Source organism: Rhinopithecus roxellana, chromosome 19 (genome assembly GCF_007565055.1).
Source record: "Rhinopithecus roxellana isolate Shanxi Qingling chromosome 19, ASM756505v1, whole genome shotgun sequence".
In the NCBI taxonomy this organism is placed as follows: domain Eukaryota; kingdom Metazoa; phylum Chordata; class Mammalia; order Primates; family Cercopithecidae; genus Rhinopithecus; species Rhinopithecus roxellana.
Genome location: NC_044567.1, coordinates 20,403,959 through 20,667,001, shown reverse-complemented (window position 1 = coordinate 20,667,001; position 263,043 = coordinate 20,403,959). Strand labels below are relative to the sequence as shown.

At 41.7% G+C, this 263,043-nt stretch overlaps 4 protein-coding genes and 1 non-coding gene across 7 annotated transcripts in view; 1 reads left to right on the top strand and 4 right to left on the bottom strand.

Moving 5' to 3' along the window:
- Window positions 1-21,104: 21,104 nt before the first annotated feature.
- On the bottom strand, window positions 21,105-48,658 carry LOC104665998 (arachidonate 15-lipoxygenase-like). Its single transcript, XM_030924223.1, has 2 exons — window positions 47,894-48,658; window positions 21,105-23,647 (listed from the first exon to the last, which is right to left on the bottom strand). Exons 1-2 carry the CDS (start codon window positions 48,056-48,058, stop codon window positions 23,477-23,479), a joined length of 336 nt encoding a protein of 111 aa, XP_030780083.1. The 5' UTR covers window positions 48,059-48,658; the 3' UTR covers window positions 21,105-23,476.
- A 2,858-nt stretch (window positions 48,659-51,516) lies between these two features.
- GOSR1 (golgi SNAP receptor complex member 1) lies at window positions 51,517-103,820 on the bottom strand. Of its 3 annotated transcripts, none has more exons than XM_010367945.2 (9): window positions 103,709-103,820; window positions 99,551-99,671; window positions 96,509-96,596; window positions 96,057-96,164; window positions 91,843-91,934; window positions 88,988-89,062; window positions 67,383-67,412; window positions 58,040-58,122; window positions 51,517-55,804 (listed from the first exon to the last, which is right to left on the bottom strand). In XM_010367945.2, exons 1-9 carry the CDS (start codon window positions 103,737-103,739, stop codon window positions 55,680-55,682), a joined length of 753 nt encoding a protein of 250 aa, XP_010366247.1. In that variant the 5' UTR covers window positions 103,740-103,820; the 3' UTR covers window positions 51,517-55,679. The 3 variants fall into 3 exon arrangements, with proteins under 3 accessions (XP_010366247.1, XP_010366248.1, XP_010366249.1); XM_010367946.2 differs by having other exon boundaries at window positions 99,557-99,671; XM_010367947.2 differs by having other exon boundaries at window positions 103,687-103,755.
- A 9,822-nt stretch (window positions 103,821-113,642) lies between these two features.
- CPD (carboxypeptidase D) lies at window positions 113,643-213,277 on the bottom strand. The gene is made up of 21 exons (XM_010367948.2): window positions 212,450-213,277; window positions 207,033-207,280; window positions 167,396-167,538; window positions 166,545-166,714; window positions 165,357-165,706; window positions 164,687-164,878; window positions 160,808-160,975; window positions 156,474-156,583; window positions 149,356-149,458; window positions 148,725-148,867; window positions 147,209-147,378; window positions 145,150-145,473; window positions 142,627-142,822; window positions 140,536-140,671; window positions 130,862-130,993; window positions 129,963-130,058; window positions 129,791-129,855; window positions 125,330-125,461; window positions 124,584-124,769; window positions 124,178-124,277; window positions 113,643-117,734 (listed from the first exon to the last, which is right to left on the bottom strand). The coding sequence occupies exons 1-21, from the start codon at window positions 213,193-213,195 to the stop codon at window positions 117,508-117,510; spliced, it is 4,137 nt and encodes a 1,378-aa protein (XP_010366250.2). The 5' UTR covers window positions 213,196-213,277; the 3' UTR covers window positions 113,643-117,507.
- Window positions 213,278-232,403: 19,126 nt separating this feature from the next.
- LOC115894998 lies at window positions 232,404-232,507 on the bottom strand. The gene has a single exon (XR_004055212.1). It is a non-coding gene; the product is annotated as a U6 spliceosomal RNA (small nuclear RNA).
- A 28,055-nt stretch (window positions 232,508-260,562) lies between these two features.
- Window positions 260,563-263,043, top strand: part of TMIGD1 (transmembrane and immunoglobulin domain containing 1) — a 16,525-nt gene continuing 14,044 nt past the window's right edge. The window contains exon 1 of the mRNA XM_010367950.2: window positions 260,563-260,663. Within this exon, the coding sequence (XP_010366252.1) occupies window positions 260,582-260,663 (82 nt within the window). The 5' untranslated portion in view covers window positions 260,563-260,581. The remainder of the gene's footprint in view (window positions 260,664-263,043) is intronic.

The following is a 263,043-nucleotide window of genomic DNA, read 5'->3' as shown; positions in this document are numbered from 1 at the left end:
CAAAGCACTGTCTGGCTGTGTGTTCCACTGTGGGTCTCCCCGGCATTAGGGGTTCAGGCTTGCGTGGGAAAAGTGGTTCTTTGTCCATGTGTGGGGTTCTGTCAGCCACTGGGCCACTGCCAGGCAGCCCAGCTCTGCGTCCATGTGATGCCAACACATCCTGCTCAGCCCAGCAAGAATCCAGTTCCTCAGGCCCCAGCGTAGTCCTCAGAGCAGTGGCACCAGCAGCACCCAGGAGCTTGTTGGAAACGCAGCATCCTGCACCCCGCCCAACCTGCGAGATCAGAGTCTCCATTTCCACAGGACTCCAGACAAGGCACGCACATTAAAGCTGGGAAGCCCTGGTCCGGAGTGGACTCCTGGCCGTGTTGCTGAGATGCACAGCTGTCACCCAGGGCATGTCTGGAGCCTGAAGTTGGCACTGCACCTTCTCCTGCCACCTGAGACGCTGCTGCTAGAAGGAGGAGGGGAGAGGGAGGGTCCCCGGCCAGGGAGCCCCGGAGGCACAGGCCAAACCCCAGCTGGGAGCCACATGTTGCCAGGACCCCAGCAGCCACCGCTGAGTTCCTTCCTTGGTTCTCACCAGGAGAGGGAAACGGGCCCAGTCTCTTGAGAAGCCTTCCCTGGCCGTCTCCAAACCCAGGAGGGTCCCTAGTCCCTCGGGCGAGGATGCTGTGACCCACACTTGCCTCGATACCCTGCCTTCCCAGGGGCCACATCCGTACTGGCCAAAGTCGCATGAGACAGGTGGCCCTAGAGCAAAACGCTTTCTAAGACAGTGTCCAAGAAGAACCTCAAGACCTTCCCTGCAGCTCTGGCCTCATACGAGATTCCCACTCTCGCCAGACCCCATGTCAGATTCTTTGTGTGGGAGGCAGGCCTGCGCCCTCCGCCCTACCACAGGTCTTTGGACCAGCACGAAGCTCCATCTGCTGCTGTCACAGCTGGCAGCCATTTCACAGGAGCCATGGCCTGCCTGGGGTGTCCTTCTGTGGGGGATCTGTCCAGGCTGTGACACCCACCAGCTCCCCACTCTATATAACTCAGGGCTGCATTCCCTACAAAACATCCCACCCCACACACACACATACAGTGTGATTAAAGTAAAATTCCATCATATAAATATCTCCATCAAGGAATCATACAGGGAAGGCCCAAGTGGCCGTTGGGAACAGACTAGGGTGTTAGTTTTTTAAACAGAGGCCTAAACAATTGTACCCAAGGCAGTGAAATACACAGCGGCGCAACAGCACCTCCTGGTGGTCACTTGAAGTGGTGCACTCAACAGCAGATGCCATCTTTCACCCACTTGCCAGGCCTGGCATTGAAGATTTCGTCTCCAAGGGACCAGGGAGGCCCCAGCTTGAGAGAGAAGGCTCTGATCAATCCAGGGTGCTACTTGGTAGGAGGTCAAGTAAAGGTCTTGATGGGGAACGAAGTGAAAAAATAAGATGTGAGGCTGGGGGATATCACTTTCCTCCATCTCCTCAGGCCCTGTGACCTCAGATAATGCAGAGCTGGCTCCATGGTTAAGTTCTGTGCTGGCAGCTTTAACCCCTCCTGTGGGCCGTCAGAGGGCTGACATCTCCAGGCTCCTGGGTTGCACTGCCGCCCCGTCCTTCGCCTCGTAGGGAAATACAGCACCAAAGATATCTTCATGATAGCGCTTCTGGCTCCTTTACGTAAAAACAGAGACCAACGTGTGAAGTCCAGGCTGGGATGAGCCCCTGGGGCTGCCCAGCTTCCCTGTCACATGGACCTTCATGAGCCATCTGTCTTCCCAACTGTCAGACTAAGATTGTGCTGGAATCTGGTTTAGAGCCTAACCCCGCTCAGCACCTGCTCTGGAGCGGGCCCTCTAACCATCTCCAAAGCTTTACTTGGCATTCCCATGTCCTGCCCAGCGCTCATCCCCTTCCCAAGATGCTCCAGGAAGTGTGAGCTCCGAGATAAATACGTTTGGGAAACGCTACGTCCTTGCTTTGCTCCCAGCCTTGAAGGGTCCCGACGCACAGCAGCAGGTTGAAGCCTCCCAGAAGCCTTGTAGTAAAGCAACGTGCTTGCCTTGGCTTAACTAAGCATGTCCCAGGCTATTCGACCTTGGAACCTTTTTGATGCCAAATATCTACCGACCCATTCAACCCATTTGGGGAAATGCCTGTTATCTCCTCACTGTTCTTCCAGCACACCAGCTTAACTCCCACCCCCGGGCCTTTGTCCCTGCTGCCCCCTCCAGAACAGCCCCGAGTGTTTCCTTCAGTATCCACGGGGCTCCTCCTCGCTCTCTCAGGTTTATTCTCAGACGCCGCCTTCCAGCTCTGCCTTCCCTGGCCACCCTATTTACAATTACACTCCCCAGCGTTTCCTGGGCTGTCTCCTGCTGTTTTTCTCCGAAGCACTACACCTCTTTCTTTTGGGTTTGTCAGCCCCAGAAGAATGTAAAAAATTTTTGCCTGTTTCATTTACTGCTCTATCCCTGACACATAGTAGGTGAACGTATGAATGTGTCTGAGGGAGAGTATGGAAGTGACAGTCACAGGCTTTGGAACCAGAGAAAGGCAGACTGAACTCTAGGCTCTCACTGCTGTGGACCCCGTAGGCCCCCTTCCCTCTGTAAAACAGGGTGCTTCCCTCATAAAGTCCTCGGCAGGACTGAATGAAATGCCACATGAAAATCCCTGGCAAGCACTTGGCCCAGTGTAAACCCTTGATAAATATCACTATTATCTTCATCAGTGAAATGCAAGCCCTTCCTGCTGCGGGGATGAGGGTGAGCAGACGCCAGCCTGGGTGTAAATAAGAAGTGTGAGGTTCACACGAGGCTGACGGGGGCAGCCTTGCTCTCCCCTGTGTTCACAGCCTTGCTTTGGCCACACAGATACTTTCTGAAAGGGGGTTTGGGGAGAGGCCAAGGAGACCCTCCTGCCCCCATTCCACAGACGGCAAAATGGAACCCATTCACCCGACTTCCCAAAGCTGCGACCAGTCCGGGATGTGCAGCGGGGCCTTCTGACAGCCCACCCAGCTCAGATCTCAGCCACTGCTAAGATTCTCTTGGGGTCCAGAACTTTTCTGGGCCTGACTCCCCTGGGTCTACCGGCCACCCCTGGTCCTGGCTCCAGTGGCCTGTGCCCTTGGCCAGGACCCTCAGCCCACACACCCCCTATTATTAAACCTTGAGCTGAAAGAAATAGTCCTCGACCTGCTCCTCATTCAAGTTCAGCTTGGCAGCCACCAGCTGCTTCAGGGTGTGGGCCACATCCCAGGCCATGCGCACATCCCCCCAAACATAGAGGTCTCCTGGCTCCTTGTGGAGCACACAGCACCTCGCTGGCCAGCTGCTGCTGCAGGATGTCCCGAACATAGACCTGAAACCAGAGGAAACGGTGGGTCCAGTTCCTGGGCACTGGCGACTAGGATTGCAGGCAGGCCTGCTGGCCTCAGGGAGGTGGGGAGAGGGCACTAAGGGCTGTGGAGTGAGTCCCCTCCCAGCCAGGACTTTGCACAGGGCCAGGCTCAGGATGAGGAGGAGCATAGATGCCCCAGGGGCTGGGCTGGGAGTAGAGAGATAAATGCTGGACACAGTCCTGCCCTCGAGGGGCTGACCGTCCAGTGGGGCTCCCAGACTGTCTCTGAATTTGCCATGCTTCAAAGAGGCATTAATAAAGGCAGTCCCTCCACACAGGGCTCTGCCTACACCCCAGAAAAGTGAGCCTCTCAATGCAGACTGTCCATCAGGTCCATGCAGGGTACAGATCCCGGGCTCCCCAGTGAGAAGATCCAGGAGTCAGTGAGGGACTCTCTGCTCCAGCTCCACACAGGATGCCCACTGGCCCCAGCATTGGGCACAAAGCACTGGGCCCTGGAGGTGCCCTGATGGGACAAATGTGTGAGGGCTGAGAGTCTACTCTGACCACCCCAGGCTCAGGGGGCAACGCGGCCTGGGGGCAGCAGAGCCCGTCTGAGGGCCATGGTGGAAGCATCGGCCGCCCTCTAGCCTTGCTGGGTTTGAGCGTAGCCAGCCTGGACCACCTCTCCCCAGGCAGTCACGTGTCCCAGCGGGCCTGCTGACGACCTTCAGCAGGCTGGGCTTTGGGATTAACCCACGTGTGACCTAGGGTAGTCCTGAACCTCTCCGGGCCTATCGCTTCTGCTGGAAGAGAGAGCATAATGCTCTTTACAGCATCACTCTGATGGTTGTGAACTATCCGCACTTCAGAGCTCAGGAGCTGAAGGCTCAGGGAGGCGAGGGGCCTGTGGGGACCCAGGGCTCACCCTGGAGCCTGTGTGTGTAATGCTTTACCTGTTTTGAGGCTGCATTTATCTTGGGCTTGCCAGGCAGGCGGGAGTAGGCTGTGTTCACGGCATGCAGCACCCCTTCTGGGCAATCTCCAGCATCTCCTCCCGGTAGAGTGGTCCTCACCTGGGCAGTGGCACCGGAACACCAGGGTCACGCGGCCTCCCCCGCACTCCTGTAGGAGTCCCGGGCTGTTGTTATCACGTTGGCCACCAGAGGGTGAAAAGGAAGACTAAGAACCACTGGATTCTCACCAAGGGTTGGGTGCTCTCCACGTCTGATCTCATTAAATTGTCCCAAGAGTAGTGGGACAGTGGAGTGGTGGAGGACTTGGACTCAGCAGTTGGACTACCCAGGTCCAAATCTCAGCTCTCCACTTACTAACAGTGTGACTTTCTGTGCCACCTGTAAAATGCACACAGTGCCTACCCCACATGGTAACTCATCATATACACACAAAAGGCTTGGTTTAGTGCCTGGTTCCTAGAGATCTCTCCCACACACCTCCTATTACCATTAACAACTCTGGGCTGTGGGTGTTCCCTCCCTCCTTGAACTGATGAGGGAGCTGAAGCTGAGTGGCTGCTCCAGAGCCTCTGCCCTGGGCTCTCCTTGGGTGTGGGACATGAGCACGGCCACAGTCAGGTGGATCTCCATGGGTGTGTGATCCCGGGAGGAGATGATGGAATAGAACCTGGGCTTCAGAATGGGGAGCTGGGAGACCAGGAAGCCAGCAGACACCTGCAAGGACGGGAACTCCTCCAGCACCTCGAGGAATGTGGGGCTGTTGGTGAACTCCCACTAGCTGTACTCTGAGGGCTGAAAGCCAAGGGTGATGTGAGTGATTCAGGGCACCTGCCCCACTTTGGGGGGAAAGGCTGTCACAACCCAGTATTCATTCACTCATTCACTCACTCAACAACCAAGTCCATGTGCCAGGCACTGTCCGGGGTGCTGAGACTACCAAGCTTGCAAAGAAATAGTTCCTGTCCTGGTGAAACTCAGTCCAGTACATTTATCTAACTTGTGTTACCTCCACTCTCAGCAACTCATGGGGAGGGGTCAAATCTGTAATGTAATTTATTTGGGGCAAGGCTTTGGAACCAATCAGACCTGGGTTCAATCTTTGCTGGATGCTCTCACTAGCTATGGAATGTCATCCCAATTACTTACCTTTTGTGAAACGAGGATAGTATTGCCTACCTTGTGGGGATGTTATGGGAATTAAATGAGAAAACATGTATCAAGTTAGTACATTGCAGCCACAAAATAATAGTGGTGGAGGTAGTTGGAATCAAGATAATTAGCTATCATCATGATGATAATAATGACAAGCAGTGCCTTTTGCAAAGACCTGAAACCAGATAGTTACAGGTGAGTTAATACATTCTCTCATTAACTTATTAATTCAGCTGTCCATCTGTCACTCTGTCCATAATGCCCATGTATCCATTAATCCACACCATCCATCCCCCAATATATCTTAAGTGACAAGTTTATTCCAGTTTGGGGGAAAGCAAAGACAGATAAGGACGGCTCCCCTTTCTAGCCAATGTCCAAGGCAGTGCACTCTGGTTGCATCCTGCAGACACTTGGAAAAACTCAGTTCACTCAACACAACTGTGTCCTAGACATGGGCCAGCAGATGATGCCTGGCTTCCCACCAGCCTTTGACAGGTCTCACTTTGGGAACCTGGGTGGATCCCTCTTGGAAGTTAAAGACCAGCTCTGAGCTCCAGCTCCCCACATGCTGGGACCCCCCACATACCCGCACTGCCCACCAGCCCTGATCTTCACCTGGCACAGGGCCTCCAGCCTCTGTCTCTCAGTCGCTTCTGTGGCCACCTGGGCCAGCTTTTGGAGCAGCAGCTGGGTTGGGGGGGTGGTGATGTCCAGGAAGTAGGTGAGGGCCTGGCTGAGTGAGCAGGGGGGCAGCCTCTTGTCACTGACCCAGTAGCTGCCTGGATGGGGAAGGAAGGTGTCAGGATGGAAAAGCAGCCCCATTCGGGATTCTCAGAAGGTAGCGAGGCCCCCAGGCAGACACCCCCTATTCTCCAGCTGCAGGGAAAGGAGGCTCTAAAGTCCTGGCTCTATGAGCAAAAGGCAGGAAGGAGGTGGCGCTTGGAGAAAGGACTGCCAGGAAGGGCTGATCACCAGCCCCCCAAGGGGCACTAAGTTGGCGTGGTCCTGATGAACTAACCATGTCCTTCTCTGGCCCAGACCCGAACTTTAGCAAGATACCCATTGGCGATCTACAGACTCACAATGACTAAATCCACCAAAGACTAATGGATACCTCACAGGCCAGTTGTTCACTCAGAGAAAAGCCCGTGACTGCAGTCCCCTGGGTGCTGTACCAAGAGGTGCTGGGTGAACAGAAGATGAGCCCAAAGGGAAGTCCCAGGGGGCAGCACACAGGGCAGTCATAGCACAGACCCTGGGGCCAGCAGACACGGGTTCAAACCCTGGCTCCCCACTTCCTAGGTGACCGAAGCCTCTGGGCCTTGGGTTCCCTCCGTGTGAAACAGATCTGATACCAAAACCTATCTTGCTGGGTTGGCATGAGCGCTGAATCAAACTGCGCACATGGTAGCTGGTGCTGTGCCTGGTACACAGATGCTTTCTAAATATTAGGTTAAAATATGAGCATGACATTATCTCCTCTGGAACAGAGTCCGGATGAACCACATCCATCACCCTGCAGTCACAAGGACGTCTGTCTCGTCCCCATGTCTCAGGTTCTCTCACTTTCTCCTGGACAGTGGGGAGCACTGCCAGGCTCTGCCTCTCTGATCCCACTTTCTTTTTTATTTTTTTGAGACAGAGTCTCTGTTGCCCAGGCTGGAGTGCAGTGCTGCAATCTCAGCTCAGTGTAACCTCCACCCCCTGGCTTCAAGCAATTCTCCTGCCTCAGTCTCCCTGAGGGTCAGGGATTACAGGTGTGCACCACCATGCCTGACTAATTTATTTTGTATTTTTAGTAGAGATGGGGTTTTGCCCTGTTGGCTAGGCTTGTCTCGAACTCCTAACCTCAAGTGATCCACCCGTCTCGGCCTCCCAAAGTGCTGGGATTACAAGTGTGAGCCACCATGCCTGGCTTATCCCACTTTCTGACTTTGGCCACTGTATTTAAGGGGATACACTGGCGGTGTCATCATCACTGGGGAAACTAAGGCCAGGGAGTCATGTCTTATGGGCTGGGACTGTTTCCACAGCTGCTTTCTCATAAGCTTTCACGGCCCACCCTCTCAGCAGGAAGGACAGGGATGGCTGTCGCTGGCAGGCCCAGACCTGGGCCCAGCCCCTCAGCCAGGTGGGGTGGCTGGAGGATGCCAGGCAGCACTGGCTACCTGGCCCAGGGCTCACTGCTTTCGTCCTCAGACTCCAGGCACACTGTCTGGTGGGGTGCAGGGCCTTCCACCACATGCTCCAGGATGCCTTGGACCAGGGCCGGCTGGTTGCCTGGGCAAACCCCAAGGTGCTCACCCAGCTGTAGTTCAGGCCTTGGCCATCCCCACAAGAAAGTTCCACCAGGGGAAGGAAAAAGAAGCCTCAGGTGGACTGGGCGCCATGGCTCACACCTATAATCCCAGCACTTTGGGAGGCCGAGGCGGACAGATTGCCTGAGGTCAGCAGTTCAAGACCAGCCTGGTCAACATAGTGAAACCCCTTCTGTAATAAAAATACAAAAATTAGCTGGGCGTGGAGGTGGGCGCCTGTAATCACAGCTATTCGGGAAGCTGAGGCAGGAGAATGGCTTGAGCCCAGGAGGTGGATGTTTCAGTGAGCCGAGATCATACCACTGCACTCCAGCCTGGGCAACTGAGTGAGACTCTGTGTCCAAAAAAAAAGAAAAAGAGGAAGAAGAAGCCGCCTCAGGTGACTGCAGAATTTCCTCCAGGGCTCCCTGATGGGCAGGCGAGATTCCCCAGGAAATGTGCCCTCCTTTCATTTTCCTGGCTGGTTCCACAAGCCTGGGCCGCCACCCTGAGCATGGGATGAGGGATCCCCACAGGCAGGGGTGCTCGAGAGGGCCCCGGGAGCTTCCCTCTGGGGAGGAGGGGACCCACCCCTTCCCAGCAGCCCTCTGAGCCCCCGAGCGCTTGGCCACAGCCTCTGCCTAAAGAAAGTATCCCCCTTGGAGACACATGGACATCAGAAGAAACCTTTCCTTGTTGCCAGGACAAACCATGTTCTTATTAGAACCAAGGCCAGTTTTCCTAATGCACGTGGGGAGGACAGCACGGATTAATGAAACCTGCAGATAATCCACAAGGCTCATTTCCCAGAGCTGGGAAATCTCCTTCTCTGCCAACACTTTTCCTGAAAGTTCTTCAGAATGAATCAAACAGTTTAAGTCTGTCTTGCACTCTCCTTTTACTGAAAGAGTTCAATGAGGAAGGAGAGGAAGTGGAGCAGGTGCTTAGTGTCCAAGCTGGAAAAGTGGCCGTGGTTAACCAAGACTAGATGTAGAAGCACAGGCAGCCACAGGTCCAGGTGAGCCCGTTCTACGATGGTGTGGCTGCTGATGCCAGCAGAGGCTCCTCTCCTCTCCCTTCAAAGACTGACTTCTTCTGGTCTTTCATTCATTAGAATAAAATCGACAGAGCATCATCCGTGAAGCCCTGCACTTTCCCTTACCTAGATGGCGGACTCTGTAGGTTCTGCCGAGATTTGAGCCTCATGGTGAACACGTTCTTGGCGTGCATGCTGCTGAGGGCTGCGAAGAACACAGAGACGGTGAACTGGCAAAGTGGCTCTGGAGCGTGGGTGGGAGAAGCCCCCACATGTCTGAGTCAGTGACACCTGGACACTACCCTTGCGGCATCCTGCTGAGGTGGCTGTTGGGGTTTTCTTTCCTTTCCTTTTATTCCAGTGTTTCTAAATCACAAATAAAGATCCTTGATCTGATACAGGGCAGCCGTGTTGCTTCTAGGTGTTGGGAAATTCAATTTAGGAACCTAAAAATGGAAAGTCCCAGGACATCTCCATGGCTCGGGATGCACAGGAGAGCATCGTTGACATTGGGGAGATCTTAAACATGTAGAAACCTTCAGGACTATCTTAGTCAGGGCACAGGGCACAGCACCCCGGGGTGCAGAGTGGAGAGTTCACCACTACAGCCTGGAATCACCTCTGCGATGCCCTCTTCACGACCCTTGGCTGCCTTCCCAGCTGGAAGACTGGGGCTCAGACCCCAACATGGCCATAGCCTAGCAACAACTTCACCTCCCTGAACTGCAATTTCTCCATCTGTGCCTTTCTCCCAGGAGTGTCCAGGCTCTTGAACACTCCTCTCCTTGACGTAGGTCTCCTTGACCATGGGCTCAGGGCTCAAACCACAACACAAACAAGCCCTGTGTCCTGAAATAAGCAGGTCCCTTTGCTGAGGTCCAAAGGCTGTGAGTCCTGCACGAGCCTGAAGTGGTGCAGGTCCCTGGTCACACTGGAGATGTAGAGCTTGGGGATCTGAATGTGCTGTTTGCCTTGGACATCAAACGTCTCACAGGCTGCCTGGAAGAAGCTGGAGCAGATGGGTGTTAATGGTTCCCTAAATGATGGGGCCAACCAAGTCACTAAAGAGCTAAGGAGATACTGAGTGGATCCAAAGTGGACCCGCCACTGTGTGGTGCCTATCCCCAGGCTCTCTATGGCTGAAACATACACAGTAGTTAAGAGGTGTCCTAGGTAGTCAGTGGGGGATAGACTTTAACCAGAAGCTCCCTAAGGGCACGGGGGTACCTGTGCCACCTTCTCCCCCAGAGTTGTGTGCACAGGGTGGAGCCCTTCTGGGGGACTGAGGGAGAGCAGCAGTGACCTAAGCCCTCAGGCCCGTGGCCCTGGCCCATGTCTGGGACCACATCTACAGGACCAGGGGCAAAGGTCATGGTACCCAGGATGCCCAGCACAGATGTCCTAGGCATGAATGCACCCTGTCATGTCCCTGCTGTGGGGCAGCTCTGGCTGGGAACTGACCTTGAAGGTTTGCACGGCCCAGCTGCAGAAGGCGTCCTCCTGCCCACTGAGCTCATCCTCTTCCCCTGTCGGGGTGAGCTGAGAGGCCCCCAGGTGGGAGCTTCTGGTTGAGGTCAGGAGTAAAGGCTCAGAACTGAGGGCACTTGCTAGAGCTGAAGTCAAACACAGCATACCTGCCCGAGGACACACAGAGACTCGTGTCCCATGTAAGCAGCACCTGGCACCCAGCACCCAGCACCAACAGCCTGGAGGGCCAGCCCTAGACTCTTCCTCTCCAGCTGGAGCATGGAGCTAGACCTCCTTCTGGTCCTCTTGATCCCCCAGCCTTGTCACCAACTCCTATGACCAGCTCATGCTTGGCCTGCAGACCTGTAAGAGGGACTGGGTTTCCGTGGCTTGACCTGTGACTCACTCCGAGGGCAAACCTCTGAGCCAGGGTCCCTCTGTGCCTGGTCAGCTCTGAGAAGACCCCGTATGCACACCCAGTTCCATCCCCTGAACCCAGACTTTGGGTACACAGGGCAGGGCTAGGACGTGTAGGAGGAGGGAAGAAGCTTTACCTGAATTTGTTGGTGAGCAGTTTTAACATGAAGAGGGATTTCTTCAGTTTCTAGATAGAGAGGGAACGACAGTGTTCTCAGACCAGGATGAAAAAACAAAACCACCACCAAAAAAACACTGTTTTCCCTTCTTCTGGAAACCCGGCCACAGCAGGCAGGAGATGGCTCCCAGCCCACAGTGAAAGTTGGTTTACATATGGGGCCACCTGGCCAAGGACCTGGTTGTCAGCTGACAAGTTTAGCTTCTCTCACCCCAGCTAAACTATAGCAACTCGTGTGGGCCCTGCCCTTAATGGGGGATCTGGAACAGCCTGGCCTCCTCCCATCCAGCCCTGGCAGAGGGGGCCTGCCTTATAGCAGGGCATCTCCAGAGGGCCTCCTAATGGGCCGTGATTCTCTTCTGGTTTGGAACCTGGTAGAAGCAACAGCAATTGGTCCTATGGTCTCTGAAATGAGGCTGGCTCTCCAGGAACCCAAGACGATCCCAGGAGGTGTGTGACCCAGCAGAACTAGCGTCAAATCCCAGGGTGAGTATTTACTCCCTTTTCATAATTTATTTTTTAGTTCTTCCCCTTCAATTACATTTTCATTCTTCTGAGCACTGGAGAGACAGTCTCGAATTGGTGCTAATAGACCTTTAATATCTCTCTCATTGCCTATTACTCTTTTTAAAAAACAAAGAAAGAGCAGGCCTTGGTTAGGGAATAGCATCTAACTACAATTCATTAATTTCATGTTGTTTTCATTGAATTTATGTTTTGCTGGCTTTCCATTTGTGAGACTGATACAAGTTTCCTTTAAACATGAATTCATAAATACAAACAGGTAGGCCATTCAGAGAAATATATAAAATATATCATAGGAAAGATGATACTCCCATATGGCAATAATTACGACAAATGACCTGAGTGACCCAGAGTGACCTGAGCACAGACTCCCAAACGCCCTCCGTAGGACGTCCTGCATCCCCCAGACCCTTTCCTAGATCCTCCCGTGCCTGACCACCCCCTAGACCATCCAGACCTCAGGCCACCCACCTCTCTGTTGCCAGAGCAGTTTCCGTTCCTGAACGTGCTGGTCACCACCAACAGCAGCTGCTCCTCCTCCAGGCAGATCAGCCCGTACTCATCCCTGCAGAGAATCTGGACCGTACCCAGGTGGACATAAGCCCTCAGCTCCCAGTAGACACTCTGGGCTTCCTACCCTCCCCAGACACTCTGGGCTTCCTCCCACACCTCCCCCAGCCCAGGGCTCCTGTGCTCATCTGTCTCTCCCAGTGCCCAACACAGGCGTGGCACGGAGGAGGTGAATGAACCGATTTGAACACATCATCCTCGATTCTCCTTCCCCGCTCAAGCCCTGCAGCTAACCCTTCGGCGAGTCCTGGAGGCTCTGCCTCCAAAATACTGCCTATCCCATGTCCAAACGCCTCTCGCCATGTCCACTGCTACTTGCAATTCTGTGTGTGTGGAAATATTTCCACAAAATTGGAATGAGCAGGTCACAGTTGTGCCTGGAGGGAGTGGCCGGGGAAATGTGCCCTTGCCTTGCTGTTCTATCCGGGCCCACCCAGCTGAGGATGGGGGACCTGCCACCACTCTCCTGGCAGTTCCGGACTCCTGGGAGCCAGCAGGTAAGGACCCAAGAGTGTTTTCAGCGACCTGGCTGACCTGGTCATCAGTCACTCCCACCTTGGCCTAGGCCTCTACATGGCACAGATCACAGCTCATTCCAACCTGGCATTACACTGGCCTGTCCCCTGTCCTCAGGGTCACATCCGTCTCCCAGAAGCCGTGCGACCCTGGAAAACCCATCAACCTGTCTAACAGTCAGGTTCCTCCTCTGTGCATTAACAATGACATTGACACCTGCTTTGCAGGGCGCTGGGAGGGTAGAGGGAGGTGTACGCTGGAGAGTTCCCCGAGGGCAAGGCCTGGCTCTGCGTCACTCACTGTCAGGTCCTCAGAGCCCGGCACTGGCCCAGAATGTGGCCACCATTCAGTAAGAGTTGGATTCGATCCATCAGTGCTGAAGGCAGGGGATAGAGCTTAGACAGGCCCCCTGTGTCCTGTCTTCTTTATCTGCAGCTTACTCATTATCCTTGTCCCGTTCACATGCACCCTGTAGAGCAGGTGTTCACTGAGCTTCCACAAAATGCAGCAAGAGCAGCTGATGGATATTGAGGCCTGGATTCACTGTCAAAGTGTTTCTCAAACTGTGCTCTGTGGAACACCATGGAAAACATTTACTGTATAAGTTTGAAAATCCCAAGAGCTGGGCATGGTGGCTCACGCCTGTAATCCCAGCACTTTGGGAGGCTGAGGTGGGCAGATCATAAGGTCAGGAGATGGAGACCATCCTGGCCAAACTGATGAAACCCCATCTCTACTAAAACACAAAAATTCAAAAATTAGCCAGGCGTGGTGGCAAGCGCCTATAGTCCCAGCTACTCCGGAGGCTGAGGCAGGAGAATTGCTTGAACCCGGGAGGCAGAAGTTGCAGTGAGCCGAGATCCTGCCACTGTACTCTAGCCTGGGCTAGAGCAAAACTTCCATCTAAAAAATAAATAAAGGAAGGAAAGAAAATCCATGCCCACAGGTCTATCCTTGTGTATGAACAATCAGTTCTACCATTGAGCCCAGGTGTGTGTTTGCTGGACAATCTGGAGGAAGCTGAGGAGACATGAGCTGAAGGCAGAGGGTGAGTCCGAGGTGGGATCTTGGGACAGACACGAGAAGTTAGTCAAAAATGGGTGAAATCAAATATATTTCACCATATTAATATAATTACAGCCTTAATAACCTTAGATAACAGTTCACATTATTATTTAGTTAATAGGATTCTACCCACGTTAAATTTCTTAATTTTTTTTTTTTTTTTTTTTTTTGAGACGGAGTCTCGCTCTGTCACCCAGGCTGGAGTGCTGTGGCCGGCTCTCAGCTCACTGCAAGCTCCGCCTCCCGGGTTCACGCCATTCTCCTGTCTCAGCCTCCCGGGTAGCTGGGACTACAGGCGCCGCCACGTCGCCCGGCTAGTTTTTTGTAGTTTTTAGTAGAGACGGGGTTTCACCGTGTTAGCCAGGATGGTCTCGATCTCCTGACCTCGTGATCCGCCCGTCTCGGCCTCCCAAAGTGCTGGGATTACAGGCTTGAGCCACCGCGCCCGGCCTAAATTTCTTAATTTTTTTAAGAGATAAAGTCTCACTCTGTCACCCAGGCTGGAGTGCAGTGGTGCAATCATGGCTCACTTCTTCCTGGAACTCAGGGGCTCCAGCAGTCCTGCCTCAGCCTCCTGATTAGGTGGGACTACAGGCACACATCACCATGCCTGGCGAATTTCTTTGACTTTTCTCTAGAGCCAGAGTCCACCTATGTTTCCCAGGCTGGTTCCAGACTTCTAGGCTCAAGTGAAACTGAACCTCCTGCCTCGACCTCTCAGATTGCTGGGATTACAGGTGTGAGCCACCACACCTGGCCTACATTTCTTATGTGCCGTGGTACTACAAAATGTCGTTATTAGGGGCAGCTGGATGGAAGGTGTAGGAGGTCACTATAGTGCCTTTTCAATTTTTCTGTATATCTAAAACCATTTCCACAGTAAACATTGATTTTAAAACGTGAAGGTGGCTATCCTTCCATGCACGCGAAGCATAAAGGCAGGCTCACGGTGTCTGGAATTCAGAACGCTGGTTGCAGGGCTGAGGGTGCTGGGAGGGCTGGGCATGGTTGGCTTTGTGATCTGGGGGCTGGTGTGTTCCATTTGTGAATGTCTTTTGAGCTGCACACATTCAGAAGAGACAGGGACCCAGCAGCTCTGTTTGAAATAGTGGGGGAACCAAGGGCCTCCCACATCCAGGTCCGTTGGGAGCCGGGGCATCAAGTTCCACTGCAGGAATCTCCAGGAACCCTGAGGTCCTCCCTGAGCCAGGGCTGGGCTGGGCACACCCTGAGTGCCCACATGGTAGGCGTCTTCCCGGACAGCCCCACCGGGACAGGGTGTGGAAGGACCAGGTGCCCATGGCGGGGAAGCTGACCAAATATGCCGCTGGAACAAGGCTGGTGGGCTGGGAGGGGCCTGCCTGTTCCCCTCGCAGAGGCTCTTCCTGCCATGTGAAGCCAGCACAGGCCTGGGCGCCCAGGACCCTTGGTCGGGTTTGGCTGAAAGGAAAACAGACGTGGTCAGGGTGAGCCTGACCCCCGGGCTGGGGAAGCAGGGCACTGCAGGGCAAGGGGGGTTCCTGAGCCGGGGTCTCCCTATGCCCCCTTACCTGGTCATTCAACATCTGGAGAAGCCAGCCGAATGAGGAACCCTGTACGCATAGACCTTCCTTGTTGTGATGGGAGGAACAGAGGTGCTCAGGGAACCCTGGGCTGCCCTAAAAACCTCCCTCCCTCTTCCACAGTCAGCCCTTCTGGAAGGAAGGAAAGAAGGACGGTTTCCTTGTGCAGAAAGCTGCTTTTTCACTTGTTTCTGAAGCTGGGGAGGGTCACCAGAGCCGAGCTCGCCTGTGGTGCCTATGTCACCGTCCATGCTCAGGATGTGCCTCTGTCCACCTCACCCACCCCCCAACGTGGGGCTTGACGTTCCCTCCAGCTGGAGACCTGGGCCACTGACATGGCCTGGCCTGTTTGTTGTACTCTGGCTGAGTGTACCTGGAATTTTCTGGGGTTTTTCGCCTTGATTTCCTGAATGTTCAGGAGGACTGAGCACACCTGCATCCGGACGTTCATGGGAATGCCCTTACATACTCACTTCATCAGCTGTGGGCAGAAAACGATCTGGTGTCACAGGCCCTGCGACAACCCCAGTGAGAACCAGAGCCTGAGGATTCTGGAAATCTTTGGTTTTGGCCCCATCATTCCTCAGTAGAGGTGACGTCAAGCTGGGACAGGGTCTCCCTTCCCAGGATTGAAAGAGTGGATGGACACTCAGAGTCGGGACTCACCAGGAGGCTTTCCTAACCCTGAGCTCCGGGTGGCCCCAGCCCTAGATACAGATTCCCTCCCAGCAAGGTGATGCTTGCATGAACAGGCAGCAAAGCTGGTGACCAGGCCTGCAGTCCTCTGGGTGAGGACAGTGTGCCACCTGCCCTCTGACAGGTTTACAGTGCCGGGTCACAGCCATGGGTGCCTGTCCCCTGTCTGTAGAGAGTGATTCTGGGGGCCTCTCCCTCCACACATGACCTTTTTACTGTTCTTATATGTCTCCCATTGTCCCAGCATTTTCATCCACTTGCTCTTGCGTCTCATCTCCCGCCTCATTTGCTGTCAAATGAGGAATGTTGGAGTTAGCGGAGCTGTCAGGCTTCCTGGAGTCGCCCGTGGATGCTGGGTCTTGGGCTCTGAAGCCCCGGTGGGACCCAGCTGGAGGGAGCCGGGGAAGGGCAGACCCTAAGGGCTGAGAGCCTTTGAGCAAATGAGCGCCACTGGGCTGGCTTTAGGTCCCCGGGACATGCCATCCTGGGGCCACAGACACACCAGTCGTAAGTCAGACCCCATCCTCTAGGTGGCAACCTGACACAAGTGGGCAGCCACCCCCAAGCCACAAATGTGATTCTCACTTTGGAATTTCATCAAACTGCAAGAGATACAGCAACCTGGGGTCAGGTCCAGCAGGGACTGCTGCACCTCCCAGTGACAGCGTGTTGCCCTCACCCGCCACTGCCCAGGCCCACTGCCTCCTCCGCCTCATCAATGACCCGTTGGGGTGGGCTCTAGGCTGGGCTCCTCTTTGTTTTTTATTTTTTATTTTATTTTATTTATTTTTATTTTTTTGAAATGGAGTCTCCCTCTGTCACCCAGGCTGGAGTGCAGTAGCGTGATCTCGGTTCACTGCAAGTTCCGCCTCTAGGGTTCATGCCATTCCCCTGCCTCAGCCTCCCGAGTAGCTGGGACTACAGGTGCCCGCCACCACAGCCAGCTAATTTTTTGTATTTTTAGTAGAGACAGAGTTTCACCATGTTAGCCAGGATGGTCTCGATCTCCTGACCTTGTGATCTGCCTGCCTCAGCCTCCCAAAGTGCTAGGATTACAGGCATAAGTGACCACAGCCGGCCCTAGGCTCTTCTTACCTGGCCCCAGATCCCTTCCTAGCACCAGACCCTGGGTCATTAGCCTCAAGATCTGCTGCCTCCCTGGCCTCTCCGTGAGATGCCCAGAACGAGGCCCTGCCCATCTTCTCCCCCATTCCCCTAAGGCCACAGCCCCCACTGTCCCCATGCCTTTCCCCCTTCCCCATGGGGACAGTGAGGGCTGTAGCTGTAGGGAAATGGGGAAGAACAGGGGCAGGTGGGCCCTCAGAGACCAGAGACCTGCTGGACAATAGCCCCGAGCCTGGGCCAGGCGTCCCCTCACCCTGTGGCCACAACCCTTGGATCTCACTGGGGTTGTCTCCAAGTGGACAGGGCCAGACCCTCAGGCTGCCCCGCTCCTCTTGTGCTAACTTGGAGACAGAACTGCTGAGAGCCCAGGGGCCTGACCTAGCCCAGTCTCCAGTCCCACCAGGCTCCTTAGATGGGCCCCGCAACGCTGGCCTAACAGCAACCTCGGGCTGGACCTGCAGGGGAGCCAGGGAGGAGTTCTGACCCTGGAAAGGAGGTTGGCCCGACCTGGGGAGACATGTCCTGCATCAGAATGACCTTCCTAAAAGAAAACCCATCCCTGAGCTGAGACAGGTGATTTAGGGGCTGAGAGGGGAGCACAGAGGACTCACTGCAGAATCCCAAAGTAATCAATGCTGCTGTAGATTCCAACAGGCTCAGGCCCCATGTCCTCTGGCAGCCCAGCTCGGTGTCCCTGTAACCCAGAGGGAGCCTTGGTGAGGGGTCCAAGGTAAAGGGTGCAAGGGCCTGTGTGTAGTGGCCACCCGTGCCCACCCTGTGCTCCTAGGGAGCCCAGGACCCTTTGACCAGGGTGCACCAGAAGAGGCCTCCCTCCAAGGAGCAGACCGACCTGTACCTTCTCATACTTCATAATGATGTCCTCTCGCTCCTGTGCCCGCAAAGTATCTGCGTCCTCTACCATGTCCATCCTGTGAGACAAAAAAGGCCAAAGGTTACACCGTACCTGAGAACTTTGGCAAACACCTGAACTGCTCCTGCCCGGCTCCCAGATGCTGCCTGGCTGTGTAACAGCCATTCCACCACTGCCCTCAGGTGAAAAGGGGCCAGACCCAGTGGCCCACACCTGCCCAGGTCTCTGGAGTCTCAAGCCAGCAGGGGTGGGAATCTTCCCAAGGAGTTGAGGACAGTGGGACCTGGACAGAGAGTCCTGTTGTCCCCAAATGCCATGAAATGGGCACACACCTGCCCTGGCAGTTTCAATGGTGTCCACCTGCCAAAGGTGAAGGGTCTATGATGGGCTATTCCAGGGATGTGGAGGCAGACTGGGGAGAGGGACCAGAGGTCTCTGTACAATCTGCCTCCTGGGATTCTCAGGGACCACAGAGATGCTCAGTTTCCTATGGGGAACAAGGTCCCTCCTGAGTGCTCGGTTCTGCTCCGCTCATCACTTGGGCTATCGTGGCCCTTCAGTCTAACCAGTGAGGCCACTTTAGGAACAACAGGTTTAGGGGATGAAAATAAGCTTCTGTGTCCAAAGCAGTCTCTGTGCTCATGGAAACCACGTCTCTTGGGGAGGGTCTGTGGACTCCACCATTGTGAGGTGTCCATACAGGAGGGGGCCTCATTGTCCTGGGTCACTGAGGAAGAACAGTGGGTCCTTGGTCCTGGGGAACACCTAGATGCATCATCCCTCCTGGGAACACTTGGGGCAAAAGGAGGGCAAGGCCTGGATAGGACCAGACAGAGAAAGAAATACTTGGGGACAACCCCAGTTCCTGGACCCCTTTGAACAGGATGGAAGATAGTCTCCCTCCAGCCAGCTCTCCAGGGCTCCTTCATTTTCCACAGCTGCTCAAAGGCAGAAGGCTCCCCATGCCACTCCCGGACAAGGGACCATGTGTTTCTAATGGGTCTCACAGGGACCATCAGGACCCAGCTTAGGCCCCAGACGTGTTCTGAGGACCCTCCCCTCCTTCCCACCCACAGTGGATCCATCCCAGTGGCTCTGCCAGGGCCAGGCTCTGCCCCCTCAGGATCAGAAACCCTGGACAGATTTGGGATCTAGGGCAGGGAGACCACAGGGTTCAGGCCTTAAGTCCAGCCCTGCACATGGCAGGGCTGAGAGCAAACCCAGGGTCATGTCAGGATTCCTGGGTCGATTACCGCCTCTGACACCAGACGTCTCAGTTGCCAAATGGGTACATTTGGGAACAGCACCTACCCTATGGAGGCACCATGAGGACGAAAAAGACAATCGTCTACACAGGCAGTGTAGAATGGGTGCCCGGTGAGTGCTCGGGATGACCCTCCTCAGCAGGTGCCCAGAAGCCAACACAGCCCACCCTGTAGCCATTGTCCCCAAGTCAGCCTGGAGGGAAGAGAGCAGGTCACACTCACCTGATTCTGATGAATCAGCTGGCCTGTGTTACGCCTCTCAGGGAGAAAACCTTTGAGTTCACAGAGCTGCTCCAGATACTACTGTGTGTGTGCAGCTGCTGTAGAACAGAGGCAGGCTGGAGAGCAGATGGGTGCTAAGCACCAGTGACATTCTGAAGTCATGGCACGCATCACAGTGGAGCCTTGCCTGGGTCAGCAGGGCCCAGAGTCAGCATCCTCCACTGCCTGAGGCATCAACATGCCTGCCTACAGTGTGTATGTGCACACATGTATGTGGGTAAACACATCTGTGCATGCGTGTATTGCTTCTCTTGCCATGCTTGGCTGCCCCACTCATGTGCACCCAGTTCCTCATCACTGTTGCCCCCAGGGCCCAGGGCTAGAATCAGATCATCCATGGGTGCTCCCTGACCTCAGCCCTCCCCGCCCAGGGTGGTCCTGAGACACACGCAGGAGTGGAAGGAAGTGACTGCTGCTGTTGAATCTCAGAATAAAAGTGCTAATACTATTACCTAATGCTCTTTTTAGTATCTCTATTGGTCTTTTCAAAATACTATCTCTAGTGGTATCTCTTTTTTTATTTCTGATATTTTAACTGGGTACTTCTCTCCATTACCCTTGGTTATTCCAGCTAGAGGAGCCTGTGGGGAAAGTGCCCTGCACACAGTAGGGCCTCACTCTTCTAGACATGTTTTCTAAAGTCTGGCTCATCTGTCCTTCCACCCAGGGCCTAGGGGCTGCCAAATTCCAGGGAACAGAAAGAGCTTGGGATAAAAAGAACATTTAAGGGGAGGGCTTTGACCTGGCTGAGTCTGCCTGTGCCATCCAATCATGGAGCCTCAAGTCCTGAGACAGAGCGTCCAGATGCCCCAGTGCAGAGCCCTCCTGATCAACACCTGTTTCCCTGTACTCATTAGCAACCTCACCTACCGTACTCTCAAAGCACACTTGCCCCTCATATCCGGAAGCTCTGCATCTGTGGATTTAGCCAACAGCAGATGGAAAATATTCAGAAACAAAATTGGATGCTTATGATTCCACTGAACATGTGCAGACTTCGTTCTTGTCATCATTCCCTAAACAATACAGTATCACAACCATTTGTATGGCATCTGCATTGTATTACATATCATCAATAATCTAGAAATAGTCCAATGTATACGGGAGGATGTGCATAGCTTATATGTAATTACTCAGTCATGTCATATCAGAGACTTGAGCATCCATGGATTTTGGCATCCCCGGGACCCTAGAACTAATCATCCAAGGATACCAAGGGATGGCTGTATAAACTCACTCAGGAAGGCTTCTCATTGGAGGAAGGGCCCCGTTCAGGACAGACAGGGGCATCCTCCCTGGACTACCGTCCATTCATCCATCCATTCGCCCATTGGCCCCCCACTCTAGGACTATCCCAATGACAGCCCTAGCAAGTGGAGACAACAAAAAATACTGGCTCACGTTGTCCAGCTTTGAGGTCTTGCAAGAAGTTGCACCAGTGTGAGAATAGGGGGTCAGTTTCCTACAGGATCCAGAGAGCATATCAGGCAGCCTCCGGGTGAGAAAAGGAGACCGGTCTCTCCAGCAGCCACACAGGCCTGCAGTAGGATGGGGCTGGGGCTGGCCATGTGGATCACCTGGGCCTCATGAGGGTAAAAGAAAGACCAGGGGCAGAGGAGGAGCATGGGGGCAGCTGGTGGCCTAAGGAGAAGGTGCTTCAGGGAAGCGGTCTGTATTAGTTTGTTTTCACACTGCGATAGAGAAATCCTTGAGACTGGGTTATTTATAGAGGAAAGAGGTTTAATTGACTCGCAGTTCAGGGAACTTACAATCGTGGCAGAAGGCAAAGGGGAAGCGGCACCTTCTTCACAAGGCGGCAGGAGGGAGTGAATGGAGAACCCCTTCTCTAAGAGAATAAAACCTTTGACCACTGCTCTTCCTTAGTGGATTTTGTTTGTCTTCTGATGAACTGTAAGGTCTCGTCTATCATTTTCCTAGGCTCAAGGATCCATCAAAAGCTGACGCTTCTTTTGGGGAGGCTCTGCAGTGCCTTCTTCTCACCAGGCTCCCCGGGAAGCTTGTAAACTTGGTTTGCACCTTAAGCAGCCAGGTACACGCTGGGGCTCTGCTTCTCTCTTTCACTAAGAGGGAGAGCCAAGAAAGAGACTGAAGCATGCTCTGTAGAGAAGACACTGGTGCAAATGCCAGGAGAATGAGGGGCCTGAGTTGTCTTCATTCCCCTTAAAAACACGCATTCCCTCCCATGCCACCTTAGTGAGGACATGAAGCACAGTGTGTGTGTGTGTCTGTGAGTGTATGTGTGCAGGTATATAGACGTGTATATATTTATGTGCATGTGTGCATGTGTGTGCGTGCATGTGCATGTGTGTATGCATGTGTACACGTCTGTATGCATATGTGCATGTGTGTGTGGTGCAGGGATATGAGGTGGACCAGATGTGGGAGCGCAGCTCCAGCTCCAAGCTGCACGTCTCTCTGTTAGAATGGTTTAGAGTCCCTGGACCACAGCAAGATAGTGTTTTCATGTGCATCCATTTATCTTAGAATTGAAACCCATATTTTTAGCAGCATGTAAACCTTAAGTTGCTTAACTATTCTTAGAAGCATTTACACCAGTCGTCCCCAACCTTTCTGGTCCCAGAGACCAGTTTCATGGAAGACAACTTTTCCACAGACCCGGGAGAAGGGGAAGGGATGATGTGGAGATGATTCAAGCCCATTACTTTTATTGTGTGCTTTATTTCTATTATTATTTCACTGTAACATATAATGAAACAATTACACAACTCACCATAATATAGAATCAGTGGAAGCCCTGAGCTTGTTTTCCTGTAACTACATGGTCCCATCTAGGGGTGATGGGAGGCAGTCATAGATCATCAGGCATTAGGTTCTCATAAGGAGCACGCAGTCTAGATCCCTGGCATGTGCAGTTCACAGTAGGGTTCACGCTCCTATGAGAATCTAACAGCACCGCTCATCTCACACGAGGCAGAGCTCATGCCGTAATGGAGCTCAATGTGAGGGATGGGGAGCAGCTGTTTCTACAGATGAAGCTTTGCTCACTGGCTGGCTGCTCACGTCCTGCTGTGCAGCCTGGTTCCAAACAGGAGGGAACCCCTGATTCATCCAGTAAGATAAATCCATTATGTAAGTTGACATTATTCGCCCTGCACCACCCAAATTATCCTGCATACCTACACCCCATACCTACACCCACCCAAGGGTCCTGTAGTGCACTTTGGGAGCTGGAGACAGTAAGCCTCGAGCTCCATTGCACACTCCATCTCTCCACCATCTGTGGGCTAACAGGCTGCGTTAGTTTCCCAGGGCTGTTTTACAGGACCACAGACTGGGCATCCTCAACAACAGAATCTTACTGTCTCACAGTCCTGGAGGCCATGAGTCCAAGGTCAAGGTGTCAGCAGGGTGGGCTTCTTCTGAGGCTGTGCAGGAAAACTCTGTTCCAGCCCATCTCCTAGCATGTTGGTGGCCATCTTCTCCTTATGACTCTTCATTAAGGGTGATTACGTTGAGGGCTCAGAAGAGAAGGGCTGGACAGAATGTTGGAGCATATGGAGGGGGTCGGGCATGGTGACTCACACCTGAAATCTTAGCACTTTGGGAGGCCGAGGCGGGAGGACTGCTTGAGGCCAAGAGTTCAAGACCAACCTGGCCAAGATAGCAAGACCAAGTCTCAAAAAAAAAAGGATTATGGAAAGGAAAGGTCATTCTGATGAAGTCTCAGATGGAAATAAAGAAGAGGTAAATGGAAACTGGAGGAAAGGTGAGTGACGCTTGCATTAAAGTGGCAAAGCACTAGTGTTTGGTGGAAGGCAGAACTTGTGAGTGATGAAACTGAAATTTGGCAGAAGAAATATCTAAGCAAATAAAGTATTGAAGGAGCGGCTTGATTCTTTTGAAGGTTTATAGGAAAATGAAAGAAAAGAGGAATGATTTAGAGACAGAACTTATAATCAAAAGGGAAGCAGAACTTAAAGATTTGGGAAATTTTTAGCCTTCTCAGTCTGTCCATATTGAACAGATAAGAAAGTGTGTTTGGGAGAGAACACACGGACGTGGGTCAGGAGGCCTGTGTGGATCAGGGCTGGGCTCCTCACAAGGACAATGGAAGAGCGACCCTGAAGGTATTTTGTAGGTCACTCAGGCTGCACTCTCATCACAGGTCCATGGTGCCAGGGCACTGACGGCAGTACGGTTTCCAAGGTGGGCCCTGGGGACCTTGGGGCTTGCTGCCCAGCACTCCCTGAAGCCACTGGTTCCCACACTGTGCTGTGGTGCTCCTTGGCTGCTCCAACTGTTGCTCAATGGGCCCTGGTGGAGTAGGGAACATGATGTCACCCCTCCAGAGGGTACAGACAGAAAACTCTTCAGCAGCATCCACATGGTGCTCATTCTGCAGGTGCGCAGAGTGCAATAGCTGTGGGACATGGCTGCCTCCACCTACATTTCAAAGTATGTCCCAGAAAGCCCTGGGTCAGGCAGAGAACTGCCACAGGGGAGGGACACCACAGAATGTCCCCACTAGGGCAATGCCCAGCAGAGCCGTGGGGAGGAGGCTAGCCCCAAGATTCCAGGATGGTAGAGCCAGCAGTGTGCAAGGCCACCCTGGGAGAGCCTCAGGCATCAAACTCTAACATGTAAGAGCTGCTGCCTGGGCTGCACCCAGCAAAGCCATGGGGGAAGGGCCACCTGAAGCCCTGGGCCGCCCAACCACATCCTAGTATATCTGGAACATGGGCCATGGAGTCAAGGAAGGTTCTCAAGTTTTAAGATTAAATTTTCTTTTCCCTGTTGGGTTTTGGACTCACTTGGGACAACAACCACCAAAACCACCAAAAGCTGAAAGCAAAAAACACAAAATAAACACCTTAACCCTATCCCTCCATTTAATGCAATTCAGGACTCCCACCAAGAAGAATTTCTCCATTTCTCAGCAAAGCTATAGGGCTGGTATTCAAGCCCGCCTATAAGCGATGCTATTTCTTTTCCTTAGGTAATTATTTTCCCAGAACTCTTTGAAAAACAATTAAAATATTTTTGACCAAAAAATTAAACACATAAAGAAGACCATCTAGGCCTTTGCAGCATGTACCTCCAAACTCTTCCAGCCTCTACTCATTATCCACTTCCACATTTTTGCGTATTTTTTAGAGCAGCATTCCACTTCCTGGTATCAAAAATCTATACAAGTTTGCTAGGGCTACCGTAACAATATACCACAGATGGAGGTCTCAAATAACAGAAATATTTTTTCTCACAGTTCCCGATCCCAGAAGTCCAAGACGAAGGTATCAGCAGAATTGGTTTCTTCTAAGTCCTGGCTCCTTGGCTTGTAAGTGGCCACCCTCTTGTCTGTGCCTCCATGTGGTCTTCGGTCTGCGTCTGGGTCCTCATCTCCTCTCTTTACAAGGACACCAGACAGATTGGATGAGGGCCCACCCATATGACCTCATTTGCCCTTAATTACACGTTTAAAGGCCCCATCTCCAAACACAATCCCATTCTGAGGCACTTGGGGTTAGGACTTCAACACATCAGTTTGGGGGTGGGGGACACAATTCAGCCTGTAACACCCAACTTCTGTGCCTCCAAAACTGCTGAGACAGAAGAAATGATTTGCCATGGTCCCTTCAAAGCTTCTGCCCAGAAATGGCACCTGTGACTTCTGCTCCACTTCACTGCTAACAGCAGGTAACATGGTTCACCTCAAAGGGACAGGGAGGTGCTCTCCTACCATGGATTTAAATATAAGACCTCAAACTATAAAAATCCTAGAAGAAAACCTAGGAAATATCCTCCTCTACATCAGCCTTGCCAAAGAATTTTTGGCTAAGTCTCCAAAAGCAACTGCAACAAAAATAAAAAGTGACAAGTGGGACCTAAGTAAATTATGTTGTAAATCAATAAATGTGATTGACTTATTGAATCAGTAAATGTATATTTATTGATTATAAATTTTATACACTTTATATCTATAAAAAAGAGTTTCTGCATAGCAAAAGAAACCATCAACAGAGTAAACAGACAGCCTACACGACAGGAGAAAATATTCACAAGCTAGGCACCCAACAAAGGTCTAATATCCAAATCTATAAAAAAACTTAAACAAATCCGCAAGCAAAAAAAACCCCAAATAACCCCACTACAAAATGGGCAAAAGACATGAAAAGACACTTCTCTAAAGAAGATATACAAGTGGACAACAAGCATATGAAAAAATGTTCATCATCACTAATCATTAGACAAATGCAAATCAAAACCACATGAGATACCATCTCACACTAGACAGAATGGCTGCTATTAAAAAGCCAAAAAACAACAGGCACTGGTGAAACCATGGAGCAAAGGCAATGCTTACACACTGCTGGTGGGAATGTAAATTAGTTCAGCCACTGTGGAAAGCAGTTTGGAGCTTTCTCAAAGAACAGAGCTAACATTTCACCCAGAAGTACTATTACTGGATATATAACCAAAGGAATATAGATCATTATACCAAAAAGATGCATGCACTCATACATTCATCACCACACTATTCTCTATAGGGAAGACATGGAACCAACCTAGGTGTCCATCAATGATTGAGTAGATGAGAAAAATGTGGTGCATATACACTATGGAATACTACATCACTACAGAAAAGAATGAAGTCATGTCCTTCTCAGCAACATGGATGCAGCTGGAGGCCATAATCCTACATGAATTAAGACAAGAATGAAATACTAAATACCACATGTTCTCAAGTAGGAGAGTGGGAGCTAAACACTGAGCCCATGTGGTCAAAAACATGGGAAAATTGGACACCGCAGACTACTGGAAGGGGGAGGCTACGGGATGAAAAACTATCTACTGGGTACTAGGCTCACTACCTAGATCCAATGTACCCATGTAACAATCTTACACCTGTACCACCCTGTATCTAAAATAAAAGCCGAAATTTAAAACAATATTGCTAAAAACGCTAAAAAATTTTTCAGCGAGTTGTAATCTTTTTGTTGGTAGAGGGTCTTGCCTCAATGTTTATGGCTGTTGACAGATCAGAATGATGACTGCTGAAGGTGGGTGTGTGCTGTGGCAATTTCTTAAAATAAAACAACAATGAAGTCTGCAGCATCCACTGACTCTTCCTTTGATGAAAGATTTCCCTGTAGCATGTGACACTATTTGATAGCATTTTTCCTACAGTAGAACACCTTTCAAAACTGGAGTCAATCCTCCCAAACTCTGCCACTGCTTTATCAACTAAGTTCACATAATATTCTAAGTCTATGGTTATCATTTGGACAGTGTTCACAGCATCTTCACCACAACTAGTTTCTATCTCAAGAAACCACTTTCTTTGCTCATCTGTAAGAGGCAACTCCTTATCAGTTCCAGTTTTCTCATGAGATTGCAGCAATACAGTCACATCTTCAGGCACCACATCTAATTCTAGTTCTCTTGCTATTTCCATCACATTTGCAGTTACTTCTTCCACTGATGTCTTGAATCCCTCGTCATCCATGAGAATTGGAATCAACTTCTTCCAAACTACTGTTAATGTTGACATTTTGACCTCTTCCTATGAATCCTGAACATCATGAATGCCATCTAGAATATTGCTTCTTTCCAGATTTCAATTTACTTTGCTCAGATCCATCAGAGAAACCACTATCTATGGCAATATCAGCCTCCTTGTGTACCTTTATCAGAGCTCTTCAGTAACCAGGTGGATTATCAATGAGCAGGAATATTTTGAAAGGTATAACTACATCTCCCAAGCAGTGGGTCCCAACAGTGAGCTTAAACTATTCTGCAAACCATGCTGTTAACAGAAATGCTGTCATCTAGGCTTTGTCGTTGCAAACAGCACAGACAGAGTAGATTCAGCTTCATTCCTAAGGGCCCTGGTAGTTTTGGAATGGTAAGTGAACACTGGATTCCAATTCTAGTTATCAGCTGCGTGCACTCCTGAAACGAGGGTCAGCTTGTCCTTTGAAATTCTGAAGCCAGGCCTTGACTTCTCCTATCCAGCTGTGGGAATCCTAGACGGCAGCTTCTTCCAGTAGAAGGCTGTTTGGTTTACATAAAAATCTCTTGCTTAGTGTAGTGCCACCTTCATCAGTGATCCTAGCTAGATCTTCTGGATAAGTTGCTGCAGCTTCTGCATCAGCACTTGCTGCTTCTCCTTGCATTTTTACGTTATGGAGACAGCTTCTTTCCTTAAACCCCATGAACCAAAATCTGCTAGCTTTAGACTTTTCTTTTGAAGCTTCCTCACCTCTCTCCGCCTTCATAGAATTGAATAGAGGTAGGGTCTTTCTCTGAATTAGGCTTTGGCTTAAGGAAATGTTGTGGATTGGTTAATCTTCTATCTAGACCACTCAAACGTCCTCCAATATTAGCAATAAGGTGGTTTCACTTTCTTGTCATTTATGGGTTCACTAGGGTGGCATCTGTAATTTCCTTCAAGAACTTTTCCTTTACATTCACAACTTAGTGACCTGGTACAAGGGGCCCAACTTTTGGCCTATCTCGGCTATAGACATGCCTTCCTCACTATCCTTAGTCATTTCTAGTTTTTGATTTAAAGTGAGGTATATGCAGCTCTTCCTTTCATTTGAACACTGAGTGGCCATTGCAGGGTTGTTAAGTGACCAGATTTCAATATTGTTGTGTCTCAGGGAAGAGCGAGGGCCAAGGAAAAATGGGAGAGATGGGGGAATGGGTGGTTGCAGGGGCAATCAGACACACAACATTTATCAGTGAAGTTTGCTATCTTAGATGGGCACAGTTCATGGAGCTCCAAAGCAGAGACAACTGTAACATCAAAGGTCAGAATCAATCACAGATCACCATAACAGATAGAACAACAATGAAAATGCCTGAAATATTGTGAGAAGACCCAAAATGTGACTCAGAGGCACGCAGCACATGCTGTTGGAAAAATGGCATTGATGAACTTGCTCGAGGCAGGGTTGCTACACTATCAATTTGCAAATTGTGTTTTTAGTATTTGGAAAGCACAAGAGATCACAGCACAATATAACAAGGCATTCCAGGAATTGTTAAACTGCATTGTTAGGGACCAATGACAAGAAAAAATGGTCTTATATGTTCAGTACAGATGCAACCATTATTTTAAAAAATATTCACCATCCATGATAGGTTGAATCCAGGGATGTGGACCTCCAACTATACATGATTTCAGCAAATACATTTGAGTCTCTAGTGACGGAATTCTGTATTTTGTTCTTTCCTATTATTTTAATGACTCATTTTAGCAGAGTTCCTAATATTGCCTCTCTGCAAGTCTATAACCCTTCATAGGCCAATCTTACCCAGGAACCCAGATGCAATACAGGCAAACAAATAAACAAACAAACAAAAAACAAATGGAATCACAATGCAGAAAAGGACCCACCTGGATATATCTCAAAAATGCAAACTTGGCTGAAGTAGACATTTTTGTAATGCAAAATTGTTGTATTAAAATGTCTATACATACAATGTGATTCCAATCAAAATCGTGTTATTTCAGAAACTTAACACAATAACTGTAATATTGATATGTTGAAGAAAAGTCAAAGCACCTGAAAAGAACAAATTGGATGAGTACGTCTTATCAAATAGTAGGCTGTGTTAGGTATAAAGCCATAGTACTTACGTCATTATGATGCAGGGAAGGAAAAATTAATGAATGGAGTAGAATGGGCAGTTCCAGTAGTAACATTTGTATACAGGAATCTGATTAACATCAACATTGTAGATTAGTGGGAAAGAATGAGTTTTTCCATAAACTGTGCTGGCATAACTGATTATCCAGATGGAAAGAAATGAAATTGCACCTCTACAACATGCTACATAATGACGCCTAAACATTCTATGATGAATGGAGAAGGTAAATTTCCAGGGCCAAGGGAAAGCTACAGGAGTACATGGGTGATTTCTCTAAGGAATGTGACTGCAATGTACAGATCATTCTCATAGGGTCCCTGAAGGTAAGGACAGTGCCTCAGGCTAATGAGATACTCAGGTAGAAAACTCAGAGGTGAACAGAAAAACACAGTAACTGAGATCCAAAAAAAGACAAGACTCAGGAGGAAAATGTTCATCGTAATGATGGCCTAAGGTCTTTGAGGACCAGCATAATTGAGCTCAGAGAGTGATACTGTTCTCTATGCAGCCCGGCTTCAGATAGTCATAGGGAAGGTCTAGCTTCTCATTTCGGGCCACAGTTTCCCTTTCCAGGTTGTCCAGATCTGTTTGAAATTGTCTCAGCACAGCTTTGGGCTCAGGGCCCAAGACATATTCTTCTTTCTGATGCTCAAGGGGGTACCTGGGGCAGAAAGAGGATGAATGAGCTCCTAGTTCCAAGACACAGGGACCCAGAATCCAGCCCTGCACCCTGACATCTCCTCTATAGTCTCAGAGGTCCCCTTTCACCACGTCCACCTGCCGCCAGCTCAGAAGCCACGATGCCCAATTGAACACAGGACTGCCAGACATCAGGGAGTGACCTAATCACTGTGGGCCTTGTCACACCTTCCTTGGTGGTGGGTGAGGGCATACTCACTGAGCACGGGCCATTAGGGATCAAGGCATACCAGTCAAGCTAGAAGAGGAACCTGAATTCACCCTGAATCTTGATGTGTGGACACTAGCCTCCAGCTATCTCTTCCAGAACCCCCAGTCCAGACACCTGCCCTGACGGATGCAGGCTTTTGTTTATCCACACCTGGCCCTCGTTGATGGCTGCATGCTGGGCAGTGCACATGAAGATGCACACGGCGAGGAAATGGCAGAGCTGAGCCCGAGACTGGAAGGAGGCAGGGAAACCTAGGAGAAGAATGAGCCAACTTTACAGTCCACAGCCCCAGAAGGGATATGAAAATAAATCCTCATGTCCTGGGACATCCAAGCCTTAGAATTAATGAGTGTTTAGGCCGGGTGCAGTGGCTCACGCCTGTAATCCCAGCACTTTGGGAGGCTGGGGCAGGCGGATCACGAGGTCAGGAGATAGAGACCATCCTGGTCAACATGGTGAAACCCCGTCTCTACTAAAAAAAACATACAAAAAATTAGTTGGGCATAGTGGTGGGCACCTGCAGTCCCAGCTACTCGGGAGGCTGAGGCAGGAGAATGGTGTGAACCTGGGAGGTGGAGCTTGCAGTGAGCCGAGATCACGCCACTGCACTCAGCCTGGGCGACAGAGCAAGGAGAAAAAAAAAAGAATTAATGTCTGTTTATTCATGTATTCAAAAAGTATACAACTGCTATGTACCAGGCACTCTCCAGGCATTGGGAATATGTTGGTATATAAAAGTAACAAAACTTCCTGCCTTCTCAGAATTTAGATTCTAATAGAGAAGAAAGAGCATACATAGAATCATTAAAAATTAAAATTACACATAGTATGTTAGGGATAAGAATAGAAATAAAGCAGCAAAAGGAGGTATGAATAGTCAGAGAGGATCGCTGGTAATTTCATTAAGGGAGCAAGCCTCAATGACAATCATCTGCAAAGCAGGGAGTGCTGTGGTTGGAGCACAGGCTGTGGCATCAGCTCTGGGTATAGTCCTGGCCCTGCTGCTGCCCAGCTGCATCCTCTTGGACCTGTTGCTCCCTCTCTCTGAGCCTCAACATTTGCCTCTGAAAGTGGGGATAATATTAATTACCTTATACATCAGATGATGATATAAAGCCCCTTAGTATATTATAGCTATGATTATTATGGTAGATTTTGAAGGATGAGGAAATCTGAGAGGCTGTGTGGTAGTCAAATGTTCCCTGTTAAAAAATAGTTTAAAATGAGGGAATAATAGGAGACAAAAGGAAAATGGGCAAAATGATTTTAAAAGGGTCCGCACAAAAGAAAACGTCCATGTGGCTACTCAGCCTAGGAAAAGGTGCTCAGATCCACTGGTCATAGAGAGAATGCGAGTTCAACTCACAACATGATAATGCAGCATATTCACAACAGCTAAAATGAAAAAGACAGAAAATGCCAAGTATGGCCGGGCGTGGTGGCTCACGCCTTTAATCCCAGCACTGTGGGAGGCTGAGATGGGTGGATCACTTGAGGTCAGGAGTTCAAAACCAGCCTGGCCAACATGGTGAAACCCCATCTCTACTAAAAATACAAAACAATTAGCCAGGCATGGTGGTGGGCACCTGTAATCCCAGCTACTCAGGAGGCTGAGGCAGGAGAATTGGTTGAACCTGGAAGGTGGAGGTTGCAGTGAGCTGAGTTCATGCCACCGCACTCTAGCCTGGGTGACAGGGTGAGTCTCCGTCTCAAAAACAAAACAAAACAAAAGCAAGAACAGAAAAGAAAATGCCAAGTATTTGAGAGGATGTGAAGCAACTGTAACTCATACTCTTCTGGAAAAAGTGGAAATTGCTGGAACTACTTAAGGAAACTTATCAGTAACTACTAACAGTGTATATGCACATAATCTATGATCTACCAATTCCACTTCTAAGTATATACCCAACAGAAATGCACATACAACAATGTTCATAGCTGCACTGACATTGTTAACCTCCAACTGGAAACAACCTAAATGTCCATCAATAGCAGAAAAAAAAAAATAAATTGTGCCATATTTACATAATGGGATACTTTACAAAATGAAAATGAAGAACTATCTGCAACAATGTAGGTAAATCTTAAACATATTGCTTAGAAAATGAAATCAGGCACAGGTGAGTAAGTGCTTTTATTTGCATTTATGTGAAATTAAAAAGTAACCTACACTGTTAGAAATCAGGACAGTGGTTACCGTTGGATCCAAAAGACTAGGAGAAAATACAAGGAGCTTTCTGGAAAGCTGGTAATACTGTGTTGCTCGATATGAGTGCTAATCACATAGGTTTGTAACCTTAGGAAAAACATACCAAGTTGTACATTTAGATTTATACAAGTTTTCTGTAAGTTTGTTTTATTTCAGTGAAATCCGTCTCTGACACCCAAAGTAATTAAGAACACATAAGCAAGGGCGGTTCCAAGATGGCCGAATAGGAACAGCTCCAGCCTCCAGCTACCAGCGTGAGTGACACAGAAGGCGGGTGATTTCTGCCTTTCCAACTGAGGTACCGGGTTCATCTCACTGGCGCGTGTCAGACAGTGGGTGCACGACAGTGGGTGCAGCCCACTGAGCGAGAGCCAAAGCAGGGTGAGGCATTGCCTCACTTGGGAAGCACAAGGGGGAAGGGAATTCCCTTTCCTAGACAAGGGAAACCATGACACACAACACCTGGAAAATCGGGTCACTCCCACCCTAATACTGTGCTTTACCAAGGGTCTTAGGAAATGGCACACCAAGAGATTATATCCCGTGCCTGGCTTAGAAGGTCCCACACCCACGGAGCCTCCCTCATTGCTAGCACAGCAGTGTGAAATCGAACTGCAAGGTGGTAGCGAGGTTGGGGGAGGGGCGCCTGCCATTGCTGAGGCTTGAGTAGGTAAACAAAACGGCTGCAAAGCTAGAACTGGGTGGAGCCCACCACAGCTCAAGGAGGCCTGCCTGCCTCTGTAGACTCCACCTCTGGGGACAGGGCATAGCCAAACAAAAAGCAGCAGAAACCTCTGCATATTTAAATGTCCCTGTCTGACAGCTTTGAAGAGAGGAGTCGTTCTCCCAGCACAGAGTTTGAGATCTGAGAACGGACAGACTGTCTGCTCAAGTGGGTCCCTGACCCCAGAGTAGCCTAACTGGGAGACACCCTCACTAGGGGCAGACTGACACCTCACACCTCACACGGCCGGGTATCCCTCTAAGACGAAGCTTCCAGAGGACCCATCAGGCAGCAACATTTGCTGCTCAGCAATATTCACTCTTCTGCAGCCTCTACTGCTGATACCCAGGCAAACAGGGTCTGGAGTGGACCTCCAGCAAACTCCAACAGACCTGCAGCTGAGGGTCCTGACTGTTAGAAGGAAAACTAACAAACAGAAAGAACATCCACACCAAAAACCCATCTGTAGGTCACCATCATCAAAGACCAAAGATAGATAAAACCACAAAGATGGGGAAAAAACAGAGCAGAAAAGCTGAAAATTCTAAAAATCAGAGCACCTCTACCCCTCCAAAGGAACGCAGCTTTTCACCAGCAAAGGAACAAAGCTGGATGGAGAATGACTTTGACAAGTTGAGAGAAGAAGTCTTCAGATGATCAAACTGCTCCGAGCTAAAGCAGGAAGTTCGAACCCATTGTAAAGAAGCTAAAAACTTTGAAAAAAGATTAGACGAATGGCTAACTAGAAAAACCAATGTAGAGAAGTCCTTAAATGACCTGATAGAGCTGAAAACCATGGCATGAGAACTACGTGACAAATGCACAAGCTTCAGTAACCAATTCGATCAACTGGAAGAAAGGGTTATCAGTGACTGAAGATCAAATGAATGAAATGAAGCAAGAAGAGAAGTTTAGAGAAAAAAGAGTAAAAAGAAATGAACAAAGCCTCCAAGAAATATGGGATTATGTGAAAACACCAAATCTGCATCTGATTGGTGTACCTGAAAGTGACAGGGAGAATGGAACCAAGTTGGAAAACACTCTTCAGGATATTATCTAGGAGAACTTCCCCAACCTTGCAAGGCAGGCCAACATTCAAATTCAGGAAATACAGAGAACACCACAAAGATACTCCTTGAGAAGAGAAACTCCAAGACACATAATTGTCAGATTCACCAAAGTTGAAATGAAGGAAAAAAATGTTAAGGGCAGCCAGACAGAAAGGTCGGATTATCCACAAAGAGAAGCCCATCAGACCTACAGCAGATCTCTCAGCAGAAACTCTATAAGCCAGAAGACAGTGGGGGCCAATATTCAACATTCTTAAAAAAAAGAATTTTCAACCCAGAATTTCATATCCAGCCAAACTAAGTTTCATAAGTGAAGGACAAATAAAATCCTTTACAGACAAGTAAATGCTGAGAGATTTTGTCACCACCAGGCCGGCCCTGAAAGAGCTCTTGAAGGAAGCACTAAACATGGAAAGGAACAACTGGTACCAGCCACTGCAAACCATGCCAAAATGTAAAGACCACTGATGTTAGGAAGAAACTGCATCCACTAACGAGCAAAATAATCAGCTAACATCATAATGACAGGATCAAGTTCACACATAACAATATTAACCTTAAATGTAAATGGGCTAAATGCTCCAATTAAAAGACACAGACTGGCCGGGCGCGGTGGCTCAAGCCTGTAATCCCAGCACTTTGGGAGGCTGAGATGGGCGGATCATGAGGTCAGGAGATCGACACTATCCTGGCTAAAACAGTGAAACTCCGTCTCTACTAAAAAAATACAAAAAATTAGCCGGGTGTGGTGGCAGGCGCCTGTAGTCCCAGCTACTCCAGAGGCTGAGCCAGGAGAATGGCGTGAACCTGGGAGGCAGAGCTTGCAGTGAGCCGAGATCGCGCCACTGCACTCCAGCCTGGGCGACAGAGCAAGACTCCTTCTCAAAAAAAAAAAAAAAAAAAGACAGAGACTGGCAAATTGGATAAAGAGTCAAGACCCATCAGTGTGCTGTATTCAGGAGACCCATCTCATGTGCAGAGACACACATAAGCTCAAAATAAAGAGAATGAGGAAGATCTACCAAGCAAATGGAAAACAAAAAAAAGCAGGGGTTGCAATCCTAGTCTCTGATAAAACAGACTTTAAACCAACAAAGATCAAAAGAGACAAAGAAGGCCATGACATAATGGTAAAGGGATCAATTCAACAAGAAGAGTTAACTATCCTAAATATATATCCACCCAATACAGGAGCACTCAGATTCATAAAGCAAGTCCTTAGAGACCTAAAAAGAGACTTAGACTCCCATACAATAATAATGGGTGACTTTAACATCCCAATATCAACATTAGACAGATCAACGAGACAGAAAGTTAACAAGGATATCCAGGAATTGAACTCAGCTCTGCACCAACCAGACCTAACAGATATCTACAGAGCTCTCCACTCCAAAACAACAGAATATACATTCTTCTCAGCACCACATCTCACTTATTCCAAAATTGACCACATAGTTGGAAGTAAAGCACTCCTCAGCAAATGTAAAAGAACAGAAATTATAACAAACTGTCTCTCAGGCCACAGTGCAATCAAACTAGAACTCAGGATTAAGAAACTGAATCAAAACTGCACAAATACATGGAAACTGAAGAACTTGCTCCTGACTGACTACTGGGCACATAACAAAATGAAGGCAGAAATAAAGATAGTCTTTGAAACCAATGAGAACAAAGACACAACATACCAGAATCTCTGGGACACATTTAAAGCAGTGTGTAAAGGGAAGTTTATAGCACTAAATGCCCACAAGAGAAAGTAGGAAAGATCTAAATGTGACACACTAACGTCACAATTAAAAGAACAAGAGAAACAAGAGCAAACACATTCAAAAGCTAGCAGAAGGCAAGAAATAACTAAGATCAGAGCAGAACTGAAGGAGATAGAGACACAAAAAACCCTTCAAAAAATCAATGAATCCAGGAGTTGGTTTTTTGAAAAGATCAACAAAATTGATAGACTGCTAGCAAGACTAATAAAGAAGAAAAGAGAGAAGAATCAAATAGATGCAATAAAAAATGATAAAGGGGATATCACTACCAACCCCACAGAAATACAAACTACCATGAGAGAATACTATAAACACCTCTACACAAATAAACCAGAAAACCTAGAAGAATTGGATAAATTCCTGGACACATACACTCTCCCAAGACTAAACTATGAAGAAGTTGAATACCTGAATAGACCAATAACAGGCTCTGAAATTGAGGCAATAATTAATAGCCTACCAACCAAAAAAAGTCCAGGACTAGATGGATCCACAGTCGAATTCTACCAAAGGTACAAGGAGGAGCTGGTACCATTCCTCCTGAAACTACTACAATCAATAGAAAAAGAAGGAATCCTCCCTACCTCATTTTGAGGGCAACATCATCCTGATACCAAAGCCTGGCAGAGACACAACAAAAAAAAGAGAATTTTAGACCAATATCCCTGATGAACATCGATGCAAAAATCCTCAATAAAATACCGGCAAACAATTCAGCAGCACATCAAAAAGCTTATCCACCATGATCAAGTAGGCTTCATCCCTGGGATGCAAGGCTGGTTCAATATACACAAATCAGTAAATGTAATCCAGCATATAAATAGAACCAAAGACAAAAACCACATGATTATCTCAACAGATGCAGAAAAGGCCTTTGACAAAATTCAACAGCCCTTCATGCTAAAAACTCTCAATAAATTCGGTATTGATGGAACATATCTGAAAATAATAAGAGCTATTTATGACAAACCCACAGCCAATATCATACTGAATGGACAAAAACTGGAAGCATTCCCTTTGAAAACTGGCACAAGACAAGGTATTCAATTAGGAAAAGAGGAAGTCAAATTGTCCCTATTTGCAGATGACATGATTGTACATTTAGAAAACCCCATCGTCTCAGCCCCAAATCTCCTTAAGCTGATAAGCAACTTCAGCAAAGTCTCCGGATACAAAATCAATGTGCAAAAATCACAAGCATTCTTATACACCAATAACAGACAAACAGAGAGCCAAATCATGAGTGAACTCCCATTCACAATTGCTTCAAAGAGAATAAAATACCTAGGAATCCAACTTACAAGGGATGTGAAGGACCTCTTCAAGGAGAACTACAAACCACTGCTCAAGGAAATAAAAGAGGACACAAACAAATGGAGGAACATTCCATGCTCATGGACAGGAAGAATCAATATTGTGAAAATGGCCATACTGCCCAAGGTCATTTATAGATTCAATGCCATCTCCGTTAAGCTACCAATGACTTTCTTCACAGAATTGGAGAAAACTAAAGTTCATATGGAATCAAAAAAGAGCCTGCATTTCCAAGTCAATCCTAAGCCAAAAGAACAAAGCTGGAGGCATCACGCTGCCTGACTTCAAACTATACTACAAGGCTACGGTAACCAAAACAGCATGGTACTGGTACCAAAACAGAGATATAGACCAATGGAACAGAACAGAGCCCTCAGAAATAATACCACACATCTACAACCATATGATCTTTGACAAACCTGACAAAATCAAGAAATGGGGAAAGGATTCCTTATTTAATAAGTAGTGTTGGGAAAACTGGCTAGCCATAAGTAGAAAGCTGAAACTGGAACCCTTCCTTACACCTTATACAAAAATTAATTCAAGATGGATTAGAGACTAATGTTAGACCTAAAACCATAAAAACCCTAGAAGAAAACCTAGGCAATACCATTCAGGCCATAGGCATGGGCCAGGACTTCATGTCTAAAACACCAAAAGCAATGGCAACAAAAGCCAAAATGGATAAATGGGATCTAATTAAACTAAAGAGCTTCTGCACAGCAAAAGAAACTACCATCAGAGTGAACAGGCAACCTACAGAATGGGAGAAAATTTTTGCAATCTATGCATCTGACAAAGGGCTAATATCCAGAACCTACAAAGAACTCAAACAAATTTACAAGAAAAAAATAACCCCATCAAAAAGTGGGCAAAGGATATGAACAGACACTTCTCAAAAGAAGACATTTATGCAGCCAACAGACACATGAAAAAATGCTCATCATCACTGACCATCAGAGAAATGCAAACCAAAACCACAATGAGATACCATCTCACACCAGTTAGAATGGCAATCATTAAAAAGTGAGTAAACAACAGGTGCTGGAGAGGATGTGGAGAAATAGAACACTTTTACACTGTTGGTGTGACTGTGAACTAGTTCAACTATTGTGGAAGACAGTGTGGCAATTCCTCAAGGATTTAGAACTAGAAATACCATTTGTCCCAGCCATCCCATTACTGGGTATATACCCAAAGGATTATAAATCATGCTGCTGTAAAGACACATGCACACGTATGTTTATTGAAGCACTATTCACAATAGCAAAGACATGGAACCAACCCAAATGTCCATCAATGACAGACTGGATTAAGAAAATGTGGCACATATACACCATGGAATACTATGCAGCCATAAAAAAGGATGAGCTCCTGTCCTTTGTAGGGACACAGATGCAGCTGGAAACCATCACTCTCAGCAAACTATCGCAAGAACAGAAATCCAAACACCGCATGTTCTCACTCATAGATGGGAATTGAACAATGAGAACATTTGGACACAGGAAGTGGAACATCACACACTGGGGCCTGTTGTGGGTGCAGGGAGGGGGAGGGATAGCATTAGGAGATATACCTCATGTAAATGATGAGTTAATGGGTGCAGCACACCAACATGGCACATGTATACCTATGTAACAAACCTGCACGTTGTGCACATGTACCCTAGAACATAACATAAAGTATAATAAATTTTCAAAAAAAAGAATATAGAAGCATGCCTCCTATTCCCAGGAGGTTTTAGGCAGTGGTTTTAGGTATCTGGATTATAATGTAGAGAAATAGAGAGGTTCTAGACTCATGTCAAAGACAGTAAGGAAATTGGAAATCAGCTATTCCATTCCACTCAATTTACGTGTGAGATTTGCCTCAGAGAATTTAATGACTTCCATCACGTGGCAGGGCCTGGGCTCTGCTATTCCACATGTGTACTGGGGAGGTAGTTTTTGTAGAGTGGGGCATATGATGGCAATCATCTTACACCGACTGTACTACCCACACTTCCACAATGTCATGTTCATTATTTGTTTGGTCTCAAAAATCTGAATGTGTGTGTGTGGTGGGGGCATGTATTACATCTATTTTAGAGATAAGGAAACCAGAACTCAGAGATTAAATAGCTTGCTCAAGGTCACTTAGTCAAAAAGAGGACCATCCTAGTCCTTAAAAGAAAAATTTTAAATCTCAATAAACGACACTCATTCCTAGTTGAAAATGAACAATGTAGAGAAAGATAAGTCCTGTAGAACCCGCATGAACCAAGACCCCTCAAGTGATAAGTGAGAAATATTAGCCACTTTGCTCTTTACTATTCAAAACACTGATCCTTGCCGTTATAGACTGGAAGGTCTACCTTATTAATCATATGTATATTGCAGTGGCTTATATTGGTTTGTATTTTAGATGATAGACACAAAGGAAAGAAATCTGAGTAAAATATAGTAAAATTGGGTAGCAATTTTTCATTTAAAGGATCATCACCTAAGTGCTACCATTTGAAATCCCACGCAATTTTGTAATTCATGTGTCAGGACTGTGCCATTACTGTTACCTAGATTTCATTGGAATTGCTGGTTTCACAGATACTTTCTAAGTGTCTTTGATATCGTTTACTTCCTTCTTCTATCCCCATCAATGGAAGCTGAGAGACGTATATACGTATTTGCTTTCAAATTTCCTCAAATAAGTCTGACATGCACGCTCTGTTAAATGCTCCTTTTAAATGACAGTATTTGTTTGGTAAAATATTACAATAAAATAAAAACAATTGTTCCATGGTTAAATAAATCTGGACTGAATATAGCAGGGATGAAAAAACCACTTGGCTGATGCTGGGATAACTTGTCAGCCATAGGAGAAGATTGAAACTGATCTCTTCCTTACACCATATACAAAAATTTACTCAAGACGAATTAAAGACTTAAATGTAAAATCCCAAACTATAACAACCCTGGAAGAACCAAGGCAATACCATTCTGGACATAGGAATGGGCAAAGATTTCATGATGAAGACACCAAAGCAACTGCAACAAAAGCAAAAATTGACAAACAGGATCTAATTAAACTAAAGAGCCTCTGCACAGCAAAAGAAACTATTAATAGAGTGAACAGACAACCTACAGAATGGGAGAAAATTTTTGCAAACTACGTATCTGACAAAGATCTAATGCCTAGCATCTACAAGGAACTTAAATTTATAAGCAAAAAGCAACCCCATTAAAAAGTGGGCAAAGGACATGAATAGACACTTTTCAAAATAAGACAAAACATGCAGCCAACAATCATATGAAAAAAAGCTCAACATCAATGATCATTAGAGTAATGCAAATCGAAACTACAATGAGATACCATCTCACACCAGTCAGAATGACTATTATTAAAATGTCAAAAAATAACAGATGGTGGCAAGGTTGTGGAGAAAAAAAGAAAGCTTATACACTGTTGGTGGGAGTGTAAATCAGTTCAACCACTGTGGAAGACAGTGCAGCAATTCCTCAAAGACCTAACAAAAGAAATACCATTTGACCCAGCAACCCCATTGCTGGGTATATACCCAAAGGAATATAAATCTTTCCATCACAAAGACACATGCATGCCTATGTTCACTGCAGCTCTATTCACAATAGCAAAGACATGGAATCATCCTAAATGCCTATCAATGGTAGACTGAATAAAGAAAATGTGGTACAGAGACACCATGGACTACTATGCAGCCATAAAAAAGAACAAGATCATGTCCTTTGCAGGAACATGAATGGAGATGGAGGCCACAATCCTTAGCAAACTAATGCAGAAACAAAAGAAACAAATACTTAAAAGTGAGAGCTAAATGACAAGAACACATGGACACACAGAGGGGAACAACAGACACTGGGGCCTACAGGAAGGCGGAGGGTGGGAGGAGGGAGAGGATCAGGAAAAATAACTAATGGGCGCTAGGCTTAATACCTGGGTGACAAAATCATCTGTACAACAAACCCCTGTGACAAAAGTTTACCTATATAACAAACCTGCACATATACCCCTGAACTTAAAATGAAAGTTAAATTTCAAGAAAATTAGCACATTGCTTTTTCTTCAGGTGATGAGAGAATGGTGAGGTAAAAGGAGTATTAAATATGGCACAAGAGAAATGAGGAATGAGAGATTAAAGCTTATATGTAAATATGTATTATACATTCTCTAATGTGGCTATTTCATGGGGAGACGAGAGCCAAGGAGAGAAATAATGTTCTTTTGGGGCATGGGTTGCCTAAAAGAAAGAACCTAGAAAACTTGAGAAAGTGGCTGGGCGCAGTGGCACATGCCTGTAACTTCCAGCACTTGGGAGGCCAAGGCAGGTGGATCACGAGGTCAGGAGTTCCAGACCAGCCTGGCCAAGATGGTGAAACCCCATCTCTACTAAAAATATAAAAATTACAGGCGGATGCCTGTAATCCCAGCTACTCGGAAGGCTGAGGCAGAAGAATCGCTTGAACCCGGGTGGTGGAGGTTGCAGTGAACCAAGATCACGCCATGGCATCCTAGCCTGGGCAACAGAGCAAGACTCCATCTCAAAAACAAATAAAAATAATAAAATAAAATCTGGGGAAAGTTTGGTTCTTGAAGGACCCAAAGGGTGGGGTGGGATAGGTAGGGTGGTGTAGCCCCAGGTCCTCCAGGGCAAGACTCCCCTTTAAGGCAGGAGGTTCGTTTATTGATGGGTATCCCCAGGGCCTGGCCAGTGGGTGTTTGCATTTTTCCACAGAGGCAAAGGGTGGGACTCAAGGTGTTGCTCTGAAGGATGGAGAGGAGCTGAAGGATGACTTGAAACAATCCTGGCTGGCCCATGTGTGCAAGAGAGAGGAAAACGAACCTGGGAAGGGCCCAAGAAAGACTGGTTCTTCTGCATCAATAAAAATGCAGTGGGCAGGGACAAAAGGTAGCAACTAGATCCTAGGGAAGGGGCTGACCCAAAGGAACTGACCCAAGCGTCAGGGCATTGAGTTCAGGTTGAAGCCAAAGCATATACAGCTGGCCCTGCACTGCCGTGGGGGTGCAGCAGGCCTGGGCCCTTCGTGTGTGCTGGACAGTAGCAGGCAGGAGGCGAAGGGAGGGAAAGTCAAAGTGGGTCACTCTGGGCTTTGGAAGGGAAAATCTCCCTGTTTTGCATCCTTAGGTAAAAAGCAAACGTGAAGTGAGAACATGAGCCCCAGCAGGGACTGGCAGAACCTCTCATGGCTGTGGCTCCAGCCTTGTTGGGTCCAAGGATATGGCAGCTCAGGGGCATCTGTGACTGGGGTGGGGTGGGGGTAGGGGTTGATGGCCAGGGTCTCCAAGGAGGACAGTCCTCAGGTCTCTAGAACTGTCCTGAGTCTGGGGAGGTGGGAATGGGATGCAGATGCTTTCCTGGGTGGAGGGAGGGGGGTGTGATGAGAGGCTGGGGTCCTGTCCCCAGAAGGGCAGCACTGGGAAGGGTCCCTGGCAGAGTCTCCTAGGAGCTCCAGTCTCTGAGACAGATGTTACCTCAGTCCTGGGCCTGGCACAGCCCCACCTCCATGATCTCCTGATACCAGGTCTGCAGCTCAGGGTCCACCCTCACCATATCATCCCTTTGGTAGAAGAGGTGGATGATCTCCACACACCTGCCCAGGGGAGAAGGCGCCTGAGCCTCAGAGAGCAGGAGGCCTGGCTTCTGACCTGTCCTCCTCTTTCTGTGACATCTGCCCAATGCTTTCAGTGTATCTGGAAAGACCTCACAAGACGTGCCTTCAGGACATCCCCAACCCTCTAAACACATTAGTGTCTCACGGAAGGAGATGTAGGTCCTTAGTTCCAGGAATTCCCACAGTTGCTGCCATGCTTCCTCACAAAATCCTGTTTTGTCCCAGACCTCTGTCTCCCCCGACAGCTCCCCTCACCTCCTCTCTCTGCCCCATCCCAGTCTCCTCATTTTCAGAACCACCGTGTCCTCACTCTTCCTCGTCTCTCCCCGTGATTGAGTTCTCTGCTCCTCCTGTCTGGACCTTCTCATTTTCACTTTGCTTTTTGCCCCATGCTGGCCTCAGGCCAGAGCTCCCCTCCTCCCCACCATGCCCCACTTCTCAGCTCCCCCTCACCCACCGGGCAATAATCTCCCAGGGCCTAAAGCATCATGGTCATGGAGAGCACATGGGAGTCCCAGCAGGCCATGGGCAGCCAGGTCATCAGGACGACAGAGGGAGCAGCAGGTCAGCTGAGCCACTGCCCGATGGAACAACTGCACGTGGCCCCCTCCACCTGTGCTCACTGCCTGGGACAAGAGAGATGACAGGTCTTGAGGGATGGAAGCACAGCTGGAGAATGAGGACATACTATAAAGGGGGTTCACAGATGGGGTTTTCATATTTAAAGTCGTGGCTATAAAAGGGATAGGGCTCAGGGGCTTAAGGTTCAGGACGTTCACACAGGTTGGTCTGGGAGATCTTGAAGCTGGCAGGACAGAGATTGTTGGATGATTAGGTGGCCTCGTGCCCCATTCCCTTCTTATCTTAGCAAATATTCCACCTTCTGAGATATGTTGGGGTCAGTCCAGGTGTTGATTTCCATGATGTAGTAGATATGGGGGATCAGGAGCTGGCAAGGAGGAGATTGGAGGGGTGGTTGGTGGAGACCATGCTTGGCTCTTTCCTGGTAGGGCCTGCCACATAGCATGGAGTCTTCTCCTCTCGATGCTTTCCTCACTGCTGCTGCCTTGACAGGCTGGTCTCCAGATGCCCTGACACTCACGCTCCCGCTCGCTCGCGCTCTCCAACTTCCCTATGCGTTGTGCTCTGGAGTCAGACTGACCTGGATTTGAGTCCATGCTCACCTCTAGCTTTGATATTGGCAATGTAATAAAGTCTCTGAATGTTGATCTCCTTATCTGTCAGTGGGAGGTGATAACCAGGTCTCTTATTTCAGGCACTGTGGTGATGTTTATGTCCGTGATGTACAGAGAGCATTTTTAGCACAGTGCTTCAGGTACACAAGTCCTCAAATAGCAGCTGTCATCATTACCTCTATTATTTCCACCTTGAGTACAGGTGCCCTTTAAGAATCAGCCCCTTAACTTTTGATTTTTTTTTATACCTCCTCTGTCATTCACACCCTTATAGCTTAAACTAGCCTCTGCTTATTTTCAAAGCTGTTCCTCCAATCTCTGATCATCCCACTCTTATTGTTTATATTGAAGTGGTGTAGAGTATGGTGCCTTCAGTCAGAATTCGTGGAGCAAAGCCAAGCTATTCTCACCAAATCTTCCCTGGCCCCAGTTAGATACTATTAAGTTTCCTCTTTCCTGCTTTTCTTTGACCCTTAAAAAAGGGGTCACTAATTCTCACATTCATTTCTTTTATTCCTAACCTATTTGGGGCCAAACATGGTGGCTCACACCTATAATCCCAGTACTTTGGGAGGCCGAGGTGGAGGATCACTTGAGGCCAGAAGTTCGAGACCAGCCTAGGCAACACAGCAAACCTCTGTCCCTAATTAAAGTTAAAAATTAGCCAGGTACACAGGTGTAGTGGTGTATGCCTATAGACTAAGCTACTCAGGAGACTGAGGCAGGAGGATCCCTTGAGCCCAGGAAATTGAAGCTGCAGTGAGCTGTGATTGTGCCACTGCACTCCAGCCTAGGTGACAGAGCAATACCCTGTCTCTAAAAATACAAAAAAAAAGAACTATTTTATCTTCATTTTCAACTGGTTCATATGCAGGGTTTATGCTGTTGGCATCTATCTAAGGTCTTTAATGCCAGACACACAGGACTGGCCCAAAGAATACTCTTGAGGCAAAGATATCAAAGCAGCTCACATTGGCTTAAACCTGGAAAACTCCATGGAAAGATGGTGAATGTCACAGAAAACTCAAAGTCCAGATGAGGTGGGTAGATACCCAAGGATAAGCAACTAATAATAACAACATGGAGTGAGCTGGCTGAAGGTAAAAATAAATAAATAAATAAAAAATAATAACAACATACACAAGGATAAACAATAACAACAAATTGCTACATAGTAATAGGAAGAATTCACACATCTCTCCAATTGATCCTGAGTCACGCTGTCTGTCCTGTCGTTTAATCCCTTAACAACCTCACAATGTAAATTCTGTTATCTCCATTCAGAGATGAGGACCCTGAAACACACACCTGTTAAGGACTGAGGACTGAGACTCCAACAGTCTGAGTCCACAGCCTGCACAGGTAACTTTTATATTTGCAGGCTTAGCCCTCCTCTGTGTCTTGACAACAACTCAGCTGTCTGCCATGGGAGGAAATTGTTATGTGAGGGAGATGGGTGTACAGGGGGCTGAACTAGTGAAGGGGGATTCTGAGGTGTGAGGTTGGCCTTAACCTATTCAACCCGGGCATCGGATGGTGAGGCAAAGACAGCATGAAGGCAATCAAATCTAAGATTCCATATTACTGCCTGTCTTATCTATGTTCTCTCAGACCCAGAGGGACCACAACTAGTAATAGCCAGATTTGGGGGTGGAGGTGGTGACCAGCAGCAGAAACACAATCCAGCTGTCCTGTCTGCCAGGTGCTCACTTGCATCTCTTGCCAACTCTTCGAACTCCATTCATCTAAAACAGAACACCTCATCTTTGTCTCCCAAACTGCCTCCCTCTCCTGACTTTACTGTTTCTGACAATTGCTCTGGTTCATAAGCTTATATCATTTTGCTCCCTTTTTCTATATATAAAATGTCATAAAGATTTTGAAAACATGTTTAAGCAAGCCCAAGTTTTATTATGCTGCTTTCTGCCTAGCAATAGATACTAGACTCACTGTTTTGTAAAATGTCAGTATTTCTAGGGAAGTACAACATGCCCCCTGTAGGCTCCTAGGTGATAAGGAGCTTACATCTCCAACAGAAGTTCTCCATTCCATTTGGACACAGGCATGCTGCAGCTACTCTTCCCCCATCACCACGTATTTGATTTTTCTCTTCCATCCACCTGTCACTGCCATGCTAATGTCTTTATCTACCTCTCTCCTTGGTCAGGTATGAGAAACCCGCTGGGCTGCTTGCCTTGCCCTTTAGTCTTCTACCTAAAGACTCCCCACTAGTGGTGGAACATTCTCCATAGATACTATAGTGATTACAGCTATTTCTCTTCATCTCAAACTGTTTCCAGATTGTGTTAGTCTGTTCTGCATCACTACGAGGGATTATCTGAGACTGGATAATTTACTAAGAAAAGAGGTTTAAGTGGCTCACGGTTCTGCAGGCTGTATAGGAAGCATGTTGGCATCTGCTTAGCTTCTAGTGAGGCTTCAGGAAACTTTCAATCATGGTGGAGGGTGAAGGGGGAGCAGAGCAGGCATGTCACATGGAGAGAGGGAGCAGGAGAGCAGGAGCAAGAGAGAGGGGGAGGCGCCATACTCTTTTAAAAAACAGCCAGATCTTGTGTGAACTCAGAGTGAGAACTCACTCATTATTGGGAGGACAGCATGAAGCCATGATCCAAACACCTTCCACCAGGCCCCACATCCAACATTAGGGATTACACTTCAACAAGAGAATTGGAGGGACAAACATCCAAACCATATCACAGATATCGTTTTCTGTTTTTTTCTCATACGTATTGCCTGTCTTTCATGATAAATGATAAATCTCCCAGTGCAGATGCAACACTTTTGCTTATTATTTTTGTTTTCCTACTCTACTCGAGACCCATTGTTAGAGAATTTCAGAGAACCACCCTACAACATGTACTGGATAAATGCTAAGTGACTTGACTTAATGGGATACATGGGATCTCTTTAGTATTTCTAACAACTGCCTGTGAGTCTATAATTAGTTTACATTAAATTAATTAAGACATTAAAAGTACAATCATAAGGCTGAAGGCCCTGGCTCAATTATCTGTCTCCTCCTCTTGCCTCCATTTACAAATTGCCCTGAAGATTCTTTGCTGCAATATCATATGGATGTTTGTGAAATTTCAAGCAGCTCTGTTTACATGCTGTCCCAGGTGCCTTAGATTTCTTAAAAACTAGGCAGCTGTTGGGTTGTTGCTTTGGGACATGGAGAGTGGTGGAGCTTGTACCTTGAAGACAGGGCGCAAACGTGGGAGGCACATTATGGTGACGACAGCAATGACTTCAGCTACTAGATGAGTGTTCAGCAAATAGTATGGGAGCTTGTGCAGTTGGAATCTGAGTTTCAGATCCAGGATTTGGCCAGGAGCCAGGCAAGCAGAGGATCTGCGGGCAGGAACAGTATTGGGGTGAGAGAGCTGAAGCTGGGAGGCTGCAGCCAGAAGGAGGAAGAATTAAGCATTTATTCACCTCTCCCCCATATGGATGACGCTATGCTGGTGTTCTGGGGGAAACATATGGCTAATGTAAGATTATTGCCTTCCAAGTAGTAGGAAGAATGAAGACCCCTCCAACCTGCCTCTCACTATCTGTGGTGCCCTGTGAATGCAATGATAGGTTAAGTGCAGGAGAGAATGGTAGAAGGAAGCCAAGTAAGGTTAACAGTGCTTTGGGAGAAATGTCATGAGGGTCTGAGTCAGGAGAGTAGAATGAGAAGGAGAAGCTGGATGTATGAGAACTGACAATTCCTGTCCACTCACTGTGTGAACAATAGGAGTGAAAAAAAATCATAAAAACCAAAAGGAGAAAACATGTTTAAGAGAGAATATTCAGTAGATTCAAAGGTCACAAAGAGGTTGAGTAGCCTCAGGATGAGAACCAAGAGATGCCGTTATTACTCTCAGAAGGTAGTTCCAGGTGAGGAAGGTCAGGAAAAGATAGCAATCAATCACTGGGTGACTGAACACGAGGTAGACCCGAGTGGGGGTAGCTTTGGGAGCCAAAAGCCAGGAGGCTGGGTCTCTGGGAGCAGAGGTTAAAATGAACAGAGCAAAGAGTTGGCAGGGAGGTCCAGCCTCACCTGGATGACCATGGGTAGCAGCTTCCCAGAAGGCTCCATCTTCACCATGACGAGGGCTGCAGCCTGGTACTGCTTCCCTCTTTGGATCACATTGGCTGGAATTCCATCCAGCAGGATGAAGTCAGCCTGAAACTGGGACCTGTTCTGTGGAAAGGAAGAGTGCATGGATGGTTAGAGTTCAAAGACTACACCTGGAGGGACAGGGCAAAGGGCAAGACACTTACACTCAATCTAGCTTCTTGCCATCATCCTCCATCAGTACCAGTGTTCTAGTGGCAGAGCTGAAGGAAGCATCCAGAGCATCAGGTCCAAGTCCTCTCATTTCACGGTGAGGAAAGAGGCCCAATGAGGGGAATCTTCTCCAGGGGCATGCGGCTTTTTTGTGATGGAGTTTTAGGACCAGTCCTGTCCAATCCATGCATACTAAGCTCTCCTCTTGCCAAAGTGTCCAAGCTTCTTTCTCCTTTACATCCCATTGTCTGCTACCCAGTATGACTGTAACCAGCCTTGTGGTTTTTTTCCTTACATACTTAATCATCTCCAGCACAGGACCCTGTACCAAGGTGCAGTGGGTTACTGCAGCCTCCCTTCCTCTGACTCCTATTTGGTCTCTTCCCTTCACCACCTCTCCTTGCCACAGTCAAGGAGAGAACCATGGAGGGTAGGAGGTGACATCTGGAGTTCTTTCTCCAAGTGTACCCAAAGCTCGTCCATCCCAGAGGCCAGCACCAGCCTGGAGGGCAGACAGGTGGAGCAGTACTGAAATATTAACAGGACTTAAATAAGTGGAGGGAAATATCATGACATGAACCGAAAGAGTCAATATTGTAATGATGTTCATTCTCCTCCAATTGATCTACATATTTAGTATAATACCAATCAAAATCTGGCAAGTTTTTCTTGGAAGCTGACAAAGTGATTCTGTAATTTATATAAAAATGCAAAAGACCAAGAATAGCCAAGACAACCTTGAGGAAACAGAACAAACCCGCAGGACCTGTACTACCTGGTATCAGGACTTATTGTAAAATAACAGTAATTAAGATAGAGTGGTATTTTCTCAAGGGTAGAGAAACAGACCAATGGAAAAGAATGAAACATCCAGAAAAAGACTCCCACCTAGACAACTGCTTCACTCATGACAAAGCTGGTGCTCCAGTGCAGTGAAGCAAGGATGACCTTGTCAAATGGTGCTGGATCAACTCCATATCCATATAGAAAAATGAATCTTGACCCCTGCCTCAAATCATACATAGTAATCAGTTGCAGAATATTTATAGTTCTAAATTGAAAAGCAAAATAATACAGCTTCTAGGAAAAAAAAAACAACTTGGGAGAATATCTTCATGGCATTGGAGGCAGGCAGATTCCTTAACAAGATATAAAAACACTAGCCACGAAGGAAAAAAATGGATAAATTGAGTTATATTAAAATTAAGAACTTCATCAAAACCACCATTAAGAAAGTAGAACAAGGCCGGGCATGGTGGCTCATGCCTGTAATCCCAGCACTTTGGAAAGCCGAGGTGGGCGGGACCAGCCTGACCAACATGGTGAAATCCCATCTCTACCAAAAATACAAAAATCAGCCGGGTGTGGTGGCCCGCACCTGTAATTCCAGCTACTTGGGAGGCTGAGGCATCAGAATCGCTTGAACCCAGGAGATGGAGGTTGCAGTGAGCTGAGATCATGCCACTGCACTCCAGCCTGGGTGACAGAGCAAGACTCCATCTCAAAAAGAAAAAAGAAAAAAGAAAGTATGGCTGGGTGCAGTGGCTCACGCTTGTAATCCCAACACTTTGGGAAGCTGAGGCAGGAGGATCATTTGAGGTCAGGAGTTCAAGACCAGCCTGACCAACGTGGTGAAAACCAATCTCTGCTGAAAATACAAAAAAAAATTAGCTGGGCGAGGTGGCACACGCCTGTAATCCCAGCTACCGGGGAGGCTGAAGCAGGAAAAATTGCTTGAATTCGGGAGGCGGAGGTTGCAGTGAGCCGAGATCACACCACTGTACTCCAGCCTGGGCGACAGAGTGAGACTCTGTCTCAAAAAAAAAAAAAAGAGGAAAGAAAGTAAATGACAAGTCACAGAATGGGATGGTATATTTGCAACATATTTATCCAACAAAGGAAAAATTAACTGGAAAAAGACAGTCCAATTAATCAATATGCAAACATCTGAAGGGATATTACATAAAGAAAGATGTCCTAATAGCTAGTGAGTATGTAAAAATGCCCAACCTCATTAGCCATCAGCGAAATGCAAATTTCGACTGGCATCATTAAGTGTTGCTGAGGATGTGAAGGAAATGGAATATTCACACATCACTGGTAGGCATAGGCATTGGCACAATTGCTTTGGAAAACTGTCTTGACAACGTATCTTAAAACTGAGTATGTGCATCACCTACAATCCAATAATCTTATTCCTAGGTATAATCAACAGAAAAGTGTACATGTGTGTCCCAAACCCATGTTTGAGAATGTCCAGAGCAGCACAATTTGTAACAGTTCCCAACTAAAAATAAAAGCAATCAGTCTAGAATGGAATGACTAAATAGAATGTGTGTACCTGTAGAGCATGACACTCATGAGTAGTGGTTCTCCACCTTTGCTGTGCATCAGAGCCGCTTGGAGGCTGGTTAAACTGATTGCTGGGTTCCACCTGTCTATCTACAGAGAACCTAACTTACATTTCCCCTCTTAGTTGCCTTTATCAAAGTTAAGGATGTCTGCTGTTCACCTCTTGAATGTTCTCTCCTCTCCCACATCAGCAACAGGGAACGAAAGAGGCCAAAGAGGCCCGGTTTCTCACTATTAGGACAAACCCAAGGATATCTCTTATGTCAGGTCAGTCCTGCACCCCTGGCCTTGCTGAGATGCTTATGAGCATTTCCTCACATAACCCTGACAATATAATCAGGGTACAATTATGGTAGCCATCCTTATCACCATTTTATAGAGGAGGAATTGACACACTGGCTGGATTAATTGCAAAGTTCTAAAATTAGACAGTGGTGCTGGTTGCACAACTAATGTACTAAAGCCCAGCAGTATACTATTTTTAAAAAATTAATTTATTTTTGAGACAGGGTCTCTGTCACCCAGGCTGGAGTACAGTGGCACAATCATTGCTTACTGCAGCCTTCACCTCCTGGGCTCATGATCCTCCCACCTCAGCCTCCCGAGTAGCTGGGACTATAGGTGCACACCATCATGAATGGCTAATTTTAGTTTTTGTAGAGACAAGGTCTTTGCTATGTTGCCCAGGCTGGTCTTGAACTCCTGGTCTCAAGCAATCCTCCTGCCTCAGCCTCTCAAACTGCTGGGATTACAGGTGTGAGCCACTGCACCCAGCCAATTCTACAATTTTAGATTCCCGTCATGCCTCCTGAAGTTTCATGTTGATAAGAGATTCCCCTTCACTTCTAGGGCTAAAACACTAGTGGACTGTTCATATGATGGTTTCTGAATGACACGTGACAGCTTTTCAGCACCTGTATTATTTCATCCTGGGTTTCAGGACATCATGAGAAACACTTACCAACACCAAAGATACCATAATCTCTATCCCCAAACTACCTTGATGGTTACTATTTCAATATAAACAACCACAAACGCAATCATTTAGATTTCTAATTTATTATTAAATTACATACCAAGGCTTCTTCTATACAGTCAGAAAATGCACATTTAGATGAGAACAAAAATTAAGTACAAATACAATAAAATTGGTTCCAAGAAGCTATTTTAAAAGCAAAAACTTACAAAGTGCATTTGGAAAATAATAGGTTTTAAAAATCTGTATTGGCATTTTTTCAAGAGGAAACATCTTCCATCACAGGAAAGTCTGGTTGGAATTGATTTTCCTCCTCCTTAAGAGCTAACAGGGTGGGAATGGATGCAAACACTTTGATATTAAAGTGAGCTCTCAGGTACACAGAAAATGAGAAAGATCCCTCAAGACCATGCATGGTTCAGCTTTGGGCTTCTTATCCACTAAACTCCTCAAAATATACTTGCTCCTCCCTCAGTTTCTTTTTGCCTACAAAACTTAAGAGTATGCAGGTTTATAAAGGAAGAAACAAGATTAGTTTATTAAGACTGTGATGAAAAGTTCTGCATCTTTTTGGAGACCAGGGTAAACAACCCTTAACCTAACAGGAGAGTGGAACACAGTGATTCTAACTTTCTGAGCAGAATCCATTTGTTCTTCAGTTACATTTGCCATAAAATTCACTGTAACACTAGACATGGCCAGTTATCCCCAAGAACTTTAATCTTCCAAGTTAGAAAACTCAATCCATTTCCAAAAATCGTACCTGACAAAAGATCAAATGAGGTATCAGAAACCAAAAGGCTAGTCCAGTTCTTTAAAGTCATTTTCATCAGGTTGAGATCACTAACACTGAAACAGAAAATTAATAGTGGGAATGCAAACCCAAGGTGCCTGAATTCCATAGAGGCCAAGAGCCACTGCATCAAAAGGCTCAGTATCTTTTACTATTCAGATGTATTCACACTCAGTATGAAAGAGCTGAAGTATTATTTGGTTCCGGGTATAAGGATTTTGCCCTCATGGTATCTCCTCTCATCACCTGTCTCCATTTTCTTTCATGCCTGATCTGAGTACCAGGCAGTACAGAAAAAGACAGGAGAATCATAGAGAAGGAAAGCCCCTTTCTAAAATGAGAGAAAGAAAAGGTGAGCAATGCAGATTACAGGGAGTCCTCCAGCATCATTAATAAGAATTGACAAGAATGTAGAGATTGCCAGGATAGATGAGCTAAAGCACTTGGATCTGAGTTTGAACTTGAGTGGTGAATTCATTAAACATTTTTACTAGAGTCACCAGTACACATTAAAACAAAATGTCAGAAATATGTCTTTTGGAATTTCCTGCCTTTTCGTTGCCATGTCTTTTTTCTTTTCTTTTCTTTTCTTTTTTTTTTTTTTTGAAACAGGGTCTCACTCTGTCATCCAGGCTGGAGTGAAGTGGTGCAATCATGGCTCACTGAAGGCTTGAACTCCTGGGCTCAAGTGATCCTCTGGCCTCAGCCTCAGTAGCTGTGAGCTAGGACACAGGCACTCCCCATCATGCCAGGCTAATCTTTTAATTTTTTTTGTAGAGACAGAGTCTTGCTGCGTTGACCAGGCTGGTCTTAAACTCCTGGCCTCAAACGATCCGCCTGTCTTGGCCTCCCAAAGTGCTAAGATTACATGCGTGAGTCACTGCACCCAGCCCTATTGTCATGGTTTTTCATATTTTTTCAGTGAAATGAAGTTTTGAGTGGTTACTTAAAAGGATCAAAAAGGAAAGATTCATTATAATAAGACAATAGTTGAGGGGGCGTAACTTCCCCTAAGAGGCAACATTTGGATCCAGAAGTAAAAAATTCCTTCTGACCTCCTGGCTGAGACTAGCATTAACAAGTAACTAACTGTTAGCCTCTGAATCTGGCAACTGGTCGATCAGGACAGCAAAAAAGGAGAGAAAGCCAAGGTGGTTAAACAAAAAAGTTAAATGACATGGAGCTAAAAGAGCTCAAATCCCTTCATGGGATCCACACAGAGCCCCTTCCTGTGGACACACACCTCTCTTGCCTTGCTGGAGGTTTCTTTCTGCAAAGAAACCCTAAGAGGAAAAAGCACTGGCCTAGCTGTCTACATGTGGCCCTTGGTCATCTCACTATGGGCTGCTGCATGGGGAGGTTAGTCAGACCTATCTGACACCAACATCTACACCAAGCCTTTAACTTCCTTGGAAGAACCGGTTTATTTTTAAAAAGAAAACAACCAACTTAATTCCATTACTTCACATAAGCAAAACCCTAATGGAAAGGCCCATCAGCCATCAACCTGGTTTGTTTGCTTGGCTGCAGTGAGTTAGACTAGCTTGTGTCCCAGTTCACTCTCACACAATCAGCTTTAATGAATGCAACAAAGAATCAGACCAGTAAAAAAGACTGGTAGTATAATTAAATAAATAACTTTATTTATGATACTTCAGCTTTTATAAATGCCAACTACATAGCAAAGTCCCATAAATTCTAACCGAGACACAACCACCAATCAAGGCCCTTTGAAAAAATCAAAGATAATAAAGTGTCAGGGGAGAAAAGTTTTGTTCTCCCAACAGAGAATTTAATCAATGAACTTACTTCCCTGATCCTTTAAGGTTCACAATGGGAAAACTTTTCTTTTAAGGGTACCCTGAATCGATGAACAATCAACCCATATTTAGAAAAATAAACCCCATAGTTAAGAAAAATATATCAAATGCCCTTCACACCCATAATGTAACAAAACTTTGACACCAGAATGAAAAACTTCTCAGTCTCTGTACCAAACCAGGTGTTAGTCCACCCATGAGCAAGTTCACCTGAATAACAGCATCTATATACCATGATGTAGCTGAGAGCTACATGCTGATATCCTTTTATTCCCTGTGGCTCGGACTGAAGCCAATACTATAAATACCACAGTGAATTCCAATGGTGAAGAGCAGCAGTGTAGATGCTGGAAGTCTACAAACCAGGTTGTAGTTCAGTAAGACAAGTCATGAATTTACAGAAACTAAGAAATGGTCAACTCAAAAATAATTCTGGTGGCTGGTTTAAAATCTGTCGCTGTCCAGGGATGATAACAGAAGACAGGTGCAGAGACAGACAGATTCTGCCACATGCACCCTCAACAGTGAAACCATTCTCTAGATGTTTGGAAATGCTTACCAGATTTGGAATGAACAGATTTTCACAGAACACGGGACTCCTGGTACATCAGGCAGTAGTCCTTAAACTTTTGCCCATACATTGTGGAGCATTTACAAATGGAATTCTCTGGACAGTGAGCCCTCAATGCCTTTTTATATGTGCCTTTTTGAATAGATCACATTAGAAACTGAGCAGTCCCCTTCCTCAGTTACCAGTGTCAATGCTGGTATGATGAGGAGCAGTGGGGGCACTGACAGACACTGGTGATTCGTTTCTTTTATCCTAGTGGAACTGAGATTTCACTTCTTTTCAGCAGAAAATATTAATCCAAGGGAAGAATTTTTTAAAAATGGAAACAATGACTGGTGCCTTAAATACGAGACTGTCATTCTTGATGTTTTTCCAGCAATACAATTAACCCCAGTGTACTTGTAATTTAAAAGAAAAAAAAAAGACAGTTTTACAGTGATCTCCATTTCAGACAACCTCAAACGTGCTGAAGTTGGTCCAACAGCATCTCAAAGAATCTATGAGAAACAGAATTTTCCTTAAATATCAACAGAGTTGAGGAGACAGAGTAGAAATCTATAGCACAGATTATCAAGAAAGAACTTGCGATTTCTCATTATGAGTGTAAAATAACAGGACAAGAATTACTTTTATTCACAATCCAATCTGGTGGCTAAAAGAAAAGCAGTCTTTGGATGTAGAAACCTGGTTTTCTAAAGAGCCCAGCTGTAAGACCTGGCTTGTCATCAGGCTTCAACACTATCACGGAAACACAGAAAACTCTGTTTTTGATTGGTTTACTTGCCTTCTAGGAGACAAAAGCAACTGAAAACCTTTTTGGTGTTTTCTAATTAAAAACAGAAAAATGTGTTAGAAAAGACAGCACAGAAAAACTGTGGCTTCAGCTCAACCTGACCATGTCACAGAGTCCATCACTGTCAGCCTTGCATTCATCCTGCTGGTCAGGCTAATTATCAAGACAGTCAATTTCTCCCTCAGACGTTTCCTTATTCCAGACCAGGGCGTGAAAGTGGCGGTTGTCAAGAGTCCCTGCAGATGTCCCATCAATGGAACGCATAGAGCAGCAACAGGATGGTACAGATCCCAATAACACCCCCTAGGATGAGCGAGTCCCGCCGCTTCCTCAGGTTGATCCTCTGGATCAGGCTGTTTACAGCAGGAAAACGATCTTTGGGAAATCTTTATTAAGGTCATATTTTGAAGAAGCCTCTCCGGCGAAAAGTCGCAGGAATCACAAAAATAGAGATCAGCGGTGTCTAGAAACAGTGATGAAAGGCATAGGGGAAGAAACTCATACCAAGGGAATCTTTAGCAGATGCACTTGCCCAAACTGGGAATGTGCTGCGGCTCAAGGCCCCTAATCAATACATATCTCCCAGTCTTGTGTGTAACATAAATAAGAATAATAATAGAGAGGGACGGAGAAGAAAAGGATGATAACAGTTCCCAAGCACTGAGGGCTTACTGCCAGGCTGCAGGACAGGGTGGAAAGCCAGCGTGGCCAGGAATGGAGGAACTCTGGCAGGGAGGCACAGGCAGAGCCAGCTCCCATTGCCACCACCGTCCATTTCCCTCCCTTTCCTCATTTTCATTCTCTATCTCTTTTTTCTTCTTCTCTTAGGAGACTGGGGAGTTCTGCCTGAGAGTTTGAAGATACCTGATCCTTTCCCGCCTTGGATTCAGGGAATTCGTGGGAACTAACCCTAGGGTCTATATAATCAGACACTGGTGAATTATTAACATTTTCAAAGTTACTTCGCAGCAAAAGGCAGATACAGGAGGAAAGTGAACTAAACTTTAGCCCTGACTAACCCACACCCATTTTGTTTGATTTTTTTTTTTGAACACACATTATTTTGGAATAACTGTGAAATTCCTGTGTGACTAATTTGTATGAGGTGCTATGCTAGGTTCCGGTATAGTACTTTGTCTTAAGAGAACTTAGTGTTGGGCTGGGCAAGGTGGCTCACACCTATAATCCCAGCACTTTGAGAGGCCGAGGCTGAACGATTGCTTGAGCCTAGGAGTTTGAGACTCGCCTGGGCAACATGGTGAAACCCCGTCTCTACAAAATATACAAAAATTAGCCAGGCGTGGTGGCACACGTCTGTAGTCCCAGCTACTCGGAAGGCTGAGGCAGGAGGACTGCATGAACCTGGGAGGTTGGAGGTTGCAGTGAGCTGAGATCGTGCCACTGTACTCAGCCTGGATGGGTAACAGGGTGAGACTCCGTCTCCAAAAAAAAAAAAAAGAGAGAGAGAGAGAGAGAAAGAACTTATGGGAGAGATGAGTACAGAGTAGCAGAGGTCACAAAGAAGAGTGGTGGTAAATTCTAATGAACAATTTAGAAAGGCTTTAGTGTTTTAAATCACCAGCTATCTGACTCACACTTCTATTCCAAAGTTTCAAAAGTTTCACTAAATACAAACTCTTATATTCACTAATTAGCTTTTGCTCTGGCTGGCAATCGAGTTCATAGTTTAGTAGAATGAGATAATGTCTATAACAGCACTCTGTAAATTTTATAGCCCTATCTAAAATGTGATTTGGGGCATGTGGTTTTATACTTAGGGTGACAAAGGAAGAACAAAATTCACAGCAGACTGGAGAATAATGGCACACATCAGGATAGTCTTTTCCTTAGGCAAAGGCATATCAAACCAAAAGTGACCTTAAATTATCTAGGACTACAAGATACTCAGCTTTTGAAAACTCTAGGTACCTTCCCCTCTGGCAGTTGGGAAGGAAAGGTTTTTTGCCTAGAAGGCTTGTCTTTTCAGAGGTTCGCTGACTCAAATGACTCAGAGTGCCAGGCTTTTCTGGTTCCCTAGTGGGTTTCTGGGAAGTAGTAATAATCCTAATTTAAAATGGAAAACTGAAACATTTTAAAGTAGAAGTTACAACAAACAAGTGGAGAATGGATCCCAGAACTTAGCCTGTACAAACTCTATCAATAGCTACAGCTCCCTCTGCAAGGGTGGCTGTCTCCTTCCTTTCCCGTTCCAAGCATCTGCCACTGACTTATCTCTAAATGGGAAAAATAACAAAGAAAAGGCATATAATTTATCATATTTAGGTAAGAATAATGTATAGTGTGGAGTTCTAACATGAATTTAAAAGATTTCTAAAATGTGAAAGAATTCGGTGAATAATTTTTAAATTCACATTTATTTTTTTCTTCTACATCTAAGTAGTAAGAAACTTCTGAGGTGCAGTCTTTTAGGAACAGTACTAAAGAGCATAAACTTTCACAAAGTAGGAATGCACAGTATATTCATATCATGCCATTACTGATGGGCTCTACTGCTACTGAGTGATGGCGACCTGCCCCCATAAAAAGCACACACAGACACTTGTCCCCTCTACCCTCAAAACAGAAACTGCGAACATTCAAAAAGGATACTGGCCAAAGTGTTCATTTTGCTGTGAATTGACTTCAACATTCCTCTCTGTGAAGTCATATTTTCTTTTGTTGCCATAGCAATGCTGCAAGGGGAAAAAGAGATGACAAATGACCATTTAAGATTATCCTGCCTGGAACCATCATGCCCTTAAAAGTGAAAGAAAACTACAGTGAACAACATCATCTTAGAAAGCACTGTGCCAGAAAATAAGGGAAAAAAAATCACTTCCCAAGCCACTTTCCCACTGTGCTTTTTCCAAATGACTCCACTCTTCTGATATCTTTTTATACAAGGCAGTAAGCCACTTCCTATGTTTGCTTCGAAATAACAAACAAAATAAGACATAAACAGACAAATCACATATTACAAACGCTTCTTGAAATTTAAAGTTTAAAAACTTTAAACTTTAAAAAGTTTAAAAAGAGTTTAAAAAGAGACCAGCTACTAAAATATCTTTCATCAGGAAAAACTGTTGAAAGGGAATTATAATTATAAAAATAGAAAAGAAATATAAAATATAATAAAATATGCATATACAACCAGCCCTTAATTTATGAAGAGATTATGTTCCAAAATTCTACTTGAGAACCAACTAGGCATGCAAGTAACACTATGCTGAGTTTCCAAGATGGCTGACAAAGGTCACAGATTCATTAAACGTGGCTAAAACAGCTGGGTGTGGTGGCTCATGTCTGTAATCCTAGCACTTTGGGAGACCGAGGTGGGAGGATCACTTGAGCCCAAAAGTTCGAGACCTTCCTGGGCAATGTGGTGAAATCCCATCTCTACCAAAATACAAAAATTAGCTAGACATGGTGGTGTGTGCCTGTAGTCCTAGCTACTCGGGAGGCTGACGTGAGAGGATCAATTGAGCCCACGAGGGGGAAGCTAGAGCAAGCTGTGATGGAGCCACTGCACTCTAGCCTGAATAACAGGGCAAGACCCTGTCTCAAAAAAAAGAAAAGATTAAGAGAAAAGAAAAAGTCACTTTTTGTAGAACACAATCTCTTCCATGTGACTACCTTGATGTCCTGTTTAAAAGATACTTGAGTTAATATCCTTTTTGGGGGTGGCAGGGGGGAGACAGGGTCCCGCTCTGTCACCTAGACTGGAGCCCAGTGGTGTGATTGTGGCTACTGCAGCCTTGACTTTCTGGGCTCAAGCAATCCTCCCACCTCAGCCTCCTGAGTAGCTGGGACTACAGGCATGTGCCATCATGGCTGGCTAATTTTTTTTTTTTTTAATTTTTAAATTATCTGTAGAGATGGGGTCTCCCTATGTTGCCCACACTGGCCTCAAACTCCTGGGCTCAAGCTATCCTCCTACCTCCGCCTACCAAAGTGCTGGAGTTATAGGTGTAAGCCACCAAGCCTGGCCCTAAGTTAGTATCATTTTGCTATCACTTCCAGGATTATTCATTAGAGTCATAGAGGTCAGGGTCAGTATCCACTTTGATATGTAACACACAGAGAGTGCTTTGCATGTTGACATTATAAATAGCAACAGAAAATGAAATGCTATTGAGCAATTTTGAAAATATCTATTTTTTTAAAAAAAATCAAGAGATTGAGATTTGGGGAAGATGATGGTGAGAGTATAAATTCCTGACTTGACCTTTGGCCCATTTCCTCCATGGAGTAGCACAAGAACAAAAGCAGACACACTGGGGAGGGTCCATCTGAGGCCCCAAGTTCCCTTGAGATCTCCAGGGAAGAAAGCCAGGTGGAAGGCTATACTCTCTCAAGTGAAGAGAGAACCAGGGAACTGACAGCAGGGAAGCTTAGATTTTTCTTCAAGCTTGAGGCAAAGACCTAGGGCTTCATTACTTCCTCAGGAACCCAGACAGTGGAAAACAATGGATCTGCATATACAGGGGTTGCAATGAAACTGCTCCCAGGCACTGCAGCTGGGAAAGGACTGCTACATGCAGCCACAAAGATGACAAGCAGAGAGCTGATAGTCTTGTAGCTGGTGTGATGCCCAGCCCCTAAGGGGAAGAGCTGCTGGGCTTTGCCCAGTGATGGATGCATCACTACCTGGTATGCCACTGCTTAAGAGGCTCTCATAGCTGGACCTATCTGGGAGCTGAATGAACACATTTTTGGCCAGGTGAGGTCCCACAGAGTAAACCACCATGCATCTTATTGAAGGGAAATCCTAGAGGGAGTATTCTAAACAAATGACACATGAATCAAAACTTGAATTGCAAGATTTGAGATGGCAAAAGAGAAACAAAATTGGGTAAGGAGATATATACAGGTTGAGCATCCCTAATCTGAAAATCAGAAATCCCCAAGACTTCTGATCCCAAGTATTTTGGATAAGCGACATTCAATCTGTAAAAGAATATTTATTGAAGCACTTTTGGAAGTAAAAAACGAACAACAGCAGCAAAAAGACCCCCCCCAAAAAATCCCCCAAAATTGGAAGGAACATTCAAATGGTATGTTGTGTAAGATACATAACTGTCACTTAACACAAGTTACTTCAGAGGTTAAGAATGGAGGGGTACTATCAGGAGACTGACTTTTCCTTTATCCATTTTAGTATTATTTAAGTTGTTACAATAAGAATATTTTGAGGCCAGGCGCAGTGGCTCAAGCCTGTAATCCCAGCACTTTGGGACGCCGAGACGGGCGGATCACGAGGTCAGGAGATCGAGACCATCCTGGCTAACACGGTGAAACCTCGTCTCTACTAAAAAATACAAAAAACTAGCCGGGCGAGGTGGTGGGCGCCTGTAGTCCCAGCTACTCGGGAGGCTGAGGCAGGAGAATGGCTTAAACCCGGGAGGCGGAGCTTGCAGTGAGCTGAGATCCGGCCACCGCACTCCAGCCTGGGCGACAGAGCGAGACTCTGTCTCAAAAAAAAAAAAAAAAAAGAATATTTTGATAATATACAAATGTACTTTGATAATGTATAAATGTCTAATAAAAATGAAAAGAACATTAGAAAAATCCTACCTGAGAGATTAAGAAATGTTAATAACATGTGAAGCTACACACACACACACACACACAAAATTAACATGGACATGCTAGGATTTAGATCACTTTCAACTGAAATCACAGGCAGTGATTATACAGTATTTGGTTATTTAAAAAAATGAGTTAGGGCCAGGCGCGGTGGCTCATGCCTGTAATCCCAGCACTTTGGGAAGCTGAGGCAGGTGGATCACTTGAGGCCAAGGAGTCCAAGACCAGCCTGGCCAACATGGTGAAACCTTGTCTCTACTAAAAATACAAAAATTAGTCAGGCATGGTGGTGAGTGCCTGTAATCCCAGCTACTGGAAGGTTGAGGGCGGAGAATCACTTGAAGCCCAGGAGACAGAGGTTGTAGTGAGCCGAGATAGTGACACTGCACTCCAGCTTGGGTGACAGCGCAGACTCGGTCTCAAACAAAACAAAACAAACTGTAGTATTTCTATTAACTTGAAGGGATGTTTATAACATATTGAGTGATTAAAGCAAGCCACAGAATGTATAGAATATGAATCCTCTAATATTTTCAGAAACAAACATCTTTGGAGATGTTTGTACGACAGTGAAAAAGGTATCAGAAAGATACACAACTGTCAGTTAATGCAAGTTGCTTCAGGGGTTAAGAATGAAGGGGTACTACCAGGAGATTGACTTTTTCTTTATCCATTTTAGTATTATTTAAGTTGTTACAATAAGAACACTATACTTTTATAATATACAATATACAAGTGTCTAATAGGCACTCCAGCCTGGGCCACAGAGCGAGACTCCGTCTCAAAAAAAAAAAAAAAAAAAAGGAAAAGAACATTAGAAAAATTCCACTTAAGAAATGTTAAATAACATTTGAAGCTACACACACACACACACACACACACACACAATTAATATGGACATACTAGGATTTGGATCACTTTCAACTGAAATCACAGGCAGTATCTCTGCAAATTTAGAAAATGAAAAGTCCTAGAGAATATTACAGTTCTTCCAGGGTCCTGATTTCCCATGTGTTCTAATCCCATCTTCCCAATACTTTTAGGCCTATTCTAGAAAAATATCTGTTCATGTGGAAATATTATGGTATGGTCTTTTTAAATGACATTTCAGAATAAAGAAATGTAATTGGGTAAAACCAAAACAAACAAACAAACAAACACATTAGCAGCTCCAAATCCACCACTGTGATTCACCTCAATAAAATTACGAGTCAAGCAATGATTTTAAAAAGTTTTCCATAGATCTTGGAAAAGCTCAAGAATTGAAGGGATCAGTCTCTCTGAGGGAAGAACTGTGGAGTAGGGTTAAAAATGGAGACTTGGACCGGGCACAGTGGCTCACGCCTGTAATCCCAGCACTTTGGGAGGCCGAGACGGGCAGATCACAAGGTCAGCAGATTGAGACCATCCTGGCTAACACAGTGAAACCCCGTCTCTACTGAAAAATACAAAAAATTAGCCAGGTGTGCTGGCGGGCGCCTGTAGTCCCAGCTACTTGGGAGGCTGAAGCAGGAGAATGGCGTGAACCCGGGAGGTGGAGCTTGCAGTGAGCTGAGATCGCGCCACTACACTCCAGCCTGGTCCACAGAGCAAGCCACCATCTCATGAAAAAAAAAAGGAGATTTGTAGAAATTTGCACAAGGAGCTGCCATACCCCACAACTGCCTTCCCTAGCCCATGCAGCTAGGTGGCTGTCCCCAGTCCAGTAGAAAACCTAGCCCAGGAGAAGAGACATAGAGGTCGAGCAATTTGAGGTCCCCAGTGAAACAGCCAGGTCCACCTACTCATGCACAGTGAGGCCTAACACTCAACAAGTGTCACCATCCTACGCTCACAGGATGAGCTTCCCAACACACATTCTTTTCACAACATGGAGAAACACCATATCTACAGAAAAATACCAAAAAAAAAAAAAAAAAAAAAAAAATTAGCTGGGCATGGTGGTGTGTGCCAGTAGTCCTGGCTATTCAGAATGCTAAGGTGGGAGGATTGCTTGAGCCCAGGAGGTCAAGGCTGCAGTGAGCCATGATCATGCCACTGCACTCCAGTCTGGGTAATAGCAATGAGTGATTGGAAGCTCATCCTCTTTTGGAGTCACACCCTTAAATATGAAGGAACAGCCAATACTCACCAGATGTGTGAGAAGATAACATAAAAGACAGAGTTCAAATAAACCACCCAGCAAACAGAAAAGTGAGGCTAAGCAAACAGGGGCAATAAAGGAAGCTCAAGAAACTCTAAAATAAAATTACATTTAATATAGTTTTCAGAGAGATAAAAGATTATTACATCCACAAAGCATACACATAAATGTGTGTATCTGTCTCTCAGGAAAGAGCTCATGTAAATTAAATGAAGAGCTGATATAAAAATGTAATAGAAGACTTGGAAGGAGAAATTCAGTAAATCTCCCAGAATGTTAAGCAAAAAGATCAATAGAAAACAGAGAAAAGGTAAGAAAGGATCAATTGAGAAGGCTCAACACTTAACCTTTTTAATATTTTTTTTAATGAAACAACAGAGAAAGAAGAGTGAAGAAAATGATAAAGAACGTAAGACAATTTCCAAGAACTGAAGATGAGTTTCCAGATTGTAAGAGTTCACTCAATGCCCAGAGCATTGGACTGGAAAAGATGCATGCCACTGTGTCCAGCCTGGACTTTAGAAGCAATTCTGGAAACAATGCCTTTAAAAATTTCAAAATTATTTCCAACTCAGAATTCTATCTTGGTTAAGTTAAATAATGAATCAAGAATATGAGCAGAATAAAGACATTTTGGATGTGGGCAGTCCAAAACAATTTACCTCCTGTTCTTTCTCAGGAAGTTACTAAGGACATGGTTCAGCATAATAAGGGAATAAAGTAAGAAAGTGGAGGCACTAATCCCAAAAAGTAGGTAATCCAATAGAGGAGATTATTTTAGGATAATGGAGGAAGGACATCTAGGACCATAACAATGTTGGAGGTGTAGAGAATCACCAGTCAAGATTAGAGCAGAAGGAGGGCGCAATGTCAGCCGCACAATACACTGAATTTTTGATCCCCCAATGAAAGGAACACAAAAGAGCTTAACAAACAACTTCCTTTGTATCATTTAGTTCTTATTCATAATTTTTCAGTTTGGGAGATTATGACAAAATATGATACACTGAAAATGTGGCTGTTTTGTAAAAAAATTTATAAGGTATTACAAGTAGATACTATAGTCTTGTATAAAGTAACAGCTTTCAAACCTACGCTGGCCCATATATCAATCTTTGAATGATATATGCCTCTGTTTGTTATTATATATTATTATTTTTTTGAGACAGGGTCTCACTGTGCCATGCAGGCGGGGCTGCAGTAGCACCATCACGGCAGCCTTGACCTCATGCATGCAAGTGCTCCTCCTGCCTCAGCCTCCCAAGTGGCTGGCTTACAGATGTGCACCACCATGCCTGGCTTTTTAAAAACAACTTTGTACAGATGGGGTCTCACTATGTTGCTCCAGCTGATCTCGAGTTTCTGGCCTCAAGCAGTCCTCCCACCTCAGCCTCCCAAAGTGTTAGGATTATAGGCGTGGGCCACCATGCTGGGCCTGCTTCTGTTTTTTAAACTGGAACTATCACCATTTCCTGTATACTTTGACTCACAAGTGGACAGAGGTTAAAAAATAATTTCTGCAAAGGACTTTGTATTCCTTTGGGAATAGATATCATCACCATACATTATGTTAACTTGTTGAAGAAACATGATTTCCAGTACCACAAAGTATATCTAGACATACTTTCCCATCTCATTTCATGACTTACAGTCAAGCAGAACGAAATCTAGGCTGTTATTTCAAGGGTCAAATACTTAGAAGCAAAATATAAGCTCTAAATAATATATAATGCTTTTAAAATGATAAATCATTGATATGCTTATGGGAACTTCAACTTTCTTACCTCTTACCTGTTCTGTGAACTGAAAACTCAGTCATGTTTTTTTCAACAACAGATAATACAAGTCATACATTTAAAGGTTAGAAATAAATGTATACATATTAAAAATGCTAGCTCTTTTCAATAAGTTGATGTCAAAGTCTATATTCAGTTGCTCACATAGTTTTAAAATGTATCTCTAAAAAGAAAAGGTAAATTTTTCCATATAGAATATGCAAAAATATTACTTGACACAAATTTTACATTCTTCGTAAGAAATCGTAACTAGCTTAATATTCAGTGAAACTTTTCTTGTAATGCCTATCACATTTTGAAGCAAGGGAAAATACTGAAATAAAAGACCTTCTAATAACATGTTTTTTAACTAGCAAAATAATGGTAACAATTCAATGGTTCTCAATTGTTCCTTTTCTTTTTTGTCCTATGAGGTACCCCAAGTTTTTATACTCATATTATCAGCCCTTAATTAGGCCAGTGCTGAAGTGGAAGCTTAATTAAGGCAGCCTGGCCCTAGGCAGGAAGGCAGAAAGGGAAATAAAGAAAAAAAGAACAAGGATTATTGGGAAACTTTAAGTAAATAATTCCTGGCAAAATGTGATCAGATCTCATGTGCCGATGAAAAGGAAAAAGTTACAAGGAAGATACTTCAGTCAACATTAGGCAATTCTGTGAAAACTTTCTTCAGGTGGAAGGCTCAGCACATACAATTTAAACAAAAATTCAAGACACAATAATGGCTTATTGTTATAAAAGATTATAATGTATTAAGATTATTAATGATGGAAAATATTCTAATCCACTGAATAAAGAATCCATGAAGCCATACAAAAGAAACAGATATTTAGGAAATGAACACTGAAATACTGAGGAGTAAAGAGGATCAATGCATGTTAAACTTTGTAGAAGTTGGGTAAAGGGTATATAGGACTTCTTTTCACTACTGAAATTTTTCTGAAATCTGAAATGATATCAAAATAAAAAGCTAAAAAAGAAGGGAGTGGTATTAATAATATAGTTACCATTTACAAATTACCTAGTATTAGATCAGGCATTTTCTTCACATTATCCTCAACGGTCTTACAGGTAAGTATTATCATCAATACTGTATTTTTAAACAGATAAGAAAATGAAAGTTCCAAGAAGTTAAAGTAAATTATCTAAAGAACAGAGATCTAAGATCTAATAAACAGCACAGGCAGGTTCTAAGCCAAATCAGACCTGAAACCTTGTATTCTTTCTACAATGTGGTAAATATAGCAGTGGTTTAGATAGAGCTCTGTTTCTAGAGTTAGACTAAGACTGAAGGATCTGAATCCTTAATACTATTTACTAGTCATGTGACCAAAGGCTAATTACTTCATTTCTTTTTTGTTTTGGAAATAGTTCCTAATGATTCGTGTCTATCTAACGGGTTATTGAGAAAGCACAGGCCCAATATCCGTGGTAAGAATACAATTGTGGCTGGGTGCGGTGGCTCACACCTGTAATCCCTGCACTTTAGGAGGCCAAAGCGGGCAGATCACCTGAGGTCACGAGTTCGAGACCAGACTGGCCAACATGATGAAACCCTGTCACTACTAAAACTACAAAAAATTAGCCGGGCGTGGTGGCACACACCTGAAATCCCAGCTACTCAGGAGTCTGAGGCAGGAGAATCACTTGAACCTGGGAGGTGAAGGATGCAATGAGCTGAGATGGCACCACTGCATTCCAGCCTGGGCAACAAGAGTGAAACTCTATCTTAAAAAAAAATATATATATATATATATACACACACACACATATATATGTATACACACACACATACATACATACACACACACACACACATTTGTTATTGTCATGTACTTTGATTTACCTTTTCTGAAAACCAATGCTTTACACATTGGTGAATTCTAGAGCACAGAGACTATATCTAGTTAATGTTCTTTTTTACTGTCATAAAATAGATGTTTTAAAATTCATCAAACCTAGAAAGCTAAGTAGTTCAAAACAACAAATAAATGTCCCTTAACTTAAGCAAGAAACTAGTTCAATGTTATTACAGATACTATGAACTATTACTGCAGATTTTTTGCAGGTGCTATAACAGAAAAGTCTATATGAATGGCATAAAATTATTTATCAAATTACGCTTAAAATCGCTTTCCTTTAAAAAGTGAGAATAAAAAGATTGAGATTGAAAATATTAAATATAAATTAATTGGAAAAATTAACCTAAGTAAAACAACTTAAAGTAATTATGGAAATATACTTGGGTGTCAAACATCTCTTATAAGGGAAGGACATAGTAAAAATTTCATCTTTAAGGAGGATAAATGAACTTTAACTCTGATCTGTTCATTAAAATGTTTTTTCTTTAATTCTAAAACAGCTATAACACTGTTCATTAAATTTATGTGCAAACAAAAACGAACAAAGCAAAACAAAAACTTATTCCTACCTTATTGTCTCTTCTATCAGACGATCTGAGCTGCAAATAAAAAGAAAATTCAAATTCTGAATTTACTAAATGAACACTTAAAACCTGTATTAATTTTTCTACATCTATAGATAAACTTTTTAGTCATTTATGTATACAGAATGTCTAGCTTTTTGAAAGCATCTGGGGAAAATTCTGGACTCTAATTTTTTTTTTTTTTTAAAGACAGAGTCTCGTTCTGTTGCCTGGGCTGGAATGCAGTGGTGTAATCTCAACTCACTGCAACCTCCGCCTCCTGGGTTCAAGTAATTCTCCTGCCTCAGCCTCCCAAGTAGCTGGGATTACAGGCACCTGCCACCATGCCTGGCTAATTTTTTTATTTTTAGTAGAGATGGGGGTTTCACCACGTTGGCCAGGCTGGTCTCGAACTCCTGACCTCAGGTAATTCGCCCAACTTGGCCTCCTAAAGGGCTGAGATTACAGATGTGAGCCACCGTGGCTGGCCTGGACTTTGAAATAAATTTAATTTCATTCGCATACAATATATATAATTTCCATCTTATGAGCAGGCATGGTGGCTCATGCCAGTAATCCCAGCACTTTGGTAGGCCAGTGCAGGTGGATCACTTGAGGCCAGGAGTTCGAGACCAGCCTGGCCAACATGGTGAAACCCTGTATCTATCAAAAATACAACAATTAGCTGGGTATGCTAATGTGTGCCTGTAGTCTCAGCTATTCAGTAGACTGAGGCACAAGAACTGCTTGAACCTGGGAGGCATAGGTTGCAGTAAGCCGAGACCATCGTGCCACTGCACTCCAGCCTGGGCCACAGAACGAGACTCTGTCTCAAAAAAACTCCAAACAAATAATTTCTATCTTACTTTTGCTAGCTTAAATCGATTTTTTCCACAGAGATACCTGATAATTAAAGTTGGGACAGTTTTAATGACAGCATAAAGAAATGAACTTTCTCTTTAAATAGCTCAAAGTTGTCACTATCATCTATTCAGAACTTAAGAATTAGAACCAACTTGTTGAGACAGGATAGGCAAATATAATTCTGATGTCTGTAAATAGTAAATATTTACACCTTAATGTTTATTTCTTTTTTGGGAAACAGGTTTTTTTTTTTTTTTTTTGAAACTAAAACAAATTTCAGACTTTAGAATTCAAGAATATTAATAAAGATACCAAATACACCTTTCATCTGTAAATTGTTTCCCTTTATGCAGCACACATTGGAAAGAAAGAAACAAACAAAGCCATTTTAGGGATAAATGAATAGGTAAAGTTTGGTGAAGGGCTCGCTTTACAGCAGAAGTGGGAAAACAAACTTCCAGACATCTGTATCCACTTGGCATAGAGTAAGGTACACAGTAGGCACTCAAAAATATTTGCATGTATTTTTCCAACTACTCATTTCCAAAAGAATTTCTAAGTTCATGATACAAAGCAGTAAGTCAAGGTTTCATTATAAAGTAGTGGACTAGGTAATCTAAATTATTGCATATATTAGGGAACAAACGAGCTTTAAAAAGTCATAAATACCAGCCAGGCGCAGTGGCGCACGTCTGTAATCTCAGAGCTTTGGGAGGCCGAGGCAGGTGGACCATGAGGTCAGCAGTTCTTGACCAGCCTGGCCAACACAGTGAAACCCCGTCTCTACTGAAAATACAAAAATTAACTGGTGGTGGTGGCGGGTGCTTTTAATCCCAGCTACTTGGGAGGCTGAGGCAGGAGAATCGCTTGAACCTGGGAGGCGGAGGTTGCAGTGAGCCTAGATTGCGCCTCTGCACTCCAGACTGGGTGACAAGCTAGACTACGTCTCGGGGGCGGCGGGGGGAGTCATAAATAGCATATATAAATCCTGTTATTTAAAATTTCAAAAATTACAAAGATGGTAGTGAAAGACAGATTATGTGGCTATTTAAATGCTGAATCTACCACTTACTAGTTATTCGACACAAGGCAAGTTTCTCCGTGCCCCAGTTTTCTCATCTGTAAACTGGCAAGGATCATAAAACCTACTTGTTCATATAAAGGGGTTTGTATAGATAGTGACTGGATCAATACCTCGCATATAGTAAGTGTCAAGTATTTTTTATTAGTTTCTCAATAACTACAGATGGTAAATCTAAGCATAAAATTGATATAAATTTCCAGATAAACTCACTATTCTGATGAAATCTATGATTACTAAGTATGCACTTACTCTTCTAACAAACACGTATAGAAGCACCCCTGAAGGGTATTGGGTCAGAAAGTGGCTACAAAGATACGGCTCTAACCTGCCAAGATCTTACAATGAAGACTGACAAGACACATGCCAAAAGGCATCTGGTGAACTGGTCACAAGGTCACAACAGAGAAAGATCCTGTCACAAAACAAAACAAAAAAACTCCACACATACACAACATTTATTAAGTTCACCTTCTTCTATCAGTGAGGTTGTAAATAATTACAAGAGTAACATCAAGGATCACTGATCACCATAACAGATATGATAATCATGAAAACATCTAAAATACTGTTACCAAAATGTAACACAGAGACATGAAGTGAGCATATGCTGTTAGAAAAACGGCAAGACTTGCTTGACACAGGGTTGCCACCAACCTTCAGTTTGTAAAAAATAATATCTGCAAAGTGCAATAAAGCAAAGCACAATAAAATCTGGTAGTCCCGTACATGACATTTCTTTGTATTATTACTGTTTTTCCTTGTAGAGATGGGGTCTCACTGTCACCCAGGCTAGAGTGCAGTGGCACCATCACAGCTCACTGCAACTTTGAACTCCTGAGCTTCAAGCGATCCTCCTGCCTCAGCCTCCCAAGTAACTGGAATCACAGGCATAAGCCACCACATCCAGCCTCTCTGTATTATTTCTTAAAACTGCATGCATGCAAATCTATAATTAACTCAAAACAAAAAGTTAAATATTCATAAAGTGACCAGTGTACCAATATTTGACAATAACAAAAACCCAATTCCAATTTAGATTGACTACAAAGCGACATACCTTAAGTAGTATATAACTGTGAAGCAGCATTTAAAAAAACAGACAACCAGTCTATTTCTAACTAAATAAACTCAATGTATCAGCCTAGAAAGAAACATAAAATTACAAAGCCAAGCATTTCACGCAAATTGTCAGAAAGTCAGCCAGGTACACTTCATCATTTCCACTATCTGCTTTCTGTAATTCTCTTGTATCTATTCTCAATCATACAGGTCAGAATTAAAAGAGCTAATAAACTAGCCTAACTACTATACTTTAGTTGGAAAATAAACTCATTATAATTTGTACTCAATGTTCCTGAGGAACTGGAGTTGAAATGGATGCTAAGGAACAACTTTCTGTGTCATTATATATAAAGAAAATTCTTTGAAGTTGTTTGTGGCACACAGATAGAATCCTTATTCTACGTAATGACACTCGCTTTTAGTACTCATTACGTAATGAGTACATATGTTTTAGGTATACTTTCTGAAAATGTCATTTTGACCAATTTAAATCACATTTTACATGTAATAAAACCGTTTTCTATTTACATGAATCAAATAGTCTCATAAAGCAAACACTTGCGCCCCGCCCCCACTTATTTCCCACTTTTTGCATAAAATTGGATTTTCATAGAATAGGTTTTCTTAAAAGGATAAATGGTCACTGAAATTGGTCATTTTATATATTTGAGACTGACAACTATCCCCATATTATAGCAATTTTATAGCAATACTGGAACTGCAGTCAAAGAAAAGAGTGTTTGCTGGATTCACTCGAAAATGAAACCAACTGGCCAGGCACAGTGGCTCACGCCTGTAATCCCAGCACTTTGGGAGGTTGAGGCAGATGGATCACCTGAGGTCAGGAGTTCGAGACCAGCCTGGCCAACATGGTGAAACCTCGTCTCTACTAAAAATACAAAAATTAGCTGGGTGTGGTGGCAGGTGCCTACAATCCCAGCTACTCAGGAGGCTGAGGCAGGAGAATCCTTGAACCTGGGAGGCAGAGGTTGCAGTGACCCGAGATCACGCCATTGTCCTACAGGCTGGGTGAACCAGCGAGACCCCGCCTAAAAAAAAAAAAAAAAAAGTAAACTGAAAGCAACCTAAAGAAAACGAAAATTAAAGGCCGGGCGCGGTGGCTCAAGCCTGTAATCCCAGCACTTTGGGAGGCCGAGACGGGCGGATCACGAGGTCAGGAGATCGAGACCATCCTGGCTAACACGGTGAAACCCCGTCTCTATTAAAAAATACAAAAAAAACAAGCCGGGCGAGGTGGCGGGCGCCTACAGTCCCAGCTACTCCGGAGGCTGAGGCAGGAGAATGGCGTAAACTCGGGAGGCGGAGCTTGCAGTGAGCTGAGATCCGGCCACTGCACTCCAGCCCAGGCTACAGAGCAAGACTCCGTCTCAAAAAAAAAAAAAAAAAAAAAAAAAAAACGAAAATTATAATCCCAAATATGCTACCCTATAGAAGAAGCGGTTTTTCTTCCCTTTAAGTCATAAAATATCCTCTAAAACATATTTCAAAATACAACATACATGAGTCCACAGGAGTCCTGCTCACAGAAGGGATCTTTAACTTACAGAAAGACGATGCTGACACCAGCTTAACCATGCATTTAGCACACCAGTTACAGTGAATCACACAGGAATTCCACACACATTCCCTACCCACTGTCATCCTTAGTTTACATTGTGGCATCAACAGAGAAAAGCCAGTGATTCCTAAATGTCTTCTCAAATTGCCCAGTCTCCAGGTCTTTACTCATTTGGCTAAGACCAAATAAAGTAAACAAACACCATTCATTAAAACCTTTCTTGGACAGTGTGGACACAACATCAGAGTGACTCCATGCAGATGGCATCATCTGGTTAAAATCAAATTTAAACTTATTTTCCGTTGGGGTAAAAAATATATAATCAAGTAGAATTATCCTTCTTAAGCAAGTACTTGATAATAGCCCAGAGATATTCTATAAAGTCATCTAGAGCCTGTAATTAAGAAACAAATTTCCATTTGTCTCAAGACCAATTTAAACTAGCTGAAAACAATAAGCTACATTTCACTACCAGTTGTCATACTGAGGAATCACTAAAGGCATATTTAAATAATTCTCTTTTTAAAAAATAACTTATTTTCCCCAACACACACACTACAAAAGGCACACATTTCAAGAGCAAACATGCGATTTCATGCATATATACTAAAGCAATTTAAACCAACAAAATGTAAGAACTTGGCGAAATCACTTAGTATCTTCCTCTTTTAAAATGGTAGGAAAGTAATAAGCAAATAAGTAAGCAACTAAATGAGAAAACAAGCAAGTACATAAAAATAACGAATAATAAATAAAAATTTAAAAATCGATCCCTTTGCAAGCTGCAATAATTGATGAGGTTGTCACTAACCAATCAGACCATTTACATCAAGCATTGAGGTGAGACAGTCTTTCACTTACAGTTAACCAGAGAGATCCTTAAGATCTAGGTCTTACTTATTTCTACATTTCTTATTTAATCTCTTCATTCAATTATGTTAACTGAATACAATTAAGCTGCAGTGGAACGCATATATACTGTTTTAGTGCTAAGAGCTTTTTATTTTACAGAGAACATTCGGAAAATACAGGAAAACAAAGATGAAAGTGGAAACCAGTTATAACCTCTCTTTCATCAACACTGATGCGGTGGCATATTTCCTTTCAGTCTGGGTAGACGAAGGAATATCTTTATTTGCTTTGTTCATGGGTTGTTTAGCACAAACATTTTCATAATCACAGCAAGTTACCGGGAGACAGAAAGTGAAGCACCTGACAGATTCCTGCTCAGTTCAAGGAGAAAATAAAAAAATAAAAGCTAAGTCATTAGCAGTGAGATCCTGGTAAATCACTTTTTCCTTTTTAAAAAATGAATAGAATTATTGTTAGAACAGTTTTAGACATATAGAAACATTCAGTAGAAAGTACACACTATACACCCATTCTCCTCCACCTGTGATGAGTGTGGCACATGTGTCACAACTGATCACCCAGTACTGATACATTACTAGCTAAATGCCATGCTTAGAGTTGACTCTGCATTGCACGGTGGTGGGGGTTTTGTCATGGATCCATCCTTGCAGTATCATACAGACGAGTTTTATTGCCCTAAGTATCCTGTGCTTCACCTATTCATTTTTCCTCCCTTTCCCATCCTCAGCCCCTGAGAATTGCTGATCTTCTTACGGTCTCTATAATTTTGCCTTGTCTAGAATGTCATATAGTTAAAATCATACAGTATGTAGCCTTCATAGATAGGCTGCTTTTATGTATTTAAAGTTCCCCCATGTCTTTTCCAGGCTTGATAGCTTATTTCTTTGTGTGGCTGAATAATATTCCACTGCATGGATGTACCACCATTTGTTTATCCATTCACTTACTTATTTTAAGACATCTTGATTGCTTACAACTTTTGGCGATTATGAATGAAGCTTCTGTAAAACGTTCATGTACAGGTTTTTGTGTAGACGTAAGTTTTCAATTCATTAGGAAAATCACTAGGAATATGACTGCTAGAATGTATGGTAAGACCATATTTAGCTTTTTAAGAAAACTGCCAGGATGGGCACAGTGGCTCATGCCTGTAATCCCAGAATTTTGGGAGGCTGAGGCAGGCGGATCACAAGGTCAGGAGTTCAAGACCAGCCTGGCCAAGATGGTGAAACCCCGTCTCTACTAAAAATTCAAAAATTAGCCGGGTGTGGTGGCACACACCTGTAATCCCAGCTATTTGGGAGGCTGAGGCAGAGAACTGCTTAAACCCGGGAGGCGGAGGATGCAGTGAACCAAGATCGCGCCACCGCACTCCAGCCTGGGCGACAGAGCGATACTCCGTCTCAAAAAAAAAAAAAAGAAAGAAAGAAAAAGAAAACTGCCAAACTCTCTTCCAATGTGGCTATACCATCTGCATTCAAACCAGCAATGAGTGAGAATTCCTGTTACTCCACTTCCTTCAGTGTTCCTTTTAATGTTGTCAGTGTTTTGGATTTTAGCCATTCTAACAGTTGTGCAGTGGTATCTCACTGTTGTTTTAATTTGCAGTACCCTAATGACACTTCATTACATTAAGTATCTTTTCATATGCTTAATTTATTGTCTGTATATCTTCTTTGGTTAAGATGGCTGTTCAGATCTTTTTTCCACTTTTAAATTGTTGAATTTTCAGAGTTCTTTGTATATTTTCATACAAGACCTTGTTCCTGGATTGGAAGATTTACGGTTGTTAAGATGGCAATTCTCTCCAAATGGATCTCTAGATTCAATATAATCTTATTTGAAATTTCAGCAGGCTTTTAAACAATCTGATATTAAAATTTATATGGAAGTACAAAGGACCCAGGGAGTCAAAATAACTTTGAAGATACAGAATAAAGTTAGAAGACTTACACACTACCTCATTTCAAAACTTATTATAAAGCTATGGTAATCGAATGCAACTGGCTTAAGGATGGATCCATAGGTCAATGGGACAGAACAAAGTTCAGAAATAAACTAGCAAGTGTCCAGTGAATTCTCTACAAAGATGTCAACATCTCTGAACAGATTAAACAGAGGAAAGCAGAGTCTTTTCAACAAATGGTACTGAAACAATGGAATATTCACGTGTTTAAAAAAAAAATGAATCCTGACCCTTAACTTACACCACACAAAAAAGTGAAGCCAAAGTGGATTATAAACCTAATGTTAAAGCTAAAACTGTATGGAGAGGGCGCCAAGATGGCTGAAGAGGAACAGCTCCAGTCTGCAGCTCCCAGCATGAACAACGGAGAAGACAAGTGATTTCTGCATTTCCAACTGAGGTACCAGGTTCATCTCACTGGGGCTTGCCAGACAAGTGGGTGCATCCCACGGAGCAGGGCAGGGCATCGCCTCACCCAGGAAGTGCGAGGGGTTGGGGAGTTCCCTTTCCTAGCAAAGGGAAGCCGTGACAGACTGCACCTGGAAAATCGGGACACTCCCATCTTAATACTGCGCTTTTCCAACAGCCTTAGCAAACAGCACACGAGGAGGGTCCCACACCCACTGAGCCTCGCTCACTGCTAGCACAGCAGTCTGAGATCAAACTGCAAGACGGCAGCCAGGCTGGGGGAGGGGCATAAACCATTGCTGAGGCTTTAGTAGGTAAACAAAGTGGCCTGGAAGCTCAAACTGGGTGGAGCCCACCGCAGCTCAAGGAGGCCTGCCTGCCTCTGTAGACTCCACCTCTAGGGGTAGGGCATAGCTGAACAAAAGGCAGCAGAAACTTCTGCAGACTTAAACGTCCCTGTCTGACAGTTCTGAAGGGAGTAGTGGTTCTCCCAGCAAGGAGTTTGAGATCTGAGAACTGACAGACTGCCTCCTCAAGTGGGTCCCTGAACCCTAAGTAGCCTAACTGGGAGGCACCTCCCAGTACCTCATAAGGCCGGGTGCCCCTCTGAGACGAAGCTTTCAAAGGAAGGATTAGGCAGCAATATTTGCTGATCTGGAGCCTCCGCTGGTGATACCCAGGCAAACGGGGTCTGGAGTGGACCTCCAGCAAACTCCAACAGACCTGCAGCTGGGGGTCATGACTGTTAGAAGGAAAACTAACAAACAGAAAGGATATCCACACCAAAACCCCATCTGTACGTCACCATCATTAAAAACCAAAGGTAGATAAAATCACAAAGATGGGGAGAAACCAGAGCAGAAAAGATGAAAGTTGTGAAAATCAGAGCACCTCTTCTCCTCCGAAGGAACACAGCTCCTCGCCAGCAACAGAACAAATTTAGACGGGGAACAACTTTGACAAGTCGAGAGAAGGCTTCAGACGATCAGTAATAACAAACTTCTCCAAGCTAAAGGAAGATGTTCAAACCCATCACAAACAAGCTAAAAACCTTGAAAAAGGAGTAGACGAATGGCTAACTAGAATAAATAGTGTAGAGAAGTCCTTAAATGACCTGATGGAGCGGAAAATCATGGCACGAAAACTATGTGACGCATGCACAAGCTTCAGTAGCAGATTTGATCAAATGGAAGAAAGGGTTATCAGTGATTGAAGAGCAAATGAACGAAATGAAGCGAGAAGAGAAGTTTAGAGAAAAAAGAGTAAAAAGAGACGAACAGTCTCCAAGAAACATGGGACTACATGAAAAGACCAAATCTACGTCTGATTGGTGTACCTGAAAGTGATGTTGGAAAACACTCTTCAGGATATCATCCAGGAGAACTTCCCCAACCTAGCAGGCAGGCCAACATTTAAATTCAGGAAATACAGAGACCACCACAAAGATACTCCTCGAGAAGAGAAACTCCAAGACAAATAATTGTCAGATTCTCCAAAGTTGAAACAAAGGAAAAAATGTTAAGGGCAGCCAGAGAGAAAGGTCAGGTTACCCACAAAGGGAAGCCCATCAGACTAACAGCAGATTTCTCGGCAGAAACTCTACAAGCCAGAAGAGAGTGGGAGACAATATTCAACATTCTTGAAGAAAAGAATTTTCAACCCACGCTTTCATATCCAGCCAAACTAAGCTTCATAAGTGATGGAGAAATAAAATACTTTATAGACAAACAAATGCTGAGAGATTTTGTCACCACCAGGCCTGCCTTACAAGAGCTCCTAAAGGAAGCACTAAACATGGAAAGGAACAACCGGTACCAGCCACTGCAAAACATGCCAAATAAGACCATCGATACTAGGAAGAAACTGCATCAACTAATGAGCAAAATAACCAGCTAACATCGTAATGACAGGATCAAATTCACACGTAACAACATTAACCTTAAATGTAAATGGGCTAAATGCTCCAATTAAAAGACACAGACTGGCAAATTGGATAAAGAGTCAAGACCCATCAGTGTGCTGTATTCAGGAGACCCACCTCATGTGCAGAGACACACATAGGCTCAAAATAAAGGGATGGAGGAAGATCTACCAAGCAAATGGAAAACAACAAAAAAGCAGGGGTTGCAATCCTAGTCTCTGATAAAACAGACTTTAAACCAACAAAGATCAAAAGAGACAAAGAAGGCCATGACATAATGGTAAAGGGATCAATTCAACAAGATGAGCTAACTGTCCTAAATATATATGCACCCAATACATGAGCACCCAGATTCATAAAGCAAGTCCTTAGAGACCTAAAAAGGGACTTAGACACCCACACAATAATAATGGGTGACTTTTACACCCCAATGTCAACATTAGATCAATGAGACAGAAAGTTAACAAGGATATCCAGGAATTGGGAACTCAGCTTTGCACCAAGAGGATCTAATAGACATCTACAGAACTCTCCACCACAAAACAACAGAATATACATTCTTCTCAGCACCACATCTCACTTATTCCAAAATTGACCACATAGTTGGAAGTAAAGCACTCCTCAGCAAATGTAAAAGAACAGAAATTATAACAAACTGTCTCTCAGACCACAGGGCAGTCAAACTAGAACTCAGGATTAAGAAACTCACTCAAAAGCACTCAACTACATGGAAACTGAACAACCTGCTCCTGAATGACTACTGGGTACATAACGAAATGAAGGCAGAAATAAACATGGTCTTTGAAACCAATGAGAACAAAGACACAACATACCAGAATCTCTGGGACACATTTAAAGCAGTGTGTAGAGGGAAATTTATAGCACTAAATACCCACAAGAGAAAGCAGGAAAGATTTGAAATTGACACCCTAACATCACAATTAAAAGAATTAGAGAAGCAAGGGCAAACACATTCAAAAGCTAGCAGAAGGCAAGAAATAACTAAGATCTGAGCAGAACTGAAGGAGATAGAGACACAAAAAACCCTCCAAAAAGATCAATGAATCCAGCAGCTGGTTTTCTGAAAAGATCAACAAAATTGATAGACTGCTAGCAAGACTAACAAATAAGAAAAGAGAGAAGAATCAAATAGACGCAATAAAAAATGATAAAAGGGATATCACCACCAATCCCACAGAAACTACCATCAGAGAATACTATAAACACCTCTATGCAAATAAACTAGAAAATCTAGAAGAAATGGATAAATTCCTGGACACATACACCCTACCAAGACTAAACTAGGAAGAAGCTGAATCCTTGAATAGAACAATAACAGGTTCTGAAACTGAGGCAATAATAGCTTACCAACCAAATAAAGTCCAGGACCAGAGGGATTCACAGCCAAATTCTACCACAGGTACAAGGAGGAGCTGGTACCATTCCTTCTGAAACTATTCCAATCAACAGAAAAAGAGGGAATCATCCCTAATTCATTTTATGAGGCCAACATCATCCTGATACCAAAGGCTGGCAGAGACACAACAAAAAAAAGAGAATTTTAGACCAATATCCCCGATGAACATCGATCCAAAAATCCTCAATAAAATACTGGCAAACTGAATCCAGCAGCACATCAAAAAGCTTATCCACCATGATCAAGCTGGCTTCATCCCTGGGATGCAAGACTGGTTCAACATACGCAAACCAATAAACATAATCCATCATATAAACAGAACCAAAGACAAAAACCACATGATTATCTCAACAGATGCAGAAAAAGCCTTTGACAAAATTCAACAGCCCTTCATGCTAAAAGCTCTCAATAAACTAGGTACTGATGGGACGTACCTCAAAATAATAAGAGCTATTTATGACAAACCCACAGCCAATATCATACTGAATGGGCAAAAATTGGAAGCATTCCCTTCGAAAACTGGCACAAGACAGGGATGCCCTCTCTCACCACTCCTATTCAACATAGTGTTGGAAGTTCTGGCCAGGGCAATCAGGCAAGAGAAAGAAATAAAGGGTATTCAATTAGGAAAAGAGGAAGTCAAATTGTCCCTGTTTGCAGATGACATGATTGTATATTTAGAAAACCCCATCGTCTCAGCCCAAAAGCTCCTTAAGCTGATAAGCAACTTCAGCAAAGTCTCAGGATACAAAATCAATGTGCAAAACTCACAAGCATTCCTATACACCAATAACAGACAGAGAGCCAAATCATGAGTGAACTCCCATTCACAATTGCTTCAAAGAGAATAAAATACCTAGGAATCCAACTTACAAGGGATGTGAAGGACCTCTTCAAGGAGAACTACAAACCACTGCTCAGTGAAATAAAAGAGGACACAAACAAATGGAAGAACATTCCATGCTCATGCATAGGAAGAATCAATATCGTGAAAATGGCCATACTGCCCAAGGTCATTTATAGATTTAATGCCATCCCCATCAAGCTACCAATGACTTTCTTCACAGAATTGGAAAAAACTGCTTTAAAGTTCATATGGAACCAAAAAAGAGCCCGCATTGCCAAGACAATCCTAAGCCAAAAGAACAAAGCTGGAGGCATCACACTACCTGACTTCAAACTATACTACAAAGATACAGTAACCAAAACAGCATGGTACTGGTACCAAAACAGAGATATACACCAATGGATCAGAATAGAGCCTTCGGAAATAATATCACACATCTATAACCATCTGATCTTTGACAAACCTGACAAAAACAAGAAATGGAGAAAGGATTCCCCATTTAATAAATGGTGCTGGGAAAACTGGCTAGCCATATGTAGAAAGCTGAAACTGGATCCTTTCCTTACACCTTATACAAAAATTAATTCAAGATGGATTAAACACTTAAACATAAGACCTAATACCATAAAACCCCTAGAAGAAAACCTAGGCAATACCATTCAGGACATAGGCATGGGCAAGGACTTCATGTCTAAAACACCAAAAGCAATGACAACAAAAGCCAAAATTGACAAATGGGATCCAATTAGACTAAAGAGTTTCTGCACAGCAAAAGAAACTACCATCAGACTGAACAGGCAACCTACAGAATGGGAGAAAATTTTTGCAATCTACTCATCTGACAAAGGGCTAATATCCAGAACCTACAAAGAACTCAAACAAATTTACAAGAGAAAAGGAAACAACCCCATCAAAAAGTGGGCAAAGGATATGAACAGACACTTCTCAAAAGAAGACATTCGTACAGTCAACAGACACATGAAAAAATGCTCATCATCACTCGCCATCAGAGAAATGCAAATCAAAACCACAGTGAGATACCATCTCACACCAGTTAGAATGGCAATCATTAAAAAGTCAGGAAACAACAGATGCCGGAGAGGATGTGGAGAAACAGGAACACTTATATACTGTTGGTGGGACTGTAAACTAGTTCAACCATTGTGGAAAACAGTGTGGCGATTCCTCAAGGATCTAGAACTAGAAATACCATTTGACCCAGCCATCCCATTACTGGGTATATACCCAAAAGATTATAAATCATTCTACTACAAAGACACATGCACATGTATGTTTATTGCAGCACTATTCACAATAGCAAAGACTTGGAATCAAACCAAATGTCCAACTGTGACAGACTGGATTAAGAAAATGTGGCACACATATACCATGGAATACTATGCAGCCACAAGAAAGGATGAGTTCATGTCCCTTATAGGGACATGGATGAAGCTGGAAACCATCATTCTCAGCAAACTATCACAAGGACAGAAAACCAAACACCGCATGTTCTCACTCATAGGTGGGAACTGAACAATGAGAACACATGGACACGGTGGGGAACATCACACACCGGGCCTGCCGGGGAGTTGGGGGAGAGGGGAGGAACAGCATTAGGAGATATACCTAATGTAAATGATGAGTTAACAGGCGCAGCACACCAACATGGCACATGTATACATATGTAACAAACCTGCACGGTGTGCACATGTACCCTAGAACTTAAACTAAAGAAAAAAAAAGAAAAAAAAGCTAAAACTGTATGATGCTTCAGGTTTAAAAACAAACAAATAAAAAAGCTAGGACTAAAACTCCTGAAAGAAAACAAAAGAAAAAAAATTGTAACCTTAGGACAGCCAAGAAATCTTAAATAGACCAAAAATACATGAATCAGAAAGAAAAAACTGATCAACCAGACTTCATCAAAATTAAAAACCTCTGCTCTTTTGAAAGTCACCAGATGAAAATGAAAAGGAAGTCACAGGCTCAAAGAAAATACTTGCAAAGCCTTTATCTGACAAAGGACTTACATCCAGAGTACACAAAGAACCCTTTTAACACAATAGAAAAAGGCCCACAACAAAAGGCAAAAAGACTTGAACAGACCGCTCACTAAAGAAGATATACAAATGTCATAATAACCTGTGAGTTGTGAATAATAAAAAAGAAGATATGCAAATGGCTAATAAGAACTTGAAGGAAGGCTTAACATCACCAGTCCTTAGAGAAATACAAATCAAAACGACAATAAAAACCCTTACACTTCTACTAAAATGGCTACAAAGGAAAGGTGTGTTGGCAAGGACTTAAAGCAATCTGAACTCTCACGTATGACTGACAGAAATGCAAAAATGGTATAACCACTTTGGAAAAGTTTGACACTTTCTTATAAATTGGGACACATACTTACCATACAACTCAACAATACAACTCCTAGTATTTACTCAAGAGGAATGAGAACGGCCGGGTATGGTGGCTCATGCCTGTAATCCCAGCACTTTGGGAGGCCAAGGTGGGTAGATCACGAGGTCAGGAAATTGAGACCATACTGGCTAACATGGTGAAATCCCCTCTCTACGAAAAATACAAAAAATGAGCCGGGCTTGGTGGCAGGAGCCTGTAGTCCCAGCTACTCGGGAGGCTGGGGCAGAAGACTGGCGTGAACCTGAGAGGCGGAGGTTGCTGTGAGCCAAGATTGCACCATTGCACTCCAGCCTGGGTGCCAGAGCGAGACTCCATCTCAAAAAAAAAAAAGAAAAAAAAAAGGAATGAGAACGTATGACCAAAAAAGTTTTGTTTATGAATGTTCATAATAATTTTGTTTGTAATAGCCAAAAACTGAAAATAACCCAAATGTGCAACAATGGTTGAGTGAATAAAGAAATTGTGGTATATCATACAATGGAAGTCATTCTGCTATAGAAAGAAATCAATTACTGACATTTAAGAAAAACAACGAATCTTAGAAACACTATGCTAGGTGAAGTAAGTGCAGACTGTATGAATTCATTTGTATAAAATTCTGGAAAAGGTAAGACTCATCTATAGTGACAGAAAGCCAGTAAGCAGCTGCCCGTGACTGGGGGACAGGGACTGACTCCAAAGGGGAATAAGGATCTTTTCTGAGGTGATAGAAATATTCTCTGTCTTGACCATGGTGTCAGTTAAGAGTCTATACATTTGTTAAAACGTACCAAACCGTAAACTTAAAATGGATACATTTTTACTGCAAGTACGTTCTACCTCAGTAAATCTGATTTACGAGGAAAAAGAATGGCAGCCTCGGCTGACCCCCATGACCCTCAGAGCCCCCCGCCACTGCTCACTTTCTTTTGCCCTGTGTGTCCTCTTCAGGTGCATGAGTGAGGCCTATAACCTGGGAGAGGGTTTGGATGTGGAGTAAATGCACGACGTTTCAAAATAGATCCATTTAATAATGTATCAGGAATGATACAGATTTAAGAAGAGAAGACAGGAAGGCATGGTTATGAGGTCTGAGTTTCAACTTTTCAATCTTTTTCTATCTCTACTTGGAGAACACCTACCCATTCCTCAAGAATCAAATCAAATGTCTGACTTCTCTAAAGCCCTTTCAGAAGCTTCAGGAAGTTAATGACTCCCTTTTATGTGCTCCTCTAGGGTGCGCACAAACCTTTGCACATCATAATAAAGCACTTATTACTTTGCACTGAAACTACCGATTCACATTTCTTTTCTGCTCCCCACCCCCTCTGGCTGAGCTCACTAAGGACAGGGATGATGCCACCTGTGCTATCTCCAGCACCCAGCACAATACTTTCCACAACACAGATGCTCAACAAACGCTCGTTTAAACAACCAAAACTGGTACCAACAAATTACACGAGCATCCAGACATGCACATGAAGAAACAGGTGGAATGCAACTGAAATTTTATTATCTCCGTCTAAAAAAAAGAGGTTTTGAATAAATAAAGTATTCATTATACTGATATATAAGACTAATGACTAATAGGAGTAATTTAAAAAGAGTTTTTCTTTTTTTTTTTTTTTTTTTGAGATGGAGTATTGCTGTCACCTATGCTCGCACGGTGTAGCGCGATCTCAGCTCACTGCAACTTCTGCCTCCCAGGCTCAAGCAATTCTCCTGCCTCAGCCTCCTGAGTAGCTGGGATTATAGGCGCCTGCCACCACACCTGTCTTATTTTTGTATTTTTGGTAGAGATGGGGTTTCACCGGGTTGGCCAGGGTGGTCTTGAACTCCTGACTTCAAGTGATCCGCCCACCTTGGCCTCCCAAAGTGTGGGAATTACAGGCGTCAGCCACTGCACCTGGTCATACATTGAGTTTCAATAGACAATCAGGGTCAGGTGACATTAATCTATCTAATCCTACATACCATTCTGGCATTGACAGGTTCCACAGGGCTAGAGTCACTTAGCCCTAGGTGCACAATTCTAATGTATGAGTATACTTTTCTTTTCTAAAGCCACTATGGGAAAAATGGCTCAGTATAATTTTAGAATTCATCTACTACATATCAAGCACTGTGTTAGGTAAACATTTACATACATCCTCTCTCATCTCTGCAACAGTCCATAAAGTAAGGGTTATATTACCCATTTAAAAGACACTGGAAAGTCAGAGGATTTAAAGGACTTTACCTCAAAAGATAGAGTCCACACCAGGATTTGAACCCAGGTCTCTCTGGTTTCAAAACCCTGCCCAAATAATTTCATTATACTACCAATCCAAGGAATAAAGAAACTTAAGGTATCTTAGTCAGATAAAAGTGGTAAATTAATGAGAGAAAGATGAAAAAAAATTAACCCTAGAAACCAAAAAATATACTCAGTATTATTATTATTATTATTATTTTAGAGACAGTCTTGCTATGTTGCCCAGGCCCATCTCAAAGTCTTGGCCTCAAGCAATCCTCCCAACTCAGCCTCCTGAGTAGTGGGGATTACAAGCATTACAGGCATGAGCCAATGCCCCCAGCAAGAAGTCTGTATGTCCTTATCATACATGTGACTAAATGAAATTATACTCTAAGAAACCAACAAATTAGAATAAATTTTAAATATCATGACTACTGTAAAACTCTGCCAAAGGTATTTTTAAATGTCAAGGATTTAAGCCTGTAATCCCAGCACTTTGGGAGGCCGAGACGGGCGGATCACGAGGTCAGGAGATCAAGACCATCCTGGCTAATACGGTGAAACCCCGTCTCTACTAAAAACTACAAAAAACTAGCCGGGTGACAAGGCGGGCGCCTGTAGTCCCAGCTACTTGGGAGGCTGAGGCAGGGGAATGGCATAAACCCAGGAGGCGGGGCTTGCAGTGAGCTGAGATCTGGCCACTGCACTCCAGCCTAGGCAGCAGAGCCAGACTCCGTCTCAAAAAAAAAAAAAAATGTCAAGGATTTTTAAGCTGATGTATTAAACGCACACAATCTGCAATTCTAGTTGTGATCAATAACATGCCCATAAACCAGAGAGTACTTCTATGAAAACAATCGCAGCCTACAAGTGTGGATAAAACTCCTCAGCTTTACCTCTTAGATGGTTCTAGACAATTTCAGAATTCATGCCTCTTTCTTCAACTCTCTCATTAATCTTATTATCCTTGGCAGTAAAATAATCTTACCAATTGCTTTCCCTATGAAATTGTGAATGAAAATTCCCATTTCTCTTTGCTAGGTCTTGTTAGCTGCCATCTCTGGGAAGGAGAAAGTGTTTTTATAGACAGGCATGTCAAGGACAAATAACGGAGCTGAAATGCAAGGGTGGATGGCAAATAAATTGCATCTTGTGAACTAACTCCAACTAATTTCTGCCTGGAGCACTGTGTTTAAAAGGATTCCTAGGCCATACCTGGAGGGACTCAGGAAAAAAACAAAAACAAGTAAGGAAGGTAAGTGGAGAATCAGTAAAGTGTAGTGCTACAGTAGCCTAGGGTTTCAAGGAAAGGAGATTATAATATCAAGTCAGGCAGAGCAGCAGTCAAACAACATGAAGAAAAATGTCCATGAGACTTGGCATGCAGGAGATCACTGATGTGCCTATTGACAAGTTCAGTAGTGTTGTGAGGGAAGAAGTCAATGGGCTAAAGCTGAAATGAGTACTGACACAGAGACAACAGGTATAAACCAGAGATAGAGACAGTGTACCGGATGGCTGAAGAGTCAAATACTTACATAGCAAATGGGGATACAGACAAGCGTCCGATGCGTGTATTGGCCTTCTCAGGACAAATATTCCATCCCCTAACAACTATAGGAAAGGGGTAAAGAGGGATACTCCTATAGGTCAATTTATAGAAAAGAGCAAAACCTTAAACATCTCACTGAAGTAGGAGCTAAGAACCTCTGTATCAGGTGAAGAGACAGGAAGGTCAAGAGGGGGAAGGAGAAGATTTGGTAAAGTTCTTGAAGAGAATGAGAGAACTAAACAGGAGGACTAGGCATGCAAAAGGCATCAGGCAAGGCTGAGCACTCAGATGAGGTTGAAAAGATTTAACAGTTACTTTAAAACAGGGTTCATCTGTATGACTAGTTGCTTTTTCTTTAGCCCTCTCAAACAGAAGTAGAACAACAGACTATGGATTGGGCTGGCATTTTATCAGGGTACAGAAGGAAGACAGGGGCCCAGGAAAGGCCCAACATTGGGAGTATTTCAGTTAATCTCCTATGAGATCCAGGCTGGATAGGGTAGGAAGGTCAGTTATAAGAAAAACACAAACTCGTGAGACTGCAGAGGCTTGGAAGGAGAAAATGTGTTGGGTGACAGTGAGATGCAGAAGATTGCTAAGGTGATACACCTATAAATGAGAAGGTGGAGGTCCCAGCCTGGGTAAAGGGTGACTGATCTACACCTGGTGATGACCACTGGCATTAAAGGAATCCAGAAGAGATGAGGCTTTTTCTGCTTGTGTAAGTTATCTCCTTATTCAAGTTTGTCTTCACCAGTGAAAACCTCTGAAAGTTGTCAACTTCATTAAGGTAAATACAGAAGACATATTCTATTCAAAATGACAAAATGCTTCTAGAGAAAAAGCACCATATGCATGGTCAGGAAATTGAATGCATGATTCTGGATAAATCATGGCATTTCAATGTTTGAAGTAATATAGTCTGTCTGTCCTCTTTACTCCTTAATTCTCTGTCTATAAAGACAGCAACAATATAATCAGCCATATATCTTTTTTTTTTTTTTTTTTTGAGATAGAGTCTCACTCTGTCACACAGGCTGGAGTGCAGTGGCACGATGTTGGCTCACTGCAACCTCCGCCTCCCGGGTTCAAGCAATTCTCCTGCCTCAGCCTCCCAAGTAGCTGGGATTATAGGAGCCCACCACCACACCCAGCTCATTTTTGTATTTTTAGTAGAGACGGGGTTTCACCATGTTGGCCAGAATCAGCCATATTAGACAGAGTGAGACCCCCAAGTCAAAAAAAAAAAAAAAAGTCTGGGCACATTGGCTCACACCTGTAATCCCAGCACTTTCAGAGGCTGAGGCAGGTGGATCTCTTGAAGTCGGAGTTCAAAACCAGCCTGACCACATGGTGAAACCCCATCTCTACTAAAAATACAAAAGTTAGCTGGGTGTAGTGGCAGGTGCCTGTAGTCCCAGCTACCCAGGATGCTGAGGGAGGAGAACCGCTGGAACCCGAGAGGCAGAGGGCGCAGTGAGCCGAGATCACACCACGACACCCAACCTCGGCATAGAGTGAGACTCTGTCTTTAAGAAAAAAGAAAGAAAAGATTATAAAGGCAGAAAGTCTTGGGGTGAGGAGAAGAACTTTAAAATACAAAATTAACTAGGTATTTTTTCAAGAAGAAAAATATCAGGGAGTACTGAAAAAGAGTAATTATATAAAGAAAGAGAAATTAATCTAAATAGCAACCGAAAACCCTGTAAGAATGTATAAGCAGTCCATCAAAAAACAAGTAGCTACAAGCTTGACACTAATTCAAAGTCAGTATTTTCTTCTGACTGACAGACTCAGGGAAAGACAAGCCAAAAATGAAAGTTACTTTATCCACCATATAGGAAAAGAAATTTGTCATCCATAACATAAATTGCTAAAACCTAACAGCATTTATTTTTAGATAAAAAGAGTATTAAGGAGAGCTGGTAAAAACAATTAATTACTAAGTAAGTTTTGTGTGTGTATGTATAAGTCTGGCATTCATTTACAAAAACTGACTTGCTCTTTTTCCAGGCAAAAATATGTACTTTTGGAACAAGTAAAAAGTTATAATAACATGAAAAAACAATATTTATGAAGAAGCATAAGCTTAAACATGGTTCTAGCCATAAAAAGTCTGACCCTACTGCAAAACATCAAACTTGGAAATTTGCCAATATTATAGGACACACTTTACAAACGAGTGTGTTCTCTAATCCTGCAATTCTAATTTAGGAATTTATCATGAGGAAATCACGATGGACACAGCAAAGGCTTTACTATGTATAATAGTAAAAACAGAACACAATCCAAAAGGCCAATATTAGGGAAATGGTTACATCCTTTATGGTTTATCTTTATTATGGAATATATGCACCATTTATTTTAAAAAAAACAAACAAAAAAATCAAATTACATGGGAAAAAGCTTGGACTACTGAAGAGTAAACAATGTTACAGAATTTGTAGTAATGTGTGATTTCAACTTTCTTTTTGTGTTGTTGAACTATCTGTACTTTCTAAAATGAGCACTATGAAAGGCATTTATAGCTTTTGTTATTTAAAGTTATTTCAAAAAAATCTTGCCACTTTTTCCTCAAAGCACTTAGCAAATGAAATACAAAAACAATGAAAAACTAGTTTTTCACATTATTTTGTAAACATATTTTACTAATAATTTTAATGCTATTTTATTACCTAGCAAGTATTTGTAATTTACAAAAAAAAAAAAAATTGATTTAAGAAAAGTATTTAGAAGCTCGTGTTATCATATTGAGAGCAATGACTAAGCCCGTCTTTTCAGTCTCAACAACTCATCTAATTCATCAGGACCTCTTATTACACTCAGTTTCATCCTGTCTGTTTCTCTCTGTAGAGAATTGGCGCACACACTGGCCAGGTGCGGTGTTGGCTCATGCCTGTAATCCCAGCACTTTTGGGAGGCGAGGCGGGCAGATCATGAGCTCAGGAGATGGAGACCATCCTGGCTACATGGTGAAACCTCATCTCTACTAAAAATACAAACAAATTAGCCAGGCATGGTGCCACATGCCTGCAGTCCCAGCTACCTGGGAGGCTGAGGCAGGAGAACCGCTTAAACCCGGGAGGTAGAGGCTGCAATGAGCAGACATCGAGTCACTGCACTCCAGCCTGGGCAACAGAGCGAGACTCATCTCAACACAACAAAAAAATCACATTAAGGTAATAATTAAGTGATGTGAAATAGTCAACAGCACGGGATCTTTCCTAATTATGGTTGGAACAGCTGCAATTCCTTTTCTATTGAAAAGAGTCATTAGGAAAATAAAATGAATTAGCACGGACAAGACATTTATTATAATAAACAAAAAATGTTGGTTATATAAGTAAATGAATTAATAAACATGGAAAACCACATAATGCACATACATTCAATACCTACTTTCGAAGGTGGTCATGTTCTTTCAAAAATAGCTCAGTTCTTCTGTTGTTTACTCCAGACCCACTTTTATATGATCTGGAACAAAAGAGTTTTGGCAGAGAATACAAAATCAGATTAAGTGACTGACCCTAGTGATCTTGAAAGTAGAAAAATTGAGCCTCTCCACAGTTTTGAATGAACAATGAAAGTGCATAATCCTTTGCATTTCCCTCTGAAAAATGTTATTATAAGTAGATAAATATTAATGCCTCTGCCTAATTTAGGCCTCACAGCTTACTGTTTTTCACCAAAATAACTCAACATTCTGAAACAACCCACCAAAAAAATCTTACTTTTCCTTTACCTCCTATCTCTGATACCTTCATTTTTCTCCAAGCAGAAGTAAAACTTAGGACTGATTTAGTACATAGCACACAGGGTGGGAAAGCTGTTGAAATGAAACGTTTTCTTTCACAATAATACATGCAGTCCACCAACTGAAGCCTAAGGAACACTGAAATCAAGCTAAAGATTTGCTCATTTTGGCACACTTAAGGATAACCGTTCTGGTCTTCAGTGTATTGAAGTTGACAAAAAAAATTACTCTTATCACTACTATCGAAAATTTAACTTTTTCTGCTTTCCACTAATAATAAAGTATCAGGAACAATTTTTTTTTTTGGAGACACAGTCTCACTTTCTCACTTTGTTGCCCAGACTGGAGTGCAGTGGCACAATGTTGGCTCACTGCAGCCTCCTCAACCTCCCAGGTTCCAGGGATCCTCCTGCCTCAGCCCCACAAGTAGCTGGGACTACAGGAGCACACCACCATGCCTGGCTAATTTTTGCTTTTTTTTTTTTTTTGAGATGAAATCTCACTCTGTCAACCAGGTTAGAGTGCAATAGTACCATCTTGGCTGACTGCAACCTCTGCCTCTCGGGTTCAAGAGATTCTCGTGCCTCAGCCTCCCAAGTAGCTGGGATTACAGGTGTCCGCCACCATGCCCAGCTAATTTTTATATTTTTAGTAGAGATGGGGTTTCGCCATGTTGGCCAAGCTGGCTTTGAACTCCTGAGCTCAAGTGATCCACCTGTCTCGGCCTCCCAAAGTGCTAGGATTACAAACATGTGCCACCATGCCCAGCTCAAAATTTTTAAAATTCAAGTTAAGTGTACAAATACTACAGTAAGACAAAAAAGAGTCCTGCTGTTAAAACTGAAATACTGGTTGAGATGCAGGGCTACTGTGCAAAGCACAGGAGAAAACACCACCCAGGAAGGCAGAATGATATAACCAAGAACACATGATGACTTGGATTTAAATCTATACTCCATCATTTCACAGTCACTTCACCTTAGACAAGTGTCTCAATACCTAGTTTTGTAAAATGAGACTGATGATTTCTATCTTAACCAAAAGATTGCTGTGAGGCCAAAAAATATATTAAAAATTACTGTGTAAATTACTACATATACTTTCCTCTAGCACCTAGATTCTAAACTCTTACAGGGCCACATTGGTCTTTTCCTTTCTCTCTCATTTTTTTTTAAGACAGAGTCTTGCTTTGTCATGCAGGCTGGAGTGCAGCGACACGATCATAGCTCACTGCAACCTCCACATGCCAGGTTAAACCGATTCTTCTGCCTCAGCCTCCCAAGTGGCTGGGATTACAGGCGCCTACAACTACGCCCAACTAATTTTTATATTTTTATAGAGACGGGGTTTCACCATGTTGGCCAGACTGGTCTTGAACTCCTGGCCCCAAGTGATCCGCCTGCCTCAGCCTCCCAAAGTGCTGGGATTACAGGCGTGAGCCACCGCGCCTGGCCGGTCTTTTCATTTCTACCTTCTACTGTGGCTAACTCAGAGTTGGTACTGAGGAGACAGTTTAACGAATAGATGAACATATCTTTTATGGCCATTGTGCATTCCTCAAAATGTATATATAAATGGACTATACAGAAATTAAACAAAAGACTTAAATGTCCTGAAGGACTAAAAATATTACAACAGTTTTACGCTGAAACTGTTATTGTTACAACATAATAAAGGATCTCTAGGAAAGTGTTTCTGAGAGTACATATAATATAGAGTTTATGATAAATGTGTATCATAGTTTATAAAACGTATCACATAGTTTATCACAAATGAGATGATGACAGGTATCATTCGATGGTTCCAAACTGGAAAGTCTTCAGCTTCAATGAGATGCCCACAGGACTTTGTCAGTAGCGTTCAGTTGTGAAAAAATCTCCAAAAATGCATATGAAATGCTAGAATAGATCATTAAAAGTGAGGTAAAGGGACAGAAGAAAAAAACAAATATTTGAAATTATAGATTGAGATCAGTATGAGAATGCTGGGAGTCCTTAAATAATTTAACATAAGGCCATGAGTTTGTACATATTATTGTTTGTAATATATAATTGTTGGGACAAGGGAGAGGGGCAAGTGATAGGTGATAATCAGGAAGAGAAACATGGAGAGCTTCAGTTACTGATAATGTTATAATTACAGAATTTCTTTTTTCTTTGACACATCTGCAGAGGATCATAAAAGTAACATTATAATTCTTAGGGTGGGTGGTAAGAGACGAGAGAACCATGAAGATACCATCTAAGCTGGACTTTGAATTAAGACAGAAAAGTCAAGGTTGGCAGGAGCCAATGATAAAGCAAGAGGAAGCATGAGATAAAAATGGAAAAGTAGATTAGGATGACATTGTAGCATCAATGCTCAAAAGACAGTGAAATGGGACTTGGAAACCCTGAAATCTCAACCATGGTTCTGCCACTGAATTTGCAATTAACCGTGAACATATCCTAAAGCCAAATCTGAATAAATATTCTACAAAATAATATAAAAGGCAACTTACTCAATATCTTTTCGTACTGATCCCATGAGATTCTCCCTTTCCCGTATTGCCATAAAGTTTGCTTTGGTTTTATGGAATTCATGTGTATAATCCTGTAATAAATCAACATCCAATCTCAACAGAAGCTAATTAAGGATTTTCATCTCACTGAACCAGTTATGTATTATCATCACATTGTATATTTGTCAAGAAAACTGCTATTTAAAAAATTAAATTAACCAAAGGTAAAAATAACTTTAAAATTACTTTGCTGAAGAGTGACCAACTTCTTTCAAATGAAAATAATTCAGTGCTAGGGAAACAGAGCCATTACATCACTCTCCTTTGCACCTTCTAGTACTTTGTCTTATGAGACAGAATTAAGAAGAAAAAAATTCTGACATAAAATAACTTCAAATAGTCTAGGAGAAAACTTGAGAGGCTCTTTCTACTTAACAGTAAACACAACAGAGTTCATTTTCAAAGTTCATCATTTTGGAGCTCTCACAAAAAATTTAATTCCGAAACAAAAAAGAATAGAATCAAGAGAACTGTAAGGAACAAAATAATCTTTAAACATTTTCTATTATTTTTGTACCACTGTTAAAAGATATTAAGAACATTCATTACTTTTCATAAATTCAGAGATGTAGATAAAGAAGAAAATAAAAATCTTGTCTCCCACAGAGTCCCTGTTGACCTTTTAAAAAACAAAAGTAATACATAAACATGGAGGAGAATATTAAAAGGGCACCAAAAGAAATAAAGGTGAAACAAAGGAAAACAAAACATTCTGCTCCATACCTCATAACTGTTACCATCATTTTGTATTTTCTTCCAGGAAATTATTATTTTCTTTTTTTTGCAGACAAGAGTCTTGCTCTGTCACCCAGGCTGGAATACAGTGGTGCCATCTCAGCTCACTGCAACCTCCACCTCCCGGGTTCAAGCAATTCTAGTGCCTCGGCCTCCCCAGTACTGGGACTACAGGAGTGTGCCACTACATCCAGTTAATTTTTGTATTTTTAGTAGAGATGAAGTTTCACCATGTTGGCCAGGCTGGTCTTGAACTCCTGACCTCAAGAGTTCCACCTACGTTGGCCTCCCAAAATGCTGGGATTACAGGAGTGAGCCACTGCACCTGGCTAGGAAATATGTTTTTACATATACAAGCTTATCTATTTCTTTCACTTTGCCAAATAAGTCATAATATACATTCTGATGTACACCCTGCTTTTTGTACTTCATAAAGTATCAAGCAATCTTTCCATATTAGGAAAAAGAAAACATCATTCTTTTTAATAGCTGCATAGAATATTATCTTATGACTATCACAATTTAACAAATTCCCTACTGATAAACACTTTAGTTGTTTTCATTTTGTTTGCTATTAAAAATACTGCAAGAGCCAGGCACGGTGGCTCATGCCTGTAATCCTAGCACTTTGGGAGGCTGAGGTGGGTGGATCACTACAAGTCAGAAGTTCGAGACCAGCCTGGCCAACATGGCGAATCCCCGTCTCTACTAAAAACACAAAACTTAGCCAGTGTGGTGGCATGCACCTGTAGTACCAGCTACTTTGCTCAGAAGGCTGAGGCAGGAGAATCACTTGAACTTGGGAGGCAGAAGTTGCAGTGAGTTGAGATCATACCACTGCACTGTAGCCTAGGCAACAGAGCGAGACTCTGTTTAAAAAAAAAAAATTACTGCCAATAAACATTCTTATATGTATTTTTTTAACTGAACTCTCTTATTTTTTTTTTTAAAAAAAAGTATATTTAGGCCAGGCATGGTCTATTTCTATTATTTCTCTGTGTAGTAAGCAAATTAGTCATTTGTTACAGTTTCCAGTATCAAGTCTTATTTAGAAAGTCCTTTCTGCTCAAAAGTTTATAAATTTCACCTCTGCTTTATGGTTTCTTTTTCTACACTTCTTGGATCCACTTGGAATTTGTTCTGGATGTGAGGATTGAGATAGAATTCTTTTTTTTAATCCCTGAATAATTAGGCAATGGTTATAGTTCCATTTATTTTATAATTTCTCTTTGCCCCACTGATTTTAAACAACATCTTTATCAGAAACTAAAAATTTCCATACATAATTGGGTCTACATATAAACTCTACTCTGTTTAATTGTTCTTATTTACTTTATTTTTCTCTAGTATCAAACTATTTCAACTATTTCAGCTTTTTAACAGGTTTTAAGATCTGGGAGAACTACAAACCCTCTACCACTTATCTTCATTTTCAGGTTGTTCTTCTTGGTTGTTCTTGTACGTCTATGATTCCAAATGAACTTTGGTATCGTTCTGTCATTTGTTTTTAATTAAACAAACAACAAAACAACCCTGCTGTTTCCACTGGGATATCATGCAATTTAGACGAAAGTCTTCCCATCCAAAAACGGAGTGATTCTTTCCTTTACTTAAATCTTGTTCTATGTCCCTCAGTAGAATTTTGCACATACAAGTCCTACACATTTCTTATTTAATTCATACATGAATACTTTATAGTTTCTTCCATTATATTTTCTAACAGGTTATCATTTATTTCCCATCATAGTAGGAAAACTATTTGCTTTTATGTATTCATTTTATAATCTACCATCTTACTGAATTTAATTGTTTTCAACTTTTTATCAGGTAACTTTCCTGGGTGTACTAGACATATAATTTTATCCTGCTACCTCACAGAAATTTTGCCTCTTCCTTTCCAATATTTACAACTTTTTTTTTTTTTTTTTTTTTTTTGAGACAGTCTCACTCTGTTGCCCAGGCTAGAGTGCAGTGGCACAATCTCGGCTCACTACAACCTCCACCTCTAGGGTTCAAGGTTTCAAGCTATTCTCCTGCCTCAGCCTCCCAAGTAGCTGGGATAACAGGCACCCACCACCATGCCCCGCTAATTTTTGTATTTTTAGTAGAGAAGGGGTTTCACCCTGTCAGCCAGGCTAGTCTCCAACTCCGGACCTCAAATGATCCACCCACCTCAGACTTCCAAAGTGCTGGGACAGGAGGCATGAGCCACCATGCCCAGCCTACATTTCATTTCTTTTTACTGTCTAATTGCACCATCAAGAACTTAAAAAACAATGTTATGCATTTGTAGCGATCATGGGTATCCTTGTGTTGTTTTATTCAATGGGAATGTTTTTATTGCCCAGCTTATTTTTGTACTTTAGTAGAGACGGGGTTTCGCCATGTTGGCCAGGCTGGTCTCCAACTCCTGACCTCAGGTGATCCACCCACCTCTTGCCTCCCAAAGTGCTGGGATTACAGGCATGAGCCACCGTGTCTGGCCATCTATTCCTACTTTTAAAAACAGTTTTTAAAATTAGAAATAGTTGCTGACTTTTCACAGTATTAAAAATATTTGTAGCTGGGTACAGCAGCTCATGCCTGTAATTCTAGCACTTTGGAAGGCCGAGGTGGGTAGACTGCCCACACACAGGAGTTAAGAGAACAGCCTGGGCAACATAGCAAAAACCTGTGAACACAGGAGTTAGAGACCAGCCTGAGGAACACGGCAAGGACCTGTCTCTGCAAAAAACTTTAAAAAATTTGGCCAGGTGTGCTGGCATGTGCTTGTGGTCCCAGATGCTCGAGAGGCTGAGGTAGGAGGATTGTTTGAGCTTGGGAGGTTGAGGCTGCAGTGAGCTGTGATTGCACTACTGCACTCCAGCCTGGGTGACAGAGAGACCCTATCTCAAAAAAAAAAAAAATTGCCTTCCTATTTGTACTACTATATTTTTAACATATCCTCCATTTAAATCTTTTTAAGAGTTTAGTTTTATTGGTGCATAAACATTTATTGTTTTCTCAAACAATATACTAAGTATAGTAAATTATTCCCCCTCCATATTATCTTCAAAGCCAGATGAAAGCACACTCTAACCCACAATGTTACTGTCTATACATGACCATTGACTAGTTCACTGTTACAGCTAGCTAGCTAGGTCTCCCAGAATGGAAGTATATTACCCAGTGATGAATATTAGTCAACTTCACCAGGAAATAGCAAGAGCTATTAGATATTTTCAGAATTTTACAATGGTGACCAAAAAAAAAAAAAAAAAGTAAAACAAGTCCCTCCAGCATGGCATTTATTTTCTCGGATGTTTCTCTTTGTCATTTTAAATACATGTGCACATATCCAATGCAGGGATTAAAAAAAAAAAAAAAAAAAAAAACCGAACTCCTGTGATAATGAAAATGTCTCAGGCCCAATATATTACCTGCAATATGTCTCTATGCCGCTGTAATGTATGCATCAGGGCCGCATTCAAGGAGGGGACACCTGCACTGTTGGTATATTCTGCCATTTTATCGTTTACCCCTGTAAGCTAGAAATAAAGAAAAATAAAATAAAAATATTTTACTAAGCACTATAAACAGCTAAAAGCAAATTATTTGCCTATATGCCCTTTTGGTTGACAGCAAAACAAAACAAAACAAAAAACAAGATATCAAGTAAGAATTAAGCATTCCCCCATATAATCCATAAAGACCAAAATAACATCATATCACCTGAGAATGGCTGTCATCAAAATTCAAGTGGTGTGGGGAGGTACACATCTTGAATGGAATAGATAATTTCATTAAACATGTCTATCTCAATATAATCCAGGATCCTATCTAACAAGTACACAGTTATTTGCAAAACAGCCATTTAACAGAAAGCACTTACCCTTGCCAAAAGCTGTTCAATCTCAATCGCCATTGTCTCAAACATTCTGTCTTGGCTTGATCCATTTAAAAGGGGTGTTGTATCAGAACTAAAAAGAAGTTCAGTTAAAGAGGATCCATTACTCAAATGCAGTCCTTTAAAACATACTTAAAATAATAAGGTAATTAATATGAATCATAAAATGAATTATGGATTATGTTATATAGGGTCTGTGAGAAACAATCTTTTACATTTTTACCCCAAAGGAATTATGGTTCCTTCAACGTCAACATTAAGTTCTCTCTTCTTTCCTTGACTCTTACCAAGAGGAAATAAGATTGAGGTTTAAATGATGCACAGATTGGATAACTAGCTAACAAATACTCAGGAACTGGCTTTAAATTCAATATATACAGCCACCTGCATACTTTGGTACTAATCTTCTACATTTCCACTTATAGTATGCAATCATCTTTCTGTTTCGTAGAATTGTGTTAAATTGCCTTTTCAAATCTGAATAGTCAAAAATCTATCTTTTTATAAGTGAAACTTATGTTTGACAGATTCATATTCTAAACCCACCTGTCCTGAGTGTTTCTTTTGCCTTTTCTAAAACACCACTAACTTTCATCAGGTTAGGTATGTATTAGCATCTGATGAGCAGCTCAATACAGATTGGAGTTATACCGGACACAGATAAATGCCCAGGCAATGACTATGCTCTCCAATCTTACCAAAGACTTTGTCCTACCCTGTGACAGTGCCTGGGTGTGGCAAATGAAAAAGATTAAAAAATGCTCTGTAGACTATTAATATAAATCCTCCTCTACCAGATATATGAAAAAGAATAATATGCCAACAGAATTAAAGCTTCATGAAGGGAGGAAAAGCTGCTCTTATTCATAGATATATGCCTAGCACCTAGTATAGAGCCAGGCACATAGTAGATGCTCATTAAATGTTTGTTGAATGAATGAATGAATGCGAGAGCAATCTCTACTACTGGTTATTCCATACTCCTTATATTCATATATTCATCAGGACAGTGTAAGACTAAAGGGAAATGGCCAAAAACTAATTCTTCACAATACTAGGATTCAGTTAAATTTAATTCATCTTATCGGTGGATAATGAATGATTCATAGACATTGAAGTTTTCAAAATACAGAAAGTTAAAAAAAAAAGAAAGAAAGAAAGAAAGATTCCTGGAATAAATAATATTCTAGTCATTGCTTAGTTGACTCATTGTGACACGCTTCCAACCTGGGTATCAAACAAGACACTTTAGAATACACAACAAATTTTGATCCTCATGGTCTTAGATTTTTATTTAAAAGGGTAGTTAGGCTGAAGTAATTCTACAAAGCCAGTTTCAGTTTGTGGTAGAATTTCTTTGGAAATGTTTTCAAGATAGTTTTTCCTTTAGAGGAATAAAAAAAGTATTAGCTCGTGAAGCACACAGAACATAGAAAATGCATAGAAAGAACATTCTTCATTCTCTTTACTTGCTAAATAAAACCAAGTCCAAAGCAATGCAATCTATTTGATGTGTTAGTAATTTATTTTGAGATCCTAGAGTCAATGCTGGCCCTGCTGCCTTTACAACCAATGAGTCCTTATGCAAAAGAAACAGTACTTTGGCTATAGTGTTGATATTAGCTTTTTGTTCAAATGTACACAATATGGTAGGGTTTAGACTGTGGGTCTGGAGATAGACCTAGATTCAAATCCAAGCTCAGATTTTATTGTTTTTATTAGCTGACAAATATCCTACTCACTTCTAATCTTTGAAAAAGTATGTAAAATAAGTGTGGATTAACAACAACTCTGCTACCAGCAATTTCACCACTAGGTATATAGAAACATTCTGTGTAAAAATGTTCCCAGCAGTATTTATAGAAAGTGCTTACCTAACATATAATGAACACTCTATGTCAGCTATCAAAATTGTTATTATTAATTAGCAAAAATTAGAAACAATGGCCATTATCAAATGGTTAAACTGTGATACAGTCATAAAATACTACATATAAATTACAAATGAATATACCAGAGTTAAATGAATCCATTGCTGAATCTCAAAAATATTAAAGAAAAAAAGTCGTAAAATAACTATACTATATATATATACCATATAACATAAGAGAATACGATGAATTGCTCAGGAATACAAACATGCAGTAAGAATACATGTTGATTAAGGGGTGGGAGAAAGTGGGGGGCCAAAAGGGGCTTCATTGGAATGAGTAATTATCATTTTTTTAAAATGGGAGATAGGCACTTGGGGGTCCATGATATTACTCGTTGTAACTGTCTTAAATATTGCCTAATTTAAAACAATTTTTTTTTATTTCTTTTTTTTTTTTTAGAGACAGGGTTTCACCATGTTGCCAAGGCTAGTCTTGAACTCCTGGGCTCAAGTGATCCATCCACCTCAGCCTCCTAAAGTCCTGGGATTACAGGTGTGATCCACTGTACCTGTCTACTCCTAATATTTTCTTGAAACAAGTGGATGACTTAAAATGAGCATAAGCTTCAAAGATAAGAACATATTTTCCATACATTTAATATGGTAATATACTAGTTTCTCAAAAAAGTACCAAAATTAAAGACAGCTTTGATAATGAATAACAAAGATACACAGTGCATTAGATACTCTCTAATAGAATAAACACCGGAAAAGCAGTATGTATACTTGGTACCTGGGTAGATCCACAGGTCCATTTAGCAATTGGAAAACACAAGAAATACATACCACATGGGCAAATCAGCCACCTTTTCCCTACACTGGCTGAATTAGACACTCATATTTTTAATACAAACTTATTCTGAGGTTCTAGCAGGCTTCTCCTGACACTGTAACAATCTCTGTCTAAAGATTCCAAATAAATGCTAGTCTCAAGCATTTGGAAGAATTTTAATAAGTCACTGAAAAATAAAACAGTCAATGACAAAACACCAAAACTTCACCAACAGACCAACTTACAGAAGTTATATATTTTAGTTTATTTTTTAACGCTTTAAAAGCATAGTTAAGGCATAAGAGACAGAATCTGGTAGTACCTATACCTGTCGCGTCTTCCATCTCGGGTACTGCTATGACTGTAACTTGTACATAGTTTGCTGAAGGAAACTAGTTTCAGGTCAAGTTCATTTTCCAGCTGTCGAGCCTGTTTCCTGAGATCTTTAACAAAATTACAACAACAAATAATTAGACATAAAAAGTAGACACAAAAATCACAAGATTATTCTGAAGAAAACAAACTATGAAAATGATCATATACTGATCTAGCTACACCCATAAAGAAAAGTGTTGGCTGGACACGATGGCTCACGCCTGTAATCCCAGCACTGTGGGAGGCCAAGGCGGGCGGATCACCTGAGGTCGGGAGTTCGAGACCAGCCTGACCAACATGGAGAAACCCCATCTCTACTAAAAATACAAAATTAGCCAGGCGTGGTGGTGCACGCCTGTAATCCCAGCTACTCAGGAGGCTGGGGCAGGAGAATTGCTGAACACAGGAGGTGGAGGTTGCAGTGAGCCGAAATTGCGCCATTGCACTCCAGCCTGGGTGACAAGAACAAAACTATGTCTCAAAAGAAAAACAAAAAAGGAAAAGAAAAGTCTTAAAAGAAGGAAACCAAGGACTTGCCCAGCAAAGCAGATTAGTCACTTATAAACTTCAGAGGGGACAAGAAGGGAAGTAGTAATGGGAGATGCAACTTTGCAGCTTTACTCCAAAGATGGCTAGAAAACAAATGTTGTTCTACCCTTCCTGAAACTATTTGTATAGCAATAACCAAAATTCTGTAATTCAGAGAAAAACAAGAAGAGAATACAAATCACAAAGGAACTAAAACTATGGTTTATGACCAGCATTATCAACTTACCAGTTAATGTTATAAGAAAGAAGCCATTATTCTTTTGAAAGGGATTTTGCTTTTTACGTTCCAAAGCTTTATTAGGCTCATGAACTTCTTTGCATAATAGCAAAATGACTTATCTTTTTTTTTTGAGATGGAGTCTTGTTCTGTCACCCAGGCTGGAGTGCAGTGGCATGACCTTGGCTCACTGCAGACTCCACCTCCTGGGTTCAAGCAACCCTCATGCCTCAACTACCTCCCAAGTAGCTGGGACTACAGGCACATACTACCAGGCCTGGCTAATTTTTGCATTTTTAGTAAAGACAGGGTTTCACCATGTTGGCCAGGGTGGTCTTTAACTCCTGACCTCAAGTGATCCACCGACCTTGGCTTCCCAAAGTGCTGGGATTACAGGTGTGAGCCACTATGCCCAGACCAAAATGACTTCTCAATTGAACATAAAGAAAAAAAGTTACCACGAAAATTGCCTTTTTCTTTCTTTTTTTCTTTTTCTTTTTTTTCTGTTATTAGAGATGAGGTGTCACAATGTTGCCCAGGCTGGTCTTGAACTCCTAAGCTCCAGTGACCCTCCCGCCTGGGCCTCCCAAAGTGCTAGAATTACAGGCATGAGACACCGCGCCTGGCCAAAAAACGCCTTTTTTTTTTTTTTTTTTTTTGAGACGGAGTCTTGCTCTGTCGCCCAGGCTGGAGTGCAGTGGCCGGATCTCAGCTCACTGCAAGCTCCGCCTCCCGGGTTTACACCATTCTCCTGCCTCAGCCTCCCGAGTAGCTGGGACTACAGGCGTCCGCCACCTTGCCTGGCTAGTTTTTTTTTTTTTTTTTGTATTTTTTAGTAGAGACGGGGTTTCACCGTGTTAGCCAGGATGGTCTTGATCTCCTGACCTCGTGATCCACCCGTCTCGGCCTCCCAAAGTGCTGGGATTACAGGCTTGAGCCACCGCGCCCGGCCAAAAACCGCCTTTAAAAAACTTACTGAGGCCAGGCACAGTGGCTCACGTCTGTAATCCCAGCACTTTGGGAGACCAAGACGGGTGAATCATGAGGTCAGGAGATCCAGACCATCCTGGCCAACACAGTGAAACCCTATCTCTACTAAAAATACAAAAAATTAGCTGGGCATGGTGACGGGTGCCTGTAGTCCCGCTACTCGGGAGGTTGAGGCAGGAGAATGGCATGAACCTGGAAGGCAGAGCTTGCAGTGAGTGGAGATTGAGCCACTGCACTCCAGCCTGGGCGACAGTGCGAGACTCCGTCTTTAAAAGAAAAAAAAAGAAAAAACTTACTGAAAGTAATTTGGAGGGCTAAAACTAACAATAAACTACGTGCTACTAACAAGGTCGAATATGATTATGATAGAAATAAGTACGTAAGTTTTAACAGCAGAAGCAAACAAGCAAGTAGAGAAATTGGTTTAGCAGTCTGGCATCTAAGGGGTTGTGTGACAGAAGCCACAGTTTGGACAACCATACACAGATATGAGTATTCTTATTCAAGGTAAGTAAAGGTTAAAATAAAAGGGCAGAAGTACCAGAGGTAATGGTATAAGAATCTCTCTTTCAGTGATAAAGAATACAAGACATTATTTCAATATGCTTTTCAACCAGAAATAGAAAGCGTAGTTAACATAGTGGAGCATATTTACCCAGAGACCAAAAGCCAGTTCGAATCTCGGCACAGCCACTTACTGACTCTAAGATTTATCAACAATCTACTTAACCTATGACCTTCAGCTTCTGGTTTTTTAAACCCCTACCTTCAGGGTTTGCCTATGTATTGGTAATCATATGCTTAAAGCAGCTGGCACAGAGTAGGTTGTCAGTAATGAGCTGCTGTAATATCATAGCATGTTGCTTCAAAAAACCACAGCCTAACGACTAGTAATAAAGATATCAGTAGCCTCTTCTATATAATTTTAAAAAGTTTTCTAGCAGCCAGGAGCGGTGGGTCATACCTGTAATCCCAGCACTTTGGGAGGCAGAGGCGGGCGGATCACGAGGTCAGAAGATCAAGAACATCCTGGCCAACATGGTGAAACCCCATCTCTACTAAAAATACAAAAATTAGCCAGGTGTGGTGGCGCGCACCTGTAGTCCCAGCTACTCAGGAGGCTGAGACAGGAGAATCGCTTGAACGCAGGAGGCGGAGGCTGCAGTGAGCCGAGATCGATCGTGCCACTGCACTCCAGCCTAGGCAACAGAGCAAGACTCTAGATTCTGTCTCCAAAAAATAAAATAAAATAAAAAGTTTTCTATCTAGTACACACATTTCAAATGGGCATTGTGATACACGTTTTAAACTATAAGCACGCTTTTCTGTGATTGGAATAGCTGTCTTCTCCAGTAGGAAACATAAGTAAAAGCATTTAGAAAGTATGACAGGCAAATCTGGATAAATTTAGAATGAAGTTTCTTAGACCAAGGGGCTGATAGTGACAATATTGTGGTTTCTAGAGGCTTCAGTGGATAGCAATAGAAACAGGTCAAAGGAATTTGGAAAGTAGTTTCTATGCTGCGGTAAAGCAAAGAGAGAGTTGGGAGAAAAAGGTCAGCTTTCTCTGCTCTTATTGATCACCACGGTCCAGAAATGAGTTTTACGTAAGCTCACTTTATCGGACTATATTTTCAGGAATTAAATAAATGCATTTGTCAAATCACAAGAAGGTTTTTTGGTGGGAGAAGTACAGCAAATGTAACTGCAATTCACACAGGTTCTCTCAACTTTTTCATTAAAACCGATTCTAAGACTCCAGAGCAGTAGGGTAAGTTATTTTCTCTTCCTTCAAACACCCAATCCTGAAGTTCCCTGCCTGTAGTTGTCATGCGGACCCAACAGGAGACAATCTGTCTCCCATTCTCTTCATACTTCCTCCGGCGGACCGGAATGCAAGTTCCTCCTTTCTCTTTTCCCACTCAGATTTCCAACAGTGACCTCAACTCCACTGCGCCGACTCCTCCAGTCTCCCGGGCTCTGGATCTTCTCCCCCAACATTCGTTTCCTCTCAGAGTTCGTACCCCAAGCCCCTTCGTCCGAGTTCCATTACTCCCTCAACATAATTCTACCCAGGCGATTCAGATCCCTCTTCCTCCACATCCCCGCTCTGTCCACTCTGTCCAACCCCTGCCCCACGTGCCGCTCACAAGGGCCGGCCAGGCCAGACCCCTGCCCCAGACCGTTCGGTATCCCCAAGGCCCTGGGGCTCCCACTTAGGCAAGCCCCGCTGCTCAGCTCGGCCGCTCCGGGGGTCTGGTTCTTTCCTCTGCTGTTTCTCCCAAGATCTGTCCTCACTCAGCCCCTCTCACCCGCGTGGGACGCACCCGGAGGCCTTCTCGCCCTCACCTTCCCAGTAATTGCTGGTTCCTGCCGCCATCTTTGTTGTCCAACGTCAGCCGGGATGGGGAGCAGAGGCGATGCAGGCCAGAAAGTCACCACCGCGCCTGTTTCCGCCCCGAGCGCCAGGGCTGACGGGATGCGAACCTCCGCGGACACTGCCACCTGCTGATCAATTCGTTATCTTACAGCTTTTAAGTAGCGACAGATCAAAAACTTCAGCTTTAGCTCCTGACACTCTCTGAATGTCTGTCTTTCATTCCCGCTTTCTGCGCCCCAAACCATCATCATCTCCCTTATCTCGGCTTATCCTTTCTCTCAGCAGGTGCCTACTTGACTGGGAGGAGAATCATCCTCAGGCAACTCCCTCAATTTCCTTCACCTTGTCTCTAATGTGTATCTTCAGCCAATTTCTTCTTTTCTCAGACACAGAGACCCTTTCTTCCCAGAGCCATTTCCTTCATCCTACCTCCCCGCCTGTGCTCCATCATCCACGTTCTCTGGCATATGCGCTCTTCTCCACTGGCTGCTTTCCTGTGTCTACAGTAGTTCTAGTTCCAGCCCTCTTTCCTTGTCAGCCGCCACATCTAGAAAGAGTGAGCTAACTGCTTCTACATGCTCTCGGCCTGAGCCCTCAACCTGCTGTCCAATCTGCTGTCCAAACCCACACTTTATAGATACATAAATTATCTGCTGGTGCTGACTTAATTCTAGTGAAGTGTAGAAAACTTAATTCCTGTAAAGTTCTTTCCCCTACTCATTTATAATATAGTTGTTTAAGTATTTCCTCTGCTTTCATTGAGAGAACCACATCAGTCAATGTTGTAATATTTGCTTCAAGTGTCAGGCATAAGTTAGAGAATTCAAGAGAAGAGGAAAGCGTACTTGATTTATGCATATTTTACTCTTCTTCCTTCCTAGTGTCCCAAGATTCCTTTTTTTAATCGTTTCCTTTCTGTTTCAAGAATTTCCCTCAGCCATTTTTTTTTTTTAAAGAGTAGGTCAGCTGGTGACAAATTCTATTAGTTTTTCTTCATCTGAGAATGTCTTGATTTCACTTCATTCTTGGGGGATCGGATATTGTTGCCAGATATAGAATCTGAAGTTGACAATTTCTTTTTTTTCAGCACTTGAAAAATGTGCCAATTCCTTCTGGCCTCCATAGTTTCAGATAAGAAATTGGCTACAACTGGAATTGTTTTTCCACTGTAGCTAAAATATATTTTCTCTCTCACTGCTTTCAAGAACTGTTCTTTAGTTTTCAGAAGTTATGATGTGCCTTGGTGTAGATTTCTTTGGATTTATCCTGTTCTTGATATCCTCAGCTTCTTGATTATTACATTTATGGCTTCTGCCAAATTTGGGGATTCTCAGCCATTGTTTCTTCCAATACTTTTCCTATCAAATACTGTTTCTCTTCTTTTTCTGGGAGTCTCATGATGTGAATGCTAGATCTTTTGTTAATGTCCCACATAGCTCTGAAGTTATGCTAATTTTTTTTTCAGTCTAGTTTCCATCATTCGGATTTGGTACTATCTACTATTCTGTCTTCAGATTTGCTGACGGGAAAGTATGTCTTTCCTCTGTTCCCTCCGTTCTGCTGTTGAGCCCATCTGTTGAGTTCGTGTCAATTATTGCATTTTTCATATCTAAAACTTCTGTTCAGTTCCTCATTATATCTTCTGTTTCTTTGCTGTGACTCTTTTATCATTTGTTCTAAGTTTGTTTGTAATTGCTCATTAAAGTATTTTTATTAGAGCTGCTTTAAAGTCCTCGTCAGATAATTCCAACATCTGTGTCATCTTGATGTTGGGGTCTGTTGTCTTCTTTTCACTCAAGTCGAAATTTTCTGGGCTATTGAAATGACAGTTTTTATAAATTGTATCCTGATGTTTTAGGTATTTGTTATGAGATTCTGGAATTTAAGTTTTCTGTTTAAGCAGACTTGCTCTGACACATGCTGCTGAGGGGCATAGGGAAATGCTTGCTACTTCCAGGTGGGAGTGGAAGTTCCGGCTCTGCCTTGGCCTTCATTGATTCCCCAGGGAGGAGGTGCCTTGTTACTGCTCCCCATGTGGTCCCCATTGCCACCATGGCAGGGAGCCTCATTACTGCTGTTCAGTGGACAAGAAGTCCAAGTGGGTGTGGGTGGGGCGCTTCATTACGGCCGGTGAGTGTGGAAGCCTAGCCTCCTCTCTCAGCCCTTGATGGCAAGGAGTGAAGATGGGCCTCAGTTTTTTCTGTGACATTTGTCCAGAGTGGTGAAATTATTGTCCAAAAGTATTCTGTCTTGTTAGGATACCTGTTTCCTGGTCCCTTGTCTGGAGAGAGAAGGCTTTCCATTTTCCTTTGGGCTTTTTTGTCTGCACCCTTTGGCATTTCTAGGTTGCCAGTTTCTCCAGCACTCAGTATAGGACATAGGAAACAAAAAGGAAACCCACGGAACTCAGCTTCATGTTCTTTACATTCTGAGGTCCCTAGCTGGTCTGCCTTCTTTTCTCCACCTTTTTGAGTCTATATATATAAATATTAGCTGTGCTTCGTGGGAGGAATAGAAAGAAATACAGCTAATCCATCTTGTCCAGAAGTGAAATTGTCCCTTTAATTTTTAAATGTTTTAATTATCAGGCTGGATGTGGTGGTTCGTGCCTGTAATCCGAGCACTTTGGGAGGCCAAGGTGGTTGGACTGCTCGAGTCCAGGAGTTTGAGACCAGCCTGGGCAACATAGTAGGACCTCATCTCTACAAAAAATTAAAACATTAGCCAGGCGTGGTGATGTGCCCTGTAGTCCCCGCCACTCAGGAGGCTGAAGTGGAAGGATTGCTTGAGTCCCCCGGGGTCAAGGCTGCAGCGAGCCATCACCACACCACTGCGCCCCAGTCTGGGTGACAGAGTCAGACCTTGTCTTAAAAAACAAACAAACAAAAAAAAAACTGCTAAAATTCATCTTGTCTTCTACTTTCTTGAATTCATTCATTCATCATCATTCTTTTTTTTTTTTTTTTTTGAGACGGAGTCTCGCTCTGCCGCCCAGGCTGGAGTGCAGTGGCCGGATCTCAGCTCACTGCAAGCTCCGCCTCCTGGGTTTAGGCCATTCTCCTGCCTCAGCCTCCCGAGTAGCTGGGACTACAGGCGCCCGCCACCTCGCCCAGCTAGTTTTTTTGTATTTTTAGTAGAGACGGGGTTTCACCGTGTTAGCCAGGATGGTCTCGATCTCCTGACCTCGTGATCCGCCCGTCTCGGCCTCCCAAAGTGCTGGGATTACAGGCTTGAACCACCGCCCCCGGCCTTTTTTTTTTTTTTTTTTTTTTTTTTTTTTTTTTTTAAGACAAATCTTGCTCTGTCCCCAGGCTGGAGTGCAGTGGCACAATCTTGGCTCACTGCAACCTCTGCCTCCCGGGTTCAACAATTCTCCTGCCTCAGCCTCCCGAGTAGCTGGGAATACAGGCGCCTGCCACCATCCTGGCTAATTTTTGTATTTTCAGTAAAGACAGGGTTTCACCATATTAGCCGGGCTGGTCTTAAACTCCTGACCTTGTGATCTGCCTGCCTCAGCCTCCCAAAAGTGTTGGGATTACAGGTGTGAGACACTGCGCCCGGCTTCTTTTTTTTTTTTTTTTTTTTTTTGTGAGACGGAGTCTCGCTCGTCACCCAGGCTGGAGTACAATGGCGCGATCTTGGCTCACCGCAACCTCCACGTCCTGCGTTCAAGTGATTCTCCTGCCTCAGCTTCCCGAGTAACTGGGATTACAGGCATGCACCACCATGCCCGGCTAGTTTTGTATTTTTATTAGAGATGCGGTTTCTCCGTGTTGGTCAGGCTGGTCTCGAACTCCCGACCTCAGGTGATCCGCCCACCTTGGCCTCCCAAAGTGCTGGGATTACAGGCGTGAGCCACCGCACCCGGCCCATCATCATTCTTTAAAAATTTCTGATAATTGAGAAATATGTACTTCCCATAGGATTGTTTCTATTTTTCTTGATCTTTCACAACGTAATCGTCTTTTGATAAGAACTTTTGATTGGATGCTGTATATTATAGATAAAACTTTGTATTAATCATTTGAGGATCTAGATGATGTTGTCTTTCTCCAGAAAGAATTTACTGCCTCTTCTTGCAGGCAGTTCAGGTAGGGGCAGATCAGCTTAATCCAGTATGGAGTGGAACTAATACCAAGAGGGATTCTGTGTTTGTTAAAATTGGTCTATTTCTGATTAGCCCTTCATTCTAATGTGTAGCCATTCAGGTTTCCTAACTGGAATACTGTTTACCAGTGCCACTTCCTTGACAGGTACTAACCTCGTATTTTCCCCCACCCAGTGACACTGCCTAAAACTTCTGTTTGGGTTCTCTGTCTCTTGCCTAGCCTCTCTTCTGTTACCTATGAATTGAAAAATGCCTGGAGGTAAAAGTTTTACCACCACACTCACCTCTCAGCAATTTTTGTTCTGGGATCTTGATCCCATAAGTCCTTCTTACATTAGTAGTTCTCCAATCCTTCAAACAGCTTGTTTTTTTGTTTTTAAATAAAATTTAGCTTTTCTAATTGCTTTTGACGAGAAGTCTTTCCGTTTCAAGCCAATCCACTCATAGCTGAAAGTGGAACTAAATTTTATTATTTCTAATTTATCTGTAGATTATTTTGTATTTTCCACATGCATAATCATCTGCTAATAATGACAAATTCATTTCTTATCAATATTCATTCATATATGCTATTTATATTTTCATGTTTCATGGCTGAGATCTGTTCTGATAATAGAACAAAGCTAAGGTATTAAATACTTTAGTTGGTATTTTTGTTGGCATGTTCAGGGAGGAGTTGTAAGTGCTCTGATTTTGCAATTCTCATTTGACCAGCAGGACTCTAAATTTCCCTCCTTTTCTTCTTTTCATCACCTAATTGTCTTTTGCTTCTTTTCTTTTCATCACCTAATTGTCAAAGGTGCTTCTCCTTTTTTCATTTTTTCCCTTCACTAGCTCTTTTTTTCTTTTCTTTTGAAGCTGTGTGTTTCAAAGACTGCCTCATTAAGTCACACTTGCCCCCTTTAAATTGTGCTCACTCTGAAGCCCCTTCCCTCTGGTTTCTGCTCAGATCACTTGGACATGTTTTTTAGACTGAGAGTTAGGTGGACCTAGTCTTTTTGGCAGTAGTTTTAGGCCAAGAACATTACTTTCTTTTTCTGGCGTCCCTCTCCTGACTTCCCTGCAGTTTATCTCCATCTGCCTTCGCTCCACAGAGCCTGTGGGATGCTACTGGGGTGGGCCTGTGACAATCCATGTTGCGATCTGCTGATTTTCCTCATCTTACTCGGTTTGAAGTTTCAAAATCTCTGACTTCAAATTATGCTGGGAGTGTGATTTCTGTATACTTTTTCCTTCGTGTGTTTGCATTAATGAAATATTGGGAGACAAGGTAGCTAGGCTGCCACTAAGGTTTTCAGCGACCTGGAAGTTCGCTTTCATTCTTGAAAGGTATGTTCAATACAGAATTCTATGTTGGAAGTTATATAATGTTTTCCCCAGCATTTTAAAAGTATAATTTCGATGTACTTTGGTTTCTATTGTTGAGAGTGAGTCTAATCACTGATCTCTTTTGTCTTTGTTGATCTGCAATTTCACTGATCTAAGTGTGGGTGTTACTTTTTCTTGCTTGGATTGAGTTTCCTTAATCTATGGGTTGCTATCTTTATCGATTTGGGGAAAATTTTCAGTCACTGTCTCTTAGTTTCCTATGCTCTGTTCTTTCTTCTTTTTCCTCTAAAACTGTGGGTATCAAACATGTGGTATTAGTTGTATGTCAAATCCACATTTTAACCCTCTCCTTTGTATTTTCTACCTTTTGGTCTCCATGCTACGTAAGAATTTCTACAGATCTGTCTTCTAGTTAATTACTTCTCTGTGCGCAATCGGCCACGCCAACTATCCATTTTAGTTTCTATACTTTCATTTCCGAAGTTCTATTATTTTATAGATCCTGTGATAGTCTCAGGTTTATCTTTTATTTGAAAACAATAATTCTATTTTACAGTGTTCAATAATATAAACATCTGACACCCATATAAAACTTTTTCTGCTCTTCTCTTGTGAAAAATTGTGAAGTCTGCTCCAACTCTAGGAGGAACACACCTTCCACTAGAGATTTCTTTTTTCTTTTCTTTTTTTTTTTTTTTTTTTTTTTTGAGACAGGGTCTTGCTCTATGGTCCAGGCTGGAGTGCAGTGGCGCCATCTCGGCAAACTCCGCCTCCCAGGTTCATGCCATTCTCCTGCCTCAGCCTCCCGAGTAGCTCCGCCACCACGCCTGGCTAATTTTTCTGTATTTTTAGTAGAGACGGGGGTTTCACCGTGTTAGCCAGGATAGTCTTGATCTCCTGACCTTGTGATCCGCCCGCCTCGGCCTCCCAAAGTGCTGGGATTACAGGTGTGAGCCAGCATGCCCGGCCTCCACTAGAGATTTCAATTGAACTTGGTCATCTAGAAGCAGGTGCCACATGGCTTGACACCTGGAGTACCCAAGCTGTGTATGGCTGCCTAGGTTCTAGACATCCTATTTCCTATGCCCAGGCCCTCTTTCCAATGTGTTCCATTCACGTTCTGCTAAATAGAAAACTGACTATAATCCTTCCTCTTTTGTCCTCCCAACACTCACATCTTCCAAATCAAAACCCAGGAGTCAACTTTGTATGATCTCTGCAACTTTTCTGTAAATCTAAAACTATTATTTTTTTAAATCTAGCAGTCCTGCAATTGAGTCATTACTGTAACTTGCCCAGTCCCTTTCTGTTTCATTCCCTCTCAACAGGATCAATGCTTTCGACTCTAGATCAAAAGCCTGTTTAGTCTTGAAAAACTCTGCTAGGAACCGTATGTACATAATAAATAATCATCATCATCATAAATACTGGAATAACCTCAAATATTCGAAATTAGCAATCTAGACTTTCACCATTACTCCTTCACTTTGGCTCAACCTCAGTGGTTATCACAGAATATAATCCATGTTATCACAGCAATTTCTATTTAATCTGCACTGTTTCCTCCGTGTTCCGTCTTAAGTTTCTCCACTTGCTGATTTTCCAACTACAGTTTTGACTTTATCTCTGCCTCTTCATATTGCTGAATTTGAGATATCCATCTCAATTTACTCCCACTTCTAATTATCGTACCTTCAGTCTTATCAAGTAATTCTCAGCCTTTTTTTCTCAGTCTTTCAGGCTGGCCTCTAAACTTCAATACCTTACTACTCCACGTAGGCCATCCTGTCTCATTCTTGCTTACCTTGTCTACATTTGTTTACACAGTAATTAGGGAAGAGGATTATTTAACCTCAACCAAAATGCCGAAGCAATAGTATGTTTGCTTTTAATATTCTACTAATGTAAGTGAAAATTGTGATATTAAAGTTAAAATTGGGGCCGGGCATGGTGGCTCATGCCTGTAATCCCAGCACTTTGGGAGGCCAAGGTGGGAGGATCACTTGAGGTCAGGAGTTCCAGACCAGCCTGGCCAACATGGCGAAACTCTGTCTGTACTAAAAATACAAAAATTAGCTGGGCATGATGGCGCATGCCTGTAATTCCAGCTACTTGGGAGGCTAAGGCAGGAGAATCGCTTGAAACCGGGAGCCAGAGGTTGCAGTGAGCTGAGTTCATACCAATGCACTCCAGCCTGGGAGACAGTGAGACTCCGTCTCAAAATATATATATATATATTTTTTGATTAATTGCTGTGATAACATGGATTATATTCTGTGATAACCACTGAGGTTGAGCCAAAGTGAAGGAGTAATGGTGAAAGTCTAGATTGCTAATTTCGAATATTTGAATAAATATATATATATATATATATATATATTTTTTTTTTTTTTTTTTTTTTTTTTTTTTTTTTTTTTGAGACGGAGTCTTGCTCTGCCGCCCAGGCTGGAGTGCAGTGGCCGGCTCTCAGCTCACTGCAAGCTCCGCCTCCCGGGTTCACGCCATTCTCCTGTCTCAGCCTCCCGAGTAGCTGGGACTACAGGCGCCCGCCTCGTCGCCCGGCTATTTTTTTGTATTTTTTAGTAGAGACGGGGTTTCACCGTATTAGCCAGGATGGTCTTGATCTCCTGACCTCATGATCCGCCCGTCTCGGCCTCCCAAAGTGCTGGGATTACAGGCTTGAGCCACCGCGCCCGGCCTATATTTTGTCTATATATTTGTTTTACATTTGCTGAGGAGTGCTTTACTTCCAACTATGTGGTCAGTTTTGGAATAAGTGCGATGTGGTGCTGAGAAGAATGTACATTCTGTTGATTTGGGGTGGAGAGTTCTGTAGATGTCTATTAGGTCTGCTTGGTGCAGAGTTGAGTTCAATTCCTGGATATCCTTGTTAACTTTGTCTCGTTGATCTGTCTAATGTTGACAGTGGGGTGTTAAAGTCTCCCATTATATATATTTGTGTATATATATATATAAAGAAAGGTAAAATTGCACTCTGTCTACTGATTTTATTGCTTTTAAGTTGTGTGTAATAATAAACGGTGTATTTATCTGAGGTTTGCAACAAATAGCATAGAATCAGTTGGTATTCTAACTATAACTAAGACCTAAGACATGAAGACCCACACAATGGCACTTATTCAGAATTGAGTAGTATTAGTGTTGACCATCATGTTTACTTTGCTGAGAACAATCAGCTATTAGAAATCTGAAAAGCTGAACATAACTAGATTACTGTTTATGAAATAAACCAAAAGGGTTCTTAATTCAAGTATGAGAAAACTAAGAAAATTCAGGAAAATATTTCAAACATTGAGAGAAAAAGAACCATTATCACTATTCACACTTCCTGTAGCAGTTAAGTAAGGCTGTTTTCACTAAAGAAGCATAAATACAACTTAATTTCATTTAAAAACAAGTATGAAGCATTTTGGCATAATTAAAACTTTACTGCCATGCTTTAGACAATCTATTGAACCACATAATAAAAAGTTTCTTTCTTTTTTTTTTTTTTAGTATTTGTGTCTCAGAATTTCTTCTAAATTAAAAAGATCACCTATAAACAGGTCTTTGTTTATACATTTGATAAAGTAACTGTCTTTCAAAGGCATAAGAAGACATCACATGAAGGAAAATGATGCTGGTTACCACAGGCATTCAATTCCGAGTCAAACATTATATTGGGAACTTTTCTAACATTATTTCGTTTAATTTTCCACTGCAATCCTATCAAGGATTATTCTTTAACCAGTAGAGAAACTGAGGCTCAGAGAATGTCAAGAAACTTGTACAAGCTCACATCGGAAGCAAGTAGCAGAGCCAAGAATCAATCACAGATTGGTACAGCTCCAAAGTCCATGCTCAAACCTCTATGCTTTATTTCCTTTACAGCAGAGACTTTTAGATGAACCAATCACTGTTGAAATATAACTTATTTCCATTTCTATTTCTCTGGTCTGGACTATGAGTTCTTTGTCAGCAGAGTCCGTTTCTTATGTATCTTTGCTTTCCCAATTCCTATTAGGGTAGAAGTAACACATTGTTGCTAAGTGAAAAGGGGATATTGAATTCATTCTCGCTGCGCCTATAAGTGCCAGGACACATTATTCTAACTGGGCCTCACCTGGAAAAAGGACGAAATTTTTAATGAACAAGTTTAAAATGAGTACATAACCTTTCAATGACCAGTTTTGTGTTATTGTGAAATGATTGAACATATATAACAATCTAGCTGAGCTACAAACAGAAAACTGTGGCCACTATGTAATGTGATTTCAGAAACAAAGCTTTCTTTTGAGTTGATTCATAAATACAGAAACATTCCATAGGTGATACCCTGTATTCTGATCCTGGTACTATTTTTCCACTAGTGTAGGCAGAAAAACTAAATAACTTTCAAACTGGACCTATAACTTTTTCTGGCCTATTGCATCTGAAAAAAGATTATGAGACAAAACACAAAGAAAGACAAACATCATAAAATAACTTTTATACAGGATTAGTAGATCTGTTTACATATAAAAAACAGAAAGGACCTCATTACAGTTAGATTTCACATAAATTACACATTGACTTTTAAAAACTACTATTCAACTTCATTTAAAGTCCCTTTTAAAAATTTCATTTTGAAGGCACAGTGCATGAAATAAACCAAAGACTGAAGCACTTGAGATGAATGGGTGTTGGGCACCTGATATAAACAGCTGTAGATTGCTCTAGAACTGGGAGTATCACTTGGAAAAATTGGAGAGGTGAAAAGCTGATTTTTAATCTGAGCATTAAAAAATACCATTATGTCATACCTCCAGAAAATCTGTAGCATGGCCAGCATAGAAGGTAATTAGTACACTCATGTTATGCCATTTATAAAAATCACAATCATACATATTTACATAATCTATATCCAACTGCCTCAAAATGGTAATCTACTTTCAAATTTCATAATGTACTCTGTCAAATCAAAATCAACCAGGACAATATTCTGAAAATCAAGTGGAATCATTAACAAATTATTGCTAAAAATAGGATAAATGGGTATTGGGAGAGATTTCTTCATGAACTAGAAATCCAAGTTCAGTTGATATTAAAGACCCCAATCATCCCCCCAAAATAACTAGTTAAAACAAACCAGAAACCCAAAGAGTTATCAAAAAAGTTGCTATAGAAAACCACTGAACATCAATCATAGTGAAATTTATAGTAATAACAATAAAGCAAAATTATATGGAAATGCTGGGTTGTCACTGTTAAAACAATTCCACAAGAAAAACCATAATGTAGGGCACTATTACAGAGTTCATTGCCAATAAGCTTTTCATACAGCAGGGCCAACACCTGGCACAAGTGCATTTCTGGCAACAACAAGATAAAACTATTTAATGTTGCGAATAAATGGAAATGGAGGAGCAGGTCATGGTTACCGAGTAACCTGGTGTTAGCTCAAACACAATAAGCTCAGACATAAACACTACCTTTTATTTATTTGTGAACTCATAATTAGATTTAAATTCAATAGTCATGAATTCAGCAAATCCCATTCAAGTAAAAGTTACCAAAGATTAAGCAATCAATCACACTGGGCCAAATATACAATATGTTTCCTTTCTGGAAGATGACAAAGTCCCAAAGCAAATCCTTTCAATAAGCATTGCAAGCATTCCTCAACTGGATAGGATCCCACTCACTACCCAAGTGTTCAGCAAAATGCATCAAAACCAAAGGATCTTTCCTTCTGAAATGACTTGGGCACATCTTACTGAACTACATAATCGATACAAGTACATGTACACAGGTAGACACTTTGAACATTACCTACTCAATCACTTTGCTTTTATTAAGGAGCTGGGAAGGAAGAAGTCTTGCAAACTGATCACCAGGACAAAACCCATGCCTTGTGAGTAAAGAAAGGCACAACTCAGATTTAGGCAAATTTCTTAATACTATGATACTTGCTTCTGTAACTCCAAGGAAATGGAAAGTCTCTCAGAGAAACACTGAAGAAATGTATTCCCCATCCCATATGGCTTCAATGCCTTAAGCAGTTAATATGTTCTAATATTAGATTAGATCCGCAAATAAAAGACAGGGAAGGGCTGAGAATATAGTCTTAGTAGTCAGGGATCCTATACATTCACGCTTCTAGGTAACACAAGCTGGGAAAGTCTTGTTTTCCAGCTAAATGCGTATTTAAAAGTTCATTGACGGTCAAGATTTATAGCAGAATTTGGTTTTTCTTTCAGGAAGTATTACTAAAATAACTGTATGTTCATTTCTTTAAAACTTTACACATGCTTAAAAGGCATGGCCTCCAGCCACTGAGATGTACAGTTAAAGACATATTTGATCCAAGAGAGAAGTAAATGTAAAAAGGTATCCTCTGGTGAAGACCAATGATAACAAAGCAAAGTCTGTCACATTAACTTTGTTTCATTTGCCATAACGTCCCAAGCAGGGCCAGCCACTCTTAGGCCCCTTGTTGGTTTCCTGACTGTACTCTTAAAAATAAAGCTGAAAAAGAGCAATACACCACCATCCTTAAAGAAAACATATAGATTATTAGAAGAAATTAAATCACGTATACTTCATTAACTATTAGCATCCCACAAGCTCTGTTCCATGTACAAGGTGGCAGAATTTACAGTTGCTAATACCAGAATACCAGAATGGCTTAACCTTGAACCACGGATTTATCACAGATACTTATCAACAAATGACATGACCTCATTATTCTTGATAAACAAAATATTTTATAAAGCCACTTTGAATGCATTCCTCACCAAACCTGGTTGAACGACCTAGGTAGGTGGTAAACCACTCCACCTGAAGGCTTTGGGATAACTGATACATTAATGGATATAGAATACAATTTGAGAAGATGAGAGCAAGTTTTTTGATCCCCTGATTTAGTATAAGTTCAGCAGCAACTTGGTCATTAAAACATTCAAAGGTATTAAACCGTTAGATCATTGGTAAGATGCATACTTACAAAAAGCATCATTTCCGTTGCATAAGACAGACACAATAAAATGCAAATCTTTCAGGTCTTTGCCTGATTGGCAGTGAAGATGACACTTTCACACCACAGTGTTTTATCACTCAGCAGTCATAGTTTACATTTTTTTCAAGGGAGGGAGCTATACTTAAAAACTTTCGACTGAACTTTTAGCAAAATTGGTTGATCAAAAAGAGACTGTCAAATGAAACATTAGGACAAAGAACCAAATTACTCCCAGAGGCCTATGTGAACAAGACCGGCCAAGTGATTTCAATAATAGTATGCTATTACAGGGTATAGGCTTGGACTGGAGCATGAAGTACAGCTATTTTGTGTTCAAATACAGGTTAAGAATGTGCAAGTAGGTCTCTTCCACATTTCTAGATATTTTCAGTAGAATTCAGATCTTGCAGATGGTTGGGTCATCTGAAAACCATGTGTGCAACACAGAAAAAAGTTCTGATTTAGGCAATATTAAAGAATCAGGCATTCCTAGAATAAGCTAGTGCTTCACAGATATAAGCAGCAGCACCTGTGGGTTTTTACCAAGTTCAAAGATAGGCAACATGAGTTTTAGCTTTTGCTAGATCTCTCTCAGCTTCATTCAAGTGGGCATTTAGATCTTTAACAACAAAGTAAGTTCTCCCTTAAAATGGGCTATTTAGAAGTTTGCTAAACCTTACAAGAGAGGTAGTGAAATCCTGCTTACAGCATAGTCTACCAGTTCCAATCTAGCCTTGGAACAGGTAGAAAGCCAAATGCAGAAGCCCATTTATTCATTTCCTACTGTTATACGTGTTTAAAAATCAATTCAACCTCCATTAAACCTGAATAAGAGAAACTCCAGCTATTTAACAACTAGAGAAAAGTACTCCTCAGTAGGTTGAAAAAACCTTGAGTTTTTAAAGCTTTATGTCGATTCTGACTGCTGTCCCTGCCTTAATGTTTCTGGATTCTTTTGGCCATTTAAAACAAAGAAAAATACTAAAGCCACTAGTAAACACCTGATGTGCAAAAAACAACCTCTAGTTGGTTTTATGCCATTATTACATAAGCTCCAAACAGCTCATCTTAAATTAAAAAGAAAAACAAAGTGGCTGTCCCATCTCTGCTGCATAAATAGAAATCAGATTTTTTTTTTTTAAAGGTTAAGAATACTTTAAGGAAGGGAAGTTCAAAACTGCCAGTGAAATTCACAGAGAATACAAATTTAGCAATTTAACTTCCCAAAGCTCTTTGAAGAAGCAAGAGAGTCTCTCTTCTTAATGCAGTGTTCTCCCAAGAGGAACTGTAATTTTGCTTGGTACTTATGCTGGGAGATATGCCAAATGTGTTTCTCAATGTTTGCTAGAATATAATGTTTCCTCTTCAGTGTCTGTTTCATCCTGGAACTCATGGCTTAGGAGGGACTTCTTGGAGCCGGTAGACATCATGCGAATTTCATCTTCATACTCATCATGATGCTGCCTGAGCCGATGAAAGCCATCTTTGTGTCTATTAGACTTGATTGAGCAGATGCACCAAATAATGCAAGCTGTTAGGATCAATGCCGACATAGTAGCACCTGACAAACAAAAACCATCACGTGGGTGATATTATACTTTAAGGATATTAATAAGCAGCTGCTTACAATGGAACTTTTAATAATATACTCCGCATTTATTTTATTTCTATTTCATGCACTTAAGAACCTTTTATTATAATAGAAGCAGTATATGTACAATATACAAAATTTAAAAATACAAACTGACAAAAGTCAAAACCAAAAACCTCCTATCTTTACATTTCCATTACCCAGAGATCATTTTTAGTTACCAGATCTTTTCTGCATGTGATCCTCCCACCTCAGCCTCCTGAGCAGTACCACAGGTGCACGCCACCACACCTGGCTAATTTTTTTTTTTTTTTTGGTAGAGGTGGGGTTTTGCCATGTTGCCCAGGCTAGTCTAGAACTCCTGACCTCAAGTGATCCACCTGCCTCGGCCTCCCAAAGCGCTGGGATTATAGGCGTGAGCCACCATGCCTGGCCCCAGATCTTTCTTTATGCATGTGCATATACATGTATTTTTTTCTTTTACCATAATGAGATTATACTGTACCTACTGTTCTGCAACCTGCTTTTTATGACTTCTATTATACTCTTCCTTTCCAGTAAACTTTCATTTCATCCAAATCTCTTAGTTTATTTTAAATTTGTACATAAGGTTATCAAAATAAAAGTGTTAGAAACTAAAAATAATAAAAATTAAGTTCACAATAGCTAATGGGTGACAGAGCCAGATTTAAACCATGGCTCAATTCTACCTCCTGTGTTTTTAATCACTAAGTTATTTACACTTTATCTGAGACAAGATAAGAACTCTTTAAACCCACCACACAGTATCTATGATTGGGCCATGTTTCCAATATACTACTTTCTCTCAACTAAGGGTCTGTCCCACAGGAACCCTGTGATAAAACTTGGGTTATTCTGCCTCAGCCAAGCTGCACTTAGAAATAAACAAAGGCTCTTTGTATCAAACAGATAGAGTACATCAGAGTATTCATTTTACCACATTTTTTTTTTCTTCTTAACCTTTCAGTAATCCAAGCAATGACATGAATTAGTTCCAGTGAAAGCAAACATTTCCTCTTTCCTGGATCTTGAAAAAGCAGAACTAATATAAGTCAAAGTCCTAGGAACTTAAAACTTTAATATAAAGCAAATCATTCATTCATTCAACAACTCTTCATTAAGACCCACTGCGTGCTAAGCATCGTTCTGGGCTCTGAGGATGCAGGAAGATTCTTCACTCTCTCAGAGCTTATGTTTTAGTGGGAGAGATTGAATATAGACAAAGAAATGAACCAATACAATGTTAGTAAGAAGTGCTATAATGTAAAAAAGCAGGATAGAGATAGTCACAGGGGTAGCTAGGGTGATCAGGGAAGACCTCTCCGTGGAGATGACATTTGAGTATAGACCTGAAGAAACAGAAATATTGGGAACAGGACCCCAAAAGCTGGCCATAAACTGGCTCCAAAAATGGCCATAAACAAAATCTCTGCAGCACTGTGACATGTTCATCATGGCCATGACACCCATGCTGGAAGGTTGTGGGTTTACCAGAATGAGGGCAAGGAACACCTGGCCCACCCAAGGCGGAAAACCACTTAAAGGCATTCTTAAACTACAAACAATAGCATGAGCGATCTGTGCCTTAAGGACATGCTCCTGCTGCAGATAACTAGCCCAACCCATCCCTTTATTTCGGCCGATCCCTTCATTTCCCATAAGGGATACTTTTAGTTAATCTAATATCTATAAAAACAATGCTAATGACTGGTTTGCTGTTAATAAACATGTGGGTAAATCTCTGTTCGAGGCTCTCAGCTCCAAAGGCTGTGAGACCCCTGATTTCCCACTTCGCACCTCTGTATTTCTCTGTGTGTGTCTTTAATTCCTCTAGCACCACTGGGTTAGGGTCTCTCCGACTGAGCTGGTCTCAGCAAGTGGCGTCCATTGTAGGAGCTTGAATCCAGGTTGAAGTGTCGCTGGAGCGGCAGTTGAACATGGAACTAAGCTGGAGGACACCTGAGTACTCTTAAAGCAATCCCTGTGGTGAGTAAGAAGGGGAGCTCAGAAGCATTAGGGTAACAATGGGACAAGTGTGGGCTCTGGTTCATTCCACCTTGGAACTTTTTCACACTGATGAGGAGGAGAAAGGAGAGTGTAACGAAGTAATAGAAGAGGTTACATAGCATGTTTATTTGCCAGCTAAAGCTAAAGCGGCAAAGGAGGGAGAGGTTCATCCCTATCCTTCTGCACCCCCTCATTATTATTTTGAAGAAAAATACCCTCCAGAACTTTCTTTTCCAGAGGACACTGGGTGAAAAGTAGTTGCCCCGTGACTGTTCAAGCAGCGCCTCAAGAGACTGCTCTTAGTTCTATTCAGGCAGGAATTCAGCAAGTTAGCTGAGAGGGTGATTTAGAGGCTTGGCAGCTCCCTGTTAGAATATACCCCCCAGATCAGCAGGGAAATATTATAGCTACATTTGAGCCTTTTCCTTTTAAATTCGGGAAAGCACATTTAGTTGATTATATCAAGGCCTGTGATGGTATTGGAAGTAATCTGCATAAGGCTACTCTGCTAGCACAGGCAATGGCAGGACTGAGAGTGAATAAAGGAACTCCATTTCCTGGAGCTTGTTTTAGCCGTGAGAAGCACGGTCATACTAGAAAAAAAAAAAGTAGAAAAAAATCAGTGAGTCAGGCCACCAGATAGGGGGAAAAAAGAAAACTGCTGAGCCTGAAATATGTCCAAAATGTAAAACAGGAAAACATTGTGCTAATCAGTGTCACTCTAAGTTTGATAAAGATGGGAACCCACTTTCGGGAAACGCCATAAGGGGCCCGTCCCAGGCCCCATTCCAAACCAGGGCATTTCCAGCTCAGGACATTCGCTCTTCCCTGTACAACGTCTGTCCCCCACCACAGCCGGTAGTGCCACGGTAGATTTACGCTGCACAAAAGTTGTGAGTCTTCTGCCTGGGGAACCCTCACAAAAGGTCCCAACAGGAGTCTGTGGACCATTGCCAGCAGGGACGATAGGATTACTTCTAGGCAGGTCTAGTTTAAATTTAAAAGAGGTACAAATACATACAGGAGTCATTGATTCAGATTATAATGGGGAAATTCAAATTGTGATATCTACTTCTGCTCCCTGGAAAGCAGAGCCAGGAGATCATATAGCACAGCTCCTGATTGTGCCATATGTGGAAATGGGGAAAAATGAAATTAAACTAACAGGAGGATTTGGAAGCACAAATAAACAAGGCAAAGCAGCTTACTGGGTAAATCAAATTACTGATAAACGTCCTACCTGTGAAATAATTATTCAGGGAAAGAAATTTAAAGGTTTGGTAGATACAGGAGCGGACATTGCAATCATTTCTCCACAGCACTGGTCCTCCGTGTGGTCAATTCAACCCGCTCGATTTAACATAGTTGGAGTTGCTAAAGCCCCTGAAGTATATCAGAGCAGTTATATTTTGCATTGTGAAGGGCCCAATGGACACCCTGGGACTATCTGACCAATTAAAACATCTGTACCTATAAATTTATGGGGGAGAGATTTATTACAACAATGGGGAGCACAAGTTCTAATACCAGAGCAATTATATAGCCTTCAAAGTCAACATACAATGCATGAAATGGGGTATGTCCCTGGTATGGGACTAGAAAAAAATTTGCAAGGTTTGAAAAAACCGCTTCAAGTGGAAAGACAAAGTTCCTGCCAAAGATTAGGATATCATTTTTTATGGCAGCCATTGTTAAGCCTCTAGAACCTATACCTTTAAAATGGTTAACAGATAAGCCAATTTGGATAGAACAATGGCCACTAAGTAAAGAGAAACCGGAGGCTTTAGAGAAATTAGTTACTGAACAATTAGAAAATGGGTACACAGCTCCAACATTTTCCCCTTGGAATTCTCCAGGTTTTGTAATTAAGAAAAAATCAGGTAAATGGAGAATGTTAACTGACTTAAGAGTCATCAACTCAATTATACAACCTACGGGAGCATTACAGCCAGGATTGCGTTCTCCTGCTATAATCCCAAAAACTCGGCCTTTAATAGTCATAGATTTAAAAGACTGTTTCTTTACTATCCCGTTAACTGAGCAAGACTGTGAATGGTTTGCATTTACAATTCTTGTGGTAAACAACCTGCAGCCTGCTAAGCGTTTTCATTGTTTTACAGATGGGTCTAGTAATGGTAAAGCTTCTTATTCTGGATCAAAAGGTAAAGCTTCCCAGATGCCCTATACTTCAGCTCAAAAAGCGGAGCTTGTAACTGTAATTGAGGTATTGACTGCTTTTAACATGCCTATTAATGTGATTTCTGATTCTTCATACATGGTTCATTCCACACAGTTAATTAAAAATGCTTAATTACAATTTCATATAAACAACTGATGACAAAAACAAAAAAGGGGGAGAAATAGGGATTACAGGATAGCCCATATACAACTGAATCTAGCATTATTAACTCTAAATTTTTTGAGCCTGCCCAAAGGTCAGATGTTATCAGCAGCTGAACAGCATCTACAGAAACCAGCTGCAAAGACAGAAGCAGAACAACTGGTTTAGTGGAGAGATCCAATAACAAACAGTTGGGAAATAGGTAAAATAATAACTTGGGGTAGAGGTTATGCTTGTGTTTCTCCAGGCCAAAATCAACAGCTGATTTGGATACCATCAAGACACCCGAAACCTTATCATGAGCCAGATGTTGAGGAAGAGATTCCGGGAGGATCCCGAGGACCCCCCGGTTGCAGCCATGTCGAGACTGATGCTGGGGAGGACCCCAACTGTCACGAGCAACACCCGTCAAACACAGCCACCCACCTGGGGACAGATCAAGAAGCTATCACAGATGGTGGAAGAAAACCTCAGGAAAGCGGGACAACCAGACATAGTAAGTAATTTAATGGTAGCTATAATAGCGGTGATCGCCATTGCTGTGAGTATTCCTTCAACAAGGGCGGACACAGAGAACAATTATACTTATTGGGCATATTTATCAATCTTGGCTGGCAATAATGCCTGGATGTAATCACTCTATGACACAGTCACACATGCTTTCTGATCTCAGTGTTTACCACAATAAATCTGCTCTTATAATTGAGGCATACTGCCCTCAAAAACCTGTTTGTAAGCAAAATTAACCTGGCCAGAAAAAAATGAACGTACTTGTTTAGGAAGATTGCATTGCAAAACAGGCAGAGGTGCTGTGCAGTGATTCCTATGGAATCATTATTGATTGGTCCCCTAAGGGGATGTTTAGCTTGAATTGCATCTCTCAGTCTGCATGCCACAGCCACACTATGTTCAGATGGTCTGAACAAAAGGTCAGATGGTAGAAATGATAAGAAGTACGGCAAAAGTTCATATTATCTGGAACCATGGCAGTATAGTCGCACCTCAACCTCAAATGATAAGGTTCGTTGTAGGAGCTAAACATAAGGATTTGTGGAAACTATTAATAGCTCTTAATAAGATCAAAATTTGGGAACAAATATTTAAAGCATCCTAGGCACACCTGACCTTAATGCCAGGAACTGGAGTGCTTAAAGGAGCTGCAGATAGATTAGCAGCTAGTAACCCATCAAAATGGATAAAAACACTTGGAACCTCTGTGATTTCAATGATGATTGTGCTTTTAATCTGTTGACTTTGTAGAGTCTGCAGATGTGGAACTTGACTCCTGAGAGAAGTAGCTCACCGTGATAAAGCTGCCTTTGCTTTGATCGATTTGCAAATAAAAGGGGGACATGTTGGGAACAGGCCCCCCAAAATCTGGCCATAAACTGGCCCCAAAACTGGCCATAAACAAAATCTCTGCAGCCCTGTGACATGTTCATCATGGCCATGACACCCACACTGGAAGGCTGTGGGTTTACCAGAATGAGGGCAAGGAACACCTGGCCCGCCCAGGGTGGAAAACCACTTAAAGGCGTGCTTAAACTACAAACAATAGCATGAGCGATCTGTGCCTTAAGGACATGCTCCTGCTGCAGATAACTAGCCCAACCCATCCCTTTATTTTGGCCCATCCCTTCGTTTCCCATAAGGGATACTTTTAGTTAATCTATAGAAACAATGCTAATGACTGGCTTGTTGTTAATAAACACATGGGTAAATCTCTGTTCGAGGCTCTCAGCTCTGAAGGCTGTGAGACCGCTGATTTCCCACTTCACACCTCTATGTTTCTGTGTGTGTGTGTGTGTGTGTCTTCAATTTCTCTAGCGCTGCTGGGTTAGGGTCTCCCTGACCAAGCTGGTCTCGGCAGAGAAAGGCAAGCCAGGAGAACATATGGGAGAACAGAGGCCCAGGAAAATACATTTAGATAAGGAGACACCAGAAGACAAGTGATTAGTTTCAGGATTATGGAGGTGACCCACTCTCATATTGAAATGTCAAGATTGTTTTTAACTTTTACTACTAAAAATCAAAATGTCTTTACCTGATACAGTTACCACAAGCTCCCTTGGCAAACCAAATATCCGGTTATCTGTGTCAAAGACTATCACCACAGAACTAGCTGCATCATGATGCACAAAGACCTAGAAGGCGAAAGTGTAAGAATCATGACAAGTTCTGCTTAAGGTGTACTGTATCCCTGCTATATTATTAGGGCCCATATAGCAAACTAAGGAGATGATGCCTTGCCATCTAAAGTATACAAAATGCTAGAAAATTTTCCCTTTTGGTGGCAAGGGGTACAAGGATAACAAGATATCGTAATCAAGAGGCAGTCACACTTTTATTTCTTTATTCCTTTCAAGATTTCTAACTAGAGTTTCAAAATAAAATAGAAGTATTACTAAGAATAAAAATTTACATGATGCTACTCAATTTGAGTTTCTTACCTGTGAATGTTGTTGCTGGTACCCATCAGCGATGGCATTGATGTTATGGACACCTGGCGCTAAGAGTACATGGAAATAACCTCCCTCTTTTGTGTGTACCTTTATTCCTTCATTAAGTACAATGACTGCTTTAGAGATTGGCTTTCCAGTCCTATCTTTAACAAATCCATGAACTCCCTTGTGAACCTGAAAAAATGTTTAAACTATAAATTTATGTTGTCATAATGCCAGACATTGTAGAGGCACTAGCTTGAGGCATGACCAAACAAAACAAACAAAACAAAAACCACACACAAACAAGTGTCAAACTGTATGGCCTGCTTCTCCCCGCCTCCCCCGCCCCCTCCCCCACTGACTCTGACCTTGTTTGCCATTCATTCAATGTTCAGGGTCACAGAGCTGGACATAAAAGAGAACTCTGATACTGTCACAGCCTGAAGCATTAGAACCCAACCTTCTAATGCCTTGAGTGATTTCCTTCCCACCATGGTATACTACTCCAGTAACTCTGTGATACTCAAATTAAAGAACTTGCAGCATCTTGCAAGGTCAAATTACCTAAATTATAGCAGATTCCAGAGATGTGAATGAATGGCATCTATTTAGGAAACATAAAATAACCAAAACTCTTCTATATAAATTTAAAATAAATAATATACATTTTTGGTAAAAGACAATGTTTCGATAAAGGTTTTCACTGAACATATTCCTGGGAGTTTGCCTCTAGTTAAAAGGAAAAGACTCACCTCCACTAACATACTAAGAAGAGATCTCTTATTGTCCGCCCACAAGGAAGGGAGTTGTGCAGCACTAGGAAAGTAACAGCAGCTTGTGTATACTGTGATTTCCGGACAATGGCCATAGGTGACGCTATAATCCTAAAATATAAAGTTCAAAATCAAATGTGGGAAAATTAGTAAGTAAAAGAAAGAATGAGGCATTGTAATACAACAAATGGAGTAAATGAAAAGAAAATGTAGCTGATGTAAACAAAGAAGCTGTAAAGCATTTTATGACAAATATAAATAAACCTCTCTGTATTATAATCAGTCACAAACTCTGTGAGAGCCCTTGAGGACAGGGGCTATGTCGAATTCACTTTCCTATCTTCAGTGCTTCCCATAGTGCCTGGTAGTGCCAGTTAGATGGGGTTTATTCGGGTTTGCTGAAGAAATGAATCAATGAGTACATGCAGAAGAGGGTCAGCTTCCCTTTAAACCCAGAAACGTCACAGTTGTTCTTGAAGCTCTGGAGATAATAATCATTAGCCCTCTGATACCCTCAACCTGGACCCCTGCTGGTAACAATATCCACTCCCTGCAATACAGCATTTATCAAACTATCTTAACTGATTATTTAGAGATTAGTTTTCCCACAGCATAGCTCAGATCGTGTCAATATTGTTATCCCTGCTCAAAACCTGTGCAGACAGGTTCAAAAACCCAACTTACCAACTTTTCCCAAAATATCTTCTTTTTCCTAACTCAGTTAATGGTATTAACTCATTTTCTCACATAGCCATGAAACATCTTGTCTTTGACTTCTCTATCTCACTATCATCCATAATTCACTGAATCTTGTCAATTCTACCTCTATAGAATCTCTAAAATGTCATCCTCTGACTCTACTCTCCTTGCCACTAGCATAACCTAGGCCCTCATTACTTTTTGTCTAGACAATTCCAAACCAGTCTCCCTGTACCAGTGTCTCTTCCTCCAAACTATCTTAACTGATTATTTAGAGATTAGTTTCCCCATAGCATAGCTCAGATCATGTCAATATTGTTATCCCTGCTCAAAACCTCATAGTTTCCCATTCTTATTAAAACAAAGCATTCAAAGCAACCAGCACTCTTTCCATTCTTAACCTTCTGCGGCTCTGCATTACACTCCATACTGTAACTAAATTAGACTGCTGCTATGTACTGCTTCCTCTTTCTGGAATGTTCTGCTTCACAATCTCTGCAGCCCAAATGCCATCTCCTCTACAGAGAAAAAGGCTGTATCTCTGACTAGATATAATTTTTTGTGTCTTTAATTTCTCATGGCATGTTGAGAGCTGCTCTCTTCTACATCAAATCAATTAATTATGTAACACAGTTAATTCGTACAATAGGCCAGGCAATATATTTTATCACTAATATGGCAAAGTGCCTCCCAGTAGTAAGTTCTTAGTAAATAAAGGACTGAAGACAGACAGAAATGGGAATGAAGTCAATTTTCTGGTTGCATATGTGAATAAAAGGATCAGCCACCCACCCATCTGCTAACAACTCCTGCCTAATTTGAAGTGGATGGACAGTGAATTAAAATGCTGTCATTTTATTAAAGAAGACCTAAATAAATGGATGGGAGGACAATATTGTAGAGATGTCAATACTACACAAAGTAATCTATGGTGTCAACACAACCTCTAACAAAATTCCAACATCCCTTTTCTCAGAAAAAGAAAAGCCAATGCTCAAATTCAAATGGAATGACAAGGGGCCCTGAATAGCCAAAACAATCTTTAAGAACAATAAAGCTGAAGGACTCACACGTTCCAATTTTACAATTTACCACAACAAACCTACATTAATCAAAACAGTGATACTGGCATAAAGGCAAACACATAGACCAATGGAATAGAATTGAGAGTACAGAAATAAACCCACACATCTATGGTAAACTCATTTTTGACAAGGGTACCAAAACCATTCAGTGGGGAAAGAATAGACTTTCAACAAATAGTGCTGAGACAACTGAATTTCTACATACAAACAAATGAAGTTGAACTCCTACTTCATACCACAAAAAATAAACTGCATCAATGACCGAAATACGACAGCTTGATCCATAAAGTTTTTTTTTTTTTGAGACAAGGGTCTCACTCTGTTGCCCAGACTGGAGTGCAGTGGCGAGATCTCGGCTTATCGCAATCTCTACCTCCCAGGCTCAAGCCGTTCTCCTGCCGCAGCCTCCGGAGTAGCTGGGATTACAGGTGCGCGGCACTACAGCCTGCCTAATGTTTGTATTTTTAGTATATGGGGTTTCACCATGTTGGCCAGGCTGGTCTTGAACTCCTGATATCAAATGATCCACCCACCTTGGCCTCCCAAAGTGCTTGGATTACAGGCCTGAGCCACCGTGCCCACCCCATAAAACTCTTCAAAGAAAATGCAAGCATAGGTGGCAGGGAGTGGGGCGGTGGTGGGGAGGGGCATGCACCCTGCCCCCCAACTCATACCACATCTGCCCTCCAAAAAACAGAAAAAAGAAAAGAAAACATGGGGGGGGGAGGTGGGGAATCTTCATGACCTTGGATTTAGCAACAGATCCTTACATAGGATAACAATTACAAAAGCAACAACAAAAACAGATACATTGGATTTCATCACAATTAAAAACTCTTGTGTATCAAAGGACATAATCAAGAAATTTAAAAGGTAACCTACAGAATAGGAGAAAATACTGGCAAATCATGTATCTGATAAGAATTTCATATCTAGAATACATAGCATCCAGAATGGTTCTTGTTTGTTTATTTGTTTTTCTTGAGATGGAGTTTCGTGCTTGTTGCCCAGGCTGGAATGCAATGGTATGATCTTGGCTCACTGAAACCTCCACCTCCCAAGTTCAAACGATTCTCCTGCCTCAGCCTCCCAAGTAGCTGGGATTACAGGTGCCTGCCCCCACGCCCAGCTAATTTTTTTGTATTTTTAGTAGAGACGGGTTTTACCATGTTGGCCAGGCTGGTCTCGAACTCCTGACCTCAGGTGATCCTCCTGCCTCGGCCTCCCAAAGTGCTGGGATTATAGACGTGAGCCATCACCACGTTCAGCCTTTTATATTAACATATAAAGAACTCCAGCCTAGGCAACAAAGGGAGACCCTGTCTCTACAAAGAATTACAAATAATTGGTCCAGCATGGTGGTGCATGTGGGTGGTCGTGGCTACTCCCGGAGGCTGAGGTGGGGGGATTGCTTAGGCCTGGGAGGTTGAGGCTGCAATAAGCTGCGAAGGAGTCATAGTCACTGCACTCCAGCCTGAGCAACAAAGTGAGACTCTGTTAAAAAAAAAAAAAAAAAAAAAAAAAAAAAAAACAGAAAATAAGTGTTGGTGAGGAGAGGATATGGGAAAAATTGGAACCCTCAAACACTGCTGGTAAGGAATGTAAAATGGTACAGCTGCTGTGGAAAACAGTTTAGTGGTTCCTCAAAAGGTGAAACATAGAATTACAACATAACCAGGTAATTCCACTCCTAGGTATCTACCCCAAAGAAGTAACAGATACTTGTAATACCAATGCTCATGGCAGCACGGGGTTCAAACAGATACCTGCAATACCAATGTTCACGGCAACATCATTCGCAATAGCCAAAAAGCAGAAATCCAAGTGCCCATCAGTACATGAATTAACAAACAAAATGTGGTATAAACATAAATAGAATATTATTCAGCCATAAAAAGGAATGAAGTAATGATACATGCTCTAAAATGGATGAATCCTAAAAACATTTTGCTAAGTGAAAGAGTAAATATTGTATGATTCTACTTACATGAAATATATAGAATAGGCAAATAGAAAGTAAACAGGGGTTCCAGGAGTCGTGGGAGAAGGGAATAGGGAGTTACTGCTTAGTGGATACAGAGTTTCTATCTGGGGCAAATGAAGTTTTGGAAATAGATATGGTTTTGGGGGCACAACATTTAATTAATGTCACTGAACTGTACAATTAAAAATGGTTAAAATGGCCAAAAAAAGTACTCTCGGGTTAATTTAAGGGCTAAACATGTCAAGAAAGCCATGAGCCAGATGCCATTCACTTTACAATACCAGAAAAGTCACCTATTCTTGCACTCAATGGCCGATATTCATAAACTCCATTCCTTTTTTTTTTTTTTTTTGACATACAGTCTCGCTCTGTTGCGCAGGCTGGAGTGCAGTAGCACGATCTCGACTAGACTCACTGCAATCTCCACCTCTCAGGTTCAAGTGATTCTCCTGACTCAGCCTCCCAAGTAGCTGGGATTACAGGTGCCTGCCACCACGCCCAGCTAATTTTTATATTTTTAGTAGAAACGGGGTTTCGCCATGTTGGCCAGGCTGGTCTGGAACTCCTAATCTCAGATGATCCACCTGCCTTGGCCTCCCAAAGCACTGGGATTACATGTACAACATTGTGCCTGGCCATAACTCCATTCTAACCATGTTCTAGAAAGCATACCTTCATGCTGCCCAGGTGACTATGCCATTCTGCTCCACGCATGACTCCTCCTGGAATATTCTCATCTATAAAAGCATTGAGAAATGTGGAATCAAGCAGACCTTAAGGTGAAACTCCTTTCCCCACAAAAGCAACAATAACAGCAATAACAAAAGGTATGGAAAACACTTACCTGATTTATTCGGGCAACTGGGCTGACCCATGTGCATGGATGGATGATTATTTGCATAAAGAGATGCCAGATGCTTCAGAGTCTCTTTATTTTCCACTGTAGAAAGAAAAAATGAGAAGTCAGTGGAGAAATCCAAATGATTTTTTTCCCCCAAGTTAACCTTCATGTATACAAGTCATCTTTTTCTCCTAATAAATTTTGCACTCTGCTTAAGCATACTGTTACTATAATTAACCGTAAAAGGTTTTATTTACCTAAGATAATCACACGAAGAAGACAAATATCCTCCTTACATTAAAAGGTTCTAATGGTGAGTTTTCATAACAGATTATTACACTAAACTACAAACTTGTTTTGATATGTCTTACTGCATTTTGGGACAACTGTAGCCTAATAACAATATTCTTTGTAAGATGCACTGAAAACCACTCAAACTATCTCCATATACTGCAACCCCACAGAGATTAAACCACCAACTGTTTAAGTCACCATAAGATGCAACCACTTAATCAAAGTTTAAAACAGCGGAGGACAAATCTGTACTGTTAGTGTTTGGTTACATAGGAGTTTCATGAGGCAAAGAGAATGAAAAGTGTCATACTCACTTTTATATTCTCAGTATTTACAGACATAATAATTTTTCAGTAAATGGTTATGGACTAAAGGGAACATATGGAACAAGATAGCTAGACTCAATAAAGCTGGGCTACCATTAGATCTGAGCTCTCTTCTCCAAGTAACTGAACTGCTGATGTATGTACAGTCTTCTTTGGTTGGTAATTTGCTCACAGAGTGTGCTCAAATGCTCAATATTTATAAAAATGTGGAAGGGACATTACTTAATTGGGATTTGCTACCTAAGCTTAAATAGTATATATATGAAATGACATTCTACATACCTGTCTGTACTGGCTTGTCATAAGGATATGTGACCAGCACGGAACCACCATCTAAGGCAACAGAAAGACTAAAGTCCTGTTTTTGAATCAAATTTTCAATGATGGCTTTAGTCTCAGGTTGGGAGGCATTATCTAAAAAAGAGAAAAGTCAAATATAAAATATCAAATTGTAAATCTTAGTATGAGTATCTAAGAAAATATTCTCTACTTGAATACAATCAAAATGCTAACTTAAAAATGTGCAGATAAATATTTTATTTCTCCATAAGCTACTATCTCAAGCAAGAAAGATACATTACAGAAGGTAGGTTAGTATGAGTTCTATTAAGTACTTCAGGATATGTATATACTAATGACTCTAAGCAAGTTAAAGAAAAATCTTATTGAAAAAAACCAAAAAGAATATGCATATCCTGCTTTACAAAATAATTTAGGGAATATATAAATAACCTATCTGATATGGTTTGGCTGTACCCCCACCCAAATCTCAACTTGAATTGCATCTCCCAGAATTCCCATGTGCTGTGGGAGGCACCCAGTGAGAGGTGACTGAATCATGGGGGCGGGTCTTGCCCATGCTATTCTTGTGATAGTGAATAAGTCTCACAAGATCTGATGGGTTTACCAGGGGTTTCCACTTTCACTTCCTTCTCATTCTCTCTTGCCACTGCCATGTAAGAAGTGCCTTTCATCCTCCGCTATGATTATGAAACCTCCCCAGCCATGTGGGACTGTAAGTCCAATTAAATCTCCTTTTCTTCCCAGTCCCGAGTACGTCTTTATTAGCGGCGTGAAAACAGACTAATACAGTAAATTGGTACCCATAGAGTCGGGTGTTGCTGAAAATATATCCAAAAATGTGGAAGCAACTTTGGAGCTGGGTAACAGGCAGAGGTTGGAACAGTTTGTAGGGCTCAGAAGAAGACAGGAAAATGTGGGAAAGTATAGAACTTCCTAGAGACTTGTTGAATGGCTTTGACAAAAGTGCTGATAGTGATATGACCAATAAGGTCCAGACTGAGGTGGTCTCAGATGGAGATAATGAACTTGTTGGGAACTGGAGCAAAGGTGATTTTTGTCATGTTTTAGCAAAGAGACTGGGAGCATTTTGCCCCTGCCCTAGAGATTTTTGGAATTTTGAACCTGAGAGAGACTACTTAGGGTACCTGGTGGAATAAATTTTTTTTTTAATTACTTTTTATTATACTTTAAGTTCTACGGTACATGTGCATAACGTGCAGGTTTGTTACATATGTATACTTGTGCCATGTTGGTGTGCTGCACCCATCAACTCATCAGCACCCATCAATTCATCATTTATATCAGGTATAACTCCCAATGCAATCCCCCCGCCCCCCCCCGTGATAGGCCCCGGTGTGTGATGCTCCCCTTCCCGAGTCCAAGTGATCTCATTGTTCAGTTCCCACCTATGAGTGAGAACATGCGGTGTTTGGTTTTTCTGTTCTTGTGATAGTTTGCTAAGAATGATGGTTTCCAGCTGCATCCATGTCCCTACAAAGGATGCAAACTCATCCTTTTTTATGGCTGCATATGTCCATACACATTCCATGGTGTATATGTGCCACATTTTCTTAATCCAGTGTGTCACTGATGGACATTTGGGTTGATTCCAACTCTTTGCTATTGTGAATAGTGCCGCAATAAACATACGTGTGCATGTGTCTTTATAGCAGCATGATTTATAATCCTTTGGGTATATACCCAGTAGTGGGATGGCTGGGTCATATGGTACATCTAGTTCTAGATCCTTGAGGAATTGCCATACTCTTTTCCATAATGGTTGAACTAGTTTACAATCCCACCAACAGTGTAAAAGTGTTCCTATTTCTCCACATCCTCTCCAGCACCTGTTGTTTCCTGACTTTTTAATGATTGCCATTCTAACTGGTTTGAGATGCTATCTCATTGTGGTTTTGATTTGCATTTCTCTGATGGCCAGTGATGATGAACATTTTTTCATGTGTCTGTTGGCTGTATGAATGTCTTCTTTTGAGAAATGTCTGTTCATATCCTTTGCCCACTTTTTGATGGGGTTGTTTGTTTTTTTCTTGTATATTTGTTTGAATTCTTTGTAGGTTCTGGATATCAGCCCTTTGTCAGATGGGTAGATTGCAAAAATTTTCTCCCATTCTGTAGGTTGCCTGTTCACTCTGATGGTAGTTTCTTTTGCTGTGCAGAAGCTCTTTAGTTTAATTAGATCCCATTTGTCAATTTTGGCTTTTGTTGCCATTGCTTTTGGTGTTTTAGACATGAAGTCCTTGCCCATGCCTATGTCCTGAATGGTACTACCTAGGTTTTCTTCTAGGGTTTTTATGGTATTAGGTCTAACATGTAAGTCTCTAATCCATCTTGAATTAATTTTCGTACAAGGAGTAAGGAAAGGATCCAGTTTCAGCTTTCTACTTATGGCTAGCAATTTTCCCAGCACCATTTATTAAATAGGGAATCCTTTCCCCATTTCTTGTTTCTCTCAGGTTTGTCAAAGATCAGATGGCTGTAGATGTGTGGTATTATTTCTGAGGACTCTGTTCTGTTCCACTGGCCTATATCTCTGTTTTGGTACCAGTACCATGCTGTTTTGGTTACTGTAGCCTTGTAGTATAGTTTGAAGACAGGTAGCATGATGTCTCCAGCTTTGTCCTTTTGACTTAGGATTGTCTTGGCAATGCGGGCTCTTTTTTGGTTCCATATGAACTTTAAAGCAGTTTTTTCCAATTCTGTGAAGAAACGCATTGGTAGCTTGATGGGGATGGCACTGAATCTATAAATAACCTTGGGCAGTATGGCCATTTTCACGATATTGATTCTTCCTATCCATGAGCATGGTATGTTCTTCCATTTGTTTGTGTCCTCTTTTATTTCACTGAGCAGTGGTTTCTAGTTCTCCTTGAAGAGGTCCTTTACACCCCTTGTAAGTTGGATTCCTAGGTATTTTATTCTCTTTGAAGCAATTGTGAATGGAAGTTCATTCATGATTTGGCTCTCTGTTTGTCTGTTACTGGTGTATAAGAATGCTTGTGATTTTTGCACATTAATTTTGTATCCTGAGACTTTGCTGAAGTTGCTTATCAGCTTAAGGAGATTTTGGGCTGAGACAATGGGGTTTTCTAAATATACAATCATGTCATCTGCAAACAGGGACAGTTTGACTTCTTCTTTTCCTAACTGAATACCCTTGATTTCTTTCTCTTGCCTGATTGCCCTAGCCAGAACTTCCAACACTATGTTGAATAGGAGCGGTGAGAGAGGGCATCCCTGTCTTGTGCCAGTTTTCAAAGGGAATTTTTCCAGTTTTTGCCCATTCAGTATGATATTGGCTGTGGGTTTGTCATAAATAGCTCTTATTATTTTGAGGTACGTCCCATCAGTACCGAATTTATTGAGCGTTTTTAGCATGAAGGGCTGTTGAATTTTGTCAAAAGCCTTTTCTGCATCTATTGAGATAATCATGTGGTTCTTGTCTTTGGTTCTGTTTATATGCTGGATTACGTTTATTGATTTGCGAATGTTGAACCAGCCTTGCATCCCAGGGATGAAGCCCACTTGATCATGGTGGATAAGCTTTTTGATGTGCTGCTGAATCCGGTTTGCCAGTATTTTATTGAGGATTTTTGCATCGATGTTCATCAGGGATATTGGTCTAAAATTCTCTTTTTTTGTTGTGTCTCTGCCAGGCTTTGGTATCAGGATGATGTTGGCCTCATAAAATGAGTTAGGGGGGATTCCCTCTTTTTCTGTTGATTGGAATAGTTTCAGAAGGAATGGTACCAGCTCCTCCTTGTACCTCTGGTAGAATTCAGCTGTGAATCCATCTGGTCCTGGACTTTTTATGGTTGGTAGGCTATTAATTATTGCCTCAATTTCAGAGCCTGCTATTGGTCTATTTAGGGATTCAACTTCTTCCTGGTTTAGTCTTGGAAGAGTGTAAGTGTCCAGGAAATTATCCATTTCTTCTAGATTTTCTAGTTGATTTGCGTAGAGGTGTTTATAGTATTCTCTGATGGTAGTTTGTACTTCTGTGGGGTTGGTGGTGATATCCCCTTTATCATTTTTTATTGCATCTATTTGATTCTTCTCTCTTTTCTTCTTTATTAGTCTTGCTAGTGGTCTGTCAATTTTGTTGATCTTTTCAAAAAACCAACTCCTGGATTCATTGATTTTTTGGAGGGTTTTTTGTGTCTCTATCTCCTTCAGTTCTGCTCTGATCTTAGTTATTTCTTGCCTTCTACTAGCTTTTGAATGTGTTTGCTCTTGCCTCTCTAGTTCTTTTAATTGTGATGTTAGAGTGTCAATTTTAGATCTTTCCTGCTTTCTCTTGTGGGCATTTAGTGCTATAAATTTCCCTCTACACACTGCTTTAAATGTGTCCCAGAGATTCTGGTATGTTGTATCTTTGTTCTCATTGGTTTCAAAGAACATCTTTATTTCTGCCTTCATTTCGTTATGTACCCAGTAGTCATTCAGGAGCAGGTTGTTCAGTTTCCATGTAGTTGAGCGGTTTTGATTGAGTTTCTTAGTCCTGAGTTCTAGTTTGATTGCACTGTGGTCTGAGAGACAGTTTGTTATAATTTCTGTTCTTGTACATTTGCTGAGGAGTGCTTTACTTCCAATTATGTGGTCAATTTTGGAATAAGTGCGATGTGGTGCTGAGAAGAATGTATATTCTGTTGATTTGGGGTGGAGAGTATTAGGTCCGCTCGGTGCAGAGATGAGTTCCATTCCTGGATATCCTTGTTAACTTTCTGTCTCGTTGATCTGTCTAATGTTGACAGTGGAGTGTTGAAGTCTCCCATTATTATTGTATGGGAGTCTAAGTCTCTTTGTAAGTCTCTAAGGACTTGCTTTATGAATCTGGGTGCTCCTGTATTGGGTGCATATATATTTAGGATAGTTAGCTCTTCCTGTTGAATTGATCCCTTTACCATTATGTAATGGCCTTCTTTGTCTCTTTTGATTTTTGATGGTTTAAAGTCTGTTTTATCAGAGACTAGTATTGCAACCCCTGCTTTTTTTTGTTCTCCATTTGCTTGGTAGATCTTCCTCCATCCCTTTATTTTGAGCCTATGTGTGTCTCTGCACATGAGATGGGTCTCCTGAATACAGCAGACTGATGGGTCTTGACTCTTTATCCAGTTTGCCAGTCTGTGTCTTTTAATTGGAGCATTTAGTCCATTTACATTTAAGGTTAATATTGTTATGTGTGAACTTGATCCTGCCATTATGATATTAACTGGTTATTTTGCTCGTTATTTGATGCAGTTTCTTCCTAGCCTCGATGGTCTTTACATTTTGGCATGTTTTTGCAATGGCTGGTACCGGTTGTTCCTTTCCGTGTTTAGGGCTTCCTTCAGGGTCTCTTGTAAGGCAGGCCTGGTGGTGACAAAATCTCTAAGCATTTGCTTATCTGTAAAGGATTTTATTTCTCCGGTTTTAAAGGATTTTATTTTAAGGATTTTATTTAAAGGATTTTATTTTATGAAACTTAGTTTGGCTGGATATGAAATTCTGGGTTTAAAATTCTTTTCTTCAAGAATGTTGAATATTGGCCCCCACTCTCTTCTGGCTTGTAGAGTTTCTGCCGAGAGATCTGCTGTTAGTCTGATGGGCTTCCCTTTGTGGGTAACCCCACCTTTCTCTCTGGCTGCCCTTAAGATTTTTTCCTTCATTTCAACTTTGGTGAATCTGGCAATTATGTGTCTTGGAGTTGCTCTTCTCGAGGATTATCTTTGTGGCGTTCTCTGTATTTCCTGAATTTGAATGTTGGCCTGACCTACTAGGTTGGGGAAGTTCTCCTGGATGATACCCTGAAGAGTGTTTTCCAACTTGGTTCCATTTTCCCCCTCACTTTCAGGCACCCCAATCAGACGTAGATTTGGTCTTTTTACATAATCCCATACTTCTTGCAGGCTTTGGTCATTTCTTTTTCTTCTTTTTTCTTTTGGTTTCTCTTCTCACTTCGTTTCATTCATTTGATCCTCAATCGCTGATCCTCTTTCCTTCAGTTGATCGAGTCGGTTACTGAAGCTTGTGCATTTGTCACGTATTTCTCGTGTCATGGTTTTTATCTCTGTCATTTCGTTTATGACCTTCTCTGCATTAATTATTCTAGCTGTCAATTCTTCCACTCTTTTTTCAAGATTTTTAGTTTCTTTGCGCTGGGTATGTAATTCCTCCTTTAGCTCTGAGAAGTTTGATGGACTGAAGCCTTCTTCTCTCATCTTGTCAAAGTCATTCTCTGACCAGCTTCAATCCGTTGCTGGCGATGAGCTGCACTCCTTTGCAGGGGGAGATGCGCTCTTATTTTTTGAATTTCCAGCTTTTCTGCCCTGCTTTTTCCCCATCTTTGTGGTTTTATCTGCCTCTGGTCTTTGATGATGGTGACATACTGATGGGGTTTTGGTATAGGTGTCCTTCCTGTTTGATAGTTTTCCTTCTAGCAGTCAGGACCCTCAGCTGCAGGTCTGTTGGAGATTGCTTGAGGTCCACTCCAGACCCTGTTTGCCTGGGTATCAGCAGCAGAGGTTGCAGAAGATAGAATATTGCTGAACAGCGAGTGTACCTGTCTGATTCTTACTTTGGAAGCTTCCTCTCGGGGGTGTACTCCACCGTGTGAGGTGTGGGGTGTCAGACTGCCCCTAGTGGGGGATGTCTCCCAGTTAGGCTACTCAGGGGTCAGGGACCCACTTGAGCAGGCAGTCTGTCCCTTCTCAGATCTCAACCTCCATGTGGGGAGATCCACTGCTCTCTTCAAAACTTTCAGACAGAGTTGTTTGCGTCTGCAGAGGTTCCTGCTGCTTTTGTTGTTGTTGTTGTTTAGCTGTGCCCTGTCCCCAGAGGTGGAGTCTACAGAGACAGGCAGGTTTCCTTGAGCTGCTGTGAGCTCCACCCAGTTCGAGCTTCCCAGCGGCTTTGCTTACCTACTTAAGCCTCAGCAATGGCAGGCGCCCCTCCCCCAGCCTCGCTGCTGCCTTGCGGTTAGATCGCAGACTGCTGTGCTAGCAATGAGGGAGGCTCCGTGGCTGTGGGACCCTCCCGGCCAGGTGTGGGATACAATCTCCTGGTGTGCCCGTTTGCTCAAAGTGCAGTATTGGGGTGGGAGTCACCCGATTTTCTAGGTGTTGTGTGTCTCAGTTCCCCTGGCTAGGAAAAGGGACTCCCTTGGTGGAAGAAATTTCTAAGCAGCAAAGCATTCAAGAGGTGACATGGGTGCTGTTAAAGGCATTCAGTTTCATAAGGGAAACAAAGCATAAAAGTTTGGAAAATTTGCAGCCTGACTATGCCGTAGAAAAGAAAAGCTCATTTTCTGGGGAGAAATTCAACCCAGCTGCAGAAATTTGCATAAGTAGCAAGGAGCCTAATGTTAATGCCCAAGATCATGGGGAAAATGTCTCCAGGCCATGTCAGAGACCTTCTCAGCAGCCCCTCCATCAAAGGCCTGGAGGCCCAGGAGGAAAAAGTGGTTCTGTGGGCCAGGCTCAGGGTCCCTGTGCTGGGGGCAGTCTAGGGACTTGGTGCCCTGCCTCCTAGTTGCTCCAGCTGTGACTAAAAGGGGCCAAGGTACAGCTCAGGCTGTTGCTTCAGTGGGTGGAAGCCCCAAGACCTGGCAGCTTCCATGTGGTGTTGAGCCTGCAGGTGCAAAAAAGCCAAGAATTTATGTTTGGGAACCTCCACCTAGATTTGAGGAGATGTATGGAAAAGCTTGGATGTCCAGGCAAAAGTTTGCCGCAGGGGCAGGCCCTTCATGGAGAACCTCTGCTAGGGCAGTGCAGACGGGAAATGTGGGATCAGAGCCCCCACACAGAGTCCCTACTGAGGTACCACCTAATGGAGCTGTGAGAAGAAGGCCACTGTTCTCCAGACCCCAAAATGGTAGATCCACTGACAGCCTGCATTATGCCCCTGGAAAAGCTACTGACACTCAATGCCAGTTGGTGAAAGCAGCTGGGAGAGAGACAGTACCCTGTAAAGCCACAGGGGTGGAGCTGCCCAAGACCATGGGAACCTACTTCCTGCATCAGCATGACCTAGATGCGAAACATGGAGTCAAAGGAGAAAATTTTTGAACTTTAAGATTTGACTGCCCTGCTTGATTTTGAACTCGTATGGGGCCTGTAGCCCCTCTGTTTTGACCAATTTCTCCCATTTGGAATGGCTGTATTTACCCAATGCCTGTACCCCTATTTTATCTAGGAAGTAACTAACTTGCTTTTGATTTTACAGGCTCATAGGCAGAAGGGACTTGTCTCAGATGAGATATTGGACTGTGGACTTTTGAGTTAATGCTGAAATAAGACTTCGGGGGACTGTTGGGAAAGCATGATTGGTTTTGAAATGTGAGGACATGAGATGTGGGAGGGGCCAATGGCAGAATGATATGGTTTGGCTGTGTCCCCATCCAAATCTCAACTTGAATTTTATCTCCCAAAACTCCCACTAGTTGTGGGAGGGACTCAGTGGGAGGTAACTGAATCATCGGGGTGGGTCTTTCCTGTATTATTCTCGTGATAGTGAGTAAGTCTTACGAGATCTGATGGGTTTATCTGCTTTTGCTTCCTTCTCATACTCTCTTGCTGCCACCATGTAAGAAGTGTCTTTCATCCTCCGCCATGATTGTGAAACCTCCCCAGCCATGTAGAGCTGTAAGTCAAATTAAAAATCCTTTTCTTCCCAGTCTTGGGTATGGCTTCATCAGCAGTGTGAAAATGGACTAATATGCTATCTTTGGAAGAAAATTAGTTTCAGAAAGCTGGGTGTTCCCTGCAGCACTGCTTACAAAAGCAAAAAAGCAAGTGGCCAGAAATAAAGTAAATATCTATCGGTAGAAAATGGTTGAATAAATTAGAGTACTGTCATAGATTAATGGCATACTAGATGCCATTAAAAAAGAATGTTGAGCCTGGCACAGTGGCTAATGCCTGTAATCCCAGCACTTTGGGAGGCTGAGCCAGATGTATCACCCGAGGTCAGGAGTTCAAGACCAGCCTGACCAACATGATAAAACCTCATCTCTACTAAAAATACAAAAATTGGCCAGGCATGGTGGCAGGTGCCTATAATCCCAGCTATTCAGGAGGCTGAGACAGGAGAATTGCTTAACCTGAGAGGCAGAGGTGAGCCAAGATTGTACCATCACACTCCAGCCTGAGCACCAGAGTGAGGCTCTGTCTCAAAAAAAAAAAAAAAAAAAAAAAAAAAAAGAATGTTAGAGATCTGTAAGTACTGAAATTGAAAGATGTCACTGATACACATTTAATGAAAAAGGTTATAGAATAATGTATACAGTTGGTGATTTGGTGATCCCATTTAAGTAAACAAGAAACAGGGCTCTTCAAATCAATATACACATATATGTGTGTCATGTGTATATATACACACACATAGGAGGGGAGAGAGAATACACATCTCTACACAACTAGTGAAGAGACATCCCAATATAATGGATTGAATTTATATGAAAAATTTTAATTATTTTTGCAAATAATAATGGAGAAAAATTCAAAAAGTTTTCCGGATGTCTGTATTCATTTATACCTCACATTCATAACCCAGACAAGAAAGTACTCCATTACTCACTGACAAAATAGGATCAACCAATCTTCCAGCAAAAAGAAATTATCTCCTAAGTATTTTAATGGCCTAAAAATTAGTCTTACTTGTGAAGTCTGTATCCAAATCTTTGCCACGAGCATTCGTTTGTCCTATTTTTGAAGTACAGTCTTTCTCTTGAGCTCTCTCTCGCCCATCTGGATTTAGAGAAGGGACAATCACAATCCTAGTCCTGTCAACCAACTAAAGCAGAAACAGAAATTAATGAGTTACTAGCTGTGTGTAGAATCAATGGGTACCCTCTCATGCCTCAAATGGAAAGTCTGTTATTTATTCTACACACAGTTAATTTAAAAAGCAGAACTAAAATGAATGAAAAAATAAAAAATAAAATTTCCTTTTGCTTCAAATATATTAAAAACAAGCAAAAAACTACTGTACAGCTAATGTTCCCAGAGACCTCCAAGTGACTTAGAACAGGGGTCAGGAACCACTAACTGCAGGCCAAATTCAGTTGGTGCCTGCTATTGTATATAAAGTTTTATTGACACATAACCATGACTATTCATTTACATATGACTGCTTTTGTGCTCTAATGGCAGAGTTGAGTGAGTTCACAACACAGAGCACCTGTCCCACAAAGGAAGATAACATAATTTTTGGTTGGTCTGATTTAAGTGCATGTCACCTAATTACACAGGTCCCTTCTGATCCTAATCATGACATCAATTATTTCCAAATTTGTTTTGGGGAGGCAGAACTACACTGGCCTTCAGAGTAGACATACTTGGGTTTAAATTCTAGTTTTACCAGTTTCTAGCTGTAGGACTGCCTCAGTTTCTACATTTATAAAATGGAGATAATCATTATCACACGGTCGAGGATATAATGATCTATATAATATACATGGTATATTACCTGGCACATAATATGTATTCAATAAATATCAGTTCTTTTTCCCTTTGCTAAGTCCACTATGGACAGTGCCAATTAGTGAGTGTTTTAGAAGGATGCACTCTTTTCTTCCCTTCTCTGAGGCAACCTACAACTAGGATGCTTAATCATACATGCCCAAGCCTGTGGGTCAAAGTTGTTTTGTTTGTTTTTGAGATTTCAGCCTGTTACCCAGGCTGGAATGCAGTGGTGCAATCACAGCTCACTACAGTCTTGACCTATGAGGCTCAAGTGATCCTCCCACTTTAGCCTCCCAAGTAGCTAGAATTACAGGTGTGCACCTCAATGCCCAGCTAATTTTTAAAATGTTTGTAGAGACAGGGTATCACTCTGTTGCTCAGGCTGGTCTCAACCATCTGGCATCAAGTGGTCCTCTTCTCTTCAGCCCCCTGAAGTGTTGTGATTACAGGCATGAGTTATCACACCCTGGTCAAAGTTCTTTTTTGTAGTCACAGATGGCTCAAGTAGATAATACCATATTGCTTTTTCTAAAATCTCTTAGCAGCCAAGATGTCCAATAATTTTTTATGTATTACATGAAAAGGAAAACTATATTGAAAAACTAGACTTTCACTAGATTTTTCAATATAGTATCCTAGTTATAAGTAATTCAGAATGGAAGTTCCTCAAGTTAGAATGTAAAAAACTGGCCAGGCTCCACGGCTCACGCCTGTAATCCCAGCACTTTGGGAGGCCAAGGCAGGATTACCTGAGGTCAGGAGTTCGAGACCAGCATGGCCAACATGGCAAAACACTGTCTCTACTAAAAATATAAAAAAATTAGCTGGGCGTGGTGGTGGGCATCTGTAGTCCCAGCTACTCAGGAAGTTGAAGTGGGATAACTGCTTGAACCCAGGAGGCGGAGGTTGCAGTGAGCCGAGATCGTACCACTGCACTCAAGCCTGGGTGATAGAGCAGGACTCCGTCTCAAAAAAAAGTAAAGAACTGTGAACAAAGACTGGAAGGGTAGTGTGGCTATTAAATGACGGAGTAGGAAATTGAATGTAAATTTTTAGTATTCTTTCCTGTATGCCTCTCAAGACATACAGGGAAATATAATAGAAAGGTACTATTAACAAAGGGTATACACTACAAAGATTGCTCATTTTTAAAGAGTAAAGTTCATAATATACTATAAGTAACTGTAAAATCTAGCAAGAAATTAAAAATTTTAAAAATGCTGCCCTGATATTAATATTCAGCTTTTTCCTTTTAAAGCATGTCAACCCCAGCTATTCTCTTACTTGGGTAACAGCTGGGTTCTTTTTGTAGTTCAGGCAGAGAAATTCTGCCAGAGCCAAAAGCAGTTCAGTTCCAACTGGCGCATTTCCATGGATACCAGCAACAAAACGAATCTTTGGTTCTTCAGGCTCAGATACATTGGGCTTATTGGAGATTTCAAGGGACCAAATGTGACGGTATTCAGCGCTCTGTCCCAAACTTTCAAAAACCAGAAACAAAAATATCAGCAAGTAATCAAGCACTATGTTAACGTTAACTTATGGACTTTAAAAATAGAAATGAAAATAAAACACAAAAAGTTTTAAAAAATCTTTAAAGAGTGAATCACTGTATCAGAAAACCTTAAGAACATTAGTTTTCCTTGACCAAAGAACATCAAATAGATGATATTATCAGGTTTACGAAAGATTATGATTTAGTCTACCATCCTTCCAAATTCAGTCATTCTCATACAATTATCACAATATTTGCCCTATCTTCTTTAATTTATACTACTATTTAGTTAATATATATCTTTTGTCCTAACTCACAAATTAAATTTTTATTACAGAAATATTTAAGTATGTATGAATGTAGGTAACCTCCCTTATTTATTTATTTATATTATTATTATTATCATTATTATTATTATTATATTTTTAAGAGACAGGGTCTCACTATGTCACCCAAGCTGGAATGCAATGGCTTGATCATAGCTCACTGCAGCCTCAAATTCCAGGGCTTGAGTGATCCTTTGGCCTCAGTCTCCTAAGGGAGTAGTACTACAGGTTTGTGCCACCATGCCTGGATAATTTCTTTAAAAAATTTTGTAGAGACAGGGACTTGCTATATTGCTGAGGCTGCTTTCAAGTGCTTCTGGCCTCAAGTGATCCTCCCACCTCAGTCTCCCAAAGTCCCGGGATTACAGCATGAGCCACCACCCTGGCCCTGCCTTTTTAAATCTAAATTAATATTTGTAAATAAGTCATGTTATATTTTACTATAAATGCAACACCAGTTTCACAGTAAAAATAATTTGTGAGTGGCGAAAAAAATAACAATTCAATGAAAATTAAACAACGGTCAAATACTCTGCTTACCCAAGAGCTTTGAGCTTAAGGTCTGCTTTCTTTAGCATAAAGGGAGATTTACAAGAATTGGACAGAAAAAGTATAATCATATTAAATTCAGAAAAATTAACAGAAACCCGATTGCTTTCTCATGATGCTATTCAATGGTACTTAGTGCCCGTTGGTGTACCACCTAAAACTCTCTCGTGCCCCACCACTGGCATGTGTGGCATATTTTGAGAAAATATTTAACTAAAAAGTGTGTCTTGAATTAGGAGGTTAAAAAAATTAAATCAACTAAGTAAACAGACAGCAAAATAATGTCCAATTTTTGTTTGTTTTAGAGACAGGATCTTACTGTCACCTAGGCTGGAGTGCAGTGGTGTGATCATAGTTCAACGTAAACTGGAGCTCCTGGCCTCAAGCGATCCTCCCACTTGGACCTCCCAAAGTGCTGGGATTACAGGTGTGAGCCACTGTGCCCAGCCTGGTTTTATTTTAAAATTTAAAAAATATGAACCCTATGGTACTAAGATTGTATGATATTAAAACCTGAAATAGCCAGAAATATTCAAGAATCAGTTAAGGAAGAAAAGTAATTGGTATTGCCAAAGAAACTAAGTATCACTCTGCATCTATGAACATTATAAACCAGAATTTGAGGAACTAAGTTTTCTAATGAAATTAAAAGGACCAATGAAGAAAAACAAAGTAAAAAAGGTAAAAGGCTAAATAATGTTCACAAGGTTTGCAGCAGAGAATTATAAGCTCAAGGAAAAATGTAAAGACCTTACCTACAACAGGTAACCATAGGAATGGACAAATCATAGAAATAATTTTGGAGTAACTGTAACAAAATCTAAACTGAAGCACTGCAAGTGAGGCAGAGCAACCACCAGAAAGTGAAGGTAAAGGCTATCTCAGCTATCAGTTTTCCATCAGCCAGGACTGCATATTCTCCCTGGGATCCACGATCATACAAGTCCCTAAGGCTTCAAGTAAGAGACTGTGAATAAAGACTAGAATTAGGACAGCAACTAGGCTTCATTTTCTAATTTAAAAAAAAAGTTACACATAATCCCTAACAGGTGAGCTTATAGTTCTAAATTCCTCGCTTGCCCCAAGCAAAATAAAACAAACTAAACAATATTGAGTCAGAACATATTAATAGATCTGTAGCTGAGTGATGGAAAGGGTTTTGCAATCAGTCAAAATAATTATCAGGAAGAGCAATTTTACATTTCCTGGAAGCACAGGCTATCTACTTCTCATCTAACAAGTAATTCTCCTTAAAGTTCCCAAGATTCACTATTAAAAAGATCTCCAAGCAAATACCTGTTGCAAAATAAGTAAACTCCAACTCTCTGTACATGCTGTTCCCAAATATTTCTATATAAATTACAATAACTATTCAACATGGCTAATGCTGATTTTACTCTTAAAAAAAAAAAAAAGAGAGTAGAAAGTGACACTTACTTGGTAAGATTTGTAATATGTGGATAGTTCATTAAAAGTCCTCTCAGAAACTCTGATAAGTCTTTGTAGGAATGGTATCGATAAAGAGCCAGATTTGAGGAGGAGCGTAACATGAGGCTTTCCAAACCATTCTCCGCTGAAAGGTCTTTAATTAAAGTTTCAAACTCTTTAGTAGTTGGATCACTGGCATCACTGGTGCTGGTGCTAGCCCCTTTTCCTTTCTTTGATTCACTGTTTGAATCTGCTGAGGATCGAACAAGTGTGAAGTTGACCTGAATAGCGCCTTCACTCTTGACAGTCACATTCTTGGTAACTGGATTATACCTATGACAAAGGAGACAGATCAGAACCACACTCCTGCAGCTGGAGTACCCAAACCCTGGGAAGGCAGGTGTGCAGAGAACATGAGAATCCTTGGGATAAATGTGGTGCAGCTTCCTAAAGAGACAAAATTTTAACATTGAGTAATTTATTATTTTTAATACATTAATAATACATTAATAGACATGGGTATACTACAAAATATGCATGGACTTTTTTCATAATTTTTTTTTTAAGACGGAGTCTTGCTCTGTCACCCAGGCTGGAGTGCAGTGGCACCATCTCAGTTCACTGCAACCTCTGCCTCCTGGGTTCAAGTGATTCTCCTGCCTCAGCCTCCTGAGTAGCTGGGATTACAGGTGCCCACCACCATGTCTGGATAATTTTTGTGTTTTTAGTAGAGACAGGATTTCAACATGTTTACCGGGCTGGTCTCAAACTTCTGACCTCAGGTGATCCACCCGCCTCTGCCTCCCAAAGTGCTGGGATTACAGGCCCGAGCCACTGCACCTGGCCTAGGTTTTTAAGATTAATTATATGGCTTTAAAAGAAATTTAGTGCTTGTAGTGGATACTCCCATGTCTCCTGGAACTTAAATTCACTTGTCTTCTAACAGGGTATATGGGTGGAAAAGTTGGAGGGGTGCTAAGTTAGGACATTCTCTGCCAAACACATCCTTCTCACCCTGTTTCTCAGATCCTCTGCTGCTTTAGTTAACACTCTGCCAAAATGGAAGAATCACAGAAAAGACCTCATTACTCATCAGTGTGAGGTTCTAACCCATCCATTTATGGACCACTAGATATCTGAAAATTATTAAAAAACAAAGGCAACGACTAAAATGTTTTCATATATTTACCCTTACTTCAATGGGTATTCAAACTAACTCTTTAGAAATAAGTTATCTAGCAGGAGGAAGGGAAAATGTCCTGTGGTAACATCTATACTTATCAAAAGATAAAAAAGAAAACTACAAGAGAAACCCTGTCTCTACTAAAAATACAAAAATTAGCTGGGTGTGGTGGCACACACCAGTAATATCAACTACTTGGGAGGCTGAGGCACAAGCATCCCTTGAACCCAGGAGGCGGAAGTTGCAGGGAGCTAAGATAGTGCCATGCACTCCAGCCTGGGTGATAGAGAGAGGCACTGTCTCAAAAAAAAAAAAAAAAAAAAAAAAAAAAAAAAAAGTTACTAGCATGTTAAATAGACTGCATTGCTTTGGGCTTGCCTTTATTTAGTACATAAAGAGAATGAGAAATATTCTTTCTATGCATTTTCTATGTTCTTTGTGCTTCATGAACTAACACTTTTGTTACTCCTTTAAAGGAAAAACTATCTTGAACACATTTCCAATAAATTCTACTACAAATTGGAACTGACTTTGTAGAATTACTTCAGCCTTGCTCTCCTTTTTAATAAAAAACCTAAGGCCATGAGGATCAGGATTTGATGTGTATTCTAAAGTGTCTTGCCTAATGTCCACGTTGGAAGCATGTCACAATGAGTCAACTAAGCAATAACTAGAATATTTATTCCAGGATTTTTTTTTTTTTTCCATGTACTCTATCTGCCACTAAAGGAGAGGCAAAGGTATAACAAAGGTATAACCGGCCCTAAACTTCCCAGCAATCCATTCAAAGTTGCTTAACTAGAATGTTCTGGTAATAATCCTCCAGAATGGAGCCATGTTTGTCTGTCCCCCAAGCACTCTATTTCAAAGCATTCAGTCACTCACCCTCGAGCAGATGCTGTGATTTTATAAGTTCCTGGAACCAAGAGACGCCAGTAATCTCCAGTTTTGTAAGTAGTCACTGGGTGATTAATCTCAGCAACACTAATGGTGGCATTTAATATACCCCTGCCATCTGTGGCATCTAGAACAAATCCTTTGACGCCCTGATGAACCTGGATTAAGTACAAGGGCACCAGATTTCAATAGTAAGTATCATCATCTAATTATCTTGGGAGGTCATATTCAAAATAACAGATTGTTAACACAAATAAATGGAACAAACAGGAATTTAGGCGTTCAGAGCGAAGTTCAATGTAAATGTTCATTAAAATATTTCTGAAGGCTAATTTTTCATAGGCTTTGTTTCTCTTTATCATGAAGAATATAAATAACACTGTTTAAACTTTAGCACATTCTGATGATTTCAGAATATATGACATTCTACAAGAAAACAGGCCTGGCCTTTTCAAAAGGAAATGGCATTTTTTAAAAATGGAAGGACTCTTCTAGATCAAAGAACAGTAAAGAGATACGATAATCAAATGCAATGCATGAAACTTGACTAGATCCTGGTCATAAAATACAGCTGTAAAATTACATTTTGGGGAAAAATATGGACATTTAAATATAAACTAAGTATTAGGTAATATTAGGGAATTACTGTTAATTTTCTTGGGTAGGATAGTAGCACTTATAGTATGTAGTAGCTCCTTATTTTTAGCAGATAGATGCTGAAATAATATTTAGAGGTAAAATACTATACCTGCAATTTATATTAAAATAGTTCAGTCAAAAATATGTATGTGTATGTCAGAGTGTAAATAAAATTTACATTAAAATAAAGCAAATACAACAAAATGTTAAAAATGTTAAATCTAGGTATAGGAATAATTATTGGCTAGTCATAACTTTTCTGTATATTTAAAATTTTTCAGAATAAAATGTCTTTAAATATAGTAAAAAACTCACAGACTTTATGTCACACCACTCAGGAAAAAGAAAAATGCAGAAATATACTGGCATAAAGTATTAGTCTGATTATTCTAATTAACATTAGCGTATTTCTTACAATCTTTACCTATTGGCCACTATGGATACCCAAACAAAAGGAAATTAATCATTTCACAGTAAATCACTGGCAATAAGAAAAAGAATAAAAACATTTACTCTACAGCCCATCTTTCTATCACTTGGCCAATGATTAGGTGTGTATCCAATTTACGTTGGTCTGTTTTAAACACAGGGTAAAAAGTGACCACTAATCCTTAAGAGCCAAATATCACTACCTTGTTTAATCATTTTCAACTTTTCCTCACATATACAGATAAACTCATTTCCATCCATGAATTTTCTAGATAAATATATTAAACACCTTGGAATCTACAAATTGGTTAAATATATTAAAACAAATTGAAATTTTAAAAAGTGTATTCTAAAATTACTGCACAAAAACCATGTGTACACACAAAAATCTTTTCACCCTTGGGAGAAATTTCATACTTTACCCCTGAATAGTCACCTGTTTCATAAACTGGATTAGTGATCTTCGATTCTGTTCCCAAAAGTTTGGCAGCTCTTTCTCAAATGGATATTTCACACAACCTAGTTCAATAGTCACTTCAAAGCAATTTGTTTGTAAATAGTTCCAGTCCTGCATTCCTCCTAAAAGATAAAAATTAAAATTAATCACTCTGAAGAAGTTCTAAACAGCTCAGATCTCAAAAGGTAAGCAATAGTCCTAGTAAAAAGCCAAATTTATCTCTTATCAGCATTGATTGAAAAATGATAATGTGTTCATGTAAGGGCACTTTGATAACGTGTTCATGTGAGGGCAAAACACCTACACCTTCATGTTTAAGAATTCAAATATAGCTTACACTCTTCTATTAGCACATGGAAGATTCTTTGTAATAGCCAGAAGTAAAATGTAATCCTTTAATCAAGTTTTAGTGCAGTATTCTTACTCAACCCTCAATGTACATCAAACACAAAAGTAGTTGAAAAGATTATTTAAATATTTTAAACTAGTTAAACTATGTTTTAAAAATAATGATTATTCCTCAAAATTAAAAGATCAGTAACAAGCAGCACCATCTAGGAAAGCAGAAAGGCCATCAAGTTGTAAGGCCTTGATATAAAAGAATCTTTACCTGGGACATTATACCAACTAGCTCCATTTGTTATTCCATGAGGAAAATATTCATTAGGATACATATTCTTGCAAGGTCTACCTTGAAACATCTGGGAATTTTCCTGGAAAAACAAAAAGAATCTTTACTTGTATTTGTTTGTATCTCCATCAAAAAAAAAAAAAAAATACTGGGAAGATACAGGAAAATAATAAAAGTGGCTTCCAACAGGGTGTGTGAGGGGTGGAGCTAGGAGTAGGGTGGGGCTATGAGTAATGAGACTTTTCAGTGTATAGCTTTTTATGCCATTTTGATTTTTCACTATCTGAACTTAATCTATTTTTAAAAATCAAAATTAAATGTGCTCTGTAAGAAAATATTGACTTCATTTATTACTCACAATTACAAGTAATATAAAACCCAGCTGAACCCCTCTCTAAGAAACATTTCTGTTCATATTCATACTTCTCGTTTCATGCCTTCAAGGATCTTGAAGTCCAAAAAAGATAATACACACAGAATAAGAGTAAGCAGCTTTCCATGACTTCTAGCAGGAGTAAGATGGCCCCTCTGTGCTCTGACTGCCCTCTGTACAATTATCTTACATTACAACTACAATTGCACCTTTTTCTTCCCTAAAGACAATGTTTCCTTGAAACAGTTTGTGTCTCTGTGTCCTCAGCATCTAGCATACAGTAGGCGTCCAACTGATAACTCAATGAAGGGTAAGAAAAACTGCCATGGAGACACAAATAAACACCATTGAAAGCAAGAGGAGAGAAAGATTACATCTGATCAGAGTGGCGGGGGAGTTTCCTAGAAGAAATTTAGCTTTGAAAGATGGTCAAAACTTCATTTATCTCTTTTCGAAACAGAAAAAAAGTACTGAAAGTGTGAAGATAAAAAGAATAATTTCCCATTTTTCTACCACAGATAATTAACCATTTAACTTTAAAATATATAAACAGGGACAGGTAATCCCAACACTTTGGGAGGTCAAGGTTGGAGAACTGCTTGAGCTCAGAAGTTCAAGAACAGCCTGGGGAATACAGTGAGACCTTGTCTCTACGAAAAAAAAAAAAAAGCCACGCATGGTGCTACATGCCTGTAGAACCAGCTCCCTGGGAGGCTGAGACAGGAAAATAGCTTGACCCCAGGAGGTTGAGGCTGCAGTAAGCCATGACTGCACCACTGCACTGCAGCCTGGGTGACAAAGCAAGACTCTGTCTTAATAAAAACAAAATAAAATAAACGATCCCCTTCTAGAAACTTAATATGCCAATTAAAGGCTTATCATCCCATCACTCTTTTATGAAATAAAAACCATAATTTTAGATTACTGTAATAATTATATGCATGCTCTTTTGCTTTGGTTTTGTTTTGGTTTTGAAACTGGGTCTTGTTTTGTCACCCAGCTTGGAGTGCAGTAGTAGAAACACAGCTCACTGCAGCCTCAATCTCCCCACCCTCAGGTGATCCTTCCACCTCACCCTCCTGAGTAGCTGGGACCATAGGCGTGCACCAACACACCCAGCTAAATTTTGTATTTTTTGTAGAGATGGGGTTTGACTATGTTGCCCAGGCTGGTCTTGAACTACTGGGCTCAAGGAATCTGCCCATCTCGGCCTCCCAAATTGTTGAGATTACAGGTGCGAGCCATCACACCGGGCCTGGTATATAACTTTTAGACCTTTTTTTTTACTTATATACGAATAGAGAATGGATGCTTCACCCCTCAGTCTTCTTTATGTTTTCAAAATCCACTTTATTGAGATATAATTCACATTCCACACAATTGACTCCATTTAAAGTGTACAATTCAATGGTTTTTAGTATTCAGAGTTGTATAACCACCCACCATAATACATTTTAGGACATTTCATCACCCCAAAGGGAAACTCTATATCTATTAACATTCTCCATTTTTCCCCAACCTCCACTCCCTACACCCACTCCAAACCATAGGCAACTACCAATCTACTTTCTGTCTCTATGGGTTTGCCTATTCTGAACATTACATATAAACCAAATCATACATTATGTAGTCTCTTGTGACTTCTTTCACTTAGCACGTTTTTAAGGTTCATTCAAGTTGTACCATGTATCATTATTTCATTACTTTTTATGGCTGAATAATATTCCACTGTATGATTTTGTATGTTTACTTATCAGTTTGTTAACCCATTCATCAGTTGATGGACATTTTGGTTGTTTCCATTTGGGGCTATTATGAATAATGCTGCTACAAATATTCATGTACAAGTTTTTGTGTGAATACATGTTTCCATTTTTCTTGGGTATATACCTAGCAGTGGAATGCTGGGTCATACTATAATTCTATATTTAATGTTTTGAAGCACTGCCAGACTGTTTTCCAAAGCAGTGATACCATTTTACACCCCACCAGCAATGTACATATAAAGGTTTCAATTTCTCCACATCTTTGCCTGTGCATATTTTCCATTTTTTAAATTACAGTCATCCTAGTGGGTAAGAAGAGGTATTGACTTGCATTTCTCTAATGGCTAACAATATCGAGCATCTTTTCATGTGCTTGTTAGCCATTTCCTCTTCTTTAGAGAAATGTCCATTCAGATCCTTTCCCCATTTTTCACTTAGATGATTTGTCTTTTTACTATTTAGCTGTAAGAGTTCTTTATATATTTTAGATATAACACCTTTATCATATGGTTTACAAAAATTTTCTCTCATTCTGTGGATCATCTTTTTATTTATTTATTTTTTGGGGGCTGGGGTCTCCTTCTGCCACCCAAGCTGGAGTGCAGTGGCATGATCATAGCTCACGATAGCCTCTACTTCTTGGGCTCAAGCAATCCTTTGGCCTCAGCCTCCCAAGTAGCTGGGACTACAGGCACATGCCACCACGCCCAGCTTCTATGGGCTGTCTTTTTACTTCCTGAATGTTATCTGTAATGCATTGAGTTGTGTCCTCCAAAAATATATTGAAGTCCTAACCCTCAGTACCTCAGAATGTGATCTTATTTGGAAATAAGTTCCTTACAGAGGTAATCAAGTTAAAATGAGGTGATTAGCATGGGCTCTAATCCAATATGACAGTGTCCTTGTACAAAGGGGAAACTGGGATACAAAGACACGAGGAGAATGCCATGTGATGAAGAAGCGTTGGAGTGAAGGAATGCCAATGGTTGCCAACAAAGCACCAGAAACTAGGGAGAAACAAGGAAGGATTCTTCCCCAGTTTCAGAGGGAGCATGGCCCTGGCAACACTGTGATTTTGGACTTCTGGCCTCCAGAACTGTGAGACAATAAATTCCTGTTGTCTTAGACAATCCAGTTTGTGGAATTTTGTTACAGCAGAACTAAAAAATACAGTTTTCTTTGCAGTAAAGAAGTTTTTAATCTTGATGATGTCCAATATATCAACCTTGTTTTGTCACTTGTGCTTTTGATGTCATATCTAGAGGAGAACCAAAGTCTCAAAAATGTATTCCTTTTTTTTTTTTTTTTTTTTTTTTTTAGTTTTATAGTTTTAGTTCCTATATTTAGGTCTATGACCAATTTTAAGCTAATTTTGGGGTGTGGAGTGAGGAATGTATCTAGTTTATTCTTTTGCATATAAATATCCAATTGTCCCAGCACCATTTATTTTAACAATCTATTCTTTGCCTGTTGAATTGTCTTGGCATCCTTTTCTAAAAAAAAATCAACTGACCATCAACATAAGAATTTATTCCTGGGCTCTCAGTTCTATTTCGTTGATCTATATGTCTGTCCTTATGCCAGTACCACACTGTATTAATTACTGTAGCTTTGTGGTAAGTTTGGAATTGGATGTACGAGTTCCCTAACTTTTGTCATTTATTCCTCATTTCAGAGATAATTTTGTCTTTTTCTTCCATTTTTTTCCTGAGTCCTATAAACTTTATTTTATTTCTCCCTGGTTTTTTGTTTCCTGGCTTCTGTTTTTATTTTTTGACTATCTGAGTTGAGGTAGTTTCTCATATCCTCAACGTATATTTGGGTATGCTTAATCTGTTTAGAATGCCAACTGAACAGTTTTCTTCTGCTTCTTAATTATTTTTTGCTAATGGTAGGGTTTCCTTAGTTTCCATATGTGACATTTCATTTCCTAATTTTCTGCAATCGTTTTCCATAGACTTTATTTTCCTCTTGTTTATTTTTATGATATTGGGCATTTAATATCATTCCTAGCTTAATTCTAGCAAAATCCAGGAACCTCGATGTGGTTATTTATTTGTCTCGGTGGTAAGGGTAGAGCTGGAAGTCTTCTAATTTTAAGGTTCTTTTCTGTCTTGTAAAACCTTACATTTCTCCCCACTTTTTCCTTTTCCCATTCACCATTTAATTGTCAAGGAGCACTTCTTCATTTCTATCTTTGTCTTTTTTTTTCCTCCTCCAGAAGCTATGAGTTTGGAAGATCTCCCTGTAACCATCCTCTCCTTTTAAACTGTGCTTATCCAGTTAAATCACACCACATCTTTAAGTTGTGTGCATTTTGAAATCTCTTCCCTGTATTCCAGAGCTCTCATCTGCCCAGTTATTCTTTTAGTATTTTTGGATTTAGTGCATATGTGATGTATGGTGATCACTCCAAATTACCTTCACAGCTGCCCTTCAGTGGCACCCACTTCTGTCTTCTCCGTAAGTTTTCTTGGTCTGCTTTACCTCATCACAAAGCCTTGTGGTGGGGCAAAGATGGGGTAGGTGCATGATAAATCATGCTGAGATTTCTTGATTTTTAAAAAATTTACAGTTATTTTGCAGTTTCAGGATCTTTTGTGATGCCAACAGTGTGGTTTTGTGTAAAATTTGGTAGTTTTTAAGTCGTTTTATATTGTTTAAAGAAAAACCCTGGGAGATTGGTTATCATATAGCCATTATTGTCTTTGGCTGCTCAGATATCTCCCAAGACTATTTACTTTTGAGAAGTTTTGAAGAGTAAATATAAAGAAACTTGGAATGGTAGCTTCATGGGGGCTTATTAAGGTTAGCAGAAGACAATATTTTTAGAGGAGCTACTTATTGACCAAGAAAAAAAAGGCTATGAGTGAAGACTGGGGAGTTTAATTATCACCTTCCCTATTTACAACATAAGACATGAAGACACAAGATTCCAGGAGGCAGAATGCAGTGGGATCAAGAAATGGAGGAGAATATTGTTAAGACACATATAAGTAACAACTGAGAAGACAGAATCTTAGTGAACTCACATTAGATTACTCAAAGTTCTACTTTAGTTCAATGCAAAGTGATTGACTATGAATAAGAGGGATAGAGCTGGAATAGGAGGCTCCGATAGAGGATAAAGGCTCTGAATCACCATAGTGGGAACTGAGCCAGGGAGTCAAGTAGCTAAACAGGAAATGTTGCCATGTAGGACTGAGGGTTCAGCTGAAGTTGGAGAGCATACATATGGACTATAGCAAATCGCCATGACTGCATGACCACTCTGGGCTATATCTGTAATATTGGTATGGAGAAAAGAGATAATGGTAATTACTGAGGACTGGAGGGCAAAGCAGATATGTCAAAGGGGTGTACAAGATCCTTAGGAGAATCATTGAAAAGGTATGTCCATGGGTCTAGGCTACAGAGAAAGGTAAATCAAATCAAAAGGGTTAATGGTCTAAGAAAACAAAGAGAAGATAAGGAACTAGAAGCCAAAATGAAGGGGAAAAGCAGAAATCATGAGAATGAGCATAGAATGTGATGGCAATATATGCAAAATCCGACCATTTAATTTTTATTTTGATGGTTGGGACACTATCCATTCTCCTCTTATTACTCCACATATGTACTTCAAAAAAACATATATATCCAAACAGAAGGCAATAATTCTCTAAGGTGAAATGAACAGCTATACTCCTGTAGTAGAAACTGAACAATCTCACAAGATTCATTTGCAGAGAATGAGGGAATGGGAAAGGATAGAGGGCTGTGACTGGAGAGTACAGAGTTATAGTAATAATATTCATTACCTATAACCAATAATAGTACCAATATAACCAATAATAATACTAAGTCAGTAGTAACACCAAAAATTGAAACTAACAAGCCCAGTTTACAAGCCTTAACTTTTAACATGTTTTCTAAGACAATTTTTATTTTTTTGAGACAGGGTCTCAGCTTTGTCACCCAGGCTAGAGTATAGTGTTGTGATCAAGCTCACTTCAACCTCAATCTCCTGGGACAGAGTGATCTTCCCACCTCAGCCTCCTAAGTAGCTGGGACAACAAATGTGTGTCACTATGACCGGCTAATTTTTTAATTTTTATTTGTAGTAGAGGCAAGCTCTTGCTATGTTGCCCAGTCTGGTCTCAAACTTCTGAGAGCTCAAGCAATCCTCCTGCCTTGCCCTACCAAAGTGCTAGGATTCCAGGCATGAGCCACCAGGCCTGGCCCTAAGAATGATTTTTAAATTAAATTTTCACACACAACACATTTTAACATTCCTGATTGTAAGAGTATCCATGTTCATTATAGGAAGTTTGGAAAATACAGAAATTTCTGCCTGCTTTTCCTTGCTATATGTAACTATAGGATCTTAAATACCTTAGACTAAAGTTTGGCAATTTTTTCCTGTAAAAAACCAGACAGCAAATATTTCAGACTTTTTAGATGCAAAAGTCTTTGTTGAAACTACTCAACTTTGCCATTTGATCACTGGATTTTTCTTCTTTAGTTTGTTAATATAGTAAATTATACTGACTTACTCTGAAATGTTGAAGGAGAAAGCAGCCATACACAATATATAAAAATATAGCTGTGGCTGTGTGTCAATACAATTTTATTTACAAAAACAGGTGGTGGGCAAGATTTGGCTCCAGAGCTATAATGCATTAAGCCCCTTTCTTGGTCTACTTTACTGGGCTTATAACTTATTTGTCAAATAAAATAAATTGACATGTATATGTTCCAGGCACTGTGCTAAAACCACAGATAAAAGGCCAAAGGAGAAAGACATGCAGTGTATTCAAAAGTGAGGTGGGAAACAGGAGAAAAAGCTGTTTTTCAGAAATAGCTGTCATGCTTTCTTAACTATGGAAGCACTTGACCTGAGTCTTGAAGGACTTTAAAGCATATTTTTAAATAAAAGAATTAATTTTATAGCATTTTATATTCAAAGACAAGCCTACCTTGGAATAAGAAAGTGCTATTTGTTGAAACACAGCATCATCTGGTGATTTACTATATGTGGCAAGTCCTTGTTCATCATCATCGAAAGGGTAGTTAACCACCAAAGAACCTATAAGGGAAAAGAGGAAAATGTATCATGTTGTCTGTTTCAAGATGAATTATTAACATAAAGCTTTTCAGAATACTGCCAGAGAAGAGAAAACAATAAAATGTGCCAAGCAAAATTTCCTCAACAGAAATGAAAACTACACTAATTTCTTCAATAGAAAATCAAAGTGAATAAATGAGAAAATAGCTTTCAAATGGCTACTTTTCTAAAGCCAAAAAAAAGATGTATAGTACTTCTACCAAACAGTCTACCTCAAAAAAATAATTAGCATCAACACAGAAAGGATTAGCAACAAAAGAAAAAGACAGATATATAGGATTCCATTAAAATCAAAAACTTTTATGCATCAAGGACATAAGAAAGAGAAAAGACAACCTATAGAATGGGGGAAAATATTTGGCAAGCCTGATAAGGGTCCAGTATCCAGAATATATTTAAAAACTCTTTCAACTTAACAACAAAGACAAAAACTCAATTAAAAATTGAGCAGAGGACTTGAACAGATATTTCTCCAAAGAACATAGATAAATGGCCAACAAGCTCATGAAAAGATCCTCGGCATCATTAGTTATTGGAGAAATGCACACCAAAACCAAAATGAGGTACTACTCCTCACCCACTAGGATGGCTATAATAATAAAAATAGAAAATAGTAAGTGGTGGTGAGGATAGGAAGAAACTGGAACCTCATACATTGCTGGCAGGAATGTAAAATAGTCCAGCCTCAGCAATTCCTCAAAAAGGTTAACATGGAATTACCATATGACAATTTCACTTCTAGGTGCACACCCAAAAGAACTGAATACAGGGGCTGTGTACAGTAGTTCATGCCTATAATCTCAGCACTTTGGGAGGCCAAGGCAGGTGGATTGCTTGAGCCCAGGAATTCAAGATCAGTCTGGGCAATACTGGGAGATCCTGTCTCTACAAAAAATTAAAAATAAGCCAGGTGTGGTGGTGCATGCTTGCAGTTCCAGCTACTTGGGAGGCTGAGGTGGGAGGATTGCCTGAGCTCAGGAGTTTGAGACTGCAGTGAGCCATGATCACACCACTTACATTCCAGCCTGGGTAACAGAGTGAGACTCTGTTTCAAAACAAGGTGGGCACAGGGAAAAGAAAAAAGGAACTCAAATAGATATCTGAATGCCAATGGGCATAGAAGAATTTTTCATTGTAGTCAAAAAGTCAAAACAACCCAAATGTCCATCAGTAAGTAAATGGATAAAGTAAATGTGATATTGATATATACACATGTATATATAATACACTATTATTCAACCATAGAAAGGAATGAAGTACTGATACATGTTACAACATGAGTGAACCTTGAAAGCACTATGCTAAATGAAAGAAGCCAGACATGAAAGGTCATATGTTATATGATTCCATTTCCACGAAATATCCAGAATAGGTAAATCCCCAGAGACAGAACAAAGACTGGTGGTTACCAGAGCTTGAGGGGAGAAAGGAAAGGGGAGTCACTGTTAAATGGGTGTGGGGTATCCTTTTGGGGAGATAAAAATGTTTTGGAACAAGATAGAGGGGGCAGTTGCAAAACACTATGAATGCACTAAATGCCACTGGAATTATGTAAACTTCACCTCAATAAAAAAATTAGTATCAAAATTTTTGAAAATTTATGAAAAAGAATATTGCTTTACCCTATCTTCTTTCAAGATCCTTCTAAATTATAAAGTTGGCAGTGAAAGGAATCAGAACATGCTGCCCCGGAATATGACTCTTTAGCATATTAATTATTTAGAGCTGAAGGCAACTGAGAAACACCAGATGCAGGAAAGGCTATCTACCCTCCCCCTTTCTGCCTAAAATTGGGCATAAATTTCACATGAGAAAGGCACCTTCCTGGTACCATCAGAGATGGGATAATCAATGCTAAGATGAGTTGACACAAACAAACCTTAGTGAAATAACCCTCATCTTTCATTAGTTTCCCCCATATATTTCCTAGTCACTTTCCTGCAATTTATCACCCTTAGAAGTCCAAACCCCTTCCTTTGCATAGTCACTTTTCCACAAGGTATCACCCTTTGTTAGAAGAGCACTAAGTCCTTAACACTAACTGCTTTTCTGAGGGTTTCACGTCTTTCCTATGAACTCCCCCATCACCTGTTGCCTGTGCCACATACAAACATCAATAAAATTTGTATGCTTTTTCCTTTTAATCTGTCTTTTATCACCTTAATTCACAAGCTCCAGCTACGGAATCTATGAGGTTTTTTACTCCTGTATAGCAACAAAGAAATTCTCCTTCAAACTGCTTTGCCAAGATTTCAAACTCCATTTAAATAAGGATTTTAAGATGAGAAAACAAAGTATGTCATGGAAAGAAAAATGTTTGCACAACTGAAGATTCCTACCTCTCACCATGCCAAGGTCTGGATACCACATCTGTAAATCTGTGACTTATTTTCACCAGAATGTAACTATTATTAACTTTTTAGATTTAGCCAACATGATGCGTGATTTATTATGAGAATATTTTTAAAGCTCTAAATAAAAAGTGTCTTCTATCAAACACAGCATTAAACACATAAAATATAATAAAAGAAACAAAAAATTTATTTTGCCAACTAGGGTATAACTTCACAGTTCTTATTTGACTCTCTGAGAAGAATATATGATTACCAACTGTAGAAGTACTTTTTTCTACTATTGGCAATCTTTCAAAGCAATTTTTGGAGAATCTCAATTAACTTCCTAAATCTAAATATCCATCAGTATGCACTGTCATTCTAAAATGGCAAGCTACTCTATATGACATGAAGGCTCAACTATGATACTTCTGGATATTCCAATAAATGTTGAAACAAAATTTCTTCCCCATTGCCCCTGGTGCTAATACTTGTCACTTTTTTTTTTTTTTTTTTTTTTTTTTAGCAGTTTTACTGATGTAATTCAAATACCATGCAATTCACCCATTTAAAGTTGTTTATATTCACAGGGTTGTACAACCACTACCACTATCTAGTTATAGAACATTTTCATAACTCCAAAAAGAAAGCCCAAAATCCACTAGCAGTCACCCCCCTATCACCTCCTACCACTATTCACTCCAGCCCAATGCAATCTTTAATCTACTTTCTGTCTCTACGGATATGCCTACTCTAAAAATTTCATTAAAATATAATCATTAACTTGATAAAAAAATAATAATCACGTGCCATGTGGTCTCTTATGACTGGCTTTTGTCACTTAGCATAAGGTTTCAAGGATCTATGTTATAGCATGTATCAGCACTTGACTCCTTTTCGAGACAAATAATATTCATTGTAAGGGCAGACCACATTTTATTTATCCATTTATCAGATGATGGTTGTTTGGGTTGTTTCTACTTTTTTGTTATTGTGAATAATCCTGAATGAACATTTGTGTACACTGAACATTCATATACATGAGCACTGTACATTAAATGAGTGAACATTTTGTTTAAGTGAGTTTATGTGTGGACACATTTTGGTTCTCTTGGATACTGATATCTTCACTCTTATTCGCAACCTTAGTTGGACATTGTGGTGATTTTTAATCTTGACACTCATTCTATTCAACCGATCCATCCCTGCTAAATTATATGGAGGTATATGAGCTCAGGTACTACATGAAAATGTGATTATTTTGCTGCAGTTAAGGACATACCAAGTGAAAAATAGAGAATACCAAAATCTAAATTTACATGAAAGAATTTATTAAACTTCAGGGAGAAAACAGAACTAAACATTTGGATCAATTTTTATTAATGACAAAGAATATGTTACCAAGTTCCCAGTGTGAGAGATAAATACAAAATACCTGAAGAACTATGAGAGGAAGAGGAGAGGAGGAGGAACAGCAGAATAGAGGGAGAGACAAGGGAGAAGGAGGGGAGAGGAGAAAAAAGACAAGACAGAGAAGAAAGGAGAGAGGAGATAAGAGAAGGGAGAGAGAGAAGTAGTAGGTGAGAAAGGAGAGGAGAAAGGGTGGAGAGAAGAGACGGGGGTAGAAGGAGAAGAGAAGAGGAGGAAAAAAATGAGAGAAAGCAGGAGGAAAGAAATAGCCAGGACACTGGCTGAAAAAGTAATGAGAAAAGACCTTCACTGTTGTCTGCCATAAAAGCAGTAACAGAATACTCATTTTAAGAAAGCATAACGCTACAAACAGATAAAATTCCACCAGGATTTCCAAATGCTCTCAACAAGAACTAATTAGTAGAATATAAAGTTGCCATACCTCCATGCAGGTTTGCTGAAAGTACAAATGGATAGGACTTCATCCAGCTCATTACAGCAATAGTTTCTGGTTGCGTAGGATCTGTGATCGGAACAAACTGGTCTGGGAAATTTCGGTTCAGGTCAAAGTTGTTGCTGTTGTTTCTGCCAATTACACTTATTGAATCTCCTGTATGATATGATAACGGATGTGAATATAAGCCATGTTCACTTCTATTTTATTCCAACACGTACTACTTCAGATACCTTAATTCAAGGCAAATGTGAACACATCAGGCTTCACTATTATCAATCACCTACGATTATGAAACTGTCTTTGCAAAATTATCACAGTAGGACAAATCTGACATAGTTGACTCCACATTTTTTTTTTTTTTTTTTTTTGAGATGCAGTCTCACTCAGCCACCCAGGCTGGAGTGCAGTGGCACAATCTCAGCTCACTGCAACCACCATCTCCCAGGTTCAAGCAATTGTCGCATCTCAGCCTCCCAAGTAGCTGGGATTCCAGGCACCTGTCATTATGCCCGGCTAATTTTTGTATTTTTTAGTAGAGATGGGGTTTCATCATGTTGGCCAGGCTGGTCTTGAACTCCTGACATCAGGTGACTCGCCCCCCTCAGCCTCCCAAAGTGCTAGGATTACAGGAGTGAGCCACCACGCCTGGCCAGACTCCACCTTACTTCTAACCTCCAAGCTGTCCTTGGTCATTCCTGGGCATCGCCCAAGCTAACTTTGGGAGAAATTTAGCTTACAGTTTAATTTTAAAGCAAGGATGATTACAACCTTTCCCAAAACCAAACCACCTTTGTAAAACTAATGAAAGGTCACAAGGTTGGGATTATAAGAGGGGCCTGAATTTGGCTAACATGTATGTGTAATTAAAGGATAACCAGCCATCATTTTGGAAGTTATAAGATTTGTAACTTCCCCAACTACTCCTGTAGATAACATCACTATTGAACCTAAGATTGGCCTTCTGAGATGTTTTTCGGACTTTTGCATTTCTGACAACCAGCTGACGTCACCAGGACCAGTGACTTGTAACTCAGCTGGTCCTGTGGCTCCCAACCAGAAGCTGACTCAGCACATGAGGACTGTTTTCCACATCCCTATGATTTCATCTCCAACCAATCAACCCATTCTCTAGCCCCTTGTCCATCAAACTATCTTTGAAAAACCCTAATCTCTGAGCCTTCAGGGAGACTGATTTGAGTGATAACTCCAGTTCTCTTGCGTGGCTGGCCTTGCATTAATTGAACTCTTTAATGCGATACCATGGTCTCAGTGCACTGTTTTGCCTGTGTAGCAGGCAGGAAGAACCTGTCAGACATTACTTTTTTTTTTTTTTTTTTTTTTTTTTTTGAGATGGAGTCTCGCCTTGTTGCCCAGGCTGGAGTGCAATGGCACAATCTCGGCTTACTGCAACCTCTGCTTCCCAGGTTCAAGCGATTCTCCTGCCTCAGCCATGCCAGTAGCTGGGATTACAGGTGTGCACCACCACGCCCAGCTAATTTTTTATATTTTTTGTAGAGATGAGATTTCACCATGTTCACCAGGCTGGTCTCAAACTCCTGACCTTGTGATCCACCCGCCTCAGCCTCCCAAAGTGCTGGGATTACAGGCGTGAGCCACAGTGCCTGGCCGGGCATTACAATTAAAACACATCTTTTTCACACTGCGTGTTTAAAAACTGTATCTCTTCCAGATATTTTGAACAGAAAGGTAAAACCATTATCGTTTTATTTTTGTCCTCTGCTCATAATCTGGGAGGAAAAAAATTCCAATTAGACAAATTATATTAAAGAACTGTTTAAGTGTCACTAATCCACATATAATGACATGATCACAATGTAGAATAGAAATTACTGATCAGAGGGGAACTCTATACTCTTTGTTCTTTTTTTTTTTTTTTTTTTTTTTTGAGACAGAGTCTCTCTCTGTGGCCTAGACTATAGTGCAGTGGCGCCATCTTGGCTCACTGCTACCTCCACCTCCCGGGTTCAAGCAATTCTTGTGCCTCAGCCCCCCAAGTAGCTGGAATTACAGGTGTGTGCCACCACGTCCAGCTAATTTTTTGTATTTTTAGTAGAAACAGGGTTTCACCATGTTGGCCAGGCTGCTCTTGAACTCCTGGCCTCAAATGATCCACCCATCTCAACCTCTCAAAGTGCTGGGATTACAAGCGTGAGCCACTACGCCTGGCCAGGAACTCTACACTCCTCTGTGTGCTTGTATAAAGCTCACTAAGACATTGTAAGAAATAGACCAAATGAAAAGAAAATTGTGATATGCTCACATTAAAGTGATCACAAAAAGGTAAAGTTAGCCAAGAACACAGCTGGAAGTTTAACCTGATGGAGGAGAAAGTTCAATTTAAGCTTAACTGTGCATATTCCATTTTAATAGGGAGTAGGAGCCTTACTATTGTCATTATAATGAGAAAAATTGCAAGAGACTGAAGAAAACTGGAGGGCTTACTAGTGTAATTAGTTCCACCTTTCAGAAAGGTCTGGGGAGTATGTAGGAGAGATCTGTGGCACTGACAGAGAATGAGAACCTTAGGGGGAAAAATCTGAAATATATACATATACAAGTAAGATCTTGTGCCCATTTGTTCAAGAGAGCTTCTGGGTACTAATGACCAACTCCTGGGTACTAATGACCAACTAATGACCAACTAATCCTCCCAATGGTCAGGTCAGTGCTAGTAATAAGTCATGAGGCTCCATATTATACTGTGGGGCCTGATAGATATCATTGGCTGGAAGAAATCATGGGCTGGGAAAAGATGAACTCTCACTCCCGTAGTGTTGTTTATAAGGGTCTGCTGTCCCAGCCCATACTATAATGCCCCAGGAAAGATGGGCTTGCCCAGAGAAGGCAAAGAAATTGGGAAGTCAATAAATTAGCAAGTCTGGAACATGCAGAGGGAGTAGAACTAAGAGTCAAAACAGAGTCACTGGCTCAGAGAGATATCTGGTTTGATTATTCACTTATGAAATAAGGTTCCCAAAATAATGATTTAATAAGAACTTTAACTCAAAATAAAATTCTAAGGCCCTGCTCAATAGGCAGGGCCTATCTGAATAGATTCCCTCCTCTTGACCAGGGCATTCCAAAGTTAACCTGAAAGACTGATTCAGGCCATAACGGGAAATGGGGGTCAGACATGCCTCATTATGCCTCCTCTCTTTTGGAAATCAGGAAAAGCCAATCAACATTTAATACCAACAGAGGCCTTAAGTCTGATAAGAAACATTTACAATCTATTCTCTGTGAAGCCTGCTACCTGGAGGCTTCATCTACATGATCAAACTTTGGTAACTACAACCTCTTATCCTAACCCAGACATTCCTTTCAATTGATAATAACTCTTTCAACCCTCGCCCCCTTTTTGGACCAAACCAATGTATATCTTAAATGTGTTTGATTGATATCTCATGTCTTCTTAAAATGTATAAAACCAAGCTGCACCCTGACTACCCTGAACACATGTCGTCAGGGTCTGAGGGCTGTGTCATGAGCCATGGTCACTCATATTTGGCTCAGAATAAATCTCTTCAAATATCTTACAGAGTTTGACTCTTTGTCAACAGAACTATTGCTGAAATAAAACAATTTGTAAAAGTCTTATATTCTATTTCTAGTAAATAAAAACCATTACCAAGTGGAAAACACCACTAAATATATAAATTTGATCACATAATTGCTGAACAGACCAGATCATCATATAAGAATACAAGAGCTAAAATCAATCATAAATTATAAGGAAAAAAAATAGGAAGAAATTCCGAAAGAACCAGTTCAAATTCTGTTCTACATCAAAATAATCATTCTATATGATGATCAAATGATTAAGAATTAATAGCTATTCTTTACCTTCCTGGGACTTTTCATACCCATCAGGATTCATGGATGGCATAAGGTGAATTCTAGTGCTATGAACCAAATCTGTGACTTCAGGGTCTGTTCCAAAGTTCTTACAAAGGTATTCGATGAGGTTCAACAGCAGTTCTCTTCCAACCACTTCATTTCCATGCATATTTCCAATGTACTTAAATTCTGGTTCACCTGAAAACAAAGTAATTACATGGAAGGCTTTTTTTCCTTTTTAATCATCATGGACTCTGTTTTTTTCCCCAACATATATAAATCCTGTAAAAATTTTTTTAAACATGTATTTTGGCAAAGGAGGCAGAAAAAACCTTCAGAAACACCTTATAAAGCAGTTTCCTTACTAATACATATGTCTGAGCAGGTTCAAAGCATATATATGCCATATAATATAAATAAAGAAAACACTATTAGCAGAATAAATCTAATCTATGCACATATTAAATACCATGCCTAATATGGGTTAGCAAAAGGATTTCCTCTTTTCCGGGAAAAGATTGGTTACATTTTCTTTTTTGCTTTCTTTTAATTTTAGTTAGGTTTTCTTAATGCCAGTTATACAAACTGTAGGCGACCTTTCTGGATGAAACATAGCAATATTGAACATGGCTTTGAGGGGCACTACTGAAATTATGTGTAAGACCATACCAATTACCTGGTTCATGGACACCTGGATTATCAGATATCTCCATCACATAAAGTTCTCTTGACTCTACTGATTTTCCCAATGAATAAAGCCGGGTAATGTTAGGATATTCATTGGCAAACCTTCTCAAGAAGATTTCCATATCAGGGAAATGGTGGTGGTGAAAGTCCTTCGGCTGTATTGGCTGGTAGGAGGATGATGTTCCAGAAAGAATATTAGGTATAGCAACTGTGCTAGCAGTTGCTACAGCCTCTGTCGTGTCAGGGATTACTGAAGTTACAGTTGGCCTAAGAGACAAATCCACCTCTGTGGCTGGTCCTTCTTTCACCACTATATTAGTAACAGTCAATGGCATATACCTGGAAAAAAAAAATTGGAAAAGTAAACGGTTTATAGTTAAGACATACAATGCTTTAACATTATAAAAGCACAGAAGCCTTTTCATCTTCTTATGCTTAGCAATCTATCAAAACTCAAACTAAATAGAGATGTGTAAATTTAAGAGTTTTAGGACATTATCTCACAAAGAACCCCAGATTAAACAACTATTTCTCTTACCAAATCTTCTCAAGTACCACGCACTAGAATGTATACCAAAAAAACTACATTCAAAGGAAAGAACATGTTGAAAGATGCGGCTGTTACTCCATTGTAACCACTGCTACAGTACTCAAAGAAGGGATAAATTATACAATTCTTTACAGTGTCTTATCAAACTGACATTCCAACTTCTTTTTCAAGTACGAAAGTTCAAGATTAAAGGTTATCAATTAAATCCTTATCAAAGTGAGCTTCCAGAAAGCTTTCCAGGGGAGGTGGGAAACCACTCATTTAATATATTAGAAAGCTGTTAGGACAGTTCTTCAAAAGTGTAATTTACAGAGCACTGGGTTTCTTCTACTCTGGTATTCAGTTAGCTTTAAGGCAATGCTTTACACAGCTGAATATCTTTTCAAGTTTTAAAAACTGTCCTTCCTCTATTGCTACAACTGTGCTTCATATCCCACTGTACTATTAGACTACGTGACAAAAAACTCCACAATAGTATTTTCTTATTACAAAAGGAGAAAAATCAGAAAATAAAGAAAAACAAAAGCCACAAAAAATAAACAACATGTACTAGACTATATTTCTGTCTTAGATATAAAACAGAGACTTGACATTTTAACTAAGAGTCTACATAGTCTAAATTCTTACCCAGTTAAAACTACTGTAAGGTTGTAAATTCCAGGAACAAGTAATCGGTAGAAATCACCAAATCTGCCTGTTGTGATATTATGATTAATACCAGCCACTGAGATAGTTGCATTCTCTAAACCAGATCCTGTTATGGAATCTTTAACAAATCCTTTCACTCCAATGTGAACCTAAGAAGACAAGAATCCAAGTTCAGAGACCATGAATTTAGAAGGCAAGAGGGCACAACTTTTTTCTGCACTGATAGTAGAATTTCTAAAAAAATAAAGTGACTCTTCTCTCTCCCCCAAAACATTTTCAATCCCTTGAAGTTTAAATAAAATACAGACAGAAGTATTAAATCCTTAAACTTGAGCCATGTGTCTGAACTCGACACTAGTAAGGTGCCTTTAAAATTCCCTCTCCTCAAAGCCAGACTTCTAATTTTCTCAACAAAGTGTAATTGCTGGTGTATCCAATTGCTGTATTAGTCTGTGTGATGTTTAAATTAAACTGATGTCCATGGTTCATATAGTGGTAAAGGCTCACTAGCAAATATGATCACATGACATTGTAAGAACCTGAAAGTACAAATTTGGCTAATTATTTCAGTTTGTACAAGTAAGTGTTCCAAGACAGGCAAAGGAAGCCCTATGGAGCAGAGAGCTGGGGGTAAGAGGCAGGTGAAGCAGAACTAGAATATGTTTTAATAGATTATAATCTAATAATCTTTAAAGATAATTTATAATCTTAAGTAGTAAAAACAGATAAAGGACATCTAATACTGTATAGATTGTCATTCACATGCATCCAGATTTCTCCCTTATTTAATCCTGTTCCTATACCCCAACCTTCCAGTCATCTACTTTTACCTTTTCAATCAATGTGATCAAAGACTCACGATTGTTCTCCCATTCCTGTCGAAGCTGTGAAGCAGGTGGGTACTTGCAACAAGACAGTTCTAATGTGATCTCAAAACAGTTGGCCCACACATAATTGTAATCTTGCATACCACCTGTAACATGGAAAAAATAAGTTTACTCTCAGAAGGAAAATAATTACACCCTCCAAAAGACTGAAGAAATTAAATCAGCCAACTCTGCATGTATAAATTTTCTTTTCTTTTCATTAAATTGTTTGAAATTGGAGAAGGCATCTGAACTATAGTGGAGGCTAAGAAGGAAGGTTAAAAGGAATATACATTGAAAAAGAACATATAGTGAAAAATACATTTAATTAATAGAATGAGCAGTTATGAAAAGTACAAAGATATCAGTTAATACCAGTAACAATAACGATAATAGCTTTGAGTGTTTACTATATACCAGACCTGTTCTAAGAGCTTTATGTGTATTAGCATTTAATCTTTACAGCAATTGTATGTACTATTTCCGATACTACTATTTCATCCATTTTACAGATACGAAAAGTGGGGCACAAAGGGGAAAATAAGACACAATAAATTCTTTCAAAATGTGTTAAATGGAAGGTGGTTAAACTTAAAAGGGAGTAAGTATCCATGGTCTATGACCTTCACCACGTTTATACCTATATAAGCCCACACACTCATTTTGTTGACAGCCTATCATTCACCCTATCATTCTTGTCACTTGATTTTCTCACATCTTGTTTTTAGTGGATAAAGACTAAAAAGTGAAGAAAGGAGCATGTGTAACTTCTCTATGATCTTGCCTTGCTCTTGCAAAGCACAAATGTAGATTTTAAGCGTCATCTTTCCTCAACCCCCAGTGCATCTCAGATGATGTCACACAGGACCCTTCAGATCAGGAGGGAGAATAACTTCCCTTCCATTGACAGCACCAAAAGATATGCTTCCATCATAGATTCTTCTGCCACTTACTAGATGAGAACTCTTTGGCATTAACATGGGTCTTTATTTATTTAGTTAGTTAGTTATTTATATGCAAAGTGAATGTTAGCTGATCACAAAAGACCCTTCCAACCCTCGCATTCTATGATGTTTAAAACACATGCTGATTTGGGCCAGGCACAATGGCCCATGCCTGTAATCCTAGCACTTTGTGAAGTGGAGAAGGGCAGATTGCCTGAGTTCAGGAGTTCAAGACTAGCCTGGGCAACATGGTGAAACCCTGTCTCTACTAAAAATACAAAAAATTAGCTGGGTGTGGTGGCACATGCCTGTAGTCCCAGCTACTGGGGAGGCTGAGGCAGAAGAATTGCTTGAACCCAGGAGGCAGAGGTTGCAATTAGCAAAGATAGTGCCACTGCACTCCAGCCTGGACAACAGAGTGAGACTCCATCTCCAAAACAAAAACAAAAACATGCTGATTTGATTACAAGAGAAAAGGCAGGGAGAGAATGTGAAAAACAGACAATTCTGAAACCTGTTTCTGGAGAAAGGTCAATGTCATAGTTTTAAGCACAGCTTATTAGGAGTTCATCAAAGAACAGGGGCTTATAAAACATTGAAGAAAAGCAAACAATATAGCAAAAATAACAAAACTTTGACAGAAATAAAATCGTAGCAATATTATTGGAGCCTAAACTCTTACCCTCATTTTCGCTGAAGTTTCATTACGTGTTTTGAAACACATCTAGTTCTTGAAATATGCACACCTTACCTAACGCAATATGCTCCATTTCACTGGCATATTTATAGGATAGATACCGGTAAGACAAAAAAGTTAGGTTAAGTGTAAAGCATCAAAAACTTCTAAAGAAGAAATTGGGCAAAGAACATTTAAAAATCCAGGATTCCATAAACTCTAACCAATGCCATTTTGAATAAATACAAAGAAGAAAACTGAACACAATCCTAAAGTTAACTAAGCAGGATCACAAGGATGCTGGTGATGTGACGTCTCATCTCAGGAGATGATCTGATTATATTCATGTTCATCCATGTTAATTCAGCACTTACAAATAATGCCAAGCATTTGTTTCCAATCAGAGGAGGGGACAACCACATCCATAAATAATTAAATATGATAGTAGAGGAGAGTGGTGAATGTTGTACAGCAATGTAAATGCACTTAATTATAGGGAAATGCACTTAAAAATAGTTACAATGGTAAATTTTATATTATGTATACTTTACCACAATTTAAAAAACGATAATAGGCTGGGCGAGGTGGCTCATGCCTGTAATCCTAACACTTTGGGAGGCTGAGGGCAGTACCTAAAATAGTGCCTAGCATATAGTAGGTGCTCAATAAATATTTTGGGAGGCTGGGCAGATTTCTTGAGCTCAGGAGGTCGAGACCAGCCTAGGTAACACAGCAAAACCCCATCTCTACAAAAAAATACAAAAAAATTAGCTGGGCATGGTGACACATGCCTGTCATCACAGCTACTCAGGAGGTTGAGGTGCGAGGATCGCTTAAGCTCAGGAGGTCAACGCTGCAGTGAGCCAAGATTGCACCACTGCACTCCAGTCTGGGTAACAAAGTAAGATCCTATCTTGGAAAAAAAAGAAAAAAAGAAAAAAAAATGATATTAATAATAGAGATATTATGGGTCTATGCCACTAATTTCAATTTTGGAGTTGAGGGAAGATCTGTAAAGGCTTCTTGGGGAGGCAGTTTTTTAGTTAGATCTTAAAGACAAAACTATGAGTCAGCCAAAGAGATGTTGGGGTTCAGGAGCACTGTAGTCAAGGGAAATGGCTTTGTAAAGGTGGAGGCTGCTGGTGTATGCTGACCACCAGTTATGACGCTGATAAGGCCACAGAATGAGGGCAGGAGCACAGAGCTGCAGGGGTGTCTTGAATGATGAGGCTAGAAAGGTAACTGGGGTCTAAAGGAGGCTGAGGATAAAGGTTTCCATGGCTTTCCAAGGCATAAAAAAATGACATCTCGTCTGTTAGTTTTGAATAGAAAAGTAGCATGATGAATAGAAGATAGTACGGTCTGGAAAAGTGTGCGGGATTGGAAGCAAAAAGCCCAGTCAGGCAGTTTCTTACAATGATCCAAGTAAAAAGTAATTAGGCCTAAAATGTTGTGGTGGCAACTGTGTGGAAGAAAAGGGAAAGATGTGAGATAAGATACTGATAGGATCTGATAGATAGTGGGAGTTGAGAGAAAGAAAGGAATCAAAGAGGACCTCTGGCCTGATCAATCAGGCTAATGATGATGCCATTAACAGAGAAAAAATAAGGTCTGCAAGAGTAACTGAGCAGAAAGGGGCATGTTGAATTCGAGGTATCTGTAGAATATTTAGACAGAAATACCCAAGAAGGAATTCAAAAAGACAGGTCTAGAGCTTGGAGAGAAGAGTAGTCCTTTTCAAGAAATGATCATTTAAGAATAGGAAGCTTAGTTTTCATTCAGCAAATATTTATTGGGCACCTACTATATGCCAGGCACTATTCTAGGTGCTTGGGATACGGTGATGAACAAAACAGACAAGGTCCCTGCTTTCTCATAACATTCTTTTAAAGTTTAAAAACTTTAAATTCTAAAATATAAAAAACTTATAAAATTATTATATAAGGGAAGCAGACAGTAAACAAATATAAATAAGAAAAATATCAGATAGTGAGAAGTGCTATGCAGAATTTTGTTTGTTTGTTTGTTTTAGAGACTGAGTCTCGCTCTGACGCCAGGCTGGAGGACAGTGGCATGATCTTGGCTCACTGTAACCTCCACCTCCCAGATTCAAGCAATTTTCCTGCCTCAACCTCCCGAGTAGCTAGGACTACAGGCTCACGCCACCACACCCAGCTAATTTTTTGTATTTTTAGTAGAGATGGGGTTTCACCATGTTAGCCAGGACAGTCTCCATCTCTTGACCTCGTGATCCACCTGCCTCAGCCTCCCAAAGTGCTGGGATTACAGGCGTGAGCCACCGCACCCAGCCTAGAAATTTAAGTACAGTGACATGATATAGCTAGTGATTGGTGGCAACTAGAGACTAGGTAGTCACAAAAAGGCTTCATGAGGAGGTAATATTAAGTCAAGATCTGAAAAAACAAGATGCAGCCAGCCTGGTAAAAGTCAGCGGGAAGAACATTCCAAAGGCAGGGGAAAAGTTTGGTGAGTGTAAGGAACAGAAAGAAAGCTACTGTGGCTGGACAATAACAGACAAGGGAAGAATGGCACAAGATGAAGTTGAGGGATTCTGGCAAAACAAGATCATAAACAGCTTTGGCAGCTAGGGTAAGAAGTTGGGGATTTTATTCTAACTGCAGTAGGAACCACAGGAGGGATTTGGTTTTTGTTTTATTGCACTAAAGAACACATAATACAAAATTCACCATATTAACCATTTTTACATGTACAGTACAGTTGTGTTAACTATATTCACATTGTCGTGCAATAGAGCTCTAGAACATTTTCATCTCACAAAAAATGAAGCTCCATATCCATTATAAACAACTCCCTTTTGCCAGTCTCCCCAGCTCCTGGCAACCACTCTTCTATTTTCTGTTTCTAAGAGTTTGACTACTTCAGATACTTCATATAACTGAAATCATGCAGTATTTTGTCTTTTTGGCTTATTTCACTTAGCATAATATCCCTAAGGTTCAGCGATGTTATAGCAAATGATAGGATTTCCTTCTTTTTTAAGGTTGAATAAGATTCCATTTTTTGAGTATACAAACTTTTCTTTATCCACTCATCTGTCAACTGACATTTAGCTGCTTCCACCTCTTGGTAATTGTGAATAATGCTGCAATGAATATGGGTATGTGATGATTCACGACGTAGAGCATCTTTTCAATGTTTGTTGGCCATGTGTATATCTTCTTTAGAGAAATGTCCATTTAAGTCCTTTGCCCATTTTTAAATTAGATTATTTGTTTTTTATGGTTATGTTGTAGGAGTTCTTTGTATATTCTGGATATTTTTAGGGGGTTAATATTTTATTAGGGCAAAAATATTTTTTCCTTTCTGTAGGCTGCCTTTTCACTCTGTTGTTTCATGTTTGACAATATTTCACACTGATTTGTGAGTCAGAACATTCATTCACAATGTTTGCTGTGCAGAACACTGGCAGGTTTTGCACAGAGGTGTGATACAATTGGAATTACCTTCATTCTGTCAAGATCATTCTGACTGCTGGATGGAAAATGACTGTAGGGGGGCAAATGAGGAAGCATGGAGATGAATTAGAAGACTTGGACTAGGCTGGTGGTAGTGGAGACAAAGAGGACAGGTCTGGATACAGAAGGAAGAAATCAAGGACGACTTCTAGATTTTAGGCTTCAGAAATCAGGGAGATAGTAGTGCCATTTACTGAAAAGATGAAAAAGAACAAAGGCAACAGAGGTGGCATCCCTAAGGTTCTGCCCTTGGTCCTCTTCTCTTACTGCTTATTTCCTTGGTATAATGAAACTCATACAGTCCTGTGGTTTTAAACATGATCTACAGGGTAACGACTCTCAAATTTCTGTCTCCAGCCTGGACTTCTTCCCAGATTCCAGACTTGTACATCCAACTGCCTATTCAAAATCTTTACTTGGATATCACAAACTTAACATATCCAAAACTGAACTACTCATCTTCTCCAAACCTGCTCCACCCACAGTCTTTCCCACTGCAGTTAATGGCACTTTCATCCTTCTATTAAATAGTTGCTCAGGCAAAAAGCCTTGGATTCACATTTTATATCCAAAGTGTCAGAAAACCATGCTGACTCTAACTTCAAAATATATTCAGAATCAAAAAATTTATCCTCATCTCCATTGCTGTGGCCCTGTACAAGCCACTGCCATTTCTCTGCATGTATTTCCTGCAATCACTCTTTTTTTGTTGTTGTCGAGACAGTCTCGCTCTGTCACCCAGGCTGGAGTGCAGTGGTGCAATCTCGGCTCACTGCAAGCTCTGCCTCCCAGGTTCACACCATTCTCCTGCCTCAGTTTCCCGAGTAGCTGGGACTACAGGCGCCCGCCACCATGCCTGGCTAATTTTTTGTATTTTTAGTAGAGACAGGGTTTCACCATGTTGGTCAGGATGGTCTCGATCTCCTGACTTCATGATCTGCCTGCCTCAGCCTCCCAAAGTGCTGGAATCACAGGCATGAGCCACTGTGCCAGGCCTCTGCAATCACTCTTCAGAGGTTCCCCTGTTCCTGCCCTTACCCATTTCCTCAACGGAGATGCCAGAGTAATTCTGTTAAAATGCAAATCAGATGTTATTTCTCTGTTCAAACCAGTTCAGAGACTCCCTGTATTTCACTCAGACTAAAGGCCAAAGTCTTTTCAGTGGCCTAAGGCCCTGTATGATTTGACCCCCATCACCCAGCCTTCCTTCCTTTTATACTCTCCCCATCATTGGCTCTGCACCAGACACACGGCCTCCTTGCTGTTCACTGGATACTCTTAAGTACCTCCTGACTTTACGCTACTTGTTCCCTTTGCTGGAATGCTCTTCCCTCGGATATCCTTATTACTTGACTAACTCCCTCAACTCCAGCTCTTCACTCCAGTTTCAACCTGACAATGAAGTCAAGTCATCCTGACCTCCCCATTTGAAGTTGCTACTTACATCTCTCCATCACTATCCCCAAGCCCATCCCACCAGCACTCCCAGTTCCTCTTACCCTTTTTCTACCTTGTTGCTTTTTCTACAACACTTAACAATTCACCTATGACGTTTATTATTTACTGCCTGTTTCTTCCTGCCAGATTATAAACACAAAGGCAAAGATCTTTGTTATGCCCATTGATGGACATTCCAAGCACTAAAACAGTACCTGCCACATAGTAGCCCTTCAATAAATATATGTTAAATGAATAAAGGGAGGTTGGAGCAATGGGAAATTAAGATGTTTGTTTTTAATGCATTAAGTTTGAAATGCCCATTGAATATCCATATGCAGATGTCAAACAGACTTTGTCTACTCAGAATATTTGTAGGTTTATAACCACCATAAGCCTAGTAACTTGGTCTTAACCTTGTTTCCTAGGGCAAGGCAATCTTTTAGCTTTCCCTTATTCACCTTGAGTCTGGCAGGAAATGGGTAAGATGCTGATTTTCCTATCCCTAGCAAGTCATATTTAGTCATTAGGTGATATTAGTCACCTTTAGTCACTGCTGACCTATAATCATCTTTGGTAACTTTCACTTGTACATATACACGTAAACACATACATGCATTCATTGTACATAATATTTATTGAAAATCTTTTCCAATTTTTACTACTACATTGGTCACAATACAATGGTCATTGTGTGTAAGGTATTATACTAAGATTATCGGGAATTATAAACAAGAGATATACTTCCATCCAGAGTGTAGAGTCTTGGTGAGGAAGCAAAACAGAGAACACATAAAAATAACAATTTCAGTTGCTTCCAAGATGGCCATATAGGAACAGCTCCGGTCTGCAGCAACCAGTGAGATCGACAAGATTGACACAGAAGAGGGGTAGATTTCTGCATTTCCAACTGAGGTACCTGGTTCATCTTATCGGGACTGGTTGAACAGTGGATGCAGCCCAGGGAGGGCGAGCCAAAGCAGGGAAGGGTGTTGCCTTACCTGGGAAGTGCAAGGGATCGGGGGATTTCCCTTTCCTAGCCAAGGGGAGCTGTGACAGACTGTACCTGGAAAAACAGTACTCTTCCGCACAAATACTACACTTTTCCCATGGTCTTAGCAACCGGAAACCCAGCAGATTACCTCCTGTGCCTGGCTCAGCGGGTCCCACGCCCACGGAGCCTTGCTCACTGCTACTGCAGCAGTCTGAGATTAACCTGGGAGGCTGCAGCCTCATGGGGGAAGGGATGTCTGCCATATCTGAGGCTTGAGTAAGGTAAACAAAGCGGCTGGGAAGCTCAAACTGGGCAGAGCCCACCGCAGCTCAGCAAGGCCTACTGCCTCTATAGATTCCACCTCTGTGGGCATGGCACAGCTGAAAAAAAGGCAGCAGACAACCTCTGCAGATTTAAACGTCCCTGACTGACAGCTCTGAAGAGAGCGGTGGTTCTCCCAGCATGGCATTGAAGCTCTGAGAACAAACAGAGTGCCTCTTCAAGTGGGTCCCTGATCCCCGTGTAGCCTGACTGGGAGACACCTCCCAGTAGGGGCCGACAGACACCTCATACAGTTGGGTGCCCCTCTGGGATGAAGCTTCCAGAGGAAGGATCAGGCAGCAATATTTACTGTTCTGTAATACTTGCTGTTCTGCAGCCTCCGCTGGTGACACCTAGGCAAACAGGGTCTGGAGTGGACCTCCAGCAAATTCCAACAGACCTGCAGCTGAAGGGCCTGTTAGAAGGAAAACTAACAAACAGGAAGGAATAGCATCAACATCAGCAAAAAGGATATCCACACCAAAACCCCATCTGTAGGTCACCAACATCAAAGACCAAAGGTAGATAAAACCACAAAGATGGGGAGAAACCAGACCTGAAAAGCTAAAAATTCTAAAAACCAGAGCACCTCTTCTCCTGCAAAGGATCACAGCCCCTTGTCAGCAACAGAACAAAACTGGATGGAGAACGACTTTGCCTAGTTGACAGAAGTAGGCTTCTGAAGGTCAGTAATAACAAACCCATTGCAAGGAAGCTAAAAACCTTGAAAAAAGGTTAGACGAATGGCTAACTAGAATAAACAGTGTAGGGAAGACCTTAAATGACCTGACAGAGCTGAAAACCACAGCACAAGAACTTCATGACACATGCACAAGCTTCAACAGCCGATTCGATCAAGTGGAAAAAAGGGTATCAGTGATTGAAGATCAAATTAATTAAATAAAGTGAGAAGACAAGATTAGAGAAAAAAGAGTAAAAAGAAATGAACAAAGCCTCCAAGAAATATGGGACTATGTAAAAAGACCAAATCTACGTTTGACTGGTGTACCTGAAAGTGACGGGGAGAATGAAACCAAGTTAGAAAACACTCTTCAGGATATTATCCAGGAGAACTTCCGCAACCTAGCAAGGCAGGCCAATATTCAAACTCAGGAAATACAGAGAACACCACAAAGATACTCCTCAAGAAGAGCAATCCCAAGACACATAACTTTCAGATTCATCAAGGCTGAAATGAAGGAAAAAATGGTAAGGGCAGCCAGAGAGAACGGTCAGGTTACTCACAAAGGAAAGCCCATCAGACTAACAGCAGATCTCTCAGCAGAAACCCCACAAGCCAGAAGAGAGTGGGGGCCAATATTCAACATTCTTAAAAAAAAGAATTTTCAATCCAGAATTTCATATCCAGCCCAACTAGGCTTCATAAGTGAAGGACAAATAAAATCCTTTACAGACAAGTAAATACTGAGAGATTTTGTCACCACAAGTCCTGCCTTACAAGAGTTCCTAAAGGAAGCACTAAACATGGAAAGGAACAACAGGTACCAGCCACTGCAAAAACATGCCAAATTGCAAAGACCATTGATGCTATGAAGAAACTGCATCAATTAACAGGCAAAATAACCAGGTAACATCATAATGACAGGATCAAATTCACACATAACAATATTAACCTTAAATGTAAATGGGCTAAATGCTCCAATTAAAAGACACAGACTGGTAAATTGGATAAGCAGTCAAGACCCATTAGTGTGCTATATTCAGGACACCCATCTCACATGCAGAGACACACATAGGCTCAAAATAAAGGGATGGAGGAAGATCTACCAAGCAAATGGAAAACAAAAAAAAGCAGAGGTTGCAATCCTAGTCTCTGATAAAACAGACTTTAAACCAACAAAGATCAAAAGAGACAAAGAAGGCCATCACATAATGGTAAAGGGATCAATTCAACAAGATGAGCTAACTATCCTAAATATATATGCACCCAACACAGGAGCACTCAGATTCATAAAGCAAGTCTTCAGAGACCTTCAAAGAGACTTAGACTCCCACACAATAATAATGGAAGACTTTAACACCCCACTGTTAATATTAGACAGATCAATGAGACAGAAGGTTAACAAGGATATCCAGGACTTGAACTCAGCTCTGCACCAAGTGAACCTAATAGACATCTACAGAACTCTCCACCCCAAATGAACAGAACAAACATTCTTCTCAGCATCACATCGCACTTATTCGAAAATTGACCACATAATTGGAAGTAAAACACTTCCCAACAAATGTAAAAGAATAGAAATCACAACAATCTGTCTCTCAGGCCACAGTGCAATCAAATTAGAATTCAGGATTAAGAAACTCACTCAAAACCACACAAATACATGGAAACTGAACAACCTGCCCCTGAATGACTACTGGGTACATAATGAAATGAAAGAAGAAATAAAGATGTTCTTTGAAACCAATGAGAACAAAGACACAACATACCAGAATCTCTGGGACACATTTAAAGCAGTGTGTAGAGGGAAATTTATATAGCACTAAATGCCCACAAGAGAAAGTGGGAAAGATAAAATTAACACCCTAACATCACAATTAAAAGAACTAGAGAAGCAAGAGCAAACACATTCAAAAGAAATAACTAAGATCAGAGCAGAACTGAAGGAGATAGAGACACAAAAAAACCCTTCAAAAAATCAGTGAATCCAGGAGCTGGTTTTTTGAAAAGATCAACAAAATTGATAGACCGCTAGCAAGACTAATAAAGAAGAAAAGAGAGAAGAATCAAATAGATGCAATAAAAAATGATAAAGGGGATATCACCACCGATCCCACAGAAATACAAACTACCATCAGAGAATACTATAAACCCCTCTACATAAATACACTAGAAAATCTAGAAGAAATGGATAAATTTCTGGACACATACACATATACCCTACCAACACTAAACCAGGAAGAGTTGAATCTCTGATAGACCAATAACAGGTTGTGAAATTGAGACAATAATTGCCTACCAACCAAATAAAGTCCATGACCAGAGGGATTCGCAGCTGAATTCTACCAGAGGTACAAACAGGAGCTGGTACCATTCCTCCTGAAACTATTCCAATCAGTAGAAAAAGAGGGAATCCTCCCTAACTCATTTTATGATGCCAGCATCATCCTGATACAAAGCCTGGCAGAGACGTAACAAAAAAAGAGAATTTTATACCATTATCCCTAATGAATATCAATGCAAAAATCCTCAATAAAATAATGGAAAACTGAATCCAGCAAGCACATCAAAAAGCTTATCTACTACTATCAAGTCAGCTTCATCCCTGGGATGCAAGGCTGGTTCAACATATGCAAATCAATAAGCGTAACCCATCACATAAACAGAACCAATGACAAAAACCACATGATTATCTCAATAGATACAGAAAAGGCCTTTGATAAAATTCAACAGCCCTTCATGCTAAAAACTCTCAATAAACTAGGTATTGATGGAATGTATCTCAAAATAATAAGACTTATTTATGACAAACTCAACAGCCAATGTCATACCTGAATGGGCAAAAATTGAAAGCATTCCCTTTGAAAACCAGCACAAGACAAGGATGCCCCCTCTCACCACTCCTATTCAACATAGTGTTGGAAGTTCTGGCCAGGGCAATCAGGCAAGAGAAAGAAATCAAGGGTATTCAATTAGAAAAAGAGGAAGTCAAATTGTCCCTGTTTGCAGATGGCATGATTGTATATTTAGAAAACCCCATCATCTCAGCCCAAAGTCTCCTTAAGCTGATAAGCAACTTCAGCAAAGTCTCAAGATACAAAATTAATGTGCAAAAATCACAAGCATTCCTATACACCAGTAACAGACAAACAGAGAGCCAAATCATGAGTGAACTCCCATTCACAATTGCTACAAAGTGAACAAGATACCTAGGAATCCAATTACAAGGGATGTGAAAGACCTCTTCAAGGAGAACTACAAACCACTACTCAAAGAAATAAAAGAGGACACAAACAAATGGAAGAACATTCTATGCTCATGGATAGGAAGAATCAATATCATGGAAATGGCCATTACAGCCCAAGGTAATTTATAGATTCAATGCCATCCCCATCAAGTTACCAATGACTTTCTTCACACAATTGGAAAAAACTACTTTAAAATTCATATGGAACCAAAAAAGAGCACGCATTGCCAAGACAATCCTAAGCAAAAAGAACAAAGCTGGAGGCATCACACTACCTGACTTCAAACTATACTACAAAGCTACAGTAACCAAAACAGCATGGTACTGGTACCAAAACAGATATATTTGGTACCAGTTCCAATGGAACAGAACAGAGGCCTCAGAAATAACACCACACATCTACAACCATCTGATCTTTGACAAACCTGACAAAAACAAGAAATAGAGAAAGGATTTCCTATTCAATAAATGGTGCTGCAAAAACTGGCTAGCCATATGTAGAAAGATGAAACTGGATCCCTTCCTTACACCTTATACAAAAATTAACTCAAGATGTTTTAAAGACTTAAATGTAAGACCTAAAACCATAAAAACACTAGAAGAAAATCTAGGCAATACCATTCAGGACATAGGCATGGACAAAGACTTCATGACTAAAACACCAAAAGCAATGGCAACAAAAGCCAAAATAGACAAATGGGATCTAATTAAACTAAAGAGCTTCTGCACAGCAAAAGAAACTTCCATCAGAGTGAACAGGCAACCTACAGAATGAGAGAAAATTTTTGCAATCTACCCATCTGACAAAGGGCTAATATCCAGAATCTACAAAGAACTTAAATTTACAAGAAAAAAACAACCCCATCAAAAAGTGGGCAAAGGAAATGAACAGACACTTCTCAAAAGAAGACATTTATACAGTCAACAGACACATGAAAAAATGCTCATCATCACTGGTCATCAGAGAAATCCAAATCAAAACCACAATGAGATACCATCTCACACCAGTTAGAATGGCAATCATTAAAAAATCAGGAAACAACAGATACTGGAGAAGATGTAGAGAAGCAGGAAAGCTTTTACACTGTTGGTGGGAGTGTAAATTAGTTCAACCATTGTGGAAAGCTGTGTGGCGATTCCTCAAGGATCTAGAACTAGAAATACCATTTGACCCAGCAATCCTATACTGGGTATATACCCAAAGGATTATAAATCGTGCTACTATAAAGACACATGCACATGTATGTTTATTGCGGCACTATTCTCAATAGTAAAGACTTCGAACCAACCCAAATGTCCATCAATGATAGACTGGGTTAAGAAAATGTGGCACATATACACCATGGAATACAATGCAGCCATAAAAAAGGATGAGTTCATGTCTTTTGCAGGGACATGGATGAAGCTGGAAACTATCACATTCTCAGCAAACTATCACAAGGACAAAAAACCAAATACCGCATGTTCTCAGTCATAGGTAAGAACTGAACAATGAGAACACATGGACACAGGGCAGGGAACATCATACACCAGGGCCTGTCAGCGGGTGGGAGGCCTAGGGGAGGGATAGCATTAGGAGAAATACCTAATGTAAAGAGTTGATGGGTGCAGCAAACCAATGTGACACATGTATACCATGTAACAAACCTGCACATTGTGCACATGTACCCTAGAACTTAAAGTATAATTAAAAAAAAGAAAAGAAAAAGAAAAAATAATAATAACAATTTTAGCACCATATAAATGTAAACTAATCTAAGGGTTTTTTTTTCATATTTAAAATTTAATAGCTGTGTTAATTTGCAAACACGGCCAACTCACACTTTCATTATGCCAGAAGGCAATGACGTAGAGTAACACTATAATCCCCAGGCTTGAGTCCTAGCATTCTTTTGTCTATCCTTTAATTGTCCTATTTTAGTAGCAATTTAAGAAATACTAGCTAAGACCCAGCAAGAAGATCACGTAACATTTTAGAGTGTTACCTAATCAGGTTTTTTTTTTTTTTGAGGCGGAGTCTCGCTCTGTCGCCCAGACTGGAGTGCAGTGGCCAGATCTCAGCTCACTGCAAGCTCTGCCTCCCGGGTTTACGCCATTCTCCTGCCTCAGCCTCCCGAGTATCTGGGACTACAGGCGCCCGCCACCTCGCCCGGCTAGTTTTTTTGTTATTTTTAGTAGAGACGGGGTTTCACCGTGTTAGCCAGGATGGTCTCGATCTCCTGACCTCGTGATCCGCCCGTCTCGGCCTCCCAAAGTGCTGGGATTACAGGCTTGAGCCACCGCGCCCGGCCACCTAATCAGGTTTTTAAAGGTAACTTTAATAGGACTATAACTTGCCAATTCCATCTAATGACACATACAAATATATCCCCCAGGCAGCAAGTAGGGAGGAAAGACAGAAATCATTTTAAAATAAGACTTAATTCCAAGAGAAGAAAATACAATCAGCATCCTTAGTCTGACAGAGCATACAATATAAATATTGACTTTTTAATACATAGCTCTACAAACAATCACTAAAAGTCAGATTAAGGGGACAAGCCTCTTTTATTTTAGGTCTTATAGATTTGATTTTAATATTAGCTTCACAGTATAGAATCTAATGGAAATAGAAAATATCAGTTAAATCCTGACATATATTCGCCAAATTTTTCTTTGATAAGACTATATTTAAGTTAAATAAACAGTCATGTTAAATGATACTGGAAATAAAAAGATGACTACTTAAAAACAATATAAAAATCAATTTTTTTCTGTATTTCAGCAATAGTCAGCAAATATAATTTTTAAAAAGTTCCCAGCAACAAAATCCACAAAATGTTTAGGATGAAGTATAACAAAATGCATAATATAAATCAATATTATAAAATGTTACTGAGGGATGTAGGAGATTTTAGTAAAGCGTTATCATGCCTCTAGATAAGAGGCTTATAAAAATATCAAATTCCCCCAAATTAATTTATAAATATTATGAAAACATAGATTTTTTTGTTGCAACTGGACATAATGATCTAGAAGTTAAACTGTACCAGTAACTTTGTGAATTTCTGAGAAATGGCTGAGAATATCCCCAAAAAAATTAAAAAATAAGAGTGGTAAGAGGGAACCTGCATTGCCATATTACTAAAGTACATATAATAAAACTATACTTACTAAACCAGTTCATTTCATGAAAATAAAGAGACCAATGGGACAACATAGAAATCACAGTAACTAAAACAAAAGCATTTGGAACATGATCAAGATATTTAAAACCAATGGGGGAAAAAATTAGTAACTCTTACATGGATAAAACTGGTTGACTAGGTTAACTAGGTGGCAAAAAATACTAGTGGAATTTTACATCATATTGTGAAAGGTATGCCAAATTCACTCAATTCATTATGCCAAAAGAAAACAATTAAGCTGAAAGCTGACTCTTGCAAGAAGCTCCCTTTCCTTTTGTTCCTAACCAGATAGCTACAGATAAAGGGGTAGATATCTCCACAGGTAGGTCTTTCATGTTCACCTTATCTTATGAGAAGTGCTCATTTACTGAGCATGAGATGAATACATAATTGACTATTCCCCAAACTGCTCCTTTTCTCTTGCAATACGTGGATGCCCATACCTTTCCTCTTTCCCCTCCAGTTTACTTTTCCCCTTTAAATAATGAAGCCCTCAAAAATCATCTTTGGAGAAAGGCAAAGACCACAGACTGTTTCTGTGACTGTGTTTATGTCTTCCGGGCATGTCCTTAACCTTGGCAAAATAAACTTCTAAATTGATTGAGACCCATCTTAGAGATAGATACTTTTTGATGTACAGTATCGTACCAAGTAAACTATTTAATGCATATGAAATTTAACATAAATATGAAGCCCTTAACAAAACCAGCAGCCAACATAAATGTTTTTACTCTCTTAGAATAAGGAAAGCCCTTCTAAGTATGACAACAAAGTAGTATAAAACCATGAGAGGAACAGATTAATAGATTTAACTATCTAAAAGATTTAACTACCTAACAGATTCAGCTACCGAAAAGCTAGCAAAATATCTGTTGGCCAAAAAGCTGTCATAAGAAATTTTAAAGAAAATTAAAGATGAAGCGTCTATCACTAAAAAGAAAGAAAAAAAAGATGACAAAGGATTATAGAACATTTCTGGGTGAATATTTAGTAATATGAATATAAAATCTTTAAAGTAGGTATGACCTCAACACAGAAATTCCTTTTCTAGAAATTTATTCCAAGATAATAGCTATAAGGATAAGGAGTATAGTATTCAAATTGAAAGAGCATAAAACTGGAAGCAATCTAAATGTTCAAAAATGAAGGACTAGTTTAATAAAATGGGCTACTATGCAGCCATTTAAATTACTGCAGACATACATTTATTATCACAATATTTGCCATGCATCAAAAAAGGTTATTAAATGGAATACACAAGGCAAATATTTTTGCATACTTTAAATTTTATTCTTCTTTGAACCATACAGAGCTTCTTAAATAATTTCCTTTCACTTAAGTATTAAGTAAATGATTCAAAACAATTTTGACAATCTTTCTAGTTAACATGGTGCTTTAAAGCTTTTTTAAAAGTCAAGTTTACAGAGGTATAACAATTTATATGCTATAAAATTCATCCCATTTACATGTACAGTACAACGTATACAGTCACATTAACTACCACCACAATAAAAATACAGACCATTTCTATGTCCCAGAAAGCTCCCAGACCCTGGGCGACCATTAATCTAATTTCTTCCCCTATATTTCTGCCTTCTCTAGAATGTCGTATAAATAAAATCATATAGTATACAGCCTTTTGTATTAGGCTTCTTTCACTTAGCATAATGCTTTTGAGACTCCTCCATATTGTTCATATATAAATTGTCCATTATATTACTAAGTATTCTACTGAATAAAAGTAGTTCAATTTGCTTATCTGTTCACCATGTGATGGTTATTTCAGTTGTTTCTTGTTTTTTGGTGATTAAAGATGTGCATAGATCTTAATGTGGGCATATGTTTTCCTATCTTTTGGGTAAATATCTAGAGGTGGCACGGATGGATCTTATATTAAGTTTAACTTTGCAAGAAATTGTTTTCCAAAGTGGTTGCACCATGTTCATATTACCACCAGCAGTGTATCCATGTTTTAGTTGTTCTGCATCATCACCTAACAAGTTGCTCATGCAACTGGAAAGTCTTTTAAATTTTAAGCATTCTAATGGAAGTGGGGTGGCATCTAACTGTGGTTTTAATTTGTATTTCGCTGATAACAAATGATATTGCACATCCTTTCTTTCCCATGAAAGGCGATCTTTCAAGTCTTTATCTTCTATACTAGAAGACCCTGGAAGCCAAAGACTTTAGTGAGATGGCAGATATGAGGGAATGTGGGAAAGGGATCCCATAAAATTGTCTATGACCACCTGGATCATCTCTAAACTGCACATGTACAGGTCTGACCTTAAACAGCACGCCAAAAGCACTGAGAACTGAACTACAAAACAGGTTACTGCCCAGCACCCAGACTGGCCCCTGAGGGGTGCACATACAGTATGGATGTGAACAGCACTATAAAGGCTTTGAAAACTGAACTGACATTGGAATCACAGCTTACATAAGGCAAGTCAAAACTTGCAGCTGAACCTAACTGGGTCATTCCCTGATAGCACAAACAGACAATTATTATTATTTTTATTTTATCTTTTTGAGACGGAGCTTTTGCTCTTACTGCCTAGGCGGGAGTGCAATGGCACGATCTCGGCTCACCACAACCTCCGCCTCCCAGGTTCAAGTGACTCTCCTGCCTCAGCCTCTTGAGTACCTGGGATTACAGGCATGCGCCACCATGCCCAGCTAATTTTGTATTTTTAGTAGAGATGGGGTTTCTCCATGTTGGCTGGTCTTGAATTCTTGACCTCAGGTGATCCACCCACCTCAACCTCCCAAAGTGCTGGGATTACAGGTGTGAGCCACTGCGCCCAGCCAACAAGTATTATTTTTTAATAGGACTTAAACAAGACCCAGATCTCATAGCGTAACATTGAAAATGTTCAGGATATAATCCAAAATTATTTGACATTCAAAGAACCAGTAAAAGCTCAATAAATTATAAAGAAAAAAAGTCAACAGACACCATCCAAGATGACCCAGATGCTGGAATTATCAGACTAACCTTAAAACAGTTATTATAACCATGTTCCAAGGAAGTAAGGTTTTCATTTTGTTTTGGTTTGGTTTGTTTTTTTTGAGACAGAGTCTTGCTCTGTCGCCCAGGTGAGTGCAGTGGCACGATCTCGGTTCACTGCAACCTCTGCCTGTCAGGTTCAAGCAATTCTCGTCCCTCAGCCTTCTGAGTAGCTGGGATTACAGGTGTGCGCCACCATGTCCAGCTAATTTTTGTATTTTTAGTAGAGACAGGGTTTCACCATGTTGGCCAAGCTGGTCTCTAACTCCTGACCTCAAGTAATCCACCCACCTTGGCCTCCTGAATTGCTGGGATTACAGGTGTGAACCATCACACCCAGCATCCCAAGGAAGTAAGATTACACAATCTTAAAGTAAAAGAAAGATACCAAACACACAAAAAAGAAAAAAGCAGAAATTTCAGAATTTCAGAAAAATACAATAACTCAATTAAAAAAATAAACTGAATGGGTTTAATGGAAGAATGGAAATGACAGGAAAAAGTGAGTTATCTTGAAGATGGGTAAGTAGAAATTGCCTTATGAATAACAGAGAAAGAAGAAAAAAAGATCTGAAAAAAAGAAGAAAAACAAAATTTTAAGAACAATACCAAAAGGCCTAACACTGTCATCACTGGAGTCTCAGGAGAGAAAATAATATAGTGCCATGCTATTAAAAAAAAAAAAAAAAAGTTGAAATAATGGCTGGAAACATCATAAATTTGGCAAAAGACTTTCAAGAAGCTCAGCAAATCTCAAACATGATTAAGTGCAAAAAAATCCATGCATGGGTATTTTATGATCAAACTGCTGAAAACCAAAGACAGAGAAAAAGTCAGCTGGGCACAATGGCTCATGCCTATAATCTCAACACTTTGGGAGACTGAGGCATGTGGATCAAACTCCCAGGAGTTTGAGACCAGCTGGGGCAACATGTTGAAAACCTGTCTCTACAAAAAATACAAAAGAACAAGCCAGATGTGGTAACGCGTGCCTGTAGTCCCAGCTGCTTAGGAGGCTGAGGCAAGAAAATAGCTTGAGCCTGGGAGGCAGAGGTTGCAGTGAGCCACGACCGCACCACTGCACTCCAGCCAAATTCCATCTCACAATAATAATAACAGGAAGAGGAAGAGGAAGAGGAGGAAGAGGAAGAAGAAGAAGAGGAGGAAGAAGAGGAAGAAGAGGAGGAGGAAGAAGAGGAAGAAAAAGAGGAGGAGGAAGAACAAGAGGAGGAGGAACACAAAGAGGAAGAGGAGGAAGAAGAGGAAGAGGAAGAAGAGGAAGAAGAGGAAGAGGAGGAAGAAGAGGAAGAGGAAAAAGAGGAGGAAGAGGTAAAGAAAGAAGAGAAGAAAGGAGAAGGAGGAAGCAGAAGTAGCAGAAGCAGTAGCAGTAGCAGCAGCAGCAGCAATAAAATCAAGTCTTGAAAGTGGCCATAGAGAAATGATATGTGTACAAAGGGGAAGAAAAATGCAAATGACTGAATTTCTCAGCAGAAGCCGTGGAGACCAGAAGGCAATGGCACAAAATTATTAAAGCACTCTAAAAAACAAACAGCAAAGACAAACTACCAACCCACAACCCAGAGTTTTATATCCAATAAAAATGTCCTTCAAGAATGATGGCAAGGCCAGGCGCAGTGGCTCACGCATGTAACCCCAGCACTTTAGGAGGCCGAGACAGGTAAATCACGAGGCCAGGAGATCGAGACCATCCTGGCTAACACAGTGAAACCCCGTCTCTACTAAAAATACAAAAAAAAAAAAAAAATTAGGCAGGTCCCGTGGTGGCGGGCGCCTGTAGTCCCAGCTACTCCGGAGGCAGAGGCAGGAGAATGGCGTGAACCCGTGAGGCAGAGTTTGCAGTGAGCCGAGATCGCACCACTCCACTCCAGCCTGGGTGACAAAGCGAAACCCCATCTCAAAAAAAAAAAAAAAAGAATGATGGCAAAATACACATTGTCAGAGATGGAAAACTAAGAGAATCCATTATAAGCAGACTTGCTTTAAAAGAAACGCTAAAGAAGGTTCTTCAGGCAGAAGAGAAATTATACCACAGAGAAACTTAGAACTTCAGGAATGAATGAAAAGCAACAGAAATGGTAAATACAATAATCTATTTTTCTCCCCGTAAGTCCCTTAGACTGTGTTTGACAGTTGAAAGTAAAAATTATAACATTGTCTAGTGGAGTTTTCAATGCAGCATATATATATATATAAGTTAAGTACAACATAAAAGGGGAGGATAAAGGGTATGGTGGTTAGGTTTGCACATTCCTCTTGAAGTAAAATACTAATTTTAGGTAGAACTGTGAAAAGTTAAGTATGTAAACTGCATTTACTAGAGCAACTAAACAGATATAGTTAAAAACACAATCCAATAGAAGGCAGGAAAAGGGAAGTAGAGGGATTAAAATGAGAGAGGCAAATTGAAAAATAACTAGAAAGTAGACCTAAATCCAAACATACCAATAATTACATTCAGTGTAAATGGTGCAACCACACCAACTAAAAGACAGGAATTGTAAAACTGAGTTTAAAAACAAGACCCAACTCTATGCCGTCTATGCAATTACAAGAAACACACTTTATTTACTTTTTATTTATTTATTTTTTGAGGCAGAGTCTTGCTCTGTTACCCAGGTTGGAGTACAGTGGTACGATCTCAGCTCACCATAACCTCTGCCTCCCAGGTTCCTAAGCACTCTCCTGCTTCAGCCTCTCGAGTAGCTGGGATTACAGGTGCCTGCCACCACACCCAGCTAATTTTTGTATTTTTAGTAGCGACAGGGTTTCACCATTTTGGCCAGGCTGGTCTCGAACTCCTGACCTCAAGTGATCCACCTGCCTCAGCCTCCCAAAGTGCTGGGATTACAGACATGAGCCACCGCACCAGGTCAGAAACTCACTTTAAATATAATGGTACAGGTAAGTTAAAAGAATGGAAAAAAATATACCATACACACACACAAATCAAAAGAAAGACAGAGTAGCTATATGACTATCAGGTAAAACAGACTTCAGAGCAAGGAAATATGCCAGAGATAAAGAGGGACATTACATAATGACAAAAGGGTAGATTCACCAAAATGACCTAATTCTAGATGTGCATGCAATGATCAGAACTTTGAAATATATGAAACAAAAATTTATAGAACTAAAAGGAAAAATGGGTAAATCCACAATTTTGGTTGCACATTTCAGCATTCTTCTCTCAGTAATCAGCAGAAAAGACAATCAGCAAAGGATAGAGAAAAATGTAATAACGCTATCAACTAACTAGATTCGTAAATGATATTTATACTATACCCCACCCAACAATGGCAGAATACACATGCTTTTCAAGTACACATGGAACATGCATCAAGTCAGACCATATCCTAGGTCAAACTTAACATATTTAAAAGAACTAAATCATACAAAGGGTGTTCTCTGACCACGATGGAATTACACTGAAATCAATAACATAAATATATTATAAAAGATTTATCTCTGTCTTGATACAATCTCATAAAAGTAAAGCACGTTTCCTCTGAGTCTATAATAATGACCTGTTTTCAGAAGGCAATTAATGAAGTGTGATGTCTACCTTTATCTTCTTTAAACTCGTAAATGTCAGAAGAGTAGCAAACTAATTTTTATTTCATAAGACAAAAAAGATAAACTATCCTAGCATTAGAATATCAAAACGTCTTTATTCACCAACTTCAAGTTTTGGTTTAGGAATTTTTTAAAATTATTTTAAAACATGGAACCAAATGGGGACATTAAGTTATGAATAATTTAAGAATTTTTTGTGAGATGTCACAGATAGGCATTATTTGCCATCTATGTTAAACTTAACATTTATTTTTCTGAAACCAAATATCAAAGACTATATAATAAGTAATCCTAACTAAGTAGCTGGTTCAGGTTTGTTGTCTCAATTTTTTTTTTTTCCCTCAACACAAAACCTACTTACCCAAAGCTAGAGTTCACCTGAACAGGGAGCAGTCACTGATCTGTAGATAGGCCTGACATTAATAACAGCTGCAGCTACTGCCAGATTCAGTTAATATTTTTGCTTATCTTTTTAAGTTGGTATGTCATTTGGCTCAACAAAGATTAAAGGAGAAATGTCAGGTTTCAGAATATCTTTATTCAGCCAAAGCAAATTTTAATTTTGGAAGTAAAACATTCAGTTATAGGTACACCTCAAAGCAATAGAGCACTTTAATAGTATAAATGATCTGCAATTTATCCTACTTATTAACAATTATAAATAAGCAAGTTTCTATTATTCTATTTATATTATTAGTGTCTCAGGGGGTTATATAAACCAACGATCTTCAATTTGCTGCTAATACTAAAATAACTGAAAAAATATGCAACACTTCACAAATTTTTAAGTTGGTATTCACAAGTTTTCATCTTAAGTTTAAATAGTTGTAAACAAAAGAATATCCTGCACAATGTATATTTTTCTTTTTTCTTTTTTTTTTTTTTTTTTGGTAGAGACAGTGTCTCACTATTTTGCCCAGGCCAGCCTCGAACTCCTGGGCAAAAAGCAATCCTCCCACCTTGGCCTCCTAAAGTGCTGGAATTATACCGTATGAACCAGTGCACCAGGTCCAATTTTTTTAAAATAAAACTTTTATATTATTATTTTAAATATATCCAAATAAAAATGCCAGAGATTTGATTTCTAGAAATACCTATTTAAAAGCTGCCTGAACACGCGTCTTTAAGGAATTTTATATCTTCCTTTTTTTTTTTTTTTTTTTTTGAGACAAGAGTCTTGCTCTTTCACCCAGGCTGCAGTGGAGTGGCGCAGTCACAGCTCACTGCAGCCTTGCCCTCCAGGCTCAAGTTATCCTCCCACCTCAGCCTTCTGAGTAGACAGGACTACAGATGTGCATCACCATGCCCGGCTAATTTTTTATTTTTACTTTTTGTAGAGACATATCTCACTGTGTTGCTCAGGCTGGTCTTGAAATCCTCAGCTCAACTAATCTCTCTGCATCGGCCTCCCAAAGTGCTGGGATTACAGGCGTGAGCCACCATACCCAGTCACATCTTCCCTTTTTCTCTTTGAACTTTTTTTCCATTCCACTTCCTCCACAGAATGCTATTTGAATGTGATATACCTGCATGCTTGAAAGTCTTTTGCCAATCATTCTACAACACTTCAATTGGAAATTTTTCTTAATTTCCAATGACTGTAATGCTCTAAGTATTAAATCTGTGTCCTCTAAATTGAATTATTACAATAGTCACTAGCACATAATTTATCAAAAAGGAATAGTTTCATTACAAGTTTTGGTAAATAATAAATATAAGAAATAATTACTAAAAATATATGAAAATATATCTTTCAAAGAAAAATTGGGGGTGATGTTTTTATGGTACCATTTAACCATTAAAGTAATTACCAAATTGTCCCTTTTGTTTTAGTGCCCTGGAAGTTTGTAAAACTCTGAGGCAATACACCATAATGTGATCCAGATGGGTAGAAAAGTATGCCTGTCTTCGGTCAAATGGGAGAAGAGAATATGAGATAGAACCTCCACAGCAAGTATCTTTCTCAGGCAGATTAATTTTAGGAAATAATAGGTATGAAAATTGAGATCTAAAAATTAATTCTTTTTTTGAGACAGGGCCTTGCTTCATCGCCCTGCTAGAGTGCAGCAGCATGATCACAGCTCACTGCAGCCTCAAACTCTTGGGCTCAAGAGATCTTCCCGCCTCAGCTTCCCAAATAGCTGGGACTACAGGTGCACACCACCATGCCTGGCTAATTTTTTTTTTTTTCTTTTTTGTAGAGATAGGGTCTTGCTTTGTTGCCCAGGCTGGCCTCAAACTCTTGGCATCAATCGATCCCCCTCCCTGGCCTCCCAAAATGTTGGGATTACAGGCGTGAGCCACCACACCCAGCCATGGAAATTAACTTCCTTAAAACTATCCAAACTAACTGGTCTCCCCCTCTCCCCTTATGTACCTCAGCTTGAAAACCGCTGACTTACAGTATTTCTTCCACTCAAAGGGGGAACTGATAAAAAGTCAAAGGTATACAATTTGCTTTTAAACCTACCTTTTAATGCACTTTTCTATGCTCAGAAAAAAACTGAATACAATGTACAATGAAACCTACCATTCCTGGCCAGGCATAGTGGCTCATGCTTGTAATCCCAACACTTTGGGAGGCTGAGGTGGGCAGATCACTTGAGGTCAGGAACTCGAGACCAGCCTGGCCAGCATGGTGAAATCCTGTCTCTATCAAAAAATACTAACAAAAATTAGCCGGGCCTGGTAGCACATGCCTGTAGTCCTAGCTATTCAGGAGGCTGAGGGAGCAAAATCCTGTCGAAAGAGAAGAAAGGAAGAGGAAAGGAAAGAAAGAAACCTACCATTCATTTACCAGTATCAAAGAACAAGACTCAAAGTGTAACCATTAGGAATCTGTCTAGTACTACCACAAATTGTGATCAATACCAATGCTAACTGTTATGGGTAGCTAAATCTTCTGATCAAGTGATCTACTCATATCCATTAAACTCAATCGATTTGTAGCACAACAATCTTCATATGTTTAAAGATACTCAATCCATCTTTATTAGGAAACAAGTCTCTTATCACTGTTTTCACTACAGAAAGATCTAGCTTTTAAAGGGAGGGGAGACTAATAATTCAATCTTTCATTCAAAGATACTAAAGATTCACTTTTCTGTCTCAAACAGAAAGCTAATAGAAAAAACACAGTCAATGCTTCAATGTTAAGAAACACAGCAAGTTTTTTTGTTTTTTTTTTACTTGCCTCTGCAGGCCAACTATAAAGTATCACACTGCATTACACAAGAACCCTATTAATCTTTTACAGGAAAACTACAATGTGTTTTTTTTTTTAAATAGGAAAAGCATTTTAAAGTCTAGGAATATAGATAGACAATTTCTACCCTATATTTTAATTTTGAGCTTAATGATATTACTTTATTAAAACTACTTTTGAAGAATAGTGAGAAATTCTCTCACGACTTTGAATTTTCTGAACAATTTTTTATAGGCAATAAGTGAGTTATTAAATGATAATTTTGTACTTTCTGAGATATTTTTAAAAGCTAATGAGCATAATGTTTGTAAAAAATTTAAGGTAGAAAATCTGGGCCAAATGAATGGAAAAATCAGAGGTTGCCCTTAAAAAATTTCCCCAAATTCTGAATTTTTAAATTCAAGTTCACGTTGATCAAATCTTAACTAACTGAACCTGATCTTTGTATTCTGAGCAACCTATCCTGTAAAAATCTATTTCCGTCACCACTCCCACTGAATATATATTTGCTAATGATATGATTCTACAGAGTTAAACTAAATTACACAGTCCTGCATCTGTTTTCATTTTTGTCTAACTTGGTTAAGACTGTCTCCCACACAGCTCTTTGAACTGTATTTTCCTTTTTTTTTTTTTTAAATGTACTCTCCCATTCTCTACCACCTGAGTTAAACAGGAAACAAGGAAAAGAAAAAAAGTACATCCAATTTATACACATTAGATCTAAAGACCGGGGGCCAAATCCTAAAGGAGTGTTAGGTTCTCTTCATGTAGGGCTATTATCACGTTACAAAGTACACAACTGCACTCCTCCTAAAGGTCAGTCTTTATACTAGGTTATGCTTCAGTTTACTAAAGCCAACTCATGACTCCAAGCAAATATACTGCTTTGGAGTATTGTTTTACCTTTTTGCTTTCCTTTTAAATTAGGCAGCACTCAGATTTTAAAAGAGAAAATAAAGGGAAGAAAAAGCCTCAACCAGCTCTTTAACGTGCAAGACCAAAAGCACTTTACTAATGTACATTTGATTATCAACTGTACCTTTAAAATATGATCAGGCTGAGAATTAATATCTGAATTGTTGGCATACCTTAAGGAAAACATCCCAGTACGAAATGTATTCACTTTGGAGGTTAAAAAAAAAAAAAGTACACATCTGTTCATTTATATATATATGTTCTGGTTGAACTTCTAGCTCCATGCAATTAATTATGCCAGAAAACACTATCAATTCAATTTTCAAAATCATGTACACTGCCATATGCTTTCCAAATATCTCAAAACTCCTAAATCCCTTTCTCATCTTGACCTCTCTCCCAAGCTGTAGAAACTATTTCCTAACTGCCCATTGGGTACTTGTGACTAGTACATCAAGTACTAATGTTTCCGGTTTTCACTCCTCTTTCACCTGAACATACACACACACACAAACACACACACGTTCACTTGCTTGCTCTCTCTCTCTCTCCCAATCCCCACCATCCAATTAGTTTTTCCTACTCCCATTTTTTCTAATCCAGGCTCAAAGTCGTATCTTTGACATCCTCTCTTTGACATTCTGTTCTGCCATTTAAACAATGGTCAATTCTGCAATTCTTCTTGTGTAATTTCTTATATATGTATCTTATATTCCCTTTTCATTCCCCTACATGCCCTCTAGATAAAGGCCTTATCTCCAAAGAGGCCTCATTCCAGATGACTGTAAACACCTCTCTAGTTTTCCCTCATCTAGGACTCTTTTCTGCCAATATATTTTGCACAAAGATAACTCCAAAACGAATAGCACTACACTGTTCTTATCATCAAATAATTCACACACTAACAGGAAACAAAAAACTATTAACAATATAAGTAGATAAGTATTATACTGATGGTACCATATAAACAAAAAGCTCTTGAAGGCAGGATAGTGACAGTTATTACAGGAGATGTTTCAGAAGAGGTTACAGCTAAACTGGTGAAAAGCATTTCAGACACAGAATAGGCTAACATGTGAAGGTTCACATTTGGGAAGGACAAGTAGCCCGGTGACAGAGGAGAGGTAGGAGCTGAGGCTAAACTTACAGGCTTGAGTCAGACTGTGGGATCTTCGCTCCCATGCTAAGAAGTATTAGATTTGATCCTATGAACCCTGTACTATAAGCTTTTTTTTTTTTGGACATAGGTCTTGCCCTGTCAAAAAAAAAAAAAAAGGCTGGAGTGCAGTGGCACAATCATAGCTCACTGCAGCCTCACATTCCTGGGCTCAAACTATCCTGCTGCCTCGGCCTCCCAAGTAGTTGTGACTACAGAAGTGCACCACCATGCCCCACTAATTTTTGTATTTTGTATTTTTTTAGAGATGAGGTCTCACCACGTTGCCCAGGTTGGTCTTAAACTCCTGGCCTCAAGCGATCCTCCTACTTCAGCCTCCCAAAGTGCTGGGATTACAAGTGTGCTCCAATGCTCCTGGGCCCATTTTACCTGCGTATCTTTGTTGTTTAGTTTTTAATATCTAATCTTAAAAACAAAGTAACACAAGCACTAACAGAACCAGATGCATCTTCCCTAAGTGTGACAGCTGGTTTCTTAGTCATCCATACCTCAAATTAGTAAAAAGGTTCTGCAGGAAAATTAGATATAAGGACAGTATTCTGTACATGTTCATTAGGTCAGATTGGTTTATTTATGTTATTCAAATCCACTGTATCCTTATTCACATTTTTGTGATCTAACAGTTATGATCTTTATGACCTAACAGTTCTGAAAGAGGCCTATTTTAAACTTCCTACTATATTTATGGATTTGTCTGTTTCTTAACATCAGATGTTGTATTTTTACAGTTACACACTGTTCATCTTATACACTGTTCATCTTATTCCATTTTGTTTTAGATTACAATTTTCTGGTGTTATATGGGTTAATTCATAATACCCTATTTAATGACACAGAAAATACTCCTCAAAAATAAGCTTTCTGGTCCATTTCTGGACCAAATCTAAACTTTCAACAGCATTGTTGAAAACAGGTGGATAATTATTCTCCCCATGCTCTTCCTTTTCCATCAACAATCTACTTCCAGCCAAATATACTTCAGTATTTAAAGCACATTGCTACTGCTCAGTCTGATCTTCAGTTTGGGGAAAGAATAGTTATCTGCATGATAAAAGAAGTTGATATTCACACAAAAAACTGAATTGGTTACATTATATGCTTTCTGGCCACATTTCATAACTCTGTCCATTGTATAAAAGGAGAGGGAAGAAAGTTTGATAAACCCACAGAACAGTTTCTTCTTCTTCCACAGGAGAAAACAATCATAATTACTAGTTTGAAAAGGCTCAGCCTCAAGTTTATAGTGGCTTAAGAAGACAAATACAAAGCTTTATGGCAGCTGTCCTAACCAATCATAGAATCCACAGACTCACATGAGCAATACATAGGCCTGACAACTATGTTTCTGACCAATTTCCTAACTCAATACTCACTCATAATTTAGGGAAGGCAATCTAAAAGTAGAACATCTGAGATAAATATCTATGGCTCAGTCCTCACTGGAAATAAGTGAAACGTATAAACAAGTTGGGAGGAAAAACCCAAATAATAAGTTATCACACATAACTTGTAAGATGTTTTGTTCCTACTTAGAATTTGAAAATAAATGATCACTCTACTACAGAGTGATCAAGAATAGTGTTTTTTCAAACTGCAGGTCATCATCCATTAGTGGGTTGTGAGATATATTAGTGGGTTCAGACATATTTTTAAAAGAATGACATAGAGAAGCAAGAGCAAACACATTCAAAAGCTAGCAGAAGGCAAGAAATAACTAAGATCAGAGCAGAACTGAAGGAGATAGAGACACAAAAAACCCTCCAAAAAATCAATGAATCCAGGAGTTGGTTATTTGAAAAGATCAACAAAGTTGATAGACCGCTAGCAAGACTAATAAAGAAGAAAAGAGAGATGAATCAAATAGATGCAATAAAAAATGATAAAGGGGATATCACCACCGACCCCACAGAAATACAAACTACCATCAGAGAATACTATAAACACCTCTACACAAATAAACTAGAAAATCTAGAAGAAATGGATAATTTCCTGGACACTTACACTCTCCCAAGACTAAACCCGGAAGAAGCTGAATCCCTGAATAGACCAATAGCAGGCTCTGAAATTGAGGCAATAATTAATAGCCTACCAACCAAAAAAAGTCCAGGACCAGATGGATTCACAGCTGAATTCTACCAGAGATACAAGAAGGAGCTGGTACCATTCCTTCTGAAACTATTCCAATCAATAGAAAAAGAGGGAATCCTCCCTAAATCATTTTATGAGGCCAACATCATCCTGATACCGAAGCCTGGCAGAGACACAACAAAAAAAGAGAATTTTAGACCAATATCCCTGATGAACATCGATGCAAAAATCCTCCATAAAATACTGGCAAACCGGATCCAGCAGCACATCAAAAAGCTTATCCACCATGATCAAGTGGGCTTCATCCCTGGGATGCAAGGCTGGTTCAACATTCGCAAATCAATAAACGTAATCCAGCATATAAACAGAACCAAAGACAAAAACCACATGATTATCTCAATAGATGCAGAAAAGGCTTTTGACAAAATTCAACAGCCCTTCCTGCTAAAAACGCTCAATAAATTCGGTATTGATGGAACGTATCTCAAAATAATAAGAGCTATTTATGACAAACCCACAGCCAATATCATACTGAATGGGCAAAAACTGGAAAAATTCCCTTTGAAAACTGGCACAAGACAGGGATGCCCTCTCTCACCACTCCTATTCAACATAGTGTTGGAAGTTCTGGCTAGGGCAATCAGGCAAGAGAAAGAAATCAAGGGTATTCAGTTAGGAAAAGAAGAAGTCAAATTGTCCCTGTTTGCAGATGACATGATTGTATATTTAGAAAACCCCATTGTCTCAGCCCAAAATCTCCTTAAGCTGATAAGCAACTTCAGCAAAGTCTCAGGATACAAAATTAATGTGCAAAAATCACAAGCATTCTTATACACCAGTAACAGACAAACAGAGAGCCAAATCATGAATGAACTTCCATTCACAATTGCTTCAAAGAGAATAAAATACCTAGGAATCCAACTTACAAGGGATGTAAAGGACCTCTTCAAGGAGAACTACAAACCACTGCTCAGTGAAATAAAAGAGGACACAAACAAATGGAAGAACATACCATGCTCATGGATAGGAAGAATCAGTATCGTGAAAATGGCCATACTGCCCAACGTCATTTATAGATTCAATGCCATCCCCATCAAGCTACCAATGAGTTTCTTCACAGAATTGGAAAAAACTGCTTTAAAGTTCATATGGAACCAAAAAAGAGTCCACATTCCCAAGACAATCCTAAGTCAAAAGAACAAAGCTGGAGGCATCACACTACCTGACTTCAAACTATACTACAAGGCTACAGTAACCAAAACAGCATGGTACTGGTACCAAAACAGAGATATAGACCAATGGAACAGAACAGAGTCCTCAGAAATAATACCACACATCTACAGCCATCTGATCTTTGATAAACCTGACAAAAACAAGAAATGGGGAAAGGATTCCCTATTTAATAAATAGTGCTGGGAAAATTGGCTAGCCATAAGTACAAAGCTGAAACTGGATCCTTTTCTTACTCCTTATACAAAAATTAATTCAAGATGGATTAGAGACTTAAATGTTAGACCTAATACCATAAAAACCCTAGAAGAAAACCTAGCTAATACCATTCAGGACATAGGCATGGGCAAGGACTTCATGTCTAAAACACCAAAAGCAACGGCAACAAAAGCCAAAATTGACAAATGGGATCTAATTAAACTAAAGAGCTTCTGCACAGCAAAAGAAACTACCATCAGAGTGAACAGGCAACCTACAGAATGGGAGAAAATTTTTGCAATCTACTCATCAGACAAAGGGCTAATATCCAGAACCTATAAAGAACTCAAACAAATTTACAAGAAAAAAAAAAACAACCCCATCAATAAGTGGGCAAAGGATATGAACAGATATTTCTCAAAAGAAGACACTTATGCAGCCAACAGACACATGAAAAAATGCTCATCATCACTCGCCATCAGAGAAATGCAAATCAAAACCACAATGAGATACCATCTCACACCAGTTAGAATGGCAATCATTAAAAAGTCAGGAAACAGGCCGGGCGCGGTGGCTCAAGCCTGTAATCCCAGCACTTTGGGAGGCCGAGACGGGCGGATCACGAGGTCAGGAGATCAAGACCATCCTGGCTAACATGGTGAAACCCCGTCTCTACTAAAAAAAAAATACAAAAAACTAGCCGGGCGACCTGGCGGGCGCCTGTAGTCCCAGCTACTCGGGAGGCTGAGGCAGGAGAATGGCGCGAACCCGGGAGGTGGAGCTTGCAGTGAGCTGAGATCCGGCCACTGCACTCCAGCCTGGGCGACAGAGCGAGACTCCGTCTCAAAAAAAAAAAAAAAAAAAAAAAAAAAAAAAAAAGTCAGGAAACAACAGGTGCTGGAGAGGATGTGGAGAAATAGGAACACTTTTACACTGTTGGTGGGACTGTAAACTAGTTCAACCACTATGGAAAACAGTATGGCGATTCCTCAAGGATCTAGAACTAGAAGTCCCATATGACCCAGCCATCCCATTACTGGGTATATACCCAAAGGATTATAAATCATGCTGCTATAAAGACACATGCACACGTATGTTTATTGCAGCACTATTCACAATAGCAAAGACTTGGAATCAACCCAAATGTCCATCAGTGACAGACTGGATTAAGAAAATGTGGCACATATACACCATGGAATACTATGCAGCCATAAAAAAGGATGAGTTTGTGTCCTTTGTAGGGACATGGATGCAGCTGGAAACCATCATTCTCAGCAAACTATCGCAAGAACAGAAAACCAAACACCACATGTTCTCACTCATAGATGGGAACTGAACAATGAGATCACTTGGACTCGGGAAGGGGAACATCACACACCGGGGCCTATCACGGGGAGGGGGGAGGGGGAAGGGATTGCATTGGGAGTTATACCTGATGTAAATGACGAGTTGATGGGTGCTGACGAGTTGATGGGTGCAGCACACCAACATGGCACAAGTATACATATGTAACAAACCTGCACGTTATGCACGTGTACCCTAGAACTTAAAGTATAATAAAAAAATAATAAAAATTAAAAAAATTTTAAAGAATGACATAGAACTAAAAGAAATACCAGAATGTATAGTAAAAGCACTGTTCCATGAAATTTTTTTATGTACACATATATATATACAAAATGTACATAAACAACTAAAAGGTATTTCATATTATAGGTTTCAAGTAAGAAAAAAAGTTCAAATAATAATGATCTAGGATCTACCAGTAAGGCAAGCTTATTTTCTCAGAGTAGGAGCAAAACTAGGAAGAATATTTTTATACATTTCTATAAGATTATCTAAAGATCTAAGATTTTAGGCCAGGCGCAGTGGCTCATGCTTGTAATCCAAGCGCTTTGGGAGGCTGAGGCGAGCAGATCACCTGAGGTCAGGAGTTCAAGACCAGCCTGGTCAACATGGTGAAACCCCATCTCTACTAAAAATACAAAAATTAGTCAGATGTAGTGGTGCGTGCCTGTAATCCCAGCTAACTGGGAGGCTGAGGCAGGAGAATCGCTGGAACCTGGGAGGCAGAGGCTGCAGTGAGCTGAGATTGCGCCACTGCACTCCAGCCTGGGTGACAGAGTGAGACACTGTCTCCAAAAAAAAAAAAAAAAGATCATCTAAAGATCAAATAACTATGTATTTATATTTCGGATGGCAAAAATTCATTTATTCCAAAAAGACTACTGTTTACCTTCTATATACCAGGCATGGTTCTGTGTGCTAGAAATAGAAAATGGAATAAAACAAAGTCCCTACCTTCAAGAGTAAGTTTAAACTCTAGTAGAGATAAGTAGCCATGGCACCAGATGCTAGGCTAAAGTGCTTTACACACATTCTCACTTGAGCCTCCTAATCTTGTGAGTAGATAGTATTTATCCTAATTTTATATAAGTGGGAATTGAGGCTTAGAGAAATTCATTAACTTGTCTAATATTATTTATCTCTCTCATCCATACCACACACACACACACACACACACACACACACACAGCTAGTCAAGGTAGAGCTGTGATTTCCAACCTAAGGCAACGGGATTCCAAAGCTCTCTCTTTGCCACTACACTGCACTGCCTTCTACTGTTCTTCTATCTGCAAGAAAATAAAATATAACAATGTTCTGCCCAAGAAAACTTCTAAAAGTATGATCTTTGATCAAATAATTTCAATTATAAGTTGCTTGCCCTTCCTTAAATTGTATAAGTTGAAAGAAGGCAATTCTTTTTTGTCTCTTTGTTTTCTTGGAGACAGGGTCTCATTATTTTGCCCAGGCTGGGCTTGAACTCAAGATCCTCCCACCTTGGCCCTCCCAAGTATCTGGGACTACAAGCACATGCCATGGCTTAAAAGTTGACCTAAAACTACAGTTCAGTTTTTATTAAATCTGCTTTAGAATAAACATGCTAAAACATCGTATGATTTTTACAATGTCCTCAAAACTGTGAAGAAAGGGAGGCAAATGGCATACAAATCAGCGCGCTGTGATTAAAAAAAAAAAAAAAAAAAGGCAGCCAGGCGCGGTAGCTCAGGCAGGTAATTCCAGCACTTTGGAAGGCCAAGGCAGGTGGATCACTTGAGGTCAGGAACTCAAGACCAGCTTGACCAACATGGGAAAACCCTGTTTCTACTAAAAATACAAAAATTAGCTGGGCATGGGGGTACATGCCCATAACCTCAGCTACTCGGGAGGCTGAGGCACTAGAATCGCTTGAACCCAGGAGGCAGAGGTTGCAGTGAGCCGAGATAGCGCCATTGCACTCCATCCTGGGCAACAAGAGTGAAACTCCATCTCAAAAAAAAAAAAAAAAAAAAGGGCATCTTGCTCCATGAACAAGTCCAGAGTAGGTCTCACAATAACAAGGCTTTGGAAGGGGATGTGGCTATTCATTAGCCTTATTAGGATAGCCATTTCCTAAATGGATCCTGGAGGTTTGTGAGACATGTTGAGCGAAGCAAGGCTCACCCATATAGGCAGCTAGATATGCTAGGTCAGCCCTGGCAATGTAGGCAAAGGCACTAGGGCCCAAAGCACCCCTCATTCCACACTACTAATACACTGTCTGATTCCTCAGAGCAGGAGTTGTTTCTGTTTTGCTCTCACTGTATACCCATCACCTAATACAGTGTATGTGGCATGGCAGGAACTCAGTAAATATTTGCTATATGAATAAATTATATTGCACAAGTTAGTTCCTCTCTCAGGCCTTGATTTTCTCTAAAACAAAAAGGTTGGACTAAATCAATATATTCACTTTCAGCTCTAAAGGTCTATATTTCTTTAAGCTAGAATTCCTGAATATATCACATAGAGCATCAGTAAAATTACTCGGCTGAGCATGTGGCTCCTGTTTATAATCCCAGCACTTCAGAAGGCCAAGGTGGGCGGATCACTTGAGGCCAGGAATTCAGGACCAGCCTGATCAACATGGTAAAACCCTGTCTCTACTAAAAATACAAAAAATTAGTCGGCATAGTGGCACACACCTTCAATCCCAGCTGCTCAAGAGGCTGAGGCACGAGAATCATTTGAACCCAGGAGGCAGAGGCTGTAGTGACCTGAGACCACGGCTGCACTCCAGCCTGGGCAAGAGAGCAAGACTCTGTCTCAAAAAAAAAAAAAATTACTCCAGGACATCCGGGTTTTTTTAATACATGCCTAGTCACAAGGTTTCATAACATCTTACTTACTAAATACAATGAATTCACTCTGTTGAAACTAAAACCATCACAGCCTCCTCTTCAAGGGGAAACTGCTCAATATTTGCTGAGGTATGAAGAGAAATAAGCTAGTTATTGTAGAAATAACACAGGACATATCTGACCATTCTGCTGAAACAAGAGAAAAATTGATGCTCATAAAAATAAAAATGGGCCGGGCGCGGTGGCTCAAGCCTGTAATCCCAGCACTTTGGGAGGCCGAGACAGGCGGATCACGAGGTCAGGAGATCAAGACCATCCTGGCTAACATGGTGAAACCCCGTCTCTACTAAAAATACAAAAAAAAAAACTAGCCGGGCGACCTGGCGGGTGCCTGTAGTCCCAGCTACTCGGGAGGCTGAGGCAGGAGAATGGCGTGAACCCGGGAGGCGGAGCTTGCAGTGAGCTGAGATCATCCGGCCATTGCACTCCAGCCTGGGCGACAGAGCAAGACTCCGTCTCAATAAATAAATAAATAAATAAATAAATAAATAAATAAATAAATAAATAAAAATAAAAATAAAAATAAAAATGACAGCAGCATAATGTAGCTTCTTCAGATGTTTGAATAATCAGAAAAATCTCATCATAACTAGCTTCACCAAATGATCTCTGGCCTTAATACCAAAGTCACCTACTTTTTGTAGAGGCAGGATATTTATTTTTTAAGTATGAGATAGATTTACCTTCCTCAATTGTCAGTTAGAAATTACTTTCTAACCTTTTACAACTTTTTCCAAAAAGGCAAAGTTAAGTATTTACCCCATTATTTTAAGTAACATCATGTCAAATAAATGAAGCAACTTAACTAGATTACAAAACCACCAGGTCACAAAGTTAGGTTTTATTAAATATATTTACTAAGGACTGAAATGTAAAAATTACACATTAAAGTAAGTCCGTTATCTATAAAAAAAACTTTTAATGATTTTCAAATCACCTCTAATTGTTATGGGGAGAAGGTTTGACTTCTAAATAGTATGTCAAACCTCTTTTTGAATGCTTCTGATATTCAAGAAACACTGGCAGAAACTATAGGAGGATCAGAAAACTCTAGAAAGTGATAGCAGCAGCAGGCTGGAGGGTACAGGAAGGAGGCAGACAGCCACCCCTTCTGCTGCCACACAGCCCGCTGCCCTGGGGGCTGCCGTAATGGGGTCAGGCCCAGAGCAGCACAGCGGGGGAGTAATGTAGTCAGGCACAGAGGGACCCCTATGTGGAGCTGGGGCCGCACCTCGGGGGTGGGGCGGAAGGCAGGAGCGGCTCCAGCTTTGGGGACCTGGCCAGAAGTGCAGCCACTGCGCCCACCCCACTGAGGGTCCCAGGCTCCTGGGCTCAGGAGGAGGCTCTGCACTGGCCACTTGGGGCCAAGTCCCCGGTGTCCACCCCACGTGGGGTGACCTCCCAGCCTGACACTCCTGACAGCCAGGCCCAAGGCCCACAACCAGCTCTGGGCCACCCCTTAGCCCCAGGGCAACAGGGAAGCTTACAGCAATGTCTCCCCTGGCCCAGTCACTGGCCCAGGTCCAGGACCCCCTCAAGCCTCCCAAGGGGCATGGCTGGGGCTGCATGCTCCACTGAATCGGCGGGAGCTGGGAGCTGGCAGCAGCTGCATCCCCCAACCTCCTAGGCCCCCCTTACCCTTGCAGGCTTGGAGATGCCTGCTCCTGCTGCCTGGCCTCTCCCCATTCCTGCATCTGCTCCTATCTCGGAGTGGGGTGGAGCTGAGGCAGTGCACTGTCACAGCCCAGAGGGGTATGCACATGCTTGGGCCCTGTTGCCTGGGCCCCCACCCCCGGACTGGGCACTGACAAGCGTGGAAGAGGGAACCAAGGTTGGGGACTGAAGGCGACTCAGCACTGGCTTGCAGGTGCCCCTTGGCACGAGCAGCCAGGACACCATGGAAGGCAGCAGGAGGTAGACCAGCTCCTGGGTAGACGGGAGGGGGTCCCTGGTGAGGCCTCACCTTCAGGCTGGGGGCCAGGCTGCCAGTCCCACAGACTGGAGTGGGGACTTGTGGTACCTTTTCCAGGCTGCCCGTGGTAACCATGAACCAACTTCCTCCTCTCTGAGGTCCATAAAAGCACTGGGCTCAGCCAGAGCAAGGCAGAGGATGGAGAGATGATGGGACAACTAGAGGGTAGCTCCTCTGCTGAAAGCTGAACACTCATCAGGATGACCTGCCTGTAGAGAGGAGCCACCCACTCCAGGGCCTCCTTTGTGCTGAGGGCCGAACACTCGACTGGGTGACCTGCCTACAGAGAGGAGTTGCCCACTGCAGGTCTCCTCTGAGCTCAATAAAGCTCCTCTTTGTCTTGCTCACCCTCCACTTGTCTGCATACCTCATTTTTCCTGGAGGTAGGACAAGAACTTGGGCAAAGGTACCACGAGGCACAGAGGTTTCCAGCCAGAAAAGCAACACCCCAAAGATCCCATAACAAAAGTATTAAATTTTCAAACTTATGACCCATTTTGGGTACACATGGCTTGATATAAAAAGTAAAAGAGTAATTCAAAGGTTTAAATACACATTAAGAGACATGTCATAAGACACTTTATAACGTGACTGCCAATAAAAAGGTAAGGAAGACCTAAGGCATTTCATCATGGGCAGACTCCTAGAAAAGAAACAATTTACACTGATGACATTTCCATTGGTTGATTTGTTCTAAGTTCCCTCTACATCTACATCTGTGCATAAAAACAAAAACGTTATTATTCAAAGTATACCTAAAGTTTAAAAAGAGTAATAGCTGTTTTCATTGCATTTAAAGAGAAAAGATAAACAGTTCAAGTTTGTATTAACAATTCTTGTCAGGCACGGTGGCTCATGCATGTAATCCCAGCACTTTGGGAGGCTGAGGCGGGTGGATCACTTGAGGTCAGGAGTTCGAGACCAGCCTGGACAACATGATGAAACCCCATCTCTACTAAAAATACAAAAAATTAGCTGGGCATGGTGGCAGGCACCTGTAATTCCAGCTACTTAGAAGGCTGAGGCCGGAGAATCACTTGAACCCAGGAGGCAGAGGTTACAGTGAGCCAAGGTCATGCCACCGTACTCCAGCCTGGGCAAAAAGAGCGAAACTCCATCTGAAACAAACAAACAAACAAACAATTCTTTAAAAAATAACATTTCATAAGAAATTGGAACCCTTATATATTGCTGGTGGGAATGTAAATGGTATATCTACTATGGAAAATAGTCTGTCAAACCTAAACATAGAATTACCATTTGACCCAGCAATTCTACTCCTCGGTATATATCCAGAAGAATTGAAAATAAGGACTCAAACAGATACCTGAATGCCAACGTTCATTACGCATTATTCCCAGTAGCCAAGATGGAAACAATTCAGTGCTCATCAATAGATGGATAAACAAAATGTATTACTAACATATACATTCAAGGAATATTATTAAGCCATAAAAATGAATAAAGTTCTGATACCTGCTACAAAATGGATCACCCTTAAGAACATTATGTTAAGAAAAATAAGCCAGATACAAAAAGAAGAATACTGTATAACTCCAGTTATATAAAATATCTAAAATGGGCAAATTCACAGAGATAGAAAGTAGATTAGAGGTTACCAATGGCTAGGGGTAAGGGATAGAGATGGAAGTGGGAATTATTATCTAATGCTTACAGAGTTTCTGCTTGGGATGATGAACAAGTTTTAGAAATAGTGGTGATGGTTGCACAACATTGTGAATATTAGTGCCACTGAGCTCTACGCTTAAAAATGTTTAAACAGTTAAACTGGCAAATTTCATGTTATATATATGTTTTACCACAATAAAAATAAAAAATCAGCATTCCAAGATCACCTCACAGATTAAAATACAAAAGGAAAATGTGCCTTTATGTAAAATGGAGAGATCTGGGCTGGGTGAAGTCGCTCACATCTATAATCCCAGCACATTGGGAGGTTGAGGTAGGAGATCGCTTGAGGTCAGGAGTTTGAGATCAGCCTCGGCAACACAGCGATACCCCATCTCTACAAAAAATGTAAAAATTAGCTGGCATGGTGGCACACATCTATAGTTCCAGCTACTCAGGAGATTGAGGCAGGAGTATCGCTTGAGCCCAGGAGCTTGAGATTACAGTGAGCTATGACTGTACTACTGCCCTGCAGCCTGGGTAACAGAGTGAGACCCTATCTCTTTAAAAATATGTATTTTTAAAATTTAACTGGAGAGACCTGGTTGGTGGTGGTCACCATGTTAACCAAGCTGTCCAACTCGGCTTCTTACAGCTTGATGTTATGGGTCTCCTGATATGATGTGCAACATGACCTATCTAAGTGTCTTGCTGGGAAATCTGACCTAATCTTATCACGAAGAAAGTGACAATCTAGATTATGGAATTTTTCCATAGGACTATTAGCATGGTCTCTTTACAAGAGCCAAATGCAATGTTTGAACTTTGATTGGATCCTAGATCTGGTGAAAAAAGGGCTACCAAGGCTACCTTGGACATAATGGGGGAAATCTGAGTTATGGACAGCATGTGGTATGATAATATTAAATTATCGTTGATTTCTCAGTTATGGTAATAGTCTATAGTTAAACGGAAAATGTCCCTGTACTTGGGAAATACATACTGAGGAACTTGCAGGAAAACTGTTGTGAAATCTGCAACCTACTTTTGGATGGTGTGGCAAAAGATTGTGTGATTGTATGTGTGTATGTGTGTGTGCATGCTCATGCATGTGCATGTAGAGAGAGTGAAAATGTGGGAGAGGGAGAGGCAAGGCATCTGGGATAAGATAACAGTGGTGAATTTAAATGAAGGACAGACAGGTCTTCAGGTAGTCCTTCAATTTTGTTGTAGGTTTGACATTTTCAAAACAAAAAGAAATAATATTTTTTAAAGTTAAATTTCTACCAATTTTCTTCTTTTCTGCTCAGAAATACACATAAGAAATCTCAACGAACAAGGGGGAAAATGTAGCAAACTCAATGCTTTGCATACCTTCCACATCATACCAGTGTGCACCATTTGTGATTCCATCTTTGAAAGTCTCATCTTCATCTCCTGGACAGTGAGGCTCACCAGTTTTCATTATGGGGTGGTTTGAAGCATAAGCTTTTGCCAAGTATTTAAAGACTTCATCATCTGAGGTTTTGCTATAGATTCCAGTGGCCTTATGTTCTGGAGAATCATCAAAAGGATAGCTTGCTACCACTGAGCCACCATGCAGATTTCCAGAAAGCACAAACCTTTGAAAATACAACCAAATCACGTATCACTAAAAAAAGGACACAAAACACAATGCATTAAAAAATTCCACAAAATCTTTTAGAAATAAACTCCAATATCTATCTTGGAGACCTAGAAAACAACTCTATCAGTTGTTATCTGTTATAAGGAGACTAACAACAACAACAAAAGAAAATGGAAAGAAAGTATTATCAATTTAAGATTTCAAACAGCTTTAACAATTCAGGTTAACCTAAAGTAACTTCAAAGAGTTTTCCTTCATTGAAAATACAGCTGGATAACACAGTATAAATTAGTATTTCAGGAAATATCTTATTTAGGGAATTCCAAATTCATGTATTAGGTTGAACTATATGAGCTTTGAGCTTGCCAATATTCACCTTTTTCTGTTTGGTAGCCATGTTGCCAGGCACAGGGCCACTGTGCCTGGCCCTCACCCATTTTTTGACCTACAAAAATGACAATTTCATATAGTTCAGCCTATGACTTGTATTTCATAATATGCAAATTTCATAGAAAACATGGCTGGTATATATAAATATTCATTGTATATATGTTAGGTTAATAACTTTTATGCTTTTTACATTTACCGTCCAAAGAGAATTTTTAAGATAGGAAATCTAATTTTTAAAAGGATATTTTGTGTTTCACTCCAGTTTCACAATATACTAAATTCACATTTTCAAGAGAGAAGCCATAGTTGAGGAGATTCAGGAAAAAACAAAGAAAACAACCTGATTCAGTGAGCTGCTTACAGAGAAAAACAATACACCATATCAAAGACTAGTCCTCCACTGCATCACTGTAGAAGCAGCTCTTTCAAGGCCCAACGTTTCTGATTGGGCCATTACAAAAATTAACTGACATGGAGGCAAGGCTGCTCCTGTAAAAGAAACATTTTTTTTTAATGCTGCTACTTTTAAGTAAACCCTACAATTTGGTCAAACTTATCTATATAGAAATACTGAAGAATTCCTTTTATGGTAAAAGCTAAACGCTAAAGGCAAAAAAAAAAAAAAGCTTAAATCCTATTTAAGCATCTTTCCCTTATATAACAGCTTAAACCATTACCATCAGTAGAGATTAAATACTTCTCTATTTCCATTCTAAATTGGATTTTCTTGCTTCTGTCTTTCTGTTGTTGAAATTAACTGACCTACAGAAACTCTAAAGGAGGTTGATATATAACATTTCTCTATATGCTTGAAAAAAAAGTAGACCTATCATGTCTAATTTGAAAGATTATTTTAAGCATGATGAGTAGTATTATCCCAGAGAAGATCAAACAATGAAAATTACTTGTAACACAAAATCTGTTCATCAGAAGATAGATCTTTGCCAATAAGGACAGTGATTAAACACTAGCATAGACTATGAAAAGAAACTAGCTAAAAACTAATATAATTCTAATTAGCACCCTTCCAGATACCAGAGAAGAATGCCATTTGGTGTAGTGGCAATGGCACAGACAGACAAATATGGGTAAGAACATTCCGTCTCCCAGATCTGTTGCTCACCAGTAACATAACATAATCAGAAGTTACTGCCTTTAAATTCACTGAACCTCAGTTTTCCTCTCATTTGTAAAATGGGGATTAATGCTACCTATTTCCCAGAGTTGTTATGAAAATTAAGATAACACACATGAAACATAATCTGGCATAAAGACCGCTTTATAGCCCCTGCTCAACAAATGTTCATTTCTTTGGAGATATCTAGCATCCTATTGAGGAAAACACTGCCTTACAAACTATCATTCTACTCCCCACTTCCACTGCCAGTCCTTGTAACAGAATGACACAGAAACAAAAACTAAGAAAATATTCTAACTTTCTGATTCCACTCTACCCACCTCTCCTCTATAGCTAAGGTATTAACAATTTACTCTCTGGTTTATAATTCTAAAATAATTTTTAAATATTTTTCCCCCACTGACTTTGGGAAAGTTATAAGAAGGCTAGGGCAGCTCAGGTAATCCATTCGCCAACAAACATTTCTTGAGTGTCAACTATTTGCCAAACGACATTCCAGGGATAGATACATCTGTGAACGAAACAAACAAACAAATGCCCTCTGGGCATTCATATTCTAGTAAAATAGAATGGATAACTAAATATTCTAAATAAGTAAAGCATGCTACTTTAATTATACATTTTAATTAAAACTTTAAAATCCAAGATTCTCTACAAAATGCTGTTTTTCATTTTGTTCAACATTTCTTGCAACACTTCTCAGAAATATTGTCAAAAATGGCCTAATCAAATACGTTTGAACAATGAAATATTTGCAGTCTACTTGAGTAGTAAAATTCACTTCGATTTTCCTTACTGTAATTACACAGTTTTGAAAGTACCAATGCCACTCTTATAATGAAGATTTCAAGAGAAAGTGACACCTACTACAATGGCTGTAAGATTATGCTTTGAGTTTTTGTCAAATCAACTTTGCAAATCAACTCCAATCTTATTTGAAAGGTACTTTATGGTTTCCATTCAAATGAATTCTCTCAAATGCTTTTCATACTTGACTTCAGTATCACATATCATTCCTTGCATAAGATTTAAAGTAGCTGGTAAATACAGATTTACAAATGAGTTTATGAATATTAAAGTTAATCTCTAAATTAACTCTATTACGCTATTCAGGTAACCCCTTAGATAACTTGAAAAAAATTAAAATAACTTAATATCTGACAAACTAAATTTCAAAGATTCAGAAAAGCATAGATATGTGTACATAAGCCCCCCGAAAAAATAATCTGCAGCCACTCTCAACACTGTGATAATGCTTTTCACAAACACATCCCAATATCATTTATATGCTAATCTCCTATGAAAATCTAAGCAGGTATATTCACTTAAAGAACATAGTGTGAAAAAAATATAGGGGTCAACTATAAAATCTTCATTTGAATGATATAGTTAATTTTTTGTATATTTTCTTAAGTATTTGTCTCAACATCCATTGGATGAAATATAAAGTGAAACAAAGAAAATAAACTTCATTTTCCTAAGCTGGAGGAAATTAAGCCTTAAAATTTTACATTTTCAAAATAATAACAAAAACCTAATTCAAATATAGCTGGGTGAATAGGGTATCAAGAAATTACTCAGATGGTTTACCTCACAAAATACACTGAAAAGGATAGTTTTCCCATACAGACTAATGTTTGAGTTTTTAAAAACATCCTATCCATAAAGCTGACGCTATAGTTAGGTATCAATATCAAATTCTCTGTGTGCTTGTGTTTTTAATTTTATTCACATATCAGTGTCCTTTGTTATTGGTTAATAGCACAGAGTACTCATTTTGAGTGAATTTTTGAAGACTGAGTTAGGATGGATATACTCGTCAATGGTGAAGAGTATGATCACCTACTTTCCCTTTTGATTAATTAGAGTTACATGTTTGAAGAACAGATATGATGAGGATAGTCCACAGCCACAGACCAAAATGACTCTGTATAGCCTCACGGCGACTCGCACCAAGAGAAAGCTTATTTTCATATTTGGTCACAGCACAACTAACACTGAAAAAAAAATCCAGGCACAGAATTTACATCCCTGCAAGGATCACAGCATTTTAAAGGTGCAAGAATAGAGCATTTTAAACATTTAAGCAATGCAAACAGTGCATTTGATGTATCATCTCCAAAAAGCCCTGGCCATCACAGCTCTGTCAGTAAGTGTATGTCAAAGTCATATTTCTTATGCAGATGTTCAGAGGTCATGACACGATAGTACTTAAAAGAAAAAAAAAATCCTCCCAGAAAGTCTATGTGAAATTATATATCTATAAGAGAGCTTATCAAGAGGAGTAAAGTAAAAGATAGAAGATGAAAAGACTCAGGAACTGCCCTAACACCCACGAATTTTCTAGATCTTCTATATATGACTGAAGTCTTGTAGAAGAAATGATTCGAAGTCCCGCAGGTAAACTTCTTTATCTTAGCAGTCCCTCAGAAACCTTCTTTTAATCAAGATGGAATGATTAGCTATTGCTGCAAAAGCCTTATGAAGACAGAAAAATGGGGAAAAGCTGATGCTTAAAAAGGGGAAGAGATGCCTGCTCACTTCAGACACTATGCCATCTGGAGTGAGTTTCCTCTTCTTCCATTCCTCTCCTTTTTGCTGAAAATCCTGCCCATCTCTGGAGATAGCTCAAGCTCTACCTCTTCCACAGAGATGGTCTGTGTTATTGCAGCCCACACACATCTTGCCAGTGGGAACAATTCCTGTAAAGTTTAACTGGGTACATCAACATACCTCATAAATATTTATAACATTCTCTTGTTTTATACTAATTTCTTGAGGTCCTCATTCTTCTACTTTGTAATTGTTTAAACCTCGCGCAATGATTAATAACACTTAAAGTGTGTATTAAAAGCGTGACAATTAGTCATTCTGCACAGGCTAATAAGGTGCACAAATGGCATCACAAACCCTTTAGAGTCTAAAATGAAGCGGCTCACAGATCTGTGCAAGTTCTCCAGCCAAGTCCATATCTTCTTAAGCTGAGTCAGAGGTAAAAATTGGAGAAAAACCAGTTTCTCTCAAACAGGCAAGGGGAAGATCCTGGGAATATCCTCTGCCATTTTTGGGCTCCAGTCTCCCTCCGTGGCTAAAAGGACTATCGGGAATCAGATTGCCTAATTCTAAGTCCCAACCACACCAGTTAACCAATCTGACCCTCAATTTCCCCGTATGCAAAACTGATGGTGTCTATGACATCAGGTTGTGGCCAAAATAAAGTGAGATACTGCAGTCACAGAAAAAATTAGCATAGCGCCGATAACATTAGGCACTTTTGATAGAAGATAACAACATTGACAGCTTATCTATCAAATGTGTGAGCTGACCTAGGTTATCCTTAAGATCTTTTCTCGCTCATATTCTATGCCCCTGTAAGAAGAGGGACCAGAATGTCAGAAAGGAGTGTCCCCTCCAGCCATCCCTTGAACAAATGACAGCCTCTAAGAGGCAATTCCTTGACGATTAGCAGGACGGGAGGCTACGCGGCCTGGGCCCTGTCTCCGTTACAGGGTGTCTCCCTTCACCTTCACCACCGCCACCCCTTATGCCAGCATTGTCTGAGCGCCTACTGGGTGCCGGAACCAGCCTCAGCCCTTGGAGGCTCACACAGACCGGGAGGGGGCAAGCAACACTCACTTGTTCCTGCGGATCCACTCGATGAGGGCGCGCACCTCGGGCACCTCGTCCAGGGCAGGGGGCTCGCCGGTGCTAAACTGGTCAGGAAAGCTGCGGTTGAGGTCGCGGCCGCGACTGTTGTCGCGGCCGCTGGCCCCTGGCGGGCCGCCGTCACCGAGGCCACAGTCGCCCTCGCGGGCGCGCTCGAAGCCATCGGGGTTGAGGCTGGGCAGCAGATACACGTCGGTGGTGTTGAGCAGGCGGACGAGGCGCGGGTCCCCGCGGCGGTAGCCGGCCGCCAGCTCGCGGGCCAGGTAGATCAGCACCTGGCGCGACACAGTCTCGTCGCCGTGCATATTGCCCACCAGCTTCACCTGGGGCCGGCCGGGCACCAGCGGCCCCGCAGCGTCCGGCCCGGCAGCGTCGGGCCCCGCGTCGCCCTCAGGGATTAGCGACCCCAGGCCGGCCGTGAGGCGCAGCACCCACAGCGGCCGGCCCTCCACCGAGCGACCGATGCTAAAGAGGCGGGCCAGGCCGGGGGGCCCCGCGGCCGCCGCCTCCCTCAGCGCGGAGCCCAACTCCTCTTCGTGGTAGTAGCGGTCGAACTGGCCCTCGGCCGCCTCGGCGCCCGCGCTCGTCGTTGTAGTCGTGGCCTCCGCCTTCTTGATGTGAGCCGCCCGGGCCGAGCTCCTCAGCAGCAGCAGGCACAGGAGCAACGGGAGCCGCCCCAGCCGCCAGGGCTGCCGCTCCTCCCGGCCGCTCGCCATCTTCCAGCAGCGCCGCTAACCCCGGCTCCGCTCCCGCGGCTCCGCTCTCCAGGCGGCCGGGGCCCGCCGGATCCCCTCCGCGCCTAGCAACCCCATCCCGCCCTCTGGCCGCAACCAATCGCGGACGGGTCTGCTGGAGCGTCACCACCAGGGGGCGGGGCTTCCCTTAAAGCAGCCGATTCTATCTGGGCGGGCCTGCCTTCCTCCCGTCCCGGACGAGTTTGGTCACTCTCTTCCTTCGCCAAGGTTCTTCTTCTCTTCCGCGCTTCCTTGTTTCGTCTTCTGCGTGTGCTCCGCTTCTCGCTCAGTGTCTTCTTTATGGCTTCTCCCCTAAATTATCACACATTTTTCTCTGAGAACTCCTGCTAGTTCCCTTCCCATCTTTGTTGCTGCCTTTCTCAGCTGCGCTTTAACGCTTAGAACCGAGAATGGAAAGAATCAAAAGGTTCGAAAGAATCATAAGACTCGAAAAAATCGATAGGTTCGAAAGAATCTTCGTTCGGACAGTCAAGCCTTGGCCCAGTCTCCTAGACGCCTTCTCTCCGCATCCGTCCCGCCTCCGCTGGAGCCCCGCTGTCGGCGTGCGGTTGCACGGGACGCCTAGTGAGGAGGAAGGCTCGCACCTCACTAGGCGGTGCATTCATTTTTAGAGTTGCTGCCTGGAAAGGTGTCCCATTTATGTCTAGCGGAAATGTGCTACGTAGTAGGCTCCCTTTGTGTTAATGTTGTCTATTTCTTAGGCGTCAAGTCACGTTGTTTTATTGCAAATAGGTCCCTGTGTGTGCTAGCCTCGGCCCTCATTAGGCAGATTTCATTTCACAGCTCGCCGGCCCACTTCTCACACCTCTTCGGAGCAAGTTGTATATTTAACTGTGCCCTGGAATGACATATTTTAAAACAGCAGGTTTGACATTTCTGGAAACACTTGCTTGGCACTCCTGAACTCCTCAGTGTTCAGCCAAAGATGGCAATTACAGCATTTCATCAAGTCTAGAGAAGAGGTCTTTTAAATCAGCCTTTATAGGCTTTAGTTTCTTTAGCTTAAAAACGCAAAACTTTATCCCTTAATCGAATGCGAATTTCTACCCATCTAACAACATAATCGCAATAACTGGTATTTCCTTCTTTCAGAGCCAGCTATTTCAGGGCCCCTTCCCTGAACTATGACTGAACCCTACTTTAATAGAGTTCATTCATTCGTCAAGTATTTATTGAGCAACTTTTATGTCAAAGCTAGATGCTGAGAAACAATTCTTTCTTCTGCCCAGTCAAGAGACTCAGTATAGTTTGTGATAAATGCTACAACAGAGGGGTATGGGTGAGGGAATATCTGAACTTGAGGAGGAGGAAAGGAGGAGAGAAACCATGGAGGATGGGAAGAGTCCCAGGCAGGAGGAGAAGCAAGCAAAGAAAGCTGCAGGATCTGAGAACAAGTGCCTTTTGTTCTGGGAATTGCTTGCAGAGTCAGGATTACTGGTGTGAAGGGGCTCACATGCCAGTCTTCAGGGAGCACATTTGATCGGGAAGGCCATGGAGAACCATGGACGGGTTTTAAGTTAGTTTAGAAAAATCCCTCTGACAGTAACACGGAAAACTGAATGGGAGGCCTAAGACTTGAGGCTGAGAGACCTGGAAGGAAGCTGCAATCCACGAAGACATGATGAGACTCTGAATGAGGGCAGTGCCAGTGGAAGTGGAAAGAAGGAAATGGATCTGAAAGACCTTCGGAAAGGAAAGTGGACAGGATCTGGAGACAGAGAGGATTGTAGGCTGACTTCAAGTTACAGCCTAAGCAACTTGCAGGTATTCACTGAGGTACAGCCCGGGAGAAAGCACAGGTTTAGGTAAAGATGATTAATTTAGTATTCTGCCATGAGAGTGAGCACCATCACTCTGGTCCTGTGAACAGCTCTTCTCCTCCATGCCCCATTTGATCTAGTCTACATTATGCACAGCAGCTGCAACTCATCAGAAACAAAGCCACAACTCTGTACAGAGAGACCTCCCACCACCCCCGGGAGTGCTCAACTACTACACTATGCACTTTTACAGTAATCCAAGTCAAAGAAGCCCCAGAGGACATGTTAATCTCTAATCAAATATTTCCTTTTCTACCACGTTCACTCTCCTTTGAAACCTCTTCCAGCCCCTTCACTCCTGCAGTCTCGCCTAGTGAGACAGGCTGAAATGTAAATAAACAAGCATGAGGATAATGAGATAATATGGGAATGTAACTTGAGCCGGTGCCCTCCCAGAAATCGCCAGGCCTTCCGTGATGCCTTCGAGGCCTCTTTCGGTTCTGCAGCCTTCTTCCTTAGCAGGTACACAGTTGCTTATGGTTAGAAGTGAAACCCAAAGCTCTGGACCTCAGTCACTGCTCACTGGAAGGGCAAAGGAGCGCAGAGGGCAGGCTTTGTGTTTACCCACAGCTGAATACCTCCAACTGTGTCTGAGAAGTCTTGATCCTTGTGACAGGTGTTTCTTTCCTCTTTCCCCAAGGAAAAGGTATGGCCTTATAAGTGGAAGGGACTTGGGAAAGGCTTGAAGGTAAAAAGGTTTCCTGTTCACAGAAGCAGAGTGGCAATGACTTGGATTTTGTTTTTTAATTTTTGTATTTGACACATGATAATTGTACATATTTATGGGATACATGTGATATTTTGATACATGCATACAATATATGATGATCAAACCAGGGCATTCTGGATAGCCATCACCTCAAACATTTAGCTAGAAGAGATTTGAAATATTTTTAGCGTCAAGAAATGACAAACAGTTGACCTGAATTTTTTAAAACAGGGCAGAAGCTTTTAGATGACCAACCTGATTCAAGAACCATTTTCTTTACAAGATTTGTAGGTAATTAAAGCATAGCATAGACCAGGAACTTGTAAATGTCTCATTGTCCGGCACAAACACCTGCAGACTTACAAATTCAATTTGACAAATGTTTGGAGCACCCAATCTCCCAGAGGACAGAATCTAGGAAGGGACAGAACATAGACACAAAAAAGGACTAGATGTGTCTGCGGGACAAGAGCTACATAACAGGCACTGTGCAAAACCCTTTATATTGGTTGACTCATTTCATCTTCACAACAGTCCTATGAGGCTGGTGCTATTATCGTTCCCATTTCAAAGATAAAGAGAGGAGACATGAGGTCACACAGCTGGCAAGTCACAGATCCAAGACTCATACCTGGGGAGTGTGACTTTAGAGTCTGTGTGCTTAACTTCTGTAATAAAACTGTTTCTATATAGTGAGCTTTAAAAATGAAAAACAGGCCGGGCGCGGTGGCTCAAGCCTGTAATCCCAGCACTTTGGGAGGCCGAGACGGGCGGATCACGAGGTCAGGAGATCGAGACCATCCTGGCTAACACGTTGAAACCCCGTCTCTACTAAAAAAACTACAAAAAACTAGCCGGGCGAGGTAGCGGCGCCTGTAGTCCCAGCTACCCGGGAGGCTGAGGCAGGAGAATGGCGTGAACCCAGGAGGCGGAGCTTGCAGTGAGCTGAGATCCGGCCACAGCACTCCAGCCCGGGTGACAGAGCAAGACTCCGTCTCAAAAAAAAAAAAAAAAAAAAAAAACGAAAAACAAAAACCTGTTTTTGGAACACACACACAAAAGCCATTATAATGAAGAGTTACATCCCTCGGTGGATCAAGCCTGTAATCCCAGCAGTTTGGGAGGCCAAGGCAGGTAGATCACCTGAGGTCAGGAGTTCAAGACCAGCCTGGTCAACATGGTGAAACCCCGTCTCTACTAAAAATACAAAAATAAGTAAGTAAAAGAAAGTAAAATAAAAATAATGAAGAGTCAGAGAAAATTTCACCAATACTGCTTGATCATGCTCTTCAACATCAGAACCAAGTTCAAATCCTGGATCAGTCCTTTTTCCGTCGTTTTAGCCAGGGCAAGTTATTTCATTTCTCTGAAAATTAAAAGAGATAATACGTACATAACATTCAGTATAATAGTTGGCATATAACAAGTGTTCAGAAATCACTGTTGTTTTTATTGTTTTTAATAATAGAAATTCTCAAATGGTAAAAATGGAGAAAAGAGCACTCCAGGCAGAGAGACCAGTAAGGATAGATGCACAGAGAGGGATTTCATGACTGGTGACTGGAATACAAGATGTATTAGGAGGAGCAGCAGAAGCCATGCCTGCAAAGACTAGATGTAGATGAAGGCTTTGAATGCCATGCTAACGGGGTTTTGCTTCATTCCAAAGCAAATGGAAAACTTACAGAGCTGTTTGTGAGGAGGAATGGTGTGGATCCCACCTATGTTTTAGCAAGAGAATTCCAGGAACCATGTGGGCTAAGCTAAGGGATAGCTGCCATCCAGGCAAGAGCCAATTCTGGCAAGTTCAGTGAGGATTAAAAAGAAGATAAATTAGAGATGTTGAGTTTGTTGGATTGACAAGATTTAGCAACTGCATGGGTAAAAGAGAAGACGAAGTAAAAGATGACTTCATGAGCTAGTGAGGGTGACCAGGTAGGTGGCCTTGCCATTATCCAAGACAAAGGAGACAGGAGAAAAGATGCTAAATGGAGGGGCTTGGAGTATGTGGGAAAAGAGATTAGGTATTTAGTTTGGGAACTTTTAGGTTTAAGATGCCTGTATGAAATCCAGCAGCAGATATGTCTAGGTAATGGGAATGGCTTTGTTGTTGTTGTGTTTGTTTGTGTGTTTTTTTTTTTTTTTTTGAGGCGGAGTCTCGCTCTGTGGCCCGGACTGGAGTGCAGTGGCCGGATCTCAGCTCACTGCAAGCTCCGCCTCCCGGGTTTACGCCATTCTCCTGCCTCAGCCTCCCGAGTAGCTGGGACTACAGGCGCCAGCCACCTCGCCCGGCTAGTTTTTGTATTTTTAGTAGAGACGGGGTTTCACTGTGTTAGCCAGGATGGTCTCGATCTCCTGACCTCGTGATCCGCCCGTCTCAGCCTCCCAAAGTGCTGGGATTACAGGCTTGAGCCACTGCGCCCGGCATTGTTTGTGTTTAAGACAAGGTCTCACCCTGTTGCTAAGGCTGGAGTGCGGTGGCACGATCACCGCTCACTGCAGCCTCGACCTCTCAGGCTCAAGCGATCCTCTTGCCTCAGCCTCCCCAGTAGTTGGGACTACAGGGACATGCTACCACATCTGGCTAATTTTTGTATTTTTTGTAGAGACAGGTGTAAGGTCCATGGATGAGCTTTGGTCAAGAAACAGGCTGAGGTGGATATCCAGGCTTGCATGACTCGGTGCGTTTGGCATGCAAGGGCACCCCTCCACTTGCTATGTAACCTGTTTGTGTAAATTCATACATGGCCCTGAGCCAGTGTTGTCTGTAAAAGGTATAACTGCTCTGTTGACACTGTGCACAACAGACATGGCTCTTGAGGCTTGGCTTGGCGCAACATGGCTTAACATGGTGGGCACGCTGGCACCCAGCGAAAGAAAGACAGAGAGAACCAGAGCTGTCCATCCTGCAGACAGACAGAGGGGAGCCACAGCATGGCTCGCGCCAGAGCCCAGAGAGAGAAAGAGTTAAGTTGCTGACCCTGAAGGCAAGGGAGAGTCAGCTGTGCAACTGCATTGTGAGGGTGGCAGGAGCCGCAGAGCCAGAGCAGACAGCTGAGATAAAGGTGGACAGTATGAGAAAGCTGTTGATGAGAGCTGCTGCTGAATAAAATCATCTTTCACCTGCCTATAGCCCCCCAAGTGTTCTTTCTGCCCATCCACCCCCTGCCCTTGGATTCAGCATGGGCTGGACCCAGACCCCAGGATCTGACAACAGGGTTTCGCCATGTTGCCCAGGCTGGTCTCAAACTCCTGGAATTAAGCAATCTGCCTGCCTCAGCCTCCCAAAGTGCTGGGAATACAGGTGCAAGCCACCGCTCCAGGTCTTTGTTTTTAAACGTGGGATAAATTACAGGTTGTTTGTATACTGATAGGAATGATCTAGTAAAGAGGGAAAATGTGATGACCCATTAGAGAGAAGGGAGAATTGCTGGAGCCATGCCTTTGGGTATGAGTAATTGGGAAAGGATAGTATATCTAATATACCAATGGACGGATGGGTCTTAGGTAGAAATACAGACACTTCAGTAGTCACAAATGGGAAAGCAGAATATATGGGCATAGGTACAATTAAGTGGGTAGGTGAGGTATTGGGAGAAGGTTCTCTGCTGATTGCTTTTATTTTCTTAATGAAATGGAAAGCAAGGCCACTAGCTGAGAGTAAGGATGTTGGAGTAGGTGTTGGAGGTTTGAGAAAAGAGAGGAAGATGTGAAATAATCATCTCAAAGAGTGGGAGAGAGCAATGGAGGGTAAGAACAGTTTCCAGCCATTGACACTTAATAGAGCCCAGCAGTTTTCTAAAGTGTCGTCTGGACCTGAAAGCTAATGAGCCATAGAACAGAAGGTTTTTGGCTTTGTTTAGTTCATTTATTTGTTGAGGAGGCTGTCTGTCTGAGTCCATGGAAAATGTAGTTACAGTCCAGTGAATTGGGCTCTGAAAATCCAGCGGCCACCCTGAGGGCATGGGAGGCTCTTGAGAAGATGAACATAGAGAAGGAAGAAGAGAGATTGTACCACTGAAAACCTCCACTTCAATTTGCTCCATGCCTGGGTCCACCTAGTGTTGACTCACCTTGACAAGTGACCACTCGCTCTGGATCACCTCTGCAAGAGAAAATCAAATCCTAGCAACTTACAGCCCAATAAATATTGGTAAGAGATGAAGTCATCTCAGAACCCAAAAGGCAACCATCGGAAAGCAAATTTGGAATTTGAAATATAAATATCATATCAATCACAGTGTGCATAATACTGTCACCTTATATTTCTATGTGCCTTCAGGTATGCTATCTCACTCAATGCTCACAACTCTGAAGAGTATCAAGACAGCTTGGAAAGGTTCTAGTTTTAAGCTCCACCAGCTCAAGCAAGTCAAATAGCAGGACATGGAACAGCTGGGAACTTAAGCTGTGTGCAAAACCTGTCCAGAGTTCCTGCCATCTCATGCTGGAATTCAGTGCACTTAACTCACTCTAGGGTATATGTACATTGTGCGCACATCTAACTAACAATGAGAAAAAGTGAGAGAATGAAAGTAATAACCAAACTTAAAACAGATGTAGGGCCTGGCACAGTGGCTCGCGCCTATAATGCCAGCACTTTGTGAGGTCAAGGCAGGTGGATCACCTGAAGTCAGGTTTTCAAGACCAGCCTGGCCAACATGATGAAACCCTGTCTCTACCAAAAATACAAAAAAATGTAGCTGGGCATGGTGGCTGGCATTTGTAATCCCAGTTACTTGGGAGACTGAGGCAGGAGAATTGTTTGAACCTGGGAGGCGGAGGTTGCAGCGAGCCGAGATCGCGCCAGCTGCACTCCAGCCTGGGCGACAAGAGCAAGACTCTGTCTCAAAAAACAAACAAACAAACAAAACAACAACAACAACAACAAAAAACAGATGTGCATGTTGGTTTAAAACTGCAGGAAGAATATGTAAGTAATTTTAAAGGTTTACTAACCATTAACAAAAATAAAATGCAATATGCAGGTAACCAATAACGTGGTTAGTACCTGCGGAAGAAGAAATTGAAGAATTAATTGAGGGCCATAGAGACACATTAACTGTTTTTGTTGTTGTTGTTGTTGTTATTGTTGTTTTGAGATGGAGTTTTGCTGTCACCCAGGCTGGAGTGCAGTGGCACAGTTTTGGCTCACGGCAACCTCCACCTCCTGGGTTCAAGCAATTCTCCCACCTCAGCCTCACAAGTAGCTGGGACTACAGGCACACACCACCACACCCAGCTAATTTTTGTATTTTTTTGGTAGAGACGTGGTTTCATAATGTTGGCCAGGCTGATCTCGAGCTCCTGGCCTTGAGTGATTCGCCTGCCTTGGCCTCCCGAAGTGCTGGGATTACAGGCGTGAGCTACCAGCCAGAGACACATTAACTTACAGAAGAATTAGAGGAACTGACAAGAAGCTGTCCCTAGAAGACAAGAATGATGGAAACACGAAATGGCATCCAATTAGTATTTTCATAAATTTGCTAATGTGTTATAAGCAGCAAAATAATAATAAAAGAATGATTTTCTGAACCGGAATTTTTTAAATAAAGTCTCAAAATGGGCAAATTAAGGGAATTTTCAAGAGAACCTTTGGCCATATCAGTTCTTACAAGTGCTGTTGGTTTTCTGCCCGGATTCTCTCTACCATGGTTATGCACCCATCTCCTAGCTGATCCTTTCTTACATCTGCATCTTCTTGGGAAGATTTCCCTTGGCTGACAGGAGCTGCTTTGCCCAGAAATGCCTAAGAAATTACACACCCTGCCTCCACCCCACCTCTTTCCAGTGTCATCCTACTGGTATATAGGCCCTCTTGCCTCTGGATGAGACAAACTTTGGAGCATTTTATGCTCCAGACAGAGCTTTATGCAGAATCAGGCTGAGGTAAGAGTTCTTTTTTTCATTCTTGCTTAGCATCTTCTTCTGATCTGCTTCCCTTAATCCCTTTCAGGTTTCTCCCAAGGGCACTCCTTCAATAAATCACTTGTGTAAGCATCCCTGTCTTAGACTATGCTTTTAGGAACCTGCCTTAGGACAGCCAGTCCATAGTACTTCCCTCTGTAGGTTAGATAGAACACATTTTGCTTTCTTCGCATTATGTTTTCTTGTTTGTTTTGGTTTAGGTGTGGGGGGTTGTTATTTAGGGTGGGGGGTGGACTCTTTTTTTTCATCAGAGTCTCACTCTTATCACCTAGGCTGGGAGTGCAGTGGCATGAACATGACTCACTGTAACTTCAACCTCCTGAGCTCAAGCAATCCTCCTGCCTCAGCCTCCCTTGTAGCTGGGACCACAGGTGTGCACCACCATGGTTGGCTAATTTTTTTCATTTTTTGTAGAGACTGGGTCTCACTTTGTTGCCCCAACTGGTCTCAAACTCCTGGGCTCACACAGTCCTCCTATCTCGACCTCCCAAAGTGCTGGGATTACAGGCATGAGCCACTATGCTTGGCCTGGTGTAGCGTTCTTGTTTTGTTTAATTTTGTTTGTTTAACAGAGTTTTCTCTTACTTCCTTGGTGTTTCATCTTTCTAAGCCAAAGAATAATAAAAGATGTTTACTGAAATCTCTTTTAAAATTTGGCCGAGGTTAGGTAGGACTATTCTATTTTAAATTTTAGTTAGGCCTGTTTCTAGGGCATCAATGATGCTGTTTCCCAATCATGAGGGCTTGATAGTAATTTTGATCTGTATTTCCAAAAGACTCTTTATTAGCCAGCACTGAATAAACAGTAATTCTATTATCATGAGGCTGGGAAGGAGCAAAGCAGGTATCAGATACTTTCAGTTGTATGAGTCAGAAAACCTGACTCATTCTAGCTTAAATAATAAATGGAATTTATTGGCTCATGTAACTGAGAAGTCCAAAGGAAAAGTCTGGATTTGGGCATAGCTTTATCCTGTGCCCATTTTGGCTAAATGGGCACAAAACACCTGGTTTCTTTTTGTCCCGTGGCCCTGCCTTCTACAATGTTCACTTCATTCTAAGTCTGACTCCCCTGGTGATTCCAAGAGGGCTGCCAGAAGCTCCCAATGCTACATGCATTCTCATTCATAGTTCAGCAAGAAAACAGAGGATGTTCTTCTCCTTCAAAATTGGAAAGCATAACTCAGATTGGAACTGCTTAGGTCACCTGCCTACTCCTGAACCAATTGCTACGGCCAGGGAGATGGAATATGCTGATCGACTTAGTTGAGGATATGAGCTCTATTGCTGGTGCTGGGAATGGAATCTGATTCCCATGAACTACATGGATTTCCAGATGGAAATCAGGGCCATTGGCAAGGGGGACATACCAATAAACACTAACCTGCATCATCAAACAAGGAAAGGCAACAGAATATTGTATTCATTCAGCATTTATGAGCGTGCCCTGTCCTGGGCTGGGGAGCACATAACTACGTATGAGACAGAAGGAAGAAGAGAGAGAGGAAAAAGAGGAAATGCAGTGCAATACGTGACAGTGTGAACCAAGTGTTGCTAACCAATACCAACATGGCACTTCAGAGTTTATGCTTTTCATACAGTTTGTCTCACTAACCCCCACAATTGGAAAAGGAAACTTTGTCCTTATTTTTGGATGTCCAGTGTCTGAACTCCCTCCTTCATCTGGGGACCCCTCCCCTTAGGAGTTGTTGTGGAAGGCAGGGCCTTCTCCCACTCTGCAGGCTGAAAATAACAGGTGCTTGCTCTCATAGGACATAAGATACATAGTCCAGCTTTAACCAAGCAAACAAATCTGTGACAGACTTCGAATTGGGAGCTAGTGACACAAAGAAACAGAGGCTGTGGATAATTCTTTCTAACTGTGGTGGGGGAGATGGCAGCAATATATAGCTTCTGGGGCGACAGAGCACACAGAACACCCAGCCCCCAGCGCCAGTGGTGCTGGCAGGACGAGCTGCAGCAGCTGGTACTTGGTGACAGTAGAGTGGTCTCCTAAGTTCTGCTGCTTGCTTTGTGGCATTCTTCCTTTCTGTTTGTAACCCCTGATTTCCCAACTGTCTTAATTCTGTGAACCAACCAATATCCTTTTAATAAATTTATTTTCAAGCAGACTCAGTTCCTGTGGCTGCAACTTATGGAAATATAACTCTTTCAGGTCAATATTATCATAATTTTACAGGTAAGGATACAGGCTCTGAGACATTAGGTTACTGGTGCCCAGGACCACACTATCTTCCAACTGCAAACCCCATCGTTTGTTCAGTATATGTGTCATTCTTAGGTGAAGAGTAACTGGAAAAGTTTCCTTCATTCCTAAAACATTTCCTTCCCTCCCCATTTGTTTAGTGCCTAAAATGCACCGTTAGAGAGCGGTTCTCTGAATCTAAAAGGCTTTTCCCTCAAAAGGCAAACATCAAGGAATCTTGAGATCAGCTGACCCTTAAGGAATGGGGAGAAAGAGTGGGAATTCTTACCTTAGAGAGGATTTGTTTAACAGGCTTCTTGGAGAGCAAAGGCCAGTGAGAATGAATTGCAGATAAGAGAGAAAAACACTGAAAGAGGAGGAGTCAGGGTTGCCAAAGCCAATGGTACCTGTGTGACTGGGGCAAAAAAAATAGAACTTGCCCCCACATTTCTAAAGAGAATCTTTGATTTAGCTGCTTGGCCACCTGGATAAACAATGGCATTCTAAGTAGGGAGAGGCAGAGTGGAAATGAGATTGCATGACGCTCATTGTTCTCAGCCCTGGCTGCCCTTCTGTTTTTCTTGTTTTGTTTTTTGTTTTGAGATGAAGTCTCGCTCCATCGTGCAGGCTGCAGTGCAGTGGCATGATCTTGGCTCACTGCAACCTCCGCCTCCCAGGTTCAAGTGATTCTCCTGTCTCAGCCTCCAGAGTAGCTGGGATTGCAGGAGCACACCCCTAGCTAATTTTTGTATTTTTAGTAGAGATGGGGTTTCACCATGTTGGTCAGGCTGCTCTCAAACTCCTGACCTCAGGTGATCTGCCCACCTCGGCCTCCCAAAGTACTGGGATTACAGGCGTGAGCCACCGCGCCCAGCCCTGGCTACCTTTTTGAATAGCCCAGGGGGCCTTTAAAATATACTGGAAGAGGGCCAGGGGAGGTGACTCACGCCTATAATCCCAGCACCTTGGAAGGCTGAGGTGAAAGGATTGTTTGAACTCAGGAGTTCAAGACCAGCCCAGGCAACTACTGAGATCCTGTCTCTGTTTTTTTTTTATTTTTATTTTTTTAATATATTAAAAATAACAAAATATGCTGGTGCAGGGGGGACTGGGGGAATGGCTGCTTAATGGGTGCAGGGTTTCCTTTTGGGTAGTGACAATATTAGGGAACTAGATAGAACCAATAGTTGTACAACCTTGTGAATATAGTAAATGCCACTGCATCCTTGACCTCCTCGGCTCAAGCAATCTTCCCACCTCAGCCTCCCAAGTAGCTGGGACTACGGGCACACACCATATGCCTGGCTAATTTTTGTATTTTTTGTGGAGACAGTTTTTTGCCATGTTGCCCGTGGCTGGTCTCAAACTCCTGGGCTCAAGAGATCAGCCCACCTCAGCCTCCCAAAGTGCGGGGATTATAGGCATGAGACACCGTGCCCTGCCGACTGTGCACTTTAAAATCATTAATTTTATGTTATGTGAATTTTGCCTGAATTAAAAAAAAAATTGGCATCCCCTGAGAGGGAAGAGGGTAATAATGAGCTTATATGAGGGTGGAAGCAGCTCTTGAGAAGTGTGCGACTTTAGTAGAGTGATGGTGTACTCTATAATGAGCTCAGGAACTTTCTCCTAGATGCCCTCAAGATCACTTCAGGTGAATAATGAATGGTGAAGATTTACATGCTTTGCTTTTCAAGGCTTTTATAGGAGTTGGACTTTGATTTCTTTTGGATGTGAATCTGGGCTGAGACAGGGCAATATAGCTTAGTTTCACCAGGGTTCTACCTTATACTTATTTACCAGTTAGACCAAGGCTGGCCCTAGATTCTAGCAACAAATTTGAATGGGACCAAATACTCTCTTGCTCACATGTAGTATGGTGTGCCAGATCAGAAGACATCCTCCAGTAAAAACAGCAAAAAATTGGGGTGGTGCACTCTTGCATAAAGGGCCTAAGGCATGACTCCCATCCCCAACCAGAAAAATGTTCAGCTACCAGGAATGCCCTGGCAGCCAGCAATTTCAGCCTCTAATTTTGATGAAAACACTTGCCACGACTGAATTGCCACAAACAAAGCACATTTACACCCAGCCAGCTGGATTCCATCTTAAGAGTACAAGCTGAAGCTCCAGAAGGTGAAGAGATTCATGCTATTCATCGGAACAATCTGCAGCCATCTCTCTGTTATAGGTCTGGGTGAAAAAAATGGTACAAGGGAAATTATAGTGCTGGAGAAAGCAGCTGCCCAAATACTGCAAGCCCACATACGAACCAAAGCTCCCTGGGAAACCCTAAGCGTGAGGGACACAGAACAGGAGAGCGGGTCTACGAAAGACCTTCATAAGAAAAAATTAGTAGCTCAAGGGAAACACTCAAGGAAAGGAAAGAACAATGAAGCCACATAAAAGAGGGTGAACTGATATAACCAAAGATAAGACAAAACTGGTAGAAATTATAGCAAATCTGAAGCAGATGTTCCAGGCAAGTTCTCTAATGGTGCTTTCCAATGCCACCCTGCTCCCCATTCCCTATATTTGTCCCTTTCCCAGTACTTGGTTCTGCTCTGCAAGGTCTTTCATCCATTTATTAGTTAATTCGACAAACCTTGATTAAGCGTGGTCTTTATGCCAGTACAAGGCTGCAGGCACACAGAAGTGAAGAAAACACAACTAAGGCCAGATAAAGAAGAGCCTTGCCGGGTGCGGTGGCTCGCACCTGTAATCCCAGCACTTTGGGAGGCTGAGGCGGGCAGATAACTTGAGGCCAGGAGTTCGAGACCAGCCTGGCCAATGGGGAGAAACCCTGTCTCTACTAAAAATACAAAAGCTGGGCATGGTGACATACGCCTGTAGTCCCAGCTACTCAGGTGGCTGAGGCAGGACAATCACTTGAGCCTGGGAGGCAGAGGTTGCAGTGAACTGAGATTGTGCCACAGCACTCCAGCCTGGGCGACAGAGCAAGACTCTGTCTCAAAAAAAAAAAAAAGAGAGAGAGAGCCTCAGAGAACTTAAGCACTAAAAAGATGAGGGTCTCCCTGTCCCAAAAGAAAACTCAAAATTAAATTTGATTTTTCAAAATGACATAAACCTTGCATGTTTTTTATTTTTCATAGTAACATAAATCTTGCATGTATGCTAACATTAAAATAGCTTCTTTGTAGATGTGGGGATTACAAAATTCAGATTTCATTAATTAAAGATGAGTGTTTCTCTCACTGTCACTCTCATCCTGGTGTTCCTGCTTTGCTAGTGCCTTCAGGGATGATCCAGCTATAAACATTTCCTCTGCCTTTGAAAAGGCGAGGACTCGGGGAGGACGATTCTTAACTTTCTGGCTACTGTGGCTGCTCTTCTCTTTCTCCATTTCTGGTAGCCAGTGTGGTTGTTCATGAATGGAAGGATGTTGGGGTGGCAATAGGGGGAGGAATTGGTATTCTTGAAAAAGGATTGGCCTATTTGCTGACAAAATTGTTGGGCTATTATGTCAGCTGTGGTAGCTGTGCTTCAAGACGTGGAGAATAGTCAGGCGCGGTGGCTCACTCCTGTAATCCTAGCACTTTGGGAGGCTGAGGTTGGTGGATCACTTGAGCCCAGGAGTCCAAGACGCCCAGGCAACCTAGTAAAACCCAGTCTCTACCAAAAAAAAAAAAAAAAATTAGCAGGGTGTGGTGGAATGCACCTAGTCCCAGCTACCCTGGAGGCTGAGGTAGGAAGATTGTTTGAGCCCAGGGGGTCAAGGCTGTGGTGAGCCGTGATTGTGTCACTGTACTCCAGCCTGGATGACAGAGAGAAACCCTGTCTCAACACACACACACACACACACACACACACACACACACACACACGATGTGGGGAAGATTTTGAAAGCACCAAAGGAACAGAATGGATTCCATCTTGGGGTGAATTAAATCAGTTCATACTTTTTTTTTTTTTTGAGACAGAGTCTCACTCTGTTGCCCAGGCTGGAGTGCAGTGGTGCCATCTTGGCTCGCTGCAACCTCTGCCTCCCAGGCTCAAGCGATTCTGGTGCCTCATCCTCCTGAGTAGTGTGTGCCACCATGCCCAGCTAATTTTTGTATTTTCAGTAGAGATGAGTTTTCACCACATTGGCCAGGCTGGTCTTGAACTCCTGACCTCAGGTGATCCACCTGCCTCGGCCTCCTAAAGTGCTAGGATTACAGGCATGAGCCACTGCACCTGGCCCCGAAAGGAGAGCTATTTTTGAAACTAAAAATATAAGGACATAGTCTCAGGATAAAGAAGAGTTCTTGGGCCTTATGCGGTGGCTCACACCTGTAATCCCAGCACTTTGGGAGGTTGAGACAGGCAAATCACGAGGTCAGGAGTTCAAGACCAGCCTGACCAACATAGTGAAACCCCGTCTCTACTAAAAATACAAAAAATTAGCCAAGTGTCGTGGTGGGCACCTGTAATCTCAGCTACTTGGGAGGCTGAGACAGGAGAATCGCTTGAACCTGGGAGGTGGAGTTTGCAGTGAGCTGAGATCGTGCCACTGCACTCCAAGTGCAAGACTCCGTCTCAAAAAAAAAAAAAAAAAAGAAGCACTTTGCAAGGCCAAGGGAAGTGGGCAGATTGCTCGAGCCCAGGAACTTGAGACCAGCCTGGGCAACATGGCAAAACACCATCTCTACAAAAAATACAAAAAAAAAAAAAAAAATTAGCCAGGCATGGTGGCCCATGCCTACAGTCCCAGCCACCTGGGAGGCTGGGGTGGGAGAATCACCTGAGCCCAGGAAGTTGAGGCTGCGGTGAGCCATGATTGCACCACTGCACTCCAGCCTGGGCAACAGAGTGAGACCCTATCTCAAAAAAAAAAGAAGAGCTCCTTTTTTACCAAATGAAATTTAGACCAAATGAAATTTTACCAAATGAAATAATGTTCTCCCACATTATTCTTATTTTTAAAATTTCATGACAGATTAATAATAATGAAAAAATTATTTCCATATCATCACCAGTCTGGAGACCAGAATTTGGAACCACTAACAGTAGATAGTGCAAAATGGGTTGATAGGACAACCAGGGATAAAAACCCTGAGCCCATTGAAACATTATTCTGACCTATATGACATTTCTTCTGTCCTGAAAGCATGCTTGCATTCAGGTATAGATGAATAGCATGCAAAAATATTCCATAGACAGTTACTGGAAGACTGAAGACCAAAGAGGGCTCTCCACCAGAGGATGAGTGAGAGCTGAGGAAACATCGTGTTCTCAGCCTGACACATTCAGATAGTGCACTTGTGGCTCCCCTGCACTTACGTTCTTATTTGTGTGCCTTTAATGGGTCACCAGTTTCACCAGCAATAGCTCTTGCAATCGTGGCTTACCAGGGACCAGGAAGTGAAGCCACCCAAGCGTGACGCATCCAGGAGGTGTCTGTGTGAGTGGTGACAAGGTGAGAAGAAAATGTGACAAGTGTGAAACCACAAGGAAATTCAGAGTTGGTTCCAAGGCTTAACCTTTGCATGAAGTTCCAGAAAGTTCTGGGAGTCCACGCAGTGACTAAGCTTCATGTGCCTTCTTAGGCAGCAGTGAGGAAAGAGGTGAATGGGTGTTGCAAACTGAGGTGATCTGGTTCTCAGGGTTCACTTGCAGTCTTCCCACTTCCTTTTTTTTTTTTTTTTTTTTTTAAATTAAGAGAAAGAGACAAGGTATTGCTCTGTCATCCAGGCTGGAGTGTAGTGCTGTGATTATAGCTCACTGCAGCCTGAAACTCCTTGGCTCAAGTGATCCTCTTGCCTTTACCTCTCAAAGTGCTGGGATTACAGGTATGAACCACCGCACCCAGTGTCACACTTCATATTCTTTTTTTTTTTTTTTTAGATGGAGTCTCGCTCTGTCTCTAGGCTGGAGTGCAGTGGCATGATCTCAGCTCACTGCAACCTCCACCTCCTGGGTTCAAGCGATTCTCCTGCCTCAGCCTCCCAAGTAGCTGGGCTACAGGCGTGCACCACCACATGCAGCTAATTTTTGTATTTTTAGCATAGACGGGGTTTCACCATGTTGGCCAGGATGGTCTTGATCTCTTGATCTTGTGATCCACACGCCTCAGTCTCCCAAAGTGCTGGGATTACAAGCATGAGCCACCGCGCCTGGCCACACTTCATATTCTTTAAGTAGCATTAAAATGCTTTAATAAATCAACATGAAAAAGTTTCTGAATGATACATCCAAAATTATTTATGTATTAGAAAAGCAAGACAGTTGAAACGAATCAGTGTCATGTGATTAATGTGATACTCCTAGTATCTGTATACATATACATCAAATAATGCTTTAAATATATTTTCAATGTCATTTCCCCACAGGTAATTATCTGTAATATCAGGGAAATCTATGTTAGGGCACATTTTTTTAAAAATCACATACTCTCAGAAAAAATGGCAAATAAGTACACAAAACCTTTTTACTCTGCATGGGTAGTCCCTCTACATACTGCTCAAGGTTTCACACTGTGCCAGCCTATGCTCCCATATGGATGCCCCTCTCATTTTGCTTGAGCTCTGATACCATCAACAGGTCACCCTCATGCATGGATACCTTCCTCATTTGGCTCAGACTCTGACACTCCGCACGGAGCCACCACTACTACCTTACATGGACACCTGTCTCACCCTGTGCAGGCTCCCACTCCTTGCACTCAAGCAGCCCTCCAACATAGGTGCCCTGCTTAAATTCTGACACCCCATGCTGGGCTGCACCCCAGAGTGGATGATGCCCTCTTAGTCTCTGACATCCTGTACTGGGTCACACCACCACCCGGATGTCCACCTTACTTTGCTTGGCAGCTCTGCTTCTTTATTCACATGTGTAGGTCCTGTTTTGTAATATCTATAATTGTTTTGCCTTATTTCTAGATTTATATAGATTCAGACTTCATGATTAGCCTTATCAAATCATTCCCATTTTCTAGTTTTTCATTTGGAAATGTATTTTTTTTTTTTTTTTTGAGATAGAGTCTTGCTCTGTTGCCCAGGCTGGAGTACAGTGGTGCGGTCTCGGCTTACTGCAACCTCCATCTCCTGGGCTCCAGCAATTCTCCTGCCTCAACCTCCTGAGTAGTTGGGATTACAGGCATGTGCCACTGCGCCCAGCTAATTTTTGTATTTTAATAGAGACGGAGTTTCACCTATGTTGGCCAGGCTGGTCACAAACTCCTGACCTCAGGTGATCTGCCCACCTTGGCCCCCCAAAGTGCCAGGATTACAGGCTTGAACCACCACACCCAGCCTAGAAATGTCTTAATTGGCTAGACTTTATCATCAGATAGCTTTTTCAACCCGTGTTTATATATGTCTTACCTGAAGTAAGCCTTTGTCATATGAGACTATTTTTTGATGATCTTATACACAAGTGGAAATTTAGCTGGGTATAAAATTCTTGGATCACACTCATTTCTCCTTAGAACTCTGTAAACATTGTTCTATCATCTTTTTGGCATGGACGATTATTGTCAATGAGTTTGAGCTCAGGTTTACGTCTTCCTATTATAAGTGGCTTGTGTTTTCTGCCTAGATACCCATAAGATTATTCACTTAGTTCATGAAGTTTAGTCACTTCATGTAGCTGTGTCACATTTCTATTCCTCTGTGATGTTTTTTTTCTACAACACAGTGTATCTTTTAAATCTATAGCTTCTGTTCTTCATTTCAGGAAAGTATACTTTTTTCTTTGAATATTATTCTCCACTTTGCTCTGCTGTCTGCCTAAAGGACATCAAGTATAAATATGGTGGATTTCTGTTGTGCTTTATGAATGTATATAATATCTGTGACTGAAAAATTCTATGTAGATGTAAGGATAATATTATTACAGGTTTGATCCAAATATGAGAATTTTAATATTCTCAGTCTAGGTCTCAGATACTAAAAACTTTGTGAATGATCTTTATTTTTTGGTGTATGTGTGAGCACACACATGTGAATATGTAGAATATGATACAGTAGGCTAAGATCAGAAACAATATAGTAGTCAATTTATTTTCCAAGAGTTATAGTGAATGGACAAGAATTAGAACTATTTTTTATTTCATGCTTAACTATCCAAGGCAAGGACATAAGCACTTTGCATATATTTGCTCATTTAATTCTCACAATAACTATATAAAATAAGTGTTATTATGCCATCATTTAACAATAAGGGGACTAAACCTTAGAAGTGTTAAATAAATCTCCAGAGTTTCATTGCTACAAAATGGTAGAGTGGGTTTGGAGCCTGAGTTTCCCAAAGCAATGGCCACATATTAATCTACCGTATTCTCTCTCTTATTTGTCTTCTGCTATAGTTGGAAGTCCTGAGGGGAAAAACAAGTTGTGGATGTCTCCAAAAGGTATTCATATTTTAAGAAGTCAAAGCTGTTGGTTTCCATGAAGGCATGTTATCTTTACGGTAATGTACGTTAGATTGCAAAACATATGAACTTCTCTAAAAAGGAAGTTTTAGCAATTGTCATCCAGTTTTTTCTTAAAAAAAAAAAACACACACACACACAAAAGCCTTCATGAATTTGCATGTCATCCCTGTACAGGGGCCATGAAAATTTCCGTATCATTCCTATTTTAGTGTATGTGCTGCTGAAGCCAGCACCAATTTCTTTTTTTCAACTGGTCCATAGGTCCTTTCACTTAATGTTCCCAAAGGCACTAAAGTTCAACATGTTTAAAACAAAATTCATTGTTTTGTTCCTCAATAACTTTGTATTTCTCTCGATTCAGTTACTGACACTTCCCTCTCCCCTGCTTTCTATGTGTCATTGGTTGTCAACATTTATTACTTCTGTCTTCTCATTATCTCATTCCATTGAGTCTGTTCCTTTCCATTCAAAATGTCACCACCTTATTTCAGCCTCTTATTAACACCGACTTGGAATATTGTATTGCAGAAGTAACTGACTAGTCTTCTGTCCTCTCATCTTTTTGTTCTTTCTCTTCTTTTATCTCATACATAGACTCAGACCTGTCTTCCTACAGCAGTGGTCTCCAAACCCTTTTGAAAACACTCCCTATCAATACAAATGCTTGAGCATGAATCTCTAGTATATTCATTTTAATTTATTGTATTGTATTTTTGAGATCGAGTCTAACGCTGTCACCCGGGCTGGAGTGTAGTACCACGATCATGGCTCACTGCAGCCTTGACCTCCCCAGGCTCAGGTGATCCTCCAGCCTTAGCCTCCTGTGTAGCTGAGTCTATAGGCATGTGCCACCACACTCGGCTAATTTTTGTATTTTTATTTTAGAGAGGGGTCTCAACATGTTGCCCAGGTTGGTCTCAAACTCCTGGGCTCAAGCAATCTGCCCACCTTGGCCTCCCAAAGTGCTGGGATTACAGGCATAAGCTACCACGCCCAGCCCAATTTATTTATTTCTGAACGATGTCCACCTATGACTATGTATATATTGCATATATACATGTGTATTATATATTTATATATTGTATATATTAATATACATGTATATTATATATTATTTCTAAATGATGTCCACCTATAACATATATGTATAAAATGTACACAAGTACAGAAATTAAAAGGAGATAAAGAAGAAATGAATATTTTTAATTTAAATTTTTATCTTATATATTTGAGGTACAAAAACATTTTTGTTCTCCCTATAATTGAGTAAATTCCACTGTTTTTAAAAAAAATTGGCTTAACAATTTGTGATGAAATGATTCACAAGCATGTTTCTAACTTTAGTTTATTTTGAAAATAGGTTTTAATTGCCATCATAGCTGAGAAATATGTTCTCAAATTTACACAATGCCAAATGCACCACAAACCCATTGCTAAATCCTAATATTCATTTCTATCCAGCTACTATGCAAAGTTTTTTTGAAATTCAGCCAATAAATAAACTGATGTCCAAAGTTATTTCTGCAAGCTAATTGAAAAGTATTGTAAACCCATGTCTGGAATAATAATAGATTAAAAGACTATTTCCAAGTTTTTGTAAAGCATGCAGATATAAATGTTTCATAAGCAATGATAAAGTTATATCATTTTCAGGAGTGAAAAAACATTGTAGCAATTGTGAATGGGCGCTCACTCATGATTTGGCTCTCTGTTTGTCTGTTACTGGTGTATAGGAACGCTTGTGATTTGATGAAGTTGCTTATCAGCTTAAGGAGATTTTGGGCTGAGACGATGGGGTTTTCTAAATATACAATCATGTCATCTGCAAACAGAGACAATTTGACTTCCAGACATCCATTTTCAAAATGGTTTCTTAATAAAAAAGAGTTCCTTTGCAAGAGCAGTTACTTTTCTATTCTTTTCTTTACTTTTTGAGACAAACTCTCTCTGTGACCCAGGCTGGAGTGCAGTAGCCCGATCATAGCTGGAGCTGTGTGTGATCATAGCTCAGCTGCTGCACTCACACTGTAACCTCAAACTCCTGGGCTCAAGTGATCGTCCTGCCTCAGCTTCCTAAGTAGCTGGGACTACAGGCGCATACCACTAGGCCCAGCTAATTTTTTATTTTTTTGTAGAGATGAGTTCTTACTATGTTGCCTGGGCGGGTCTCAAACTCCTGGACTCAGGCGATCCTCCTGCCTTGGCCCCCCAAAACAGTGTCTTTTCATTCACTCTTAAACACCATTTTTTCCTTAAAGATCCTAATTAAATGTCTTTATTATTTTAATTGTATTATTATTAATTAGTTGATTGATTAGTTAACATCTCCTGGTAGCACAGTTTTGAAATTCATTTGTCATAATGGAAAAGGTCAGCAATTTTTGAACACTAGTCTTTTTGTAAGAGAAAAATTGTGCAGTTCACAGTTCATCTTTTTAACTTGACAATTCTTTTAAGTCCTTTACCCCACAATGGCCCATAATCCTGTTTGATACAATTGATTTTGATGGTCACTCTTCAACTCACTTTACAGTATTATAGATTCTGTGATTTATTAACACCGGGCTCTAACCAACTGAGCTAACCCGCCACCCAAGATTCTACTATCTAAAGTTTAAAGGTCTTGTTTTTGTTTTTGTTTTTTAAATAAAAATAGCCTAATGACACCCTGCAGCACACAAATTCCGCTTGGGAGATCTCTCTTACCATTTATAACACTTGACTCATGTTCAGACAAATGTAGCTTCCAGCATCACTTGATATATTGGGTATCAGTAAAGTTTAATTATTTTAAAGAAAAATAAATATAAATTCTAATTTTTTTTCTGCAGCCCAGGGCAGCCAGCCCCTAATGAATTCCAAGAATTAGCACACACCCCACTTTGGAGACCACTGTTATAAAGCATCGCTCTGATCCTTTTACTCTTTTGCCAGCAAACCCTTGTTATCCATTGCCCATTTATCCATTGATAAAGCCCATGTTCTCTTTTTCTCAATAACATGGTTGCCTCCAGCCCCCTGCTGCCTTCTCACTGGTACAGGTGAGCCCTTTGTAACAGCCACACTTGAGGCTTGGAGACTGGCCCCACTTCTGAACTTTGAGGGACTGACATTGGCAGCTCACTGTTGAACCTGAGCCAGTCAGTCTTTCTGCTGTGTGCAGTTTGATTTTAGCATCTTAGTTCCCAGTTATGGGTTTCCTGCCTTGTACCCTCATTCTCCAGTGCTTGGGTTTGAGTACCAGACTGAATAATGATAATAATAATAGCAAAGACTAGAGAGCTTACTTGCCTACCATTGTTCTGAATGCTTTACATATATCAATGTATTGAATCCTCATAACTCTACAAAATAAACTATTAATAGCCCCATTTTACAGAAGATGAAACTGAGACACAGAGGTTACATAACTTCACCAAAGTTACTAACTATAAGTGGTGGAGATGAGTGGGTTTGACTCTAGGCAGCCTAACTTAAGAGCCTGTAACACCTGGCTGTTCTGGCCTGCCTCATGTCAACTTGCCATGGCTGATTATGGTAGGGCTGAAGAGGTATTTCTAAGCCTGTCAGCCAACAGCATCTCTAGCTTTTGGCCAAAAGCATGGCCAAGTTCAATGTGATGCAGTGCTGCTTTGGGGTGGATCAGATACTCAACATAAAAAACACTGGCACTGGTTGGGAGCTGACATATGAAAGATGACTGGGAGCTGTAGGTGGTTCAAAAGTTAGAGTAAAAAAGAGAGACTGGGACTGATTCCAAGGAAAAGGACCTGGTAGCCAAGAAGTAGACCGACAGAGGATATGAACATTAGCCACTAATTATTAATGCTTATTATGTCCCAAATGCGGTCCTATTTGCCTTATGTTCATTGTCCCTTTTACTCTCACAATGACCCTGTGAAAATGTGTCACCATTTTCTAGACAAAGAAACTGAAGCCGGGCATGGGTTCATGCCTGTAATCCTGGCACTTTGGGAGGCTGAGGCAGGTGGATCACTTGAGGTTAGGAATTCGAGACCAGCCTGGCCAACGTAGTGAAACCTCATCTCTACTAAAATACAGAAATTAGCCGGGCATGGTGGCAGGTGCCTGTAATCCCAGGTACTCGGGAGGCTGAGGCAGGAGAATCACTTGAACCCGGGAGGCGGAGGTTTCAGTGAGCCGAGATCGCGCCACTGCACTCCAGTCTGGGTGATACAGCAAGACTCTATCTCAAAAAAAAGAAAAAAGAAAAAGAAAAAAAAAGAAAAGAAAAGGAAACTGAAGCTCAGAAAATCTAAGTACTTTTCCTAAGCTCACATAATCAAATCAAGTGGTTCTGCTAGGATCTGAACCTTGGTATATCTGAATTATGCTTGGTGTGGAAAGGTGCTACAGTTATCAGCCTCTATATAATTTCCATTAGTTTGTCCAAAGCCACTGATATGGTTTGGCTGTGCCCCCACCCAAATCTCAATTTAAATTGTATCTCCCAGAATTCCCATGTGTTGGGGGAGGGGTCCAGTGGGAGGTAATTGAATCATGGGGGCCAGTCTTTCCCGTGCTAGTCTCGTAATAGTGAGTAAGTCTTACAAGATCTGATGGGTTTATCAGGGGTTTCCACTTTTGCTTCCTCCTCATTTTCTCTTGCCGCGACCATGTAAGAAGTGCCTTTTGCCTTCCACCATAATTCTGAGGCCTCCCCAGTTATGTGGAACTGTAAGTCCAACTAAACCTCTTTTTCTTCCCAGTATTGGGTATGTCTTTATCAGCAGCATGAAAACATACTAATACAGCCACCCTAAATAGATATACAATTTAAGGAAAAGCAGTGTGTTAACTCTTAAACACAACTTCAGCATAAGACCTCCTTCCAACTACACTGCTGCATACTTGAACTGCCCTAGGCTTGTTCTAAAGGTGGGCTCTTAATGATAGATCTCTATACCTCCTCATCACTGAGAAGATCAAAGGGTAAGAAAGACAAGGGTGAAAATACATCTGCACTCTTCTTCCTCCAACTCCAACTGAGAGCAAGAGACACGAAGAATCAGGAATTGGTTATGGTGCCTAGTGGTGGCAGTGGTGGCAGAAACATCCGTTTCTAGGGGCAACTTGAGTTTCTGCAATGGAGCAGTATTCAGTGTTTTTGGGCCCCCATTCCAAGCTGTGGCATTTAGTGGATCATCAGTAATGGCCTTCCTGGATGGGTTTATGGCAAGTGTTTAGCCTGTGGTCTTGGTTGCTCCCGGGACCTTCTTGTTCTAATCCTTCACTGAACATGTTTCTCTCTCCTCCTCCACAATATGTCATGAGTAAATTTCTTTCGTGCTTAAATAAGCTAGAGTCAGTTTCTGTTACTTCCAACTAGAAACTCTGACTGGACAATGATTAAATTTTCGTTTTCATTATTCCTATCACAGTGCATCATATTTCCAATTTAAGAAAAATGGACTAGTAGCTCAAAAGCAGTTCATTAAAATATTCATATAACGCACAGTTAATATAATGCTTAATGGTGAAAGATTGAAAGCTCCCTTAAAATCAGGAACAAACCAAGAATGTTCACTTTCTTTGTTTTTTGTTTGTTTGTTTGTTTGAGATGGAGTCTTGCTCTCTCACAAGTGCAGTGGCGCAATCTCAGCTCACTGCAACCACCACCTCCCCGGTTCAAGCGATTCTCCTGCCTCAGCCTCCTGAGTAGCTGGGACTACAGGCGCATGCCACCGCACTTGACTAATTTTTGTATTTTTAGTAGAGACAGGGTTTCACCATGTTGGCCAGGATGGTCTCGATCTCCCAACCTTGTGATCCACCTGCCTCAGTCTCCCAAAGTGCTGGGATTACAGGTGTGAGCCACCGTGCCTGGCCAGAATGTTCACTTTCTATTAAACATTGTGCTGGATATTCCAGTCAGGTCAATCAGATAAGAAAAAAAGAAAGCCATCAAGATAGTAAAGAAAGAAAGAGGACTATCTAGACTATCTCTATTTGTAGATGATATGATTTACTTTTACATATAGAAAATCTTAAGGAATCCATTATAAACCTATTAAAACTAATACGTTCAGTAAGGTTGCCAGATATAAACGCAACTGCAAAAATTAATTGTATTTATATACACTAGCAAAGAAAAATCCAAAAATGAAATTAAGAAAACAATTTCATTTATAATGGCATCAAAAAGAATAAACAAAATACTCAGGAATCAGTTTAACCAAAGAAGTGCAAGACTTGTACACTGAAAACTATAAAACACTATTGAAAGAAATTAAAGAAAACCTAGACATCCCATGTTCATGGATCAGAAGACTTGATATTGTAAGATGCCAATACTTCAAATTGATCTACATATTTAATGCAATTCCTGTCAAAATACCAGCATCTTTTCTTGCAGAAATTGATATACTAATCCTAATATCCATATGGAAATGCAAGAGACTCAGAAAAGCCAAAACAACCTTGAAAAAGAAGAACAAAGTTGAAGGATTCATGTTTCCTGATTTCAAAACCTAGTATAAAGTTACAGTAATCAAGAGAGTGTGTTAATAGCATATAGATAGACATATAGATCAATGGAATCGAATTGAGCATTCAGAAATAACCCCTACTATTTTTGGTCAATTGATTTTCAGCAAGGGTGCCAAGACCATTCAATGGGGGAAAGAATAGCCTTTTTAACAAATGGTGCTGGGTCAACTGGATATCCACAAGCAAAAAAAAAAAAAAAAAAAAAAAAAAGAATTTGGACTCCTATCTCAAACCACAGGCAAAAATTAACACAAAATAAATTCTGGGCCAAGCACGGTGGCTCATGCCTGTAATCCCAGCACTTTAGTGGGCCAAGGTGGGTGGATCACCTGAAGCCAGGAGTTCATGACCAGCCTGGCCAACATGGTGAAACCCGTCTCTACTAAAAATACAAAAAATTAGCTGGGCATGGTGGCAGGCACCTGTAATCCCAGCTACTCAGGAGGCTGAGGCAGGAGAATCACTTGAACCCAGGAGGCAGAGGTTGCAGTGAACCAAGATCACACCATTGCACTCCAGCCTGGGCCACAAGAGCGAGACTTCATCTAAAAAAAAAAAAAAAAAAAAAAAAAAAAATCTGGTCATAAATAGAAGAGCTAAAACTATAAAATTCTTAGAGGAAAATATAACCTCAGATTAGGCAATGGTATCTTAGATATGACACCAGACGTATACATGACAAAAGGAAAAATAACTGTTAGCCTTCTTTACAATTGAAAATTGTGTTACAGGCCGGGCATGGTGGCTCACACCTGTAATCCCAGCACTTTGGGAGGCCGAGGTGGGTGGATTGCCTAAGGTCAGGAGTTCAAGACCAGGCTGGCCAACATGGTGGAACCCTGTCTCTATTAAAACACACACACACACACACACACACACACACACACAAATTAGCTGGGCATGATAGCGGTTGCCCGTAATCCCAGCAATTCAGGAGACTGAGGCAGGAGAATGGCTTGAGCCCGGGAGGTGGAGGTTGTAGTGAGTCGAGATTGCACCACTGCACTTAAGCCTGGGGGACTGAGCAGGACTCTGTTTCCAAAAAAAAAAAAATTGTGCTACAAAGACTCTCTCAGGCTAGGTGTGGGAGTTCATGCCTGTAATCCCAGCACTTTGGGAAAGCCAGGCTGGAGGATCCCTTGAGCCCAAGAGTTTCAGAACAGCCTGAGCAACACAGGGGCACCCCCATCTCAACCAAAAAAAATTAAAAGTTAGCTGGGCATGGTGGTGCATGTCTGTGATCTCAGCTACTGGGGGTTGGGGGATGGGCGGTGCTGTCTGAGGTGAGACTGTCATTTGAACCCAGGAGGTCGAGGCTGCAGTGAGTCATAATCACGCCACTACACTCCAGCCTGGGTGACAGAGAAAGACCTGTTTCAAAGGACACTATCAAGAAAATGAAAAGAAAAGACAATCCACAAAATGAAAGGAAACATTTGCAAATAATATATCTAATAAGGGATTTGTATTTAAAATATATAAAGATTCTTACAACTCAACAATTAAAAAAAAACTAAAAATGGACAAAAGATTTGAATGGACATTTTTCCAAAGAAGATGTACAAGTGGCCAAGCAGCACATGAAAAGATGTTCAATGTTATTACATATCAGGGAAATACAAATGAAAACCTCAACAAGATTGCTAGAGGGTATGAGGTTTCTCTTGTGGATGATGAAAATATTCTAAAATTGATTGTGATGACGTTGTACAACTGTGACTGTAGTAAAAACCATTTAATTGTATACTTTAAATGGGTAAATTGTATCTCAGTATGTAGGTAAATTATATCTCAATAAAGCTGTACCCAAAAAAAAAAAAAAACCCCTCACAGTGAGATGACACTTTACACTTACAAGGATGGCTAAAATAGAAGAGACAATAACAAGTGCTGATGAAAATGTGGACAAATTGTAACCCTTGTACATTGCTGATGGAATTGTTAATGGTGCAATCACTATGGAAAACAAGCTAGGTGTTCTTCAAAATGTTAAACACAGAGTTACTATATGACCCAGCAATTGCACTCATAGATATGCACCCAAGAGAAATGAAAACACATGTCCACAAAAAAACTTGTACATGAATGTTCATAGTAGCATTACTCAAAAGAGCCAAACCTGGAAGCAATACAAACATCCAGGATGCACAAATGAACAGAAATGTGTTATATCCATATACTGAACAATATTAGGCCATAAAAAGGAAGGAAGTCACATACTGCAATATGGATGAATTTTGAAATCATCATGCTAAGTTAAAGAGGTCAGATAGAGGCCAGGAGCTGTGGCTCACGTCTGTAATCCCAACACTTTGGGAGGCTGAGTTGGGCAGATCACAAGGTCAGGAGTTCAACACCAGCCTGGCCAATACAGTGAAACCCCATCTCTACTAAAAATACAAAAATTAGCCGGGCAGGATGGCGCACACCTATAGTCCCAGCTACTCGGGAGGCTGAGGCAGAAGAATCACTTGAACTCAGAAGTCAGAGGTTGCAGTGAGCCAAGATCACGCCACTACACTCAAGCCTGGGTGACAGAGTGAGACTCCATCTCAAAAAAAAAAAAAAAAAGGCCAGGCACGGTGGCTTACGCCTGCAATCCCAGCACTTTGGGAGGCCGTGGCAGGTGGATCACAAGGTCAGGAGTTCAAGACCTGCCTGGCCAACATGGTGAAACCCTGTCTCTACTAAAAGTACAAAAAAATTAGCCAGGTGTGGTGGCGGGTGCCTGTAGTCCCAGCTATTTGGGAGGCTGAGGCAGGAGAATGGCGTGAACCCGGGAGGCAGAGCTTACAGTGAGCTAAGATTGCGCCACTGCACTCCACCCTGGGAGACAGAGTGAGACTCTGTCTCAAAAAAAAAAAAAAGAGGTCCGATAGAAAAGACCACATATTGTGTGACTACATTTAAATGAAATGTCCAGAATAAGCAAATCCATAGAAACAGAAAGGAGATTAGTAATTGCCAACTGTAAGGCAGAGGGAGAAATAGGGAGCGAATGCTTAGGGATGCGGAGTTTCTTTCTGTGGGGATGAAAATGTTCTAACACTAGTCAGGATGCTTGCACAATTCTGTGAATATACTAGAAACCACAGAATTGTACTCTTTAGAAGGGTAAATTTTATGTATCTTAAATCCATTAAAGTTTTTTTAAAAATCATGAACATAGGAATATAAATACCACAAATCATAACAGTATTATTAAGTTAAATAGTGACCAGGTGCAGTGGCTAACACCTGTAATCCCAACAGTTTGGGAGGCCAAGGTAGGAGGATCACTTGAGGCCAGGAGTCTGAGACCAGCCTGGGAAACACAGCAAGACTCCATCTCTTAAAAAAAAAAAAAAAAAAAGTTGGGCATGGCAGTACATGCCTGTTGTCCTACCTCTTCAGGAGCTGAGGCAAGAGAATCCCTTGAGTCCAAGAGTTCCAGGCTGCACTGAGCTATGATCAAGCCACTGCCCTCTAGCCTGGGCAATGGAGTGAGACCCTGTCTCAAAAGAACAAAAGTTGGCTGGGCACAGTGGCTCATGCCTGTAATCCCAGCACTTTGGGAGGCGGAGGTGGGTGGATCACTTGAGGCCAGGAAGACCAGCCTGGCCAACATGGCGACACCCCGCCTCTACTAAAAATACATAAATTAGCCAGGTGTGATGGCTCTGTAATCCCAGCTACTCATGGGGCTGAGGCATGAGAATCGCTTGAACCTGGGAGGTGGAGGTTGCAGTGAGCCGAGATCACACCATTGCACTGCAGCCTGGGCTACAGAGTGAGACTCTGTCTCCAAAAAAAAAAAAAAAAGTCGAATAGCGAACAGCACTCTACTTAAACTATAGTGTGACCCTGTATGTGATAGGATAAGCCTCTGAAAATATGATTATTTTACATAAATAGTCCAAAAATAACACTATAGTAGTAAAAGGGATGATGAGTGTCCAAAAATTGAATTTTACTGTGTGTGATGGTTAATTTTAATGTCAACTTGACTGGGCTAACAAATGCCCAGATAGCTGGTAAAACATGATTTCTGGGTGTGTCTGTGAGGTGTGTCTGGAAGAGATTAGCATTTGAATCAGCAGACTGAGTAAAGATCTGTCCTCACTAATTCAGTGGGTATCATCTAACCCATTGAAAGCCGGAGTAGAACAAAAAGGTGGAGGGAGGACAAATTCTCTGTTTGAGCTGGAACATACATCTCACCTCTCCTTGGACATCAGCACTCACAGTTCTCAGGTCTTTGGACTTGGACCAGGGCTTTATACCATCAGCTCCCTGATTTTCAGGACTTCAGACTTGGGATGAATTACACTACCAGCTTTCTTGGTTCTCCAACTTGGATCTCCAAATGACACATCATGGGACTTTTTGGCCTCCATCATCACGTGAGCCAATTCCTATAATAAGTCTCTTCATTCACAGATAGAGATAGAGAGACAGAGACGGGGAGAGAGAGAGATCCTGTTGGTTCTGTTTCTCTGGAACCCTGACTGACACACTGGGCTAGCAATGTATTCATCTCTACTTCTCAGTGTATTGTTTGTTTGTTTGAGATGAAGTCTCATTCATTCTGTCACTTAGGATGAAGTGCAGTGGCACGATTTCAGCTCATTGCAACCTCCGCCTCCCGGGTAGAAAGGATTCTCCTGCCTCAGCCTCCTGAGTGACTGGGATTACAGGTGTGCACTACCACATGTGGTTAATTTTTTCATTTGTAGTAGAGACAGTGTTTCACTGTGTTAGCCAGGCTGGTGTCGAACTCCTGGCCTCAAGTGATCTGCCTGCTTCGCCTCCAAAAGTGCTGGGATTACAGGTGTGAGCCCGGCTGCTCAGTGTATTGTTTATTATGAACTTGTTCATAAGCCACCCATTCTTTTTAGTGTCTTTTTTTTTTTTTTTTTTTTTTTTGAGATGGAGTCTCGCTCTGTCACCCAGGCTGGAGTGCAGTGATGTGATCTGGGCTCACTGCAACCTCCGCCTCCTAGGTTCAAGCAATTCTCTGCCTCAGCCTCCCAAGTAACTGGGATTACAGGCTCTCCCCACCATGCCTGGCTATTTTTGTATTTTTAGTAGAGATGGGATTTCACCATGTTGGCCAGGCTGGTCTTGAACTCCTGACCTCGTGATCCACCTGCCTCAGCCTCCCAAAGTGCTGGGATTACAGGCATGAGCCACCACACCTGGCTGCTCAGTGTATTGTTCATAATGAACTTGTTCATAAGCCACCCATCCTTTTATAGTGTCATTTTCAAACAAAATATGGGGACCTCTCCGAAAAGCAATGAATTTTTTTTCCTAGAATAAGAACAAAATAATACTTTTCAAACTGAAAATTTTATATCTAGAGGCAAAGACAAGACCAAAACTATAGCCACATCATTGATATCTATATTTCTTTAGCAAAACAAAGCTACAAATCACTCTAGTGCTAAAAAAGTATAAATCTATTTACAAAGCTAATGACACGTTTTATGCTTGAAAAGAAAGCAGACAGAAGTCCTTTATCTGGTGACAGTCTAGGCTGTTATAAAAATTCAACAACACACAATGTGAAAGCGTCTAAGAACATACAGGATAAAACCAAACTCCGTTTCGCCTGTACTCTCACTCATTAGTCAACACAGAAGACGTCTCTGACCAAATGTGGGTTTCCCCACTAATAAGCAAGCAATCAATTCTGCAGCAGACACCAGCTGAGTGTCCTCTAATTCAGTTCAAACCTGGAGAGATAGCATCAAACCCCATAGATTGAGAGCTCAGTCCCTAAGCCAGCCCCCCATTTCAGATGCCAATTGCAAGCCCCACATTGTTTTATCTGTGCTTCTGACAGACTGCCTATAAATCAGTATTTCCGCCGTCCTCTCCTGGGGTTAGAATAATGTGTTAGAGTAGCTCACAGAACTCAGGGAAACACTTACATTTACTGGTTGATAAAAGGACATTACCAAGGGTACTAATGAAAACCAGGTGAAGAGATGCATAGGGTAAGGTTTGGGGGAGTGGGTACACAGCTTCCATGTCCTCTCTGGGCACCATCCTCTAGGAACCTGCACACGTTCAGCTATCCAGAAGCCCTCCAAACCCCGTCCTTTGGGGTTTTTATGGAAGCTTCATTAGGTCAGCATGATTGATGAGATTATTGGCCATTGGTAATCAACTTAACCTCCAACCCCGTCTCCTCCCTGCAGGTTGGGAGGTGGAGCTGAAAAGTCCCAACCCTCTAATCCTGCCTTGGTCTTTCTGGTGATCAGCCCCCAACCTGAAGCTACCAAGCGGCTGCCAGCCACCAGTTATCTCATTAGCATACAAGAAGACACATCACTTTGGAGAGTCCAAGGATTGTAGGAGATGTATGCCAGGAAAGGGGATGACCATATATTTCATAACCTCACAAGGAGCAATTACTATTGTGTGTACATCCTAGAAGACACTTCCCTTCACATAAGAAGGAAATAGCTGATATCCTGAGCATAAGTCAGTCTTTGGGATATGTGTCCCACATATATGAGAGAAAAGTATACAATAATGCTTCATTCTATTTATCATTGCAGACTCATGCTATGGGAGAAGAGATTTTTCATCTATAACAATTAAAATGTATGTTGGAGTCAGTACTGATGGAACCCTGGCCATGTGTTCAGCAAAGAAGGGTGTTAGTAACCCTAACATTCCTAGTTAGGAATAAAAGTTTGCGCCTGAATGCCAATCACACACTGCTTCACTCACAGAGAGCAAGTGCCTTGACCTTGAACCAGGGTTGAAGTTTGCAAATATGATCAGTACACAACCACTAAATGACTTTTCAGAATGTTGTGAGAGGAAACAGGCAGTGAGCACAAAATTCTGCTTTTCCCCTTGGAAGCATGCTACCAGAACACTCTCACAAATTTTTTCAATAAAGGAAGTGACTTACAGTACTTCTTTGTAGACACTCATAATGCTTGTAAAGATGTTTCTTTACTTTCGCATGAGTTATCTCAGCTCTGTAGTCACATTCCTGCACGATTTGAACCTATTACTTCAGGACTGATTGAACAATGAATGAATTTTAAAAGTCAAGAATGAGAATAAACTAGCAGAGGCCGGGCGCGGTGGCTCAAGCCTGTAATCCCAGCACTTTGGGAGGCCGAGACGGGCGAATCACGAGGTCAGGAGTTCGAGACCATCCTGGCTAACACGGTGAAACCCCGTCTCTACTAAAAAATACAAAAAAGCTAGCCGGGCGAGGTGGCTGGCGCCTGTAGTCCCAGCTACTCAGGAGGCTGAGGCAGGAGAATGGCGTAAACCCGGGAGGTGGAGCTTGCAGTGAGCTGAGATCTGGCCACTGCACTCCAGGCCGGGCGACAGAGCGAGACTCCGTCTCAAAAAAAAAAAAAAAAAAAAAAAAAAAAAAAGAGAATAAACTAGCAGAATTTTTTTAAGAAGATATAAATCTGTATTAGTTATGTATTGCTGCATAACAGAGTATCCCAAAACTAAGAAGCTGAAAGCAAATGTTTATCATCTCATGATTTTTGTGGGTTTGGAATCTGGGTGCAGGTTATTAGTTGGGTGACTCTGGCTCAGGATTCCTCATGAGGTTGTGATCAAGCCGTCAGCTGAGGCTGCATCATTTCAAGGCTTGACAGGAGGAGGATCCATTTCCCAGCTCACTCAGGTGACCGTCTGCTGTCTTTCCTCAACATTGTCTGGAGAAGTCAGTTCCTTGCCAAGTGGACCTCACAACTTAGCAGCTGGCTTCTCCCAGAGCAAGTGAGCCAGAGAGCAAGAGAAAACACAGTCTTTTTGTGACCTCATGTCAGAACTGACAGCCTATCACTTCTGCCCCATTCTGTTTGTCAGAAATGAGTCACTAGGTCCAGCCCACACATAAGGGGAGGAGTTTACCTCTAGGGCATAAATATTAGGAAGTGAGGATCGCTGGGGCTCTCTCAGAGTTGGCCTCACACAGTATCCATATACTTTTGTGGACCAGGTGAACTAAGATTCAACAGGTCTTAGTCAGTGAAGCTTTCAAAGACCCCTCCATCCGGCATGGCCTGCATCCTCAGTGTTCTGTGATCCAGTAGGCAGAACTTGACCAGCCATGTTAGGTGTTAGGTGATGAGTGCAAGGCTGGGCTCTGTGGCTCATGCCTGTAATCCCAGCACTTTGGGAGGCTGAGGCAGGAGGATCACTTATGCCTAGGAATTGAAGGCTGCAATTAGCTATGATCACACACTGTACTCCATCCTGAGTGACAGAGTGAGATCCTGTCTCTAAAAAATTAAAAATAAAAAAAAAGAGATGGATACAGGGCCTAAGTAAGCTGGATTGTGACTTAAAAGTCTGGTGTCCTCAAGTACACATCTACTACAAAGCTGGTGGATTCCCCCAGCCTTTTTCAGCTGGCGTGGCTGTAAGCTTGTTTTTCCTTCCATGGTAGGGACAAATGTTGCCATACCAGTCCTGAGCTGACTATCTCTGGACTTCCTAAGTATAAGAGAGAAAATATATTGTCATTTTTGTTTAAGCCATTTCTACATTTTTCTGCTATGCCTAACTGAATATAATCCTAACTAACGATGTGGCTTTGTTCAAGTCCAAACCCTAAACTTATGCAATTCAAATCTAGTCTTGCTGTGGCCTGAGCTGCCCCACTACTTCCTCCTAGATGATGCTTCTAATGGGAGACGTATTGTCTCCAAGTGTAGGACAAAAGTTATGGCAAACATTGCCAGGTTTCCACTGATAGTGGGTAAGGACCAAGCTGTGTTCATGGACTGTGTCCAGAGTATGTTGCAATTTGTAGACAGCTGTAATCTCCCACTGAACCACAGGGATGGCCCTAGAGTGGGGCAGGGGCTAGTCCTCTGGTTCCTCTTCAGGTAACAGGACGAGCAAAAGGTGGTGGGGCCCTGATCTAAGTTCTCCTGCCATCTGCCCTGGGTGCTGCCTAAGTCCAAAGGCCTGACAGGTACAAGACCTGTACATCAAATCCCTGTCTGACTGAGATCCACAGATCCAGCACATAGCTTTAAAAACAAGGAGTAGGAGTGGCCAGGGATGAGGAAGTGCAGATAAAAGACAAATGAGTTCTGAAAGTAGGCAGGGAATGGGCACAAACAAAAAAATCTATATAGGCTGGTGCAAGTGCAGTGGTGTTTACAACAAATCGATCAAGACCAGTTACAGATTTCTTCGTTCCTTCCCTACTCCCATTGATTCACTTGAGTGGCCTTAAAAAAAAATCTGTATAAAGCACCAATGTGGACAGTGTTTGCGTTGTGTGTGCAATGCCGGCCAGAGGCCCTGGGAAAACAAAGGCCATGACTGTTTTCTTTCACTGCCTCTGCTGCGCGGTGTCAGTGACTTTATCTAGTGAAACCCATACCCGGGCTTACTCCAGGGCTGTGCTCAGCTCCCACTCTCCGTTTCATAGCATGCCAAGAAAATCACTTGCCTCAGGGGACCCATGGGGCATTTCCACGGTATTTTATAGCAGTGGAGAACCAAGGGTATCCACCAATTTCTTAGACCCAAAGTATTCCTATTGTAAAATATATTCCCTGCCTTCTGGGAAGGGCAGGAATTCACCTTAGAGAACAAGAAATTGACAGCAAAAAAATCTGTACTGTGGATGTTTTTTCAAATGCTTCTGAACTAACTTGAACTTTAATTTGACACACTAGCTAGGACTCGCTCCATTAACCTCAGTCTAATTTCCTTTAGTAGATGCAGGCCCAAGAATGCTTCTAGTTCAAAATCCATATTTCCCAATATTAGGCAGAAGGGCACTCACTAGGCAAGAAATGGTCAATGTGGGAGGCTCAGCACGGAGTGGAAGGTCATGGACCCTCAAGTTAGACATCCCTGTAATGAAGTCAAGACTTCCACACTGAAGTCCAAAGATATTATCTGTAGTTGTGGAACAGAAAACAAAGGTGTATGAGCATTATTTATAGTTACAAAGGTGTAGCTGAGGCATTTAAAATACCGATAAAACCTTAATGGACAGCAGTTGGAGAGGTAAAAGGAAAATGTTAGGGTACTAGATCCTCATCTTTCATAGCAGGAGGTCAATTAATAAATCAAGAAGTGATGTTATACAGGCAAGGCATGGTGGCTCATGCCTGTAATCCCAGTATTTTGGGAGGCTGAGGTGGGCAGATCACTTGGAGCCAGGAGTTTGAGACCAGCCTGGCCAACATGGCGAAACCGCATCTCTATTAAAAATACAAAAAAGTAGTTGGGTGTGGTGGCATGCACCTGTAATCCCAGGTACTTGGGAGGCTGAGGCATGAGAAATGCTTAACCCGGAAGGCAGAGGTTGCAGTGAGCCAAGATTGCACCACTGTACTCCAGCCTGGGTGACAGAGCAAGACTCTGTCTCAAAAAAGGAAAAAACGAAATGACTGAGTTTTTTTTAAAAACAAACATTTATCATGTGCCAAGCACTGTTCTAGACATTGAGGCTATAGCCAAAAAATAAACAAAACAAAGTTGCTGCACTCCTTCTTCTAGTAATAAGCTGATTGGTGAAATATAACACTATTAAGGTGACTAACAGAAGAACTAGTTAAAAGTCTTAAAATAATTATCTTGGGGAGCAAACTTAGGGGAAGGAAGAGGGAGAGAGAAACAGGACAAAGGATTGCGGATTGTTTTTCCCAACAAGCCCTGCTATTCTATTTGATTTTTTAAAATTTGATTTAAATTATTAACAAGCTATTCTACTACCTACTAGTTGTATGTCCTTAAATAGATTAAGGAAATTCCCTGGGCTTTAGTTCTTTCATCTGGAAATTGGGGATAATAATGTCTCCCTCAAAGACTATTCATAGGCTGGGCACAGTGACTCACTCGTGTAATCCAAGCAGTGTGGGAGGCCAAGACAGGAGGATCACTTGAGGTCAGGAGTTAGAGACCAGCCTGGCCAACATGGTGAAATCCCGTCTCTGCCAAAAATACAAAAATTAGCCAGGCTGTGGTGGCGTGCACCTGTAATCCCAGCTACTCGGGAAGCTGAGGTATCAGAATTGCTTGAACCTGGGAGGTGGAGGTTGCAGTGAGCTGAGATCGTGCCATTGCACTCCAGCCTAGGTGACAGAGTGAGACTCCATCTCAAAAAAAAAAAAAAAAAAAAAAAAAATTAAAGACTGAAGTAGACACACAAATGTCAGTCCCTCCCTGATGTTTCCCATGTCATATTTTGCAGCTCAAGTTTTTCAGGCTGAGAAGTGACATCCATTGTTGGCTCTGGCCTCAGCAAGTCACACAACTTTTTGGGACCTGTTCCTGTCCATCTGACACAAAGATGCTCAGATGCTCATCTCAAATTTCTCCATTTGCAAGAGGAACAGGTGTAGGTTGGTGAGAACTCAGGGAGGCCTTTGAACTTCTTGAGAGAACACTGGCCACATGTTAACATGGTTTCCATTTGGAGGAGACCATGCAATTGCTGTATTATTGTCTTTGCTTTTCACTTGGGGATATAAAGGATAATCTACTGGCCTGACTCTATTATTGCCTCAGAAGGTTTCACAGTTAGGTACTTAATCCCTGAAATACTGAGGGTCTCATGATGTAAGGGAAAGAACAATTATGAATTCAAGAAAGAGAGAGATCACCGTCTGAGATCAGGATGTAAATAGTAGGAAAACACTAAAGCTGTCAGCATGACAGAGCAGGGAGGGCTGCTGAGATCCAAGCTGGCTACAAAGGGAAAGTGTGCATACGTGATTCTCTTTGTGTTTATGCATACACATAAATACGCAGGAGAAGTGCTTGCAGGTTCTGTGCTCTGTGTGTGTGTGTGTGTGTGCGCACGTGCGTGTGTATGTTAGTGGTGAGGTTCAGGCAATGACGTGTTGGTAAAGGGTTAACAACCAGTAGTGGGGAGAGCCCTGATTTTTAGCAATTGCCAATTTCAATGGTGTAAATACTCCCACTGTGGCTTTCAAGCTATCAAGTTGAAGTCACTGAGTGTAGAGCTGGGAAGAGACACAGAGTCAGCTCCCACCAGTCAATGCAAGCCAGTTCCAGAAGATTGCTGGTTGCAGGTTTCCAGCACTGCCCTCTTTCAGAAACGGAAAACTTCCTAGCTCCTTCCACTCCTCTGCTTCTAAAGGTGTGGATATTGCTTTTGCTTTTAGTCCAGAATCCATTCATATCTCCCAAACAGAATTGCAATTTCCACCTTGGTTATTTACTCCTTTGTAAAGTTCGTAGGTTATCACAACTCATAGAAATTCTGGAACTAGGCTGGGTGTGGTGGCTCACACCTGTAATCCTAGCACTTTCACAGGCCAAGGCGGGCAGATCGCCTGAGGCCATGAGTTCGAGAACAGCCTGGGCAATATGGTGAAACCCCATATCTACTGAAAATACAAAAATTAGCTGGGCATGGTGATATGTGCCTATAATCCCAGCTACACAGGAGGCTGAGCCACAAGAATCCCTTGAACCCGGGAGGTGGAGACTGCAGTGAGCCAAGATTGCACCACTGCACTTCAGAGCAGACTCTGTCTCAAAACAAAAAAAATTCTGGAACGACAATGTGGTTTCCCCCCTCAAAATCTACACAATTGTTGGCAAGACCATTTGTTTATTCAGAAAGCAGTGAACAGGATGCTACAGAGCTGTCAGTGAACCACCCTGCTTCTAAAGATTTGGCAAACTCCTACTGGCTCAGGAAAGCTCCCAGCAGGCAAGAAGACGGGGCTCCTTCACGTCTGGTGCCCCCACAATTTCAGTTCTTTGGAAATCAAATGACTACCTTGTTCTTTGGCCCATGTATGGAGCTCTTTCTCATCCCACAGGAAATCCTCTCTTATTAGTTTCGAGGGGGGCTTCCCTTTGAAACTCTCCCCATTCTCTTTTCTCTTCTCTGAAATCCTGTAACCTAGAGCCAGAGAGGACTAGATCCAAGCCCTATGCGGCCTGATGTTTTTATACTTGACGGTGGTGGTGGTGGGGGAGTTCCTTTAAGGAAAAAACCCACAAAATTAAAAATGCAAAGTGACTAAGGTCAGGGCCTTTAGAACAGGCCTATGCAAATGAGGGTCCCTGAAGACGAAGCTTCATTAGCTTCCAGTAAATATGCCCCTGGAGCCAGACTACACTCCAAAGGAAATTGGACATTTGCCTGATGACGGTGGGTGGTGGAATGTCCTGTGTGTTTTTCCTTTTGGATGAGGAGGAAGCTTTAGAACCCTGCTGTGTTCCCACTTGAAAACCCTGTCTTCAAGACTGATCCTGGAGGACATCACCCGCCTTCTTCAGAGGGATCCATTTTATTCTGTATTGCTCCTGCTGTGTCAACGGCCACTCCCGGCCACTCCCGGACTGCCTGGTATGAAATAGACCAGTTAAGTCTGTAACAGACAGAGCCCTCCTCCCCGGAAATATCTTCTCTAACCCCTAGCAGTCTAACTTCAAAATCACTATGTATGAAAAGGGACCTCTAGTGGTCAATTGCAAAGGTCGCAAAGGTCACATCTCTGCTACCTTCTACCTATTATCGTACAGGTGTTCCTGCTGTCAACTCTGGGTCAGTTCCAATAGGCGGAGGAAGTGGAGGAATTAAACACCGACAGATAGTTTCCTGCTTGCTATCAGTCTGGAGGCAGGAAGCTTTGGGGGAAAGGGCACTGGTTTTGGGAGCATTCTCACTTGGGTTACTCTTTTATTAGTTTTACCATCTTAACCCTGAGAGCTGGCTATGCCTTAGTTTCCTCACCTGTAAAATGGTGATTCGTCATAGGCACTTTCTAGGTGGATGTGAGGATTGAATGGTAGAATATGTGTAAAGGGCTCAGCATACAATAGGTATCTGGTTAAAGTTGGTTCTCCTGGCTGGGCGTGGTGACTCACACCTGTAATCCCAGCACTTTGGGAGGCCGAGGTGGGCGGATCACCTGAAGTCAGGAGTTCAAGACCAGTCTGGCCAACATGGCGAAACCCCGTCTCTACAAAAATTAGCCGGGTGTGGTGGCGTGCACCTGTAATCCCAGCTACTCGGGAGGCTGAGGCAGAAGAATCACTTGAACCCAGGAGGCAGAGGTTGCAGTGAGCTGAGATCGCACCACTGCACTCCAGCCTGCGTAACAGAGCAGGACTCTGTCTCAATAAATAAATAAATAGATAGATAGATAAATAAATAAAAAGTTACTTCTCTGACTCCTGCCTTCAAATGAAAAATTCATGGAGGGCAAAGAAGGAAGGAAAATACAGGGCAGTTCAGAGGAGTTTTTGCTTTTGATATAGGTAGGTTGTAGAGCATAGGATGATGTCTTAGTCCACTCAGGCTAAGACGAAAGACCATCTCCCCAGAAAAATACACATATGCGCGCGCGCACACACACACACACACACACACACACACACAGTTTTGCCTACAATTCCAGCGGTTTCATTGACACTCTAAAGCTCATCTATAGTAATTCAAGAAGCCAACTTTTAAAACTCTGAAGTTAGACACTTGGAAAAAGATGCCATGTGGCCGCCAAGAGTCTTGAAAGAATTCCAATCCCTGCTCTGCCACTAAATAGCTGTGTTACTTTGGACAAGTCCCTTTACTTCCCTGAACTTCATTTCTTCGTGTACCAAAAAAGGGAGAAGACAGATGGAGAACTGCTAGATAAAAGACAGGATGCCTTGTTAGATTTGAATTCCAGAGAAACACGATGTTTTAACATATAAGTCTTAAAATATTGGTTTGTGATGAATTAGCACATAGTAGTTACCTAGGACATACTAAAAAGATATTTGTTAGTTAGTTACTTGAAATTCAAATTTAACTGAGTGCCCTGTATTTTTTTATTTGCTAAATCTGGCAACCCTATTCAGATAGCCCTTCAGGTATTGCTTTAAGGTTTAAGATTTCTGGTGATGGAGGAATCCTAATAATGGGGAATGAGAGGTTGGAGAATCACTGATTGTCACTTAAGCTATGACCAGGCCAGGTGCGGTGGCTCACATTTGTGATCCTAGTACTTTGGGAGGCTGAGGAGGGAGGATCACTTGAGGTCAGGAGTTCAAGACTAGCCTGGGCTGGAGAAACCCTGTCTCTACCAAAAATACAAAAATTGGCTGGGCATGGTGGTGCATACCTGTAATCGGGAGACTGAGGAAGGAGAGTCACTTGAACCCGGGAGGCAGAGGTTGCAGTGGGCTGAGATCGCACAATTGCACTCCAGCCTGCGTGACAGAGCAAGATCCCATCTCAAAAAAAAAAAAAAAAAAAAAAAAAGCTACGTCCAATTTTAAGCAGTCTAGAGAATGCTGTGTTGGATTCTGGATGGAAAAGGCAACACATTGGGTCCCTGTGTTGCTAAAGAACCACTCTATTGGCTGGGTGCAGTGGCTTATGCCTGTAATCCCAGCACTTTGGGAGGCTGGGGGGGGGGGGGTGGATCACAAGGTCAGGAGTTCAAGACCAGCCTGGACAACATGGTGAAACCCCGTCTCTACTAAAAATATAAAAATTAGCCAGGCATGGTGGCGGGCACCTGTAATCACACCTACTTGGGAGGCTGAGGCAGAGAATGGTTTGAACCCAGGAGGCAGAGGTTGCAGTGAGCCGAGATCATGCCACTGCACTCCAGCCTGGGCAACAGAGCGAAACTCTGTCTCAAAAAAAAAAAGAGAGATAAATCATTGCTAGGTTATGCCTGTCAGATTTCTAGTTTTTCTGTCACTTTAAAACCATCAGTGGCATTCCCAGTGACCTGGCCAGATGACCCTGCTGGCCCCCGGGCCCTCTAGCCATTTCCTGAGTTGCTGTCTCTGTGACTAAGTTTGGTCACAGCTCAAAGGCTGTGGGATGGCAGTGCTCAGTGACCGCTGCCCTACCCTGCAGGCCTTTCCCACATTCTGGTTGGTTGTTTCTCTCTCCTGTTCTTCATTCCCATACAACAGAAAGTACTGTGAGGCCTGTGAACCCATCCAGCCAGCCTCCCATAAGGCAGCCCTGTGCACGCATCCCCTTCCAGGGCAGAGCACTCGACTTGTACCTTGAATTTGACTCCATGGTTCTCAAAAGGAGATTCACAAACCGCTGTGCAGAGTCCCTTGGAAGGCTTGTTAAAGATGAAATTTCTAAGTCTCATCAGGACTGAGGAAGGAAAGGTACTGGAGCCTCCCCCAGGTGATTCTAATACTTGCCTTAATCAGAGAGTCATGGACTCCCTTGTCTGTTACCCTTCTAGAAGTACCTGGGCCTTGGGGGTGGGAAGCAGATTGTCTTTTTTTTTATTGTTTTGAAATAGGATCTCGCTCTTTCACTCAGGCCATAGTGCAGTGGTGTGATCACGCTCACTGCAGCCTTAACCTCCCGGGCTCAATCCATCTTCCCATCTCAGCCTCCCAAGTAGCTGGGACTACATGCCACTATGCCTGGCTAAGTTTTGTAATTTTTTTATTTTTTATTTTTTGTAGAGTTGAAGTTTCACCATGTTGCCCAGGCTGATCTCGAACTCCTGGGCTCAAGCAATCCACCCGCCTCGGCTTTCAAAGTGTTGAGATTAGAGGCATGAGCCACCACACCCTGCCAGATTGGTCTTTATTCCCAAGAATGTTCAGACTGGAGGCTGTTTTTCCTCTCTCCCTCTTGGTCTAAGTCACTGTGGAAGCTGTGGAGTATTGGACTCTGTAAATACTGCAAACAGTCAAACTACTTAGGCTTAATGGTTAACTACTGGGCTTAACTACTTACAGAAAAATGCTTTCTCCCTTCTGCCAGTTCTAGGAAAGAGGACTGTTCCAGGGATTTATATGAGCTTGCACAAGTCATAAGATATCTTTGACTCTCCAGCGGGGGCGCCATTATACCATTTTTCTTATCTGAAATCCCTGCTCAGCACCTGAGGCCACTCTGCATGGCTCCTGATCATCATTAACGTTCTACTCTACTATGTAAGACTTCAAAAGCCCAGAGCTTGTTTTTCATCTATGTATCACCACTTAATGTTATGGAGACCTGGAAGCACCATTCGTCTTATAGACATCATAGCTTTGTAGAGTTATTATAACAATTTTCCATAGATGGCAGTAGAGTGACTAGAGAAGCCATCTTTTCCCTAATTCATGACACAGCCACCATATTGGCTTGGCTGCAACTCACATCCCCAGTGCTTAGAATACTTAGCACGTGGTAGATACTCAATAAATATCTGCTGAATATATTTCCCCAACATTCTGGTGACAAAAATGTCATACAGAAAAGTTGAAACAATAATGCAATGAAGATCTATAGACCCCTATTTAGATTGAATAAATGTTAACATTTGCTATATTCGCTTTGTGTGTTTATGTGTTTACTTTTCTTGCTGAATCATTTGAAAGGTAGTTGCAATTATCATGACACTTGACCCATAAATATTTCAGCAGGCATCCCCTGAGAATTAGAACATTCTCTACATAACTGCAATACCATTATCACAACTAATAATAATTAATCATTATTTCCCAATACCACCTAATATCCAACTGTAGAAGTTGCTGGTGGTGCTCTACCCACATCCCCTTGGCCTACCTAGAAGTTACTTGCAAAGAGTTCCCGTATAGCCAGTGACTTCCTGAGCATCTTTGCCTGGACATCTTGGCCAGCTTGAGAGAGTACTCTCTGTCCTCACAGGGCAGGCTGAAAGTGCCGGAGAGTCAACACCTTGAGAGTGCCCCTCAGTCGCCGGAGATGGAGAGAAGCTGGTGATAAATACTAACACTTCCTTCCCTATCAGGAGTTGATTCTGAGGTGTGCTCCACCGAATACAACATTGTCCAAGGCTCCAGGAGGACAGTTGCTCATAGTAGTAACCTTTAACACATGCTTTACTAGTTTCCTCCCTTCCCTATCTTACTTCCTTGCTATGCTTCCTGAGATCACTTTTTTTTTTTTTTTTTTTTGAGAAAGAGTCTCACTCTCTCACCCAGATTGGAGTTCAGTGGCCAGGTCGCAGCTCACCACAACCTCCGTCTCCCAGGCTCAAGGGATTCTTCCGCCTCAGCCTCCCGAGTAGCTGGGATTACAGGCGCCCGCCACCATGCTCAGCTAATTTTTCTATTTTTAGTAGAGATGGGGTTTCATCACATGGGCCAGGCTGGTCTCGAACTCCTGGCATCAAATGAAGCACCCGCCTCGGCCTCCCAAAGTGCTGGGATTACAGGAGTGAGCCACTGTGCCTGGCCGAGATCACCTTTAAATAAACTACTTGCTCTCAAAAGCTCTGTCTCAGGGTCTATTTTGGAGGGACCGAGAACCAAGACATCAATCCATTGCTAAATTCATTTTTAAATGACAATCTTGGATCCCTAGAGAGGCAAACTCAAAACCTGCTTAGGTGGTGCTTGCAACCCAGCCAACAGGAGCTGCTCTTAGCTCTGATTTTTGCTTGAACAATGCTATAGTGAGGTTGTGTTGATTTAGGATGCCCTGCCAAGTCTATATTAATAATAATAGTAATAAGAGCTACTGTTTACTAAGAGCTTACTGTGTGGCAGCTTCACATGCTTCATTTCATTTAATCCTCATAGTGACTCTGTAGGGAGGGTACTATTACTATTTCTATTGTATTGTTGAAGACCCTGAGGCTCATGGAGGTTAAATAACTTTTCAAAATCACATAGCTAGTAAGAGGCAGATTGCTGGTGTGCTTCAACAGTGTGTTAAAATGTGTGGATAACTATAAATATTCTTCTGTTATATTTTTGTGTAAATGGGAACAATAGTATTTGGCAGATAAAATTTGCATTGTTAATAATACCATAAACATAGTGTAATGCAAGGATCCCCCAAACGGGTGAGAGCCTCAAGAGGATAAAACTGTTCCCTAGGCAAAGGTGGGCAGATTGCTTAAGGCCAGGAGTTCGAGATCAGCCTAGGAAACATGGCGAAATTTCGTCTCTACCAAAAATATATATATAAACAAAGTTTAGCTGGGCATGGTGACTCACACCAGTAGTCCTAGCTCCTTGGAAGGCTGGGAGGCAGAGGTTGCAGTCAGCCACGATCTTGCCATTGCACTCTAGCCTGGGTGACAGAGTGAAACCCTGTCTCAAAAAACGAACAAACAAACAAACAAAAAAAAAAACGGCTCCCTGCCATGCCTGGCTCGGTACAGCTTATGGACTGGGCTTGGGTTACCAGTGGTAACTAAGACTTTTCCAGCATTATTTAAGTTGTGTAGAATCTTCCAATGTTTTGACATCTGTAAAAGTCAAACCCCTTCTTGGACTTGTACCATCACAATCCCCAGGCTAGTAGATGATCAAAACGCAGCTATCTTACTTAAATATGACAATATTCAGTGAGATGCGCTACAGAGTTTTTTTTTTTTTTTTTTTGAGACGGAGTCTCGCTCTGTCGCCCAGGCTGGAGTGCAGTGGCCGGATCTCAGCTCACTGCAAGCTCCGCTTCCCGGGCTCACGCCATTCTCCTGCCTCAGCCTCCCGAGTATCTGGGACTACAGGCGCCTGCCACCTCGCCCGGCTAGTTTTTTGTAGTTTTTAGTAGAGACAGGGTTTCACCGTGTTAGCCAGGATGGTCTTGATCTCCTGACCTTGTGATCCGCCCGTCTCGGCCTCCCAAAGTGCTGGGATTACAGGCTTGAGCCACCGCACCCGGCCTGCGCTACAGAGTTTTGCACAAGTTCAGGCTTTCTTGGAACAACAAATCCCTGTTATTAACATCTGGCCCCACCTAGTAACCTAGGTACACATAGAAACTTAGATCTTAAGAAGATGTCTTTCCCAATGACTATCTTCTCTAAGACTCCAGAAAGAGAAACAGACTTTGAACCCAAGTTATCTTATTTATTTGATCCTACTGTCATAAAGTGTTCAAATTCAAGTATTATAAAGGATTGTAACAGGGAAAGCATTTAGGGTTTTCAGGCAGAGAACAGTTGGCCAAGGAAGTCAGCTTCTCAGAGTTCAAGAGGTAAGTGGTAAGACTGTCTTATATAGAAAGTAGAGAGTCATACAGATTAAAATCAAGCCAAGTGAGGGAAATACATTTTGAAAAGTCGCTGTGTCGGTGGAGTGGAAGGAAAGAGAAGACATAGATTTGCCCCCTTAATAGGGCGGGGTGAGGTCTGGCAAGAAGCCTGCACTCCCAGTTTTTATTGAGTGCTTGTAGTGGGGAGTGCTTGAGAAAATTCTACTATTGACCACATTCTGCAATCATAACTGTTACAACACTGTGATAGAAATCTTTTTGGCAAATATTTAAAATTACAAAATAATCAATATTAGTAGTAATTGCATCTTATGAAAAGATTGATGCAGGCTTGTCTGCCAGAAAGGGTGAGCCTGGCGTGAATGAAATTTACTCCTGTTGGGACACGCCTGGGATGGGGAGGAGCAGAGTAGGTATAGGTATATTTCAGCTCTTGTAGGTTAATACTGGTGTTAAGGGGAGAGAACTCCAAGTGGTCAGGGACTGGAAAAGAATAACAGCAGTATTTATTTATTTATTTATTTATTTATTTATTTATTTATTGAGACCGAGTCTTGCTCTGTCACCCAGGCTGGAGTGCAGTGGCACAGTCTCGGCTCACCGCAACCTCCACCTCCCAGGTTCAAGCGATTCTCCTGCCTCAGCCTCCCAAGTAGCTGGGATTACAGGTGCCCACCACCATGCCTGGCTAAATTTTTTTTTTTTTTTTTTTTTTGTATTTTTAGTAGAGATGGGGTTTCACTATGTTGGTCAGGCTAGTCTCAAACTCCTGACCTCAGGTAATCCACCCGCCTCGGCTCCCAAAGTGCTGGGATTACAGGCATGAGCCACTGCACCGAGCCTAACAGCAGCTTCTTAAAGGAAAAGAATATTAATCTAGGCAGTAGATTGGGTGGTAGGGTGGTTAAGAGTAGGGTAGTAGTAGGGTGGTTAAGAGCATGGTCTTGGGAGTCCTGGGTTCAAATCCTGACCTTGACATTTACTGTCTGTGGGATCCAGGCAAATTACATAATCTCTTTAAATCTATAGAAACGACCTCAGGAGCGTTGTTGGGAGGCTTAATTGTGACAGAAACTATGTATGTAAAGGGTTTAGCACAGTCCCTGTTGCACAGAAAGTTTTCCATATGTGGTTCCACTATATTTATAGTAGTACCCTTGAAAGGAAGTAATGAATATATGTTTTTTTTCTCAGATGGAAGTGGAGAATATCTTAGGGAGAGGGAGAGGTGGAGCAAAAGCAAGAAGGGAGAAAGGACACCTTTGTTATTTATTATTTTTAGTACATATGGGTCAAGGGGAAGAGAGAGAGAATAGTGGAAGACAGGCAAGATTAACATGGTTTAAATTAGAGGCCATGTTTCAGTTGAGTCTTTTCTAAGTACACACCATTTCAATCTATGGGATTTGGAGTAATCTCAAAAACTCTCTATTATCAGAGAACATCTTTACAAAAATGACCCAAGAGAAACTTTCAGAACAAGAATTACTTTGTTCAGTAGGGACTGTCTGAGAATGACACAAGTTTCATTCTGTTAAAATGAAATTCTATCAGTTTCTCTAGGGAAGACTCTTGGTTTTATCTTCCCCAGGACACCCTAACGCTGCTGTATCTGTCACAGCCTATTTCCTTGTGGTTTTCTTTATGTTGCTTTAAAAAAAAAATTCTTACTACTAAATGTACTTTGAACTTAGTCAGGCAGGGTTGTTTAATTAAAAGCTAGAAGTAGTACCGTTACCGCTGGGATGATTCATCTGGGACTTCACTTTAAATGCGTAATAGACAGAAGGAAGGTTCACAAACCAAAGTACAAAACCAAATGCACTATTTTTCCCTTAGTAGATCCTACTTTAACTCATTAAAGATGGCATGGAACAGCAGTGTCATAATGCAAATGGGAAGATTTCTTCTCTTAGTAATTTTATATCTGCCACGTGAGATGACAAGTAAGTTAAAGTTCTTTTTGACCTCTTTTTAGATAAAGAAAAATTTCCAATTAAGAAAAATGATCAATGGGCATTGGATATATCCTTAAATTCCAAATTGAAATGACTACACAGTTAGCATGGCTCACAGTATAGGAGTTAGCTAACAATAAAAAATCAAATGGAGGCCGGGAGGGTGGCTCATGCCTGTAATCCCAGCACTTTGGGAGGCTAAGGCGGGCAGATCATGAGGTTAGGAGATTGAGACCATCCTGGCTAACACAGTGAAACCCCATGTCTACTGAAAATACAAAAAATTAGCCGGTCGTGGTGGCGGGCGCCTGTAGTCCCAGCTACTCGGGAGGCTGAGGCAGGAGAATGGTGTGAATCCATTTCATGAGGCAGAGTTTGCAGTGAGCTGAGATGGCACCACTACACTCCAGCCTAGGCAACAGGGTGAGACTCTGTCTCAGAAAAAAAGAAGGAAAAGTATTGTTTTTAGGGTTTTATTATTACAAGACAAGGTGAAGTATTCTATTCTCTCCAGAGCCACCACCAGAATCCTCCTACAATTTAATGCATTTTACTAGTAATGTTACCCCAAATAATCTTCTGTTTATCTGAACATACCATTTCACATGAAAATCTTTCCAGCATTTGCTCCCCTACCACTGTTTTCTGATTTTAAAAGTAATGCGTAGTCATAGTAAAATTAATTAGGCAATCTATTAAAAAAAAAAAAAAAAGTACAAATCCCCCTAAATACTTTCATCCAGGGATGACAACCACTCAATATTCCATATTTTTTTAAAAATACTAGACAATACCATTATCTTTACAAGTAGCTTAAGTTTTTTGTTTTTTGAGAAAGAGTCTCACTCTTGTCGCCCAGGCTGGAGTGCAGTGGCCTGATTTCAGCTTACTGCAACCTTCACCTCCCTGGTGCAAGTGATTCTCCTGCCTCAGCTTCCTGAGTAGCTGGGATTACAGGAGCCCGCCACCAGGCCTGGCTAATTTTTTTGCTATTTTTAGTAGAGACAGTGTTTCACTATGTTGGCCAGGATGGTCTCAAACTTTTGACCTCAGGTGATCCGCCTGTCTTGGCCTCCCAAAGTGCTGGGATTACAGGCATGAGCCACCGTGCCTGGCCAGCTTAAGTTTTTTAAAAAGAAGGTTAATGTGTTTACAGAACATATCAACAAATGTTATCTGGGCTACAGGTTTCTGACAGATAAAATTCTTTTTCAGCTTTTGTTACTTGCTTCTAAACCAGGAAAATAAAAACCAAAATTCATACTATGCAATGAATAGCTTTCTAAAAGTCAGAGCTGAAAGAAAAAAAAAACCTACTATGTATCCTGATCACCCAACCCACAAAGACTTGTCTACCACACAAACCCCAGCTACTTAAACATCTTTTTGTTTTTCTTCACTGCCAAAACAATATTAAAACATTATAGATGCGAGACCCAATTTGTCCATAATCCTATCATTTAATCATAAAAGTGTTTCCAAATCAGTTCTTACTCATATGCATGTGCAATTTTGATACATTGGTAGTAATTATTAGAGCTTTAACTTATATTCTGCATTTTTTGCCTACTGTTTATACCTTAAATATTTTTCCATTTCATTCCCTTGTTTTCCTACTTTCAATCCCTTCAAGTAAATGTGTGTGTGTGTGTGTGTGTGTATTCAATATATATGGGATTTTTCCTAAGTCTTTTTTCCATGAAAATGTGTGTATGTGTGTATGTATACACACACACACATATATGATCTTTCTGTATGTATTGGTATCTAACCTGGTGCTTCTCAAACTTCACTGCATATTACAATCACCTGGGGGCTGGGGGTGAGGTGCTTTAAACAACACAATGCCCAGATTGCACTCACGTCAACTAACCAGATGTCTGGGGATGAGAACCAGGCATCAGTACTTTTTTTTGGAGGCAGGGTCTTGCTCGGTCACCCAGACTGGAGTGCAGTGGTGCGATCTTGGCTCACTGCAACCTCCACCTCCTGGGCTTAAGCGATTCTCCCACCTTATCCTCCCAAGTAGCTAGAACTACAGATGCACACCACTACGCCTGGCTAATTTTTTTTTAATTATTATTATTTTTTGTGGAGAAGGGGTCTGACTATATTTCCCAGGCTGGTCTTGAACTCCTGAGCTCAAACGATCCTCCCGCCTCTACCTCCCAAAGTGCTGGGATTATAGGCGTGAGCCACCGCACCCGGCTACATCAGTACTTTTTAAAAGATCCCCTGGTGATTCCAACGTGCACCAAAATTTGATGACCACATTTTAATCTTTTTGTTTTTCAGTTAACAATACATTATGAATATTTTTCATTATAAAATCATATAGATCAATATGACTATTTTTAATTGTTCAAAG

Excerpts from the sequence above, each read along its gene's own strand:
- CPD (XM_010367948.2), bottom strand. The coding sequence starts at position 213,195 with ATGGCGAGCGGCCGGGAGGAGCGGCAGCCCTGGCGGCTGGGGCGGCTC. Across the intron at positions 148,868-149,355 it reads TAGTTGGTATAATGTCCCAG|GAGGAATGCAGGACTGGAAC; the intron begins GTAAAGATTCTT and ends TTTATCTTTTAG. Across the intron at positions 140,672-142,626 it reads AGAACCCAGCTGTTACCCAA|TTGGTTGACAGGACTAGGAT; the intron begins GTAAGAGAATAG and ends TTTCTGCTTTAG.
- GOSR1 (XM_010367945.2), bottom strand. The coding sequence starts at position 103,739 with ATGGCGGCAGGAACCAGCAATTACTGGGAAG. Across the intron at positions 89,063-91,842 it reads TCAGTACGAAAAGATATTGA|ATCATATAAAAGTGGGTCTG; the intron begins GTAAGTTGCCTT and ends CTTTTGTTCCAG. Across the intron at positions 55,805-58,039 it reads CAAAATGAACACTTTGGCCA|ATCGTTTTCCTGCTGTAAAC; the intron begins GTATCCTTTTTG and ends GATTTCCCAAAG.
- LOC104665998 (XM_030924223.1), bottom strand. The coding sequence starts at position 48,058 with ATGCACTCTTCCTTTCCACAGAACAGGTCCCAGTTTCAGGCTGACTTC. Across the intron at positions 23,648-47,893 it reads TGCTACCCATGGTCATCCAG|GGCCCATTGAGCAACAGTTG; the intron begins GTGAGGCTGGAC and ends CTACTCCACCAG.